This window comes from Lissotriton helveticus, chromosome 8 (assembly GCF_964261635.1).
Source record: "Lissotriton helveticus chromosome 8, aLisHel1.1, whole genome shotgun sequence".
NCBI classification, from domain to species: Eukaryota; Metazoa; Chordata; class Amphibia; order Caudata; family Salamandridae; genus Lissotriton; species Lissotriton helveticus.
The window spans coordinates 1,285,206,595-1,285,494,952 of record NC_136069.1 but is presented as its reverse complement, the minus strand read 5'-3'; positions in this window follow the sequence as shown (position 1 = coordinate 1,285,494,952).

The following is a 288,358-nucleotide window of genomic DNA, read 5'->3' as shown; positions in this document are numbered from 1 at the left end:
TTTAAAACAACTATGAGATGCTAAGACATAAAATCAATTCAAATTAAGTACGTGAATTGGTACTGGGATACAAAATAAAATCACAGGCAATAAAAACATGTTCACATGGTACTTATGTACCAATTCAGGTTAAAATTGGCTAATAAACCCTTCAAAGTGCATGGAGTGTCGTCGATCTAATAGCCCAGGACCATCCCAAAAATGTCACTATTGCAATAACAATGAGGGCTGAAGTGTTTGTGCACAGTATTCTTTGTGCGTCTCAACTCTTTCTGGTGCCCAATGTCCTACAAACTGGCATCAGCCACGTTCGGCGCAGGCCATCATATGCGGGGCAGACAAACAACAAATGGGCCTGGGACTCTATCTGCGCCCTACAGGTGGGACAAGGTCTGTCGCCCTCTGTGACCCATTTTGCTGTATAGGACTTAACTTGTAATGAGCCTACCCTGAACTGGAATTATAGTTTCCAATCATGTGGTTTTGGTACTGTGTCCCAGTACTGCTCCAGGCTTGGGGATGGTTTAAATTCTATAAATCTGCCCATGAGAGAGGACGTGTCACCATTTCTGTAAGGGTTGTGGGTCACCAGATCCCAATATTTCTCTTTTAGGATCTCCATAGAAGGGAAGGGGGCACATAAGGGATTTTCCCAGAGTGTTGCCATGCCCATGCTTACTAAGGATGCTCTGACCTCCCTTAGCCATTTGATTTTGTGAAAGTGGTCAGCCCTGATTAGATCTTTTAGGCCTACAGCATGGATTGCCAGTTCTGGGGCGCACCAAATTCTACGCCAATATAATATAGGGCGCAGTCTCGCTATATAAGCTAGTGCTTTCCTTCCTAAATCACAGAGCAATGGACGGACTGGGGCGCTTTGCGGCAGGCTCGAGACCTTGCGAAAGAACCTGTTTTCAGCTGCTGTTAGCTTTGGCATCTTCTCAAACCCCCAGTGTTCTGCTCCGTATAGGGCGGACCACTTTCATATTCCATATTTCGAGCATCGGGCTAACTGGTTTTGTCAGTGAGGTGTTAAATTCAGTTTGTAAAGCTCCAGATAGCTGACAGTGCTTCAACGTGGCCATGTCAAGCTGTCTGTCCCACCTCAGATCACTCAGCAGTGTAACATAGATATTTGTGAAAGCGCTAACTTGTTCCAGGGGGTGATCGTTCTTGAGTATGCTTCCTCTAAATCCTTTGTGTGGGTTAAACATATGAATTTTGTTTTGACATATTAATTTCCAATCCCCGTAAAAAGCAAAACTCCTCCAAAAGTTTCAATGCTCGTTGAAGACCTTTCAGGGTTGTTTTAGATGATTAACTTATCGTCCGCGAACATTAAAATAGGAATTTTTACACCAGCTAGGACTGGGGCATCAGTAGTTTTAGACTCTAAAAACTTTGCGATCCCATTGATAAACAGAGAGAACAGTGTGAGAGCCATGACACAGCCTTGGCGCACACCTCTCTCTATGGGAAAAGGGTTGGTAACATTGCCCTGGGTGCCCCAGCGAATTTGGGCAAAATTGCCCTCGTGAAGTCTAGCAATGACGGAAAGCAGTTCGGGAGGCATCCCCAACTCCTGCGGTACTGACCATAATTTTCTACGGGACACGAGGTCAAAAGCTGACTTAAGATCGACAAGTTGCCCTTATCTAGGACCACGGTCCGCCAATACACTAATATAAACCTAAACACCTGGTCAATTGTACTGATTTGTGACCGGTACACAGCCTGCAGCGAAAATAAAATGCCCAGCTCATCTATCTAGTCTTAGACCTTATTTAAAACTAACCGCCCCATTATTTTTTACAAGGTGTCTATTAGGCTGATAAACCTAAAATTACCTGGGTGGGATTTATCCCCTTTTTTTAAAACGGGGATAATCTCCGCCCCTTTCCAGGAATCCAGCACCAGTGCGCCTTGGGCAATTGTGTTTGCTAACAGAACAATATACCGGCACCATCTTGATTCATCATGAAGAAATATAGCAGCCAGGATACCATCTAGGACCGGTACTCCTAGGGCGGTATTAACAACGGCCCCTTCAAAAAGTGTGCCTTGGTAGAACAAGTGAAGAAGCTCAGCCTGATTACCATCTGTTATACTACTAGCATATTGAGGTTTTGAAATGGTTGACCCATTGCTCCTGGGCTACATGATTCTATGGTGGTGGTGACTGGGCCTTCCCTGTCCTATTTTACTATATTCCAAAACTGCTTGGAGTTATTACTAACACAAGCCAGTCTGAGGTCCTGCCATCTGCTTTCATCCCTTGCTTTCTTTGCCTTTTCCTGGGCCCTCCTATATTTTAGTCTGGCTGACTTTACTATGACAGGGTCCCCTGCCTTATCGCACCCCATAAAAACATGCGGGATTGCTACATCCGTCCACTTTTTTATAGGAGTAAGTTTCAATTTTGGATGCCCCACTGAGCATCTTCCTCACATGTAAGATTGTGTTCTTCTGTGGCAAGGGGCTCAAGGCTCAAATTAAGGTCTCCTGCTATTAAGATTTGGGAATCCATGGAGTGCAAATCTAGGAGATCGTCAAGAGTCGCTAAAACTTTCGACTTCTTACATAGACATTATAAATGTCAATATTTCCCTTAGTGCCCATTTCCATCCTAATTGCAAGGATGTCCCTGCTCTGTGTTGGAAGCACCTGGATATTGTAGCCAATCGCTTGGCGAACCTAAATTGTCAGCCCCCTGATGGATGGCTTTTTCCCCCACTGTTAGCTGGAATATGGTAATTTAGATAACCTATGCAATGAAGGGGCTCCATCAACCATGTTTCCTGGAAGAGACAAATGCCATAACCCTCACTTAATGTGAGCCAATCAGGGGAAGTGACCTTAGTCCTCAACCCTGCGATTATTCCAGGATATTACAGCTAATTTGTTTGGAGTGAGGCAAGATGCCAATTGCCCTACGGGTGTATTAAGCTCTATGCCACTATAAACCTGCCTCTCTTCATCGGGAATAGGTCTAGTTGGTGTGATTCTAGGCGTCTGATCAGCATCGTTAGGTGGTACCTGGTTACTGGGAGTGAGGTCCTTACAGGTTTTGGGAGTGATAACAGGCTTCAAAGCAATTTGCGGCTCACTCAGTAGTCAGTCATTTGAATCCATTGAGGAGCTTCTTTCCAAATAAGTACGTGATTGCCTAACAACACGATTATCCTGGCTGACTAAAGGGAATTGCCTGAATTGAATGGAGGAATTTCCGGGTGGAAACGTACTTGCCTTTTTACCTTTGTCAGTCCGACCATTAACACTTTCCCCACTGCTCCCGCTACCCTCCATAGATTTTCTTTTCCCCATCTTTCTATGCTTCTGACTAATGTCAGAACAGGTAAGCAGGCCCACCCACTAAAGCTCAACCGTCTGACTCTGGTTTACAGAATGGCCAATTGGTATCAACCAAAGATGGTACAAGAGCTCGGGATGATTACTCTATGTAGGGTTTGAGACTGGCTACTACGTACAGTTTAGGTGTTCAGGGGCCGTGTGATGAAAAACATAGGCGAAACAACAAACAAAGTACCTTAACCGGAATAAGCTTGCCCGCAACAATGTCCTCAGTCCATGTGCCAAATGAAAGAGGGGTGGCCCTGCCCTGCCTCTTCCTGGCAATAACAGGCAAGGACGGGCCCGCCCTTGGCCCAGGCTTTACCCAGGCGTGGTCTGCCCGTGTCTTGCACTGTGGGAAGACTGTAGCGCTTTTGAGCGTGTGGGCAGCTCCTCCTCCCTCCTGGGAGAGTGGTGGCTTCTGGGGAATGGAGTCCCCTTGCAGGTAACCCACGCGGCAGCAGGGCACAGGAAAATGGTTTGTGAGATTTACTAAATATAGTTATTTGCAGCAATGCTTGAGACCCTATTGCACAGCATTCTGCAAAATGAATAAAATGTGCAGAGCCATGTTTCCAGAGCTGTGCCTCTGATGTCATCAGTAGCACCTGTGGAAAAATACCATTTCAGCACAATGCTAAGCATCATGCCTCAGCACAATTGCAAGTGAGCAGTGTTTTTGCATGAAATATGTACTCAATTCACTCACCCCATTACAAATATCAATGCTTAGAGAAGTTTCCATGGATAAGCAACATAAAATGTGTAATATTGCTGAAATTACCTGTTGCACAATGATCTGCTTATCCATTGCTTGCCCCTAGTTTAATTTGGGTCCAATATTCAAGACAAAGCCAGGTTGCACTACTTTAGTAAATCTGGTTTTCTTTGGGTTGCTAACGATGTCTCTGTAGTGATTTACCTTTTGGGCTCACTTTAGTTCTCTGTTAGTTTAACGTTTTAGACGTTTTATGCTGCCCAGCATGCACACCCACACATAACACTTTTGATGTTGTGATATTGTTTTAGAAACACGCTATGCATGTTGTTTTGTTATTTAGTGACTCTTCTTGGGGTTCAGTTTGTACATTTCGCGCAAGATCATCTAGAATACATAGCACCATGTTGTATTGGTTTCTACTTAGTCAGCAACAGCTCCCAATGTTTTAAACATAACACAGTATAACAGCTGCAACTTTCCAATACAACAGTCCTTATCATATAAACTGTGTCTTGGCCCCGCGAGGGCAGAGAGGAGAATTCTAGCAGAGAGTCCTATCCTGCAACAAAGGCAGCAGCCTTGCGCAAACTGAGTTTACACCTATAATGCGGACCACCTAACTACACATTCACCAGGTATGAGGTCTATTACTGATCCCAGAGATCAATAATATATTCCATTGCTCACACAGTGAGGGTAGGCCTAGACAGATATATTATTTGCCATGGTTGGGTTGTTTATTGTTTCAGGCCTGCTAGTAATGATTAAGTTGCTTAGTTGTATTTGTCTACTAATTTCAGCACATCTGGTTCATAACAGACTATCATAGTTTCAATAAGTATATTGTAAACTTTCTCCATGTCTTTCTTCTGTTTACTATGGGCATGCATGAGTGAGAAATGAAAGGTGATGATCTCTTTCCATGGTTCCTTTGGGGACTAGAGGGTCATGTTCTAGGTTACCGAAATCACATGTTACTCTGGAAAGGTTAGGAGTTGAGGTAAGGCACAGTGAGCTCGCTGTATTTGGGCCTACAGGTGCTGACGTGGTGGAGAGACTCAGTCCCTGCATTCTTACAGCCTGTTATCCCTAGGCACAGTTCTGCTTTACTAGCAGAATCCCTGTGAGAGTTCTCTTGTATGCCCCTTTGCATAGTGGGGCAGGGGTTTAGTGATATGTAACACAAGGAGATGATTTAGAGTTTGTCCGATGGAATTTATTCTGTTGGAATGATAGAGGACTATAGCTGCCATCCCTAAGGACCTCCATCTGTCGAACTGAAAGTTGCCTACTGGCCCTCTAAACAACTCTCTACATTGACTGGAACCACCGTCATGTCTAAAATGTGGAGTGTCTTCCAAGTAGCAATGACATATGGCTTGATTAAGAGAATCCATCACACTTTGTTCCTTTTTTCAGATGTGTTCAGTGTTGTTGCTCTATGCATGCAAAAGTACAGAACATGTAGAGGGGAACGTTATCCATAGAAGCCCCAGAAAACTGTGACATTACGGCATTTATCAACCACTAACGTGATCAAATGTGAGGCACAGCAACTAGTGCTAAGTCCTATGCTGGACACCGCAAAATGACATAACTTATGTGCAGTATTCAATTCAATTCAATCACTCACATCTTGACTGATGGACTAGTCGCTCTTTTGTCTGCAGCAGGTAGTTCCAGACAGGAAAAAAGCAAGCACCAAACACCTCCCCAGCACATGCCCTTGGCTGAAAGGGAAGGCAAGCAAACCCACAGCAATCATGAAGGAGAAGAAAGGTGGGAAGGAGGACACAGAAGAAGCTTATATCACACCTAAACCACCCAAGGCTGAGAAAAAAATCAACACATTCTCCCTGGGAATCAGAAGCAATGGGAGATGTTTAAACCTCTACACAACCATGTGTTCAGAGAACAGTGAGGCAGGTGGTTCTCCAGGCGAGGTTAATGAAGTGGTTTCATGGGTCAGGGCACAACAATCACTTATAATGCAGCCCACTCACCTGTCCCTCCTTCTCCTGGAGCACTGTCCAGACAAATGAAAATTACTGACCAAGGATGGTGTTTTCACCTTGCAACAAGAAATATGTCCCCACTACCGCAGCTCAACCCGTTTTCTTTATTTCCTCAATCTCTGAAGGGATATCGTGTTTGGGCAGCATCAACTTCTTGGTGCCACTTCTTTTTAAAGAAAACTTTTCTCCACCATTACACCTGCCTTTAGAGACTAACTTTTGGTGGCAAGCCCAGGCTACCTTTTTATAATAGATAGGGCTTTGCATCAAAAATCATAGGTCGTTGCATGGAAATATCCATGTATGACCCATGGTTTGCACCATTGACGCAAATTAGTACAAAGTAGCACAAAGTATCTTGGCTTTGATCAATGCAATTGTGTGCTTGCAATGCAGGAGATTGCCATACAAAGACTGCTGACCAGCATTGTACTCTGGATGCCTTTGTTGGTGGACGAAGAAATGGTGGTAGGTACAGGGGGCATATTACCAAGCAATAGCGATAATTATCGCTATTGCTTGGTTAGAGACCAAATTTTACCGCTGAGCTGCGGCGATTTTTATCGCAGATAAACCTTAGTATTACCAAGGTTTATCGCAAATGCGATAAAAACGGCCGCAATGCATGAATATCGCTGAAAAGTCAGCGATATTCATGCATTACCGAGCTAATGCTCTTAGCCATGTTATCCACCTCCCATTGGATAACATGACTAAGAACTGATCAGGGCAGGTGTTAGCTTTTGGAGATATTCACGCTTAGCGCGAATATCTCCAAAAGTTGGTAATAGGAGATAGCGATGTTAGCGACTATTTCCAGTCGCTAACATCTTGGCACGCCCACTTTGCATGTCATTAGTGATAAATATCACTGACATGCAAAGTGGGGCCCAAGATGGCCGCTATCTCCTACTAGCTGTCGCTAACTGGTGTTAGCGACAGCTAGGTAATAGGGAGATAATTTTATCTCAGCTTTCTTGGCTTTTAAAGCCAAAAAAGCGTAGATAAACCCCCTTGATAATATGCCCCAGGATTCATAAGGTTTTGCACTGGAAGCATACACTTCTTGTGCTAAACCGAGCTGTGAGTATCTGGAATGCTGGCATGGAGAAGGTTTTCTCTCATCGAACTACTTAGTAAAACCACCTGTTGATGAAGTGCTCATGTTAGGCTCCTCTCCCACAAGTGTTGTATACACTAGTGACATGGTTTGTGGATTTGGAGCATTCCACCATGTGATTATGAAGAGGGATAGGTGAGGAAAATCAATTGCCGGGAGAAGCAATGGTATAGGGGAGGTAGGGAGAAAAGCGCAGCATGCATTCCCACACAGGCCCCCCTCCTCATAAGCAGAAGAAAGCATAGGCTCAAGGGGCACAAATATTCTGAACTACTAAGAAACAATCACAGAACATGGAAGCAGGCAGCCAGACAGCGTTATATTGAAATTGCAGCAGCACAGAACATTAAACAAAAATAGTACAAGATGGGGTTAGTTGGATTGTTGTTACCTGGGAGTAGTAACTACAGTTAAACTCTATCAGGTGGACAAAGAAACTCTAGACAGACACAAGCCCAAAGTTGGTAACTTATCTGCTGTGAAATGTCCAAGAATCCAATAAAACACTTGTTTTTTAAATGAACATGTGGTAATCTAAGGATTTCAATACTTTCATGACAAGCTACTTGATGTCAGGTTACTTAATGACAGTTGATGGGACATTCCATGACACTGACAATTTGCAAACAAGAGAGGCTGCATCTGCATAGTGTTCTGACTGGGCATGGCGCTATTTACCCATGTCATATCTTCCCTACCATTGCACAGGGAGTCTGTGTTTGGATGATCCTGATCTTGTACAAAAACTTCAGTCTTTGCAAAATGCCGCAGCAAGACTCCTACTGGGTATTCCCAGAGGGCAGCCAACGTCGGCCGGCATAAAAACTCTACATTGGCTGCCTATTAAACAGCGTGTTGAGTTCAAAGCTCTAACTGTGGTACACAAAGCAATCTATGGCGGAGGTGCCGAAGATCTTCAAGCCCTTTATATGCTTTACATCCCCAACCGTCCCCTCAGATCAGCCAACCAGGGCCTTATTGATACCGCAAGGATAAGACGGGCAAGATGGGGGGGGGGGGAGGCTAGAGCAATTACGCACAGTGCATCCAAATTTTGGAACATGATGCCGCTCCTTCAGAGGACTCAACCCAACCTTCAGCTTTTCAGAAAGAGCTTAAAGACCTGGCTGTTCATAGCTGCATAAGATCTCAACCCCCCCCCCCAAGCTCTTTCCCTCTGCACACCTCAGGGCCAAGATGCCTCGGCATACCAGCGCTTTATAAGCATATATAAACATAAACATACATAGCTCTCCCACCATGGTGCCTCCGGGTGTGGCAATCATGAACTTGAAAGATGCAGTATTTGGTGGAAACAAGGTTGACATTCACATTATGCACAGAACAGGATTTGCACTCATACTCATGAAATGGTGTTCTAAATACATGAGTACCGAAACATAGAAAGTGTAATTACCTAGGTCCTGCCCAAATGAGTCTCAGTGATGTCACCAGGGGACCCAGGGGACCACGAGTAACGGCAGCCATGCATTATAATACATTTAGATATAGGATGTCATTAAATTAAAACTGAACTACGAGGTGCAATATATATGGGGATCAAGGCAATACGATGTTACCACGTACCAGTCTCTGTGACTTGGGCTTGCACAATCATGTTATTTCCTGGTGTTAGGCAGGATGTGGCATTTTAAGGTGTCACATTTCTCGATATGCTAGTATGTAGCAAAAATACCATGCAAGCCCAGTGAAAGTACATTATATTGCAGATGTAAAAATGTTGATCACATTGACTAACTCCCCATTCTATGGCATGACTTTTGGACGTCACGAACATATACCAACTTCAACAATATTGGCCTAGACAACACAGTGCTTGTATTTGAAGCTAGAGGTTATGGATACCAGGGATGGACAACACTAGAATGCCAGAAAGATCAGAGCAATGCTGAGATGGAATTTATGAGCACACCTACTACATGACAGTGTTGGACAAACTATGCACATGCTGGTGTTTTTTCTCAGCACCATGTGGAGTGAATTCTCTGTTCTATACTGCACAAGGAGCTCAACAGCTTTGGAAATGAGCTCAAACTATTTAATCCTCCTGGATTTTTCGCTATCTGGCTACCTGTTTTTGGACTTTTATTGTACATGAGCTTCACTACCTGAATCTCACTCATGGTAAATTCTGTAACAAAGTGGACTAAGAATTCCAACATCCAGTTTGCCTTTTAAGATAAAACCCACTGCTGCACAGACCCAGGCTGGTTACATATGAACTTGAGAGAGTACATGTGTGCGGACTGAGCATCTGAGTCTACTGTCTCTCTCCGCTATTTATCTTCGCACAGGTAGCCTACCACAGAGGGATCCCTCCAGGGATTGTTGTTGACCTGTTTTAGGCCTTATAAGGTAAGTGGACATACATAGTGTAGGGCTATAGTACTTTGCTCAAAAGGGTTTGTGCTCACTGCATCATACCTTATGAGCGAAATCTTTACCATCATGATTGGGCCAGAAACCGAGTTCTACAAATCCTCCCAGGGAGGCCAAGCCCTGAGTGGTCAGTGCAGACTCACTTATTGTATTCAATGGAGGGGTGGCAATCATAGGACACTCTCCTCAGATCCACTTTTAGCCAGAGGACTCCATCCCTGGGGCCTGACATATTAAGAACTGTCCTGGGGACCCTATCCCCTTGACCTGAGGAACATGACTAGTGCTCTCCCTATCCCCGATGCCTGTGTCTGGAGGAAGGGGGATGCACCCTGCAGTCATTCCCACCCACGCTTCAGGCATGTTTGAGAAAAGACACATGCCAGCACTAGTTTAAAGTAATATTGGACAGGGGAGTTAGCAGGGCAGCAGAGGAGTGGGCTCCCCTGTAGTGTAGTTCCTATTATCCCAATAGGCTCTGCGCATTGGAATAATACCTTCAATCGTATAGGCCTAGACCAGACGTTAACTAGGTCTTCTATTGTCGATATTAGACTTAAAGTTTTGGGTTTGCCAGCTAGCTCAGAGTTCACTAGAAACTTTCTCGAATAGGCAAGGAGGAGTTGAACCTCCCTGGATAGACAAGAAGGGATTTAGTTTCTGACAACCATAGAACATGACAACTTTGCTCTCCCCTAATCAAGAGTGTATCTCTAGAGTCGTGTGAAAACAAAAGACAACTTATTGTACTCAGTCAGTACGTGCATTCTTAGTCTCACCAGATTGTAGAGAAAAGGAAGAGACGGGCGTGTTCAATAAAAGATGGTATTTATTGATCAGTCTCTTTTCTCATACAAGAGAAATGAATCGATATTATCGCAATACTTATGGTTAAGTAAAGTGCATACAATAAAAGCAGAAGTATAAAATAATACTGTAAAAACATTTATATGGTTTCTAAGCCATATGGTGGTTTAAAATGGATGAAATAGATACATACACATATACATTTGACTAATCGTACTCAACTGGTGTTTCTAACTACGCCTACCCCGGTGTACCTGACCTAAGCCTAATACGTGGGTGGGAATAGAAAGTAGCAGTTTAAGTTAAGTTTGTTTTGCCAAGTGACTGACTCAAGAATTCTCTGCAAGGGGTTATTCAGTTCTGTACCTGGAATCTAGGATGGTTGAGGGATGGTATCTCTCGTCTTTGGTCTCGATATTCCAGGCTGCCTGCAAGGGCTGCCCGGAAGCGCCGGAGCTGGATTTCTCGGCAGGAGAAAGCAGCGTCTCGTTCTCAGCGCGTCAGGAAGGCGGGGCTGCGCCAGCGGGGTCTGCTCTGCTCTGGGCTTCGGCAAGTCTGGCTGCTCCGATCTCGTCACCACCGCGTGTGTTTGCTTAAGGCAATACCGGTAATATTTATACCTGTAAGGTGCCGAGATTGACGTAAGGATGGACATACATACGTCAATAAGGATGTCATACGAACTGGTCGTTAGCACATTCTTTTGCTGAAGTTCTCGGTGAAATCAAAACAATGGCCGCAGGGTTTTTACCAGGTTGTCATAGGTTTGATTTGTTTTGAGAACTCCGTATGCCTTATCAGGGGCTGGAGGAATATTGCTTTGCCTAATTAGATGGCAAGCGTTATGACCTAATCAGATAACGCGCTCCTGTGCCGTGGTCTGGCGTAATCAGATAACGGTTTCTGCATCATGGGATGGCTGCTATTTAACTTGTTAACCAGAATAGGGTCAGGTATAGGGGGATCGATACAGAACCTATAGGAATACATCACACCCACTCCACGCTAACTATGGCCATATTTACGAATCTAGACATAGTAAAACATACTGTAGAGTATCGTGTATACCTTACCACCCAAAAATACATATAATGCATTTCGAAATTATGTAATATACTATATGCACTCAAGCTGTAGAATAATCCTAAAATAATCACGCATATGTATACATAATTACTATTTGAATATGAGAATTACACATGAAATGGCTCTTAATACAGAAGAAAAGTTCGAGACCATTTCATCACAGAATAAAATAATTATGAACATACCAGCGGGCAGCTAATGTCTATAAAGTTTCTAAAAGTAGAAATTTTGTTCTCTAAGAATAGTTCTTACTTTAAGCAGAAGATAAGTGTCCCGAAAAATCGTAAAAATATTTTGAGGCTGCTGAAAAAATTGCTGTCCGTGAACTGGAGGGAAAATTGTTCATGTTACTTTATTATTAAAGTTGAAGGCCAAATTCAGGGTGTTGGGAACGCCGTGTGCTAGCTTGCTCAAAAGTCGTTATTTCTGCTCTGGTGAGAACATCATATCATTGAGACTGTCGAAAAAGCTGTCAACAGCTTCCTGTGAAAGTTCCACTAACTCGGAAAAAGGTGTAACCATGCATTTGTGTGCATGATTGTCTCCATTGACTTTTTGATTAGTATTGCTGACAGAAGGTCGTACCTGATCGATGCTGCTTTCATCTTGAACTTCACTACCCCTTAATCGTAGTGGTGAAGTTTCCACGAATGGCGTCATCAGGATTGGCAGCCGTTGAGGGCAGCACAATGCATGGGCCGTTACCGGACCAAACAATGCTTCTGCATCCATTGGCGCATCCGATTGTAGCGTCAGACAGGTGTCCAACACGCATTCTTCTCCGCACAGCAAGCACCTTAATACAGGTAAAACACATCGATGCCACATTGGTCGAAATGAAAGAAACCAAGTCATGTTCAGGTCTCTAAGCCGGGATAGTCCCAGGATTTTTGATATCCGGTCCCGATATCCAATGGCTCGGATTGTTTCTTCCCTTGTCGCAGGTGTTTTGTCTGTGACATGGTTTGCCATAACGAAATATGAGGACCAAGAATAGGATTCCTGTAATTAGTCCTAAAATGAGGGGAAGTCCGCCAAAAATCGAATGGACTAAGTCTGGACAAATACCCAGTATGGCTTTGAATGGTGTTAATGCCATTGAAAATACTGTCTTAAATTCTTTTGAGACTCCACTGGTATCAGAAATATTTAAGATTTCATTCAGGATTTCTGCGAAATGTATGGGGGAATTAGTTGATAACAATGAGTGAATCTCTGCAGTCGTCCTTGCGACTAGGAGATCATACGTTTCTTTTGATGACGTGAGTCTGGTCGGTGTCTGAAGAAGCACTGTTTTCATTCTGCTTAAAGTATCTATTCGAATAGAAGTAATTTTCAAATGAGGCCATGCCCTTGCCTCCCTGTCTGGAAAGGAGCTGGGGAACAATAAGCGTCCACAGCACATGACCTTCGCAGTCGCACTTATGAGATAAGGAACCCCGGGCAGTAAACTACAACATCTGCGATCCACAATTAGAATGTAACTCCCGTTATAGAGTCTTTTAAAGAATGGTTCTATCTCTGTTGCAGGTGCGCCTAGCTGGTGACATGAAAGGTTATTTGAGTTCCCTTCACAGGCTCCATGCAAACTAATTCCATTACACAGAAGTGTAGCGCTTAGTGACATCGCACAATTATTGCCACTAAGAAACACTTTCTGTCCTTTATTACTGACACATGCATGTGAATAGGGCAAGTTCCATGTTGTCTTAATGTACCCTTTTCCCAATTTTTCGTATATGCCAGCCTGTATATATTTTTGGCAGTATTGAAACCTGAAGGTTGATATTGGAATATTAATTATCCCATGTATTATCCATTCACTGACAGGTCGTTCTGACATTGTCACTGGTAATCTCTCGAGTTTCTCAATGCTCAGGATTGTATAATCAGCACCCTTTTGTGCCATACTTATTTGTTTATCAGTAAGGTTAAAGATATTGAATAGTGACGTTGTGTTGGTTAAACGCCAAGGCACATAGCCTGAACGCAGGTTTTGTAACGTCCAGCCAAGCTGTACAATAGAACGCAATTGAGACTGACCGTGTTGTAACAACAGTAAGTCTTGCGATATTATGTCGATTGCTGAAGACACAATGCTGTCCAAAGAAAAAATTCGGGAGGACAGAGTCATTAACCCATTGTCCACTACAGAAAGTAATTTTTCCAAATTAATACGGTCAATTTCCCGTATACTTTCTGCTGTCTCAATTTGAGTTACCTTCCAGGCCTCGTTGTAAGCTGCATATACAGAGGCTGCTATGAAGCGTTTTTGACGCTGTTTGCGTGGTCCCATAATGAAATCACGCAAGTCAGCACCATCAGTAAGTAAAGTTAGGTGTTGCTTAATTTCTGTCAGTGTGGAAGTTTGTAGCCATTGAAGGCAGAGTTTGCCCACACTGTAGGTGGTTATTATCCCTGGGTGTTGTCTTTGGGAATATCTAGGATCTGGCCTGGTCAATGTGAACCCCTGTATTTTGTTCAGGAATCTGTCTTGACAGTTATTAGTATCTGTGGGCCAGATTAACCATTGTTTCCAATCAGGATGTGTTCTATTTTGGTTTAATACATAGTTTACGTCTATCTCTTCATCTGTAGAGCTATTGCTGTTTATAGTTGGCTTTGGAATAGACGGTTTATTTAAGTCTTTGATTTTGGCTAGGCCAAGACAGGTAGTTTGTTGAACAGTGTCATTCAAAAATATAATTTGTTCTGGGATCATGCAGGCTCTAAACAATGATTCTATACTTTTTACTTGCCATTCTTTTGTACCCCAAACACTTTTTACTTCAACATTTTTGTCCCAATAATCAAAAGCAAAAGTATTCATTTGTTCAAAAAACGAGTCTGAATATATCAATTTCATATTTGTAAGCATGGTTTTTGTCCCTGTCTTATTTGACAATTTGAAATAAAATGTTTCAGCATTACTTGTGTTGAACCCTGAAAAGTATGAATATTTGTCATAAAAGGTTCTTGGGCTTCCTTTTGGAGGGGTTGCACAATGTTCCCATTGATTATAATTTAAAACATTTCTAGGTTGTGCAGATTTATGTAAAAAATGGTTACCATAGTGGTTGTAACAGTACATACTATCATAATTAGACGAACCCTGCAAATAATCATGTTTGGTAAATTTAGCAGACATCACAAGGTCAGATATCATATTATTTATACTTTCAAAGTCCCAATCATCAGCAAATGAGCTCGGTTTTACAAAGTCACTCAACGAGATCTTGATTTGGTGTGGATATTTCAGGATTTCAACCGGACCATAAATTTCATAGTCAGTGTTGTCCCATGCTACCCCACCCGGTATAGGATTGGCTGTGAAGTTGACTGAAGAAAGTTCTCTTTTCTCGACGTGTGAAGATGTGTGTGGCTTGAGGATCAAGTTGATTTTCTGGCTTGCTGTGTCCATTTTAGCATATTTTACCTCAATGAAGCCTCCCAAGCATAGTATCATGATGAGCCAAAGTATGAGGATAAATGCACCAAAGGCCACCCAAAATTCAATCCATGGAGAAATCAGATATGTTTCTTTCAGTTGTTTCAAAAGTTCTTTAGCTTTATCTTTAAAGGTTTTTGTTGATGGCTGTGTCTTTGATTCACTGAGGTCTTCAGAGGAATCATCGAAGTTTATGAAGTAGCCGGATGCTGTTCTGTCAATTGTTCCAATTGCTTCAGGATTACTGTTTCTTGCAGCTTCAGCATATTCCTTTGTTACTTCATTGTAGGTTGGTGTGTCTCTACTAAATGTTTTTATTTGGGTTTTCAGAGGTGTGAGTTCCATTGCATTGTTGCATAGTCCTTGTTGTTGTTCTGTAGGCGTTTCGAATGTGATTAGCCTTTTAGTTGGCACCTCTGTATTGGTAGCAAACCTTGGTGTTCTGCTACTTATTGGGAGTCCACTTGGCCTACTGTTTGTTATCGGCCACATGATTGTGGTTTTACCAGGTCGATGGATACAACTCGGTTCTCCTTTTTACCAGCAAGCGGCGGTAGTACAACTGATCTTGTCCCGTTGATAGACAAGACAGGAACTGCTTTTCTGTAAGAAGGCCCAAATTCCTTCTTTACCGCGATTTTTTCTCTGACTAGATCCCCGACTTTTGGAATCCAGACAGGTCTTGCTGGGACAGGTGGTGGTTCTTCAGTGGTTGTTGGCTGTTGTTTCAACTTTATGTTGCTCAGGTCTTTTCTTGTTTCGTTTAAGTCCTGCAAAATAGCCAAACGATCTTTGATATCAAAGCTTTTTTCCTTCACCACTGAAATCTGACTGTCAAGATCTAAGACCAACATCCTAGTTCCAAACAATAATTCGTACGGACTGAATCCCCTCAGAGAATTTCTTGGCAGGTTGTTTAGACTACGTTGGACACTTATTAGATGTTTGACCCACCCAGCTCCCGAACCTAATATCCTTTCCGTTATAGATAGCTTTATGCCTTGGTTTTTTCTTTACACCATCCCGTTCCCTCAGGTAGGAAGTGAGAAGAGTCCCGCCATGCTATGCTCATTTGACCTTGTTTTTCCATGCGCAAATAAGGCACGTGGAAAAACTTTAGCCTAACGTAGCATGCTTCTAGCGTATATGCCATTATAGACTCGCAAATCTTTTTATAACAGTTCAGACGTCAGCCGAGTGCTGGGGATCTACATTATAAGTGGAAACTAGCCTGTATATGTTAATCGGACGCTATGCTTTTTACTGTTGATCCTTTCTGGAGTGAAACGCCACGGTAGTATACCGTTTCTCTCGCCACTGCGATCTCTGTTGCAGTCCGGGCATTTATTTACAAAAATGTGATGCTGCAGGCTCATGCCTGGCCACCAGTACACTGATTATAGTTCTTCCAGAGAATCTTTTAGTTTGAGATGACTAAGACCCTCACCTATATGTGCGTCTACAATTAACAAAGTTCTCCTGTCCATGTTTGGAATTACTCTATCCCCCACTCCAGGGATTCGAGCAAAAGGGACGGAGTTTGCATCGATTATGTATGTATAATTGAGTGGATAGTTGATCGGTAGCGCTGAGCAGTCGCCTTTTGATGACGTTTTCACCGCCAGCACTGTTTCACCGTCAATGTATTTCACTGTACGCTTTTTTCTAGCTACGGAAGCCGATTTAGTTGCTACCGCTGTGGCTGTCTCAGCCAATGAATTCCCTGCAACGTGAACGCCATCACGCTGATGACTCAATGAGTGTGTCACGTGAGTCTTTGGTAGTTCTTTTTGTAAAAGAGCTACTTGTTCCCAAAGCAGTTTTTGCTTTATTGTTGCACCTGTGTCATCTTTGTAACCGTTTTGAATCCATTTCTGTAAATCGCTGTTATATGATTTGACGCAGTAATACGAATCGGACACTATGAGTGTCGGGAATTCGCGATCTGCATTATCTAGCGCCATTTTCAATGCTATTATTTCAGTCTGTTGTTCTGAATTAGTTTCTACTGAGTGTGTTTTTGTTAATAGAGGTCTTAGTTTACCTCCGCGCCACACTTCTTTTGTAATCTCACATGTGGGGTTGTATGCTTGTCCTCCCCAAACGGAGGGTTGAGCATGTCCGTCTGTATAGATTACACACGCGTACTGTCGTAATGGCAGAATGTCGATTGGCAGAGGGAATGTTCTTTCATATTCTAGATTTTTTAATTCTTTTAATTCTGGATCAAGGTAGTATTTTACTCTGTCCGTTGTAATTGAATTCACCCATTGTATCCATTCCGGATTCAATGCTGTTGTTGGTAAATTACACGGTGTTGTTAATGCCTCAAAGGCTGATTCTGCTGTTCTGACTGTGATACGTCTACCGTCAGCTTTATCTTTTTCTCTAGCTATTGCGGTTTGAACTGCATGAACAATGTTTTCTTTAATGCTGAACTTCTTTTCAGCTTCTGTGTACAAGTGTGATTTGAATGCAATTGGTACCTTTTCTCCCTCATTAGAGGTCAGGTATGTGAATCCGCATCTTCCTGGGATGACTCGAATCACAAGATTGCGTGTGTTATCACGTGTTTCTAATTTTGTTTTAATTAACATGTCTGTTTGTAAGGATCTCAGAATTTCTGTGTGTATTTGAGTCCAATTCGTTGTTTTAAAATCTGGTTTTATTAGATCATAAAGGGGTTTGATCCTTTCTGCGTAATTTGCAATGTATGTTCTTCCGAAATTTAGGAAGCCTAGAATTGACTGTAAGTTTTTTAGTGTTCTAGGTGCTTGGAGTACGGCACATTTCTCTAGGAAATTGTCAGCCAGGCTTTTGCCTTCACTTGATAATTCATATCCTAAGAACAGGACTGTTAGATGGGCTATTCTAGATTTTTTAAAGTTGAATTTGTAACCCTCTGCTGCGAACCCAAGTATTATGGTGTTCACTCTCTTCAAGTGAGTATCCAAGTCATCGTCTGTTAGGTATATGTCGTCGACATACGATAATGCTTCGTCATCATATGTTTGTAGTAACTCTGTTACTCTCGCTGAGAATAATCCTGGGCTGTTCTTGTACCACTGGGGTAACCGACAGAATTGTTTTTGAGCGCCATTTATTGAGAACGCGGACAAATATCTGCTCTCTGGTGCTATATTTTGACAAAAGAATCCATTAGAGATGTCTAATGTTGTTTTGTATTTTTTGCGCACTATGTTATTCATTAGTGCTGCACTATGCGAGTTTTGCACTGCAAAAGTTTTGCAACATGAGTTAAGGTGTCTGTAATCCAAAACTAGACGATATGAATTGTCTGGTTTGGAGACAGGAAACAAAGGGTTGTTCATTTGTGAGGTGCAAGTTTCAATCACCCCCTGGTATTCTAGTTGATCTACAATTTCATTTACCTGTTTTTTAGCTTCTTGCTTGATTGGATACTGCCTTTGTGCAGTAGGTTGTGATTTTAACTGGATTTTGTGAGGAGGAGAGTCCTCATCCCATCCTACATGATTTTTATATAAAGCAGGAGCTTGAGCTACTGCCCACTTTCTTGCAAGTGTATATTTTTTTATGAATTGGGATATGATTTGAGAAGGCAGGCATAATTATTTCTTCGCCACGAGGGCAGTCCCTGACAAACTCTGGTGGCCAGTCTTTTTCAGCTAGAAGGATGTCATAGCCCTTGGAGAGATTATCCCAAAATAGTCCCCTTATTTTTCTAGTCTTATCCCCTTCTATACGTAAAGTTATTTCATATATTTTGTGAGGTTTGCTAACTCTGGTGTCTGCAGTTTCCACCTGAAGGTATTCATTCGTGTCCACTGTCTCCAGATGATTCATAAGGACTTTGCGTGCTATGCTCACTTCTGCTGCGCTGTCTAGCATTGTCTGAGCCCACTCTCCGTTTTTCAGCTGTGTCCTCAGTATTCTCTGCATTGTTGAATACTTTAATGCTGGCTACCTTCTTCTTGGGAAACTGTAATTTTTTATTTGGATGAGCAGGTTCCTTGTCTTTGGACTTGACGTGCCCTTCCCTGGGTTCCGATCGTCCTCTTCTTTCCGATTTCTGCAAGGAAGTCTGAAAAGATTGAGAGGGACGTGTATCAAAATCTTGATATCTATCCGGTTTCTTTATGTTATCCCTATTTCTAAGGTCGTATCTTTTCACAGAGGGCTCCCTTTGGGGAGACTTGCGTCCTTGGTTCGGAGATATTTCTCTCCGCCGAGGAGACCTTCCTCTGGACTGGAATTTCTTTTCTTTAGGATTGGATTGTTTGTTTCCATCCCAGCTCTTTTTTTGACTGTTTAGATTATTTTTAATAAATATTTTTTCAGGACTTTCAATTAGTTGGGGCTTCACTGGTATTCCACCCAAACTATCTCTACATAGTTCCTCATAGGATTTTTCTATAATTCTGGCAATTTCAGCAGGTTGGTCTGCTAAATCTGTCTCTTTTAACCTCTGGCGGATCGCCACATTCGCTGCTTCTCCTTTTATGTTGGCTAGTAATATTGCCGAGACCTGCTTGAAGTCTTTTAGTAATTTCATACCAAGAGTTAAAGCGGGTTCTGGACCGTATTCATCTTGAATTTGTTTTAGCACATCTGGTATTACCGAGATGGATGGAACACCATGCGTTTTTGTGTAAATGGAAGCAAAGACTGTACCCCAAGTGTCACAGTCCTCCACGTGTGGTGCGATTCCCATTGGAAGACAGATAGTCAGAATCCTGTGTTTATCCACAGGGATGGTGTCTGGAAACACCGCCTCTATTTGGGTGATTTTTTGTGCTAACCAGAATGGTATTTGTTCCCGTTTAGCTGGTACTTTACCTAGGCAGGACTGTATGTTCTGTGGTGTAATCTTATTTGTGTTCCCCTGATGAGGGGTCAGCTGTGGAATTTGAATTGCTGGTTGGATTGTTGAAGTCCGCATTACATATTGGACTAATTGTCTATGTACTTTTATTAATTGTTTTAGTTGTATTAAAAGATCTGCTGCAGACATTCTTTCGATGTCTGGATGTGGTGTGTATCCGGCTAGGACCGGCCACGTTGCTCCTGGTCTACCTAATGGACCGAGCCTGGTGATGTGATTATTATGTTTTAGGGCGCCATTAAACAAGAGCAGGTGCTCTTGAAATTTAAGTGGTACTTCCACCTCCTCGAAAGGAGTGTACTCTTCAGGAGGTTCCTCTGTTTTGTAATAGTGGAAGTGCTTTGTTACAGCGTTTGCTGCTGGAAAGTGTATCCATGAATAGAATACCTCTGTCTGCCGATATTCGTGTGCCTCAATTACGAATATGACTGTGCCACCTCTCGGTGTCAGTCCATTTTCTATAAGTTTTAAAGTTGTAGATTTTCTTATGTTGACCGGGATGAGTATTATATCCGGGTCTGCTTCTTGCATAGTATTATCAGCTGCTACGAGTTCAGCTGCTATTCTAGCTGCCTCTCTTTCTCCTTCGCTGTCTGACATTGTACTGTCCAGAAGGTTATTCCGTTTGTTTGCAGATCAGGTTTCTTATGGAAACAAAGATTAGATGCACAATATTTTGGAACAGTGTATCCTTCAACGTTGATTGAACCAAGAACCATACATAGGAGTTCCCTCCTGCGAGGTTCGGCGGATATGACCTTTCACCCACTCCAGACGTCGTTGGAGTATTATGGGAAAAAAGGGGTCTGAGTGAAAAAGCACGACTGAGTTACTCTAATGTCTTGCGTTAGTTTTATCGCCTTTCCAAACGTTGGGCGCCATGTAGTGTAGTTCCTATTATCCCAATAGGCTCTGCGCATTGGAATAATACCTTCAATAGTATAGGCCTAGACCAGACGTTAACTAGGTCTTCTATTGTCGATATTAGACTTAAAGTTTTGGGTTTGCCAGCTAGCTCAGAGTTTACTAGAAACTTTCTCGAATAGGCAAGGAGGAGTTGAACCTCCCTGGATAGACAAGAAGGGATTTAGTTTCTGACAACCATAGAACATGACAACTTTGCTCTCCCCTAATCAAGAGTGTATCTCTAGAGTCGTGTGAAAACAAAAGACAACTTATTTTACTCAGTCAGTACGTGCATTCTTAGTCTCACCAGATTGTAGAGAAAAGGAAGAGACGGGCGTGTTCAATAAAAGATGGTATTTATTGATCAGTCTCTTTTCTCACACAAGAGAAATGAATCGATATTATCGCAATACTTATGGTTAAGTAAAGTGCATACAATAAAAGCAGAAGTATAAAATAATACTGTAAAAACATTTATATGGTTTCTAAGCCATATGGTGGTTTAAAATGGATGAAATAGATACATACACATATACATTTGACTAATCGTACTCAACTGGTGTTTCTAACTACGCCTACCCCGGTGTACCTGACCTAAGCCTAATACGTGGGCGGGAATAGAAAGTAGCAGTTTAAGTTAAGTTTGTTTTGCCAAGTGACTGACTCAAGAATTCTCTGCAAGGGGTTATTCAGTTCTGTACCTGGAATCTAGGATGGTTGAGGGATGGTATCTCTCGTCTTTGGTCTCGATATTCCAGGCTGCCTGCAAGGGCTGCCCGGAAGCGCCGGAGCTGGATTTCTCGGCAGGAGAAAGCAGCGTCTCGTTCTCAGCGCGTCAGGAAGGCGGGGCTGCGCCAGCGGGGTCTGCTCTGCTCTGGGCTTCGGCAAGTCTGGCTGCTCCGATCTCGTCACCACCGCGTGTGTTTGCTTAAGGCAATACCGGTAATATTTATACCTGTAAGGTGCCGAGATTGACGTAAGGATGGACATAGATACGTCAATAAGGATGTCATACGAACTGGTCGTTAGCACATTCTTTTGCTGAAGTTCTCGGTGAAATCAAAACAATGGCCGCAGGGTTTTTCCCAGGTTGTCATAGGTTTGATTTGTTTTGAGAACTCCGTATGCCTTATCAGGGGCTGGAGGAATATTGCTTTGCCTAATTAGATGGCAAGCGTTATGACCTAATCAGATAACGCGCTCCTGTGCCGTGGTCTGGCGTAATCAGATAACGGTTTCTGCATCATGGGATGGCTTCTAGTTAACTTGTTAACCAGAATAGGGTCAGGAATAGGGGGATCGATACAGAACCTATAGGAATACATCACACCCCGCACTGTCTAAGATGCAGGCATTCACCAAAGGCCCTATAAAGTAGGCAGGGACACCCGGCATGAAAACAAAAGCCTTGCAGCAATCCGCAAAGTTGTTCATCATTTGTGACCTAGGTGCTGGAGCGCCCCAGAATCCCCTCCTAAAGGACAGAAATTTTCATATCACTCTACTGTGGTGCGCCAGAATGGCAGCGGCATCACCAACATTCCCGTAGCCTGTTTGGGGGCTGCCACAGAAGCATCAGTGCCCTCTTCAGTTGCCCTCAAAATGTGTTTTTAAGTCTGCCAGGGAGGGATGTATGACGTTACAACGCATACATTTACATCGCGGTACATTACATTGCGGTTTTTACAACGCAAGTCGTTACAACGACTTGCGTTGGAGGGCGCTGGACTTAGGAGTAGTATAATTTACTATTCCAACTCCAGTCTACATACAGTAGGGAAGGTGTTGAATAGTAAATTATACTATTCCTTGTCCGAGAGCGCCATCCAGCGCATGTCATTGTAACGACTTGCGTTGTGAAAACCGCAATGTAATAGCATTGCGATGTAATTCCAGCATTGTAAATGATGTTTCCCCCAGGGAGTTACTCTTATTCTCCTGGGAGAGGTTCCCACTCATTTTTAAGCACTCCTACAGCTAGTGCTTCTGCACATGGGTTCAGGAATTATGGGGTTCCTGTTGGTAAGTTCGATAGCTGAATTGGTAGCATGGTCAAAGCAGAAGAAAGATTCAGATACACCTTGAATTATTTCAGTAATGCTTTATTGACAATGGTAATGTTGACAATTCATTAGAATATGCTTTAATAAATAGTAATATAAGACGGTGTTATATGTGTTTATCATGCCATATTTTTACTTGTAATGTGGTTACACTATGATAATGCCGGTAGACCTTTTTTCTTACAATTGCACCCTATAACATTGTTTGTGGGCATATGGGTAGGAGTACTACTGGGATTTGTAGTTAAGGCTTGCTGGGATGCCTTAACCACAGGGTATTTCCAACTGCCTGCTTGTAGATGTTTGTAAATTAATTTCTAGTATTCAGTAGAGTTTGTGTGATGAAGTCCTTTTCTTTTTTAGAAGTAAAAGCACTGACTGTACAATGATTTATTGAGTGTTGATGTTGCATACAAACAATCCATGGTTACAAGCCCACACTACCTCCACGGAGTAGGCAATGGACTGCTCTCCTTCTCTGGTCTGGGAGAGGCCAGAGCGCCAACGGGGTCCTTGCTTCCTAGTAAGGAGCAAGTTGCAGACCTATTACCTGTGATCGTTCACAACTATTAACCTAATTTCTTACAAACAGTTTCTGAATTGATGGACAATATGTTTCAGAATCTGTCTTTTGTTTTTGTTAGCAGTCCTGACAGCATTGCAGGGAGGACAAAATCACTGGAGGTTGTGACAACTAGCAGAGGGAATGGCAACCCAGATCATGCAATGGAGGATGGATGAATCAGGACATGCATTTGTTTATAGATTTCCATTGCAGGACAGCATATGATGAGCACAGACAAACACGCAGTGGTTGGTCATAACAGAAGATGACACGTGGGCAGGTGATAGTAACCAATCAGATCTCTTGTGACATTTCTTAGTATTGAGTGAATAGGCCTAACATTAATTGTCACTTTACCACGCTTTGTGATGAGAACGTGATGGGTAGTCCAACCTTGTTGAGCCCTGGCAAACATAATGGATGTTTGCTGATGTTAGGCCTTCATATTGTGCACGTGGTGTAGCTGTGAAGAGGAACACGCTGGTCAGGTTACGTCATTCACACCTCCATGGGTAGATATGGCTTCTCATCCACATGCAGAACTGCTTTTCTTTCAATGTGTGTGGTCTATTGTAAGTGTGGCACTGGGCAATGGTTGCTTGAATAATGTGAATGCATGTTTGGTATTCATGCATGTCTTAGGTATAGGTGCATTGATATTTGCTATTTATTCATTTATATAGCGCCCAAATCACTCCATCAGGGGTATCTCTGCGCTAGGACTGCTAACTTCAGGCCCAGCAAACGTACATCAGAACAGAAAGGTATTTAGCAGCTTTCTGAATTGTAGGTTGTCAGGACATTGACGTAAGTGAAGGGGAAGGTGGTTCCAAAAAAGGGGGGCAAGATGAGAAAAGCCTTTGTCACCCATGCAAGCTTTTTTGAACCGAGAGGTGCAAAGAAGTGATTTAGTTCCTGACCGTAGGGACCTAGAAGGTAAATACCTCACAAATTTGTCAGATAAATAATTAGGACCCAGGTCATAGAAAGCTTTGAAAACAGTGCAGCAGATGTTGAATTTAACCCGCTTCCGCACTGGGAGTCAATGTAGTTGTTGCAGAAGGGGTAAACATGCCGTTCTGGGAGGGGCATTGGCTACTAGACGGGCCACAGTATTCTGGACTACCTACAATTTGCTTAAAAAATCTTTGTAGGCTGAAACCCACAAGGCATTGCAGTAGTCCAGGCTGCTTAACACTAGTTAAGCCAATAGGAAAATCCCTGGAGAAAAATCTTACATGCTTTCACACAATCATTTCAATTATTCTACTCAGTGGCTTCACCATACATCTAATTTACACCGCTGCACCCAAAGTACAGAATCAAATTCCAAATATACTCTCAAACTGAAATGTAACGCTTACACTGTTTTATTAATATTATTTCTCTCTTTTTCTGAATTAAAGGGCCACATGCATCAACCTATTTAGGAAGTGCAAATGGTGCGAATCGGTAAATTCGGCCGTTTGCGCTTCCTAAATAAGTTTTTGGGATGCATCATACTTTTTTGTGAAAATCGCTATTTTTAGTGATTTCCAAAAATGCGATTGCTTTTAAGGAATCGCAAATTTGTGATTCCTTAAAAGCAATGCATGATTGTTTTTCAAATTTCTAATTAGCAATTAGGGGGTGCAAATTACCACGAGGTTGAACCTCGTGGTAATTTGCGAAAAGTAAAGAAAATGCTCAAAAATGCATTTTTTAAACTTTCATGTTACAGACACACAAGTCCTTAGGACATGTGTGTGTGAAACATGCACTTTAAAATACATTTCAGGGGTGCAGGGGGGGTCTTTTGGACCCCCCTCTGCACCCTTGCAATGCATCAAACAAATGGGATTCGCAAAATAAAAAAGTGCAAAACGGCATTGATTCCTATGGGCCTCTAGGCCCATAGGAATCAATGTAATGCCATTCCTTAATTGCGATTCGCAATTAAGGAATCGCAAATACCGAAAATTAAGAAATCCTAAAAACTTTTAGGATTTCTTGATGCATAGGATTTTGCAATTCCTAAATTGCGATTCCTTAATTTTCGCTATTTAGGAAATGCAAAATCCTACATTGATGCATGTGGCCCAAAATCTCTGAGATATTCCGAAAATATACATATAATCAATACATTAAAACATTTTTCGCAATTTGTACATTCCACTGTCTTTAGACCAAATCATAAAATGCTAGACAATAATAAAAAAACACAATGACACCCCTATTAAAAAAAAAGGTCATAAATGTCTGTTTAAACATCAATCTGAACCAATAGACATACATGAACGATGATAAAGGAAAGGGAACCACGCACACCGCTACGCTAAGATTAAAAAAAAATCTGGATGCCCTTTGATAGACATATCAAGAGTCTACCGTGAAAGGGGAACTATGTGGGTAGAATAACGTCTCCCGAAGCAAACCCTGTGGGCATGATTTTAGACCCACTTTTAAACTAAAGATACACGTACTTTTTTAACAATATAAGATCGAGTGGCGGATCCCTTTAGAAAAGGCTACATCTGACCTATAAGGAAGAGCGAAGAACTCACAAAATCCATATCAGGAACCTTAAGAAAGAGAATCCATATGTAAACAAGGACCAAGGATAGGACTATATCGGGCCCTATTCCGCAGCATAACTGACATCTCCAACGATATAAACTGTATAATGAGGAGAAGAGTGACCCCCATATCGAATTTTGTCCTAAAGAAGATGGTTCTTTTTATATTGTTTTTAAACCACTGAAACTCATCGACTCCTGTGTATGCTAAGGAATCCCAAAAAGCAGAGGGACATTTAGATATAAAGGAAATCCTTGTACAAATGGTTCCACACAAATCACATATGGCTATTGGATCAGATGATGTTTAAACAGACATTTATGACTGTTTTTTTTAATCGGGGCTTCATTGTGTTTTTTATTATTATCTTGCATTTTATGATTTGGTCTGAAGACAGTGGAATGTACAAATTGTGAAAAATGTTTTAATGTATTGATTGTATGTATATTTTCGGAATATCTCCGAGATTTTAATTCAGAAAAAAAGAGAATGTATATTAATAAAACAGTGTAAGCATTACATTTCAGTTTGAGAGAATATTTGGGATTTGATTCTGCACTTTGGGTGCAGGGGTGTAAATTAGATGTATGGTGAAGCCACTGAGTAGAATAACTGAAAGGATTGTGTGAAAGCATGTAAGATTTTTCTCCAGGTATTTTCCTATTGGCTTACGTTGTCCAAAGAACCCTGTTCCCTGGAACGAGTTGGGTCATCTCTCTCTTTTTGCTTAACACTAGTGCCTGTATTGGCAGGGACTAAAATGACGATTAGAGGAGTTGCTGTTGCCTCCCCTTATGACTATAGTCTCAGGAACATTCAGACCCTGCATATGGTGGGGTGCATTTAGCAGGTACGGCTATTCTGCTTCATCAGTGAGAGTCAAAGGTATATACTGGGTACCACAATGTAATGCAGCTGCCACCTGCATCTTGGTCAATTTATCCTTCACATCTATCCTGCCACTTTTTTGCTCTTCGCAAAGCGCTTATTTCTAACCCCTACCATTATCTCAATATGTGACTTCCTTCCAATGCCATAGCTAGACCTTTGGCCGCCCATGGCGGTCCCTGCGTATGCCGCCCACGGCTGCCGCATGTGAAAGTGGGCAGTGGGTACCCCCTTTCTAAGCGACTGCTTCCTTCAAAGTAGCTTGCTTCTCTGGTACACTCAGCGCGTCTGTAGGCAAAGGATGAAGTCCCCATAGTGGGTCACCCCCAAAGTATTACCGCAATCGAGTTCTTTTGCTACTTGAGTAGAACGTTATACATTTTCACAGAACATTACATTCTTTGTATCCACAACTATTGGCAAAGGGCAGGGTTCTGGAATGTGTTATTACTTTTGTGCTTCAGATTTGATTGCTGCTGGTGTGCTAAGTCGTGGTCACATGTGTCTAATTTCCTATCGCCCTTTCGAGTACTGTGCATCGCATGTTTCCTGTAAGCAACATGCCGTCGACATCAAGCGAGTGGAGTGCTGCACGAATTCCCAGGATCTACATAGATTTACTAGTCATATCTTTCAGTTTCTACCTTTAGAAGTATGTCAATCAACCTGGAACTTGAATATACAAATATGAGCAGATTAGCTTGTGTAGGAAACACTACAAGCGTAATTATTGTGAAAACGGAAAAGTGTGATGAATATTACCTGTGGTTGTAGTCATACTTTATGTGAACGTTAAAGGTGAAGGCTTTTTCCTTCGTGAATGGGCACTAAGAGGCAGATGTATCAAAGCAATTTTTAGTCGCAAACGCTGCGATTCGCAAAAAAGCAGCATTTGCGACTAAAAATTCGCTAAACTGTATGTATGAAGGAAATTGCATAGCAAAGTTAAGGAATCGCAAAATTTGCGATTCCTTAATTTTGCATAAGCATTTAAGGAATCGCAAATTGCGAAACCTTAAATGCTATGAATCAAGCATTCAATTATTGTGATTTCTCCTTAAGAAATCGCAAATTACCACGAACTTCAAGTTGGTGGTAATTTGCGATTTCTTTCACAAATGCAATTTTTGGCATTTGTGAAGGTGCCATATGGTGCACATACATGCCCTTAGGGCATGTATATGCGCCATATGCGCACACATGTACATTTCAGGGGTGCATCAGGGTGTCCTTATGACACCCTTAAACCCTTGAAATTATTCTCAATTTGCGATTCTCAAATTGCGAATCGCAAATTGAGAATAACTTCACATTCATTCCTATGGGCCTCCTGGCCCATAGAAATGAATGGGATATTCAGCCTGATTCATCATTCTCCCGTTTTGCGAGCCCCTAATAGCGATTCATAATGAATCACTATTAAGGACTTACAAAACGGGATTCATGTAGGAATTGCAATAAATAGTGCGAATCCTACATGTTCCTTATTCGCGAGTAGCAAATTGCTAATCGCAAATAAGGAATAACTCCCCATTCATTCCTATGGGCCAATAGGCCCATAGGAATGAACGGGGAGTATTCCTTATTTGCGATTAGCAATTTGCTACTCGCAAATAAGATAGCGATTTAAAGGGTGCCAGGGGTGTCCAAAGGACACCCTGTAGCACCCCTTAAATGCAAATTGAAACAGGTGTTGCGCACACACATGTCCAAAGGACATGTGTGTGTGCAACATGCAACTTAGAAAAATGCTTTTAAAAGCATTTTTCTAAGTTTTCGCTATTTACCACGAGGTTTGACCTCGCGGTAAATAGCGGGCCGAAATTGCAAATTCTCAATTTTTAAATGGATGATGAATTGCATTTAAGGAATCTCAAATAGAGATTCCTTAAATGTAATTCCTCGCAAAATAGCGAAATTGCTATTACCGATTTTTGCATTTGGGATGATGAATCCCAAATGCAAAAATAGCGCTCGCAAAGGGCCAGATTCTCAGAATCTGGCCCTTTGCGAGCCGATTTCGGCTTGATGAATCAGGCTGATAATTCCTTAATTGCGATTAGCAATTTGCTAATCGCAATTAAGGAATTTTAGGAAATCGCTAAAAAAAATTGATTTTTTATATACATACCATTTTGGAATTCTCAAATAGCGATTCTCAAAAAATTGCTATTTGAGAATCCCAAATAGGTATTTTGATACATCTGCCCCTATATGTTTGTAGGCTCCATATATTTGCTTATCTGGATGTATTGATATTGTTTCAATAGTGTGCTCTAGTGAACTTTGCAGTTTTTGAAGTTCATGATCAAATACACATTTCTTTCTTTCTTTCTTTCTTTCTTTTGCCGTTTTAATATAGCTCGAACTCACCAGAAGGTATTGGAGCCCTTTATACGAGCACCACTTACATCAGACAAGAACATATTCATTTTTGGTAGAGGCATGGCGATTAAGTGATTTGCTCAGAATCACAGGATGTTGAGCCCCCGCCTAGACTCGAGCCTGGCCCCCAAGCTAAAAAATCGGCTGCTCTGGCCGTTATGCCACGTCTTCTCGAACTTGTGACCTTGAGCACGCTGTCAAGAGCATTCTATTCAACGAGCAATCCATCCAGTTTAAGCACCTCGCAGCACAAATGCTCTGATTACTTACTGGTAATCGTCATTACATTAGGGGAAAGATTTTAATTCCCCTGCAGTGCCCACTGCGGGATTCTCCCATAATGTTGTGTGCGCACAGAGCTTATTCGTTTATGACCTAAATAGTCAAAAACACACAAGTAGCACAATTCTAGGCAGGGGGCTGAATGGGGAATAATGGAACGCTGTAGCATCTTTTTATTCATGGTTTGCGATAGCACGTGCAGGGTATTCGCATGAGTGGACCTCAAATGGTGGAGTAGGAGATGACAGGGGGGGGGGGCGGGAGGTATTACTTGCCAGGAGAAGGAGTTGCAGGGGTGTCGCTAACAATATTGCAGCGGGTACAGTAGCACCGGGGCCCAGAAGAATCAGGGGCTCAATGTAAGTCAATTAAAAGCTTTCACAAAAAAAGGTAAAGAGGTCCATTTACGTTATTGGCACTATGGCCCGTGAAACTCTTGCTACACTACTGAGCAATGGAAGTTTCCAACTTTTTGCAGCAGTCTGTCTTCGGCTTCATTACATGGTTTGCCACTAAAATAATGCAGATTTGTAATTGCAGATCTCGAGAGTGCCATGTATGCTGTCATGTATCAAGTAAAAGCGCCTACAAGAGATATTGTTTGAGCATCAATTACATTTCTTGAGACAGTGTTTATGAATGCCCTCAAATTAGCATCCTGGCAAATGAATTTCAACAAAAAATAATAGGACAGCTTAATAATGAATTAATCTTTAATAAAGATCAATTCATTATTAAGATGCATTGTTGTTATTATTATTATTATAAGGCAAATTAATAATGAATTAATGTTTAATAAAGATTAATTCATTATTAAGAAGCCTTATCATTAGTATAATTATTATTATTAGTAGTAGTATTATATAAGGCAAATTAATAATGAAGTAATCTTTAATAAATATTGATTCGTTAATAAGATGCCATATTATTATTATTATTATTATTATTATTATTATAGTATTATTATTATAGTATTATTATTATTATTATTATTATTATTGTTATTATTATCATCATATACTGCAAATTAATAATGAATAAAGATTAATTAATTATTAAGACGCCGTATTATTATTATTATTATTATTATTATTATTATTATTATTATTATTATAAAATGAGGAACATTTATAATTAACTAATCTTTAATAAATATTAATTCATTATTAAGATGGCTTATTATTTTTAGTTGAAATTCATTTGCTAGGATGTTAATTTGAGGGCATTCATAAACACTGTCTAAAGAAATATAATTGATGCTCAAACAATGTCCCGTGTAGGCCCTTTTACTTGATACTTTCTATTACCCAGGCCCACAAGGGTATACGCATTAACCCAATCTCTATGAAAAACAAATAAATGAATAGTGCCAGGGGCACCCATGACGTCTTTCTTTCTTACACGAAATCTTAGAACAGGGCGTACCGTTGTACAACTGCCAAACCTTGGAGTTCTTTCTGCCTTTCAAAAAGCAAACAAAGCCTGTCCCTCGGCGCTGCTCATCCGAGATCCGTTCTATCAGCACGAGGAGTAGTCGCACGTGCGTGGGCAGGAGGCAATCATATTAACCCACACACATTCAGCAAATCAGTCTCATCAAACTTGCTATGTGTGTGTGAGGGTGCCTGTCTGGTGCGGGACACGGATTATTCGGGTGTCCAAGATGTGGTTTTCCTAGTCCTGATTGAATATGAGGGTTTGGATAGAAGATATCCAAAAGCCCACCGGAACATTATAGTGTAAATGAAAATGATTTTAAGCACAAAGTAAAAAGATGAAACAGGCAAGGGAGACTTTAGAACCAAAAAGCAGATACAAAAAAAAAAGCCAAAGGTGGTCACGTGATCAACTTTCATTTCTCAGCTGCACCAATGCACTATCATCCCCATATGCACACAAGAAAACTGAAGCAGATGAGTACTGCTCTGGAAGAAAAAAAGTAAGCTGCTTTGGCATATAAAATTAATATTGTTAAAAAAGTCTATAAGCAATGAAATCCGACTGAAACCCAACATTGCTGAAAATGCGATGTGCTACTTCCTGTGACCCACAGAGCAGAATCAAATAAATAGATATACCAAAGAAGTAAAAGGATCATTATTTTTAATCACTCTTAAAAACTGAGAACACAAAGAGAAAAGCAAGGCACAATGGTTAGCAAGAAGCACCATGATTTCAAGTTGAATATGATCCCTTTAAACTGCAGCAATTCTCAAACCGTTTAAAAAACGATTGGACATTTTTAAGTGATCAGGATCACAGCTATCTCGAATCAGAGCGTTGTTGGAGAGCTCGTAAGATAATCTCTGCACTAAAGTGGGCACGGAAGAGATGTGAATTGGCGCAGGGCATACCAATATGCCTTTCCCTGCACCATTTGACTGCTGTGAAGGTTAAGCACAGAGATTAATGATGTCATTAGAATAGGGCATATGGCATGTTCAGATGCCAGTAGCCAATGCACACAGCTGAAGGCCAGTTTGGCGGCTGAAAGACTAGTTGAAGGGTGGCCATGTCCTTCACACAGTGAGTCTAAGGAAATAGGAGCTGGATGGAGCATCACCAAAGTCTGCACAGGAATGAACTCTTTCCAAACAGCGTAAGTACAGAGTATAGGACATGGTTTACAAGCAGTGCTTAATTTGTAAAAAAAAATTTAAGCAAGGGCTCTCTTTAGGAGGCCACTGCAGCTTGCACCACATATTGCCCCTGCCATGCTTCCAATAATAGTAACAACAGAACCTCAAACCATCACATTCCTACAAGTGCGACGATTCGGAGTATGTCAGGCCTCCGAAGCTACAAAAATGGCCTGGGCGGCAGGCAATAGTCATTTTAATGTATATTGAATTAATAATTACCTTTTTTTGGTTGTCATCTCTAAATTAGCTACAGAGAGCCACCTTGTGGCTGACTGTCACAAGCACGTGTTGACAATTAAGTCCTAGTCCCTAGCACCTGAAACCACGTCTCAAACTAAGCACTACTTACAGCCCACGCCTAGAACCTGTACAGATCCAAAGCTATGTGTGTGTGCAGTGGTTTCTGAGATACAATGACTGGTTGTAAGACACAGCTGAAGACAATTTCCTGTGCCTCCAGTCAGTCAAAGTGTGAGTGTAGTGGGTTCAGGAAAACAGAGATTGCCAAACTACATGTCCTGCTACCTGTGCTCATTGTGCAGGCCGGCCAGACCCTTTTTTGGGCTGGGCAAACGACAAGCAGGGGCTACTGGGCCCAAACATGGTGGTTGAGGTGGAATGCCTTTAGTGTCTTTGGGTCCATATTATTACAGCTACCAAACTGGGCCAAGTACAATCCTTTCCAAGCAAGACTTTTAAGGTAGTGTGGATGAGCAGGCAAGTGATTATCAAGTATCTAGTATGCAAGACAAGAAAAGTGTTGTCCAGCAAGTGCTTATCTCTCACTTAGAAAATTTCTTGAATCTCACACCATAGCAAAATAAAACACAATTCAATTTGAATTGAAACACTAAGATCTGTGGTTGGAATAATCTCCATTGGATATAGGCAGAGCTGCATGCCTGAACATCAGAATTAGCCTTGACCTGTGACTGTTTCCCTGGCAAGGTAGGTGCTCAGGTACAACAGGTGCAGCCTCTGGGCCTAATCGTCCACCATGGTGTGTCTTCTACTGTTGCAAACATCGGCTGAACAGGGATTCTACTTGGGCAGAAATGTGGGTCCTCTTATTCACATCAGCAGTACCAGTCTCCCGAGCTCACCATAGACTTGTAGATGACACAGTGATGCTTGTCCATGAAGTTTAGGTACGGATCTCAATGACAAGAGAAAAGAGGAACCCGGAGACTCCCTAACAGCATGGGTCTCTCCTAGCTACACTCCTTCTTGTAGTCAGCTTTTCTCTGGGATTTCCTCAGGTTGGCACCATGCTCAGTTTCTCCTCATGGGCAGTCCTGCTCTTGCAATCTCAGGCACTATGCTTCCTTCTCTGATCAAGGGTTAAGGCTTATAGGCAGCAAACAGACCCTCAGATTCTCCAGCAGGAAGTGCAGACATTTGGAGCAGTCATTACACCTCTGGGAGACAGAGTCTTTGAGTACTCTGTGAAACACTCCATTCCGTGCTAATGAAGAATTTGGAGAAGAATAACTCTAAGTGGTTTGGACAAATATTGTATAAACTTTTTCTATTTGGGGGGTGTGACTCCACATTCTCATCCTTTTTTACTGGTCTTAGTCATTGCACAAGGTGGTGGCTCTCACAGAGGTTCCAAACGGTGCTGAGTCCAAGCACAAGTATTCCAAAATAAGGACACAATGAAGTGTGAGATCTCTGCACCTGACAGTCTTCAGTCTTCCTAAAGCAACATAACGGGACAGACTAAATGGGAGGCATTGGCTAGAAACCTTCTCACTTCAAACAACAGAAACTGACAAACTAACAAATAGCCGTGCTCAGAAAACAACTAATTAGCAGCCTTTTGTTAACAAAGACTCAATGAATGTCAAAGGGATGTCTTGTCTCCATTGTTTCTCACTTCAATGTCTAAGCCCTCACTTCTTGCCACACATTCACTGCACAGACACAAACACAGACACAGACACACACACACACATAATTGTCATTAAAAAAAATAACTTACCTCCGTGGTTATGTCTTGCATTGTAAAGTACCTATAAATGGACTGTTTGGTAATTACCTATGTGATAAAGACTGTGTGGTAAATGGGTTGTGTAATGACAGATGTGTTGTACGTATGCTAGCTATGCTCCTTTTTGATATCTTCTTCATATCAAAGAAATAGTCTAGTTCTATGGTCACATAGCTATAATGCAATCCCATGAATATGCACGCGATGCAACCCAATGAGAAAGGTTTGCACCAGTTGCAGACTGATCCATATGTTATGTTATTTTATATTTGTTACGTGCTCAAATTCCACCCCAAAGGAATATCTCGGTGCAGGACCAGGACAATAGGGACAGGCTGCAGGTGAACCTAAATAGATGGGCCTTAAGCGCCTTCCTGAAAAGGGAATGATTTTCACAGAAGCATAATTGCGTAGGCAAATTATTGCAGAGATGAGGGGCAAGGAAAGAGAAAGATTTGCAGCCTGCTATGGCCTTCTTAAAACTAGGGACTTTGAGCAAGGCCTTATCACATGATCTAAGAAGTCTCAAAGGAGTTTAGAGCAGAAGCTTCGAGGCTAGGTAAAAGGGCCCTTGACCATGAAGAGCACGGTGGGTTAGACAGCATATTTTAATAAAAATAATTCTCTTTCTCATCGGTATCCAAAGTAAAGTCTGAAAAGTGGGATTGTGGCCGAGCCCGGGGGGAGGTTGCATACGAGATGAGATGCAGTGTTCTGGACAACCTAAAGTTTAGAGAGCAAATTCTCATTTATGAAGACCAAGAGTGAGTTGCTGTAATCAAGGCAACTGATTACCAAGGCTTGGAGAAGGGTTTTTCTTGAAGAGAGTGGTAAAAGAAGGAAAATTCTTCTCAACAGACTTAGCATATGAAAACAAGAGCAGGTACAGGCTGAGGTGTGTTCTTTCATGGAGAAGGATTGGTCCAGACAGATTCTCAGGTCTTTTACCACCGGTTGAGTACAAAGAAGTTGGGCTTGTCCAAATAACATTTTTTGAGTTCAATAAAGGTTTATTGGTCATAAGAAAAGGTAGGAATACATAATACAGTAAATAAATTATGGGGGAAAGCAGGAGGGAAGGAGGGAGGGGAGAATCTGGGAGGAAAAAGCTAAATACATTATAAATATGGAAATAACAACAGCAAACTTATCATGGGCAATACAAGTGAAAAAAAGGGTACAGCAAATATATAAAGTAAAAGTAAATGCAAATGAGATTATGCAGGTAATCATGTTAACAAAGAAAGAGGAATGAGACAAAAGGGTATCAAGGGGGTTTGGAAACTTCCTGCTGAGCAGGTCGTGGGCGATAGGAACGAGTCGTACACTTATCCAAATACATCGTAACAGGAAGCCATAAATCTGCATGCTTAGCTGTCAACTGGGCAGGAAAAACAAAAGCAGTGTCAAGTCTATGATTATGACAAACATTATACCACCACGCTTTGAAGGTAATAGTAGAGGAAGACTTCCAATTAATAGTTATTTGTTGGAATGCAACAGCCAGTAGTAAATCAACAACACGAACATAAAGGTCAGTCTCGTCCCAGCAAGGAGAAAGGCTACCCAAAAAGACATGGGTAGGGGAGAAAGGAATACAAGTGCGGAAAATAACATTGACTTGCGCCCAAACCTGCAACCAAAAGGCATGGACATCCTTGCAAAGGAACAGCATATGGAAAAGAGTAGCATTGGAGGAGGAACAAGACCAGCATAAATCAGGTGTAGCAGGAAATCGTTTGTGAAGGGTAGAAGGAGTAATGAGTAATCGATTATATATGAAAAGTAGAGACTGAGTTAGGGAGGCCGACCTAGAAATTTTACAAACCTTTGTCCAAATCTTGTCCCACAGGGAAATTGGCCATGATGTAGATAAGTCATTTTCCCAGTGCTCCTCCACCGTGGATTTGGGTCTGGGGTGTGTATGAGCATGGAGGTGCTTATAAATAGTAGAAGCTTTAAGAAGGGTTTGCAAAATAGAGTGAAGTTGGGTGGAGTGAGATTTAGGGGTAGGGTCCGGCGAGGCAGAAGAGGGGGATATCAATAAGAGTTTCATATAAGCCTCCATGACCGCTGCTTTAAGAAGGAGGTATTTGGGAGCAAAGGAGGACGGTAACTTAAAGGTGGAATGTAAAACGTGAAAAGGCAGGCAGGTGGATTGTGAAAAGAGCTGCAAAATCCAAATCAACCCTTTGGACCTCCAAGAACTCCAATAAATGGGTTTGCCTCGGATTAAAAGATATTTATTATGCCAAATAGTGGACGAGAGGAATTCGGCAATATTCGCAGGGGGAAGAGGTTTAGCAGATAAGAGGAGTTTGACAGTGAACTTATGAATGGGAGTAGGAATCGAGAGAGGCCTGCGAGAGAAAGAAATATATTCAGCAAAAGAAAAAGGGGAGAGGAAAAGGCGCTCAACCTTGGTCCATAAAGGAGAAGGGGAATCAGGGTCTTGCAACCAAAAGGAAGCCTGACGCAACAAAAAAGCTTTGTGGTAAGCCGGAAAATCAGGAAAATTAACACCACCTTCAGAGGTAGGGCGAATGAGTCTAGCAAGTGACATTCTAGGTTTCGCTTTATGCCATAGAAAGGAGGACAAGACTGAATTAATTTTCTTTAAAAATTTGGCTGGGACAGAGACAGGAATATTAGAGATTGTGTATAAAACAATGGGGGATAACATAATTTTAACGGTATCTAAACGACCCCACCAAGACAAGTAGAGAGGGTGCCATCTAGCTGTAAGGTCAGAAAGTTTTCTGAGCGCATTTAGTAAGACAGAGGGAAACAGTGTTGTGGATAGAAGGGGTAATATACAGTCCTAAATACTTAATGTGAGAGTGACTCCAAGTAAAATTAGAGGCGCTAAAGTCAGGTTTAAAGGTAAATTTTGTCAGGGGGAGGATCTCACACTTATCATTATTAAGCTTATAGCCAGAGATTGAGGAATACTGTCGCACTTCCTCCAAGAAAGCAGGAATGGAGACCGTGGGATTAGAAATGAAGAGTAGAATATCAGGATTTTGGCGACACCTGGATAGGAAGGGTTCTAAAGCAAGGTTAAAAAGAAAGGGTGAAAGGGGACAGCCCTGACGCACTCCCCCACCAAGGTCAAAGTAGGGAGAGATTTGGCCATTCGCATAGACTGCAGCACGCGGGTGAGAATATAATAATGAAATTAGGGAAGTAAATTTAGGGCCAAACCCGAACCAAGTAAGGGCATGAAAAAGATATGGCCATTCAACCCTGTCAAACGCCTTTTCAGCGTCCAGGGCTATAGCGGCAAGAGAGTGCTGGAGGTGGGATGATTTTGAGAGAATATTAAACAAAAGCCTGGTATTATCCGTGATATAACGACCTTTAACAAAGCCAGACTGCTCTTCTCCTAAGAGGTCAGGCAAAAGATGATCCAGTCTTATCGCCAAAGATTTAGCAGCAAAAATTTTATAATCGATATTAACAAGGGAGATGGGTCTGTAATTTTTGCAATATTGTACATCTTTGCCAGGTTTGGGTATTAAACAAATGTGCGCATCCAAAAATGACCCTGAGGAAACACCCAAATCAGCAAAGGAGGGGAGAGGAGAGTGCAATTTTGGTAGCCATAATTTGGAGAAATGAAGGTAAAACTTGACTGTAAAGCCATCTGGGCCAGGGGCTTTGTTAGGTTTAAGATGCTGAAGTGCGTTGAGTAACTCTTTCTGTGAGATATCAGTCTCCAGGGAGGATAGATCAAGAGGGAAATGTGAAGGAGGTTGAATAGCTGAGAAGAAATGAATGTGGGGGGGGTGCAGTGTTAGATGTGTTCAAGGTCTCATAAAAGCGGGAGAATGTGGCAAGGATGTCAGCATCTTTATGATGTAAGTGTGTATTAGAATCATAAACAGATTCAATATTCATCTTATTATGCTTGACCTTCAAATAATTGGCAAGGATTTTCCCAGCTTTATTCTTACCACCATAGAATTTAGCGCTTGATTTAAGCAAATATAAGGAAGCATCTTCAGTAGATTTTTCATTATATTTAAGCTTAGCAGCAACTAAAGCTGTTAGACTGTCTTTAGAATGTGAGGTAAAATAGGCGTGTTCCAATCGCTTAATGTCGGTGAGGAGGGTTTTAGTGAATTGACGTGCAGATCTGCGTTTTTTTCGCGACAAAATTGATAATGAAGTCGCATGAGGCTGCCTTAAAAGCATCCTAAACAGTATGTTTCGAAATGGGTGGAACATCATTAAGTAGAAAAAATTCCTCAAAAAATGCAGTAAAGGAAGTGGAAAATGTAGGATCCAAAAGGAGGGTATTATTAAAACGCCATCTCCTGGACCCGTCAAGTTTTGGGAGCACATCAAGGCTAACCACGACAGGAGTATGATCTGATAATAGAATTGGGCCAATTTCAGCTGCAGTGAGCGTCTGAGCCAGATCATGGGAAACAAAAATGTAATCAATCCGGGACTGGGAACGATGGCAAGGTGAATAAAAAGTAAATTCCTGCAAAGTGGGGTTGCACAGTCGCCAGGAATCGACAAGTTTATGTTGGGATATAGCATGAGTGAAAAGTTTGTGTGGTTTAGTAGGGACAAACATAGCATCAGATTTCCTATCTATGAATGGATCAAGAGGCTGATTACAGTCTCCTGCAAGAATGAAATTATCATCCATGAATTGGGTGATGCGTGGAGAGAAGTCAGCCCAAAAAAGGGGCTCACCAGTGGTGGGACCATAAACATTAAGGAGGGTGATTGGAACACCTCTAATCAATAGTCTAACATGCGCCCATCTACCATTAGTATCAGACTCTTGAGAAATAACTGTAAAAGGAAGAGATCTACGACATAGAATTGCAACACCATTGCGTTTACCATCACCCTGTGAATAAAAAACATCACCCACCCAACCTCTTTTAAGCTTAGCGGACTCTACATCGGAGAGGTGAGTTTCCTGAAGAAACGCAATGTCAACATTCAGTTTAGCTAAATGAGATAAAATGCGTTGACGCTTAATCGGTGAATTGATACCCTTAACATTCCAAGATATTATATTAAAAGACATAATATGTTAGCAAAGCAATGAGTTCGTAATTAATGAAATCAAAATAAACCCATGAATGGAAGCAGATGAAGAGAGAAGAAGGTAACAGTGAGGAATAAGAGTAGGGAGAGGAAAAAGAGAGAATCAAGAGAATGCAAGTGTGCATAAGGAAAGGGGAAGGCGAAAAACAGTGGGAGGTGCATGAAGAACAGGAAAAAAAGAAAAAGAAAATAAAGAGAAATACAACTTGGAAAGAAGAGGATATGATTACAACATAGCCAAAGGAGTGGAGGCACACAAAGGAAACAAAGAATCATAGGAGAATAAGGGAGAAGGAAAAAACAGCGGGTGGACAGACCCACATGAGGAGGGAACGAGGAGGAGTAGTCGGGGAGGGAGCCATAGAGGCATGGCAACACATCCGAGGACGGCCAGACGGGGAACCAGAGAAACGTCACCAAACGAGGAGGGGAACCTGTAAAGGAAAAGAGGGGAGACGGAAGAAAGAATTACAAATCAACAACAAGAGAGAACAAAGAATCAACAATTGCATAAGCAACAAGAAAAACAATTAAGAAAACATCATGTAAAAGAGACAACAAAGAAACATGAACAAATATGAACAATGCAAGGACAGAGAAATTGACAACTCAGCCAGGACAAGATGAAGAAGGACCAGAGGAATCCATGGCACTAGGTTTGTGTGCATTGATGAAGCTCTGCAGTCTCTCTGGATACTCATACGTGGCCGTCTTGTTGTTATAAGTGACTTTAAACAAACAAGGATGGTACAGGTCATATCGTGCACCCATGGAACTGAGATCGTCTCTCATGCCAAGGAAGGCCTTCCGGCGATTTGCAGTTGCTTTGGCATAATCCTGAGCAAAGAACAGGGTAGATCCTGACCATGTCAATTTGGGAGAGGCTTTAGCAGTGGTGAGAACCTTCAAGAGATCAGTATATTCCAAAAAATAAAGGATAACACCTCGTGGACGTTGTGATGAGGCAGTAAAAGCAGGAGGGCGACCCAAACGATGAGCACGTTGAATATTAAGAGTTGTACCCTCCGGCAGTTGAAGCAATTTGGGGAGAAAGGATTTGAAGAAATTGATAGGATCCGCACCCTCAAGACCTTCTGCCAGGCCATAAATACGAAGATTGTTACGTCTATTTCTGTTTTCCAACTCCTCAACCTGCCTTTGGAGGGAATCTACCTGTGAGGTTAGATGAAGAACTTTAGCGGTGGTTTCTTGGAAAGAAGCAACTGACTGTTCAACTGTAGAGACTCTTGTTTCGATTTGCGACCAACTGTCATTGAGCGCCTGAAGCTTAACCGTTGTTTCCTCCATAAAAGGACGCAAAGTTCCGATCTCTTCCAAAAAAGGGCGGAAGGAACGGATCTCCTCCAGTAAAAGTTCCATGGAGACAGGGGTAGACTGCTTGGGTGGTGAAGGAGGATCTTTTTTTAGTCTCTTGGTAGTAGATTTCCCTAATGGTGGCGGAGGAGGATCCATGATGGTGTCAGAGCCAGAAGAGGCGAGAGAACCATCCAATTTAGAGAAAGCAGAGAAGATTTTGGAATTTTTCACGAAGGCCACCTTTGTATTTGATTTGGAGGATGACCGCGACATAGATATAAATCGCCTCATAGAAAAAAGCAGGGAATTGCGCAACACCTATTATCCACACAGAAGAGTAAGAGAACGCTCTGTGAGGTGAAAAATCAATTAAACAAATGAATGACACAATCACCTGCAATAGCTGAAGAAGTATGTCAATGGGTACGCATCCAGAGAAAAAATCTGCACTGTAAGGGAGAACAGCCTCTATTTAGAGATATAGGCCATGAATTGTGAGGTTTGAGGAAAAGAAAGAGCTGTTCAATGGTCATTCACTTAGAGTCAGAGTCAATAAAACAAAGCAGAGTTAGCAAGGAAAAAGACCATGCAGGGTGTCAAAAATATAGTAAATGAATGAATTATGTAGGATATCAGCAGCCTTATTTATGAGAAAATGGAGTCATTGCAAAGGCGCCATGGGAAAAAAAGATAGCAATTCATCAGGGACCGCCGTAGATATACAATAGACGATCAATGCAGAAGCTCTGGGGTAGGCAGAGATGTTAAATGCGCCAAAAAGCGCGACGTCAGCCAAAGTTATCAGCAAGTAAAAAACTGCATGTACAGATATACGCCTCCACAGAAGCAAGTTTCGTCTATCAAGGGGTCAACAAAGTAACAGCATGGCGCTATAAATGAAAGGAGAGACGGCGCTCCAAGCATTGTGCAGCCTTAATAAAAAAAGTGCAAAGCAAGCCAGTCTCTGGAAATAATGTAGAGAGTTGAATGCTTACATCTCCGTGAGGTAAAATCAGCGCGCCGGCTGATACAAGATGGCAGCTGCAGTTACAAGCAGAGCCCCTCGAAACGCCGCACACAGATACTCCGTTTGCAGTCAACGGAGGAAGTCGTCAGGTGTAGCGGAACATAGCTGGGATGTTCCGACGGCGAAAAACATCCTCCTTTTGGGAAATGTCAGCAGGGAAGGAGGATAATCCCCGGAGTCGCCGCGGAGCCTCACTCAGACGCCACCATTCCTCCTGGGCGCCAAGCCACGCCCCCCTTGTCCAAATAACATGATTTCTGTTTTTGAAGGGTTGAGCTGCAGTCTATTTTCCAACATCCAGGTAGCAATGGCTTTTATCCCAGAGGAGAATGAAGCTTTGGAATTGGATAGATTATTCCAAAGGAGAAAAGCAGCTGTGTATCATCAGCGTATGACATAATTTCAAACCCAAAAACAGTCCATGTTTTACAGATTCCCTCTACCTGGCAACAAACTGCAAAATAATGTGCTATAATAGTGCTTTTATAGAAAGGAAATGTTTTTTATTTGATCGCCAGTCAATAGTGCATAATCTGTACTTTGTATCCAGCAGGCAGCAAAATAGTACATAATCTCAGATTTTTAGCTAGCAACCAGCTAAGTATCTGAAAATTCACTATTTATCCAGCCGCAGAATAAATCATAGAGATCGTGTACTTTTTGACTGGAGGCCTGATAAATAGTGTGACAGAGGTCTTTATTTAGACGGACATGAAGAAAAAAAGGTACTCCAATAATGGTATGATGGCCATCTTGTAAAGCGGGATGCAGCATGTTTGAAGCATTTGAAAGTAACTACATATACAAATATACAAAAGTGTGCACAAAGGTAAGTGCAGGACTTAAGCTAAGATTACAACTGAAAAAATGATTAAAGGAATTGTGAATAAAAACATTTATGTTATAAATAATGTAATAAGAAATGTAGGAATCAAACTTCTGTTACGGGAGCTTCAGGAAATAGCACACAGATATTTTACGCTGCAGTCTAGTAGTATTTGGCTGCCCGCAAAGATTAATGCCTTATGATTTTAAAGCATGTTACATACACATTTTTGTCATTCATTATTATTATTATTATTATGCGTTCTTATATAGCGCTCGATTACCCGTAGGCATCTCGGCGCTTGCCTTGGGAACCCATCCTGGCTTTTCCCTGTGAGATACCCGTACTGGGCATCCCCAAGGTGAAAGCCAGGCATCCCGCCGCGGGGGGGCCGCAGTGGAGATTAAGCAAGCTGATGCCCAGAGCTGCAGAGTGTGAACCCGTGATTCGAGTAGGCACCAAAACGAGAATTATCAAGTCAGTGGATAATTGGGCTCAAGACCCTGCCGGGAATTGAACCCTGGTCCTAGGTCTGACCTCTGCTTCAGGGTCTGCCTCCTCTAACCAGTGAGCCACACTTCTCCAGGATACATTGTGTTTTTAAATGCTCATGATCTTAGAGTTGATCATTTTTGAGGGCTGAGCTACTTTTGGGCTTCTTGTGGAAGAACTTGTCTTAATTTTATCCTTTATTTTAAGGAGAATTGTGCCTGCTAGCTTAGTATTTAATACCTGACAAGATAGCAACAGTGAACAAGTAGCAGCAAGCAGGGAATGCAGCGAGGTATCTGGGCCTTAGAGGTACGAACACCTACAGTAGGCAATTGGAGCTTGGGGGCACAATGCTTAGAAACACTTACAGGAGGAAAATTGAGTGAGACACAGCAGTGGGGCTTCTGTGGAATGGGGAAGTGAAAGCAGGCAATAGGTAAGCATTGCATATTGGAAGTGCACATGAAGAGAGTTTATTCACTCAACTGCCTGCTGAATAAAAAATGTTTTCATGCTATTCTACAGTAGAGTAGGTTTCAAACAGAGATGCTTATTGGTCCCATGTCATGAATGGCCCTATCAGCCACACTTACTCGTTAGTCGCCTGAAAAATGTATCCTGTAAATGGTAGTTTCGCTTTTACCATGATAATCTGTTTTTTAAGTGAGCAAGGTCCTGTCTCTACTGATCCCTCATTTCTGACTGTGACAGTGCTGTATCACCAAAAGAAATCCAAAGGGCAAAAAAAGATAAAATCTGATTAACAGGCTTGGAAGCTGTACTCAACGAAACTCATTGTTGAGCAGGTCTGGGGACTGAAGAAGTAGGAATAGTAGCAGGTCATGACCAGTCGGAGGATGAGGTCAGGACGTGGGTCGCCAGGAGGGCCAGGTGAACAGAGCCAAAAGGACCAGTACAAGAAGAACCAGGACCAGGGAGACCTCATCCATGATAACAAGGGTTCCAAGGCCAGAGGGGACCAGGAAAAACAGGTGAGGGGGATGAAGACAAGCAAAAACAAGGCTAGATGTGAGAAGGATAAGAAGTGCCATGAGAATGTGGAACAGGGTATGATGGTCCAGTGGATGAGGGCCCTCAGGAACAGAAGGACCAGAGGTAGATTGATGGAATGCCCTGGACCAGCAGGATGAAGAGGCTAGGTGGCCCTGAGCACAACAAATAGGACCAGAGGGCTGAGGACAATCAGGCGTAGCAGACTCATGTGGACAGACCAAAGGGGACTAGTACCAGGAAAACAATTGTAAAAAGGTCCTGAGAAAGGAGGACCTGGGCTACACAGATCAGATCAAAGAGGGCCAAGAAGCGAGCTAATTGACCAGGAATGGGAAGACCATAACCAGAAATGGGCAAGAGACCCTATATAAACAGGGCAAAGAGGAAAATAAAGGACCAAGAAGTCTAGGCACAATGTGACCAGGATCACAAGGTCAATGAGGCTAAGATTCTGGGGACCCTAAACCAGGAATACAAGGACTACAGGAATCCCAGTGATCTTCAACATGGGAATTAGAAGGACCAGTGCTACAGGGATTAGGAAGACCAGACCCAGGAGGAACATTACATGACAGAGGGAACAAACGTCAGATGGACAAGGAAAAGGTTTAATAGGCAAACCAGGAGACCAGGGGGACTATTAGGACTCGGATGGGGCAGTAGGGCCAGGGACTAAGAGGGCTAGAGAAATCAAGGGAGGTGGGACCAGCACCAGAAAAACCTGATACCGAAGGATCAGTCATAAGAGCATCAGAACAAAGACCAGGACAACATGGACTAAACAAAAAAGTTTAGCTACACCAGGGGAGCAGGACCAAAAGGACCGAGGTACCAGAATTAGGTTAAGGAGAATGAAAACGTACAGATCTGGGAGACTGTGAGACAGATCTATGAGACTAGGGACAGGAGTACATGACAGCTGGAGAGAACAGGACCAGGAAGTACAGGTCCAATATGTTCTAAGGCTAGCATAAAACAGACATCCTGAACCATCAGAACTAGTAAATGCAAGGACGATCTGTGGTGAGTCAGGATAAGTTAAAGCAGAATCATGAGGACAAGAAGTAGAAGGACTCAGGCCATAGGATCAGGACCAAACTGAGGGTGATTATAAACATCAGGAAGGCAATGGTCACTTGGACTGGGAGACCAGGATAAGCAGGATAGGGACTAAGAAGACCAGGGCAACCAGGACCAAGGGTACCCAGAGGACCTAAGCACGGAGGAATAGATGGGCTAAAAGGATCATGGCCAGAAAGACTGGAAACAAAGGCTAAGAGGGACATAAAGTTAGGACCTGCGGGACCAGAGCTTGGATTGCCAAGTGGGGAAGAGCAATCATCTTGGGTAGCAAGACCAGGGTGAGGAGGATCTGATGTAGGAAAGGGAACCAGAATCTGATAGACCAAGGCAATTGAACAGTTTATTCCTGGAGGGCCAACACCAAAATGACCAGGCTTAGAAGGACCGAACAAGAAGAACCTGTGTCATTAGGACTAGGACCAGTGGGTGCAGCACTACCAGAACTAAGAGACAAGGAACAGATCCAGGAGGGATAGGCCAAGAAGGCGAGGAGAATCAAAGGGAACAGCAGGGCCAGGCCTGTGGTACAAGGGCTAGGAGGTTCAGGGTCAGGAGAACCAAGACAATGGGACCAGGGTCAAGAGGAACAGAAAGGAATAGCACAAGATGGACCAGGCCAGGAAACAAATGACCATGAATATCAGAGAAAAGAGGATCAGGACTTTGAGTACTAGGACAAAAAAGACCAGGATGAGAAGGAAAAGGAGTATCAGGACCTGGATGACCATGCCGGGTGGCTAAGAACAGGATGACCTGAAACAAGGGATCAGGACTACGTGGACAAGTTAGCACAAAACCAAGATGACAAGGAGCAGGAGGACAAGGGCCAAGATTATCATGAAAGATGGCGGTGGAGCAGGAGAACAAGTCAGATCAGGGGCAGGTGGCCTATGGAAATTAGGACCATAAACCAGATGGGAGAGGTTTAGGTGAAGTAGAAGGATCAGGATAACCAGGGCTAGGAGGATGACAGTGGACGGAACAAAGGGCACCATGACCTGAAATACTAAGTAGATCAGGATGACCAGGAACTGAGGAATCCGGATCAGGCAGGTGAGTATCAGGGAGACCAGGACAATCAGAGTCATGAGCACCAATGGACACACACCAGGACTAAAATGATCAGGCCCAGATCAGGAGGACCTAATGAGCAGGTCCAGGACAGGTCAACATAGTACAAGGTGGAACAGGAGGATGGGGACCAGGGCAAGAAGAATCAGGAAGACCCAAACCAGGAAGACTAGGAGTATTTGACCTAGGAGAACAAGGACAGCCGGGCTAGGCAGAGAAGGACCAAGAAAACTAGCCAGAATAGGGTGGGGAGGATAAGTGGTATCAGGATCAGGAGACCAGGGAGGGTTAATACAAGGAAGGACCTGGAGCAGTAACAGGAAGACTAGTGTTAGGACTAGAACCAGAAGCATCATATTCAGCAAAATACCATCAGAGTATAGCAATTTAGTCAGACCAGGGTCATGATGAGTACCAGGAGGAAGGAGGACTTGGAACATGACCAGGAGAAGAATGAACACCATAAGGCATATAAGGACCTGGGGAAAAAGTAAGAAGACTAGGAGCAGGAGGGTACCTATGTTATTTTAGCCCAGATGTACTAGAATATGCCTTTTGTAACCTGTCTTTATTCATGCTTCATATGTTGTCAACCATTAGAAACTACTTCAGTTTCAGCCTTGTTATAGAACTGGTAAGTATTCGCTAAAATATCATGCATGCATATTAAATAGAAAGCCAGTAATGTTACACCCCTGCGGGATAACAGACACTGCCTGATGCTGGCACAGTAGTCTAAGGGTAGATCAGAGGCCATAGGGGCTGAAACCTGGCAGAGAAGTCTTAATGTGGATGGAAGAAAAGGAGTGTGGTCTGAAAGGATAGCAGAAAGACTTTGAGAAACTCAAATGGCTGAAGTCTGCAAAAATGATTAATGGTTACGAAAGGTGGGGGTAAAATGGCTATGGCAATCAGCAAAGGGGAGCTCGGGATCATAGGGAGGCCTTAGTGAGCAGAAGAGAGGGTGGCACAGGTTCAAGGTAGATTTGCTTAGATGTCCAACAGAGAGATTCTGAGTAAAAATGGTTCTGATTGCCAGCTGTGATAACACTGGCAACCAAGCCCAGCAGTGGTCGCATGAGTACCACACTTTTTCCCTGAATTGTTTCTAGGGATAGATGAAGGGTGTTGGAAGTATAAATGTGGCAGAAGTGTTTGGAACACAAGCAAAGAGGCAGATTGTCAAGATCAGTAGAGTAGTCTGTGTGTCTCCAACATCTTCACGCTGACATTCTGTGTGCATGAAAGTTTGAGGGATATGTAGTAAGGGTGTAGTAGTAAGAATTCATGTGTAATGAAAGTCTAATGCTAGGACCAGTAGAGTGCATTTTGGTTGGCCCTTGATTGGCAAGGCATGTGATGAAGAGTAGATACAGCTTCCCAAGTGTATATTTTAACTGCATCCATGTGAGTGGATACTCAGAACTGCATTGAGAAAGTATGGAGGAAATGCTACCCATAGAAATTCTGTGAGGTTCTTGTTAGCAAAAGGGTGCTTATTATTAGTTCTTCCTGAGTGACAACACAGGGTTGATGATAGCAGTGAGGGGTCGGTCAGAGTTGCTCTTATAAAAGGGGACAAAGTTTCTAAGCAGGATCATGCCAGTAACCAAGTAAGGCCGTATAAAAGAGAAAATTTGCAATTTACTTGGTGGGCAGGTGAATAGCCCCCACCTTATGCAAAATGGCTGCCTTGATCAATGTCTTGGGGAGCATCAATTACATGGCCATTTGGCAGAGCAGGAATGCAGGGATTGAACAAATGGAGGAAAACAATCTGCTCCGAGAGAAAACATTAAAGTAATGTATTTTCATAGATTCTCTATAACTGTGATAGAACTACAAAGGAGTAATATACTGTTCAGTACATACATACCTTTCTGCCCTAGGAGGATGTTCAGAGGTGGAAAATGGTCATCCCATGCCGCAGCTTCTCAAGATTTGGGCATATTAGGGATCAATATACATTAGGAATCAACATTATTTTAGCTGGAAGCTATTTTAACTTACGTTTGATTTTATTGGCATTTATTTTGCATTACTTACAGTCAGAATAGTGTGCACAGATGGTACTGCGATTTTGCTTGCGAGCTTTCACTTGCATACGTTCACTCTCGCTTCAAAAGGAATTTTAATATTTCACAGATTTTCTAGACATGTTTTTATATCTAACACACACGCTGTCAAATACGTTCAGGATTCGAGAAAGCTTAACAGGACATGTTGAGAGTGATAATAATCCCTCAATTCTCTTTGAAAAATTTTAAACAACAAAAAACCGTTCAGCATATAAATAACAAGAAACAAAGGAGGTAGGCATACAACGTACTGATTTAGGATGCAGTAACACTTTGCCTTTTTGAGGAATAGCTGAGTTCAAACAGATCAGATTTCACTCTAAAGGGAGCATCATTTTTTAGAGTGATGAGTGAAAGCACATATTTCTATTGGAATTCAAAATACTAAAGCATGACAACGTTTTCATAGATGAATCGGTGACTTGAAAAAAACATCAGATTGAAAAATATCCCACATGGTGCGTGCAGGTGGCTTGTTAACAACCTCTTTCACGATGAGTTGTTTGTTTTTGAAGCAGACATTGTAGCATTGTCTGGAGACGAATGCACGAAAAGCTCTTTGCATATTAAATTATTTGCAAGCAAAATAAAAATATGAACGATTTCGAAATACTTCCCTAAGAGATCTATGTGAGATTTCACCTTGCTGCAAGATGAAAGCAGAAAACAATATAATCTGAAGAAATAGATTGTGCAATTTTAGAAGGATGAAATCAAAACGATACTAATATTCAACGCATAACAGATTAAGGGAAATGTGAAAACGAGCAGTCTTAAAAATGAACAGAGAGAGCGGGGAAGATTTACAAGAAGGTACGCAGCGTGGCACCGCAAGCCCTTTGGCTGCGCCACGCTGCGGCACTTTCACAACATAGGAATGCAACATATTTACAAAAATATCTCGCATTCCTGTGCTCTCCCCTGCGCTGGCGCACAAACTGCTCCCATGCGCCTGTGCAGGAATCCTTGCACCATGGTGCAAGGATGCCTTCATCATGGGAAGATTGTTTTGGTGCAGGAAGGGGTACCTTCCTGCACCAAAACAATCACTACAGTTATTTTCCTCTCTCAATGCGTGCTGCAGAATATAGCACGCATTGAAAGAGGAAAAAAACGTGGAGAAATGAAAACATTTCTCCTCGTTGTGCCTCGCTAAAGCACCCCTAGGGTGGCGTAGCATACTGACGCATTTCCAGGTTTACGAATCCTCATAAATCTAGAAATGGGTCTGCTTCCATGGGTGCTGCGTGGGAACACCCACAGCAACACCCATGGAACACCCCTTTCACGCAAAGTGCTGCATGTAAAGTGCCGTATTTACAAGGACAGGAAATGCCACACAGGGTGGCTTTTCCTGTCCTTTTAAATATGGGGCAGTGTAATGCGCTGCCAGTGCATCACAAATAGTGACATACTGGCAGCGCAATGGGCTTGTGAACCAGCCCCAGAGAGTCTAAAGGCAATGCATTTAAGGGGATATAATCCAGGTTTGGATTGATCTCCACCAAGGAAATTACTTTATTTTAGTACTAGCATCTGCATTTACATGCTCAAATGATGCTACTTGTGACCTGGAGAATTTTCCAGATTCCATTCGGTACTTCTGTTAGCGGCAGGCTAAAATGTATTTTCGAAAATTATTCATGGATGGGTTCGTGGTCAGGAAAGCAATCCCTTTGAAGGAAATGAGAGTTCGGTATAGCCAACATAAAGTTTTTTCGTTTTTTTCATTTGTGTTAATCATTTCCCAATGCATTTCGTACCCCTGCACCTCTTCAGACTTTTTACAGTGATAGGAAAACCTGCTAGGAAGACCAGAAACATATAATGTACTATCACAACATCAAACATCATGACAATGCAACATCATACTTCCATTTGAAGAAAACACTCATAGTTTAAATAAGAGAATACGATAAATACTAGAAGTTCCCATCTTTGAAATCACACACACACAGTAATGGTATAGGAGAAATCCCATTGAGTCCAGAGGTGACTGCAGTAAAATAAACAAGAGGGCAACACATTTGTAGAAAGTATCAACACAGCCAGACATTTCTCAAGTTGAAACAAGTCACCAGAAAGTCAATGAGTAGATACATCTGAAACATAAGGAGGTCAGCAAATGAGACAATACTAAAACGCCCAGGTCAGAAAGAAATGAAAAAACATTGCTAACGGAGTAGGGGAACAACATATAAGGGAGGTCGTTTGCAAAGAGTATTCAATGTCAAATATGGTGGCATTCATGAAAAAGCAATAGAGCACACCAACTATGTCATAGCAGGCTGTAACCGAGGTGCTGTGAAGTCAGACGAGAGGTGCATCAAGTGTTCCGGTCAACTCAGGTTTGCGGATGAGTCATCTGCAAAAGTAAGTTGTCCCCTGTTCTATAACAAAAAAGAAAGTTGTGGGAAAAGATAAAGAACAAGAGAATAATCTATTCACAAGGGAAACTCTACACATGCAGATTCACTACTGATAACTTTGGGGCTGATTACGATGGTGGTGAACCTGCCACCGACAGGCTGTCGATGGCGGGTTTACTGTCATTGTGAGGCCATTTTCTGGCTGCCATATTATAATGGCGGGCGGTACCGTGGCGGTAGGAAACTCTGACCGGCACGCATCCGACATGCTCCTTGAGCCCATCGTATTCCCATAAATGGCGGCAGTGCCTACCAGGTACCGCTGTTGGGATTACGATGGTCCATCCTCGCCAGCCTTTCCATGACGGCTCACCTGCCCTGGAAAGGCTGGTGGGGATGGACTATGGGGGCCTTTAGTGGGTCCCCCTACATCCTGGGCACTTTTGTTTTGGGGTTGGGGTGCGCATATGGTCCCTCCTACATTTCCCTGCACGGTGCCTGCCACATAGTGCAGGGAAATGTAAACAGTACCTTTTTTACGTTGCGTCGGGTGCTGCAGCCAGCATCACCCATCACAATGCAAAGTATGGCAAGTGCGACCGCCACAGTGGCAGCCGCATCCTAATACCCCCTGTGGGACCACCGCCTTGTTGGCGGGAGGTCCAACTCCCCGAGACGATGGCGGGCGGACTAGAGTCCATCCACCATCATAATCAGACCCTTTATTCTTACACATCTGAGTAACTTAACTACTTTCTGCACTTCACAAAATTCAAGTATAAATATACTCAAAATTGTAGACTTATGTGCCTCCACCCCCTGAGGGGTGAAGACATAATTTACAATTGTAAAGTTACTACTGCCAAAAAGGAGCAGTAGTAAGCCCAGCACCATAAATGGCCAACCACTGATAGTCCAACTCTTGCCCATAAAAAATAATGAAGGTAGGGACTTAAAATTGGAACTCATTGGAAATAATGTTAAACTAGATTATATTATTCAGACTTGTTATGTTATGTAATGTTAAAGGTACTTATTAAGTGCACGTTCACCAAGCGGTTTCATGGCACTGAGGACAAAGGGGAGGTGGCATAGACAGGGCAGGACATTGGCTTACGGGTAAGCTTGAGAAAACAACAAGGTCTTGAGGAGTTCTCTAAAGTAGGCATAAGAGGACGTAGACCTCAGTTCCATGGGGAGAGAGTTCCAGAACTGTGGGGTCAGGACCACAAATGTAAGACCCCCGTGCTTCTTGTGTTTAAAAGCTGGAGTGGTCAGTAGGTTCAGGTAAGAGGAGCGCAGCTCCCGGTATGGGATATGGCCCCGAATCCTCGAAGAAACAAAGACTAGACCAACGCCAGCAAGAGCTTTAAAAATAGTGCAAGCCAATTAGTGCTTGGCCACCGGGAGCCAATGAAGACTCTTCATTAGGGGCCTAACATGATGGTGTTTGTAAAAATATACATACAATTAATTCTCTGTTAGAAAATTAAATATAATTTAAATATATTATACTTTAAAATACTTTAATAGCCTTTTTATATTTGAAAATAAATGTAACTAATTTGTAAAATAATAATTAAATAAATTAAAACAATTCTGCACATAACATTTAGTAATTTAAAATACATTATAATTACATATAAAGATTTTTATTCAGGTAAGTTTGTTTTGGTTAATAATCTTTTAAAAACCCGTTAAATTAATTTAGTATGTTTAAATTCATTATTTTGGAGCCCATTAGGATGGCTGGTGGATCACCCCCGCAGGGCCGTTGGTAGCCACCGCTGGCCCAGCGGAGGCGTTCTGCCTGCCATCCTTGCCTGAATGACCCCCCGCCATATTAGCATTGCTGAGTGGGGTGGAAAGGCATGCGGTTTCTGCTTGTGGGGGCCTGTTGCGGGCCCCCTGAGTGTTGGGGGTGCACTTGGGGTGAACCTGTGGTACCTTCCTATATTGGCATGGACAAGGTGGCAGGCACCGAGCATTGCCTGTCACCTTGTGCATGCCAATGCACAACGTGCATATCCAGCATTGTGGCAGGTGGTGCTGTGAGCACCGCCCGCCACAATGCTGGGAATGGGGGATCTCACCGTCACGGTAGCAGTGGCATCCTAATTGCAGGTGCAGGTCCGTCGCATCCCTGGCGGACGGTCCCGCATACAGTTACGGTCCGCCCGCAATCATAATGGTACCCTTTATTATTTAGTTCAAAATTAAGTTAACTGTGTTGTAGCATTTTTTATTTTGTTCTTCATTTAAAATAAATATATAAAATTAATTTAACATTTGACATGAAAATATTTGTTGTCGTTTTTTTCAAGTTCCATAAACTTTTTCTCCCTATACTTTACTATAGGAAGATTTCTGCCCGGATGGCAAACATGTCCCAATGATAAATAATGGGTAAATTAACAAAGGACCTGGTTTAGAGTTCCGAGGATAGCTTACTCTGTCACAAACATGACGGATATTCGGTCCGCTGTATTGCAAGTGTCAATGGATATAATGCACTTCTAGTATGGCGGATGGGATATCTATCATGTTTGTGACGGTGTAACATATCCACCAAACTTTAAACCAGGCTCAAAGTTTACTACAGTGAAAAACATTTGTAAAACGTTTTTTGTTAAATATTTTTGCAAATTAATTGTATGTATATTTTAAATAAAGAACAAAATAAAATCGCTGATGAATTTGGAAATAACAGAAAAATACTGTACCTCCTGAATCTATGGACCCCAGGAAGAAAGGCTGCATGAAGGAAGACTGCACCTGATGCATTTACTGGACTAAGAGCACTTCAAAAAGAGAAGGGCTTCTCATACTGTTGAACCAGTGGTGAGAAATCCCAAGGGCTGGAACTGCTCCCAATTGAGCTAAGGATCAGTGTGTAGACTCCCAAGGGCTAATTGGCTAGCCTCCGCTTAATTTTCAGGGACACTAAAGCCAAAAAAGAGCTGTGCCTGCAAAGTGCCCCTCTGTCCAATTTGTGCTAGACTTGCCCTGAACTCTGCTGGTGTAGCTGAGATATCAAGCCCTAGCACCCAGGAGATCTTTCTAAGGTCCTGGACCATTGGTTAGTACTTGTGTGTACTCTTTCTCACCACAGTAATTCAAATTGCGAGCCTAAGCCCAAAACATTATTTTTTAACACAGGGCTTTTAGACTACAGCTACTTGCTAGTTTGAGTGTAACCCCAAATGTTGTTAAGAACCAAGCCTTTCACAGTACTCCTGGACTTTGCCAAACATTCAATGTTGAACTTAAGGCTGCAATCCTTTTGCAGAGGACTCCATCGTCCTCACTGTCAATGAGAAAATGTACCATCAATGTTTCTAATTGTGAAAATAAAATCTTGACATGTACCAACCGGGCTCCTGCATCAAAATTCCATCTCGATTGTCCTGAAACTTTGACGTTTCCCCAGGCCCTCACATTTGAGGGTCATAGACTACCACTAAAAACGAGAAGCAGTGATAGATAACAATTTTTAAATTTTTTAAAATCTTCTTATAGTGAAAAGCAGAGATTTATGAAAATCTTGCAAAAATCACAACTCCACTTACTTTCATCTGACTTTTGTTTGTGTTGCTTGTGTTTAACTAAAAATAAAAAATATGTTCTATTTTTATAAATTGGAGTGAGACTTTTTATTGTGAATATTATTTAATTTTGTCCCGTATTTTGCTGTATACCTTTGAAGATCTGAAAAGTAGATATACCCTAGTTTTCTGATCCACTTTATTTATTGCTCTATCCAGTTTTTTGTCAGAATATCCCCATTTGAGTATCTTTACTACTTTTAGCTATTCACAAAATTAGAATACAAAATTACTGAAAAAAGTTTCACAAAGATAATAATGGAGAAAGGGACTTAAAATAAACCCCACAGCAGATAATGTTAAATTAAGTTAAAATATTAAAAACAGTTTAATTATAAATACATATAATTTGAAGTAAAAAAGCATTTCAAAATAAAACATTATTTTTTGATCATGAAATATTTGACATCCTTTTTTAAATTGATAAATGAAAGCAATATTACATTATATTAACTTAGAATTAAAAAATACTGTAATTATTTCTATACATGTGTAATAGTTAATAATACATATTAAAGACAATTACATTTTTACTTTAATTGGGAATGTATTTTTTAATTGAATTTTCTGTGATAATCAAGGTTTATAAAATGCATTTACACTAACATTTAACACAAAGTATTTTTACTAATATATAATATATTTTAATAAACCTTTAAAATGTCCCTATACTTTATCATAGGGAGATCTCCACCCCGACTTTCTTTATAATAAAGTATAGGGAAGGTAAGAAAATAAATGTATTTCACTCAAAACAAACAGTAAAAATAATTTGCTTAAGTCTTTGGGGCTAACAGTTGTTGAGTATACAACTCAAGATGTTAGGACCAAGGGGGTGGCCATTTTAATGAAAGGCAGTGTTATTATGTCTGGGAGAAAAGCTGTGGATAAAATTGGGAGATGGGTAATACTGGAATGTAGAGGAGGTATGGGTTCATTTGCATTATGTTCAGTCTACGCTCCAGTATTAGATGTTCCTGGTCTATTGAACTTTTTAGCTGTCGAATTACCCTCCTGGCCTGCACCTTATGTAGTCTGTGGGGATATGAATATTAATGGATCCAGAGGTGCTTCAGGTGGTCAGGGGGTCTCAAATGAGGGGCGAAAACCACAGTCCTTAACGGATATTGGATTGGTGGATGCATGGACTAGTTTAAAAGCCCTGGAACCTGTATACACTTATTACTCTGCTCCTCACTTCAAATTTGCTAGGCTGGATTATTTTTTAACTTCACCATCTCTACTTCAGGAGGCCCGGTGGAGCTTTTTCCCAGAGTAATGTCAGATCATAATCCCGTTGTTCTGGACCTTCCTTTTGTGGGACTGAGAAAGGAAAATAAGAGGTGGTCTTTTGAGAGAGCTCTCCTATTTGATCAAGAATATGTTAACTATATGTAGGGTTGGATTATGGAGTTTTTTTATAACAACAAGGATAGTGCCCCCCAGGAAGGATCTGGGATGCTTTCAAACCAGCAGTAAGAGTAGAAATGCTGTGATATAGCTTGATCAAAGAAAAGAAAGGGGCAGGTCAGATTAAAGGGCTCTATCAAAAACGTGCTCTTTTAGAAACAGAGTTAATTAGTACCGTGACTAGAGGATGAGATATTTCTCCAGCTCTGAATTCAATAACTGTAACTAAAACCTGTCAGAATGATTTTATTGCAGAGAAGACAGCAGGGAAATACCTTGCCAGGAGACATGATTGCTACGAATACAGTGAAAGTGTTGACCAATTATTAGCAGTCAGGGCTAGGCAACAGATGGCAGCAGGGCATATAGAGCAGGTTAGGAACATGCACGGAAATATAGTCTCAAACCCTGCGGACATTAGGGAGGCCTTTGAGGAATTTTATGAGTATTTATATAGGGCTTCGCGTAAGGTTGGCCTCCAACCGTATGGTGAACTGGCTGATTTTACCCCAAAGGGGATGGTCTCTCAGGAGGAGGGTGCCCTACTGGGGTCAGATTTTCATTTGGAGGAGCTCCATCAAGCTCTCCAAGCCCTTCCATCGGGTAAACCCATGGGAACTGATTGTTTACCTCTAGAATTTTATAGAATTATTTTTTAAGTGACTAGCCAGGAAATACTTAGACTATTTATGGAGGCCAGGGATAGGGCTGCATCACCAGGTTCAGGGGGCACTGGAATATTGTTACTTTTCTAAAAAAAGGCAAGGACCCTATTAATCTGGGCTCTTACAGACCTATTACACTTTTAAATAGCGATGTTAAATTATATGCAAAGATTTTTGCCACACGATTGAATAATGTAATGCAGCATCTTGTGTCTGCTTTGCAGCACGGTTTTAACCAGTAGAGCATGTGAGGCAGGTAATATCACTCTTTGACGCTACAGAGGGCCTCATGAAGCCTATGGGAGTTGCCTTCTTGGACACCAAGAAGGTTTTTGACAGAGTGTCATGTGCTACTAATGGAGGATCTTGGAAGCTAACGGTCTAGGGGCCTCCTTTATTAAGGCAGTACAAGTTTTATATGCTAACCCTACAGCACGATTATGGGGGAATAATCTGAATCATTTGTAATTGGAAGGGAAACAAGACAGGGGTGCCCATTCTCTCCCCTGTTGTTTGCTTTATATATAGATCCTCTCCTTAGATGGCTGGAGGCCTCCACTGATATCATCCCTGTCAATTTACAGGGCTGGGGTACTAAGTTGCTGGTGTATGCTGATGATGTGGCTATAATTACCTCCAACATGGAGGGAGTGATGCATGCAATGGAAAAGGTTGCAGAAAATGTTGGGGCCCAATCAGGTTTTTCATTGTATAAGACAAAAACTCAGATCCTGATAAATAGATTCACCACTGCCTCCGACAGCAGGATTGTGGAGGAAGCACTTTATCTAGATATACATATTACGGCGAAGGTAGAGGATGTCGTAGATTTAAATTTGACCCCTGTATTGGAGAACATTCAGAATGACCTTTGGCGATGGGACAATTTAAAGTTATCAATATTGGGGAAGTGCAATTTAAATAAAATAATGATCCTGCCAAAATGATTGTATATCTTTCTTACGATCCCCCTAGAAATACAGAATGATTGGTTCAGGTGAATCGAGAGAGAGGTGGCTAGGGGTTATTTGGTCTTAAGGCAGTACCAGGAGGGCCAACGTATTTTTGTCTCTTCCTAGGGATAGAGGAAGATAGGGGCTTCCTAACTTCAAACTATCCTGCCTCGCAGGAGTCCTATTATATTATGGGCCTCTCTTTGGTATTAAACCGAAGGAAGGAGATGACCCCATTCATGTTCCATCAGTCTTTGAGATTCTGATTGGAGAACAAGCCAACGGCTGCCTTTTGAAATGCTTCAAGCAGTCTTACCCTGTCAAGCACCTTCCTACAAATCAAATCTGAACCTAATTACGAACAGTACTGGGATCTAATCGCCTCGACTCGTGATAGAAAACTATTCCACCAGTTTAGAGTGGGAACACTACCCACCAAGGCTTTTACTTCAAAGTGGTCTAATTTGTATGCAATTAATAGCAACTTTCCTTTTTGCCCGGACAGGGCTGAAACCGTGGCCCACATGTTATTTGCTTGTCCAGCGTATTACAATCCGAGGCGATGCTGGTTGAAACCCTTGTGTTTATCTATGGGGACCAGGGTCTACAGTGAGGCATACAGATTACTTAAAACCGCAGTGGATGGCCTCTTTGTGATTGCTATAGCCAAGTTTTTGGACTGGGTGTGGGTGATCCGTTGGTCTGAAGGGAGGCATAGGTAAACTTCCTCCCTTTTTAATTATCATTTAATATTTTTGTACATGAATTTTATTGTATTGACTGATGCTCCTCTATAAAGGAAAATTGTTTTCCGGGCCGCTATATGGGTGTGCTTTAGAGTTGTATTACATTATTTATTGTTTTAATAATGAGTATCATATGACATAGTCACAATCATGTGTGTTGAGATAGTGTAATGATTACTGATCAATTTAGTCCCTGTGTTTGTAGTGTGATGACTTTTGTGACTTTTTTTAAATCGAAATAAAGTTTATAAATGAAAATAAAATGGATATAGTTAGCAACAGTTCAAAGGGCCAGTAGCTTGGACAGTTGCTAAGTTGGTGCACCAGTTCAAGTTAGACTAAATTAAAATAACATTATACTGTATGAGAAAAGCAGTGATTAGCTAGAGAGGTGTTCCTCCCAAAACAGGCTGCATAGAGCCAATAAGACACCTCTGGCATACTTAGATGTCTTAGGAAGCTGCTGAGTTAAAGCATGAATACAGATTAGTTTACAATAGCATTAACCTGTAGTGAAAAAGCAGTGATTAGTTAGAGAGGAGTTTCTCTCAAAGATTACTTAGATTACTTAGACAGTTGCTGATTTGAAATCTAAAATACAATGACATTAGCCTGAAAGCAAAACGCAATGGTTAGATGGAGAAGATTCCTCTCAAGAAATGCTGTATAAACCAAGTAAACCATTTTGCTGGTGAAAGATCTACCACAGGCTCCAAATGGGGATATCATGGGTAATGCAGTGATGTAGCTGTTAAAGTGACAATGATTTCATTACTAAGTCAATAAACAAGGGAATAGTTGATGGGGTGAGAATGATGTTGAAATTGTATTAAGGATAGTTAAAAGGATGATGTCTCTCCTGTGTTAGACTGTAGAGAAACAACAGTATGCAATTGTAATATGTGCTGATCACAGATCTCAACTAAGGTGTTAGGGAAGTTCTATATGGCTAAACATCTTAGAGGACACAATCTGTGAAATAAAAATATCATTAGCAAAGAACATGGGAAAATTCAGATAAGTTCAAATAGAACAAGCAGCTTATTTCAATGGTTCATCTTGGAGAGTACTAGCATTGAGATGAAGTAATGAAGGTTGTAGGGTTCAGTGTAGATTCTTGCTTTTCCATTGACAAAGATTTTGAAGTGGGATGGACCTACAAAAGGGAATGGTATGAAAGATTGCAGAGCATGCTACGAAGGGAAAGGAATACTTTTCTGCTTTGTACTCTATCTTTAGAGTAGTCTTCAGTAATGGAAATCCTGTTTCCTTCCAATGTGCTGCTCCATATTCTTTTTCATATGGTTTATGATCTCCTCAACATGTTTGTAGTATAAAGGTTTAAAGATTTGGTATCAAGGACATTTTATATTGCTGTAAGGCTGAGGTAACACTTGGCCAGTTGGAATACAGTGGGCTAGTTCAATCTCGAAGTCTTTGGATAAGGCGATACATAGAACATGAGGCAACCATGTTATCAGGAACTCAGCTGGAGTTAGCAGGATCCTCTGGTAGGCCAGGGCAGTTGACACCATCCATTTCTGTAATTTCCATGGTTTGTTTTGGCCTTTGTGCCAGATCCAGTTTTAAGGCAAGCCTTTGTATTACCAACTCAAGGGTAGCACCCATCTCACTTTTATTCTTAATAGGTGAGTCAGGTAGCAGAGGAACAAGTTTAGGTTTTTTGACCCAGGTTTAGAGTATTTAAGATCCTTGATCGTGCAAGACATGTTAGCATTGTGAATGGAATGAACATTTGGATGAGGTGGAATTAGATAATGTCGGAGGGCATGCACATGCAACAATGAGGCAACCAGCTTAGTCGTTGGTTCAAATACTTGTTCTTAGTGGCACAGAGTAAATGCAAGTAGAGTATAGGTCCCATTGGAAGCACGAGCAGCATTAATCAGGTAACAGAGGGTATGAGCCACGCATACCAATGCTCATTCAAAGAGAAGAAGTATTAAAATCCAAATCTATGTATATACTTTATAGATTTTCTATATATATACACACAAAGGTTTTTCGCTAGTCTTTTTAAGCATAGGGAGTGGGTTGGTATTCCTTCTCTATACATACCACTAGATTTGTGTTCAATAAGTGTGGACCTTCGTTGGAGCCACCGATTTATAAGCATTAAAAATCAACGGTAGGAGTAAGAAAAAGTATTTCTGAGTTCAAATGCTTTTGCATAAAACCATACAGATGCTTAAAGAGACTAGCGAAAAACTTTTGTGTATATATATAGAAAATCTCACACAAGAATGTTTCTTCACAGCATGTCTGATTAAAGGTGAACTGTAAATCACCTTACTCTGTTTCAACCTAAGTGGCTATACAGAAGCTAGGAGGAATTAAAGCCCTCAGCTAGCAAGAGGTAGGATTCTCATATTTCCCTCTGCAATCCACAAGTTATCTTAAGGAGCAATAGGAATTAGACCATATTGATCTTGTCTTACCCAATTATGTTTTGTTCGGTTAAAATGAATGCTTCTAGTATACAGATTTCATTTGTAATAACTGTGAGAACTGCTTGAGTATAAAATGTCAGTTTTACACAAATGTGGGATGTGCAAGAGATTAGCTAGAGATTGTCGTCAGCAACACACGATTGTTTAAATAATAGAATTTTTCTCTACTGTTTAGAAAACTGTCCTGAAGAAGGTGAACATCCTTTGAATCACCGAAACGCTGCGTCGACCCTGTTTTCTTAAATTTGATTGTAAAAAAACGTTTTTTATTGTATGAAATGTATGAATTGTTTTTAACTATTTGAAGGTATTGTTTTTATAATATGCAAATGTAATAAACAGACACAAGTTATTCTTTTTTAACTATATCGTTTGGCTTTGATCCTTTGGTGTTTGCTGACGCAATTCTATCTCTTGTTACTTGTTATTGACTATGTGACCTAGATTGTATAGATGTTTGTGCTTTTTGATTTAGGATGTTTTTGTATTGTAACCTACACTGTAATTAGACAGAGGCTGCCTCACTTTTGTGCACAAGAACATGGCTGCTGGCATATTGGAGCAGTGCCACAGGAGCCTTTTGGGTGCATTCCAAAAGCGGTGTGTTGGGGCTCCCAGGTGCATCACTCAAATCAAGCTGGAGGAGGTGGAGAGGAGCCGGCTGGGCCTTTCAGGCTGGTAATGAGTAGGGCAGCTGCAATCACCCAGGAAAAACGATTCTTGCGGCCACAGGAGATTTATTTTCAGAATTCTGTGAAGTAGTGTGCGGGAATTGTCCTTTAGGACGAAGCCGAAATCACAGTGCCGGCAACAGAATAAATGCAACTTTAGCATGCAATTCTGCATGCAAGTCATTGCAACGACTTGCTTTAGGGGGAGCGCAATGGTGGAGTGGTGTTGGAATTAAAGTACAACACTTTCCCTTCTGATGTGCAGACTGGAGTTGGAATAGTAAATTAAACTATTCCAATATCTAGCGTCCCCCCTAACGCAAGTCATTAAAACAACCTGCTTGCAGAACAAATGTATGCTAAAGACACATTTATTCAAATTACAGAGTTCCTAAGGCATGAGTGAAAAACGCATGCAGAATTCCGTCATACATTCGTAGTGTGCAGCCTGTGTGACAGGATCGGCAAAACAGTTGGTGAGTCACTGTGAAGCCCTGCGGATAGGCTGCCGTGCAGTTTGGGTGCTAGCCACAGCCCTCCTTTGTTCAACATTCTTAATGAGGGTTTCATAATTTGAAAATCTGGGAAAGTACCATAGAATGGGGCAAATGTAAAGTTTTTTGTTGTTGCAGAAAATACCTTTTCCACCACAAACACAAGTGTAAAGTCATTAATGAAACTGAGAATTGTCTTCAAGTACAGGGCTTATTTTATTTATAACACAGAGTTACTAAGGCTTTATTGCAGTGGAAACCACAGCACACTATTTCCCAATGAGTTCAAAAGTGTTTTGCAAATGGAAACGTGTATTGCTCACAGCGCACAAAAATGTTTTGCATTGCTTCGAATCAAAAAGAGTTTTGCTGGGGCAGACCAACATAAACACAAATAGTTTTGGATGCAAAGCCTGGCCTACTAAGAAAGCCAGGCGGTACTTTGCATAAAAAAATAATGGCCCACATTAACAAACTCAGTGGGTCTGGTTTTTTAACACAAACCTGGTGCAAAGTAGTGGGATTTCCAAACCAATGCAAATCATGATTTGCATTGGATTGTTACCCACATTAACGTAATTCTGAGCAATGCACTGCCTTGCATTTGTGCCAAGGGGCATTCCATGGGTGGTGCATGTGAGTTCCATGCAACCACCCTTGGGATTTGACACAAATCCCTATCAACAAAAATTGTAGACAGGGATTTACACCAAAATCATGTGCCTCATCAAGGCAAGTGTTATGAGGGAAAATATTTTAATTTCTCCTCGTTTTTCTTACTTTGCATGAATGCTTCATTATACAGCACACATACACTGTGGGAACCGCCTTAAAGTGTAGATTGTGCACTGGAAGGGACCCCTCCCAGCACAAAACCTATGCTTCCCAAAATGCAGACACACTAGCACTATGTGGAAAAAGCTGATACAAGGGTGTCTGCTTTGGCACATGGCAGCCAAAAGAGTTCCAGCGCAGGGAGAGAGTTGAACAGAAGCACTTCTTAGTAGATATGGCGCTTTTCACTTTCTCCCTTTCAATCAATGCAGCTCAGCAACTTTACTTGCTGCACATGTTGTGTGACTTCTCCGTGAATCTGGGCCAGCGTCTAAGCAGAGCAGACACAAACAAGGCCAAAAATTGATATTGCTCAAAAACATGATGCATTGTTTGCTAGCATGTGCAGTACTCATCCAAAACATGAGAACCTTCTGGGTTTGCCTATCAATAGGAAGTTATACTAGAAGAACTACCTCCAGAACAAATTGTATGCTAGACAATGCACTCTCACCTCTACACAATGATGTGAGGCAGTGTGTCACACAATGCAGACTTACTTGAGTGCCAACCCAGAGGATAATGCCACAGCAGGCCAATCTTTGTAGAACTGATGCTGCAGTATATGTCCTCCCTCATGCGCAACACAGTGCAGCAAATCTGGATGCTGTGCTGCATTGCACGAAAAATCTGTAGATCTGGGTCTTAGTGTGACCATACGAGATAATGTGGACTTGAGTTAAAATTATGGGGCACATTTATAAGCCCCAATCACCACCGGCACATCACTTTTTTGGACGCTCCGGTAGCGTAGCGCCATTTCCCATATTTACAAGGTGGAGCTAAGCCACTTAACATGGCTTAACACAACCTTGTAAATATGCCCGTTTCCGCCGCAGTCCTCTGCTGCAAAGGGGCGAGAAATGGGAGTTGCTATGGGCATTCCACCACAACACCCATTGCTTTTTAACACTGCCCCAGATTTACAAGGCTGAGGCAGCGCCCAAACAGCGCCATTCTAACCCCATGGATTACCAGGCATTAGAATGGCGATACATGGAGAAATCATTGATTTCTCCTTGTTGATTGTTCTTTCCATGTTTGCTGCATTCTACATTCTGCAGCACACATAGAGAGAGCAAATAGCTATGAATTATTGTTTATGTGAAGGAAGGTGTACCTTCCTCCACATAAACAATTGCCCTTGCAGCGCTGGAACCCTCGCAACATGGCGGCAGTTGGCCTGAGCTCGCGATAGGCAGCTTTTTTTGCTCCAGCACTTGGGGAAACACTGTGAATAGGGGGCATCCCTGCGTTTTAAAAATTTCAGAATGTAGCACTGCTGATTTTGTCACAGCTCCATGGCCGAACATTTATTGTAAATATCACCCTACATTCGTTGTTGTATGGAACCAATAGATTTTGCATAAATGCATATTTTAAATATGAAGAACACATGAAAACAATACAGAGCACTACAAACGACTTTCCATGAAATATAAGGGCAAAAAAGTTCCTGCCCAGATATGCAGTAAAAGTCATGTGCACATAGGCAACTTCTGGGCACCATTCCAAGTTTCAGGCCCTGACATCAGTAGTGCTATTCCTAACAACCAGCTTTTGAAGTAACATTATGTTATGCTGTTAAACCTCGTCATCGCAAAATGCAGACCTTTGTTTACGCCTGCAGTGCTATTTCATTTTAACACCAAACTTTGCTGTTAGCACACTTCCAACACCTTGGCATTGCCCTCCACCTCCATTAAATAACAGCCTGCTTTTATGATTTATCCTGAAGTTAAATTATGTTCTCTTGATCTATCTCATGCTGCAGCCCTGATGCCTTAAAACCTGAAATCAACACATCTCTTTCATGAACAAACTAATTCGATTTTCTGTGCAATGTTTTGACCGTGCTCCTGTCTGCAACAGCTGTATTTTAAGCACGTTGTTGAAGTAGAAACAACATCAAGGTGGTTAATGCCCACTTATTGGTTTGTCTTGCTTTGGCTTCCTGGACAAAGTCACCAATAGGAGTCTGCCTTTCAGAAGCACCCTGCCAGCATGTTTATATTAATAACTTAACTGCCCGCTTCTTGAAGAAGTAACAGTAAAGCAGGTATGAAAAAACGTGAGTGTTGAGATATGAATCTACTCAAGGCTCACGATCGAGAACATTCTGCCCTCGGGCTGAACCTGAGAGAATGTTTGTTCCCTTTTGATGTTTGGCGTTTACATTCATCACAGTCCGCTCCTTCCACAGGACTGAGTTAGACTCGTCATCACTGCCATCAACTGAAATAACATGCCCCGTGCGGGCATATCGCTCGTGCTAAGAATGGTCCTTCACAGGTGAGAACGTTCATTAGTGAAATTTCAAAGTGCGTGAAACTTTTCTTCAAAAAATGTGGGTGCGATCCATGGGGAGCTTCATGAAGACTCGATGCACATAAGACTTTGAGTCACAAAGCCAGTGCAACTGACATTGCCAATGCGAAGTCTAAAGGCATGATATAGTATCTCCATTCCAAGCCATTGATGTGCAATTTGCAAACTGTGGGCCTCATTTATGAAGAGCGTTGCATCACTGCGGTAAAACAGCAATGCAACTTTTTTCAGTGAGCCCTCCTTGCGACACCATGGATGTGCCGTATTTACTGTATGGCGCTCCATGTCGCAAGGATTGACAGATACGTCAGGAATCCTGACGTATCTGTTGGTGCAAAATGGTGCATTGCTGGAATGTGTCTGGAAACTGACGCGTCTCCAACAATGTGCCATTTCATATGGGACAAGCCCCATGTGAAAAGGCCTGCGTCACCCCTTATGCCTTCTTAAAAGAGGCGTAAGCGAGGACGTAGAAGTGCCGCAGTGAAACCTCTTAGATTTCACTGCGACACTCCTACGGGCCTTTTATGCCTGAGAATGCCCACCCTGCATATATTATACCTTACACAGGTATAATGTAGCACAGGGGTTAACAAAGTGACGTGTCTGCCTAGAAGCATCACTTTGTAAATATGGCACAGTTTGGCACATTTATTAGGCCGCCGCACAGTCACAAAAAGTGACGCAAGGGTGCATAAGGGCCTCATAAATAATGCCCTGAGGAGCTTATTTTCAGGCCCCTTGCGCCACTGATGCGTCACTTTTTCCCATACAAAAACTGATGCACCGGAGGCGCAAGGGGCTTTTAAATAAGCTCCTGACTGGTTTGCGGAGGGAAATGCACTTTGCGATGTGACCTACCTACTACTAGGTCACAATGCATTCTGTTCAAATGCAAGGGGTTTAAAAAAAGCCTGCATCATGTAATCAGGCAAGGCATAATTTTTTAGCACTAAATGTGATTAGCTGCAAATGCAGGGACAGAGGTTTACAGGCGACAACAGACCCCATCCCTGTGTTAGCTTTCCCAAATAGAAAATATATATTTTTTAAAAGTAGCCCATGTCTCTTTAAGGGACAGGTGCTAATTAAATTTTTTTTTATGAGAAACATTGTTGGAGCAGGCGCTTGTAATCTGGGCTCAGACACCACCAACATTATTTTCAAAGGGGTAGCTGTCTATCAGGGACAGTTTCTCTTATGTGAATCAGTTAACATCCCAAGTCAAGGTTGAAAACTTATCAATTGTTCACTGTTAGACCTGATATCATTGAAGTGAGTCTCCCTTCCGCTTTTTGCTGATTGCCTCGTCTGTTTTTGATCTGTTTGCTGGTTTTAGATGCTTTGGGCACTGTGCCACTGCTATTCAGAGCCACAGTGCTAGTGCTCCCTATGTTAAATTGTAGTACTAATTAGTGACTCCATGATTGGGTTATTTGATTTACTTGTCAGACCCTAGTACAGTGCACCATGTGTGCCCAGGGCTTGTAAATCAAATGCTGCTGGTGGGCTTGCAGCACTGGTTGTGCCACCCCCAGAAGCAGCTTGTAAAGTGTGTCTCAGACCTGCCATTGCAGGGCCTGTATGCAGTCTGTGACTGGCATGTCAACTTGGTAAGTGCACCCACTTGCCAGTCCCTAAACCTTCCCTTTTCTTCATACTAGATACGCCTAAGGTAGGCCTAAGGGCAGGGTGCATTGTAAGTATAAAGTAGGACATGCCCTGGTGTGGGTGGCATTTCCTAATAGTGAATTGCAGCTATTTTCGTTTTTCACTATTGCAAGGCTATTTGTTCCCAATAGGCCAGCATGGGCAGTTTGATTATAACATCTTATAATCCTAACTGACTCAGGGAACTAGGTAGAAATTCGAGTTTAGTATGCCTGAATTCAGAATGATAAAATAGATTTTTTAGTGAAGTTGCTTTTAACATTCTGTGTTTGAAAATATCACTTTTAGAAAGTAGGTATTTTCTTGCCTAACTATCCAAGCCTGCCTCTGCTAGGTTGTGTATTCCTGTCTGAAGTTTGAGTGACAGGGGCTGGGGGATTCCAGGAGACAGGGTGCGTCAGCACAGGGCTGAATAGAGAGATCTGCATGTAGATGGGTGGGAGGAGTTGCACCTGGGACCTGAATAGGGCTGTGCCTTCCCTCCACAATGCTGGTTCCACCTCCTGTGGTGCATCTGACGTCCCTGGCCTACACTGTGAAAGGAAAGAAGGAGTCTTGTAAACAAAGAGCTCCAGGACTGACCAGAACTAGTTTGGACTAGGTAGAGGCATCTCTGCCTTCAGAGAACGAAGAGAATGTGAGTATAAATATGGGGACCCAGACCCCAAAACTTTAGATCACTTCTGGGAACAAGAGAAACCCTTTGCAAAGGAGAAGAACCAAGGAAGCTGCAGGAGTTTGGACTGTACCTCCGGTGTGCTGCTTGCTGCCTCTGCCAGCGTGCTGCTTGCTGGGTTGGTCTGCAGTGGTCTCTTCATTGCCAAGGAAAGGAGAAGGAACGTTTAAAGAACTTTCATCATCTTGCAGAATATTACTCCAAGGGCTTGACTTGAGCTTGCCTCCTGACTGAAGTCTCAGGAATACCAGACTTCACCCCCTTCTGTTTGCCTACATATGGAACTTGCTGTTCTAGTGCTACAAAGGGAATCTGCGACATCTGTGAAGCAGACACAGAGAGCGGAGGCGCAGGGGGCCACGGGGACTGCAGCTCTCCTGCCACCCACTCCGGCTGGGCTCTCCCTCCCAGCGTCTGCCGGCAGACACTGCAGCAGGGGAGAGTATCTCCCCCGCCCTCCCACCTTCAGCCTCTTCCTGGTCTTTGCTGCAAAGGCCTGTCACTGTTTTACTTCAGTTTGTAATTGTCTAGCCTGGCTCCAGCTGGCAGGGTCTGCACGGGAGACTCTGCTACCAAGGACGGCAGGGCGGCACCATGGGGAGCTCTCGCCTGTCGCTGCCACTTACCAGTCCCTCCTAGTGCTCTCCGCCCCCAATCCTTCACCCCCCACTTCCTGTCGGTGAAGTGAAGCGAGGCTGACTGACATCTCTCTCTCTCGATTCATTTCTCTTTCCTGGTTGCAGCCCTTTAGATCGTGCCTTAGTTACTATTCACTGACATTCAGCAAAACATGGAAATGCACCCCTGGCTGGTGAAACCTGCACACGGCCGAACCGGAGACGCACCCTTCCGAAATACAAAGCAGCAGCTCAGAGACTGACTTGAATCCGCTACCGGGAGGGGTGCAGGCATGGGACATGCCCCTGTGAGCGCTCACCTAAAGACACAAAGCGGACAGACTGCCAGGTGGACACCCTCGTCACAAGAGCCACCTATGTATTGGGTTGAAAGGAACAGAGCGAGAGTAGACGGAACCAAAAATCCTCCACAGGTGGAATTGCCTTCAACATAACATATATGAGAGGGAAACGGTCCGCATGCTCCTGAAACTCCCCGGGTGGGGAATGGCGATTGGGGGTGCTGGGGCGCTCGTGGGTGCTGGGAGACAGTCAGCTGTAACTCCGAGCTTAGATGGGTGATGGGGGCCGTCAGTAGCTGCATTGGTATAGAGGGGATGATAGAGTGCACTTTCGGGGATGCAAAGCTGCTGCCACGCAGGTTTCAATGGGTCCCCTAGGCCCCTGTGCGACTGCTCCTGCTGCACTTTCACCTCTAGCAGCAGAGTACAGTTTGTCAGTGACGCAGATTTCCTGAGGGATAGGTAGAGCTTGAGGACGGTCGGTCAAGTGTCAGAGTCAGACTCGCCTGACATGAAAAAGAACGAGCTGCAGAGCGCTCAACCGCATGCGCGCTAGCGGGTTTTCCCGCTGCGCACTGGATTTTTTAAAATCCCGCGTTACGTGACAAAGCCAGCTCGTCATGCGCGTAGCGCAGGTAACGCCCATGACGAGCTGGCTTTGTCATCAGCGCCGAAGGGGTTAATGGGCGCGTTCACTTTAATAGTGGCTGGCTGCTAGTAGCGCAGTACCGCTGGAGAGTGCTCGGAAAAACACCCACCCCCCTCCAAAGCCCCCTTTTCGCCTCTCACTCGTATATATCTCCACCTTTACTGTTTTCTTCTCCTATCGAATTCCCGCCCCCAAGGCTTTCTTTCTCTTCGTCCCTCTTTGGTCTTTTCTTTAGTCTTGCCTCGTTCTCTGCCTATACTGTGTCTCTTTCCCTGCTCTTGCGTTGGTCTGACAGGAAGAGATGAAAGATATGCCGGAGTATAGCCAGGCCTGAGAACCTCTCCTTCCTACACCAGGGCATTCGAGGAGGGCGCAAATATTCAGACGGCATGGTGGGGGTGGGAATCTGGAGGCCTGGCCTTGACAATCACCTGCTGAAACTGGAGTCAAAGTGTCTGCCAAGGAATCCAAGCAAATGGGCCCAGTTTAATGTCTTCTTTAACCCTGCCTCTTCCTCCCACACCCCTCTGCAGAGATTATCCAGAGCAACTGTGTCTAGGAGTGGAGATGTGGCGCCCTGTCAGACAATCTCTTCAGTCCACAACACCTGGCTTGTGTTGGCACTGTAAGGATTATGACTTGGGGGCCTTGGGGCTAAGGGTATGGTCCCTACAGGAGATTTTACATTGAACATAGGGCTGACAGACTGAATCGCAGTGGATCTCTGAGGGGGTGTGCAGAAAGAACAACCTCTCTCCATCCTCTAACAACAGATTATCTTTCCTGAGGAGAGGTAGCTCCTCGACAAAATATGGCAGATGCATTATGGTGCCCAACCACTTCAGGCAAAGTAGGGCAAAAATGGATGGCCTTCAACCAAAAGGATACATGTCCTGCTAGATTAATGGGAAGGTAATATGGCTCAGATTTACTCATATTTGATGCAATGTGGTGCAGCAAATAATGTTGCTGTGCTGTCTTGTGTCAAAAGGTGAGAGACAAAATGTGCTCCAGCGACTAACATAAGGTGATATCTACTAAGATATGGTGCACCTTTCTTCTCCCCTGCTCTGCCACACTTTTGGCTGCCAATGCACACACCCTTGTACTATAAGGGTGTTTGCATTCTCCAAAGCATGTGTTTTGTACTGAAAGAGCATCCTCCACAGTCCAATCTATCCGTTAAAACATTTCCCACTGTGTATGTGTGCTGTGCAATGCAGCACACATAGCTGGAAAAACTAAGTATAAATTAAAACATTTCTTCTCCTGACGCCTGCCTCGAGGAGGCATGAAGTTTTAGGATTGAGACATCCATGGCTCTAAAAAGCCTATTACTCTGTGGCTCAAACTTTCTACTCTAGGATTCACTATTTCTGCACACTATAGGCAATTGTGAACATATTCACAGATGCCAGCTGCACAGTGGGGGAAAATATCTGTTCACTGTGCATTAAATGTGACAGCAACAATAATTTGAGAACTGAAGACTACCATCATGGTGTTTAACCAACATAAAACTAGGTAGACGACCCATTACATGCCATTAAAAATGTCTACATTGACAATCAGGGATCAATGGACAGTATGGTAACAATCTGCAAGACTTAAAAGGCTGTAATAAGGGCATATACTCACAAGTAGGTGAATAAGAGGAATTACGTAGCTAACTAGGTATCACTTCCCTATCCAACATCCAAACAACAGAAGGACTTGTAGGATTTGTCTTATTTAAAAAAAAACTTTAGGTAGCAAGAGTCCCAATGTGCATGTGATACTGTGTAGTTTATTGTGAGAAATAGCTACAGATGAAATTGTTTTAATAGGATTATATATTTTTTAAGAGGATGAGACCCCCTCACTCACTGTAGGTGACATATTTCATAAATGGGGTTGTTCCCTTGTTAGCACTATCTTAGATGCTCATCGGACTGATCCAGAGCTCTTTGCGCTTTTCATAATTGCAAGGTACAGCCAGCCAAGGGCTCTATAAATGCTGTTAAAAGGGTGTCAGATATCTGCAAATCCTTTATTATCTTATTTTGAAAGCCTATTCTTTATAAGGTTAAAAACATCAGAAGTAGGAGAAGCTAGGCAGTGAATAGGACACCGTTCTCCTCATCCCATCAAGGTCTACATGTCTTTGCCATGAATGGCACATAATACATTGGGGTCCTTCTTCAGGACCATGAGACAGCGTGTTTCCCTAACACTATCCTAGAACCCCTGATTCTAGTGACATAAAGGACAAATCCCATACCTCTGTATTATTGTGAGCAGTCTCTAATAACATAATTCACAATCCCTTCTATTAGCTGGATCAAGCAGGCGCTGATGCACTTGGATAGGTTTGCCAGCTGAGAACACAAAGCACTGATAACATATTAAATGGCGTTGGTGCTGTGTTTCTTCGATCAGTCTCCAGAAGAGTGAATAGAATGGATTAAATTTGAACAGCCAGATCATCTAGGCCAATATATTCAAGCATTGACTTGTTGGACATTTCCATGTATTTATAGCATGGATTTACAAATACAATGTGTATCACCATGCAAAACCCTCTCCAAAACCAGTGTATTAGTAAAGAGATGTCTGTCCTACATTCGGTTGCAAGAGTAGACTGTGCTTGTTGGCTATGTGCACCTTACATAAACACAGCAAATGTACCAGAAGTGTATTCTCTGTATCATATAAATGGCTGTTCTTCATTACTGTCTATGAATTTTGATGAAAAACCAAGTTGCAATGAATTTAACCGGTGTCCTTTTGGACAGTAATGGTAATACTTCAATGTATTTTCCAAACTTAACAATAGTTAATGACAATGTCAACACGTCATGCCTTCCAGCTTCCTTTAAATATACTATATGTAATCACATAAAATTTGACATAATAGTAACCATTTTTGTTTTAATAATTTCTTTTATTAGTGTTTAATACATTCCATTTAAACATAAGGGTAATTTTGGTGCACAATCAACTATGTTGTTGGTGTTATGTTCTGCCAAGTGTGCCCTCTTTTCATGACCTGTGAATTTACTCTGTGTTCTGGGATGTGGTGGTGACAGTGTACCATTTTGTTTTAAATAATATTCCTGACCAAACCATTTCGGTGTGTCAGGAAAGAGTAGGGCCTACTGGCCACATTCTATTAAAAGTTCTGCTTTAGTATTGCACTTAGACCATTGTGCTGACATCTAGTGGGCATTGAGAGTATGTATACTAACCCTGGGCGAAGCACTACGCTACGCTCACGGAGTTTGCGAAGTTTTTGCAACTTCGCACTACGCGAGCTTAACGTAGCACAGTGCGAACATGCGTAGCGCAGCGTAGCGTAGTGCAGCGGTAATTTTTTGCTTGTTCGCGGTCCTGAACGTCATGTTCGCGACCGCGAGCAGGCAAAATGACATCCCGGCGAGATTCTCAACGCGAGGAGGTCAGGTTTCTCATTGTGAGTGGTTGCGCATTCTCGCGACCGCTCTCAATGAGAAACTACCTGTTCATGTTGAGAAAGCTGCCGCTCGAGTAATAATCTACTCGAGCAGTAGAAAACTACAGCTCGCACTGTGCAAGATGCCGTTTTCAATGCTTGCACTGTGCCGGATGGTTGTCCGCACTGTGCCATCATTGAAAACGCATCTTGCACAGTGCGAACATGCTATTACGCAGCTCGCGTAGTGCTACGTGAAGTTCGCGTAGTGCGAAGTGCACTTCGCGTAGCGCTACTTCGCGAACTACGCCCACCCTTAAATTGTATACACAGTGTATGTGTGGCAAATACAAGACATTTGCCCACATGCATCAAAGTCAATTGCATTCGCAAACGGTGCGAATCGCAATTTTCGGCCGTTTGCGAATGCAATTGACTAATTTGGAATGCATCATGCATTTCGCAATTTTAGGAATCGCAACCATATAGCGATTTCTTAAATTGCGATTGCATTTAAGAAATCGCAATTTCAGATTTCTTAAATGCAATGCATGATCATTTTGTAATTGCGAATTCGCAATTTGGAAGTGGTAAAATAGCATGAAGTTGAACTTCCACTTTTCGCTTATCACAGAGCTCCCAATTTATGTAGTTTGATTTAAGCCAAGGAACCGAGCAAAATTCAAAATTTCAGAGGAACATTGCCCTGCCACAACTGCAGTCACTGCAACTGCATAATAAAAGGAAACACCATGACTCATCCAAGCAAGGGATATAACATTAAATTGAGAGTGACCGCAACTTGCGACAGTTCTAACATCATTTATCTTCTAAAATGTCCTTGCGGGCAAGGATATGTGGGTAAAGCTGAATGCAAAATGAAGGTTCTCCTAAATGAACATAAGTCTAACATACGTAATAAATCCACAAAATCCTCAGTTGCTACCCATTTTCAGGAAGCTTCTCACATCAGTCAATTGAGGTTTTTAATTTTGGAGTCAGTCTCAAAACAAGAAGGAGTCGATAACAACAAACTACTCTTGAAACGTGAAAACTTTTGGATCTATAAACTAGATACTTTAAAGCCCAATGGGATGAATGATAGAGTTGAATTTAGCTGTTACCTATAGAATCAGAACTTTGAATTAACTTTATTGACATTGGACTTGCCATGTATGCCATTGATTGACCAAAATTAGATTTTTCTCTGTTATTTAGTCTTTTACATCTGTTCTTTTAATAGTTTGTTTTTCCATTTTTTCCAACTAGCTAATTTGTTTGTTATTCAGATTCACGTATGCATTCTGAGAATGTTCTCCGTAAATCGTTTACATTGTTTCAATATGGCACTCACTCTTTTCACTAGAAGGTTAGTCCTCTCTCTATCTCTATGAACGATAGCTTAACTGGAGCAGAAACGCTCACGGACTTTAAACGCGAGCAACTTATCGAGTGAACACTCGAAGCTGCAGTATTCTGTATCCAAGTAAGTTTATCAACAGGAACTCATTACTAGGACCATAGGAACATTAGGTTCCTTCAAATGTTGCATGTCATGTTAATTTGTCTAAATTACGGTTGGCTCTCGAAATGTGTGCGGCAACATCAATGGCGCGTAATTGACTAGTTTGAACCGTTACCTAAACAGAGGATATGCGCGAAGTCCGAGAATTGGTCATTTTCGAAAGTTACATGATAATTGTCCTAGCGCTTTTTAACTACATGTAGAGATGATGAGTGTAGAATCTCGAACTTGAAGATATTTGTAGTGACCATTATATTTTCTCAACGATTGCCTATTGCTCACGATTATGTGAATACATTTGATTTGTGTAAATTCATTCATTTTTTTAAAACAGTCACGGGTGATATTATTTAGTTCTACAATCTATTTTGAATAATCTACATCTGGGGGCGTTGGCCTTCTCACCATCTCACCTTCCTTTTTGACAAAGTCACTATATGTGGAATAAGAGTTTCTGTTTCCTCATGTATCATATTCTCTTAATTGTAGATTGATATCCCTGATGAAGGCTTAATAATAGCCGAAATGCATTGGATGGATAAGTTTGAAGAATGTGATTGAATACAATTCAATTGGATTTGAAAATCAAATGCTTATAAAAGAATGAAGGAATTCTTGAAAACAATGAAAAAATAAATGAATGTGAACTTAAAAACATTGCGACTAATTGGAATCTATTACTAATTGAGTTACCCCTTTGGGATGAAAGAGCTGTGACTAGGGGACGTCTCCCAGGCGGGACACGCTGTTGAATGCTGTTATTGTAATGACATGCATATGATTTGTATTTATTTTAATGGAGATTGCATGATTTGCATTCATTAAGTATTTTATGCAACTATTTGTAGAATCTAATTTCCAAATAAACATAGTTATTTGTTGCTGGCGTTATTGATATCACATTTCAAAGGTGATTCCACCACAAAGTTAAGGAAAATTCATGTTAAAAGGTTTTTGTTATTGACTATACCTTTGGATCATGGTATTTTATGTGCTATGTCAAAGAGTAAAGAGAGAATGCACAACTAATTAGTAGAAGGCAGAATTTAAGATTAAAATGAATAGTACAGATGCCTTAATTTTTTGCTACTTAATAGTGGGTAAATTAGTAGAAATTGGCAGTTGTGGAATGTAATAAAAACTGATCTTGACCATGATGGGGCTTATTACGATGTCGGTTAGAGTTGCCTCCAATAAACACCACCTCAATCTCGAAAACCGGACGTAATATATTCTCCCATAAAGAAATAGGGGTGTGTGTAAAACCCTACACCCTGTGGCAGGCACCCCCAGTGCATGGATTTACAGGGGGGCACTCTAGGTACCCCTCGGCCACAAAATGTAGGCCATAGAGGCAAGGGGGCCCTACTAGGGACCTCCAAAGTTGCATTCTGACAGCCTTTTCTTGTCTGGAAGGCAGGCACGGAAATGCTGTGGGAAGCTGACATCATAATCCTGATGGCAGAAACGACGTCCATAGGGGATTACTGTGCAGTTCTGACCAGCAGAACGACTCAGAAAGCCGGTCAGAACCATGACGGGATGACCGACTGGTTCACGCACCGACTGCCGACATCATAATTCGGCGGTCGGACAGCAAACCGACAGGGTCGATCGAAAAGCCTCCGACCGAACTTGGTAATTGGCCCCATAATGTTTAATAGAATTAAAAAAGGATGTGATACTCTTGAAATAGCCCTACTATGCCTGTAAGGTCCTCAATTAGACTTGAACATAGACACTGCCTCTGCTCAATTCTTTCTCTGACCAATGCTCGGCTGTCTGACATGAAAACATTTTTTTTTAAATCAGTTTAAAAGGTAGCTGAGTGGTTATGGTATTCAAAGACACCATTACAGTGATACCACTATCTCCATGACGATGTCCTGTTCTGTCAGAGGTCTGTACCAGTCAGAAATGGTCACTTGCAGCACAGGGCCACATATGTATAGCCAGGCCTGAGGAAAACTTTGAATTCATGTTCAAGGTTTCATGTGGGCACTTAGGGTGCAAGGAAGAGTGACAGAGATTTATTGAGTCCTTGTGAGCATTGCCCTTTTTTGGTGGCATTCACACTCTCCAGCTATAGGAGAGATCCATGTCCTCCTTTGACCAACCAAGCAAATGATAACATCTGTGGAGTGCACTTCTATCCAGCTGTGAATACATCAATGGATTAGTGCAGCAGACCACAGTGTAAGTCATATGACAATCTGGAGTACAGGACAGGAGCCACAGGGGAGAGCCAACAGCTCTGTCCTTTGGAGGCCCACTGTGCCGCAATGCCCCACTCCCTGTCTGGCCACCAGTATCTGAACTTAGCAGTGAGTATGATCTTCATTTGATGCTGGATGGGTTTCAGCCTGCTAGTGGAGGCAGAGGCCCCATATAAATTAGGTAGGTTCCCAACCTATGCATTTTGTGAAATGGAGGCAGATGGTAGCACTTTGGCTGGAAAAAGAATTAGCCTTCTCAAATTAACATCTAACCCAAGATCTTTACATCTGGTTTAAAGGTCCTTTCAGTGTCCTGGATATGTATGGGTAAATAGATAATTCTTAGCACAGGAGTAGGAAATGGCCCTTTTTGTGGGGTTACCCCAAGTTTTTTGCCTTCTTCAACCTCTGTTTTTTAATTTGTTTTTGCTGGCTTTAGGACATGTGATCTGTGTCTAAAGTGTAGTGGCATTTGGTTCCTCCATGATTGACATATTTGATTTGCTATTAAGTTCCTAGTACAGTGCACTATATGTGCCCAGGGCCCGTAAATTCAATCATACTAGTGGGCCTGCAGGACTGATTGTGCCACCCAAATGAGTGCCCTCAACTGCAGAGCATGTGTGTGCAGTTTTAAACTGCTATTTCGACCTGGCAAGTTCATCCCCTTGCCAGGTCCAAACCATCTCTTTTACTACATACTAATCACCCTGTAGTATTCTTTGTGTTGTGCCTCTTAGGCATCTGTAGTTGGAACCTTGTTGGCCTCATGGTTCCAGGCTTTGTCTCAGAACGCGGTGCTTTGACAGTTGGTTTTCTGCCACTTATGCAAGACAAAGGTGTTGTACTGAAATCTGAGAAGTGTGTTTTCCTAAAGAAAAAAATGGAATTTCTAGGGCATGTAGTCTCACATAAGGGGGTTGAACCACGTCCTGGTCTAGTTAAAGCCATTGTAGATGCCACTCCACCTATTGATAAATCTGGTTTGAAGTCCTTTATAGGGCTTAGTGAGTTTTACTCCAGGTTTGTCAAGGACTATGCATCTAAGGTTCAGCCTCTCACAAATATGTTAAAGAACAATGTACCTTTTGTCTGGGACAAGAACTGTCAAGAAATTTTCGAATGGATCAAGTTACAGCTGGTGAGTGAGAATGTACTTAAACCCTTTGATCCCAATAAGGAGTGTGTTGTCACGGTGGATGCTAGTGGTTTTGGCCTTGGGGCTGTTCTCACTCAGAAAAATGGGCAGACTGACAATACTATTGCATATGCTTCAAGAGTGTTGCGTGGGTCTGAGGTCAATTTCTCTGTCATCGAGAAAGAGCTTTTAGCTTGCTGGTGGGCAGTCAGGAAGTTCAATACTTTTCTTTGGGGCAGCCATTTCACGATTCGAACGGATCATAGCCCTTTAGTTTCTATTCTGTCTGGGGAGAAAATCAAAGAACATACTCCCAGAATTGCGAGGTTGTCCACCAAACTATTACAGTATGACTTCAACATTGTGTATCTCCCTGGTTCGAAGAATGTCAGGGCGGATTATTTTTCACGCTTTCCCATAACAGAGAATGACTGTGAAATGCAAAAGGAGGATGACCAAGAGGATTGTTTTGTTGCTGCGACTGATCTTGAAGGGATGTGTGCCGTCAATGAAGTTGAGTGGAAGGAGGAGTTGTTGAAGGATGAGGTTCTTGTTCAGGTTGCCAATTACCTGAAGTCTGGTTGGCCCAAGGAAAAGTATGTTTCTGGAGAATTCCAAACATATGTTAAGGTTGCCGACGAACTTACGGTCGAAGATGGCATTCTTCTGCGATGTGGCAGACTTATTCCTCCTGAGAGCTTGAGGAAACGTCTTGTTGAGGGTGCTCATGAAGGTCATTTGGGGAAAACGTTTACAAACCGGAGGTTGAGGGATGTGTTCTGGTGGCCACAGATGGATGTTTGTGTCGATATTTTGATAGATAATTGTGTTATTTGTAAATCTTCTGACAAAAGTCACAAGGTAAGGACACCCCCGCTGGAGCCCATTCAACTTCCTGATAGAGCGTGGGAAAAGATTGGAGTTGATTTAGTTGGCCCTTTCTATCTTCTACCTTCCTCTTCTCGCTTTGCCATTGTGGCCATTGATTATTACTCCAAATGGCCGGAGATTCGGTTTGTCAAGGAGCCCACCTCTGCCAATGTCATTCTTTTCTTAAAGGATATTTTCTTGAGGGAGGGTTTTCCTTCTGTGGTCATGACAGACAATGGGGTGCAGTTTGTCAGTTCTGAATTTGAGTGTTTTCTGAAACAGGGTGGTGTTGGTCACAAGAAAAGTTCTCTGTATCATCCTCAGGCCAACGGCCTTGTGAAAAGGATGAATTGTGTGCTCAATAATTGTGTGCAGTGGGCCATCGCCAGCAAATGTGTTGTTGAGAATGCTGTACGTTCCATGCTATGGTTCTACCGTACTACTGCGCATTCTTCCACTGGAGTTTCTCCTTTCGAACTTTTAAGAGGAAGGAAACCTTCTACGAAAATTTATCCAGGTTGGATGTCTAAGTGGGTAAAGATGAATGTGATGGATGGCATTGATGGTGTGGTAAGGCACAATGTTTTGGCAGCCCAGAGGAAACAGAAGACTTATTTTGATGAGAGGAAAAGATCTGTGCCTCATAATATTTCTGTTGGGGATGTCATTCGCATAAAGGATTCTGTTCATGTCACCAAAGGAAGGAGCAAGTTCTCTGAACCACTAGTGGTCGACAGGGTCTGTGGGAATGCTGTGCGTGTGAACAACAAGGATTGGTGGAACATTTGTAAAGTTGCAAAGATTAATAGTAGCAATGTGTTACCTAATTCTGTTGATAAGAGGGGAAATGGTATTGTTGATGCAACTTCTGTGTCAGAGCCTCGCAGGAGTCTCAGAACTTGTAGGATTCCTGCCAGGTTCAGATAATTGCATTTTAAACCTTGTTGTACCAGATTAGCGATAATTGCATTTTGACCTTGTCGTACCAGATTATTGCTATGTAACTTCATTGTTCTTTCTCTGCTCTCAGATGTGTTTTTCCACTTTATTCTTTATCTTTTATTTCTTTCTTTCTTTCTCATTTTTGTTTCTTGTTTCCTTTTCCTCAACTATCATTTTCCATTCGTTTCCCTTTTTATAGAAAAGAGGATAATGTAGTATTCTTTGTGTTGTGCCTCTTAGGCATCTGTAGTTGGAACCTTGTTGGCCTCATGGTTCCAGGCTTTGTCTCAGAACGCGGTGCTTTGACAGTTGGTTTTCTGCCACTGCTCCCTGTCGCTGTGCTTCCTCTAAGCTCAATAAATACATTAATTATTATACTGCTGATGTATCCTGACTTCATTACCACACACCCTTAAGGTATGCCCTAGGTAGCCCCATGTGCAGGGTGCAGTGTATTTGAAAGACAGGACATCTACTTTAGAGTTGCCCACCCCAATACGGACCCCAAGGTATGAGCCAGCCTTTTTTAGGCAGAGGTTCAGGCAGAGGTCACGGGTGAAGAAGAGGAACCAACAGGAGAAAAGTGTGCAATGGGAGGAACCACAACAACAGGTGATGGAGACCAGGAGTCATACAACCAAAAAACAAACCTAGTAGTTAACCTTTCACCACGACAACTGACAAACACAGAGGAAAAAGTCCTTCCGAAAGGATTAGGATTTGTCCCCACACCTAAGGTGGATAACTTCAAACAAACAGGCAAACTACATCAGTTTTTTCCGCAAAATATGCCTTAAATCGTTTTTTTACGGAAAAGCCTTTGAACCTGAAGAGGACTCAGGCCTACACAAACCCTCCACCTTTACCCCCACCAGTGGTATGGTACCCTATGAAATTCTAACTTATGAACAGGCAGTCGTAAAAGATGTAAAAGCCATGACTGAAGTGAGACAGTTCAACAACTTCTCTAAACAAGAAATGCTGGAGATAGATTCACTGGCCAACGATCCCACAGTCACTATAAAACAGGCTGATAAAGGTGGAGCAACAGTTATAATGGCAACCTCTGAGTATGACACAGAATGTCTATGACAATTGAGTAATAGGAAATACTACACAGCTATTCCTAAAAGCCCCATTGAAAGCATAACAACATCTATCACGGACTGGTTGACTCCACTGAGATCAGGGATGGTTGAGTAAGAAGGAGTCATCCTTCCTCATCAAAAAAGAACCTAAGACAACCTATTTCTATGTATTACCAAAAATTCATAAGGGGGTCACCCCAGTGCCAGGCTGACCAATCGTTTCTGGAATTGATTCTGTTCTAGAGCAATTGTCACAATTATGTGATCATTTTCTTCAGCCACTGGTGAAACAGATACCGTCATACATACAAGACACTACGGATGTGCTTCGTCTGCTTGACCAATTTCAAGATACCACCAAAATCGATTTCCTCATCACTCTAGATGTGGAAGCTCTGTACACAAACATACCACAAAGGGCCACCCTAGAAGTGATTGAGGAAGATCTGAATGCCGCCACCTGGGAGTCATTGACCCCACCTAGCTTCATCATGGAATGCGCCACACTGGCCCTGACTGAGAACTTTTTGAGTTCAAAGGTCAGCTGTACCATCAGACGCAAGGTACTTCCATGGGGAGCACCTTCGCTCCCAGTGTGGCCTGCCTTTATATGGCGGCATTTGATGGTAGATACATCTTCCATTACTCGAATCCTTACCGTGACAACATCTAGCTATGGAAGCGTTTCATCGACGATATCCTGATCTTTTGGACAGGGACCCCAGAAACCTATGGGAACTTCTTTGATTGGATCAATAACCTGAACCCATACCTGAACTTCACCATCACTGCATCTCCCTCCCAGATAGCTTTCTTGGACCTCACCATCAAAACTGAAGGAGGTCAGTTATCCACAACAATGTACAGGAAAGGCACAGACCGCAATAGCCTTCTACTCTTTGGGAGTCACCATCCCAAATCACTCAAAGAGAACCTGCCGTTCGGGCAGTTTCTTAGAGTAAGGAGAAATTGGAGCACAGTAGAGGCATACAAACAACAATCAGCAATACTCGCAAAAAAACCTTACAGCAAGGGATTATCCCCCTAGGAGTATTGCACTCTCTAGAAAGAGAGCACGCTACAACAACAGAGAAGGCCTACTAGAACACAAAGAAAAAACATTTACACCGGCTTCAAATCAACTCACTAAAGTAATAAAAAACATTGGAACATATTGAACACAGGTGCCATGAATATAGAGCAACCGCAGTTTGCATTCAAACGCTCTAAAAATATTAAAGACATGATCGTCCACACTAGACCTAAGCCAAAGCCAAAAAACCTACAAGGAACCCTCTGGCAACTACCAGCCGTCACAGGACACTACCCATGTGGTATGTGCAACGCTTGTGCTTTCACGTCTGTACACAAAACCATAACACTGAACAATACCTTCCAATATGAGATGAGATCACAAGCAAATTGAAATACAGCAAATTGCATATACCTATTGACATGCCCATACAATATCTACTATATAGGGATGACTACCCATCACATTAAACTGCGGATATCAGAACATTGCAGTAACTTCCGTTGCCACAAGAACAACACCAAGATGTGTGCACACTTTCTAGAAAAGAACCCCTCTGCAGACTCCCTGAAGTGGGTCATCCTAGAGGCAACACCTACAATATCAAAAACAAGCCTGTTCTCGAAGGAGCAACGATGGATACATGGGTTATCCACTTATGATAAGCGCCTCAACGAGGAGATACCATGGAGTGCTATCAGAACCTAAGCAAACAGTGTCATCCCAAAATCACCTTAGATATATGCACCCATGTAGACACCCAGACAAAGGGGAAATACAAGCAGTAAGATCGAGTACCAAAACAATTGGCTCATTTGACTTGTCAACCACCTGCCAAATAGCGATACTTGAACTGCACAAACATGTTTGATACCTCAAGTTGACCACCGTGACCATTTGCATTTAAAACTCGAGAGCCATAGCCTGGTTAAACTCAACACAGGGTGCAAGCCTTACTACTGAGCACCATGCCCAGTAACATTGCCCATCAAAATCCTTGATGTACAAGTACCCTGAACCACTCAGGTGTGATTCCAAGTAGGAATGAGAGATTATTGTCCAACTGTAACAGGGTTTGACCTTCCCAGGCAGCGCATCTGACGCGATGAACATCGCTCCAAGATGGCCGCCATCAGAGGTAGTGATTAAACCACTTCAACAAGCGTAAAGAAATATGGTTTAATCTGTACTTGCCGCCCTCATGCATAACGTATTCTTTACCACGATTACTTGCGGTAAACTACGATAGGGCTTATAAGTATAGACTCAAATCCAGAATTGCAAAGAAGCATGTTCTAAACAGGTTTAATAAGTGCCACAATGGACACCATTGCAAGATGGCCGCCACGGTAAATCTGGTACTATGGGGCAGCCTCATGACCCACCCCAGGTCATGTGATACATCACAGTGTTAAAAGAATGGCAGCCAAACACCATGGCACCTACCGTACCCGGTGAATAGGGCAGGTCGTGGGTGTAACAATACTGATAACCGTGAGTAAATGCAATTGCATGTTTGGCGAAACTATGGCAGCAGGGAGCCTCACCACGAACGATTTTTAAAACGGACTAAATGCAATACTAGAGGAATTGTGATGCCTTGGGCATGCTTTCACTAGGTAATGCAAGCGGATAACAGCCATTATAGATACTACGCATTAGGAGAGTGTAGCGGTAACTCTTTAAAAAAACACAGCCGCAGTCCTGACCTATGCATTTCTGCTACAATACTAAATATCCACATTGGGCAATTTGCCACAATAGCTCACTGTGGGGATTAAACACTTGTTTTTATCACGAGATGTCCTCAAACGCATTGTCGCTCACTGGACATAAATAAGCAATAGATTTAAGAGTCACCACTAGAACCGCGCCTATATGTACTGTGTACGGTAGCACCTGCATGATACCTATACCAAAAAACTATTTGTTTCCCTGTAAAAGGTAGATCCAGTTCGCATCAGGTACTTTTTGTGAGATAAATTGGTTAGTGAGTAATTCTCTTACTATTAACATTAAGTGTAGATAGTTCTTTTTCCCGGTCCTGAAGAATCGCTAGTATACTTCACTGGAAGCGAGAAACATGTTGGCCAACAATTTTTAACAAAGGACACTCCACCACGAGACATAACACTCAGATGAGTTCCTTGTTCACTGTTTTTAACTAGGATGGGAGACCCCCAGAATAAATCAATTTGTGTTAGGTACTCCCAATCTTATTTTAAATTCACCACTACACATCTACACGGTGCTGGCCCCACACCCGCACTTCACCTTATGTCTGTTGGAAAAAAGATCTCCGATAAAGTGCCCCTTCCAAGGGAGCCCGTTGGATATTGCACCACCGACCCAACAAGGAGCATCCCATATGATGAAACATGACACCTGAAAGGGTGTGTGAGGGCATTACAATCCAACAAATGGATTCCCAACTATAAACCCAAAAGGGTGTAGTGGGACGCAGACTCTTGTTGAACTTAACTTGGCATAACAAACTTTTGGACATACTCACAATTCAAAAACATATATTTTAGTGAAGTTGGCTTTTAAATTGCAGGTCTGAACATGCCAATATTAGAGGGTTGGCATTTTCTTACTTTACCCATTCTGTGCCTCTGCCTGTCTTTGAAATACACATCTGGGTTGGATGAAAGCTGGGCTTTGTGCATTCCCTCCAGGCAGTCACACAAAGATTGCTGAGGTGTGCCCTGCATATCCTGATGACCCATCACCAGGCTGATGGGTCTTCCTGAGCTAGTGTGAGAGGGAGAAGCTGACACATGCACCTGAATAGAGCTGTGCCTGTCCCCATACAGAAAGTTGCATACCTCACCCCCGTAGTGTGTCTGGAGCCAGGACAGGAAAGAGCAGGGTCCTATGCACTACAAAGATCGTTCTTTGAAGTCTCCCTACTTCAAAGGTTGTAAAAGATATAAGTACTGGACCTTTGACACAATATACTCAGAACACTTCTCAAAACTGAGGACAGTACCAGGAAGAAGGGTTTTTGTGCTGCTAGGAGGGATTACTGCTCGCTTTGCCTGTTGCACTGTTGCCTGCTGATTCTTGCTTAGGAGTGAGAGGGCTGGACTTGACTCTCCACTTCCTGCATCTCTAAAGGTTCACCAAGGGTTTGGAGGGCTTGCCTTTTGTTTCTGAAGTCTCAGGGATATCGAAGACTTCACCTGCATCTTGCTACCAGCACCTGGACTCCTCTGATGTGAGTCCTCTTCTGCCAAATGGTGCCAAATCTAGTACTGGGCCCTTGGAAGTGAGTGGATGGGACTGCAACCCAAGAAAGCAACGCATCGGCAACGAAGCGTCATTGGAAACCAGTGCATTTCTCTGCTAATGTCAACGCATCACCGCTGCCTACACTAAAGCCATGGACACCGACTGCGCAACTCAATGACCTTGTCTTGCAATGCAGCCTCGACTTTGCTGAGGCAGCACATCCGAATCACTGCAGCTACAGGACTCCCATACACCGCATCACTGATGTCTGTGCTGCACTGTTCTCCCGACTCCGCCAAAACCCTGGCCCTACGCGGCCTCGCACCAATGCTTCGCCTACAGCCTGCCGGTTTTACATCGACACCTCAGCCTCACTCACTGCGCTCTTGACATCGATGCATCAGCAACGTTGCCCGGCCTCGGAAACGGCGCATCACCTTCAACAGCATCGTATCCCCTCCTTTGTTCAACATATCGTCCCCGAGCTTTGACGCATCCAAGGTACTCTACAGTGGGTCTGTTTGACTCCTGTATCCAGCCTGTATTCCATTGTGGTCGGACTGAAGTTTTGGATTTGCCACAGTCAAGCAAGACCAGATAGAACCCACTAGGAGCTATTGACTTCTAAGTACTTCATTTTGATTTAATCTTGCAAAATATATATCTTGAATTGTGCAACTTGGATTTTTTTTGTTTTGCTCTTTTTTTATCCAGATAAATATTGGCTATTTTTCTAAACTGGTGTGGAGTACTTTTGTGGTGTTTTCACTGTGTTCCTGTGTGTGTATGTATGTGTATGTGTGTGTATGCGTGCGCACAAATACTTTACACATTGCCTCTCTTGTTTAGCCTGACTGCTGTGTGCTAAGCTACCAGAGGGTGAGCACAGGTAAACCTTTAGTGTGTACTTACCCTGACTAGGATTGTGGTTCCTGCTTGGACAGGGTGCATACCTATGCCAACCAGAAACCTAATTTCAGGCAAGATCTGCATTATGTAACACTTCTCACAAATGTTTGCTTCAAAAAAAGAGAATGTAAAAAAGGGACCTATTTACAAGCTGGTTTGCATCACTCTTGCACCGTGCAACATGGTGCAAGAGTGATCCCAACCGTAAGTCGGATTTATGAAGCCACGCAAGGCCACTTTGAGTGGCTCAATATCTGAATTAAGATTGCTGTGTTGCCTTACTCTGCCCTGAGAAGGCATTCCGTGGTTGTTGCGCTGGTGTTCCCATGAAACTCCCATGGTTTTTGACACATTCCCAGATTTATCAGATCTGGTAAACCTGGGAATGCGCCAAAAAGATAGGCCGTCTCAGGAGAGGCGAAATGAGGAGAAATATCTTTTTTTCTCCTGTTTACTTCCTCTTTCTATGTGTGCTGCATTCTTCAACACACATAGATCGAGGGATATGCCTCCCAGGATTGTTTTTGTGCAGGAAGATGCTACTTCCTGAACAAAAGCAATCCTGCATGCAACACAGGCACTCTTGCACTGTGGTTCAAGGGTGTCTATGTTGCCGCCCGTCTGCCAAAAGGGCTCCAGCGCAAAGGAAAAGGCAGGAATGCGCCAAATAGCCTTACATAAGGTGCATTCTTGTCCTTTCCAAGGTGACTTCCATAACTAGACCCCTAAGTGTAGAAAACAGTGGGGCAGATTTACAAGCCCCTTGCGCCTCATTTACGCGGCCGTTGCGTCACTTTTGTGACGCAGTGGCGGCGCAAATTCTGCTCCATGGTGTGGGGGTACCTACAACGTGACGCATCTGGGAGATGTGTCACGTTGTAATGCCCTACGCCACATGTAGGTGTTCCTGTGCAGGGGGGGGGCGTTCCGGCGCAAGAACGCCTCCTAAAAGTGGCTGAGTGAAATCTACAAGATTTCACTCAGTCACTTTTAGGCCCATGCTGCGTCAAAACCCTGCGCCTGCTTGAAGCAGGCGTAAGGATTGACGCAGCATTAACTAGATAGAGCCCCCAGAGCATTGCTGGAGCTGCATCGCGCTTGTGACGCAACTCCAGCAATGCGTCACTTTCATGGCACAGATGCGTCACGCATCTGTGCCATTTTTGCACCATGGTGCGCCGCATTGTAAATGCGGCGCATCCATGATGGCGGAGCTGTGGCGCATATTAACTGGCGCATCCCTGCTGATTTGTAGGGATGCGCCAGTTATTGTAAATATCCCCCTATGGGGTTGCATGTCTCTTTTCAATACCTAACAGTGTAAATGGAATTGTCGTTTTTAGAGACTTATCTCATTGAATTTGAATTATTAAATACTTTTTCCTGCCGTATTTGCATTGTTTTCTTCCGGCAGTATCCACGGCGCCGTTTGGGTTATTCTTATTTACAGAATATTGTATCACAAATATCTGTAGATTAACCGAGCCAAAGTAAGGACCCTGCATTGGGATTCCCATGATAAATGCAGCATTGTTTGCCCTGTATATGTTTCACAACCTTGTGGTAATGAATAACTCGGAGTCGCTGATAAGAAGCGTTGCAGATACCAGACATAAACACAGCTGTGCGCCCTCGAGCTCTGGTAGTCAGAGCATAATCTTGTATTGATGAAGTGGGCTGTTTTCTTCCAGGTCATGGAAAAGGTCACTGAAGAAGCAGGGAATGTCCGTTATTGCAATACAGTTTTATTTTTCAACTTGGCGCCTGCCTGGTTTAGTGTCTATAACTATATTCCCTTTAACGTTTTAGTAATTTCGGAAATATGGTGGAGCGTCCCGCAAGGAAATTACTGGGAAGGTAACATGGCGACTGGAGACGATCAATCGGTTATTGTAAAAGACATATTCTAATGGGTTTTATTGTTTGACAAATAAAGGCGACCATTGCAACGATGAATCACTGACTCCTCATATGCATGCTCTGTGCATGACGAAAAGCTCATAGCCCTTATCAGAGGAAGGACTGAAACCTAACTTTCCAACAAATACTTTGTAATCCTTCTTTCCATCACATGATGGTGATGTAAAAATGGAAAATATCATACTCGAATGAGGAATAAGAGCAGCTAGGTCGCCTGGTTCGTTTTACATAATCAATAGGAGCAATATTAAGAAATATTGTTCTCATTATTAAAATGGGAAAATATAGCTAATAATTAAGGCGAACAGTCCAGTTCTGTTCATGACAGACATCCATTTTAGGTCTTATTAAAAATATGGATGGTAAAAGAAAGTCCTCTAATTTCTTAGGAAAGTGCAAATTCATAGAGGAATGTTCCAGCGGAATTCCCTCAGCCCTCCACCACCTTTGCTGGGAGAAATACTGTCAGGTTTAGATTACCCACTCAATTACAAATCAGGCTTGTATGGCCTAATATATGCAGAATGGCCCGCTATTATTCTTGAAACACAAAGCAAGTCACTTTTTGGAACTTTACTCAGACTTTGGCCTAGTGATACATGCACAACAACTTAAGATATTCTTAAACATATTTGTTTAATTCGTTCTATTCAAATAGACTCTCTTTCTGGAGGGGGATCATTTATATATTAATATGCTAATGATAGTCATTGTGAGTCTTAGGTTTCGTTCTAGTAACTTTAGTCTCCGTGACAGTATGGGACGCATATATGGTACTACACTTCTTGAAATGATGGAAAAAAACAATAATTATTAGTCTATCATGTTTTGCCAAACAAAATATATATATTTGTCTCTCGTGTTTTGCCAAACTAAGCATATCTATACATGTAGCCAAAATCAATGTTTGCAAATAAGATAAAAACGTGGCAGTGTGTCATTAGTGTACTGCTAGAAGGATATATCAAGTAATAATAATATTTGTTTGTAAATAAGAGAACACCAGCACCACTCAGTCTGATTTCAGACCCAACCACAGATAACATATACATGACTGTTAATGGACAAGAAATGGCAGCCCTCCCAATCCACTTGGCCGTCTCCCCAGCGTTTGACACAGTCTCCCATCCACCCCTCATCCAAAGTCTACACTTCATTGCAATCCAAGACACACTCCAATGGATCTGCTCCTTCCTGACTGGAAGGACTCAGTCATTCAGCCTGACCCGAACAGCTCAGATGCCTGAAACCTCATCCCTGGAGTTCCACAAGGATCCTCCCTGAGCCCGACCCTCTTCAATGCAGAGACGATATTGCTGACCAGAATCATCTTCTCTTACACCATTAACATCTTCTCCTACACCGCTGACACACAACTCATCCCTTCCTCCACGTACAAGACGCCCAGTACCAGGCTCAAGTTCAATGCCTACAACACTGAAATCACCCACTTGATGAAGACCAACTGTCTGAAGCTGAACAACGACTTGATCACAAATCATGATATTCAGGAAGAGCACTTCATCATGAAACTCCACCTAGAGGCCACCACAGCTAGGACATCCGCTCACGCCAAGTACCTTGGAATTGTCCTTGAGAGGAAACTCAACGTGACTGTCCAAGACACAGTTGTCACCTTCTCATGGTTCTGTACCCTTAAGATGCTGAGTTAGATTTTCAAATGGCTCCCAATCAGCAACTGGAAAACCATCATGCATGTCCTTTTCACAAGCAAGCTGAACTACAGGAAGACCCTGCTCAACAAAAACCTCACCAGAAGGCTGCAGACCATTCAGAACTTGACTGCCAGAATCACTCTTAACGTCCCACACTGCACTCACATCACACCACACATGAAGGAGCTCCACTGGCTTCCCATACAAAGGAGCACAATTCGAACTCCTTACCCACACTTTCAAGGCACTACATAACAGTGGCCCAGCATACATCAGCAATTGTCTCTTCTTTCACAAACCTTCCTGACACATCCACTTGTCCAGACTCCTATTTGCACACATCCCATGCATACAGAAAATCACATCAGGAGCTCAAGTCTTCTCTTACATTTGTCCTAAAACATGGAGCGACTTGCTCCTATACATAAGAACCTCCTTCTCCTCAATTCTTTAAGTCCACAAGAACCTGAAGATCTGGCTTTTATAGTACTGCAACTAGACCCTAGGTTTGACTAGGCTCACATCTGCTCAATGCCAGAATCCACTTTGGGAGTTAGTGTGCTCTACAAGTCAAGTGTCAATTTTATTTTATCTATGCTATGGGACTCCAAATAGATCCACATAAAACATTAGCCAGAATACATATATGCACAAGACATAAAAACACATATTCAATAGGTTGATTGAAGAACATTAAAAACCAAGACAGCATAAAACCCAAATATAATGTGTACAATAGAATAAGTACAAGTTTAAAAAACACTTGAAAAAGTAAAACATTCTGTATCTGTAACAACACATTTAATTAGGAGGCACACAAAGTGACTGTAGTGCATCTGAAGCAGATAATATAGATAACTGGAGGCATACAGGTCTCAGCCATTTTCAACTACATAATAAAAGTGCTGGGCAAACAAAGAGAAAATGGTTTAGATCTTGGAGACCATTTTGAAATAGGTTACATTCAGTCGTGATTCCTTACCATTTGGCCAAAAGGGGATTAAGTTGGAGCATACACTGCCTTAACAGAATCCAGAAGCATCTCAACCCATGCAGCAAATTCCAAGTAATAGAAAATTGCACTTTATTTGGGAAAAAAGGAGTATATTATATTCTGAAAGCCCCTTTTTTTGAGGCATGCCTCCCTGTCCAAACGAAAGCTTAATGTCTATGTTGTTTGTTTTAAACTAACTTTTGATTGCTGCATTGTTAGGGCAAGAACCAAATTAGGATCTAGTTGAGCATATCAACAGCAGAAGGAAAGTTTCTACAAATTATTGATTTATCCTTAATGTCAACCAAAATGTATTTATTTATACATGACCTTAATGTATCATCATCGCTCCTCACTACCCTACCCAGACCCAGAACAAAAGCACTTCTCAAGCCCATTTCCAATCTTAATGCTGCATCTGGGATCACTGAGCTAATAGAAGAAACGTTTCTGAGGACTCGTCCTTCCATTATATTTAGAAAACCCCATTTAATTACTTCAATCTGCTCGAGTCCGTAGAGCAGAGAGAGGCAGCAATTTTGGTTCTATAGACCTTTAAATGATGGGAGAAGTGTCTTTTTCCAGTTGCCCTATAAAAAGGCTCAAGCTTTTAGCTTGAGGATGGGTTTTGCTCATGTTATTTTTAATATGGGCCTTTTAACTAAGGCTCCCACACATTATCTTCCCCCAAAAAGTATACAATTTTATTTCTAGCTTTTGTGCACCCAGGAGCCATATAACATTTCCATATTTGGGTTTCTTCCTCCCATGAAAACACATGATTTTACTTTTAGAAATGTTAATCTTTAAGTAGTGGGCATCTGCAACCTGTTTCATTGTCTGTAGACAACTGTTTTGGGTGAGATTCAGGATTATGTTGTACACATATAATACGCAAACTATTGATTTCCCACCAATTATTGGAGCAAAATCCTCACTCTGAATGAGGTGGCTGTGAAGGTCTGATATATATAAAGACAAAAAGTTGCAGTGCTAAGAGGCACCCATGTTTAGCCCCATTAGGGTAGAGATACACCACCTAGTAGTACTCCGCACCAGTTATGGAGTGGAAGGAGATGACTAGATTTAAGACGGTACCAAGCATACCCAATCGTGAGATCTTTCTCCACAGCAAAGATCGATCTACTTTATCAAATGCTGTGGAGAAGTGTATAAAGGCTGCATAAGTCACTCCTCCTCTCACTAAAACATATTTCTCATTAATCACCTGGAGAGCTGACATATTATCAATAGTTCCATGTTTTCTCCAGCACCCAGTTTGCTCCATAGGTATAAATTTATTTTCTTCCACAGCTCACTAATCTGAGTCAGCAAACATTTAGAAAAGACTTTGCCCACCAGATCTAAAAGGGTGATCTGATGAAAATGTCCTGGCATTTTTCGACCTCCCTTCTTGAATAATGGTACTATGTTACTTCCCGCCCAGGAGGGGGAATTGTCTGTTTTCATAGCAGCTTTAAAAACCAGGGAGAATATTTTACTCCAAAGGGTTTTATCTTGTTTTATTAACAAAATTGGAATTTCATCTGGCCCAATCCGGGCCGAGTTGTGCATTCCTCAAATGGCTAAGTCAAACTCTTTTTCAGATGGGGATCCATAAGAATGTGTATCCCCTTCTGCAATAGATCAATCAACCTCACCATCATTTGCGGCATTGAGATTTGAGATAAAGTCAATCCAAACAGTTTCCTCAATGGCCGAGGTCATGGATCTAACTCTTGACCCACATTCTTCCGTGACTAGCATCCAAAAGGACCTTGCCTGACCCCTTACTGCAGCCTCCCCTAGGTCAATCCAAAGCCTGTCCCATGCCTCTCTTTATTTGGGCCTTCAATCGTCTCCTTCTTCTTTTTAATAGCAACACCCTAGTATTCCTCAGGCATATATCATATATTGTTTCCTAACAAAGGGATTTATTTCCCTATTTTGTAAGAGAAGAGGGCAGGTAATCACCTTAAACTTGAGAAATTCATGCACTCAATCAACAGTGCATCCTCTTCGAATTCAAAACAAGCTGCATTGCAACATTTGGCTGACTTTTGATTTGTGATTTGTGATTTGGAAACACCATGTGTTGACTGTTGATTGAGTGCTGGGGTACATACATTTCTCATAGAAGCGCAGAGGTCCATACCAATATGCTATGTGCATATAGGGTAGTATGATGCATTAGTACCATACAGCACCACACTTAGAATAACCTTTCGTGACTTTCTTTACAAAGAACAGCGCATGCCACGTAGAAGTGCGATCCATAAACCATCAATACTCTCTTTAGTTTTGTTAATCACCTTAAACTTGCCCTTGGTAGTTATATGACTAGCACTTGCTAAAAGCAGCGTCATAAACATACTAAAATGTTCTAACCCCTCTCCCACCTAGGCTTCAAGGTTTTCAAGTGCAACTTCTAGTTTACTTTTGAAGCCTGTAACCACTCTGTGATCTCACTGTGTCCTTCATTTATTTTTATCAAATTTGGATGAGGACCCTTCAAACCTCCATGGACTAATAGGTGACATATTTAGGCCCAGGGGAAAAATCAGCAAGCTATGGTCACTGATGGGAGAATCTATTACCTTTAGGTCACCCAACAGAAAAAACGAGGTGCAACCTACCATCACACAGTCCAAAATTGCCCCTCCCCTTGATGATTTATGTGTGTATGATGCTGGAGAATCTGGGGGTAGGCTCCAATTATCTAGTTTTTCAGTTTTAGACCAATAGGAGCTTCCCTCGCTTATCAATTCCTATCTTTGGTGGAAAAACAAGTGGGGGAATTTGCAATTCTTTCTTTTTTCATCATCACATAGTTGGTGCAAGGTATAATTGGACATTTTACAATTTAAATCCCCTAACAAAACTACTTGGGGTGTGATATGTTTCCTATGGGCACTATATCGATATTCCTGTTTCTGACCCTTGTCCGGTTAATAGATCACTAGTGGCCATACAACGGCACAGAAACCCGTTTTCTGATTAGGTCATAGCGCATGCTACCACGTTAGGCAAGCAGTACCCCTCCAGCCCCCATAGAAAGCATACTGAGTTCTCAAAACAAATCAAACCTCCAGCAACCTGGGAAATCCCCCGCAGCCATTGTTTTGATTTAGCCAAGAACTCCAGTAAAGAATGTAAGAACAACCAGTTCTTATGACATCCTTATTGACGTATTTATGTCCATCCTTACGTCAATCTCGGCACCTTTCAGGTATAAATATTACCGACATTGCCCTAAGTAAAGACACGGTGGTGACGAGATTGGAGCAGCGAGACTTGCCGAGGAGCCCAGCTGATACCGAAGAAGCCCACGGACGCTGCCCCTCCCTTTTGACGCGCTGAGAGAGAGACGCTGCCTTTTCTCTTGCCGAGAAATCCAGCTCCAGCGTTCCCAGCCGCCCTCGCAGGCAACTGGGATATCGAGTCCTGAGATAGAGATACCAGCCCTCCAGCCTTCTAAATCCCAGGTACTAAACTGAATAACCCCTTACAGAGAATTCTTGAATCAGATCCTTGGCAAAGCAAACTTAACTTAAACTGCTACTTATCTACTCCCGCCCACGTATTAGGCTTAGGTCAGGTACACTGGGGTAGGCGTAGTTAGAAGCACCAGTTGAGTACGATTAGTCAAATGTATATATGTATATATCTATTTTATCCATTTTAAAGTATCATATGGCTAAGAAACCATATAACTGCTTTTACAGTATTATTTTATAATTCTGTCGTTACTGTATGCACTTTACTTAACTATAAGTATTGCAATAATAGCGATTCATTTCTCTTGTATGAGAAAGGAGACTGATCAATAAATAACACCTTTTTATTGAACACGCCCGTCTCTTCCTTTTCTCTACAATCTGGTGAGACTAAGAATGCACGTACTGACTGAGTAAAATAAGTTGTCTTTTGTTTTCACACGACTCTAGAGATATACTCTTGATTAGGGGAGAGCAAAGTTGTCATGTTCTATGGTTGTCAGAAACTAAATCCCTTCTTGTCTATCCAGGGAGGTTAAACTCCTCCTTGCCTATTCGAGAAAGTTTCTAGTGAACTCTGAGCTAGCTGGCACACACATAACTTTAAGTCTAATATCGTCAGTAGAAGACCTAGTTAACCACAGTCCTACGTCTATACTATTGAAGATATTATTCCAATGCGCAGAGCCTATTGGGAAAATAGGAACTACACTACATGGCGCCCAACTGTTTGGATAGGCGATAAATCTAACGCAAGACATTAGAGTAACTCAGTCGTGCTTTTTCACACAGACCCTTTTTCCCATAATACTCCAAAGACGTCTGGAGTGGGTGAAAGGTTAAATCCACCAAACTTCGTAGGAGGAGACTCCTATGTATGGTTCTTGGTTTATTCAACGTTGAAGGATACACTGTTCCAAAATATTGTGCATCTAATCTTTGTTTCCATAGAAACCTGATCTGCAAATGTCAGAAACTGAAGAAGAAAGGGAGACAGCTAGAATAGCAGCTCAACTAATAGCAGATGACAGAAGTCTCGTACAGGAAGACCCGGAGGCAATACTGATCCCGGTCAACATAAGAAAAACTATAACCTTAAAACTTATAGAAAATGGGCTGACACCGAGAGGTGGTACAGTCATATTCGTAATTGAGGCACACAAATATCGGCAGACAGAGGTATTCTACTCATGGATAAACTTTCCAGCAGCAAACACTGTAACAAAAGAGTTCCACTATTATAAAATAGAGGAACCACCGGATATCTACACTCCTTTCGAGGAGGTGGAGATACCACTCAAATACCAAGAGCACCTGCTCTGGTTTAATGGCGCCCTAAAACATAATAATCACATCACCAGGCTCGGTCCACTAGGTAGACCAGGAGCAACGTGGCCGGTCCTAGCCGGATACACACCACATCCAGACATTGAAGAAATGTCTACACCAGATCTTTTAACCAGCTAAAACAACTAATTAAAATACACAGACAATTAGTCCAATATGTAATGCGGACTTCAACAGTCCAACCAGCTATTAAAATTCCACAGCTGACCCCTCATCAGGGGAACACAAATAAAATTACACCACAAAACATACAGTCCTGTCTAGGTAAAGTACCCGCAAAACGGGAACAAATTCCATTCTGGTTAGCACAAAAAATCACTCAAATAGAGGCGGTATTTCCAGATACCACCCCTGTTGAGAAACACAGGATTCTGACTATCTGTCTTCCAATGGGAATCGCACCACATGTGGAGGACTGTGACACTTGGGGTACAGTCTTTGCTTCCATTTACACAAAAACACATGGTGTTCCATCCATGTCAGTAATACCAGATGTGCTGAAACAAATTCAAGATGAATACGGTCCAGAACCGGCCCTAACTCTGGGTATGAAATTACTAAAAGACTTCAAGCAGGTCTCGGCAATATTACTAGCCAATATAAAGGGAGAAGCAGCAAATGTGGCGATCCGCCAGAGGTTGAAAGAGACAGATATAGCAGACCAACCATTTGAAATTGCCAGAATCATAGAAAAATCCTATGAAGAACTAGGAAGAGATAGTTTGGGTGGAATACCGGTGAAACCCCAACTAATTGAAAATCCTGAAAAGGTATTTATTAAAAATAATCTAAACACTCAAAAAAAGAGCTGGGAAGGAAATAAACAATCCACTCCTAAAGAAAAAAGATTCCAAACCAGAGGAAGGTCTCCTCGGCGGAGTGAAAGATCTCCGGACTAAGGACGCAAGTCTCCCCAAAGGGAAAAAATACAACCTTAGAAATAGGGATAATATAAAGAAACCTGATAGATATCAAGATATTGATACACGTCCCTCTCAATCTTTTCAGACTTCCTCGCAGAAATCGGAAAGAAGAGGACGATCAGAACACAGGGAAGAGCACGTCAAGTCCAAAGACAAGGAACCTGCTCATCAAAATAAAAAATTACAATTTCCAAAGAAGAAGGTAGCCAGTATCAAAGTAATCAAACATGCCGAGGATACTGAGGACACAGCTCAAAAACGGAGAGTGGACTCAGACAATGCTAGACAGCGCAGCAGAAGTGAGCATAGCTCGCAAGATCCTGATGAATCATCTGGAGACAGTGGACACGAATGAATACATTCAGGTGGAAACTGCAGATACCAGAGTTAGCAAACCTCATAAAATATATGAAATAACATTGCGTATAGAGGGGGATAAGACTAGGAAAATAAGGGGTCTATTTTGGGATAATCTCTCCAAGGGCTATGACATCCTTCTAGCTGAAAAAGACTGGCCACCAGAGTTTGTCAGGGAGTGCCCTCATGGCGAAGAAATAATTATGCCTGCCTTCTCTAATCATATTCCAATACATAAAAAATATACACTTGCAAGAAAGTGGGCAGTAGCCCAAGCTCCTGCATTATATAAAAACCATGTGGGATGGGATGAGGACTCTCCTCCTCACAAAATCCACTTAAAATCACAACCTACTGCACAGAGGCAGTACCCAATTAAGCAAGAAGCTAAAAAACAGATAAAAGAGATCTTAGATCAACTTGAATACCAGGGGGTGATTGAAGCTTGCACCTCACAACTGAACAATCCTTTGTTTCCTGTCTCCAAACCAGATGAGTCATATCGTCTTGTTTTGGACTACAGACACTTGAACTCATGTTTCAAAACTTTTGCAGTGCAAAACTCACACAGTGCAGCACTAATGAATAACATAGTGCGCAAAAAATACAAAACAACATTAGACATATCTAACGGATTCTTTTGTCAAAATATATCACCAGAAAGCAGATATTTGACCGCGTTTTCAATAAATGGCGCGCAAAAAAATTCTGTCGTTTCCCACAGGGGTTCAAGAACAGCCCAGGATTATTCTCAGCGAGAGTAACAGAGTTACTAAAAAAATATATGATGATGAGGCATTATCTTATGTCGATGACATCTATCTAACAGATGATGACTTGGATACTCACTTGAAAAGAGTGAACACCATAATACTTGGGTTCGCAGCAGAGGGTTACAAATTCAACTTTAAAAAGTCAAGAATTGCCCATCTAACTGTCCTGTTTTTAGGATATGAATTATCAAGTGAAGGCAAAAGCCTGGCTGACAATTTCCTAGAGAAATGTGCTGTAATCCAAGCACCTAGAACACTAAAAAACTTACAATCAATTCTAGGTTTCCTAAATTTCGGAAGAACTTACATTATAAATTACGCAGAGAGGGTTAAACCCCTCTATGATCTAATAAACCAGATTTTAAAAGAATCAATTGGACTCAAAAACACACAGAAATTTTGAGATCTTTACAAACAGACATGTTAGTTAAAACAAAACTACAAACACGTGATAACACACGCAACCTTGTGATTCGGGTCATCCCAGGAAGATGCAGATTCACATACCTGACCTCTAATGAGGGAGAGAAGGTACCAATAGCATACAAATCACATTTGTACACAGAAGCTGAAAAAAGGTTCAGCATTAAGGAAAACATTGTTCATGCGGTTCAAACAGCTGTAGCAAAAGAAAAATACCAAGCTGACGGTAGACGTATTACAGTCAGAACAGCAGAATCAGCTTTTGAGGCATTAACAACCCCATGTAATTTACCGACAACGGCACTGAATCCAGAATGGATACAATGGGTAAATTATATTGCTACAGACAAAGTAAAATACTATTTTGATCCGGAAATGAAAGAATTAAAATATCTAGAATATGAGAGAGAATACCCTCTGCCAATCGACATTCTGCCCTTACGACAGTACGCCTGTGTAATCTATACAGACGGACATGCTCAACCCTCAGTTTGGGGGGAGCAAGCATACAACGCCACATGCGAGATTGTAAAAGACGTGGGGCGCTGAGGTAAACTGAGACCTCTATTTACAAAAACACACTCAGTAGAAAATAATTCAGAACAACAAACTGAAATAATAGCGTTAAGAATGGCGCTAGATAATGCCGATCGCGAATTCCCGACACTTATAGTGTGCGATTCATATTACTGCGTCAAATCATACAATAAAGATTTACATAAATGGATTCAAAACGATTACAAAGATGACACAGGTGCCACAATAAAGCAAAAAGCGCTTTGGGAACAAGTAGTTCTTTTACAGAAAGAACTACCAAATACTCACGTGATACATTCACTGAGTCATCAGCGTGATGGCGTTCACGTTGGAGGGAATTCATTGGCTGAGACAGCCACAGCGGTAGCAACTAAATCGGCTTCCGTAGCTACAAAAAAGCGTACAGTAAAATACATTGACGGTGAAACTGTGCTGGCGGTGAAAACGTCATCAAAAGGCGACTGCTCAGCGCTACCGATCAATTACCCACTCAATTATACATACATAATCAATGCAAACTCAGTCCCTTTTGCTCGAATCCCTGGAGTGGGGGATAGAGTAATTCCAAACACGGACAAGAGAGTCTTGTTAATAGCAGACGCACATATGGGTGAGGGTCTAAGACACCTTAGACTTAAGGATTCTCTAGAAGAATTAAAATCAACATACTGGTGGCCAGGTATGAGCCTGGATCATCACCTATTTGCAAGAAACTGTCCAGACTGCAACAGAGATCGCAGTAGTGACCGAGACGGTATACTGCCATGGCGTCTTCCCCAATACGGATTCAGCTATGAACATAAAATCACCCAGGATGAATAAGGCGTCATATTAACATGTAGAGACTATTTTCACTTATAATGTAGACCCCAACTTTCGGCTGACGTCTGAACTGTTATAAAAGATTTGCGAGTCTATAATGGCATATACGCTAGAAGCATGTTACGTTCTGATCAATATCTTCCCTTTAGCTCTGAAAAAGCTTATGGGGGGTGCATTGCCAGAATGAGCATTGCATTGCGGGACTCTTCTCACTTCCTTCCCGAGGGAAACGGGATGGTGTAAAGAAAAAACCAAGGCATAGAGCAATCGGTAACAGCAAAGGTATTAGGTTCGGGAGCTGGGTGGGTCCAACGTAGTCTTAACAATCTGCCAAGAAATTCTCTGAAAGGTTTCAGTCCGTACGAACTATTGTTTGGGACTAGAATGTTAGTCCAGGACTTAGATAGTCAGACTTCAGTGGTTAAAGAAAAATGCTTTGATATCAAAGAACGCTTGGCTATTTTACAGGACTTAAATGAAACAAGAAAGGACCTGAGCAACATAAAGTTGAAACAACAGCCAACAACCACTGAAGAGAAACCACCTGTCCCAGCAAGGCCTGTCTGGATTCCAAAGATTGGGGATCTGGTCAGAGAGAAGATCGCGGTAAAGAAGGAATTTGGGCCTTCTTACAGAAAAGCAGTTCCTGTCTTGTCTGTCAACGGAACAAGATCAGTAATACTACCGCCCCTTGCTGGTAAAAAGGAGAACCGAGTTGTATCCATCGACCTGGTTAAACCACAATCATGTGGCCGATAACAAGTAGTAGGCCAAGTGGACTCCCAAGAAGTAGCAGAACACCAAAGTTTGCTACAACCACAGAGGTTCAAACTGAAAGACTAATCACATTTGATAAACTTACAGTGAAACAACAAGGACTATGCAACAAAGCAATAGAACTTAAACCTCTTGAAACCCAAATCAAAACTTTACATCAAGAAACACCAACCTACAATGATGTAACTACAGACTATGCTAATGAAACAAAGCAAATTCTAAAAGCAAAAAGTAATCCAGAAGCAATTGAAACAATTGACAGAACAGCATCAGGCTACTTCATCTACTTCGATGATTTTTCTGAAGATCTGAGTGAACCTGAGGAACAGCCGTCAACAAAAACTTTTAAAGACAAAGCAAAGGAACTTTTTCATCAACTAAAAGAAACCTATCTGATTTCTCCATGGATTGAAATTTGGGTGGCATTTGGTGCATTTATCCTCATACTTTGGACCATCATGGTACTATGCTTGGGACATTTCATTGAGGGAAAATATGCTACAATGGACACAGCAAGCCAGAATATCAACTTGGTCCTTAAACCACACACATCTTCACACGTCGAGAAAAGAGAACTTTCTTCAGTCAACTTCACAGCCAATCCTATACCCGGCGGGGTGGCATGGGACAAAACTGAATATGAAATATATGGTCCGGTTGAACTCCTGAAGTATCTACACCAATTTAAGATTTCATTGAGTGATTTTGTAAAACCAAGCACATTTGCTGATGATTGGGACTTTGAAAGTATTAATGATATGATGTCTGATCTAGTGATGTCAGCTAAATTTACAGAACATGATTATTTGCAAGGTTCATCTAATTATGATGAGATGTTTTGCTACAACCATTATGGTAACCATTATCTCCATAAATCTACTCAGCCTAGAAATGTTTTAAATTATAACCAATGGGAACATTGTGCAACTCCACCAAAAAGGCAGTTCAAAAACATTTTATGATAAATATTCATACTTCTCAGGGTTTAACACAAGTAATGCTGAAACATTCTATTTCAAATTGTTAAATAAGACAGGAGTGAAAACCATGCTTACAAACACAAAATTGATATATTCAGACTCATTTTTTGAAAAAATGAATACATTGGGTTTTGATTTCTGGAACAATAACATTGAAACGAAAACGATCTGGGGCACAAAAGATTGGCAAGTGCAAGGTATAGAATCATTATTTAGAGCCTGCATGATCCCAGAACAAATTATATTTTTGAATGACACAATTCAACAGACCACCTGTCTTGGTCTAGCCAAAATCAAAGACTTAAACAAACCGTCTATTCAAAAGCCAACAACGAACAGTAATAGCACTACGGATGTTGAAATAGACGTAACCAATATTTTAAACCAAAACAGAACACATCCTGAATGGAAACAATGGTTGATCTGGCCCACAGACACAAATAACTGTCAAGACAGATTCCTGAACAAAATACAGGGGTTCACATTGACCAGGCCAGACCCTAGATACTCCCAGAGACAACATCCCGGGATTGTAACCACTTACAGTGTGGGAAAGCTCTGCCTTCAATGGCTACATACATCCACACTGGCAGAAATTAAGCAACACCTAACTTTACTTAAAGAAGGTGCTGACTTGCGTGATTTCATTATGGGACCACGCAAACAGCGTAAAAAACGTTTCATAGCGGCCTCTATATATGCAGCTTATAACGAAGCTTGGAAAGAAACTCTAATTGAGACTGCAGAAAAAATACGGGAAATTGACCGTGTTAATTTGGAAAAATCACTTTCTGTTGTAGACAATGGGTTAATGACTCTGTCTTCCAGAATATATTCACTGGACAGTATTGTGTCTTCAGCAATCGATATAATAGAGCAAGACTTACTGATGTTACAGCACGGTCAGTCTCAATTACGTTCTATTGTACAGCTTGGCTGGACGTTACAAAATCTGCGTTCAGGCTATGTGCCTTGGCGTTTAATCAACACAACGTCACTATTTAATATCTTTAACCTTACTGATAAACAAATCAGTTTGGCACAGAAGGGTGCTGACTATACAATTCTGAGCATTGAAAAACTTGAGAGATTACCATTGACAATTTCAGAACGACCTGTCATTGAATGGATAATACATGGGATAATAAATATTCCGATAACGACTTTCCAGTTTCAATACTGCCAAAAATTTATACAGGCAGGCCAGTATGAAAGGTTGGTTAAAGGATACATTAAGTCAACATGGAACTTGCCATATACACACACATGTGTCAGTAACAAAGGACAGAGTGTATTTCTTAGTGGCAATAAATGTGCAAAATCACTAAGTGGTATACTTCTGTGTCAGGGTATAAGTTTGCATGGGGCCTGTGAAGGGACTTCAAATAACCTTTCATGTCACCAGTTAGGCACACCTGCAACACAAATAGAACCATTCTTTAGGAGACTCTCGAACGGGAGTTACATTCTAATTGTAGATCGCAGATGTTGCAGCCTAATGCCCGGAAGACCTTATCTCGTAAGCGTGACTACCAGGGTCATGTGCTGTGAAAGAGTATTGTTCTCGAACGATACTCCAGACAGGGAGGCAAGGTTATGGCCCAGTTTAAATTTCTCTTCTATTCGAATTAATACTTTAAGCAGAATGAAGGCTGTGCTCCTACAGACGCCAACCCAGTTGACGTCATCAAAAGAAACGTATGATCTCCAAGTTGCAAGGACAACGTCAGAGATTCATTCACTGTTATCAACAAATAACCCCCTACACTTCGCAGAAATACTAAACGAAATTCTAAATATTTCTGATACAAGTGGTATCGCGAGTGTATTTTTATGACAGTTTTTTCAGGCGCTTTGACCCCATTCAAAGCCATCCTTGGTATTTTTCCAAACTTCGTCCATTCCCTCTTTGGCTGACTACCTCTCCTGTTGGGAATAGTAGCAGGCATCCTATGTTTGCTACTTTTGCTTCGCTATGGCAAACCATGTCACAGATATGACTCCAGCAACAATGGAAGAAACGATCCTAGCTATCCGCTACCGGGACCGCATAACTAAAGTCCTTGGATTAGCACGGCTACGAGATTTAAATATGACCTGGTTTCTTTCATTCAGACCCTTGTGGCAGACTTGTGTTATGCCTGTATTAAGGTGCTTGCTATGCGGCGAGGAATGCGTGTTGGACACCTGTCTCACACTACAATCAGAAGTGCCATTGGATGCAGAGACTTTGTTGAGTCCAGTTAAGGCTCATGCATTGTGCTGTCCCCAGCGGCTACCAATCCTGATGACGGCATTCGTGGATACTTCACCACTGCGATTGAAGGGTAGTGAAGTACAAGATGAAAGCAGCATCGATCAGGTACGACCATCTGTCAGCTATGCTGATCAAACCATCACTGAAAGCAATCATGCTCATGAATGCATGGTAGCGTCATTTTCCAACCTTGTCGAACTCTCACCAGAAGCTGTTGACTGTTTTTTCGAACACCTCAATGATATGATGTTTTCACCAGAACAGAAAGAATGACTTTGAGCAAAACGTGCACACAGCGTTCCCTGAACTCTGAATTTGGCCTTCAATTTTAAAAACAAAGCCACTAAGAATTTTTTTCGAGTCTGCTCCTGCAAGCAGGAACTTTTCGACAAACACGAAATATTTACCTATCAGGCACTTATCTTCTGCTTAAAGTGAACTATTCTTAGAGAACAGAAACGTCTATTTTTAGGTACCTCTAGAAGACATTACCTCGACCTCTAGGTTGTTTACAAGTAGAATTACATTTCTATGTGATGAAATGGTCTCGCACTTTTTCTTCTGTATTAAGAGCCATTTCATGTGTTATTTTCGCAAATCATTCATGCTGATATCAAATGTGCATCCTCCTTTTGAATGATTACACTGCTTGAAAGCATACATTAACTATATTCATTTTTCATGTGTTACGCTAATCCATTTTTTATGCAAATTAATGTATTTTGGGGTGGTTGCAATACACATTCGAAAGTTAGTTATGTTATGTTATGTTTACTATGCTTAGGTTAGTAAATATGGACATAGATTCCGTGGAGTGGGTGTGATATGTTTCCTATGGGAACTATATCGATATTCCTGTTTCTGACCCTTGTCCGGTTAATAGATCACTAGTGGCCATACAACGGCACAGAAACCCGTTTTCTGATTAGGTCATAGCGCATGCTACCACATTAGGCAAGCACTATCCCTCCAGCCCCCATAGAAAGCATACCGAATTCTCAAAACAAATCAAACCTCCAGCAACCTGGGAAATCCCCCGCAGCCATTGTTTTGATTTAGCCAAGAACTCCAGTAAAGAATGTAAGAACGACCAGTTCTTATGACATCCTTATTGACGTATTTATGTCCATCCTTACGTCAATCTCGGCACCTTTCAGGTATAAATATTACCGACATTGCCCTAAGCAAAGACACGGTGGTGACGAGATTGGAGCAGCGAGACTTGCCGAGGAGCCCAGCTGATGCCGAAGAAGCCCACGGACGCTGCCCCTCCCTTTTGACGCGCTGAGAGAGAGACGCTGCCTTTTCTCTTGCCGAGAAATCCAGCTCCAGCGTTCCCAGCCGCCCTCGCAGGCAACTGGGATATCGAGTCCTGAGATAGAGATACCAGCCCTCCAGCCTTCTATATCCCAGGTACTAAACTGAATAACCCCTTGCAGAGAATTCTTGAATCAGATCCTTGGCAAAGCAAACTTAACTTAAACTGCTACTTATCTACTCCCGCCCACGTATTAGGCTTAGGTCAGATACACTGGGGTAGGCGTAGTTAGAAGCACCAGTTGAGTACGATTAGTCAAATGTATATATGTATATATCTATTTTATCCATTTTAAAGTATCATATGGCTAAGAAACCATATCAATGCTTTTACAGTATTATTTTATAATTCTGTCTTTACTGTATGCACTTTACTTAACTATAAGTATTGCAATAATAGCGATTGATTTCTCTTGTATGAGAAAGGAGACTGATCAATAAATAACACCTTTTTATTGAACACGCCCGTCTCTTCCTTTTCTCTACAATCTGGTGAGACTAAGAATGCACGTACTGACTGAGTAAAATAAGTTGTCTTTTGTTTTCACACGACTCTAGAGATATACTCTTGATTAGGGGAGAGCAAAGTTGTCATGTTCTATGGTTGTCAGAAACTAAATCCCTTCTTGTCTATCCAGGGAGGTTAAACTCCTCCTTGCCTATTCGAGAAAGTTTCTAGTGAACTCTGAGCTAGCTGGCACACACATAACTTTAAGTCTAATATCGTCAGTAGAAGACCTAGTTAACCACAGTCCTACGTCTATACTATTGATGATATTATTCCAATGCGCAGAGCCTATTGGGAAAATAGGAACTACACTACAGGGGAACCTGTTCCTTGTCCAGAGATTTTTCAGTAAAAGAGAAAACCTTATCCAAAAGTGCATCAGAGGTAGCATCTGATGGGATATAAGCCTTTACTAGCAAAAGGAGTGATGCACTCAGCCCTTTCCTGAATTATACAGAGTTACTGCCATAAATGAATTACTGGAATCTCTATAACATTGATACTTCCAATTAAGCCTATTGGACTACAGGCATGCCTCTCCCCCCTTTGCGTGACCCCTCCTAGAGGGTTTAGCTTTACAATTCAAAATGAAGTAATCTTCACACAATAACTCCCCATCACACCATTTCTCCTGGAGACAAAACACGTCTGCCTTTAGCGAACTCAAATAGTTCAATTTCTCCCTGATGTTCCAGGAAATAACCTTCAGCCTATTGCTAGTTATAAGGCCGCAGGGTATGACTGGTCAGGCATGCACTATTTAGAACACCAGGGGCCATAATATAGACCCTATATGGCGGATTCTACTTGGTAGCGCGAACCGCACCTTTCAAAAGGTGTGCATGGCGCTAACAAGGAGAGTGTGCCATAATATATTGAATGAGCTGTGGGCAGCGCATTCACATGAAATACAAAGTGGCTTTGAAGCAGCAGCTCCCTGTTTCACTGTTGAGGAGACAGTGTGTAAAGCATTTGTGCACAGATACAGTAATACAGTGAAAACACTACAAATGGAAACCACATCAGTTTAGAAAATAAGTAATCTTTTTCTAAACCAAACAAGACCAAAACGACAAAAATCCAACATACAGTTATCAAGATATGAATTTTAGAAGGTAAAAACAGTACTGTCCATAGCAATCTATAGATGCGACACTTTCAACACAAAGTACCTTAGAGGCATCAAAATCATGAACAAAAACAGCCGCAGGGAAGGTGATGCGTCGGTTCCTTATGCCAAGGGAAGGTGATGCGTCGGTTCCTTATTCCAGGGGAATTGATGTGTAGGTTTTTTACTGCAGCCCCAGCATTGTTGTAGACTTGGCGCTCTGATACAAAGGTTTTTATTTTTATTTATTTATTTCTTTATTTTAAGAGTTTTATATAGCGCTGGCTAGACCCGGAGGTATCAGAGCGCTTTACATGAGGTTCCACAAATTTACAAGATTACATAAGTTCCAATTTACATCAGTTGCTAGACAAACAGTTACAAGAGCATAGAAAACGAGATAAGTGAAGTGTAGAGAGGAAGGGGGTAAGGGTAAAGGGGTAGGAGGGAGATACGGTAGAAAGACGAAGGAAAGTCTGCCCAAAGTCCGGCTGGGTAGGTGACGGTCAAGGGGGAAGTCCCAAAACCCATCTCCTCTATACCTATCAGGTAGCTCCATCTGGCTTTGGCCAACTAGCTAGGTCTCAATGGGAAACACTTAAAGAACATGGAGGGCAAAATAAATGGAGCGTAGAGGGGAGGGGACAGGGAAGGTGAGAAAGGGAGGATAGGGGAAGAGACAACAAGGAGAGACAAAATGAAGTCTGTCTAAAGGCCGACTAGGTAGGTGATGACCAAGGAGGGAGTCCACGGCCCATCTCCCCTATAGCTAAACCAAGTAGCTCCATCGGGCATCAGACAAAATAGTTCAGCCTCAATACATTGAGAGAGGAGAGAAGGAGAGACATAAATAGAGGGAAGATGCGGGAAGAGATGACAGGAGAGATGAAAGGAAGTCTGGCTAAAGAACGACTGGGTAGGTGATGTCCAAGGAGGAAATCCCCGACCTGCCTCCCCTATAGCTAAACCAGGCAGCTCCATCGGGCATCAGACAAAATAGCTAGATCTCAAATGACAAGGGAAAATTCACAGGTAAAAAGGGTGGGTACTAGGGCCAGGACAGGTGAGGGCAGAGGTCAGAAGCAGGAAAGTGGAGAGGAGTAGAGTGGGGAGGGGTAGGGGGTAGGTAGTTCGGTAAAAGTTACATGGTTACAAACAGTTACTGGAGCATGGTGATGCAGACTCAAACAAGACACAACAAATAGCAATGTTACAAAGGTACATGATACAAGACGAATGTGGCAATTGGAGGAAGAGGGGTGAGGTAAGGGTTCAGAGGTAGGGGTAGAGACGAGGAGAACTATGTCCAAGGTCCGGCTGGGTAGGGGACGGCCAAGGGGGTGACCCAGAGTCGATCTCCTATATAGCTGTCTAGGCAGCTCCACCGGACAATGGCCTTGTTGATCAGACTCTTTGCGCTTAGGAGTTCGTGTAAAATTTAGTTTGTGGGGTAGGCTCAGGCTCACTTATTTCTTGCATTCTCTGCTGTGTGATTGGGTAGTGAGTTGATTGTTCAAAGTTCACCGAGGGCCCCCTAGCCCCCTATGCGCCCATCTGGTCAGATAAATCCAAGTGCACTAGAAGGTCATTTAAGCAGATCTGTGGGCCAGAGCACTTCGAGGTTCGAGCTTGTGGACTATGTGCAAACAAATATGGCGCCCTTGGAAGAAATGCCGGTCTAAAATATATCCCTTAGAGGCACCTGGCGGTATCCCAAGAGCTGTGATCTCCTCGGGGCGCTCGGGGCGCTCGGGGCGCTCGCAGCTTGGTTAGGGAAATACACATAAAGTATGCCCAATTGTGCTGGTAACAAAGGTCTCCGACGCTGTCTGCTCCCGCGCCCATTGAACAGCAAGATCGCAGCTCGCAGGCCGCGGCCCTCTACACAAACCTACACCCGCCTCCGCTGCACGGGCCCCAGCAGATCCGCAACCCACTCACTGCAGCCCGCTGCCGGCACACGCAGGCTCCTCGAGCAGCTCCAAGTTCTCTCCTCCTCACCTCCGGTCACAGGGCTTCACGGTGTCATGCCCCCCAGGATCGGAGGGGCTTCTGGTGGACGAGGCTGCAGCCAGCGCAGCCACGGAGGCTCAGTTACCCCGCAGGTCCAATGCAGCAGCCAGAACTCGAGTCCCTCAATAGCTGCCGGATCGCAGATTGGCGCACCAGCTGCCTCCTACTGTCCGCTGGGTTCCGGTCGACACCCCGGGGAGGGTCTAAGTTCTCCTCATGCTCAGCGTCCGGGTGAGCACTTCAGGCAACATTGCTACGTTGATCTCTCCAGCTGCAGTCGCACGGTGTGTTGGTTCTTGCAGTCGCACAGCAGGGGCTGCATCGGAATCGGTGCAGTGATCTCGGACTTCGGAGATCGGTGCACGAGATTCGGCATGCAGTGATTTCTCCAGCCATGAGCAGGCGCTGCGCCAGTTTGTTCAGTGGCACAGTGGCAATGCATCGGAAATGGGTGCGGATGCGTCACGCTTCTTTAGTTGCTTCTCTTTTACCAGCTCCCAATAGCAGGAACTACTGCCAGAGGCCCAACACAGGTGCAGGTACCTCTTGGCAGGTTAGAACTCCATGAAAGGAAGTTCAGGGGAGCTGGCGGTGAAGTCTCTGTGTCCCTGAGACTTCAGAACAGGAGGCAAGCTCTACTTCAAGCCCTTGCAGATCTTCTTCAAGCAGGATAACCAGCACACAGCAAAGTCTTTATCCTCTCTTTGGCAGAAACAGCCACTGTAGGCCAACCACAGACAGCACACAGCAAAGGGGCAGTACTTCTCCTTCAGTTTTCACAGCTCTTCTCCTTGGCAGAGGTTCCTCTTGAGTCCTGTGCTCAGTCCAAACCAGTTCTGGCCTTCCAGGAGGTAGAGACGGATCACTGACATAACCTCGACAGACCGAATATCGACAGGACAAAATATCGATGACAAATTATCGACAACAAAATTATCGATTGCCTATACTTAAACAACAAACCACAAAAATATCGAAACCACAATATCGACTACTAAAAACAACGACTACAACAATATCGACTAACAACATTATCGATTTCTAAAACATCGATTATCACATATTTAAATGAAAAACAGTCAAAATATCGAATACAAAAATATAGATAGCAAATTGATCGATTTTTTATAATATCGCCATTAATACATCCTTGAATAAATGACTTTATTATTTTTAAATTGAGTCATACTAATCATAATTATTCAGATATTGTTTATATAAATAGATAAAATATATTATATATTTTCCTAACATTTACAACACACAATAAATACAAACATACATTTTATAATACATAAACAATGTTTCGAACCACTAAACATTTCTTACTGCAAATTATATATATTCCTCCACTTTACAAATATAAAGATAACATTACCTATACTAAATAAGGCCTTACACATTAAAAAAACGTTAATTGGCGTCACCCATATAAGGAAAGCAATTAGCATAACAGATAAAAAAATTCAAATCCACAAATAAAAACAGACTATCAATTTAAACAACTAAAAATGCAGGATACATCTCCTAACTAAAGGAAGACGAAACTCTGCAGGATTTCTGAAAGAAAACTGATTGACTTCAACATAAAGACAGCTACACATATCTAAAGTAAGTACTACTACATTATTAGTCAGCGAAAATGTAACTCTCAAACCTCACACCTATGTTTAAAAGCCAAATACCTAAAATATATGTATTTTTTTTTACTACTTATCCTACAGACAAAAAGAAAATACAGAAGACCTACACAACACCTGGACATCAAAAGTTAAATATAAGTAAGTATATATTTGAAATGTAAATTCGACATTTAATAGATAGGTAACTAAATAGAAACTAGCTAAAAACCTCTATCAAAATATCATAAATAGTAATAAAATATTTGTACACATTTTCTCAACTTCCACAGGTACAAAAAGATATACACAGAAAATAACAGTTTGAAGAACATCAACACCTGAAAATAACTACTTGAAATAATCAAAAGATTTACAGGTAAATTAAAAATGTATTAAACTGTATAATTCGATTAGAACATAATTTTTTCTAAAAATGTAATGACATTCTCTTTTAATTACCTCCTAGCACTACAATACAATCATGACTGAAGGAGCTAAATTCATTTATTCACAAAAAGGGAAAATGCTTCTTTGTTACATGGGATATGTCTACACTCAAGAGAAACAAAAAGATTTGAAAGTGTTTTGGAAGTGTACGAAATATTATGCCAACAAATGTTATGGTAGAGCTATAACTCAGGAAACTACTGTTACTTATACTAAAGAACATAATCACCCACCCAATGTAACAGAAATAGAGATTAGACAAATGCTAGATTCCCTAAAGAAGCTAGTACTAGAACTGATCAACCAACAACTGCTATTCTGAAACACCATTTAAGTGTACTTCCCCAACATGCTTCTAGCCAATTACCATCTATCGAATCCCTTAAAAGAACTGTAGCTAGACAAAAAAGAGCAACATGCACTACTCCTCCCACACCAAAAACTTTTGAAGAAGTCCAAATTCCCCCTGAACTCTCTGTAACTCACAATAAAGAAAATGTTATACTCTATGACAACAAATCTAAAGATAAAAGAATTATACTGTTTGCCACAGCAAACAACATGACTAAACTTACCCAATGCCAAACTTGGATGATGGACGGTACTTTTTCTGTATGCCCCAAACCTTTTTATCAATTATACACCATCCATGGTCATTTCCAAAATGCAAATATTCCATTCCTTTATGCCCTTCTACCAAACAAACAGCAAGCAAGCTACCTATCAAGGAATACTAACTGAAGTCATTCAACATACTAACAACTATTTTCCACAAAAAATTATCATTGACTTTGAAAAAGCAATGATAAACAGCATCCTTAAAACATACCCACACACAGCAATACAAGGTTGCTATTACCATTTTAATCCATATATCTGGCGACATCTACAAAAATCAACCTTGAGTATCCAATACGCCACTGATAGCACATTTGCTTATCAAATCAAAAAACTCATCGCCCTAGCCTATGTTCCACTAACAGATGTAACTGAGCACTATAACTTATTAATAGACAGCCCCTACTATAAAAGAAACGAAGAAAGACTAAGCCCTATGCTTGACTACTTCGAAGACACATGGGTAGGAAGGCTACACAGATCAGGCCATAGAAGACAACCCAAATACCAAATAGCTTGGTGGAATGTCTACCTTAGCACACTAAATAAGGAAGCAAAAACAAACAATGCAGTTGAAGGATGGCACAATGCCTTCCAAGCAACTACAGGCCGAGGAACGCCTACCCTTCACAAATTAATACAATCCTTACAAAAAGAACAGAGTTACCAGGAGCTCCGAATGGAGCAATCAGTAACTTTGATCGGACCTAAACTCACCAAAGAAACTAAAAAAATGTATAACACACTCCAAAGTCAAGTTACCCTCTATCCAACTAGCAAAGGACTAGAATATCTATCAATGATTGCAAAAACTATTCTTTAAAACATTACATAACTATACACGTTAAATTAAGCATTTTTTTTCTAAAATCCTTGATTATAACATGTAACAATTTGCAATTAAATTATCAAATACATAATATTAACATATATAAAATGTATTTAGATAATGTATTTACAAAATGTTACATACAACGTAAGTAAAGCAAAAATTAAAACAGTTTCCCCACCCATTAAATGTTCAGAAAATACTTACATTTTTGTTGCAGCTTCAAACGTAATCCAATTCCAAGCAATCCATACGACACCATTGCAAAAACCCATACAATCCATGGAAGCCTAAAAAAAAATGCAAAAATACAAGCAAATCCATAGCGACTCCTTTCCAATTTAATAGACACGAGATACGATAGAAAACCCGAAAAAAGTAATGTAGAAAAAAAAACGTTCCAGGAAAACTTGAAATCCCAAAAATTTGTGTGCAAAAATAAGAGTATATAATACTCGTCACACAACTCTGATCAAAAAAGAAGGAACTCCTCAAAAACAGTGAAACGCGACGATAACCTAGAAAAAATAAAATACATACCCACCCACACAAAAACACCCATACATATATAAATACACATATTTGTACACCAAACATATTATCTTAGTAACATTTAAACATATTACCTCACCTCACACACCTACAACAAAAACGCGGTAAAAATCAAATATCGTACACTCTACCTAACACCGAACACACAATCTTCTCTTAATAACCCTATCTACATAAACCTAAACACACCACACATTCACTAACAATAACTTCATTAACTTGTAAAAAAACAATTAAAACAAACTTACCCTCTCTAACGCGAAGCAGCATCCAACCGCGATCTGTTGAAGCACCAAATAAGCCTAAGTAACATTACGCGGTTAAAAAGTAGTCCCTGTATACAGCAAAATCCTCTTTAATTTCTATATTCCAACACTTAAAAAAATACACAGAGTATTATATTAAGTGTAAATAATTATTTAAATTGTAGAAAATTATTTCATAAATATTCATTACTTTCAAATAATTATTCAACTGTTATGTGATACTTTAAATAATATTTGATGATTTATAAATACATTTTGAAAATAATCTATATGTTAAACAAATTTGCATCTATAACTTTGTTACAAATAAATTGTTATTAAAAATTGCAAATATTAGTTTAAACATTATGTATGTATATAAAAAAGTATTTTTGTGTTTATCTATGTAAAAATTAATATTATAAATATGTTCAATATTCATAATATTAATTTAAAAAAAATAACATGACTTTGTAAAAAACAAAAATTTTACTGTTACAAAAGAAATGTACATATTTATCTATGACAATATATTCAATGTCTATGTGAATAAAATAATTGTTATTAAATAAAAAGTACATATTACCAATTTGTTTCTTTAACTATTTAAATTACAATATATGTAAATAAACATACAATTATGTTAATATCATTTATGTGTTAAAAACATATATATGTACTTCATATATTTTTGGGGATAATAAAAACTGTTTATTAAAAAATTTCAATTGAAATAAAAAATGTATCTCTACTTACAATTTATTTTTTATATGTTAATAAACTGTTTTTCATTTATTGCATTTAACCCTGTGTATGTTTCCTTCTTTATTATTGTATATAAATATTAATTGCATATGAAATATTCTATATAAAAATGCCTTTTAAATTTTAATATTTGTAAAAATGTATTAATCTTTTAAGTACTACAATAACAATAATTATAATGAAAAAAAAATCTATGTAATGTAAAAACGTTATTATATTATCCTACCAATAATAATTATTTATATAAAAAATGTTTTCTTATTTCCACTGCACCAATTATAAACTCACAAAACCATACTACACATTAAAACCATACAAATTACAATTCCCATTTCACCAATTGTAAAGTCATGGAAGGTGCTGGACACTGAACCCATACTAATTACTATTCCCACTCCAGTGGGTGCAAGAGTAGGGAAAGTAAATACTTCATATAGTAATAAATAAATAAAAAAATAATATCAATATAATTTTTTTAACAAATGAGTAACTATTTAATTTAACATAATAATTAATATATTAAATTTACTAATTAACTATCATTATTTCTATTACTTACCTATTAATACTAATTTACAACTAATTACCAATAATTTATTAGATAATTAAAAAATTAATTTTCAATTTTTTTCTATTAAATACAATTAAATAAAAGATGTATTAAGTTTTAACACATACTTTTACAATGCATACCTTTACAACGAAACTTTAACAAAGCAAATACCATTATACCGCATTTATTTACAACAAATGTTTTTACAAAGCAAATACCTTTACAACGCATAACATTACAACATAAGTATTTATAATTATATAATATTTTTTTTAATGTAAATTAATAGAATTTTTTTTTATTAAATGTATTAAAAATTAATTAATTTAATGAAAATTTAAATTTACCTTATTTTTACCCTGTACCCCTCTACCCTAAAACCCCAAACTGACCCTGAACCCTAAAAACACCCCTTTACCCACAAACTGAAAACTGACCCTGAACCCAAAAAATACCCCTTTAGCCACAAACTCAAAACTGACCCTGAACCCTACAAAAACACCTTTACCCAAAAACAGAAAACTGACCCTGAACCCTAAAAATACCCCTTTACCCACAAACTGAAAACTGACCCTGAACCCTAAAAATACCCCTTTAGTGACAAACTGAAAACTGACCCTGACCCCTAAAAATACCCCTTTACCCACAAACTGAAAACTGACCCTGACCCCTAAAAATACCCCTTTACCCAAAAACTGAAAACTGACCCTGACCCCTAAAAATACCCCTATATCCACAAACTGAAAACTGACCCTGAAACCTAAAAATACCCCTTTACCCAAAAACTGAAAACTGACCCTGAACCCTAAAAATACCCCTTTACCCACAAACTGAAAACTGACCCTGACCCCTAAAAATACCCCTTTACCCACAAACAGAAAACTGACCCTGAAACCTAAAAATACCCCTTTACCCAAAAACTGAAAACTGACCCTGAACCCTAAAAATACCCCTTTACCCACAAACTGAAAACTGACCCTGAACCCTTAAAATACCCCTTTACCCACAAACTGAAAACTGACCCTGAACCCTAAAAATACCCCTTTAGTGACAAACTGAAAACTGACCCTGACCCCTAAAAATACCCCTTTACCCACAAACTGAAAACTGACCCTGACCCCTAAAAATACCCCTTTACCCAAAAACTGAAAACTGACCCTGACCCCTAAAAATACCCCTATATCCACAAACTGAAAACTGACCCTGAAACCTAAAAATACCCCTTTACCCAAAAACTGAAAACTGACCCTGAACCCTAAAAATACCCCTTTACCCACAAACTGAAAACTGACCCTGACCCCTAAAAATACCCCTTTACCCACAAACAGAAAACTGACCCTGAAACCTAAAAATACCCCTTTACCCAAAAACTGAAAACTGACCCTGAACCCTAAAAATACCCCTTTAGCGACAAACTGAAAACTGACCCTAACCCCTAAAAATACCCCTTAGCCCACAAACAGAAAACTGACCCTGAACCCTAAAAATAACCCTTTACTTAAAAACTGAAAACTGACCCTGAACCCTAAAAATGCCCCTTTACCCAAACACTGAAAACTGACCCTGCACACTAAATATACCCCTTAATCCCCAAACTGAAAACTGACCCTGAACCCTAAAACTACCCCTTTACCCAAATACTGAAAACTGACCAATGACACTAAAAATACCCCTTTACCCAACAATCCAAAGCGATAACATTTTTAATATAATTATATACTTACCAACACTTACGTTGTAATGGTATGCATTGTAAAAATACCTGCATAGTTAAAACATTTAATCTAAATACATGCGTTGCTATGGTTTTAGCGTTGTAAAAGTTTCATTGTAAAGGTAGTGCATTTTAAACGTTGTGTGCTAAACGTTTTATACCTTAATTAAATATTAATATTTCCTTATTTAATATTATATTACTTCCCACTCTATTCCCCTATAAACAAACAACCCACTCCAGAAAAGTAAAAATTTAATGTAACATAATTAGCAATTAAACAATTAGATTACATTATTTACCAATTATATTTTAAATAATGAACATTAATTTTTTAATGAGCAATTAATTAAATATTACTACCAATTAATAAAATTACATATTTAATTGATTATAATTTAATTACTTCCCACCCTATTTCCCTATAAACTCACAACCCCCTACATAACATAAATTATTTAAAATAACATAAATAGCAATTACTCAATTAAATTATATTATTTACCAATTAAAATTTATATAATTTAAATACATTATTTAAGTAACAATTATTAAAATATTACGACCAATTAATAATTTTTACTTTTGTAAATAATTATAATAAAATTACTTCCCACCCTATTCCCCTATAAACCCACAACCCGCTACATGACATTAAATTTATAAAGTTACATAATTAGCTATTATTCAATTAAAATAATTACCAATTAAATTTATTAAAAATAAAATATATGATTTACTGAACAATTATTTAAATTTAAATACCAATTAATACATTTACATATTTAAATATTTAATATTAAATTACTTCCCACCCTATTCCCCTATAAACCCACAACCCGCTACATGACATAAAATATTAAAATTTACATTATTAACAATTATTCTATTAAATTAAATAAATTACCAAATAAATTATATATAATTAACATATTTTATTTAATTAACAATTAATTAAATATTAATACCAATTAATTAATTAACATATTTAATTATTTATAATTAAATTACTTCCCACCCTATTCCCCTATAAACCCACAACCCGCTACATGACATAAATTATTTAAATGAGCATAATTAGCAAATAATGTATTAAATTAAATTAATTACCAATTAAATATTATATAATAAATACAATTTTAAATTAACAATTAATTAAATATTCATACCAATTAATAGATTTACATATTTAATTAATTATATTTAAAATACTTCCCACCCTATTCCCCTAAAAACCCACTACCCGCTCCTAGAAATTATTATAGTAATTGAATAATTTTTTTAAATTATTAATTATTTTTTAAATTATTTCTATATAAATAAATAAATCAATAACATATATTTTAACAATAAATGTATTTATAAAACATTAAAACAGTGTACATTTAACTATTAGATATTATTTATATCCATATTAATAATCGATATCATGACAGTCGATATCATGACAGTCGATAACACAACTTTCGATATTTTTAAACTACTAAACAAATCGATATTTTTTACTAACGATATTACTTACTCGATATTTTATCTATCGATATTTTTTAACATACATAACAAACGATAAAAAATACATCGATATTACTTACCTCGATATTAATGCCATCTCGATATTCTGGAGTCGATATTATGTCCATTCGAAATAAAAAACTCGATATTTAGACTGCACACCGGTAGAGACAGCTTTGTGTAAGGCAGACCAGGCCCATTCAAGTGCAAGGAAATCTCCTCCCCCTACTCTAAATGCAGCTTAGGTCTATTCAACCCAGCCCTGACTCATCCAGGAAAGGCAGGACACACACCTCAACCCCCCCCCGTTGCAGTTTATGGTGAATGCACATCCCCAGCCCCTGTCACTCTAAAGCCTGACACTCAATCCACAAGCCAGCAGAGGCACACAGGATGACTAAGCAAGAAAATTGTCTCTTAATCAATCAAGGGAGAGAGAAGCTGAGAACAATTCGGCTCCAGGCAATAAGTAAACAATCAAAATGGTAATGGATCACTTGTCCTGTAGTGTAACAAGGATCTTAGGTACTGGCAATCTTATACAAAACCCTCATTCACATACAGTGGGACTCAGCAGTATATCTTGATTATCCGCTTTTGTAACTACGTGATAAGCATCATCATAGGGTCTAGTGGTATGCTTTCCTCCGCCTGGAGGGAGACCAACTGGTGATTTACAGTGGTTATCAGAAATTAAAGAATAGAGAGTTAGCAATCTACCACTACAATAGCAATAACCTACTATATCACCATTAAACTTAAGGTAACATTTCCTCCAAGAATACGCCTTTTTAAAAAATATATAATGACTGACATAATGTAACTCTACAATGAAATCTATTAATAGGAACTTACCAAATGATACACCTTTTACAATAAAAGGACCCGATTGAGTTTTATCTGGTGACCCACATCTCCTACATAGATCTATATCCAGGTCTGGCAGTGTGAAATCCTCATCCCAAACCAATGAATCTCCTCTTTGAGGTGATCCCTCGAGAGAAGCTGTAGGAGACTTATCTGCCACATCAGAGACTAGTAAAGGAATATCCAATATAAGGTTTAAACGGGAGGAGAGCGCAGAAGGAAATCTAGAGATAACCCTATGAGGACCCTCTTTTTTTGTAACAACAAAGAGGAGAGTAAGGGATTCTATTCACCAAATGTGAAATGGAGATTACTCCTGTTCCCCTAGGTAGGTATATAATTAACAAAGGAGGAGTATCGCCATAGAGAATCATAGATTCTTAATGGGATGTGTGTTTGAAAAAGGAAAGAATTCATCCTTTTGTAAAAAAGCCCTCACTCACCAGCCTGGTGGTGACATGCTTCATCATCGGGGTCCACCCTGATGACTGAGTGCCATCAGGGTGTGCTGCAACACCTGGAATACAGTGGAGCTGGTTTGTGAGTGTTAAGTGCAAAGAAAAAAGATGTTAAAAATTGTCCTGGTTTGACTCAAAAAATAAATTTTATTCGTAAGTAACTGGACAATGTTAAAAGAAGCCCAAATCAGTCAACCCCTAATGCTGTTACTGTAACTGCTGCTGCAGCTGCACCCTCTTCACAAGTGGGGCCTTATTTGTGACACACTAGGGCTCAGAGTACAGCTCGTGCAGCACAGTTAGCTTTCTGAATTAATTCTCAGAAATATCTGTGCATGTGCCCAGGTGTCCAGATGCTGGTGCCTATAAAGGCTGTGGAGATTTATGAGTCTGCTGCTCCTCTCAATTGAGCGATCGCCTGGCCTTTACTGGCTGAGGAAAAGTGTTTTTCTAATTAGCATCATCTGTACCGGGACTCCATTTATTTTTCATTGCCATCTCGTGTCAAACACTTCCACGCGACCCACCTGGTCATTTCTGCTGATGCCTGAGGAAAATCAAAACTGACAAGACAAAAACCATCTTGCAGCCTGAATTTCTGCCCAGCAACTGTCGCACACCCAACCCCCTGTTCTTTGCAGTTCAACAGAAAGCCATGAGACACCCACGCCCTGTGTAAACAATCTTGTTTTCCATCTCCTGCTCCCAGCCTGGTAAACATGCCTGACACCGTGATCAGGTTATCTAGACAATGGTCTGACTGTTGGGCCCTGATCAGGGTGATTAAACAATGACTTGAAGGACCGGGCTTAGATCAAGGCAATTGAACAAAGATCTGAAAAACTGATCCTTGATCAAAGCCGAGTAAACAATGATCTGTGTACCAAGCCTTGACCAGGTCACTAACTACAAACATCGTCTGGATCTGGTTATCAACTGTAAACACTGCCCTAATTAAACAATAATGGTCTGACAGCCAAAAGACTGGGATGAAAAATGTATAAAAGGCTTGTAAGCTACAGAGTGAAGTAGCAGCCTCCTGGGTTTTGTCTCTGACTAGCTTGGGACTCTGTTCCATAGCCCGGGCTATTGAAATAAATCTGGGTTCCTCCTGCAGACGAAGGCTCCTGTGTCTCCTTTTACTAAGTATGTATGTATGTATGTATGTATGTATGTATACTTGTAAAGCACACTGTTACCTCGTTACATGGCGTCCTGGCGCTGTATACCACTGGGGAACCCGTCCTGGCTTTCCCTGTGAGAGGGCACCACAAGGTGAAGCCAGGCATCCCCGGCGTTGCAAGGGCCGTTGTGGAGATTAAGCAAGCTATTGCCCAGAGTTGCAGAGTGGGACCCATGGTAAGCGTAGGCACCTAAGCGAGAATTATCGAGTCCGGGGACATTGACCCAAGACCCTGCCGCGTCGGGAATTGAACCCTGGTCCCGGGCCGACCTCTGCTTCAGGGTCTGCCGCTTCTAACCAGTGAGCCACATTTCGGAAGATTTGGGCGGTTCCCCCGCCGCCGAGACCCAGTAAGTGGGTTATCCTGGTTCTTCATGGCCTTACTGCAGTCTTTGGCTACCTTTAGTAGCATATGGCACGTGGCATGTGCCAGAAATATTTGTTGCACCTGGTTGGTCACCTGTGAGCTAGGCCGCTGGAGGTGGAATTTTTTATGCTGGTATGCAGATGTTTTTTGAAACAGTACAAGCATAGTTAAAGTTGAAGCCTCCTCCTTGCAGGGAGCACAGCAAGCAAGGAAGGAGCACAGCAGCAGTTTTCAAATTCGTGTACTCCCCTCTGTGTAACGTAAGCCATACCGGCCTAATGTCGTCCGCTTCTACACCACTGTCAGGGGCGGGCCACATCCTAATGCCTGCACTCACTCTGTATACAGTGAAGTCTTAATACCAGCATTTCCAAGTATGTCTTACCTGCAAGACTGGATGAGACAGGCTAGGAGCTGCTTCACTTCATTCTGCAGCCAGCGGCACAGCTCCGCTTCACTCAGCCCACTCTGCTGCTGCCACACGGAGGGAGGGCAGCAGCAATGAGCAAGCCACAGAGTACCCACAGAGAGGCCGACAAGCCGAGGAAACAGCACAATATGAGCCGCTTGTATGGCTCGCAGTGGTGCAAGAGCACTGGCCTGTCAACCTGAGCCACGTCCACGTTTCTGAAGCCCGGCTTCACTTCATCCGCCTGTGCCTTACTCGCCTCACTCCTCATTAGCCATGCCCTTCTGAGTGCCAAGAACAGAAAACTGAAAAACTCAGCAAGTCTATATAACATAATTTAATGCAAGGCAATGAAATGTAACATAGCATTACATATCATAACATCTGTTTGGAAGATTTTAACCACCAAAGCCTACGTAACACTGCTGTTTTACTTTGTCTTACCAAGTGAGTTGCTCAAACTGCATAACTCATAGTAAAATGAAATTTAGTCAGAAGGGATTGCAGTTCATGATTTACCTAGTAAATTCTCGTTTTTTCTTATTTTCTCCTCTATCCCATGTTCCCACTCACATAATCCCCTTTTCACACTTTTCTGCCTTTCACTTCTCTCCTTCACCACTTGTCTACCTTAACTTGTAATGTTTTTTTTATCTTCAAAGCTCATTTTGACCATCTGTTGATATAGCATTCCCTTCTCTTATTCACCATTCCCTTTTCCATAGGTAGTATTACCTACTTTCTCCAAAACCATTGTCTCTGGTTATCTCCTCCCCGTCCATCTGCTTTACTTGGTCTCCGACTCCTAGCTCACCTGCCTTTCTTGCTTTACAATCTGCCTCTTCATCTGATCTCTACAGCCCCCTTCTGTCTGACTCCCTTTAACACTCCTGCAGTTTCTCAAGTATAACCTTCTAAAACCCATGTGAGTGCCAAGCCAGATATAAAATAAAGTCAGGAAGGTGCCACTGCTTCTGCTAAAACCGCTAAACCGGAATTGGATAAACTGTTGCAGCTAGGTCTGATAGAAGAAATTGAAGCCTCTGAGTGGCTAGCACCCAGAGTGTTGGCACCTAAAAACAATGGCACAAAATGTAGATTATGTGTGGACTTAGGGGGCTCAACCAATGCATCTGGGCTGACAGTCAACTCTTATCAAATATTATTGAGACCTTGAACATGTTGGGAGGGGCGAACAATTTTCGTGTCATGGACCTTTCAGCAGCCTACCATCAGGTGTTGCTCCATGAAGACTCTAGACCTCTTACCTCTTTTTGCACTCCGTTGGGAGCTTTCAGTTTTGTCAGACTGCCTTTTGGGCTGGTGTTGGCTATTGCTTGTTTCCAAAGGGTGACGAAAGAGGTACTGAAGGGTGTCAAATCCATTATGTTCTTTCAGGATGACATCCTAGTCTATTGAGAAGACAACCTAAAGCATGATGCCACACTGAGAGAAGTTTTCACAAGGTTAAAATGCCTTGGGATCACTTTAAAGGGAGGAAAATGTAAATTCAATGTAGTGACTGTTTCTTATCTGGAGCACACCATCTCAGGATGGAATCAGTCTAAAGTTGAAGTTCACACAATCTATCCCGGCTGCACCTACACCAAGTGACAAAGACCAAGTGAGATCATTCCTGGGACTTGCAGAGTATTACTCAAAGTTTGTGCCTAGTTTTGCAAGTGTGGTGCAGTCCTTGAGAACAGAAAAACGGGATAAACTTTGAGTGGTCTCTGGAATATGAAAGAGCTTTTGTAGAAGTGAGGTGCAAAATCGAAAAGATACCCACATTGGGGCATTTTGACGTGAAGCAGAAAACCGTACTCACTATTGGTGCCAATATGAAGGTACTAGGGGCCCGATGTAGGTCGGTCGGTAACGGCCGAAAATCGGTATTTTCGGCCGTTACCGATCGGAATTGAGACATCGGGATGTAGGAGGCCGAAATACGGCAAAATCGGTGATTTTACCGAATCGGAAAGTCACCGAGTCGGTAGAATTCCGAATCGGAAAAAAGTAGGAATCTGAAAAATGTCCGAATCGGTAGAATACCGAATCGGAGATTTTTCAGATTCCTTATTTTTTCCGATTCGGAATTCTACCGACTCGGTGATTTTACAGAATCGTGAACGTACCGATTCGGTATAATTACCGAATCGGTGATAATCCGATTCGTTGTGAAAAGCTGAAGAATGAGATGTAGGTAAGCACTGAAATACCGAATTTGCCTCAAATTCGGTATTTCAGAGTCGGAAATTACCATGGATTGGAATCAGGTGGTAACCAGGTGCAACCTATAAAAAAGGACCCAAAATGCAGTTCTACTTGCAACATGGCAGCTTTCTATGTCATAGCAAGACGGCTACGGCTACAGCAGGAAGGAGAGAGGGAATGGCAGAGAGAGGAGCAGGTGCACAGAGAGCGGATCACCCTGTCCATGCTCACAGATGCAGAGATCCTACAGAGGTACAGGCTGGACTCAGAGACCATCAGAGACCTCATTAGAGACCTCCAACCCCTGTTGCAGCACCCCACCCCAAGGGCAAACGCAATCCCTGTGCATGTGCAGGTGCTATGCTGCCTACACCTGCTGGTGTCTGGCAGCTATCAAAGTGTAGTTGCTGTGGCAGGAGGGGTGACCCAGAGCAGCCTGTCAAGGTTCTTCCACAAGTTCCTTGACGCCATGATCCAGAGGATGGACCAGTACATTTCCTTCCCTGCAACCCATGCAGAACTGGTACAGACTAAAGCAGACTTCTACCAGATGGCAGGATTCCCCCACATCATTGGCTGCATAGACGGCACACACATTCCGATTTGCCCCCCTGCTGACACGGAATACGTATACCGCAATCGGAAGTCACGGCACACCATAAATGTCCAGGTCATTTGCAATGCCAAGTGTGTCATCACTGACCTGGTTGCGAAGTTTCCGGGGAGTACCCACGACTCCTATATCTTCCAGAATAGCGGAATTTATGCACGGCTGATGGCAGGGGAATTTGGTGAAGGATACCTCCTAGGTAAGACACAGTGTCAGACCCCCATAACCTAAATAGCAGTGTGAAGTACATGTATGCATGTGAGTAATGTCACCCCTTTTCCTTCTAGGCGACAGTGCATATGCCCACCGCTCGTTCATTCTCACCCCCTACCTCAACCCCTCAACACCCAGCCAAAGGAGGTACAACCGTGTCCACAAAAGCACGAGGAATGTAGTGGAAAGGACCTTTGGCATCTGGAAGAGCAGGTTCAGATGCCTGCACAAGAGCGGAGGTGCAAGGCAATATACCCCCATCACCTGCTGCAAGATAATTGCTGTCTGTGCAATGTTGCACAACTTTGCAGTCAGGAAAGGCACTGAGGTTGAGTTGTCCGACTTCGAGGACCCTGACGATGACAATGCTGTGCCACTACCACAACCTGCTGGAGTCTCTGCACCAAGTGACGGCAGATACAGGCATCAGGAGATAACAGAAGAAACAACAAAAGAGTGTCCCTTTAAAAGGGATAGGAATATGCACGGAGCACAAGGAATCAACAAAGGCCCATTTGGTTTGTTTATAAAGCCCTCACTCACCGACCTGGTCGGTGACTTGCTTCATCATCGGGCCCCACCGGGTGTGACCGAATGTCACCCCGGTGTGCTGCAACGCCAGAATTACTGCGGAGCTGGTCTTGTGAGGAAGGAGGGCTATGTGATAGGTAACGTGAATAGTGTCAGAGGTGGTGGTTTAAAATTGCCTTGGATGTATCAAAAATTATTTAATAGGTGATCATCAAGGACAAGGTTTAAGAAATGTGGTGGTGAACAAGGCCAACTAATTGGATGGTCTTGTACCAATAACATTACGTGAAAGTGTGGTTGGTCAACATGTTTCAGCCGGTATGGTATATTAACCTGGCATTCGTCAGGACCTAGAGTGTAAACCCCGGCGGTCTAGGCACGCTAAGGCCCATCCGACCGTGGGCCGTGAAAGTGAAAAATTGTGTCTGTGAAGTAAAAACGAGAGGAGCGCTACACCAGCCAAGGGCGGGGAGCAAACAGCCTCAAGTCTCTAGTTTAAAGAGACGAAAAATTAAAACCTGTAGGGATAAAAGTACAGACAAACATACAAAGAGACAAACAAAAAAAAAAATTAAAATCATTTGTCAATTGGCTCATAATATTGCAGCCTGTGACTTGTGCTCAAAGTGCGAGGGGGTGTAAAATCATACAAACTAGCAGAGGTGCGTGACTCTGCCTGTGTTCAAGGTTCAGACGACTATAACTAAGCCTTTAGTGGTGACTGAACAGTCTCACGTGTGGACTATTAGGCTGTCTAACAGTGCTAGTGAGCATCAGGGGTTGTGAAGGTGATGGAGTTGGCGACTAGCAGTGTGATAGACACACACACGCAACTCAGTCACACGGGCGATCAATGGGCCAAGGGCCGGTGACCACACAACAAAGGACTATTAGAGGTGAGAAAGGAAGGTTCTCACTTCACAGGGGGTGGTATTACACCCCATAGACCACGGGAGGGGGGGGACAGCGCTTTTTGGCACATCCTAAAGTGAGAAAAAAAAAAGGGGGGGGGGAGAAAGAACAAGGGACAAACACAGTCAATGTGTTGCAAAGAGTACTTAGCTCGTTTCAGCTGTTGCGGTCGCGGTGTTACTCACGCCCACTACGCCAGTCTCCCGCCGATAAACCTGGTCGGCCCTCGGAACCGGGTCTCGCCGATCCAGGGTCGGGGAGTATGAGGCGTTTTTATGTTATGAATGCGCTTCCGGGTAGGCTGCCACGAGTGGTGCGCATGCGCCCTGTTCGAAGAACTAGACAGTACACCTGACTACGGGGAAGCGTACCCACTTCCGGGTTTGGAAGTTTGTTGTGCGCATGCGTGTGAATCAGATTCGTGACACACCAAAGTAAACAGACTCGGAAAAACAGAGATAAAGGGTAATACGGCAATGCAAAGGTGGTTACAAAATAAAAGGTATGGGGAATTCAGATTTCGTTTTCTTGTAGACCGCGCTCAGCAGAGCTGAGTCTGGGTTAATTCATAGGCAGCCCGAGAGGGACTAAGAGTGTTCGTACCTCTCCCTACCTCTCTTTTTGTTGTTAAAATCAGGAGATAACAGACAACTATTTCTGAGTGAGTACAGATGCACAAACAGGTCAATGTATGTTTTCCAAAAAGAAATTTAATAATGTTGCAACAACGTTACTGCACTGATGTGCAACAAAACAAAAGGTAAACAAGATGTGGTTAAATGTCAATTGTCCGGGTTGCCTCACCAGCCCTGGCAGTCTTATTTCTTGCTGCGCTTAGCAGCCCCACTAGGATGTGGCTCACCCCCTTATGACTAGCAGCCTCAGCTGAGCGCCTGCTGCTCCGGCGCGGCTCAGACACTGCGCTGGCTGGGCTGCTGCGGCTGCTGCTGTCCCTAGCCTCGCCCAGGCCCAGGGCGGGATTGACAACTGTGTTAGATATCAGTAGTGTCTCCATGGCGGTGGTAATGCGGCCCATGCCCCTAGTCACCTCTGACATGTTCTGGGTGAGGCTGGCCTCCATGTTTGCCCCACGTTGGCATAGCTGGGCGGTTGCAGCAGCAAGGCGGTTCATAGACCTATTCTGCATGCGGGCATCCCTGCGGCGACAGTGTTCGTGTTCATGCATTTTATTGCAGAGCTGGGTGATGGCAGTGGTCATTCGCCCAATACCTGTTGCAATGTCCTTGTTGCTATCAACAAATGCTTTGAATCCCTGTGCCATCTCCCCCATCTGCAGGTTGTGCAGCCGCAACTGGCGATGGCAGGCCAAGATTGATTTTGCCTGCATTCTCTGGATTCTGACCATACTGCCCTCCAACCCTAGGAACACGCTGCCCTCCTGTGCTGGAAGTGGACTGCTGGATGCACGTGGCCTCCGGGGATTTCTGCTGCCCTGCTGTGTGTGCTGGGGTGACACAGGTGTTACAGGGTTTTGTGCTGGAGCCTGACCCGCTGCTCCCTCCATGATGTTTAATGGAGCAACAATTATCCTCCTGGCAGGAGATGTGGCAGGTGCAGGGTGGCTCTGTGGTTGTGAGTTCTCCGGGGAGAACTGCAATGGGAGCGTCTGAGACAGAGACAGTCGGGGGGAGTGTGGAAATGTGAGGGAATGTCCAGTGTGTTCCTCATTGCCCAGGGCACTGCTGTTGTCCTCCTCCTGTGTATGTACACTGGTGCTTGGCACTGCCACCGCACTGGCTGATGGTGCTGGAGCTGGTGCTTGAGTAGCTGCTACTCCCCCGCCTGTTGGTGCCCCTAGGTATAAAGAGGCATTTGTCAACTCAGTGCTAATGTATTACAGTCACTACCATTAAAGCATTGCACATCTCATTACAAATACTTTGATGCAGTATTACAGTTATTTTTAATATGCTTCTGCAGTGGCATTTTTGGGTACTTTTGCTGACTACATTTAGCATGATGCATTGCTCATGTATGTTGCTAGCAGTACTGGGCTGGGGTTTGGCTGTGCATTGGGTCTAAAGGGGAGGTGTCCCGTATGGTGTGTCAAGTTGCGCATGCTTCTTACCTGTAGCTGTAGCTCGGGATGAGCTATCCAGGTCCCCAATTCCCACAACACTCGCGCTCTCAATGGTAGTGGCCACAAGTTCCTCCAGGTCAGTGAGGGGTGGTGCCCGGTTCTTGCCTCCACCAGTTAGTCCAGCCTGCTTGTGCAGCTCGGCCAGTTTCCTCTTTGTGACGCAGCGGATGTCGTAGAACCTCTTTTTGAGGTCGTCCAGGCTCCTGTGGGTGACACCAACAGCGTTTACTCTTTCCCCAATTTCAATCCACAGCTTCCTCTTAGTGCTCTCTGGAACAGTGAGGGACAGCCTTCCATACAGCTGCCTGTGTACCCTCACCACCTCCTCCACCAACACTTGCAGCTCCATGGTGCTGAATTTGCTCTTCCGCTTGCGCTCAGCCTTCTGGCTCTCAGAGCTGCTTGCCATGTTTCACAGGGATCTGGATACTGCTGCTCACTGTGGCTGCTCAGCTCAGGCTGCCTCTCCAGAAAGTTCTGATGAGTTGCACCTGGCTTGCCACACCCTGTGGGGGAGGGTGCTTCCACCTCATTGGCTGATGTCATTAGTTTCAGTTTCCTTGCTCGACGAATCGGCATTTACCGATTCGGTAATTGCCGAATCGGATTTTACCGATTCGGAAACTACCGATTCGGTATTTATGACGCGTTCCTATTGGTCCTTTGGCCCATGGGGTGTATTGCTATTTCCGATTCGGTAGTTACCGATTCGGTATTGGCAGATTCTGTCTATACCGAATCGGTACTTGCCGAATCGGTGCGTATCGACTCACGATACCGAATTGTACCGATTCGGTAAAATTCCGAATTTTTTTATCTACATATCATTTACCGATTTTGAAATACCGATTCGGTACGATTCGGTATTTAAAAATCGGTAAATGCGTTTTACCTACATCGGGCCCCTAGGTGTCTTCCAAGTAGTTGAGGGCTGTAGCGTTTGCCTCACATTTACTTAAAGGAGTGGATGAGCGCTATTCAGTAGTGGAACGTAAGGCACTTGGCTCAGCATGGGCCCTGAATCAATTTACATTTTTCCTGTGGTGTTTTCCCTTTATTGTGAGGAGTGATCATAAACCTCTTTTCCAGACTTTTGCATGTAGAAATGTTGAGCACACCACTCCCCATATAAAACGATGAGTTGAGAGTCTTATGGAATTCATCTTTCGGGCGACTGACTTTCCAGGTTGCCTCTAGAGGGGGTGACATTCCAAAGGCAGAAGTTTCTGTCTTGTGGGTCATGGAGTCAGCCTTAAATAAAACATTGTGGGGGCAAGAGATCAACAAGTATACAGTTCTTAAACTGGTGTTGAAGTATGTATTTGGTGGTTGGCCTAATCTAAATGAAGTTCCTGATAATGTTAGGGCATTTTAGAGCATTAAAGCGGAACGAAGCATAGTGAGTGGCGAGTTATACAGAGGAGAAAGACTGATTCCTCCAGCAGCGTTGTCTGAAAAGATTATCAATCTGGCCCATGAAGGGCATTTGGGAAGATATCTTATTAAAGATAGAGTAAGAGAGTGTTATTGGTTGCAGGGCCTTGATAGGCAGGTGGGGGGTGTCATGAAGGATTGTCTTCAATGTGATCGAGATGATAAAACTAAAGTGGTTAGAACTGCTCCTCTACCTCCAGACCATGTTACTGATGAAACTTGGTGTAAGCTGGGTTTGGATTTGTTGGGACCTTTTGATTTGTTGAAGCCCAATGAAAGGTTTGTCCTTTTCTTAGTGGATTACACCTCTAAGTGGGTCACATCTTGTTGTGTGCACTCGGTCAACACCAGCAGTGTGATAAAGTTTCTGAAGGATGTATTTCCATTTAAGGTCTTCCCCAAGACTATGGTGACAGACAATGGGGTTTAGTTTACCTCAGAGGAAATGAAAGATTTTCCGAACGATCAGTCTATTACTCATTTTCACACTGCTCTCTATGCTCCCCAAGCATGTGGCCTGGTGGAAAAAGTGAATCAATTTGAGAGGGCCAGTGTGCAGACTGTGATGGACAATAAATTGACGCTCAAGGTCATGTTAGGGTAAAAAATAGGGGCACATAGGAATGCACCAAATAGCATGACAGGAATTTCTACTTTACAATCATTGAAGGCGAGAGTGGCAGGATCTAAATTGAGGTTATGTCCAAAGAGGGGTGGTGAACCAATTGTGACCGACAAGGTGATAGCCAATCAAGACAGGTACAAAATTGCTTTGATGACAAACACTGTGCGCATCAGTTTGTATGGGAGGTTGGTAATTTGGTCTTTGTTAAATGAACCACTTGGTGTCCAAAGGGTGAGTTCAAATCTATGGGACCCAAGAATATTGTAGAAGGAAAATAAAGGACGTAGCATTGGATAGGGTAAAGTGTGGACTTGTCATGCCTAGGAAGATATTCACATGAGAACCTTCAAGGTTTTCACAGGAGAAACATGCAAGGTCTTTAAGGGAGGCACCTGACATAATATGTGATGATGACTGTGGTCCCAGGAGAAGAGAGTGGGCTAGAAGACAACCTGCTCGCGCCAAGGATTACAATTTAACTGATCAGTTCCAAATGTTATCTTTGTGCCTGGTGAGTACAATACAGAAATTGTCCAGGGTTTCATTATTTCCCATCTTATATTACCCTGGTAATGAGTTGAATCTATGTATAAGTTGCATTATTCCAATGCTTATATTATCTTTAAATATTTAAACTGTATACATATATATATATTCTTACTCCCTTTGTAACCTGTTCCCATGCCACCCAGTTTTTCTCATTCCTTGTTAAGTTTTATCCTCATGCCTATCATAATGTAAAGTAAATATGTTTTCTCATAATTGAGGGGAAGATGTGCTGTAACCTATTGTCTCTATAATTGCAAGGTGTCATCTGATAGAATCTTGAGCATCATAGATTCCTGATGCAGCAGCTGAAGAAGAGCTTTTGACCTGGAGGCTGCGTAATGTGTTGGCTTGAGGTGGATGCAATAACTGTTTTAAACCAGATAAGTGTTGGAGCACTTCTTGACACAGTGCTTTTCAACATCCCACTTTAAAAAACTACCAGTGACCACAACCACAATTTGCATACAAATAAGGAGATTTGCATCCCTACTTATATAGTAGAAGCAACAGAAACAAATGCTGGCCCTGAACTCTGACTTCTAATCGTGGCACGAAGTTGGAAGACACGCCGGCTCACAGTCATTTTGGAACCAGGTGATTATTAAGAAACTGAAGATACAACTCCGAACTCCTCAAAAAGCCCAAAAAAACTTTGGGAAAGTGCAAATCGATTTCTTTTTGGCATTACCTTACACAAGAAGTTTCTGCGTAATTCATGATCTCATCCTGTGATGGTATCCATAGCGATCCCCCATAAATAAATGATATCAGAAAATTGGGGGGAGCCAGAACTTCGTCTCATCTGACTTAGGATATACTATTGAACAGGATCCATTTGTTTGAATCCTTTCTTCTGTGGGCAGGATTAGTCTCTCTCGGTCTCTTTGTCCCCTGGGCATATGTGTGTGTCTATCTGGAAAAGGTCCTGAAGAAGGTGGCCTTGTGCCGCCGAAACGCGCGTCGACCAAGTGTGAAGTCTCACACTGTGTTTTGAGATTCACAGATTGGCAGGGTGCTTCTGCCAATTGGATCCAGTTCCTCCCTTCTCAGATATTGTTGGCATGAATGTGGTGAGGGTATGATTTTGTGAGGATGTGTGTGATGGATTGCTGGTTACCAGGGGGATCATTATTTTGGTGTATTGTGCTTTATTTATAGACCTGGATTTGATATTGTGTATATATTGATGTGCTTTTCCTTCCTGTATTCAGATATGAGATTTATAAATTTATGATGAAAGCGGTTATAAATCAGAAAATGAAAAACTCTTTTAAAAAAAATTAACTTTTTCTTCTTGAACTAATATGAAAAACAAGAAATAATAATATGAAAATAATGAATAAAACCTTATACTTTTTTAACGAAAAGTGAACAAAATTATTGTGTATTTGTCACCCATACTGAACCGACTGTTAAAGCAAAAAAGTATATCTTTGCACTAAAATATTGTGCCCATTGAGGGAAATTTGTTCTCTTTATTCTGTTTTTTCATTCCCCTCCTTTTCTCTGGCCTAATTCAACTGAGGGGGTCCCATTGATCTTGCTACCCGAACTCTCTGTCTCCATCATTAAATTGTAGTTCACCGCAAGTTTCCTCAAATCTGGTGGCTCCAAATCAAAACAAGTACTCGTTTCATTAGAATATTATTGTTTTCCCCACTAATCACACTCCTCCATTTAGCCTGGATCAGCAAGCACCAAGCTCAAAATCCTAAGGGTCTTACATGACTTCAAATAACTTTTCTTCTCGGTGAGATGTGGGGCTTGTGCACAGGACATGACAGCATTAAGTTTGATGATTTCTGATATGATCAAGTTGAGCACATTTGTCAGGGACACCGCTTTCAAGAGCTTGAAGTGTAATGTGAAATGTGCTGCCACAAGAAAGACCATGGTGACTAGGAAGAAATAATCAGTTGCCCTATTACGATGCATTACCTTAATAAGGGTTTTAATTAGTGGACAGATACAAGTGACCTTTGCAGGAAGTTAACCTTTTTCCAAAGGGCAGAGGAACAATGGCTAAGCTGTCCTGAGGGACATTCTGTGCTTTATCTGCCTAAGTAAATGTAGGTTACAAGTATCACAGTAACAGAGTATGCATGGTAGTTTCGATGATTGACCTGCTCAAACACGTCACAGGCTGCATTCGGACATTTTGATGGCAATAAACACATTTTAAGTGATCACATGTCTGTGTATAGGCATGTGCTAGCATGACTCGTGTAAACTACTTTATTTTTATTCAATGCTTTGTTACAGTTCCCAAATGAAATGAAAAAAAGAGTCTAAAACAGACAAGGCATATTTATATGAATAACAGTATCCTGAAAGTGCCTAGAGTGCCCTTTTAAAATGCATATGACTGCAACATCTGCAAATGTGTAGATCTGTGTAAAATGCAGCATACGTTGGTGCGAGTTTTCTTTTTTAATTGTGCCAATTAAGTCATGGCGTCGATTTCCAGCAGTCGTAAATAGGATCCAGAAGTAAAGCAGGTTCTAAATAAGGTGATACCAGAAATTAGAAATACCAGTACCACAAATATAGACAAAGCCAGTAGGTATGGCTTTAATGTGTAAAAACATGCACAAAACAGGAATGCACACATTCTATTTGCTTCTGTTAGCATATTAAAGCCAGACCTACTGGAGCGTTTTAATAAGCTTGCTGCATTGTTTTACAGCACTTCTTCCTATGATTGGCTTTCTCCTAAATCCACCTAAACTAACATTAATTCATCAGCCAGTTAGCTCATCAGCACAGTATTTACACAACAAGCATTTACAATGCAATGGTCTCTGCATTATTAAAGGTAGAGCTATTGGCATTGCTCATGACATTTGTTTTCATTTTTTTTTAAAAAACATAAATAAATGGTATTGTCATTTACAATGGCAATAGGTGAGCCTTAGAGAGTCGTAGAGAGTATTCACGGACACAGAGCCACACACACACAGACAGAGCCACACACACAGACAGAGCCGCGCGCACACACACAGACAGAGCCACGCACACATACACACAGACAGAGCCACGTACACTCACACAGACATAGCCACACACACACACACACACAGACAGAGCCATGCACACACACAGACAGAGCCACACACACACACAGAGCCACACACACACACACAGACAGAGCCATGCTACTTGTCTTGGCCTGTGTCCAATAAAAGCTTCTGACTGGCCTGGGTAACTAATGCAGGTCTACATGTTTTTCTAGGTGATGCGGAACCAGCTGTGGCAACACCCCTTTCATAGAACAACTACACCATTGGGCAGGAACACTGCAAATTGCTCTCCTTCAGAGGACAGGAATAGTTATGGTAGCATCAGCACAAGCTTTTCCGTTACTGGGCAGTTACAAATTGGGCAGTAGCAGTGCAAGCTTCACTAAGTTACAGGATAGGGACAGCATGGCAGTAGCAAAGCAAGCTTCCCTCTGTCTCAGAAGTCAGTAAATGCAATCTTTCGGTTCCCAGCAACACTGATCCAGCAGGGCAGAGTTGTACAAGCTTTCATCATTCACAGAACATGTACACTTAAGGAGTGATAAGTAGCTTACTGGTAGCCCTCCCGAGAGCTTACATCACCTAGAGCAATATTTAGGAGGATGAATGAGTGAAAATGTGAGTTCTTTACCATTTTCTCAAATATTTCACGCAGAACTCTGAAAATCCTGCTGCAGTCGCTCAGAAGCCTCCTGTTTGTGTTTATTCTTTACTTTTCCACATATTGAAAAATTGCAGTAACCTATCAGGTCTGTTTTGTTTGAGCAACCTCCCCACAGACTAATTAGCTATGCTGTATACCAGCAACAAAGTGACAACCTCTTCAAAAAGGTTTTGAGTGTGGTGCATCAGTCTCTGTACGATCAAAGCCTGTTCAAAATGTAGAGGGCTGCTAGAGAGATACTGAATTTAAAGTGCGAGGATTCAGCGTATCGCTGAGCTGGAGACTAGCCCTTGAACTTTTGCAATAAAAGCACCGCACAGGAGGACGAATGATACACCAAACAGCCAACACCACGAGGTACGAAGAAAAGCGTTTAGGGGAGCTAAAGCGGACTCTAATAAAATCGGTAAAACTAGGTAGTAGACGCTGGCTAACTGTCACACCAGGATAATAAAAAGTACATTGATGAGAACGTATATTACTTGGAAACCAGACAGCTCTCTGCGGCAACTATACTATGTCTCCTTATCACCACTCGCGATCTGAATCCCGAACTGCCTCACTCCGGGTAATTCAATCCAGAAATGTAAGTAAACGTCCACCGGAAATTGATCGCCAACTGACCCCGGTTAGTACGTATCTCAGACACTGTTCTCACTGAACTAGGACCAAGCCTGATTTGCAAAAGGTTTTGAACTTGTCTCACATTGGACAAAACAGACATGAGCTTGAATATGGCTCAGAGCAATCACCTGTCGCTTTTATAGCTCGCTAAGCTCTTTCAAGCGATTCACCGGGCTTCTACGACTCTGGAAAGCACCCTGGTCCAGTGACGATGCAGGCATTCTGGTCCCGGGCTGGCACTGTGTGGTCGCTGCAGCTTTGCGCACCTTCAGACTTATAAAGAAAGCAACACACAGTTCTCAGCCTTGCCTTTCTCACAGCATAACACAGGTAGCTGAGAAGCTTCTAGAAAAACATTTTAACCGAGCCTCGGAGAGCTGATCGCCTGTCCACACCTGCTGTCACTTGAATTCCTACAGGACCTCCGCCCTCTTTAACTCTCGTAAATGTCTCCACGAGTTATTAATTAGAATATCTCTTATTTAAGCGCTTAAAAGCAATTAAGTTTGTAGTGTGCACTGTATATGAGGCATTTATTTACTATTACTGAGAAATTGGTGACCACATGCACCAACCAAATCACACTGATTGAGATGGTAAAGATAATGAAGGCATTCAGAACGGTCTGGGAAACGGATGAGTTCCACTAAACTGGTAAACAGGTATACTGGAATTTGGTTCTATAGCAGAGATAACATTGACAAATTAGGTCGGCGTTCCTTTCACCGTCATTTCTAGCTGATGGCGCATTTAGGGGCACATTATGATGGAGGATTTTCCGCATCCTCCAGGCCGGCGGAAGCCACCGCCGGCCCGGCGGATGCGGAAAATCCTCTGCGGACCCACCAAAGACCCACCGCCACATTAGGATGGCTGGTGGGTCCTGGTTTAAGTCCGCTGCTTTTCCGCCGCGGTTGGCTTACAACCGCGGCAGAAAAGGCCTAATATGGTGGCGGTGTCTCTCAGACACCGATAGCCATATGAGGATGTCTGAATTTCTATGCCTTTACACGGCGGCATTTCCGCCGTGCAAAGGCATACGGATTTTTGTTTGGGGGCCCGTTGCGGGCCCCCAGGGGTGAAGGGGGGGCGGGGGGTGCATATGGGGGGTACTTATGGTACCCCCCCTGCATTTGCGTGCACAGAGCGGCAGGCACCGCGCGGTGCCTGCCGCTTTGTGCACACAAATGCACAGCTTTCATTTTTAACATTGCGGTGGGTGCTGTTTCAAGCAGCACCCGCCGCAATGTTAAAAATAGAGGATGTGACCGCCAGGGTGGCGGTCACATCCTAATTGCACATGAGGGAACGCCGCAGCACATGCGGATGTTCCCTCCTACTCAGGCCTCGCGGACGAACGCAACTCCGTCCGCGATCGTAATGGGCCCCTATGTTGTGTACCAGGTGTACATATAGACCGGTCAGACGTATTGTAGTATACTCATTTTGCCACTAGGAGGCAAGATTGCACCGCGCGGCACAACGTTTCAACATGGCTTTGATTCCAAAGCGCTTCAGTTATCGATCGCCTTGAATGGGGCTTGTGTCTCTCTGCGCCGGGGTTTGAACAGAAAAGCAATTGAGTAGAAAGAAGCACCACGCATGACAGCCCAGGTGGTCTCACCTTAAAAAAATATCATGTTGTGGGCTTGGCCCGTGCTCCAGCATTTACACGAGTTTGCGGGTAAACAACGGTAAACATCCGTTGTAAAGATTTGAGGTTACATGTATATGAATCAGGAGACCAGCCAGCGCCAGATACCAAGGTCACACATGCCTGTGCATCAGCAGAGCATGAGCGAAGGTACTATTTAAAGGGACAGCATAGGGTGTGCAGGGAGGGCAGTGCACTCTACATATAAAATATTAGGACTGCGGTAGATAAGCCACAGAGTTAAAAAAAAACAAGAAAAACTGCACCAGAAAAATGGCGGCCGCAAACATCCGAAAATTTCTGATTCGGGGGCGTGTTTTGGCCATTCTGAGGCGAAAGAACGCAAAAAAACACGCCCTCGAATCCGAAAGAGACGGGGCTTTATTGGAGTGCCTCCATTCTCCTCCAATGGCTGGCCTCCGTTTAGGAAGCCAGCCAATGGAGGAGAATGGAGGAGAGAGGCGGGTTCAAAGCCTCTAACTCCAAAACATTAATTCTTCTGGACTCCGCTCCTCACTGCTTCGCAGTGAGAAGCGACGGTCCCTCGACCTAAAAAACAATAGATAAAGACACTAGGGGGCAGATTTACTAAGAAATCACTCAGTGCAGCAAGGCAAATATATTTGCTTTAGTAATTCTGGGAATGCGCCTAAATCCATGAGTGAATACATGGGAATGCCTATGCTTCACCCATCTGTGACGTAACGCAGCCAAAGAGGCTCTATTACCTTACATTTTTTTCATTGAGCGACGCAAGTCAGTCCTTGAGTATTTTAGTGAATACCAACTAACACTTTGCGTTGTGGTGCAACTACAATGCAAAATGTTAGGAAATCTGGACCTAGATCTCGTCTTTGATACTGAGAGATTACCTACTGGCTTGGCCGTTTTTTTCCTCCACATGCCTGAGTGCACAGTACATACATTACAAGATTATCGCTGTGCTATCTTGAATGTACTTTATTAAATGATTTTTTTTTTAAATTACAGGATAGTTTTCATGAAGGCACCTGCAGCGAGTTCGAACAGCCATATAAACACTTCAGGGTATAAAAGACAACTTATGATTACAATATTTCAGACAATGAAAGGGACCAGCCATCAAATAATGTTCCTGGACACCAATTACGTCAATTTCATACTATCTATCCATTGGCCTGATTTCAGGTTTCCTAGCTATACCTATGATCTGTACACACAAGGTTTGAGGGCTATGAAATATCTTCTATTTGCTGCAAAGCCAGTATAAATGCTTGCCTTGTATCAGACGCGTAGGAGCGATTCTGTAGCCTACTGCAAAATTCCATACCATGTCTATGCTATTTTATCGTATGTATGTTTCATATAACTGAGTAGATTACATTTGCAAACTTCTGTGAGAGATATTATGATTACTAATTTGAATTACAACACGCTTGCAATCAGTGTTATATAAATGCGGAAACAGAGAAGAAGATTTTTGAAATCTTTTATTCATATTTTTATATTAAGGTTTGAATATATGTATGCTTCAGACATCAGTGCAGTGAAATTACCTCGTGTAAAGTGATATCATAATGCTAAAGCCTTTTAACCAATCAGTTATTTATTGTGTTTCTGGCAATGTCTGAAATTGGGATGTCTTTAAAATGTAGTGTTCACACTGACTAAATAATCTGCAGCATTTTCAGGCAAAAGTGTGCTGTGAAATATTAATTTGATTAGGCCTAAATCAAATGCTGTTTCTCTCATGAGCATTATAATCAGACGATTGTTAGCATGAATCACTGATTCCACTTATGCACACTCTAGGGGCTTGATGACGTGCTCATAGCCCTTAACAACACGTTTGATAGACTAGGTACACCACTGGAGTAAATTGAAATGTGATTTAGATTTTATAGAAAATATCTCCTTTTAGAGTATGGAAGACTTTGGTTTCTTCATATAATATGGTGTTGAACTTGCACATGGAAAGCATTCACAAACACGCACAAATATACACACAATTAAAGCCACACGCACAATGGAAAACAGGTTATTGGCAGTTGCTGTCCGTACAGGTAAGCATGGTGGGGTGGAGAAGGGGAGGGGGTCAAGAAGTCGACATATGACAGGCTAGTACACACAAAATGAATAAATAAATAAATAAAACCACTTACCTTGTGCTCGCTACATCGCCGACTCGTCGATGCGGCAGTGCAAGGTACATTTTATTTATTCATTTATCTGATGTTTACTATCTCACCGTATGTTGATTTTCACCCCACCACGCTTGTCGGCCCCACAACGCTTGCCTGCAAGGGGCACCACTAGTTACTGGTTAAGGCAGTGAAGATTTTTACCTTGCTTGATCCACATATGTTTTCGTATGGCATCAGAATTTGTTTGTCAAGTGTTCGAAACTGGATTTTTGATTGAGAGGATGAAAACCCTTCTGAGGCAACAGCCACAGTCCTTGTCAGGGTGAACCACAAAAGTCCCTAAATTACCCTGTGCTTATCCATCTGGTAGCTTGGCACAGAAGCAGTGTGGATTAATTTAGAGGCACTGTATTCAGTATTTATGCAGCACACAAGCAGTAATAACCCAACACCAGAAAAATCCCACACCAATTGAGAAAGATAGAGAAAAGTTTCATAAACTATTTTCTGTATTTTTCTAAATTGGACAAAAATCCAATAAGTAGAACCAGAGTTATGAATTTTTAAAGGTTTTAATAAAAAACTAGTGCCTAAATGATTAATGTGTCAACCGCAATGTATCTAGTCACGTGAAACTGGGGCAAAGACAAAAGTTATGGCCAACTGCAATAGAGAGCGTTTTCTTTTTTTCACAAGGTATACAACGAGCGTATAGAAGGGTACGCAAGGTTATCCAAGGCAGTTTTACAAGGCAAAATTTTACATGTGTGAGTATAACATGAGGGTAATGCGCCTTAATGGATAATGCAAGCCTACCATGGCGACCATTGGCAGTCGATAATAAAAAAGGACAGGCAAAGGAAAGGAGAAAGGAAAGAAAAAGAGAAGAGAAGAGAGGGAGGAGCCACGGCAAGGGAAGCTGTAGCATCGTGTTTGGGCCCGGTCTCAGCTTACCTTCGCACTTAGAAGAAATTTTGAAGAAAAATGTCAAAGCAGGTCAAATTTAGTGGAGCAAGGCAGCCGGCGGTGTCCGAGGAGAAGTTGTTGTCATCGGGAGCTGTTGGACGAAGTCACTGTGAAAATTTCTACGTTTGGACTTTGTCACTTTTTTGTAAGTCACAAATCTCCAGCGGAACTAGACTGCAGACTGTAGCCGACGAGGGATCCGCGAGGCTGTATACCTTCACAGAGAAGTTCAGCTGAACAGGATTTGCTGCTGCAGAGAAGAACATAGCGAGAGCTACCGTAAAGTCATGTTGATCAGCGATCTTCCTAGGGTAGAACAGCTGGCAGGTAGGTCCCAGTCTTCTTTTGATTCTCAATGCACTTTTCGGTGAATATGTTTTAAAGTGCCAAGTTTTAGGTTTAGGCAGGAGCAGCACTCCTATAATTCTTCCAAGTGTCCAGGGCCTGGGACAACACTTGCGTGGATAAGACTCACTCCAGCAGAGAACACGTGCAGGGTTCATGGTCTCTGGAGCTTGTTCTAACCCTGTAGCTCACACAGGAGGCCAGCCAACCACCGTACTTCACTGGACCGACCACCGCTGCATTCACTTCTCCTTCGAGAAAAACACCGCATACAACCACCCGCAACGTATCCCCCACCGCAGCTGGAACAAGGGTCACCGAAGACCAGCTAATCACAACCCTCACCCAAGACCCTTCAACTGACCTCACCGACACTAACTCAGCCGCCCGCAACCTCAGGCAATGGATCGACGACAGGGCCAACACTCTCGCCCGATCAAGAAACCTTCAAAAAGACGCACCGACAGAAGGGCCATCTGGTTCACCACCGACCTCCAGACATCCAAGCAGACCTGCCAAAGACTCGAGAAGAAGTGGCACCACGAACAGAAACCAGATAACCGCAGGCACCACCTACTCATTCGAACCACCAAAATGACCTCCTTCAAGGAACGCATCAACAACAACGCACACAGCAGCGAAGAGCTCTTCAATATCGTGAAGGAACTTGCCAACCCCAGCTCCAGCTCTAACGACATCCCGCCGTCTCAAGACCTCTGTGACTCTCTAGCCACCTTCTTCCACCGCAAGATCATAGGCATCCACGACATCTTCAACAGCTTGACCGGCAGCTTGACCCCAGTCAGCTGCCGACACCTCCGACTCCCTGCCCCCAGTCACACCGGCCTCCTGCTCTCCTGGAACCATGTCAACGATGAAGACACCATCAAAACCATGAACAGCATCTACTTTGGCTCACCGTCAGACCCCTGCCCTCACCACATCTTCAACAAAGTGAGCTCCATTATCGCACCCCAACTCCGGAAGATCTTCAACAGCTCCTTAGAGACCGCCACCTTCCCGGAGAGCTGGAAACAAGCAGAGATCAACGCCCTACTCAAGAAACCCAAGGCAGACTCAAAGGACCTCAAGAACTTCCGGCCCATCTCCCTGCTTCCATTCCCGATGAAAGTCATCGAGAAGATCATCAACAAACAACCGACCTGCTTCCTCGAAGAGAACAACACCCAGGACTCATCCTAATCAGGATTCCACAGCAACCGCAGCACCGAAACCGCCTTCATCACCGCAACGGACGACCTCAGGACCCTGCTGGACAACGGCAAAACCGCAGCCCTCATCCACCTAGACCTCTAGGCACACCTCCACAATGCAGGGATCCGCTGCAAAGCCCTGGACTGGATCACCTCCTTCCTCACCGACAGAACCCAGAGAGTCCTCCTCCCTCCATTCCGATCTGAAGCCACCAAGATCACCTGCAGCGTACCCCAAGGATCATCCCTCATCGCAACCCTTTTCAACATCTACATGACACCGCTCGCCAACATCGTCTGATCACACAACCTCAACATCGTCTCATACGACGATGACACCCAGTTGATCCTCTCCCTCACCAAGGACCCCGCCGCCACCAAAACTAACATCCACGAAGGAATGAAGGCCGTCGCCAAATGGATGAAGAACAGTTGCCTGAAACTGAACTCAGAGAAGACAGAGGTCCTCATCCTCGGCTCCACCCCCTCCACCTGGGATTACTCCTGGTGGCCAACCTCGCTGGGAGCTACGCCACCCCCCACTGACCACGCATGCAACGTGGGGTTCATCTTGGACTCATCACTGTCAATGACACAGCAAGTGAAGGCCATCTCCTCCTCCTGCTTCCTGCTTCAGCACCCTCCATATGCTTCTCAAGATCTACACATGGATCCCCACCGGAACCTGAAGTACAGTCACCCAGGCCCTCGTCACCAGCGGGCTGGACTTCGGCAATGCCTTCTACGTGGGAACAACGGCCAAACTCCAGAAAGACTACAACGCATACAGAACGCCTACGCACGCCTCGTCCTCGACATCCCCCGCCACAGCCACATCACTGCAATCCTGAGAGACCTGCACTGGCTCCCTGTCAACAAGAGGATCACCTTCAAGCTCCTCACTCATGCTCACAAAGCACTCCACAGCACCGGACCAAGATACATAAACAAACGACTCACCTTCTACACTCCCAACTGCCAGCTTCGCTCCGCTGACCTCTTACTCACCACTGTTACACGCATCCACCGAATGACCACTGGCGGCAGATCCTTCTCTCACCTCACCCCCCAAGACTTGGAACACCCTCCCCATCCACCTGCAACCGACCCAGGACCTGCTGACCTTCAGGAGACTTCTCAAGACCTGGCTGTTTGAACAGTAGCAAAGTTCCTCCCCCCCTTAGCGCCTTGAGACCCTCACAAGTGAGTAGTGCACTCTACAAATGATTGATTGATTGATTAATGATTGATTGAGCCAACAAGCCCATCAAGTCACTTTTGGTGGTCTTGGGTTGATGGACCAATTCTCCTTCACCTAGCAAGGCAGGCCTTCAAGCAACAGGGCAGTGAAATGGGTTTCTGTCGGGCTGTCCTATGAGGGTCCCGGCAGTCCTTCTGAAATCATCCACAGCTCAAGAAGTGCACTGAAGAGTTGTTCAAAGGGTCGGGTATTTATACCTGGTGCCAGCCTTTGAAGTGGGGGGACACTGGTTTAGTAAAGTTCTTACCATACCCTGCCAAGGTGTCAAGAAGACTGGAGTTCCAAAAAGCTGGTGTCAGGTTCCTTTGCATGCTGGAGGCAAGCCATTTGAATTTTAAGTAGGGCAGGGAGCAGTCCTGCCACTGCCATCTTGGCAGAATGGTCCATCCTGCCTACACCCACTTCCCTTTGTCTCACTATCTGGCAGGAATACACAAATTCCAGTAGCAGAACCAATAACAGTTATTTGATCCTGGACACTGGCAGCAGGCTCCAATTGGATAAGGCAAGTAAATGCCAACTTTCTAAAAGTCAATTTAACATACACAGGGATGATCCAGCTGAGGTGTACAGGGGGCTGGACCATGAAACACTAATAAACATATATTGTACCCCCTTCACCATAGATTGATGTTTTATTCGGTCAGCGTGTATACCTTACATGGACCATAGGGCACTTAAAGCTTCTGATTTGTGTCTTAATGAGGTCTCACCCATTCTGCACTATTTTGCCTCCCTTCGCTCTCACTTACTATCTCGTGATACTAATCTTTTATTGACACCTCTCTCTCTATCAGAGGAGTGGATGCGCAGAAAACACGCAGTGGAAAGGGAAAAAAGCAGTACACAAGGAAGAGCAACACCAGTGATAGAAAAAACACAAACAATAAAGCAACAACATGAGAGGAGGTATTTTTGAAAAGAGACAGCCTGCAGCATGAAGAAGGCAGCATCAATAAATGTGAAGAGGTGGACAAGCACATGAGAGAGGGCTGAAAAATACATCCGCTCTGATGGATGCTTCTGCAAAAAGAAAAAATATTTCCCTAAAAGTGAGCAGTGGAAAGATACACGTCATCCAACCCAAAATGTGGTAAAAGGCTAAGCTCCAGGTGTGGGCAAACATATCATGGACTTTGGGATTTTCTGACCAGACAGCTTCCTCTGTCTAGTAGGACGAAACCGCAAATGGGTGCTACTTTGGCAATGCTAACGTAGCACTTTCTATATGATACAATGCACCCAGAATTATACATTAAAAAGGATATTGCAAGTCCCCTCCCCTCAGAGGGTTGTGACCCATAAAGGTCCTCATCATGTAGCCTCATGTCTCGTACCTTTATGTGGTCACATGAATCCTCAGGGACTTACAATATCTTTATAATGTAGAGGTGGGTGTATTTATAATATACAGTTGCTACTGTGTAGTTATGGTTCAGCCACATTTTCCATTGAAATGCATTTTGTGACTTGCCTATAACTTTGGCCTCGCTCCGTGAATAGATCAACACCAAATTTGGCATTCGCTCAGCATTATAAGCTAAGGTTTGCCATGCCAAATTTCTTGCAGTTGTGAGGTCGTGGAAGTAAAAAAAAAAAGTGTTTTTCCAATTTTAGCTAAAGAGTGCAGCTACAGTAAAAATCTCTGGATAAACCTATGCAAACTAGGCATGAAAGCAGAACTTTACTCTGAAAATGTGCTTTTATTGGTTTTGGTGTAAATCTGTTCAGTAGTTGTTACGAAATTGCCATTAAAAATAGGTGCTGTATGGGCTGCGTTGCCCTGGTATGAATTGCTGCCGGCCAGTAGTATATTGTTTTGTAGGATTTCGTTTTGATAGCATTTCTTATCTGTGACAGGCCTGTGAAACGCTTCGATTCACAGTGCACTGCAGATGCACTTAAGAGTGCGCGTTCAGTAGTGTGTGAACTCGAGTTTCCCTACTTTATTTTTCCTTGCAATATTATATAGTGCGAACTCGACAACATGGCATGAGTACAATTTACATTACAGAAGAACACTTTCATTTGTGGTAGGCACTGGGAGACAAAGCGATTTGCCTGGAATCACAGGATGTTGAGCTGATGCCGAGATTCGAACGTAGCTCCCCAGCTCTAAAGTTCACAATTCTAGAACTTGTGGCGGGAGGTGTATCTAAATGTGTACGTCGGTACTGGCCATCAATGAGAGAGACCTGTGCATTTTTCAAATGGGTGGGGAAAAAATATGAGTATGTTTCTGTAGATGTGGGCCGCCGTGCCACCAATGTACTTACCGGGGGAGGGTAAACACCCATTATTCCGCAACTTTCTTTCCGCATACCATCACTCCACATACTTTCATTACGAAAGTACCATGACTCCGCAATGCCATTATAATGCATGGCATTGCATTTTATATGCTTTTGCCACGCATACAGTTACAACAAAATTTGTTGTAAATGCATGAATGGTAAAAGCATGTTTTTTTTTTAATGTTTGGATAAGGTACGTATGGGTATAGGGGTATATGTTTTGGGGTACTGAGGTATATGTTTTGGGGTGTTTGGGTATTTTAAGGGTTCAGATATAGTTTTGGGTTATGGGGTACAGGGGTAGTTTTATGGTTTAAGGATAGGTTTGGGTTTTGGGGTACAAGGGTATTTTTAGGGTTCAGGGCTAGGTTTGAGTTTTGGGGTATAGGGGTATTTTTAGGGTTCAGGGGTAGGTTTGGGTTTTGGGGTACAGGGGTATTTTAAGGGTTCAGGGCTAGGTTTGGGTTTTGGGGTACAGGGATATTTTTAGGGTTCAGGGCTAGGTTTGGGTTATGGGGTACAGGGGTATTTTAGGGTTTAGGGTAGGTATGGGTTTTGGGGTGCAGGGTTATTTTTAGGGTTCAGGGCTAGGTTTGGGTTTTGGGGTACAGGGGTATTTTTAGGGTTCAGGGGTAGGTTTGGGTTTTTGGGTACAGGGGTTTTTTAAGGGTTCAGGGCTAGGTTTGGGTTTTGGGGTACAGGGGTATTTTAGGGTTATGGGGTAAGTTTGGGTTTTGGGGTACAGTGCTATTTTTAGGGTTCAGGGCTAGTTTGGGTTTTGGGGTACAGGGGTATTTTTAGGGTTTAGGGCTAGGTTTGGGTTTTGAGGTACAGGGGTATTTATAGGGTTCAGGGCTAGGTTTGGGTTTTGGGGTACAGGGGTATTTTTAGGGTTTAGGGATAGGTTTGGGTTTTGGGGTCCAGGGTATATTTATAGTGTTAAGATGGGTTAGTGTTTAAGGGTGTTGGGGTATTTTAAGGAGTAAGGGTGGGTTATGATTATGGGGTGCAGGGGTATTTAAAGGGAGCAGGGTGGGATTAGCACACGATATGAGACATGGCATGAAGGGCGGAACGTACCACACGCCCACACCTTTTGTCACGCCCCCAGCACACGCCCACAGCACAACGCAGACACGCCCACAAGGGACTACTTTGCTGGCATGGTTCTTTTACCTTTTAAATGTATATGGTGGGCGTCTGCATAGCCTATGTCCTTCTGCAGCAACTGCCCTTTCCAATGCTGTATTGGGTGTTGTGATTGGTGCTGTGGTTCCTGAGATTACCCGCCTCAAAGGTTTGGGCTCTCTCTTTATTATATTAGTATGGATATATATATATATATGAACAACACCGCTCCTCCTCTGCACGCTCTGCGCTCGCAGCCCACGCTTCCACGCCAGCAAGTAGAGGACCGGACCAACAAGTCAGCAAGATGTAATTTTTATTTCTACATCACCCACAGAACCAGCGACGCGTTTCGGGCCAAGGTGCCCTTGTTCACGCTGCAACATAGTAATGTTTGTAATGCTCTTTTATACACTTATTTTTGCAAAATGTCACCACCCCCTGGTGGCGACCTCCAGTGTTGCATGTGTTAATACAAACAGTGAAAAAGTACTATTGCTGCCAATTGTATTGTGTACATCTGTCTTTCTGTGTATAGCATTGTATCTCTATACAAACATGACTGGTTAAATCCATTAGTTCTAAAAGAATACTGACCATGTGAATCATTTTAAAATATGTCCAAAAACAATTATAGTATTATACATCACTAATCTGAATTTTTTAAAACTAATGAAGTAAGTTTGCAAGACTTTACAAATACAGTACTCTTGATTTTACTAACCACCCACAATTCGATAATTATTGGTAGCTATAGTTATGTACATGTGCAAATCTAAGCATTTAGCAGCAACAAATAAAGTGCAAAAAGTGAAGAAAAGTGCAAATTGTATGAAAAAAGTGCAAAGTGCAAGAGTCGACCGCATTGCCATCAAAACAAGGATACCATACATTTTCATACATATAAAATATTAATATTTTAGAATTTTCAAATTTCATAAATGTCAGTATGGTTAAATTATCGGTTCTCAAGGTTCATAAATAGCAAATGGTATCAAAAAGTTTATCAAAATTTAAAAATGGGCATATGTAAAAATAACAACATACCCCATGACTGGGAACACATAAAGACACCATTTAACTTGATCTAAAATCTAGTAGAAAAAGTTAAAAGACAATTCATAATACACTGGTATAAACAATTTGTAGATAAAGAGATATCAAAGTAAATGGGCTAGAAATTTCAATATACAGATATAAGCGAGGGTACAGATCTTATAAAACCCTCCGCGCTCAATGCTCACATAACCCTTCTTCTGCTACTCTTCTAAATCTAGTATCTCCTAATAGGGAACCTAACTAGGAGACAAATACTGTCCAGAGGAGAAGAGGAAATAAAATGGATATACATAGATTACTCATGAAAACAGACTGGGAGTATCGGGGGATAAGCAATCTATTCTCATAGGTAATGATGCATTTCTTCAATGTTGTTGAGCCCATTTGGCCAACGACTGTCGAGCTCCAAGATAAACCTACTTTCCAATTTTCTGAGTTGGAGTTCGCGGTCGCCCCCTCTTTTCTGTGGCGGGACTGCTCCAATTACAAAGTAACTCAAGCATGAAAGGTCATTATTGTGAGCCCTTTTAAAATGTCGGGCGACCGGATATGCCGGGTCACTGTGTAGAATCGCACGTAAATGCTGCAGTATTCTGACATGCACCTGGAGCTTGGTGCTGCCAACATATCTGAGCCCACAGGTGCATGCCAGAACGTATACAGCATGGTCAGTTCTACAGGAGTAATTTCCCAAAATAGGTTTGGAAATGGAGCTAAATGGAGTCGAATAGTGTGAGATGGTGGTGCCAAATTTGCAAGCACGGCAGCTTGTACATTTAAAGAAACCCTGTTTCGCTTGTAACCAAGATTTTTTCATTTTAAGCTCAGGTGCATATATATATATATATATATATATATATATATATATATATCTATTTCGCTCCATAGTCCACCTTAAGGCGCAGCTGCACACTTCACGACGGGTTGCATGCACGCACGGAGGTGGGTCCATGCCAAATATCAACGCTCCAGTTTCAAAGAAACTTGCTGCACTCGCGGGGTCCTTTTTAAAATAACTTTATTTGCAAGGACGCTTTTCGGCTGTGTGCCTTCTTCTGCTTGCTTCATAAATATAACGTCACTGGCATGATTGTGCTTTTAAGTTCATACCTGGATCTTCATTGGTCCCTGCACAGAAACAGGAGAGAGGATTAGATGATCACGGGCCAATGGCAATGCCCCATTTCAGATTTTACATATTATCGGCGTACTTCATCATTTTCAATATTTAGTTCTTTAACTGTATGTCAATGTTAATGTTCTTTTTCATATTGCACCCGCAGATGGGTTTTTCCTCCGAAGCACACACACACATCCTCCTGTACTGGCCATTTACGCTGTGGTGACGGTTATCTAGCGGGACCCCTCGTCAAACCGTCAGGGTTCTCAGCACGTCACGCAGGAGTCGGTAGATAGCCGTAACTCCAACTGTTGGAGTTACGGCTATCTACCGACTCCTGCGTGACGTGCTGAGAACCCTGAAGTATGCAGATAATATGTAAAATCTGAAATGGGGCATTGCCGAAACGCGTCCTTGCAAATAAAGTTATTTTAAAAAGGACCCTGCGAGTGCAGCAAGTTTCTTTGAAACTGGAGCGTTGATATATATATATATATATATATATATATATATATATATATATATATATATATATATATATATATATATATATGTATATTACCTACTGGCGGTCGCCAGTAGGTATATATAGTTAGGATTTTTTCTCTATGGGTTTTTTGAAAATTCTATGTCTAATAACTTTGGCGTTTGTGGACGGAATCGGCTGAAATTTTCAGGAAAATGGCACATTTTGTTTCTGAGCAGCCCTTGAAAATTTGGGGGGGGTTCGTCCAGTGGGGGCCGAGAAAAAAGGGGGGTCCCAAAACGTGTTTTTAACATTGAGTTTTCCATAGGGCGGTTGGCCTCACTTTTAGCCCGAACGGCTGAATGGATTTGCACGAAACTTGGCAAAATTGTAGGGACTGGTAGCCCGATGTGCCTTTTGTAGGTCTCAATATATGTGCTCCAGTGGATTTTGAGAAATTAACGTTTAAAAAAAGATATATATCTGTAACAGCGGACCGGTTAGCGCTCTGGTTCGCGGACTTTTCGCGCAACGGAGCTTTGTGAAGCGAAGCTGATTGGTTCTCCGGCGTCTGTCAACATTCCAAACAGTCCGTAGCGGCCGCCATCTTGTCTCTCGGTAGGATCGAGAGACAAGAGGAGGTCAAAACAAAGGGGGAAATAACTATAAGGGGGCATAGTAGATCCTCGCTGACCCCCTAGGTTTGATGTGGAGGTTTTAAAAGGGCCCCGCGGGGCAAAAAAAAAACAAAATAATAATAATCGAACGGCTGAATGGATTTGCACGAAACTTGGCAAAATATTAGGGACTGGTAGCCCGATGTGCCTTTGCTAGGTCTCAATATATGTGCTCCAGTGGATTTTGAGAAATTAACGTTGAAAAAAAGATATATATCTGTAACAGCGCTCCGCTTCGCGTACTTTTCGCGTTACGGAGCTTTGCGAAGCTGATTGGTTCTCCGGCGTCTGTCAACATTCCAAACAGTCCGTAGCGGCCGCCATCTTGTCCCTCGGTAGGATTGAGAGACAAGAGGAGGCCAAAGCGAAGGGGGAAATGACCATAAGGGGGCATAGTAGATCATTCCTGACCTCTTAGGTTTGATGTACCATTTTGCCAAGTTTGGTGTAATTCCGTTCAGCCATTCAGGCTGTAGACGTATGTAAATGTCCTATGGAAAATTGCATGGGGAAAACACATTTGAAAGTGTTGAAATTTAGAACCAATTAAAATGTTACTTTGGTTTTGTATTTGTGTGTGATGAAAGTTAATTGGTTATGTATATATGTCAAATGAGAGGAAACCACAGCCATTTTGTGATACTACTGTCTGAGGTACATTTGTGAGGAATTTTTGGTGGTGAATTTCTGGTGTTTGATTTACACAGTACTAACACTTCTGCTACTTTTAAAAAGGTGAGTTGTTAATTTGTAAGGGGAACTATGTTGTACACTTGAAGATAATTTGAAAAATGTTTTCTGTTATTTATTTGCAGTCCTTCTGTTATACTAAATACTTGATGAAGTTAGTTTTATATTATGTATTACTAAAAACGATAAATGAAAGTGATTATTTTTTTCTGCAATTTACAGCAAGCAATTTCAAAATAAAATGGCTCACAATGAAGAGACCGTGGCAATTTCTTTTGAATTGTCCACTACATTGATTGAAATTGAGAGCACCAATAATGAAATATTGTCACAAGGAGGACATGACTTGTATGATTCCATTAGATTGATTGAAATGGACAGCACCAAGAATGAAATATTGTCACAAGGAGATGACTTGAATGATTCCACTACATTGATTGAAATTGAGAGCACCAATAATGAAATATTGTCACAAGGAGGAGATGGCTTGTATGATTCCATTAGATTGATTGAAATGGACAGCACCAATAATGAACTATTGTCACAAGGAGGAGATGACTTGAATGATTCCACTACATTGATTGAAATTGAGAGCACCAATAATGAAATATTGTCACGAGGAGATGACTTGAATGATTCCACTACATTGATTGAAATGGACAGCACCAATAATGAAATATTGTCAGAAGGAGGAGATGACTTGAATGATTTTTTTGATCAATCTCTTGATGGCGAATTTATCGAGTGTTTGGAGACCATAGAGTTACAAGAATCATCATTGCAGACTTTTAATGAGGAGATTCCAGATGAGATGATTGAAGAGGAAATTACTGATGAGGACATGTTACTAGTTGTTTCAAATTTAGAAAATTCTGAAGAATAAATTTATATTTAGAAATCAAAAATTGTTTGAGACATTATTTATTTTTATTTTTAATTTATGAGGTTGTAGCGAAGTGATTGTAGTATAAAATGAGACTTATAGTATAGAGTGCAACATTTTTATGTTACATGGTAAGTTTACTCATATTTACTTCCCTTCTGCCACTATATTATCTCCAATGTGTATTTGACATGTCTTCTTCATCTCCGGCCTCCTTTCTCTCACTGTGTGTCTCCGATGCATCTTATCGCTGGTATTTTGTGTAATTACAGAAGAGAGTAAAATAAAATAGTTCGGAACGTGAAAAGGGGGCAAAGTAGAGTACTCCTCACCCCCTAGGCCTTTTTAGGCGGTCCCAAAAGGATCAGTTTCTGCTTTCCTGAGAGATTATGGTATGAGTTCCATATACCACAATAACTTGCATTACAACATGCAAGATATCTATCTCCTATTACCAACTTTTGGAGATATTCGCGCTAAGCGCGAATATCTCCAAAAAGTAACACCTGCCCTGAGCAGTTCTTAGCCATGTTATCCAATGGGAGGTGGATAACATGGCTAAGAGTATTAGCTCGGTAATGCATGAATATCGCTGACTTTTTAGCGATATTCATGCATTGCGGCCGTTTATTATCGCATTTGCGATAAACCTTGATAATAGTAAGGTTTATCTTCGATAATTTCTGACGATGCTTAGTGGTAAAAAATTGGTTGGTAAGCATCGTTAGCGATAAATATCGCTTAACTTTGGTAATATGCCCCAACGTCTGTTAACGTTCGATTCGAAGGAAATGAGGAAGTGTTGAAAAACATTGTCTGCGCCATCTTGCCTTTTTTGAAATGCCACACTTTTGTCGTGCACGGCAGCCATTTTAGATGTCTTGACCAGACCCACTCTCTGCACGCTGTCGATTCGTAGCATGGCTCCTCACCCTCGTAAGCATCTCCCCCAGGCACTGGTCACCACCGCTCTCTGTCTTATGCATGGGCAATAAACCTTCCCCCATCTGCGCTGCTCTTCCCTGAGAATCACACTCTGTGCCCGCCCGACACCTCCCTTTCGCCCTATTCACTACCGCACCCTCTGACACTCCTCTTCCTCTGTGTCCGAATGTCCAGGCCGGTCCTAGGCTATCAGCTAGCCCTGCAGATGTAGTTTATGGCCCCAGCTGTAAAGAATCACCCCTCTTCAAAGGAGTTATAGTAGATCAAGGCCCACACCCGATGTGATCCGTCACAGCACACGCGTTCCTACTATCTGAAAACCATCCTGTATTGTGATTGGGGAGGGGACCGAGCCTGAAGCGGAAGATTCCAGGAATGACTCTTTGTACATCAAAGTTTTTACAATTATGTGTCACATTAAAAATATATAGCACTCCAACAAAGTAGTAGGAATATAAAACTTTAATAACATATAAATATATACAACAAAACAAAAACAGTAAAAACATTTAAACAACGAAGAGACCGTGGCAATTTCTTTTTAATTATCCAATAGATTTATTGAAATTGACAGCACCAATAATGAAATATTCTTGTCAGTAGCGGTCTGTTGTGCGAATAGTTCCAAGGCAGCAGAACGCGCTGAAATCTAGATGGCACGAAAGTGATGTCTAGTAAGTTGCCGCCCAGCAAAAAACGGCGTGGGGCGCCGCGGGGGTGAGTGAGTCCAGTAGGCACCACAGCTATTCTTACCGGCATTGCAGAATTACTGCTGGGGACAATGCCTGTGCTGTAGCAGGGTCACAGCAGAAACAAAAAGGATTCTGTTGAAGATGTTGTTGGTTTTCAATTTGAAAACAGTTCTGGTGTCAACTGCTATGCTAATGTAGTGGTTAATGTTTTGTTTTCTCTAGAAAATGTAAAAGAGGGGGAGGCAGTCCAAAGTTCCGTTAAAAGGGCAAAGGAAAGGATCGGTGGTTTGAACTATCAGTCAAAAAGGGGAGGGGGTGCAATAATTTTTCCTACCGGGTCACACTGTGCTTTCACCGGAAGTAAGGTCTGCAGGATTGTAGTAATTCAAAGTGAGGCTGGCGCCAGCATGGGAGCGCCGACGTCCCGCGGATACAGTTTCGTCACTCCACGGGCGATCATGGCAGTCATTCCCCATCGGGGGTCGGAGACTCCCGCGGCTCCTCTAGAATCTTCAAGGTCGTGGAGGACTACGGTGGTGGAGTCAACCAGTGACCGGGCCATTTCTTTATGTTGGGCCCGCTCTTGCCAGGTCGACCGCCATTTTGAGAGTTCGGCAGCTACCGGCGATCGCGGGGTCACATGAGCGGACGGGCTCCACCCTGCCGGGCGAGACGTTGCAGCATGGCCACAGTGGAAGAACCGTTATCTAGGTCGTTCCGAAACTGTGCAGCACTGTAGTTGTTAGGATGCCACCGCCTGGAGCGCTGAGGGTGCAGCTGGGAAGCCTCCACCTGGGGAGGCGGGAGAGGCCTGTTCGCACCGTCTCTCCCTCCCAGTGCACCCCACGGCGTCTCGCTTGAGATTTGTTATGGCCGGACCAGGCGATGAGGACGAGGGGGGGGTCGGAGGCATGTGCAAGACATCCCCCTCCAGTGTTGTCGCAGCCATTATAAAAGAAAGAAGTGTCCCGTCCGTCTTCGGGCCGGGCTTCCGGTGGATGTCGGCCGGACGCCCCTGGCTCTGGCCCCATGAACGGGTTTCTTGGTTTATCGGCTGCAGCCGGATCCCGTCGGCCTCGGCCCCCCGACCGTTGGTGGTCGGACCGGAAGAGCATGTGGCGGGACTACCTGCAACTCTCAAGGGCCACCGCGGCCGGACTGGGAGAGAGAGGGGAGGGTCGAGGAGACATTCCCCCCCCCTGCAACTGTTCAGCGTTGTAAAGGCAATCCCCTGGCCGGGTCCCGCTGGTCTCGGCCTCTCCTCCGGCTACACCCTACGTTAGGATCTCCTGGCCGAGGCGTGGCAGCAGGACCTGCCTTATATGGGCTGCTCCCGGCTGGGCGTAGCCGGAACCCTGCCCCACCTTGGAAGTTTCCAGAGTGGGGGTGGATGTTCTACTGACTTGCATTTTCCCTAGTCTATCGATTTTTTTGGCGTGGCAGGCGGTGGGACAGCGAGGGGTGATTTGGTTTCTCTTACTGTTTTTCTGGTCTCTCACCACTGGCATATTTTAACGTTTTCTTGTTTCTAGGACATTAATAGGTTTTATCATTACGTTATGTTATCGTTTCTTTGTTCGTTGTTTAATAAAAGTTCATGTTCATCAGTGGCCTACTGATTTTCGTTTTCCTATTTTTTTCTTTCCAGGTTGTTTCATGGTAAAGTTTCTGTTAACAGGATACAGTGATCACTTCGTTATTATTGCATATGTCCTTTTCACTAGGGGTGCTCTCTGGTCGGGCCAGATGACGTATCTCTAGTAAATGGTCCGGGTGAAAAAGGTGCATCAATCAGTGGGGAGTAGATAGGCATGACAGATTACAACGGGGGAGAACGGTCCGCATTACGTACCCTTTCACTACTTGCAAAGATTTTCCTACGTTTATTTGCAAACAGGGAATACCTCCAAAAAGAACTAATTCCCAAACAGTCAATGTTCGGACAATCAATCAATCAATGAGGAATGAAATAGGTACGACGTGTTAAAGGCTTGCGTTACCTACCCTTCACTATCTGCAAAGGGAGATAGAATATTCCTATTCTTCCTCGTTTGCAGGTAGAGAAGATCGTTAAGAGAATTAACTTCGAACAATTCAATGCTCGATTGAAACAATCAACAAGGGGTACTGTGAACACAAATGAACGCCGCTTATATACATACGCATTGCTATTTTCAACAGGTTGTTCCTAATGTTTCTATTTTAGCGAGGTCAAAAGAGATCCCATTAGTGGCCTACTGATTTTGCTCGATTCCTTTTGTTTTTTTACACGATTTTTCGCTATCTGCAAAGACTAAACAGAGTATTGCGACTCTGTGCTTGTTTGTAAATAGAGAATGAACCAAAGAGAACAATCAATCAAATGGAGAGAGAAGCAGGCACGACGGATTACAAAGGGGGAAAGGGCTGCGTTAACTACCCTTCACTATCTGCAAAGAGAGAGTACTCCTAATAGAAATGAGGGGTGGGGGGCAGCAATCAAAGCAGATCAGTGTGCATAAACACGAAAAAAAAAATTCTTACCACGTACTTGACATTCGACAGCTTATGATATTTGCTATTAAAAAACCATTGAAATTCACTGAAAAAACCATAGGTTATAGACCATATATAGTTAGGAATTAGCATTTACAAAACCTTGAAAATTCACTGAAAAAACCATAGGTTATAGACCATATATAGTTAGGAATTAGCATTTAAAAAACCTTATTTTACTCACACAAAACCATTGAAATTCCATATATAGTTAGTTGCACTAACTATATATTGCGCACCCGCAATCCACTGCTGATGATGTCACATATTACATCATTCATGACATGGTCAGTGACATCACTGATGACATCACTGATGACATCTCAAATGACATCACTGATGACATCACTGATGACAACATCCAGTGACTATGTTTCTGTAAAGTTAAAATATGTCTTACATATTGAAGAATGAGTGGATGTATAAGTGTCTGGACGAAGGATTTAGTAGGTGCATGACTGAATGTATGAGTGAGTGATTAAATGTGTCTCACTGAGTGCATGGGTTAGTGACTAAACTGTCTTAATTTGTGCATCATTATGTCTGTTGTTCTGTAAACTGCTGCATGTGTTGATCAGTAGCTATATGAGTAACTATATGGGTTATTGATTGATTGCCCAAGTATTTGCATGGGAGACTGAGTGTGTGTGTGGCTGGATGGGAGGTGTGTGACTCTGTACAGATCAATGTGTACTTGTATCAATGATTGTATAAGAGAGTAAGTATGTGTTAGTATATGGTTGAAAACGTAAGGTGCTCTATGTTTAACTGTATAGAGTAGAAAATGGAAGTGTGATTGATTCTTTACAGGACTGACTAGGTGTGTGAGTAACTCCATGGATGAGTGGCAGAGTGTGAGTGTCTGTATAGGTGTATGAGTGCATATGATTGTGTTGTAAACATGAGTGATTGTATGTATGAATGATTGTATGGGTGAATGAGTGAATGTGTGTGTAGACGTAGGAATCAGTGAGTACGTATGTAGTAACTAGTATTGGTGTGTCAATGGTTTCAAAAATTATACTCTGTTTTTAACACTGGGTGAAACAGAGGTTATATTAAAATGTGAGGAGATGCATTGTATTGTCACATGAATGATATCATCAGTGATGTGATCATTGATGTCAAGTGAGATGTCATCAGTGATGTCATTTGAGATGTCATCAGTGATGTCATCAGTGATGTCACTGACCATGTCATGAATGATGTAATATGTGACATCATCAGCAGTGGATTGCGGGTGCGCAATATATAGTTAGTGCAACTAACTATATATGGAATTTCAATGGTTTTGTGTGAGTAAAATAAGGTTTTTTAAATGCTAATTCCTAACTATATATGGTCTATAACCTATGGTTTTTTCAGTGAATATATATATATATATATATATATATATATATATATATATATATATATATATATATATATTTATTTATTTATTTATTTATATATATATATTTATATATATATATATATATATATATTCCCTGAAAAAACCATAGGTTTCACATCAGTTATAGTTAGGAATTAGCATTAAAAAAACCTATTAAATTCACTGAAAAAACCATAGGTTTCACACCAGTTATAGTTAGCTGGAAATTTTACTCGCATAAAACTATTGAAATTCCCACGTATAGTTAGTTGGACTCACTATAACTTGCGCGTACAATGCACTGCTGATGACGTCACATATTACATCACTCATGACATGGTCAGTGACATCACTCATGACATCAATGATGACACCATCCAGTGAATGTGTGTCTTTCTGAAAATTAAATATGTGTTATATATGTATATGTTATTGAATATCTTAGTTAATAAATATATTAGTGAGTAATGTTTAAATATTTAATTATATGGATTAGTGTTTCACTTTGTGTATAAGTGGCTGCATGGGTTGGTGAATAGCTACATGTGTATGTATATGGGTTATTAGATGTTTTTCTTACTATCAGTATGAGTGTTTGTATGGTTTGGTGGGGGTATTACTTAGCACATAGATGCATGAATGACTGACTCTCTCTTTGTATGTCTTTTGAAGACAGCATATGTGCAGGACTGTATGGGTGGATGAGTGTGTATATGTGTGTGTTAGTGAGTGAATGACTGTTTCACTAGTGTCTTTATCAGTAACTACATATGTTTTAATCTAGTATATGTGAATATTGATGTATATAAGTGAGTACATGTGAGAGTAAGAGATTGATGAGTTAGTATGTGTATGAGTGACTATATAGAACTGTTGGTGAATGAGTGGATGTGTACATAGATGGTGGAATTATTGAATTGGTTGTTGTAACTGGTATGGGTATCTCCTTTTTTTTGAAAATTTTTGTTTCTATTATTGAATATGTGTTTCAAGGGTTACATTACAGTGAAAGGAGGTCCGTCAGTCTGTCACAAGGATGGTGTCATCAGTGATGTCATGAGTGATGTCACTGACCATGTCATGAGTGATGTAATATGTGACGTCATCAGCAGTGAATTGCACGCACAAGTTATAGTGAGTCCAACTAACTATAACGTGGGAATTTCAATGGTTTTATGCGAGTAAAATTTCCAGCTAACTATAACTGGTGTCAAACCTATGATTTTTTCAGTGAATTTAATGGTTTTTTTTAATGCTAATTCCTAACTATAACTGATGTGAAACCTATGGTTTTTTCAGTGAATTTCAATGGTTTTTTAATAGCAAATCTCTATAGGTATGAAAAGTAATATTTTGTATAACAAATTTTATATTGTATAAATATGTAATTTAAAAAAAAAAAGAAATTGCCCGGAGCGCTCCCGGGGCGCGTACCGGTGAATGCACGGGAAAGCGCAATGTTACGGCGCGCCCCGGGGCGCGTACCGGTGAGCGTCCCGATAGCGCTATTGCCGCGAACGAAAACAACATCGTGACGTATCGCGCAGTCGCGTGATGCGTCATATGACGCACTGCGTAAGCGCACCCGGAAGCACGCGATCGCATATGATCGCGCAATGTCTCGACGCGCTTACGCCACGCGCCCCGGGGCGCGTAGCGTAAGCGCGTCGGGTCATGTGATCTCAAAATAACACTTTTCATTGGTGCAAATCAGTTTTGGTTTCCAAATGATTAAAGCCTGGATCATGTGACTTGAAAATAACACTTTTCATTGGTTCAGAACAGTTTTGTTTTCCAAATAATGAAAGCCCCACCTTTTTTCCTTATTCTGACTTGGTCCTTTGACTGAGGAAGACATGTTTGGAGTTCTATCTGTACTCTTTACTTGTATAACATGACTACAGTAGCAGCAACAGCTGGAGCATCTGCCCCACCACCACCACCACCACCATCTAAAAGACCACCAGAAGATTACATTGGTGGTCAAGAGGAAGAGGAGGAGGATGATGAAGAGGAGGCACAGACAAGGCAGTTCCTGCCTGAAGATAAACAGCCCTACAAACCGAAAGAACACTTTATATGGGAGTTCTATAAAATCCCAAGGGGTTTTAAGAAAGTCAACGCTGCAAAGGTGACTTGTTTAATTTGTGGTGCTGAACTGTCTAGGGAGAACCCTAACAAAAAGTATTCCTTCGGGAATCATACCATGATTCGCCACATGATGCGTTACATCCAAACAATTTTTCTAATGCAGAGTTAAGGGACCTCTGCAGTAAGCTACCCCCATCAACGTCTAGACCCTCAACATCAAAACAACCCACTCCATCGGGTTCAGGGGGAGGAGACACATTGGCTACTATCCAACCTAAGTTTGGCGATTACAAAATTTTATGCAAATATTGTAACAAGACACTTTGCTATGGTGACCAAAGCATCGAACTTATCATGGTTGCTGGTGTCCAAAAAAAAACTAATTTTTCCTGATTTTTTTTTATGCTCCAGTGGAGCCATTTACAATTCCCTGTTTTTTGTTTCTCCCCATAAAAAATACAAAAAAATATAAAAGTGTTCAGAAAAGCCAAAAAAAAGTACAAAATGTTCAAAAAAACATAAAAAAATATAAAACAACAAAAAGAAGAAAAAAACAGTTCTTTTTAGAACTACCTTTACTTTATAAAAATAAACCTATATTTTTAATGAATCTGTGTCAATCTTTTTTCTGCAGGGTACGCGTACCGGTACGTGCACCGGGGCGCGCATCGGGGAGCGCACCAAAAAAAAGGAAAAAAAATGAATGAAGAAGTTAGCATGAGGGAAGAACACAAAGAGAGTAATGTTAAGAGAAAGAGAGCTAGAGGGAGAAACACAGAGGGATTGTTTATTACATAGTAAAAAACAGAGAAGGTGTAATAGGGTGAAAGTGAGAAAAGGAAAATGAATAAGGTAGCGCAAGAAGGGAAGAGAGAGGAAGAAGACTAAAGTAGACATAGTGAGAGAATGTGAGTGGGTGTTGAAAGACAAAGAAAGGACAGTAAAAAATGGGGAATGAAGAGTAGTGACGGATCCAGGATAAATGAACAACGGTGAGAGACGGTAAGGAAAGAGCAGTAAGTATAAGTAAAGAGGGGTGAAAGAGGGTGAAAAATTGAATTTGCATAACACATGGGGAGTGATAAAGAGAAAGGACAGAGACAGTAAAGGAAAGACTGTCAGAATGGGTCTGAGTGACACAGCAAAGAAAGGTAAGTAATGCAGTGTGTGTGACATAGGGAGTCAGGGGTGTAGGTCGGGGTGTGGGTGTGTAAGGTGTGTCTATGGGTGTGGGTGTGTGGGGTATTTCGGTGTGAGTGGAGGTGAGGGTGTGTGAGATATGTGTGAGAGGTGTATGGGTGTGGGAGGTATGTGTGTGGGATGTATGTGTGTGTATGGAATGTGTGTGTGTGTGAGAGTAGTGTATGTGGGGGAGGTGTGTGTATGTATGAGGTGTGTGTGGGGTGTGTATGTGGGGTGTATGTCAGAGGTGTGTGTATGTGTTGGGAGGGGGATGAGGTGTGTGTGTAGGAGTGAAGTAAATAATTAAGAAAAACAGAATGAGTGAAGAAGCAAAGGAAGGGAACAGAGGGTAAGTGAAATAAAGAATAGGGACTGAAAGAAGTTGAATATGAGAGGGGAAATAGGGAAAGGGGAGTAAACATGGAGAATAGGAACAAGTGAGGGAAGCAGAGTAAAGAAACAGGAGTGAGGTTGGTTGAGAAAATATTAGTGAGCTTAAAGCAAAGGGTGATGACAAACTACATTTTTGTAGTGACACTTACCATATAATAAATGTAACTGTCATTACATTTTTTTACTACACTTTGTATCTGTGAAAGAGAGAAGAAAAAATAAGTTATATTTAGTAAAATATGTATTTTAAATTAAAAGATACAAATGAAGAGGTTAAAAATCATAACAGTGTATTTAGAAATAAAGTAAGAGTGAAGGACATAGAAAGAGAGAAAAAGAAATAGAAGCAGAGCAAATTACTAAGAGTAAGGCATATAGATTCACTGAGAGAGAGGAAGAGAAGACCAGAGAAATGAAGTGAAGGTAAGAAAGATACTAAAACAATGTGAGTTAGTAAAACTAAGTCAGGAAACAGTAGTAAGTAAAAAGATAATGACAGAGATGGAAAAGAGTCTAATTAAGAATGCATTTAGAAGAATGAGGAATAGAAGATAACTGAGAGTAAGTGAAGAACAGTCATAGAGTGAAGGGATGAAGAGAGAGAGAATAATATACAATGATTGAGGGAAATGGAGTGAGGAAGTTAGTAAAGAGACACACTAATAGAAATACTGAGTGAGGTGGAGTACAATGAGTGAGCAAAGGAAATGAGTAAGGGAGCAAAAAATGAAAACAGAGGAGAAAACGACTAAAACAGTGGTAATGAGAGAAACTAAATTGGTGATGAAAGTAAAGAGAAGGACATTGAAATAAAGGAAATGAGGGATACTAATGGAACCAGAGTAAAAGAAATAGGATGAAGAACAATGACAGAGGAGCAGTGAAGTTGTTGTAAAAGAAATGATGGAAGGTAGATAAACACAATTGAACATAACACAAGGAGAGTGAGGCACTGAGGACATAGAGGTAGTGAACGAAAAATAGGGAGAAGAGGTCAAAAGAAAAGAGCAAACAAAGATAAGCGAGGGAGAGTGGGTGATTTATAGTGATAGAGTGCGACAATACTGCTGAGTGAGTAAAGAGGAATCAGTAAAAGAGCAAAGTAAGACAATACGGAAAAGGGAAGTAAAGCAGAGAGACTGAAAGCTGACAAGTTATGCAAGGGAGAGAGGGGATGCAGACAGTTGAAATGAGAATGAGGGGTTGTGAAAGAAGTGGAGAAAAAGAACGGGGTTGAAAGAGAGTGAAAGAAAGACATTATAAGTGAGTAAAAAGAGCTTAAAGAGGGTGGAAAAAGAAAAGTGAGTGTGAGACAATGAGAATATAATTTAAATTACAGAATAAAAACTATAGATTAACTTGTACAACATGTTACATAGTTTATTTTTGCTGTTCTCAGAATATATTGAATTTCACTTAAAAAAGTGAGTTCAAACTACTCATCATATTACAGCGGGGAAAAAAAACCACAATCACAAAGATTGTGTTTTAAAAAAACACATCCAAGGTTACAAATAACAAATATACACTAATCTTTGATTTACTTACTTTTCCTTTGCGCCAAATAGTATATCATGAAGGTCCGCTTCTCGTTGGAAAGTACACTGCTGTTTACTAAAAATTCAATTTCATCGACTTTCTAGATGAAAAGCTCCAAGAACATCTGAAATATTTTCATTATTTTCATATACTCTTTTTTTTCACTCATGACTCTTTGCTCATTCCTTAACTTTTCCTCTAGGCCAAATAATGTTAGATGTATGAGCATACTTTCAAATTAATTTAAAGAAACTCTGAAATTACCGTTTTTAAATAGCAAACTAACCTTTATTAACTGCTCCCGTCTTCATACGCCAATTACCTTTACTTACATTTCGGTTCTAAAAACACTAGATATGAATTTTTTAAGTCAAAAGGCAAACGTTGTTTAAAAGTCAAATGAGTATCGTTACAAAGGGTCCAACCTTTGCAACTTTTTAAATAGCATGTGTAATGCCCTGATGTTGTTGAAGGACCGTCATGATAAATAATAGCTACAGTTCCAAATGTTCTTCCTGAAATGTATAACTGAGAAGCCAAAACATTTTTAATAGAAGTTGTCAATTTCGTTCCATCAGGTCTACATCGTTGGAACATTAAAATGACATAGTGACCGTAACTTTGTAGAAATAATGTAGACAGAATTGCAGACTTACATTGGGTACACACCATATTGTGATCAGCTGCTTTAACTAGATTATTGAAAGACACTGATTTGCAGTCTGGTAAAGTCAAATATATAAATCTTTCAGTGTCTATTCTAGTAGTACTTGATGAAGTACAGTTATCACAGTCATGTTGCCATTGATAAGAAAGGTTAAAAAGATTTTTTATATCTACTCCTTCATCTTGCAATACATCAAATTTCTGAAACACTTTCTATTTTTGCTCTATCACTGCTACATTTCTCTAACACAGAATTCAATAAACAGCACAATGTTTGATCCCGATTTTCAACAATCTGTTTTTGTAAATTTTGAAGAAAAAAAACCAACATTAACTACTACATTAGCATAGCAGTTGACACCAGAACTGTTTTCAAACTGAAATCCAACAACATCTTCAACAGAATCCTTTTTCTTTCTCTTTACAATTACACTTTTATCTACTTTTTGCTTTTTTGCTAGTACCTCACTGCAATTAATCTCATTTCTTCTTTTTCGGCCTACCACACGTTTTTCAAACAGAGGATATTGAGGCAAATGTGGAGCATACTCTCTTCTTAACCTATTGTATTCTTTAACACAATCTAGATCAGCAGAAATCTTTGTTTCATCACACTCAATCAAGTACAATCCTGATAAAATTCGTACTCGTGATAATGCCACATATGCCATACCCTCTTTAAACACAGAACTTCCAATGTTCACCAATGCACTATCTACACTTAAACCTTGAGATTTATGAATTGTCACTGCATATGCCAAACAAACAGGAAACTGTTTTCGGTGAACATATAAGTCTTTCACAAGCCAAAATCTAGCTGAACAACGACAAATTTGTTCTATTTCGTCAATGCCATCAAATGTAATTTTCAAAAATTTCAATTCCATCTCTATTTTTGTAATTCACAAAACCAACAACATGACCCATTGCTACATTTACCAGACCTTTTTCAATATTTAAATTCCTTCTCAAAATGATACGACAATTTAAACACACATTCGGAGTCTTTTCAAAACCAGCGGTTTTAGATATAGTCTTCTCTAATGAATCCAATTTTGATTTCAAATTTTCTGACAAACTAATTGTTGCTCCCATATGCTCTATTTTATCTATAGCTTCCAGTTTCACTATCTCTTCATTTTCTAACTTCAACATTTTGTTGTTGAACATGGAACATTCTTTCAGAGTAGGCATCAAACATATGCCAGATTTCTTCTCGCTAATTTTCTTAAAAATATTCTCTGGAAGAATGTTTTCATTTGGGTACAAATTAGAAATTAATCGTCCATGTAAAGCTTCTTTCCCATGCTGACTTATTTTTCTGATTCTTACATCTTGTAGAATATTTTTATAATCTTCATTCTTTGCCTGGCGCATATTTTGGAGTAGTTCTGCATATTTGAAATTTAACCATATATTAACGTTTCCAATGCTTCCTAGGCACTTCCTGGTATCTTCATTCGTGACCATTTTAAACACTGGTTGACCTTTCACTGGAGTCAACTGCAGTAGATCTCCAAAAACGATAATGTGTTTTCCTCCAAATAAGACATCATAGTCTGTTCTAAGAATTTCTTGCATTCTCAAATGCACAAAAGCAAGCATTACATTTGAGACCATGCTTACTTCATCAATGATAAGAAGTTTCATTTTCTTCAGGATTCTCGAAACTTCACAGCACGCATCTCCAGATAGCTTGTGGTATTGCAATTTGTTATCATGCTCTACTGGCAGCATCAGTAAACAATGTAAAGTAATCCCTTTAATATTATGTGCTGCCAGCCCAGTTGGAGCTGTAATAACACAAGACAGCGGTGATTCAGTCCTTTTCTGCAGATAAGTTGCAATTGCTTTAATCAGAAAACTTTTTCAGTTCCCGCTTCTCCACTCACGTGCAGTCGGACAGGCTTAAATGATGTACATGAGCACTCTTTCTTCTCATGACTAAATCCATATTCAACCTCTTCTGTGACTTCGTCATATATCTGTTTCTGCTCAAGGTTTAATTGTTTCACCAAATCTTCTAAATTAATTATATCCTCTTGAGCTTGCTACATAGCTCTTTCCACCTCATCCATGGCAGTGGCAGCTTCATTTTGGATAATTGGTCCTCCTAGTGGATCCTGACTCAATGAAGCAGAACTCTGACTGTCTTGAGAACTGTCTCTCGCAATCTCTGCAGCAATTGTTGCTTCTTACTCTATTTCTTCATTCAACATTTCCACATAATTTGGAAAAACAGGACATTCTATGGTATCCTTGGTTGCATTAAAAGAGTCTTCATAACAGAGAAAATCTCTAAGTACTTCCTCTTCTTTACGCCATGGTTTAAAGAGTTGCAAAAGAGCCAAATAGTAAAATTCTCTTTTATCTGGATTTTCATAACTCAATTTTCGATGATTAATCAAATGACCTTTTTTCTGTTTCACTAAACATCCTTCACATCCAATGACAGCATATATTCCATTATTGATATCTTCTCTGATGGTCCTCTTATAAATATATCTTAGCAGAACTTCATAGAGACAAGCGTTCTCAAGATGAGAACTTCTGTTTGGATAGTATGTATCCAACATGTTTGTCTTCAAAATATCTGTGCTTTCTGGTTCTTTCTCTGCCAAATACTCTATCTCTTGTACAGATTTCAAAACTCGATTTTGTGTTGCAGCAAGACCTAGACTTATCCAAATGATAGTTCTAGATTTGGCATAGAAACTTGCTGATGACAATCGATCTGAACATTCATATGCTCCAATTTCTCGATGCGACAACATCTTCAGACTGTAACTATATATTTTTCTTGCTTAGACTCTTTTCATGTGAAATGTCCTCCCACATTTCCTTCAGTTCTGTCTTTTCTTTTTTTGTGATGTAAGATGTCACATATCGAGCCACAGCAATAGAGTTGTCAGCAACGAATTGAATATCCATGTTAGCATTCCACATGGACAAAATCACTGGGTTGTAGTCGTTGATGTACTTGGAGTCTTCATTTCTTTTTAAATTGTATGTATTTTTTGGTGATTTCCTCGTCATAGTATGTCGCAGAGAAGACATCAAATTATTTACTCTTCCTTTAGAAATCACTGGCCGTGGAAAGCCGAAACGACATTTTGTGTAGAACTTGTCCTTGTTTCTGAATTTTCGACGACAGTACTTTCCACAACGATGGGATTGAAAGTGTAAAACTTGTTGCCTTAAACTGTTTTCCTCTGTAGTTTTCGGAACAGCACATGTTGAATACTCTTCAATGAAGCTCATCACTGTCTCATCCGAATCTGTTCCAAATTTGGGCGCATCTTTAATCCACAACAACATATGTATATGAGGAGCACCTCTCGCTTGATACTCCTTTCTCCAAAAGAAATCCAAAACCTCTCCAAGGGGAGGATTTTTTTTGTTGGTAATAAAAGACATCATAGCTTCAAATCTATGATTGAAATATCTGCATACATTCACTGGATCCAAAGAACACAGTTCTCCAGCAGTTTTGAATTCTATATTTTGAATATTTGCATTTGCCTCTCGTAGAAATTGAAGTAAGTCGTCCCATGCATACTCGGCACAGCTAAGAGTGAGGAACCATGTAGGAGTTCCTAAGTTTCTTAGCATACATTTCAATTCCCATGACGACGGAACCAATACTCGTTTGTACCACGCTGACAAGCCATGAGATTGATTAAATGGGATTCCAAAATATTATCTTGCAGATTCACTATCTCCATAAAGCCCCTCGCGGAAACATTTTGCAAATGTGCTCCACTTTTCAGTATATGGTTTACTGCATAAGAAAGCCCAGACAAGTCACTTTCATACAGTAGATGAAACAAATAGGGAATGCATTGACAAAACCTTGGATCTTCAGCATATAATCTTACAGTTCGGTATTCAGATGCAGGAATTTGTAGTGGTCGATCGTCATATCGTCTACCTCGACCTGTTGGAAATAAATGTGGAAAACAACGAGCTTCCAAACTTTCTTCCTATACACTAATGGGACTTCCTTTTGCTGCTTTCATTTGAAACAAGTCAATTGCATTCCCCATCACTTCTTTGGAATGCAAAGGATGAACCGAATAATGTTCATATATTTCTTCACTTCTTGATACATCAACTTTTTCAATTTGGCCAGCTGAACAATCACTGTCTTCATCTGCAGCTGTTTCCTCTGCTTCAACACATACATGTTTGTCGTACTCATTGTTTTTGACCAAATACAGCGTTGCCTTTTTGACTTTCCTAACATCCACTAAATCTTGCCAGATTTTCTTACTCTTTGTCGGAACCCCATTAACTAGAATAACTAGAGGTTCCTCTTCCACTTTCTCTACACCAATGGTATCAATATTTTTCTTGAAATCTAGAGGCAAATAAACAAGTCTTCCCTTTAATCCTCTCTGTAAATCTGAAGGAGGCAATTTCCCTATCTTAGGCTCCATGCGAACAATAGCCTGAAAAGGATGGACACATTGAATCAAAATAGACTCATATGTATTTAAATCCATCAATTCAGGAGGAATGTCTACCAACTCCAGATTATTATGAACAGCTCTAGCAGGAATTTTGTTTTGATTTAATTTATCATAACCATATTTACAAATACGCTGATCAGAACTCAAATCAAAACAATTCTCCACCCACAAATAAGTAGCAAAATCCTTCCACTCATAATTATTTATCTTTTCACTTTTTACGTATAAATCAACTAATCTAGTTTGATGCTTATAATGAGTTTGTCGACAACATACACAAGGAAAATTCGGCCTTTCACTTGATTTCACCTTAAACCTGTTAATTTCCTGGTCAAACTTTTCTGTACTTGAAATCTGTATATTGTCTTCCACATTACCTTGAATTTCTGTGTCAATTTCTACACTGTCCTCTTTTTCACCAAAATAAGAAATCTTAATTTCTTCACAAATCTTCGTCACATCTAATTCAGTTCCATGCAAAAGAGCAGTGTTGAATTGTTTAAGCTTAAGTGCTGGACTTTTTGCATAATACAACATTCTCACTAATTTCCTCATTTTTGTATGATGCACTGCTAACATCCTAAAATGATGAAAAACACTTTGACTGACTTTTCTAGAAAGACAAGCAAGTGAATGGCCTTGCAAACCTGTCTTTTCTCTCAGTCTGCAAGGATATAAATCTTGCAACAACTTCATTTCCTGCTTCAGACTTTTCTTACTATATGTACGTAAGAAATTACAAAACAAATCAATTGATTCCTGTCGCACACTACAAATACGACTACACTTCCAAGTGTACACTGGACCCTTAGTACGTTTCCCTAAAACTTCATCAGTTAACACCTCTTCTGGTTCTCTAGGCACAAGTTTCTCTTTTTCAATCGGACAACCGTCTTTCACCTCATATGCTCGACCACTGGTGTCAACTGCATGCACTAAATCATTCTCCTGAAAGTAACTCTCCTCATTAAAAAATGGCTCACAACTTGAACTGTGCATCCATTCTCCTGAAAAAACTTTACAAAAATGAGTCCGATTAATTACTCTTTTCCATCTACTGTTTGATTTAAAAACATAAATTGTCTTGTTAAGTGTCCTAATTCTATTGATTATTAAAATAAATAATTTTTTCTTAACTTCAAAAGCCTGATCAACAATCTTCTCTACATTTTTCTTATAAAAAGCAGCTCTCTGTTTGCCTTTCCTAATGTTTTTTAACAAATTTAAAACCACCCTATTGCGAAACATTCGTTTACGAATGTCTCTAAACTGATTCTGCCTTCTATTCCGATACATATTATTCTCTCCTGCTCCAGTAGTAAAATCTTTTAAGGACCTCTCCTTCCTTTTCAAAATTACTCTCTCCTTCTCTTTTTCTACATGCTGTCCAGCTTTTTCTTTTGTTCTACATACGTTCCGTAAGAAAGACTTAGTTATCTTACCAGGAGCTTCTTTCCTGTTTTTTGAAGTCTTTGTTGTGGAGGACTGCTGTAATTCCGATGCTGTTTTTGTTTTAAACCGTATTTCAAATTTTCTTGATCTTTGCCTTGAGGGCATCTTTCCTTACTCTTGAAATCTTGTTTTCAATCTGTGTTAAAGAAAAAAATAGCACATTAGAGACCACTATTATCAAACAACAAAGCAATGACAAAAAGCAAACAATCTATTCAGGGTTACAGATCAACTGAGGATTCTCCAGGGGTGCAGAAGAGGCGAGACATGCATTGAAGAGTGTAGTGGAAGAGAGGTATGTCCACAGGTACAAAGAAAGTGAGACCTGTTTCTACGAGTGCAGTAGGAGATAAGCTTCATGAAGTCTAGTCCACTGCACTCTTACACACAGGCTTCACCACTTATGTTCTCCAGGAAAGGCCTCTCTCCCACTACAGTCTTAAACACAGGCCTCACCTCGTCTGTCCCTCTGGACATGCCTCACCTCATCTACACAATCTACTTCCTAATGTAAGGTAACACAGGTGACATTTTTATGAAAGGATGACTTATATGTATTTAATCATGCAGACACTATTTATTCCTTCTCAAAAAACTAAAAGTGATTGTTTTTCACTAAAATCGTTTTTTAAATAACATTTTAGACACACAGTGCAGGTCCTATGTACAAGCATTCAGTGTCCATGACTACAGTGCAGAGGACTAACCTCCTCTCACCCTTGGACAAGCCTTACCTCATCTCTGTCCTCTGAACAGGCCTCAATGTATTGAGCATAATTGATAGTAAGTAGGTGCAGATGAGGTGACGCATGTCCAAGGGTGTAAATAAGCTGAGGCTTGTCTAAGCATGCCAATTAGTTGAAGTCTATTCAGGGTTGCAGATGAGGTGAGGATTGTCTAGGGGTGCACAAGAGGTATGGCCTCTATTGAAGAGTGTAGTAGAAGAGAGATCTGTCCACAGGTGCAAATAATTTGAGACTTGTGTCTAACAGTGCAGTGGGGGATAGGCTTCATGAAGCCTAGTCCACTGCACTCTTAGACACAGGTCTCACCACCTACGCTCTCCAAGAAAAGCCTCTCTCCCTCTACAGTCTTGAACATAGGCCTCACCTCCTCTGTCCCTCTGGACATTCCTCACCTCATCTGCACAATCTACTTCCTAATCTGAGGTAACACAGGTGACATGATTGTGAAAAGATCAAATTTTTTTATGTAATCATTCACACACTATTTATTCTTTCTCAAAAATGTAAAAGACATTAATTTGCCCCAAAAATGTTTCAGTAGTGTAATGAAAAGCTTATACATATGACCTTTTCTTTGTTTTTCAAATGTTATTCTAAAAAAAGATTATGAGGCCTACGCAGGAATGCAGATGTAATGAAGCCTGTCCAGGTGAGCACAAAAAGTGAGGCTTGTGTCCAAGATTGCAGTGGACAGGACTAAACTGGAGTACTGTGCAAAAAAAAGATAAACCTCATTTATAAAGCCCTGCATCAGTTTTCCACTGCTAATGCGTCACTTTTTCTGACACATCGGCGGCATAAAACATATGCCTTGTTGCGCCATATTTAAAAAGTGACGCATGTAGGTAGATGCGTCACTTTTTCAACCTCTGCGCCACATTATACCTCTGTCAGGTGTAATGTACACAGAAGGGTTATTTTCTCCGCAGAAAGCCTCGTAATAGTGACGCAGTGAAATCAATGAGATTTCACTACGCCACTTTTAGGACACTGTTAGGTCAAAATCTTGCACCTGCCTCACAGCAGACATAAGACTGAGGAAAACGCTTTCACATGGAGCTTTCCCCATGTGAAAGGATGCATTGCTGGAGTACAAGCATTCCATTTCAGTACTGAAAACTCACTATTTTACAAAATACATTTCCTCTCTCTTGCAAACAATCCTACCGCATGTCCAAGGGTGTAAATAACATGAGGCTTGTCTAAACATGCCAATTAGTTGAAGTCTATTCAGGGTTGCAGATGAGGTAAGGATTGTCTAGGGGTGCACAAGAGGTATGGCCTCTATTGAAGAGTGTAGTAAAAGAGAGATCTGTCCACGGGTGCAAAGAACTTGACACCTGTGTCTAAGAGTGCAGTGGGGGATAGGCTTCATGAAGCCTAGTCCACTGCACTCTTAGACACAGGTCTCACCACCTAAGCTCTCCAAGAAAAGCCTCTCTCCCACTACAGTCTTGAACACAGGCCTCACCTCCTCTGTCCCTCTGAACATTCCTTACCTCATCTGCACAATCTACTTCCTAATCTGAGGTAACACAGGTGACATGATTGTGAAAAGGTCACATTTTTTTATGTAACCATCCACACACTATTTATTCTTTCTCAAAAATGTAAAAGACATTAATTTGCCCCAAAAATGTTTCAGTAGTGTAATGAAAAGCTTATACATATAACCTTTTCTCTGTTTTTCAAATGCTATTCTAAAAAAAGATTATGAGGCCTAAGCAGGAGTGCAGATGTAATGAAGCCTGTCCAGCCTCGTAATAGTGACGCATTGAAATCTATGAGATTTCACTGCGTCACTTTTAGGACACTGTTACGTCAAAATCTTGCACCTGCCTAACAGCAGGCATAAGACTGAGGCAAACACTTTCACATGGGGCTTTCCCCATGTGAAAGTATGCATTGCTGGAGTTGCGTCATTTTTGTGACACACTCCAGCAATTCGTCACTTTTGCGCTTACAGATACATCACAAATACTGACTTATCTGTAAGTCCTAGAAACATGATGCGTCATACATTAAATATAATGCATGATTGGTGTCACAAGGAGTGCACAGTGAAAAGTGATGCATCGCTGTTTTCATAAATAAAGCTCTCAGTGTGCTTCCTAATGTGAGGTAACACAGGTGACATGATTATGAAAGCTTCAAATTATTTTACTTAATCATGCACACATTTTTTATTTGTTCTCAAAAATGTAAAAGCTATTAATTTGCCCCAAAATCGATTTTTCAATAACATTTTAGAAACACAGTGCTAGTCCTATGTACAATCATTCCATTTCAGTACTGAAAAGTCACTATTTTACAAAATACATTTCCTATCTCTTGCTAACATTCCTACCAAGCATTACCCAAAAAATTAAGCAAACCAACAGCAAAGAAACTCAATCTGCTTCCTAATCTGAGGTAAAACAGGTAACATGTTTGTAAAAGATTCAAATATTTTTATGTAATTAAGCACACACTATTTATTCCTTCTTAAAAATGTTAAAGCCATGGATTTGCATTAAAATCGTTTTTCAATTACCATTTTAGGACCAGAACACAGGTCCTATGTACAAGCATTCATTTTCACTACTGAAACCCATTGATTTGCACTAAAATCGTTTTTCAGTTACCATTTTAGAAACAGAACACAGGTCCTATGTACAAGCATTCATTTTCAATTTGCCCTAAAACCGTTTTTTATTTAATACTTTATGAACAGAGCACAGATCCTATTTACAGGCATTCATTTTCACAAGTAAAAACCATTATTTTGCACTAAAATCGTTTTTCAATTAACATTTTAGAAACAGACCACGGATCCTATATACAAGCATTCATTTTCACTACTGAAACCCATTGATTTGCACTAAAATCGTTTTTCAGTTACCATTTTAGAAACAGAACACAGGTCCTATGTACAAGCATTCATTTTCACTACTGAAACCCATTGATTTACCCTAAAATTGATTTTTAAAATAACATTTTAGATACAGAGTGCAAGTCCTATGTACAACCATTCAACTTCACTACTGAAACATCACTATTTCACAAAATACAAATCCTCTATTTTGCAAATATAGAAACCATGTATTTTTTAAAAGCATCACACAAACCAAAAGCAAAGAAAATCAACGTGCTTCTGAATCTAAACTCTCTATCTAAATGAATCATAACTCACCTTTACAAATGCTTTGAGAGATTCAGAACAGTGTCAGATACACACAACAATATTTCTTTAGCAGAGCAAAAGGTATGTTCTCCAGGCACTGCAACCATTAATGGCACAGAAAATCTCTAATTCTACACACATATTGCTCATGGTAACCAATCAAAACTCTTCACTCTTAATTTTCAAACCAACACCCTTCCCCCTCAGCCCTTTATACCTGTTACCATAGCAACTCCCTCCTCACTGAGCTCCCAGGGTTAAAAGTTTATTCTACAATGTTGCAAATCACCTCAGCAAGGATGTTTGACCTGTGAATACACCAGCTTATCTGCTGCAATGTTTCTTTCAATTACTGTTTTTTAACCATTCAAATGACTTCTTTCACACAACAGAACCATGCACCCTAACTTTCAGTTTTCAACTATCTGAATCCACCAATCATTGCTTGTGATTCAAGAGCACTGAAACTCCACAGTTTTTTTTTTTGCAAACTCCTACTGTTCCAACTACCATTTCATTTCTACACTTCATCTGACTGCACCAGAACCTCCTCTCACCATGTACTCTGTCTGGATTATTGGACATAGTTACATTCACTGGGCTCAAAGGTATGCAGCTAACAGAAATTTTCACAACCTTGATTTACCAAATGTGCACATAAAATGGATTGGCCAAAGAGGATTGAGATGTCATCAATTGATACCATTGGTGAAAACCTTTTACCATCTGCCACACCCTAACCTCATAATTTTGCACTGTGGTGGAAATGACCTAGGCACTTTGACTGGGGTAGGTCTGGAGATGCTTTTAAAGGACACCTTTGGGCAATTGATGACACTTTTTCCACAAACTGCCATGGTATACTCCAATATATGCCAAAGACAGAAATGGAACTGGTCCAACCAATTTTGTCCACAATTTGAGAAAGCACGGAAACATGTGAATACATCTGTTTCTGCTTACATGAGAGACTATGGAATGGGTTCAATATACAACAACAAATTGTGTTACAACATGCAAGATATCTACAGAGCAGATGGTGTGCACTTCTCAGATGAGGGGAATAGAATATTCCTCCTGAATTTAAGACTGTGCATTGGAACCTACTTATAGGTACCTAAATCAGCCACAGAACCCAAAAGCTCTTTTCAGGGCTAACCTACCTCTGATCACTCCAAATGATTATCTTTTTCTAACTTTTTTCACTATTTTTCACCAAAGTACGCTCCCCGGTACGCTCCCCGGTTCGCGTACCGGTCGCTCCCCCGCGAAAATTTAAAACTAATTTTTTTTGTTTTTTTACCTATATGGGCCTCCTAAGACCCCCTCAGAAAACCTAGGGGGTCAGGGGGTGCCTACCGTGCCCCCTTATACCCATTCCCAACGTTGTTTGTCCGCCATTTTCTGTCTCAAATCTACCGAAACACAAAATGGAGGACTCCCGTTGCGCTTACCGGTACGCGTACCGGGGCGCACACCAGTAAGCGCTCCCAAAATTTTTTAAAAGTTAATTTACATAAAAACCACTGGAGACACTTTCACCAAATATACAATAGGCCATACTACATACCAGTCCCTACCATTTTCCCAAATTTGGTGGAATTCCATTGAGCCATTTGGCCTGTAGCCCTCTCTAAATATCCTGAGGTGAATACTTGACAAAAACACATCTGAAATGGTAGAATTTACAACCAATTAAAATGTTACTTTCATTTTCTACTATTATTTCATGACATTTGATTGGTTATGTACATGAATATATATAAAGAAAGAGAGGGAAACACAGCCATTTTGACTACTACTTCCTGAAGTACATTTCAAAATCATTTCCACTGAGAACTTAAACTTCTTTTTGAAAGGTAAGATGTTATTTTGAAAACTGAAGTATGTTGTGCACTTTAAGTTAATTTGGATAACATTTTCTGATAGTTATATACTATCCCTCTGTAATAGTTATAGATTGAGATACACTTCTCTGTTATAGTTATGGATGGAGTTAGGCTTGTCTTGTATAATTATGAATTTACTTAGGCTTCATGATATACACTTTTTTATATGTCTACTTCCAGCCTGTTACCATACACTGCCCAAAGATAACTTCACTGTTAAAAAATCAAAACTACCTGTCTGAACTTAAACCCAACAGTGCCCCATCTCTACTGATATATTAATTTTTTATGCAAATTACAGCTTGAAAAGGCAAGGAGAGCAAAATATTTCCTTCGAAATTGTTCTGGAGAGCAACAATGAACAAGTTATTGAACCCAATGATGACTTAGAATTCATGGATGAATCACGGGACTATGAATTAGTTCAATGTGTAGAAGCGGTAGATTCGCTAATTCAAAATTAGGACATTTCAGACAATCTGGTATTAGAAGTTCTGTTAAATTTGGAAAAAGAATCTGAAAAATAAATTTATATTTAATAATTCTAAAATTGTTTGAGACATTATTCATTTTTATATGTAATTCATAAACTAGTACCAAATTGATTATAATGTAAAGTCAGATTTATAGTATACTGTGCAACTTTTTTATGTTACATAGTAATTTTGCTCATAGATACTTCCTTTCTCCCAATATATTATCTCCAATGTGTATTTGACATCTCTTTTTCATCTCCTGCCTCCATGTTGTTTCTGCTTTCCTGACAGACTATGATATGGATTCCATATACCACAATAACTTCTGTAACAACATGCAAGATATCTACAGAGGAAACGGTGTACATTAAATTTAAGACTCAGCATTGGTACCTACATGTTGGTACTTAAAACACCCAAACAACTCTATGCAGAGCTACCCTACCTCTAATCACTTTAAATTATTATTTTCCTGTTTCACTGGGTTTTCCCCGTGGTACGCTCCCCGGCACGCTCCCCGGTGCGAGTACCAGGCGCTCCCCCGCGAAAATTCATAAAAAAAAATGTTTTGCCCCGCAGAGCCTTTTATGGCCCCCACATCAAACCTAGGGGGTCAGGGGGGGTCTACCCTGCCCCCTTTTGGTCATTTGCCCCTTTGTTTTTTGCCACCTCTTGTGTCTCGATCCTACCGAGACACAAGATGGTGGCCGCTGCGGACTGTTTCGAATGTTTACAGACACCCGAGAGCCAATCAGCTTTCCGCGCGCGAACTCGCGTAGCGCGCTGGTACGCTCCCCGGTACGCGTACCGGGGCGCGCTTATAGATATATAAATTTTTTTAACTTAAATTACTCAAAATCCACTTGAGCACATATCTTGAGACATAGCAAAGGCACATCGGGCTACCAGTCCCTACAATTTTGCCAAGTTTGGTGGAAATCCATTCAGCCGTTCGAGCTAAAAGTGAGTTCGACCGCCCTATGGAAATTAACATGGGGAAACACGTTTTGGGACCCCCCTTTTATCTCGGCCCCTGATTGACAAATCCCCCCCCAAACTTTCAGGGAAGGAGCGGAGAGCCGCGAGGCAAAGTTGAGGAAAAATTCAGGCAGATTCCTCAACCAGCGCCAAAGTTATTCCCAATAGAATGTTGCGATTTCCCTATGGAAATCAATCCTAACTATAACTACCTACTGGCGACCGCCAGTGGGTAATATATATATATATATATATATTCACTGAAAAAACCATAGGTTATAGACCATATATAGTTAGGAATTAGCATTTACAAAACCTTGAAAATTCACTGAAAAAACCATAGGTTATAGACCATATATAGTTAGGAATTAGCATTTAAAAAACCTTATTTTACTCACACAAAACCATTGAAATTCCATATATAGTTAGTTGCACTAACTATATATCGCGCACCCGCAATCCACTGCTGATGATGTCACATATTACATCATTCATGACATGGTCAGTGACATCACTGATGACATCACTGATGACATCTCAAATGACATCACTGATGACATCATCCAGTGACTGTGTGTTTCTGTAAAGTTTAAATATGTTTTACATATTGAAGAATGAGTAGATGTAGAAGTGTCTGGATGAAGGATTTAGTAGGTGCGTGACTGACTGTATGAGTGAGTGATTAAATGTGTCTCACTGAGTGCATGGGTTAGTGACTAAACTGTCTTAATTTGTGCATCATTATGTCTGTTGTTCTGTAAACTGCTGCATGTGTTGGTCAGTAGCTATATGAGTAACTATATGGGTTATTGATTGATTGCCCAAGTATTTGTATGGGAGACTGAGTGTGTGTGTGGCTGGCTGGGAGGTGTGTGACTCTGTGCAGATCAATGTGTACTTGTATCAATGATTGTATAAGAGAGTAAGTATGTGTTAGTATATGTTTCAAAATGTAAGGTGCTCTATGTTTAACTGTATAGATTAAAAAATGGAAGTGTGATTGATTATTTACAGGACTGACTAGGTGTGTGAGTAACTCCATGGATGAGTGACAGAGTGTGAGAGTCTGTATAGGTGTATGAGTGCATATGATAGTGTTGTAAAGATGAGTGATTGTATGTATGAATGATTGTATGGGTAAATGAGTGAATGTGTGTGTAAACATAGGAATCACTGAGTGCGTATGTAGTAACTAGTATTGGTGTGTCAATGGTTTCAAAAATTATACTCTGTATTTAACACTGGGTGTAACAGAGGTTATATTAAAGTGTGAGGAGATGCATTGTATTGTCACATGAATGATATCATCAGTGATGTGGTCATTGATGTCAAATGAGATGTCATCAGTGATGTCATCAGTGATGTCATTTGAGATGTCATCAGTGATGTCATTTGAGATGTTATCAGTGATGTCATTTGAGATGTCATCAGTGATGTCATCAGTGATGTCATTTGAGATGTCATCAGTGATGTCATCAGTGATGTCACTGACCATGTCATGAATGATGTAATATGTGACATCATCAGCAGTGGATTGCGGGTGCGCGATATATAGTTAGTGCAACTAACTATATATGGAATTTCAATGGTTTTGTGTGAGTAAAATAAGGTTTTTTAAATGCTAATTCCTAACTATATATGGTCTATAACCTATGGTTTTTTCAGTGAATTTTCAAGGTTTTGTAAATGCTAATTCCTAACTATATATGGTATATAACCTATGGTTTTTTCAGTGAATTTGAATGGTTTTTTAATAGCAAATATCATAAGCTGTCGAATGTCAAGTACGTGCTAAGTGAAAACATTTTCGTGTTTATGCACACTGATCTGCTTTGAATGGTGCCCCCCCCCTCATTTCTATTAGGAGTACTCTCTCTTTGCACATAGTGAAGGGTAGTTAACGCAGGCCTTTGCCCCCGTTGTATTACGTCGTGCCTGCTTCTCTCTCCATTTGATTGATTGTTATCCAAGTATTTACTGTTTTAGAATTGGTTCTCTTTGGTTCATTCTCTATTTACAAACAAACACAGAGTCGCAATACTCTGTTTAGTCTTTGCAGATAACGAAAAATCGTGTAAAAAAAAAAGAAAAGGAATCGAGCAAAATCAGTAGGCCACTAATGGGATCTCTTTTTGACCTCGCTAAAATAGAAACATTAGGAACAACCCCTCATGACAAATACAAAACTAGTGAGATGAACTGAACTCCACACAATGATGGCTGCAAAACAGCTCGGCTCCGCCACCCACCCCGCCCAAAATAACGATAAAGAGCGGCTGCCATGATTGGTTGCGGAATGGCCACGACGGAGCTACGAAATGGTGCTGCTCTCATGCTAACCCCAGCTTCAGTCTGAAACATCCAGAAACACTGTAGACTACCAATTCGATCAGTTCCGGTAGCGCCCCAATGTAACCCGGTAGAGAAGAACCAGCCCTCCCCTTTGACTGATGGTTCTTGTTGCCTGTCCCTTCTGTTGTCATTTAACAGAACTATTTAGCCTGCTGAAAGGGGTTGTGTTCCGACCGCTGGTTGGTGGAGACATTTTGACTATATTCTGGACCTGCGTTGTCGCGTAATGCGTCATATGACGCGCCGCGTTAGCGCATCCGGAAGTCATCCGGGGCGCGCAGCGCGTAACGTAAGCATAACAAGTCATGTGACTTGTTAATAAAACTTTTCATTGGTTCATTTTACTTTTCTTATTCTAATGATGAAAGGCTTGGTCATATGACCTAAAAATTACGCTTTTTATTACTTCCGAACATTATTTTTTCTTAAATATATGTTATAATGTTCCAGGCTAACGTACTTTCCCGGAAAATTTACAACTGTCCTGCAAGTAAAATATATTCTTTTTTCGAGAAAAAGAGCGTTTCTTCGTCCCATGACGGAGCCGTTGAGCAAAAGAGGGTCGACCTGCTGTCTTAGTCGCCGATACGCCTGAATATGAGATTCTTATCGATCACTTTATGTTGCAGGAGTAGAAAACACAACAGCCCTTGACCATTTATCTTTACTGCGTTCCTTCGTATTATACCTTTTACCCTTCATGTAATTGGTCTGCTTTATTTCACTTGCCTTTTAATGATTCTAAAACAGTGACTATTATTAAAAACTTTACCAATGTATATACTACTACCATGTTTTCTTTTAAAAACCTTTATTGTGATAATTTCATTATACAAATACGAGCCTATAACCACGTGGGCCGGCCACGGAGCAAACTGTAATCGTATATGATGAGTAGACATTTACACTGTAGAGGAACGTAACGGGCGGGCCATTAGGTTGCAAGAACTAAGGTGTCTAACAGTTACGGAATCGGTGGACGTACATTTTATAATTAAAATACGACAGGGCCAGTTACAATAAAATTATCTAGATATACATTTGCGGGCAAGTACCATGGGTGACGTTAATTCGAACTTTCAATAGTACAGTAATCAATAACACATCAGAACTTAATATCAATAGGGATGTCGAAATATTCAATCAATTCTCGTCCCCGCCCGCCATGTGCTTCAAAACTGCATACGTATCTCGTGATTTCAAGGTTCTGCAACCAGTACACAACAAGGAGTTACGAGTCCCATTTATTCCGGCGCCATTTTGGGCGAGGACGGGCAGGTCCAGGATATAGTCAAAATGTCTCTACCAACCATCGACTATGATGATGTTCATATGCTGTATTTATTAGAGTAACACTCATCTGTCCACATGAAATTAATTTGCCACAATCTAAACATGTCATTTTAATCTTTCCAAAGTTCTTCTAAATATTTGGGACCGTTTCCCTTGCCTCTGATGCTGTCAGTGCCACTTCTTTGATGAATGTACTAGCAGGTCAGGGGTTCTCCTCCAAATCTCTCTTTTATGCAGCACTATAATTAATTGGTGCCACCTCTCCATATGACGATGCATGGTATAGTTACCATAACTATATTTTTTTTCGGTTCCTCTGGAGAGTTCATCGTGGCAGATGAAGCGTGTAACGTACCGGGCATTTACCTTTTTTTGCATGTACAAGAAAGGAAAAAAAAATCGAGCGTCCGAGTTCTAAGGTGTCCCAGGGCCATTTTAGTGGACCAGGCCCAAATCCAAAGAACAGCCCGCCATTTTGAGAGTCCTGTTGCAGCCGCCTGTCGCTGTAGCATCAAGAGCAGCCGAAACTCAGCTGAATGGCAACTGAAAGGGTAAAGGGGCGCCCCACTACAGCAGACGAGCCTCCACCTAGGAAGGCCCGTTCACGCCCCCTCCCCCCCCCCCCTTCGGGCACCCCACGCCGTTATTCGGAGCAGTATTGTAGGATGGCCACACCAGTGCGGCAACTTGCTAGACATCACCTCGGTGGTAACCGAATCTCAGCGCCTTGTGGTGTCTTCTATTCAGAAAACATTGTTATGCTGCCTTCGACCTATTCGCCGCAAGTGCGCACGCAACTCAGCTGCATAGCTTGCTAGACACCACCTCGGTGCTAACCGAATCTCAGCGCCTTGTGGTCTCTTCTATTCCAAAAATATTGTTGCGCTGCCTTTGGCCCCATTCACACATCGGTCCGCTACTGCCGCCATCTCACAGGCCAACAGGGCGCCCCACGCCGACTTTCAGCATTGTAGGATGGCCACACCAGTGCACCTTACTAGACACCACCTCGGTGCCATCCGGATCTTGGAATCTCAGCGCCTTGTGGTGTCTTCTATTCAGAAAATATTGTTGCGCTGCCTTTGGCCCCATTCGCACATCGGTCCGCTACTGACACCATCTCACAGGCCAACAGGGCGCCCCACACCGACTTTTACCATTGTAGGATGGCCACACCAGTGCCACAACTTGCTAGACACCACCTCGGTGCCATCCGGATCTTGGCATCTCAGCGCCTTGTGGTGTCTTCTATTCAGAAAATATTCTTGCGCTACCTTTGCCCCATTCACACATCGGTCCGCTACTGACGCCATCTCACAGGCTAATGGGGTGCCCCACGCCGAGTTTCAGCATTGTAGGATGACCACACCAGTACAGCAACTTGCTAGACATCACCTCGGTGCCATCCGGATCTCGGCGCCCCACTGCAGATGAAGTGCCTCTCAACTATGAAACCACCACGGTGACATCCGGATCTTGGCGCCTTGTGCTGGTTCCGGCCTATTCACACATCGGTCCGCTACTGACGCCATCTCACAGGCCAACGGGGCGTCCCACGCCGACTTTCAACATTGTAGGATGGCCACACCAGTGCGGCAACTTACTAGACACCACCTCGGTGCCATCCGGATCTTGGCGCGTTGTGCTGCCTTCGGCCTATTCGCACATCGGTCCGCTACTGACGCAAACTCACAGGCCAACGGGGCGCCCCACGCCGACTTTCAGCATTGTAGGATGTCCACACCAGTGCTGCAACTTGCTGGACACCACCTCGGTGCCATCCGGATCTTGGCGCGTTGTGTTGCCTTCGGCCTATTCGCACATCGGTCCGCTACTGACGCCGCCTCACGTGCCAACGTATTTTCTCCGCATTTTATACCCTATGCCGCATAACAGGTCATGTGACTTGTTTATAAAACTTTTCATTGGTTCATTTTACTTTTGGTTTCCTAATGATGGAAGGCTTGATCATATGACCTAAAAACAACACTTTTCATTGGATGAAAACTTTTTTTTTTTCCCAAACGATGAAAGCCCCACCTTGTTTCTGGATGTTTCAGACTGAAGCTGGCGTCAGCATGAGAGCACCACCATCTCGTAGCTCCGTCGTGGTCATTCCGCGAGCAATCATGGCAGCCGCTCCCCACCAGAAGCCTACAGGAGTCGGGGGCCCCCAAAACTTTTGATGAATCCTTAAGGCGGAGGGGACGCTTTCGAGAATGGGGTCCAAGACCTAGCAGACAAGCGTCCGATTTCCAAGGTGTCCCAGGGCCATTTCAGTGGACCAGGCCCAAAAAGGAAACATCCTGCCGCCATTTTGAGAGTCCTGTGACAGCCGCCTATCGCTGCACCGCAAGAGTGGGCGCAACTCAGCTGAATTGCGGCTTTTGACACAGTGGACCAAAAGCGGACGGAATGGCAACTGAAACGGTAAAGGGGCGCCCCACTACAACAGACAAGACTCCACCTGGAGAGGCCCGTTCACGCCGCCTCCCCCGGGGCGCCCCACGCCGTTATTCGGAGCAGCATTGTAGGATACCAAAACCAGTGCGGCAACTTACTGGACATCACCTTGGTGCCATCGTTCTGCTGCCTTGGAACTATTCGCACAACAGTTTGCTACTGATGACCCACCCCCCGCGACGACCCACGCCAGAAATCTGGACGTTGTGCTGCGTTGGGACTATTCGCACAGCCGACCGCTACTTCGTTGTTTTTCCCTAAAAATGTTTATATGTTATTACTGTTTTTGTTTTCTTGTATATATTTATAAGTTATTAAAGTTTTATAATCTTACTACTTTGTTGGAGTGCTATATATTTTTAATGTGACACATAATTGTAAAAACTTTGATGTACAAAGAGTCATCCCTGGAATCTTCCGCTTCAGGCTCGGTCCCCTCCCCAATCACAATACAGGATGGTTTTCAGATAATAGGAACGCGTCTGCTGTGACGGATCTCATCGAGTGTGGGCCTTGATCTACTATAACTCCTTTGAAGAGGGGTGATTCTTTACAGCTGGGGCCATAAACTACATCTGCAGGGCTAGCTGATACCGTGGGACCGGCCTGGGCAATCGGACACAGAGGAAAAGGAGTGTCAGAGGGTGCGGTAGTGAATAGGGCGAAAGGGAGGTGTCGGGCGGGCACAGGGTGTGATTCTCAGGGAAGAGCAGCCCAGATGGGGGGGTGGTTTATTACCCATGCATAAGACAGAGAGCGGGGGTGACCACTGCCTAGGGGAGATGCTTGCGAGGGTGGGGAGCCATGCTAAGGATCGACAGCGTGCACAGAGTGGGTCTGGTCAAGGCATCTAAAATGACTGCCGTGCACGACAAAAGTGTGGCATTTGAAAAAAGGCAAGATGGCGCAGACAATGTTTTTCAACACTTCCTGATTTCCTTCGAATCGAACGTTAACAGACGTTGGGGCATATTACCAAAGTTAAGCGATATTTATCCCTAACGATGCTTAGCAACGATTTTTTTACCGCTAAGCATCGTCAGAAATTATCGCAGATAAACCTTGCTATTATCAAGGTTTATCGCAAATACGATAAAAAACGACCGCAATGCATGAATATCGCTGAAAACTCAGCGATATTCATGCATTACCGAGCTAATGCTCTTAGCCATGTTATCCACCTCCCATTGGATAACATGGCTAAGAACTGCTCAGGGCAGGTGCTAGCTTTTGGAGATATTCGCGCTTATCGCGAATATTTCCAAAAGTTGATAATAGGAGATAGCGATGTTAGCGACTGTTTCCAGTCGCTAACATCTTGGCATGCCCACTTTGCATGTCATTAGTGATAAATATCACTCACATGCAAAGTGGGGCCCAAGATGGTCGCTATCTCCTACTAGCCGTCGCTAACTGGTGTTAGCAACAGCTAGGCAATACAGATATAATTTTATCTCCGCGAAGCTGAGCGCTGTTACAGATATATATCTTGTTTTTGAACGTTAATTTCTCAAAATCCACTGAAGCACATATATTGAGACCTAGCAAAAGGCACATCGAGCTACCAGTCCCTACAATTTTGCCAAGTTTCGTGCAAATCCATTCAGCCGTTCGATTATTATTATTATTATTTTTTTTGCCCCGCGGGGCCCTTTTAAAACCTCCACATCAAACCTAAGAGGTCAAGGAGGATCTACTATGCCCCCTTATGGTCATTTGCCCCTTCGCTTTGGCCTCCTCTTGTCTCTCGATCCTACTGAGAGACAAGATGGCGGCCGCTACGGACTGTTTGCAATGTTTACAGACGCCGGAGAACCAATCAGCTTCGCAAACCTCCGTTACGCGAAGCGGAGCGCTGTTACAGATATATATCTTTTTTTGAACGTTAATTTCTCAAAATCCACTGGAGCACATATATTGAGACCTAGCAAAGGCACATCGGGCTACCAGTCCCTAATATTTTACCAAGTTTCGTGCAAATCCATTCAGCCGTTCGATTATTATTATTATTTTTTTTTTTTGCCCCGCGGGGCCCTTTTAAAACCTCCACATCAAACCTAGGGGGTCAGCGAGGATCTACTATGCCCCCTTATGGTCATTTGCCCCTTCGCTTTGGCCTCCTCTTGTCTCTCGATCCTACCGAGAGACAAGATGGCGGCCGCTACGGACTGTTTGGAATGTTCACAGACGCCGGAGAACCAATCAGCTTCGCTTCACAAAGCTCCGTACCGCGAAAAGTCCGCGAACCGGAGCGCTGCCCGGTCCGCTGTTACAGATATATATCTTTTTTTGAACGTTAATTTCTCAAAATCCACTGGAGCACATATATTGAGACCTACAAAAGGCACATCGGGCTACCAGTCCCTACAATTTTGCCAAGTTTCGTGCAAATCCATTCAGCCGTTCGGGCTAAAAGTGAGGCCAACCGCCCTATGGAAAACTCAATGTTAAAAACACGTTTTGGGACCCCCCTTTTTTCTCGGACCCCCCCTTGACGAACCCCCCCCAAATTTTCAAGGGCTGCTCAGAAACGAAATGTGCAATTTTCCTGAAAATTTCAGCCAATTCCGTCCACAAACGCCAAAGTTATTAGACATAGAATTTTCAAAAATCCCATAGAGAAAAAATCCTAACTATATATACCTACTGGCGACCGCCAGTAGGTAATATATATATATATATATATATATATATATCAAAGAGGGTTCACTTCCAATTCGAGGTAAAAAAGGAGACGCATACGGTATCCAGATATGCAGGCAGCAATTTAATAACAGTGTGAGGCACCTGACGCGTTTCGTTTTGGCATAAAACTTTTTCAAAGGTGTAGCCTCAGTCCATGCAGGTTTGTAAGTGGGTTCAGGTGATTTTGTGCAACATTTATGCCCCGCCCCTGCTGGTCGTCGTCTGGCGTTTTCCTGGGCATTATGGTACCTGAAGTCCCACTCGTGTTGATTCCACATTTGCTGCAGGTAGGGGGTTTTTAGCCAAGGTACAGCAGAGTGTCAATTGCGTTTTGCAGTCAAAGTTTATTTACAGCATTGCCAGTCCCCTCGTGCGTGGTTGACTCGGCATGCTGTTTGCTGCAATTCTTCGAGTTCTGCCAATACTTAACTCTCTGCACGAAGGTCGGTGGGCACAACCATGGTGTTCCTGGGACATGTCGGTCTTCTGTTCCCAGGTCTGTCTACCTCCCAAAATGCTTCCCAGTCTTTTATGGGACTGCTGGGGACCCTAACCTGACTCCGGTGTCAGGTGGCAGCCGGTTTCCCCTGGGTTTCGGTTTGTCCAAGTAAAACAGTTGTGGTCCTAAGGCGGGGAAAATTCACGGCGCTCTTTGTGGTGGTGCGTTTTCTCGGCGAAAGAACCAGTCGCTAAACATCAAAGAGGGTTCACTTCCAATTCGAGGTAAAAAAGGAGACGCACACGGTATCCAGATATGCAGGCAGCAATTTAATAACAGTGTGAGGCACCTGACGCGTTTCGTTTTGGCATAAAACTTTTTCAAAGGTGTAGCCTCAGTCCATGCAGGTTTGTAAGTGGGTTCAGGTGATTTTGTGCAACATTTATGCCCCGCTCCTGCTGGTCGTCATCTGGCGTTTTCCTGGGCATTATGGTACCTGAAGTCCCTCTCGTGTTGATTCCACATTTGCTGCAGGTAGGGGGTGTTTAGCCAAGGTATAGCAGAGTGTCAATTGCGTTTTGCAGTCAAATTTTATTTACAGCATTGCCAGTCCCCTCGTGCGTGGTTGACTCGGCATGCTGTTTGCTGCAATTCTTCGAGTTCTGCCAATACTTAACTCTCTGCACGAAGGTCGGTGGGCACAACCATGGTGTTCCTGGGACATGTCGGTCTTCTGTTCCCAGGTCTGTCTACCTCCCAAAATGCTTCCCAGTCTTTTATGGGACTGCTAGGGACCCTAACCTGACTCCGGTGTCAGGCGGCAGCCGGTTTCCCCTGGGTTTCGGTTTGTCCAAGAAAAACAGTTGTGGTCCTAAGGCGGGGAAAATTCACGGCGCTCTTTGTGGTGGTGCGTTTTCTCGGCGACAGAACCAGTCGCTAAACATCAATATATATATATATATACATACATATACATATATATATATATATATATATATTACCTACTGGCGGTCGCCAGTAGGTATATATAGTTAGGATTTTTTCTCTATGGGATTTTTGAAAATTCTATGTCTAATAACTTTGGCGTTTGTGGACGGAATTAGCTGAAATTTTCAGGAAAATGGCACATTTTGTTTCTGAGCAGCCCCTGAAAATTTTGGGGGGGTTCGTCAAGGGGGGGCCGAGAAAAAAGGGGGGTCCCAAAACGCGTTTTTCCCATGTTAATTTCCATAGGGCGGTTGGCCTCACTTTTAGCCCGAACGGCTGAATGGATTTGCACGAAACTTGGCAAAATTGTAGGGACTGGTAGCCCGATGTGCCTTTTGTAGGTCTCAATATATGTGCTGCAGTGGATTTTGAGAAATTAACGTTTAAAAAAAGATATATATCTGTAACAGCGGACTGGGCAGCGGCCCAGGACGCGGACTTTTCGCGCAACGGAGATTTGTGAAGCGAAGCTGATTGGTTCTCCGGCGTCTGTCAACATTCCAAATAGTCCGTAGCGGCCGCCATCTTGTCTCTCGGTAGGATCGAGAGACAAGAGGAGGCGAAAGCGAAGGGGCAAATGACCATAAGGGGGAATAGTAGATCCTCGCTGACCCCCTAGGTTTGATGTGGAGGTTTTAAAAGGGCCCCGCGGGGCAAAAAAAAAAAATAATAATAATAATCGAACGGCTGAATGGATTTGCACGAAACTTGGTAAAATATTAGGGACTGGTAGCCCGATGTGCCTTTGCTAGGTCTCAATATATGTGCTCCAGTGGATTTTGAGAAATTAACGTTCAAAAAAATATATATATCTGTAACAGCGCTCCGCTTCGCGTACTTTTCGCGTTACGGAGCTTTGCGAAGCTGATTGGTTCTCCGGCGTCTGTCAACATTCCAAACAGTCCGTAGCGGCCGCCATCTTGTCTCTCGGTAGGATTGAGAGACAAGAGGAGGCCAAAGCGAAGGGGGAAATGACCATAAGGGGGCATAGTAGATCCTTCCTGACCTCTTAGGTTTGATGTACCATTTTGCCAAGTTTGGTGTAATTCCGTTCAGCCATTCAGGCTGTAGACGTATGTAAATGTCCTATGGAAAATTGCATGGGGAAAACACATTTGAAAGTGTTGAAATTTAGAACCAATTAAAATGTTACTTTGGTTTTGTATTTGTGTGTGATGAAAGTTAATTGGTTATGTATATATGTCAAATGAGAGGAAACCACAGCCATTTTGTGATACTACTGTCTGAGGTACATTTGTGAGGAATTTTTGGTGGTGAATTTCTGGTGTTTGATTTACACAGTACTAACACTTTTCCTACTTTTGAAAAGGTGAGTTGTTAATTTGTAAGGGGAACTATGTTGTACACTTGAAGATAATTTGAAAAATGTTTTCTGTTATTTATTTGCAGTCCTTCTGTTATACTAAATACTTGATAAAGTTAGTTTTATATTATGTATTACTAAAAACGATAAATGAAAGTGATTATTTTTTTCTGCAATTTACAGCAAGCAATTTCAAAATAAAATGGCTCACAATGAAGAGACCGTGGCAATTTCTTTCTAAGGGGAACTATGTTGTACACTTGAAGATAATTTGAAAAATGTTTTCTGTTATTTATTTGCAGTCCTTCTGTTATACTAAATACTTGATAAAGTTAGTTTTATATTATGTATTACTAAAAACGATAAATGAAAGTGATTATTTTTTTCTGCAATTTACAGCAAGCAATTTCAAAATAAAATGGCTCACAATGAAGAGACCGTGGCAATTTCTTTTGAATTGTCCACTGCATTGATTGAAATTGAGAGCACCAATAATGAAACATTGTCACAAGGAGGACATGACTTGTATGATTCCATTAGATTGATTGAAATGGACAGCACCAAGAATGAAATATTGTCACAAGGAGATGACTTGAATGATTCCACTACGTTGATTGAAATTGAGAGCAGCAATAATGAAATATTGTCACAAGGAGGAGATGACTTGTATGATTCCATTAGATTGATTGAAATGGACAGCACCAATAATGAAATATTGTCACAAGGAGGAGATGACTTGAATGATTCCACTACATTGATTGAAATTGAGAGCACCAATAATGAAATATTGTCACGAGGAGATGACTTGAATGATTCCACTACATTGATTGAAATTGACAGCACCAATAATGAAATATTGTCAGAAGGAGGAGATGACTTGAATGATTTTTTTGATCAATCTCTTGATGGCGAATTTATCGAGTGTTTGGAGACGATAGAGTTACAAGAATCATTATTGCAGACTTTTCATGAGGACATTGCTGATGAGGACATGTTACTAGTTCTTTCAAATTTAGAAAATTCTGAAGAATAAATTTATATTTAGAAATCAAAAATTGTTTGAGACATTATTCATTTTTATTTTTAATTTATGAGGTTGTAGCGAAGTGATTGTAGTATAAAATGAGACTTATAGTATAGAGTGCAACATTTTTATGTTACATGGTAAGTTTACTCATATTTACTTCCCTTCTGCCACTATATTATCTCCAATGTGTATTTGACATCTCTTCTTCATCTCCGGCCTCCTTTCTCTCACTGTGTGTCTCCGATGCATCTTATCGGTGCTATTTTGTGTAATTACAGAAGAGAGTAAAATAAAATAGTTCGGAACGTGAAAAGGGGGCAAAGTAGAGTACTCCTCACCCCCTAGGCCTTTTTAGGCGGTCCCAAAAGGATCAGTTTCTGCTTTCCTGAGAGATTATGGTATGAGTTCCATATACCACAATAACTTGCATTACAACATGCAAGATATCTATCTCCTATTACCAACTTTTGGAGATATTCGCGCTAAGCGCGAATATCTCCAAAAAGTAACACCTGCCCTGAGCAGTTCTTAGCCATGTTATCCAATGGGAGGTGGATAACATGGCTAAGAGCATTAGCTCGGTAATGTATGAATATCGCTGAGTTTTTAGCGATATTCATGCATTGCGGCCGTTTATTATCACATTTGTGATAAACCTTGATAATAGCAAGGTTTATCTTTGATAATTTCTGACGATGCTTAGCGGTAAAAAATTCGTTGGTAAGCATCGTTAGTGATAAATATCGCTTAACTTTGGTAATATGCCCCAACGTCTGTTAACGTTCGATTCGAAGGAAATGAGGAAGTGTTGAAAAACATTGTCTGCGCCATCTTGCCTTTTTTGAAATGCCACACTTTTGTCGTGCACGGCAGCCATTTTAGATGCCTTGACCAGACCCACTCTCTGCACGCTGTCGATTCGTAGCATGGCTCCCCACCCTCGCAAGCATCTTCCCCAGGCACTGGTCACCCCCGCTCTCTGTCTTATGCATGGGCAATAAACCTCCCCCCATCTGCGCTGCTCTTCCCTGAGAATCACACTCTGTGCCCGCCCGACACCTCCCTTTCGCCCTATTCACTACCGCACCCTCTGACACTCCTCTTCCTCTGTGTCCGATTGTCCAGGCTATCAGCTAGCCCTGCAGATGTAGTTTATGGCCTCAGCTGTAAAGAATCACCCCTCTTCAAAGGAGTTATAGTAGATCAAGGCCCACACCCGATGAGATCCGTCACACCACACGTGTTCCTACTATCTGAAAACTATCCTGTATTGTGATTGGGGAGGGGATCGAGCCTGAAGCGGAAGATTCCAGGAATGACTCTTTGTACATCAAAGTTTTTACAATTATGTCTCACATTAAAAATATATAGCACTCCAACAAAGTAGTAGGAATATAAAACTTTAATAACATATAAACATATACAACAAAACAAAAACAGTAAAAACATTTAAACAACGAAGAGACCGTGGCAATTTCTTTTGAATTATCCAATAGATTTATTGAAATTGACAGCACCAATAATGAAATATTCTTGTCAGTAGCGGTCTGTTGTGCGAATAGTTCCAAGGCAGCAGAACGCGCTGAAATCTAGATGGCACTAAAGTGATGTCTAGCAAGTTGCCGCCCAGCACATAACGGCGTGGGGCGCCGCGGGGGTGAGTGAGTCCAGTAGGCACCACAGCTATTCTTACCGGCATTGCAGAATTACTGCTGGGGACAATGCCTGTGCTGTAGCAGGGTCACAGCAGAAACAAAAAGGATTCTGTTGAAGATGTTGTTGGTTTTCAATTTGAAAACAGTTCTGGTGTCAACTGCTATGCTAATGTAGTGGTTAATGTTTTGTTTTCTCTAGAAAATGTAAAAGAGGGGGAGGCAGTCCAAAGTTCCGTTAAAAGGGCAAAGGAAAGGATCGGTGGTTTGAACTATCAGTCAAAAAGGGGAGGGGGTGCAACAATTTTTCCTACCGGGTCACACTGTGCTTTTACCGGAAGTGAGGTCTGCAGGATTCTAGTAATTCAAAGTGAGGCTGGCGCCGACGTCCCGCGAATACAGTTTCGTCACTCCACGGGTGATCATGGCAGTCATTCCCCATCGGGGGTCGGAGACTCCCGCGGCTCCTCTAGAATCTTCAAGGTCGTGGAGGACTACGGTGGTGGAGTCAACCAGTGACCGGGCCATTTCTTTATGCTGGGCCCGCTCTTGCCAGGTCGACCGCCATTTTGAGAGTTCGGTAGCTACTGGCGATCGCGGGGTCAAATGAGCGGACGGGCTCCACCCTGCCGGGCGAGACGTTGCAGCATGGCCACAGTGGAAGAACTCTTTTCCGGGCGCCTGGAGCGCTGAGGGTGCAGCTGGGAAGCCTCCACTGGGGAGGCGGGAGAGGCCTGTTCGCACCGTCTCTCCCTCCCAGTGCACCCCACGGCGTCTCGCTTGATATTTGTTATGGCCGGACCAGGCGATGAGGACGAGGGGGGGGGGTCGGAGGCATGTGCAAGACATCCCCCCCCAGGGTTGTTGCAGCAATTATACAAGAAAGAAGAAGTGTCCCGTCCGTCTTCGGGCCGGGCTTCCGGTAGATGTCGGCCGGACGCCCCTGGCTCTAGCCCCATGAACGGGTTTCTTGGTTTATCGGCTGCAGCCGGATCCCGTCGGCCTCGGCCCCCCGACCGTTGGTGGCCGGACCGGAAGAGCATGTGGCGGGACTACCTGCAACTCTCAAGGGCCACCGCGGCCGGACTGGGAGAGAGAGGGGAGGGTCGAGGAGACATTCCCCCCCCCTGCAACTGTTCAGCGTTGTAAAGGCAATCCCCTGGCCGGGTCCCGCTGGTCTCGGCCTCTCCTCCGGCTACACCCTATGTTAGGATCTCCTGGCCGAGGCGTGGCAGCAGGACCTGCCTTATATGGGCTGCTCCCGGCTGGGCGTAGCCGGAACCCTGCTCCACCTTGGAAGTTTCCAGAGTGGGGGCGGATGTTCTACTGACTTGCATTTTCCCTAGTCTATCGATTTTTTTGGCGTGGCAGGCGGTGGGACAGCGAGGGGTGATTTGGTTTCTCTTACTGTTTTTCTGGTCTCTCACCAATGGCATATTTTAACGTTTTCTTGTTTCTAGGACATTAACAGGTTTTATCATTACGTTATGTTATCGTTTCTTTGTTCGTTGTTTAATAAAAGTTCATGTTCATCAGTGGCCTACTGATTTTCGTTTTCCTATTCTTTTCTTTCCAGGTTGTTTCATGCTAAAGTTTCTGTTAACAGGATACAGTGATCACTTCGTTATTATTGCATATGTCCTTTTCACTAGGGGTGCTCTCTGGTCGGGCCAGATGATGTATGTCTAGTAAATGGTCCGGGTGAAACAGGTGCATCAATCAGTGGGGAGTAGATAGGCATGACAGATTACAACGGGGGAGAAAGGTCCGCATTACGTACCCTTTCACTACTTGCAAAGATTTTCCTACGTTTATTTGCAAACAGGGAATACCTCCAAAAAGAACTAATTCCCAAACAGTCAATGTTCGGACAATCAATCAATCAATGAGGAATGAAATAGGTACGACGTGTTAAAGGCTTGCGTTACCTACCCTTCACTATCTGCAAAGGGAGAGAGAATATTCCTATTCTTCCTCGTTTGCAGGCAGAGAAGATCCTTAAGAGAACCAACTTCGAACAATTCAATGCTCGATTCAAACAATCAACAAGGGGTACTGTGAACACAAATGAACGCCGCTTATGTACATACGCATTGCTATTTTCAACAGGTTGTTCCTAATGTTTCTATTTTAGCGAGGTCAAAAAGAGATCCCATTAGTGGCCTACTGATTTTGCTCGATTCCTTTTGTTTTTTTACACGGTTTTTCGCTATCTGCAAAGACTAAACAGAGTATTGCGACTCTGTGCTTGTTTGTAAATAGAGAATGAACCAAAGAGAACAATCAATCAAATGGAGAGAGAAGCAGGCACGACGGATTACAAAGGGGGCAAAGGGCTGCGTTAACTACCCTTCACTATCTGCAAAGAGAGAGTACTCCTAATAGAAATGAGGGGTGGGGGGGCAGCATTCAAAGCAGATCAGTGTGCATAAACACGAAAATATTTTTACTTACCACGTATTTGACATTCAACAGCTTATGATATTTGCTATTAAAAAACCATTGAAATTCACTGAAAAAACCATAGGTTATAGACCATATATAGTTAGGAATTAGCATTTACAAAACCTTGAAAATTCACTGAAAAAACCATAGGTTATAGACCATATATAGTTAGGAATTAGCATTTACAAAACCTTGAAAATTCACTGAAAAAACCATAGGTTAGAGACCATATATAGTTAGCTGGACATTTTATTGACATAAAACCAATGAAATTCCATATATAGTTAGTTGCACTAACTATATATCGCGCACCCGCAATCCACTGCTGATGATGTCACATATTACATCATTCATGACATGGTCAGTGACATCACTGATGACATCACTGATGACATCTCAAATGACATCACTGATGACATCACTGATGACATCTCATTTGACATCAATGACCACATCACTGATGATATATATTCATGTGACAATACAATGCATCTCCTCACATTTTAATATAACCTCTGTTTCACCCAGTGTTAAAAAGAGTATAATTTTTGAAACCATTGACACACCAATACTAGTTACTACATACGCACTCACTGATTGCTACGTCTACACACACCTTCACTCATTCACCCATACAATCATTCATACATACAATCACTCATCTTTACAACACTATCATATGCACTCATACACCTATACAGACACTCACAGTCTGCCACTCATCCATGGAGTTACTTACACACCTAGTCAGTCCTGTAAAGAATCAATGAGACTTCCATTTTCTTGTCTATACAGTTAAACATAGAGCACCTTACATTTTCAAACATGTACTAACACATACTTAGTTTCTTATACAATCATTGATACAAGTACAGATTGATCTGCACAGAGTCACACACCTCCCAGCTAGCCACACACACACTCAGTCTCCCATACAAATACTTGGGCAATCAATCAATAACCCATATAGTTACTCATATAGCTACTGATCAACACATGCAGCAGTTTACAGAACAACAGACATAATGATGCACAAATTAAGACAGTTTAGTCACTAACCCATGCACTCAGTGAGACACATTTAATCACTCACTCATACATTCAGTCATGCACCTACTAAATCCTTCGTCCAGACACTTATACATCCACTAATTCTTCAATATGTAAGACATATTTTAACTTTACAGACTTATACAGTCACTGGATGTAGTCATCAGTGATGTCATTTGAGATGTCATCAGTGATGTCATCAGTGATGTCATTTGAGATGTCATCAGTGATGTCATCAGTGATGTCACTGACCATGTCATGAATGATGTAATATGTGACATCATCAGCAGTGGATTGCGGGTGCGCGATATATAGTTAGTGCAACTAACTATATATGGAATTTCATTGGTTTTATGTCAATAAAATGTCCAGCTAACTATGTATGGTCTCTAACCTATGGTTTTTTCAGTGAATTTTCAAGGTTTTGTAAATGCTAATTCCTAACTATATATGGTCTATAACCTATGTTTTTTTCAGTGAATATATATATATATATATATATATATATATATATATATATATATATATATATATATATATATATATATATATTACCTACTGGCAGTCGCCAGTAGGTATATATAGTTAGGATTTTTTTGAATAGGGATTTCTGAAAATTCTATGTTGAATAACTTTGGCGTTGATGGACGGAATTGGCTGAAATTTTCAAGAAAATGGCACATTTTGTTTCTGAGCGTCCCCTGAAAGTTTGGGGGAGTTTCGTCAAGCGGGGGCCGAGAAAAAAGGGGGGTCCCAAAGCGTGTTTTTAACATTGAGTTTTCCATAGGGCGGTTGGACTCACTTTTAGCTCGAACGGCTGAATGGATTTCCACAAAACTTGGCAAAAACGTAGGGACTGGTAGCCCAATGTGCCTTTGCTATGTCTCAAGATATATGCTCCAGTGGTTTTTACGAAAATTAACTTTGAAAAATATATATTGGGCTACATTGGGCTATATATATATTAGAGCCCAAATGTAGCCCAATGTAGCCCAATGTAGCCCAATGTAGCCCAAAGATGGCCACCAGAGACCAAAAAAAACAAATGTAGCCCAAATATCAGCCAGATGTAGCCCAACTATAGCCCAGTGACAGAATGTCCCAGAGTGTTCTAAAGAACAACTAGAACGCTAACAGTCTTACTTATGACAAAAGTATGGCACACCTGAAGTCATCTTGATTGGAATAAAGTGGTAACACTTAATACATTTAATTTGAAAAGGAACAAAATGAGGGGTTTCATTTTGCCATAGAAATGTTATATATATATATATATATATATATATATATATATATATATATATATATATATATATATATATATATATATATATATATATATATATATATATATATATATATATATATATATATATATATATATATATATATATATATATATATATATGTATATATATTACCTACTGGCGGTCGCCAGTAGGTATATATAGTTAGGATTTTTTTGAATAGGTATTTCTGAAAATTCTATGTTGATTAACTTTGGCGTTGATGGACGGAATTGGCTGAAATTTGCAGGAAAATGGCACATTTTGTTTCTGAGCGTCCCCTGAAAGTTTGGGGGGGTTTCGTCAAGCGGGGGCCGAGAAAAAAGGGGGGTCCCAAAACGTGTTTTTAACATTGAGTTTTCCATAGGGCGGTTGGACTCACTTTTAGCTCGAACGGCTGAATGGATTTCCACAAAACTTGGCAAAAACGTAGGACTGGTAGCCCAATGTGCCTTTGCTATGTCTCAAGATATATGCTCCAGTGGTTTTTCCAAAAATTAACTTTGAAAAATATATATTGGGCTACATTGGGCTATATATATGTTAGAGCCCAAATGTAGCCCAATGTAGCCCAATGTAGCCCAATGTAGCCCAATATAGCCCAAAGATGGCCACCAGAGACAAAAAAAAACAAATGTAGCCCAAATATCAGCCAGATGTAGCCCAACTATAGCCCAGTGACAGAATGTCCCAGAGTGTTCTAAAGAACAACTAGAACGCTAACAGTCTTACTTATGACAAAAGTATGGCACACCTGAAGTCATCTTGATTGGAATAAAGTGGTTAAACTTAATACATTTAATTTGAAAAGGAACAAAACGAGGGGTTTAATTTTGCCATAGAAATTATATATATATATATATATATATATATATATATATATATATATATATATATATATATATATATATATATATATATATATATATATATATATATATATATATTACCTACTGGCGGTCGCCAGTAGGTATATATAGTTAGGATTTTTTTGAATAGGGATTTCTGAAAATTCTATGTTGAATAACTTTGGCGTTGATGGACGGAATTGGCTGAAATTTTCAGGAAAATGGCACATTTTGTTTCTGAGCGTCCCCTGAAAGTTTGGGGGGGTTTCGTCAAGCGGGGGCCGAGAAAAAAGGGGGGTCCCAAAACGTGTTTTTAACATTGAGTTTTCCATAGGGCGGTTGGACTCACTTTTAGCTCGAACGGCTAAATGGATTTCCACAAAACTTGGCAAAAACGTAGGGACTGGTAGCCCAATGTGCCTTTGCTATGTCTCAAGATATATGCTCCAGTGGTTTTTACGAAAATTAACTTTGAAAAATATATATTGGGCTACATTGGGCTATATATATCTTAGAGCCCAAATGTAGCCCAATGTAACCCAATGTAGCCCAATGTAGCCCAATGTAGCCCAATGTAGCCCAAAGATGGCCACCAGAGACAAAAAAAAACAAATGTAGCCCAAATATCAGCCAGATGTAGCCCAACTATAGCCCAGTGACAGAATGTCCCAGAGTGTTCTAAAGAGCAACTAGAACGCTAACAGTCTTACTTAATACATTTAACTTGAAAAGGAACAAAATGAGGGGTTTCATTTTGCCATAGAAATGTTATATATATATATATATATATATATATATATATATATATATATATATATATATATATATATATATATATATATATTACCTACTGGCGATAGCCAGTAGGTATATATAGTTAGGATTTTTTTCCTATGGGATTTTTGAAAATTCTATGTCGAATAACTTTGGCGTTTGGGGACAGAATTGGCTGACATTTTCAGGAAAATGGAACATTTTGTTTCTGAGCAGCCACTGAAAATTTGGGGGGGTTTCGTCAAGGGGGGGCCGAGAAAAAAGGGGGGTCCCAAAACGTGTTTTTCCCATGCAGTTTTCCATAGGGCGGTTGGCCTCACTTTTAGCCTGAACGGCTGAATGGATTTACACCAAACTTGGCAAAATTGTAGGGACTGGTAGCCCGATGTGCCTTTGCTATGTCTCAAGATATAGGCTCCAGTGGTTTTTACGAAAATTAACTTTGAAAAATATATATTGGGCTACATTGGGCTATATATATGTTGGAGCCCAAATGTAGCCCAATGTAGCCCAATGTAGCCCAATGTAGCCCAAAGATGGCCACCAGAGACAAAAAAAACAAATGTAGCCCAAATATCAGCCAGATGTAGCCCAACTATAGCCCAATGACAGAATGTCCCAGAGTGTTCTAAAGAACAACTAGAGTGCTAACAGTCCTACTTATTACAAAGGTATGGCACACCTGAAGCCATCTTGATTGGAATAAAGTGGTAACTCTTAAAACATTTAATTTAAAAAGGAACAAAATGAGGGGGTTCATTTTGCCATAGAAAGTATGATTAGCGAATATATGACGAAATCCCGCATACCATCAGTCCGCAAAAAAAATCCCGCATGTACTATTAGGCCGCAAATTAAAATAACGAAAACTTTTAGAACGAATATGCCTTTAGCATACACTAAACAACTAAACTACCCTAAACCCTAAAACACTACCCCCAGCATGACCCTACACTACACAAACAGTACAACACTACCCTAAACCCTAAAACACTACCCCCAGCATGACCCTACACTACACAAACACTACAACACTACCCTAAACCCTAAAACACTACCCCCAGCATGACCCTACACTACGCAAACACTACAACACTACCCAAAACCCTAAAACACTACACCCCAGCATGACCCTACACTACGCAAACACTACAACACTACCCTAAACCCTAAAACACTACCCCCAGCATGACCCTACACTACACAAACACTACAACACAACCCTAAACCCTAAAACACTACCCCCAGCATGACCCTACACTACGCAAACACTACAACACAACCCTAAACCCTAAAACACTACCCCCAGCATGACCCTACACTACGCAAACACTACAACACTACCCTAAACCCTAAAACACTACCCCCAGCATGACCCTACACTACGCAAACACTACAACACTACCCAAAACCCTAAAACACTACACCCCAGCATGACCCTACACTACGCAAACACTACAACACTACCCTAAACCCTAAAACACTACCCCCAGCATGACCCTACACTACGCAAACACTACAACACTACCCAAAACCCTAAAACACTACACCCCAGCATGACCCTACACTACGCAAACACTACAACACTACCCTAAACCCTAAAACACTACCCCCAGCATGACCTTACACTACGCAAACACTACAACACTACCCGAAACCCTAAAACACTACCCCCAGCATGACCCTACACTACGCAAACACTACAACACTACCCTAAACCCTAAAACACTACCCCCAGCATGACCCTACACTACGCAAACACTACAACACTACCCAAAACCCTAAAACACTACCCCCAGCATGACCCTACACTACGCAAACACTACAACACTACCCAAAACCCTAAAACACTACCCCCCAGCATGACCCTACACTACGCAAACACTACAACACTACCCAAAACCCTAAAACACTACCCCCAGCATGACCCTACACTACGCAAACACTACAACACTACCCAAAACCCTAAAACACTACCCCCAGCATGACCCTACACTACGCAAACACTACAACACTACCCTAAACCCTAAAACACTACACCCCAGCATGACCCTACACTACGCAAACACTACAACACTACCCAAAACCCTAAAACACTACCCCCAGCATGACCCTACACTACGCAAACACTACAACACTATCCTAAACCCTAAAACACTACGCCCAGCATGACCCTACACTACGCAAACACTACAACACTACCCTAAACCCTAAAACACTAGCCCCAGCATGACCCTACACTACGCAAACACTACAACACAACCCTAAACCCTAAAACACTACCCCCAGCATGACCCTACACTACGCAAACACTACAACACTACCCTAAACCCTAAAACACTACCCCCAGCATGACCCTACACTACGCAAACACTACAACACAACCCTAAACCCTAAAACACTACCCCCAGCATGACCCTACACTAAACAACCACCACAACTCTACACTACACTAACACAACACTACACTACACAACACTACACTACACTACACAATCACTAACCCACGAAAAAATTAACACAAACCCACTTACCTCTCTCGTCATCGTGGTTTTCACAACGCAAATGCATTTACCATACATGCCTTTAAAACGTAATTCTTTGTAAAGGCATGCGCGATAAATGCACATGCGTTTTGAAAAAATGCGGGATAATGGTATGCGAGATCAATGACCTTGCGGGATAATGGTATGCGGACTGAAAGTCTGCGGGATAAAAAATGCAGGAAAATGGCTGCAAACCATGATTAGCAGCAGACTTCCCTGGTGAGCACTAGCTTTACTACAGTGATCTAATGAGCAACTAGAGTGCTAACATTCAGAATTTATGGCAAATGTGTGACACATCTGAATGCCTTCTTGATAGAACCAAAGTAAACAAGCATTGAAAATGCAATAGATCTCTCCCTCGTTTAAGTTAAAGCCATTCTGTTTGTAATGAGGTGGCTTTTTAGCTTTGCTTTTATTAGTGTTTTTAAAACTTTCATGTAAATAACATGCATATGTATGCATATATGTATATGTATGCATGCATTTATATTTATATAGATATGCAGACTATATATGTTTATATATGTATATTACCTACTGGCGATAGCCAGTGGGTATATATAGTTAGGATTTTTTCTCTATGGGATTTCTGAAAATTCTATGTCTAATAACTTTGGCGTTTGTGGACGGAATTGGCTGAAATTTTCAGGAAAATGGCACATTTTGTTTCTGAGCAGCCCCTGAAAATTTGGGGGGGTTTTGTCAAGGGGGGGCCGAGAAAAAAGGGGGGTCCCAAAACGTGTTTTTCCTATTCATTTTTCCATAGGGCGGTTGGACTCACTTTTAGCTCGAACGGCTGAATAGATTTACATGAAACTTGGCAAAATTGTAGATATGGTTTGCCCGACGTGCCTTTGCTATGTCTCAATATATGTGCTCCAGTGGATTTTGAGAAATTAACGTTTAAAAAAATATATATATCTGTGACAGCGCTCCGGTTAGCGCCCCGGTTCGCGTACCTGACGCGTAACGGAACTTCGCGAAGCGAAGCTGATTGGCTCTCCGGTGTCTGTCAACATTCTAAACAGTCCGGAGCGGCCGCCATCTTGTCTCTCGGTACGATCGAGAGACAAGATGTGGTGAAAAACGAAGGGGGAAATGAAGGAAAGGGGGCAAGGTAGACCACTCCTGACCCCCTAGGATTGATGAGGGGGATATTAAAGTGCCCCGTGGGGCAAAAAATATAAAAAAAATTTTTTTTGCGATTTTACGCCGTAGAGGCGCGTCCCGGTACGCGAACCGGGCAGCTCACCGGGCAGCTCACCGGGCAGCTAACCCGGCAGCTAACCGGGCAGCTAACCGGCAGCGTAGCTGTCAACATTGTAAACAGTCCGGAGCGGCCGCCATCTTGTCTCTCGGTAGGTTCGAGAGACAAGATGTGGTGAAAAAAGAAGGGGGAAATGAAGGAAAGGGGGCAAGGTAAACCCCTCCTGACCCCCTAGGATTGATGAGGGGGATATTAAAGTCCCCCGCGATTTTTCGCGGTAGAGGCGCCTCCCGGTACGCGAACCGGGCAGCTAACCGGCAGCGTAACGGGAGTCCGCCATCTTGTGTTTTTGGAGCGTCCGGTTCGCGTACCGGGTAGCGTCCCGGTAAGCGTAACAAGGGGAAAACCAAGAGAAACAGTAAAAAAAAATTAAGGGAATAGATTTCCAGCAAACTTGGCAAAATTGTAGGGACTGTTTGTTTGATGTGCCTTTGCAAGGCCTCAAGATATGTGCACGTGTGGATTTTGTCTAATTAAGGTTAAAAAAAATATATATATCTGTAAGCGTGCTCCGGCACGCTTACGTTACGGGTTTTGTTTGCGCTGCTGAGCCGATACGTCACGGTTATGCGACGCGTCATGAGGCGTCTCATGTGGCTACGTGATACGTCACGTAATAAAGAATATATTTTACAGCTATAGATATTAGCTTTTAAAAAACCAATGAAATTCACTGAAAAAAACATAGGTTATAGACCATATATAGTTAGGAATTTGCATTTACAAAACCTTGAAAATTCACTGAAAAAACCATAGGTTAGAGACCATATATAGTTAGCTGGACATTTTATTGACATAAAACCAATGAAATTCCATATATAGTTAGTTGCACTAACTATATATCGCGCACCCGCAATCCACTGCTGATGATGTCACATATTACATCATTCATGACATGGTCAGTGACATCACTGATGACATCACTGATGACATCTCAAATGACATCACTGATGACATCACTGATGACATCTCAAATGACATCACTGATGACATCATGACACACCAATACCAGTTACTACATACGCACTCACTGATTCCTACGTCTACACACACATTCACTCATTCACCCATACAATCACTCATACATACAGTCACTCATTATTACAACACTATCATATGCACTCATACACCTATGCAGACACTCACACACTGCCACTCATCCATGGAGTTACTCACACACCTAGTCAGTCCTGTAAAGAATCAATCACACTTCCATTTCCTCATCTATACAGTTAAACACAGAACACCATACTTCAGTGACATCACTGATGACATCACTGATGACTTCTCAAATGACATCACTGATGACATCTCAAATGACATCACTGATGACATCATGACACACCAATACCAGTTACTACATACACACTCACTGATTCCTACGTCTACACACACATTCACTCATTCACCCATACAATCACTCATACATACAGTCACTCATTATTACAACACTATCATATGCACTCATACACCTAGTCAGTCCTGTGAAGAATCAATCACACTTCGATTTCCTCATCTATACAGTTAAACACAGAACACCATACTTTTCACACATATACTAACACATACTTACTCTCTTATACAATCACTGATACAAGTACACATTGATATGCACAGAGTCACACACCTCCCAGCCAGCCACACACACACTCAGTCTTCCATACATCCACTCATTCTTCAATATGTAAAACATATTTAAACTTTACAAAAACACACAGACACTAGATGATGTCATCAGTGATGTCATTTGAGATGTCATCAGTGATGTCATTTGAGATGTCATCAGTGATGTCATCAGTGATGTCACTGACCATGTCATGAATGATGTAATATGTGACATCATCAGCAGTGGATTGCGGGTGCGCGATATATAGTTAGTGCAACTAACTATATATGGAATTTCATTGTTTTTATGTCAATAAAATGTCCAGCTAACTATATATGGTCTCTAACCTATGGTTTTTTCAGTGAATTTTCAAGGTTTTGTAAATGCAAATTCCTAACTATATATGGTCTATAACCTATGGTTTTTTCAGTGAATATATATATATATATATATATATATATATATTACCTACTGGCGGTCGCCAGTAGGTATATATAGTTAGGATTTTTTTGAATAGGGATTTCTGAAAATTCTATGTTGAATAACTTTGGCGTTGATGGACGGAATTGGCTGAAATTTTCAGGAAAATGGCACATTTTGTTTCTGAGCGTCCCCTGAAAGTTTGGGGGGGTTTCGTCAAGCAGGGCCGAGAAAAAAGGGGGGTCCCAAAACGTGTTTTTAACATTGAGTTTTCCATAGGGCGGTTGGACTCACTTTTAGCTCGAACGGCTGAATGGATTTCTATGAAACTTGGCAAAATTGTAGAGACTGTTTGCCCGATGTGCCTTTGCTAGGTCTCAAGATATGTGCTCCAGTGGATTTTGAGAAATTAACGTTCAAAAAAATATATATATCTGTGACAGCGCCCCGGTTAGCGCCCCGGTTTGCGTACCAGACGCGTAACGGAACTTCGCGAGGAGAAGCGGATTGGCTCTCCGGTGACTGTCAACATTCTAAACAGTCCGGAGCGGCCGCCATCTTGTCTCTCGGTAGGATCGAGAGACAAGAGGTGGAAATAAACGAAGGGGGAAATGAATGAAAGGGGGCAAGGTAGACCCCTCCTGACCCCCTAGGATTGATGTGGGAGCTATAAAAAGGGCCCCGCGGGGCAAAAAAATAAAATACATTTTTTTTCGATTTTTCGCGGTGGAAGCGCTACCCGGTACGCGAACCGGGTAGCTCACCGGTAGCGTAACGGGAGTCCGCCATCTTGTGTTTCGGACGAATTTAGTCACAAGATGGAGGATAAACAATGTTGGGAATGGGTATAAGGGGGCACAGGAGACATATCCTGACCCCCTAGGTTTTCTGAGGGTGGCTGAGGAGGCCCATATATGTAAAAAACTTTTTCAAATTTTCGCACGGTTAGCGCCCGGTCCGCGCACCGGGTAGCGTTCCGGAAAGCGTAACAAGGGGAAAACCAAGGGAAATATTAAAATAATATTTTAGAGTGCTTTGAGGTAGGGTAGCTCTGATTAGAGCTGTTGTGTTGTGTGGGTGATGTAAGTACCAACATGTAGGTACCAATGAAGAGTCTAAAATTCAATGTACACCGTCTCCTCTGTAGATATTTTGTATGTTCTAATATGGGTTATTTAAATGTAAATGTGTGGAAAAGCACTTCATGCTTTAAAGCAATTGTATTTTTGAACTGATTGTTCTTTTCTCTTAGTCCTCCTCTTTGTTTTTTTTCCCCCACACTCTTCTTCAGCATGATAGTTGATAAATTCGTTCCCTCAAAAAATGTATATACATAACAAAATTATATTAAATACATATAAAATATATTTTTCCTTTAAAAGAAGAATACATTTCACAGCTTTTGATATTTGCTATTAAAAAACCATTGAAATTCACTGAAAAAACCATAGGTTATAGACCATATATAGTTAGGAATTAGCGTTTACAAAACCTTATTTTACTCACACAAAACCATTGAAATTCGCATATATAGTTAGTTGCACTAACTATATATCGCGCACCCGCAATCCACTGCTGATCATGTCACATATTACATCATTCATGACATGGTCAGTGACATCACTGATGACATCACTGATGACATCTCAAATGACATCACTGATGACATCACTGATGACAACATCCATTGACTGTATGTTTCTGTAAAGTTAAAATATGTCTTACATATTGAAGAATGAGTGGATGTATAAGTGTCTGGATGAAGGATTTAGTAGGTGCATGACTGACTGTATGAGTGAGTGATTAAATGTGTCTCACTGAGTGCATGGGTTAGTGACTAAACTGTCTTAATTTGTGCATCATTATGTCTGTTGTTCTGTAAACTGCTGCATGTGTTGATCAGTAGCTATATGAGTAACTATATGGGTTATTGATTGGTTGCCCAAGTATTTGTATGGGAGACTGAGTGTGTGTGTGGGTGGCTGGGAGGTGTATGACTCTGTGCATAGATGTGTGAGCAGTTGATTCACTAGATGTATGGGTTCAAAAGTGCATGTGGAAACAGCTGTATGGGCGGTTGACTGTGTGCATGAGTGTATTGGTGAGTGAATAGATATCTCAGTGCTACATGTCAAAGTAAGTACATATGTAAAACACAGTACATGTGAGAGTTGACATATATAAATAACTGTGCATAAGAGCCAGTGAATGTGTGAGTGGCTGTATGGATCATTGTGAACTTGTATCAGGGATTGTATAAGAGAGTAAATATGTGTTAGTATATGTTTGAATAAGTAAGGTGTGTATAACTGTATAGTTGAGGAAATGGAGGTGTGATTGATTCTTTGCATGACTGACTAGGTGGGTGAGTAACTCCATGGATGAGTGACAGTCTGTGAGTGTCTGTTTACACTGAGTGTATCTAAGGCTATATTAGAGTCTGAAGAGGTTCATCGTATTATCACATGAATGATGTCATCAGTGATGTGATCAGTAATGTCAAATGAGATGTCATCAGTGATGTCATTTGAGATGTCATCAGTGATGTCATCAGTGATGTCATCAGTGATGTCATTTGAGATGTCATCTGTGATGTCATCAGTGATGTCATCAGTGATGTCATCAGTGATGTCATTTGAGATGTCATCAGTGATGTCATCAGTGATGTCATTTGAGATGTCATCAGTGATGTCATCAGGGATGTCATTTGAGATGTCATCAGTGATGTCACTGACCATGTCATGAATGATGTAATATGTGACATGATCAGCAGTGGATTGCGGGTGCGCGATATATAGTTAGTGCAACTAACTATATATGCGAATTTCAATGGTTTTGTGTGAGTAAAATAAGGTTTTTTAAATGCTAATTCCTAACTATATATGGTCTATAACCTATGGTTTTTTCAGTGAATTTTCAAGGTTTTGTAAATGCTAATTCCTAACTATATATGGTCTATAACCTATGGTTTTTTCAGTGAATATATATATATATATATATATATATATATATATATATATTCACTGAAAAAACCATAGGTTATAGACCATATATAGTTAGGAATTAGCATTTACAAAACCTTGAAAATTCACCGAAAAAACCATAGGTCATAGACCATATATAGTTAGGAATTAGCATTTACAAAACCTTATTTTACTCACAAAAAACCATTGAAATTCCATATATAGTTAGTTGCACTAACTATATATCGCGCACCCGCAATCCACTGCTGATCATGTCACGTATTACATCATTCATGACATGGTCAGTGACATCACTGATGACATCACTGATGACATCTCAAATGACATCACTGATGACATCACTGATGACTACATCCAGTGACTGTATAATTCTGTAAAGTTAAAATATGTCTTACATATTGAAGAATGAGTGGATGTATAAGTGTCTTGATGAAGGATTTAGTAGGGGCATGGCTGACTGTATGAGTGACTGATTAAATGTGTCTCACTGAGTGCATGGGTTAGTGACTAAACTGTCTTAATTTGTGCATCATTATGTCTGTTGTTCTGTAAACTGCTGCATGTGTTGATCATTAGCTATATGATTAACTGTATGGGTTATTGATTGGTTGCCCAAGCATTTGCATGGGAGACTGAGTGTGTGTCTGGGTGGCTGGGAGGTGTATGACTCTCTGCATAGATGTGTGAGCAGTTGATTGACTAGATGTATGCGTTCAAAAGTGCATGTGGAAACAGCTGTATGGGCGGTTGACTGTGTGCATGAGTGTATTGGTGAGTGAATGGATATCTCAGTGCTACATGTCAAAGTAAGTACATATGTAAAACACAGTACATGTGAGAGTTGACATATATAAATAACTGTGCATAAGAGCCAGTGAATGTGTGAGTGGCTGTATGGATCATTGTGAACTTGTATCCAGGATTGTATAAGTGAGTAAATATGTTTTAGTATATGTTTGAATAAGTAAGGTGTGTATAACTGTATAGTTGAGGAAATGGAGGTGTGATTGATTCTTTGCATGACTGACTAAGTGTCTGAGTAACTCCATGGATGAGTGACAGTCTATGAGTGTCTGTTTACACTGAGTGTATCTAAGGTTATATTAGAGTCTGAAGAGGTTCATCGTATTATCACATGAATGATGTCATCAGTGATGTGATCAGTAATGTCAAATGAGATGTCATCAGTGATGTCATTTGAGATGTCATCAGTGATGTCATCAGTGATGTCATTTGAGATGTCATCAGTGATGTCATCAGTGATGTCATTTGAGATGTCATCAGTGATGTCATCAGTGATGTCACTGACCATGTCATGAATGATGTAATATGTGACATGATCAGCAGTGGATTGAGGGTGCGCGATATATAGTTAGTGCAACTAACTATATATGGAATTTCAATGGTTTTGTGTGAGTAAAATAAGGTTTTTTAAATGCTAATTCCTAACTATATATGGTCTATAACCTATGGTTTTTTCAGTGAATTTTCAAGGTTTTGTAAATGCTAATTCCTAACTATATATGGTCTATAACCTATGGTTTTTTCAGTGAATTTCAATGGTTTTTTAATAGCAAATATCATAAGCTGTCGAATGTCAAGTACGTGGTAAGTGAAAACATTTTCGTGTTTATGCACACTGATCTGCTTTGAATGGTGCCCCCCCCCTCATTTCTATTAGGAGTACTCTCTCTTTGCAGATAGTGAAAAGTAGTTAACGCAGGCCTTTGCCCCCGTTGTAATCCGTCGTGCCTGCTTCTCTCTCCATTTGATTGATTGTTATCCAAGTATTTACTGTTTTAGAATTAGTTCTCTTTGGTTCATTCTCTATTTACAAACAAACACAGAGTCGCAATACTCTGTTTAGTCTTTGCAGATAACGAAAAATCGTGTAAAAAAAAAGAAAAGGAATCGAGCAAAATCAGTAGGCCACTAATGGGATCTCTTTTTGACCTCGCTAAAATAGAAACATTAGGAACAACCCCTCATGACAAATACAAAACTAGTGAGATGAACTGAACTCCACACAATGATGGCTGCAAAACAGCTCGGCTCCGCCACCCACCCCGCCCAAAATAACGATAAAGAGCGGCTGCCATGATTGGTTGCGGAATGACCACGACGGAGCTACGAAATGGTGCGGCTCTCATGCTAACCCCAGCTTCAGTCTGAAACATCCAGAAACACTGTAGACTACCAATTCGATCAGTTCCGGTAGCGCCCCAATGTAACCCGGTAGAGAAGAACTAGCCCTCCCCTCTTTGACTGATGGTTCTTGTTGCCTGTCCCTTCTGTTGTCATTTAACAGAACTATTTAGCCTGCTGAAAGGGGTTGTGTTCCGACCGCTGGTTGGTGGAGACATTTTGACTATATTCTGTACCTGCGTTGTCGCGTAATGCGTCATATGACGCGCCGCGTTAGCGCATCCGGAAGTCATCCGGGGGGCGCAGCGCGTAACGTAAGCATAACAAGTCATGTGACTTGTTAATAAAACTTTTCATTGGTTCATTTTACTTTTCTTATTGTAATGATGAAAGGCTTGGTCATATGACCTAAAAATTACGCTTTTCATTACTTCCGAACATTATTTTTTCTTAAATATATGTTATAATGTTCCAGGCTAATGTACTTTCCCGGAAATTTTACAACTGTCCTGCAAGTAAAATATATTCTTTTTTCGAGAAAAAGAGCGTTTCTTCGTCCCATGACGGAGCCGTTGAGCAAAAGAGGGTCGACCTGCTGTCTTAGTCGCCGATACGCCTGAATATGAGATTCTTATCGATCACTTTATGTTGCAGGAATAGAAAACACAACAGCCCTTGACCATTTATCTTTACTGCGTTCCTTCGTATTATACCTTTTACCCTTCATGTAATTGGTCTGCTTTATTTCACTTGCCTTTTAATGATTCTAAAACAGTCACTATTATTAAAAACTTTACCAATGTATATACTACTACCATGTTTTCTTTTAAAAACCTTTATTGTGAAAATTTCATTATACAAATACGAGCCTATAACCACGTGGGCCTGCCACGGAGCAAACTGTAATCATATATGATGAATAGACATTTACACTGTAGAGGAACGTAACGGGCGGGCCATTAGGTTGCAAGAACTAAGGTGTCTAACAGTTACGGAATCGGTGGACGTACATTTTATAATTAAAATACGACAGGGCCAGTTACAATAAAATTATCTAGATATACATTTGCGGGCAAGTACCATGGGTGACGTTAATTCGAACTTTCAACAGTACAGTAATCAATAACACATCAGAACTTAATATCAATAGGGATGTCGAAATATTCAATCAATTCTCGTCCCCGCCCGCCATGTGCTTCAAAACTGCATACGTATCTCGTGATTTCAAGGTTCTGCAACCAGTACACAACAAGGAGTTACGAGTCCCATTTATTCCGGCGCCATTTTGGGCGAGGACGGGCAGGTCCAGGATATAGTCAAAATGTCTCTACCAACCATCGACTATGATGATGTTCATATGCTGTATTTATTAGAGTAACACTCATCTCTCCACATGAAATTAATTTGCCACAATCTAAACATGTCATTTTAATCTTTCCAAAGTTCTTCTAAATATTTGGGACCGTTTCCCTTGCCTCTGAAGCTCTCAGTGCCACTTCTTTGATGAATGTACTAGCAGGTCAGGGGTTCTCCTCCAAATCTCTCTTTTATGCAGCACTATAATTAATTGGTGCCACCTCTCCATATGACGATGCATGGTATAGTTACCACAACTATATTTTTTTTCGGTTCCTCTGGAGAGTTCATCGTGGCAGATGAAGCGTGTAACGTACCGGGCATTTACCTTTTTTTGCATGTACAGGAAAGGAAAAAAAAATCGAGCGTCCGAGTTCTAAGGTGTCCCAGGGCCATTTTAGTGGACCAGGCCCAAATCCAAAGAACAGGCCGCCATTTTGAGAGTCCTCTTGCAGCCGCCTGTCGCTGTAGCATCAAGAGCAGCCGAAACTCAGCTGAATGGCAACTGAAACGGTAAAGGGGCGCCCCACTACAGCAGACGAGCCTTCACCTAGGAAGGCCCATTCACGCCGGCTCCCCCCCCCTTCGGGCACCCCACGCCGTTATTCGGAGCAGTATTGTAGGATGGCCACACCAGTGCGGCAACTTGCTAGACATCACCTCGGTGGTAACCGAATCTCAACGCCTTGTGGTGTCTTCTATTCAGAAAACATTGTTATGCTGCCTTCGACCTATTCGCCGCAAGTGCGCACACAACTCAACTGCATAGCTTGCTAGACACCACCTCGGTGCCATCCGGATCTTGGAATGTCAGCACCTTTTGGTGTCTTCTCTTCAGAAAATATTGTTGCGCTGCCTTTGGCCCCATTCGCACATCAGTCCGCTACTGACGCCATCTCACAGGCTAATGGGGCGCCCCACGCCGACTTTCAGCATTGTAGAATGGCGCCCCTTTACACCAGTACAGCAACTTGCTAGACATCACCTCGGTGCCATCCGGATCTCGGCGCCCCACTGCAGATGAAGTGCCTCTCAACTATGAAACCACCACGGTGACATCCGGATCTTGGCGCGTTGTGCTGCCTTCGGCCTATTCGCACATCGGTCCGCTACTGACGCCATCTCACAGGCTAATGGGGCGACCCACTCCGAGTTTCAGCATTGTAGGATGACCACACCAGTACAGCAACTTGCTAGACATCACCTCGGTGCCATCCGAATCTTGGCATCTCAACGCCTAGTGGTATCTTCCATACAAAAAATATTGTTACGCTGCCTTTGGCCCCATTCGCACATCAGTCCGCAACTTAGACATCACCTCGGTGCCATCCGGATCTTGGCATCTCAGCGCCTTGTGGTGTCAGTCAGAAAATATTGTTGCGCTGCCTTTGGCCCCATTCGCACATCAGTCCGCTACTGACGCCATCTCACAGGCTAATGGGGCGCCCCACGCCGACTTTCAGCATTGTAGAATGACCACACCAGTACAGCAACTTGCTAGACATCACCTCGGTGCCATCCGGATCTCGGCGCCCCACTGCAGATGAAGTGCCTCTCAACTATGAAACCACCACGGTGACATCCAGATCTTGGCGCGTTGTGCTGCCTTCGGCCTATTCGCACATCGGTCCGCTACTGACGCCATCTCACAGGCTAATGGGGCGACCCACGCCGAGTTTCAGCATTGTAGGATGACCACACCAGTACAGCAACTTGCTAGACATCACCTCGGTGCCATCCGAATCTTGGCATCTCAACGCCTAGTGGTATCTTCCATACAAAAAATATTGTTACGCTGCCTTTGGCCCCATTCGCACATCAGTCCGCAACTTAGACATCACCTCGGTGCCATCCGGATCTTGGCATCTCAGCGCCTTGTGGTGTCAGTCAGAAAATATTGTTGCGCTGCCTTTGGCCCCATTCGCACATCAGTCCGCTACTGACACCATCTCACAGGCCAACAGGGCGCCCCACGCCGACTTTTACCATTGTACGATGGCCACACCAGTGCCACAACTTGCTAGACACCACCTCGGTGCCATCCGGATCTTGGCATCTCAGCGCCTTGTGGTGTCTTCAAATCAGAAAATATTGTTGCGCTGCCTTTGGCCCCATTCGCACATCGGTCCGCTACTGACGCCATCTCACAGGCCAACGGGGCGCCCCACGCCGACTTTCAACATTGTAGGATGGCCACAGAAGTGCGACAACTTACTAGACACCACCTCGGTGCCATCCGGATCTTGGCGCGTTGTGCTGCCTTCGGCCTATTCGCACATCGGTCCGCTACTGACGCAAACTCACAGGCCAACGGGGCGCCCCACGCCGACTTTCAGCATTGTAGGATGGCCACACCAGTGCACCTTACTAGACACCACCTCGGTGCCATCCGGATCTTGGCGCGTTGTGCTGCCTTCGGCCTATTCGCACATCGGTCCGCTACTGACGCAAACTCACAGGCCAACGGGGCGCCCCACGCCGACTTTCAGCATTGTAGGATGGCCACACCAGTGCACCTTACTAGACACCACCTCGGTGCCATCCGGATCTTGGCGCGTTGTGCTGCCTTCGGCCTATTCGCACATCGGTCCGCTACTGACGCCATCTCACAGGCCAACGGGGCGCCCCACGCCGACTTTCAGCATTGTTGGATGGCCACACCAGTGCGGCAACTTACTAGACACCACCTCGGTGCCATCCAGATCTTGGCGCGTTGTGCTGCCTTCGGCCTATTCGCACATCGGTCCGCTACTGACGCAAACTCACAGGCCAACGGGGCGCCCCACGCCGACTTTCAGCATTGTAGGATGGCCACACCAGTGCTGCAACTTGCTGGACACCACCTCGGTGCCATCCGGATCTTGGCACGTTGTATTGCCTTCGGCCTATTCGCACATCGGTCCGCTACTGACGCCGCCTCACGTGCCAACGTATTTTCTCCGCATTTTATACCCTATGCCGCATAACAGGTCATGTGACTTGTTTATAAAACTTTTCATTGGTTCATTTTACGTTTGGTTTCCTAATGATGGAAGGCTTGATCATATGACCTAAAAACAACACTTTTCATTGGATGAAAACTTTTTTTTTTCCCAAACGATGAAAGCCCCACCTTGTTTCTGGATGTTTCAGACTAAACTGGCGTCAGCATGAGAGCACCACCATCTCGTAGCTCCGTCGTGGTCATTCCGCGAGCAATCATGGCAGCCGCTCCCCACCAGAAGCCTGCAGGAGTCGGGGCCCCCAAAACTTTTGATGAATTCTCAAGGCGGAGGGGACGCTTTCGAGAATGGGGTCCAAGACCTAGCAGACAAGCGTCCGATTTCCAAGGTGTCCCAGGGCCATTTCAGTGGACCAGGCCCAAAAAGGAAAGAGCCTGCCGCCATTTTGAGAGTCCTGTGACAGCCGCCTATCGCTGCACCGCAAGAGTGGGCGCAACTCAGCTGAATTGCGGCTTTTGACACAGTGGACCAAAAACGGACGGAATGGCAACTGAAACGGTAAAGGGGCGCCCCACTACAACAGATGACACTCCACCTGGAGAGGCCCGTTCACGCCGCCTCCCCCGGGGCGCCCCACGCCGTTATTCGGAGCAGCATTGTAGGATACCAAAACCAGTGCGGCAACTTACTGGACATCACCTTGGTGCCATCGTTCTGCTGCCTTGGAACTATTCGCACAACAGTTTGCTACTGATGACCCACCCCCCGCGACGCCCCACGCCGTTATTTGCTGGGTGGCAACTTACTAGACATCCCCTCGGTGCCATCCGAATCTTGGCATCTCAACGCCTAGTGGTATCTTCCATACAAAAAATATTGTTACGCTGCCTTTGGCCCCATTCGCACATCAGTCCGCAACTTAGACATCACCTCGGTGCCATCCGGATCTTGGCATCTCAGCGCCTTGTGGTGTCAGTCAGAAAATATTGTTGCGCTGCCTTTGGCCCCATTCGCACATCAGTCCGCTACTGACGCCATCTCACAGGCTAATGGGGCGCCCCACGCCGACTTTCAGCATTGTAGAATGACCACACCAGTACAGCAACTTGCTAGACATCACCTCGGTGCCATCCGGATCTCGGCGCCCCACTGCAGATGAAGTGCCTCTCAACTATGAAACCACCACGGTGACATCCAGATCTTGGCGCGTTGTGCTGCCTTCGGCCTATTCGCACATCGGTCCGCTACTGACGCCATCTCACAGGCTAATGGGGCGACCCACGCCGAGTTTCAGCATTGTAGGATGACCACACCAGTACAGCAACTTGCTAGACATCACCTCGGTGCCATCCGAATCTTGGCATCTCAACGCCTAGTGGTATCTTCCATACAAAAAATATTGTTACGCTGCCTTTGGCCCCATTCGCACATCAGTCCGCAACTTAGACATCACCTCGGTGCCATCCGGATCTTGGCATCTCAGCGCCTTGTGGTGTCAGTCAGAAAATATTGTTGCGCTGCCTTTGGCCCCATTCGCACATCAGTCCGCTACTGACACCATCTCACAGGCCAACAGGGCGCCCCACGCCGACTTTTACCATTGTACGATGGCCACACCAGTGCCACAACTTGCTAGACACCACCTCGGTGCCATCCGGATCTTGGCATCTCAGCGCCTTGTGGTGTCTTCAAATCAGAAAATATTGTTGCGCTGCCTTTGGCCCCATTCGCACATCGGTCCGCTACTGACGCCATCTCACAGGCCAACGGGGCGCCCCACGCCGACTTTCAACATTGTAGGATGGCCACAGAAGTGCGACAACTTACTAGACACCACCTCGGTGCCATCCGGATCTTGGCGCGTTGTGCTGCCTTCGGCCTATTCGCACATCGGTCCGCTACTGACGCAAACTCACAGGCCAACGGGGCGCCCCACGCCGACTTTCAGCATTGTAGGATGGCCACACCAGTGCACCTTACTAGACACCACCTCGGTGCCATCCGGATCTTGGCGCGTTGTGCTGCCTTCGGCCTATTCGCACATCGGTCCGCTACTGACGCAAACTCACAGGCCAACGGGGCGCCCCACGCCGACTTTCAGCATTGTAGGATGGCCACACCAGTGCACCTTACTAGACACCACCTCGGTGCCATCCGGATCTTGGCGCGTTGTGCTGCCTTCGGCCTATTCGCACATCGGTCCGCTACTGACGCCATCTCACAGGCCAACGGGGCGCCCCACGCCGACTTTCAGCATTGTTGGATGGCCACACCAGTGCGGCAACTTACTAGACACCACCTCGGTGCCATCCGGATCTTGGCGCGTTGTGCTGCATTCGGCCTATTCGCACATCGGTCCGCTACTGACGCAAACTCACAGGCCAACGGGGCGCCCCACGCCGACTTTCAGCATTGTAGGATGGCCACACCAGTGCTGCAACTTGCTGGACACCACCTCGGTGCCATCCGGATCTTGGCACGTTGTATTGCCTTCGGCCTATTCGCACATCGGTCCGCTACTGACGCCGCCTCACGTGCCAACGTATTTTCTCCGCATTTTATACCCTATGCCGCATAACAGGTCATGTGACTTGTTTATAAAACTTTTCATTGGTTCATTTTACGTTCGGTTTCCTAATGATGGAAGGCTTGATCATATGACCTAAAAACAACACTTTTCATTGGATGAAAACTTTTTTTTTTTCCCAAACGATGAAAGCCCCACCTTGTTTCTGGATGTTTCAGACTAAACTGGCGTCAGCATGAGAGCACCACCATCTCGTAGCTCCGTCGTGGTCATTCCGCGAGCAATCATGGCAGCCGCTCCCCACCAGAAGCCTGCAGGAGTCGGGGCCCCCAAAACTTTTGATGAATTCTCAAGGCGGAGGGGACGCTTTCGAGAATGGGGTCCAAGACCTAGCAGACAAGCGTCCGATTTCCAAGGTGTCCCAGGGCCATTTCAGTGGACCAGGCCCAAAAAGGAAAGAGCCTGCCGCCATTTTGAGAGTCCTGTGACAGCCGCCTATCGCTGCACCGCAAGAGTGGGCGCAACTCAGCTGAATTGCGGCTTTTGACACAGTGGACCAAAAACGGACGGAATGGCAACTGAAACGGTAAAGGGGCGCCCCACTACAACAGATGACACTCCACCTGGAGAGGCCCGTTCACGCCGCCTCCCCCGGGGCGCCCCACGCCGTTATTCGGAGCAGCATTGTAGGATACCAAAACCAGTGCGGCAACTTACTGGACATCACCTTGGTGCCATCGTTCTGCTGCCTTGGAACTATTCGCACAACAGTTTGCTACTGATGACCCACCCCCCGCGACGCCCCACGCCGTTATTTGCTGGGTGGCAACTTACTAGACATCACTTTCGTGTCATCTAGATTTCGGCGCGTTCTGCTGCCTTGGAACTATTCGCACAACAGTTTGCTACTGATGACCCACCCCCCGCGACGCCCCACGCCGGAAATCTGGACGTTGTGCTGCGTTGGGACTATTCGCACAGCCGACCGCTACTTCGTTGTTTTTCCCTAAAAATGTTTATATGTTATTACTATTTTTGTTTTCTTGTATATATTTATAAATTATTAAAGTTTTATAATCTTACTACTTTGTCGGAGTGCTATATATTTTTAATGTGACACATAATTGTAAAAACTTTGATGTACAAAGAGTCATCCCTGGAATCTTCCGCTTCACGCTCGGTCCCCTCCCCAATCACAATACAGGATGTTTTTCACATAATAGCAACGCTTCTGCTGTGACGGATCTCATCAAGTGTGGGCCTTGATCTACTATAACTCCTTTGAAGAGGGGTGATTCTTTACAGCTGTGGCCATAAACTACATCTGCAGGGCTAGCTGATAGCCTAAGACCGGCCTGGACAATCGGACACAGAGGAAAAGGAGTGTCAGAGGGTGCGGTAGTGAATAGGGCGAAAGGGAGGTGTCGGGCGGGCACAGGGTGTGATTCTCAGGGAAGAGCAGCGCAGATGGGGGGAGGTTTATTACCCATGCATAAGACAGAGAGCGGGGGTGACCACTGCCTGGGTGAGATGCTTGCGAGGGTGGGGAGCCATGCTAAGGATCGACAGCGTGCACAGAGTGGGTCTGGTCAAGGCATCTAAAATGGCTGCCAGGCACGACAAAAGTGTGGCATTTGAAAAAAGACAAGATGGCGCAGACAATGTTTTTCAACACTTCCTGATTTCCTTCGAATCGAACGTTAACAGACGTTGGGGCATATTACCAAAGTTAAGCGATATTTATCCCTAACGATGCATTGCAAAGATTTTTTTACCGTCAGAAATTATCGCAGATAAACCTTGCTATTATCAAGGTTTATCGCAAATACGATAAAAAACGACCGCAATGCATTAATATCGCTGAAAACTCAGCGATATTCATGCATTACCGAGCTAATGCTCTTAGCCATGTTATCCACCTCCCATTGGATAACATGGCTAAGAACTGCTCAGGGCAGCTGTTACTTTTTGGAGATATTCGCGCTTATCTCGAATATTTCCAAAAGTTGATAATAGGAGATAGCGATGTTAGCGACTGTTTCCAGTCGCTAACATCTTGGCATGCCCACTTTGCATGTCATTAGTGATAAATATCACTCACATGCAAAGTGGGGCCCAAGATGGTCGCTATCTCCTACTAGCCGTCGCTAACTGGTGTTAGCAACAGCTAGGTAATACAGATATAATTTTATCTCCGCGAAGCGGAGCGCTGTTACAGATATATATCTTGTTTTTGAACGTTAATTTCTCAAAATGCACTGAAGCACATATATTGAGACCTAGCAAAGGCACATCGGGCTACCAGTCCCTAATATTTTACCAAGTTTCGTGCAAATCCATTCAGCCGTTCGATTATTATTATTATTTTTTTTTTTTGCCCCGCGGGGCCCTTTTAAAACCTCCACATCAAACCTAGGGGGTCAGCGAGGATCTACTATGCCCCCTTATGGTCATTTGCCCCTTCGCTTTGGCCTCCTCTTGTCTCTCGATCCTACCGAGAGACAAGATGGCGGCCGCTACGGACTGTTTGGAATGTTTACAGACACCGGAGAGCCAATCAGCTTCGCTTCGCAAAGCTCCGTAACGCGAAAAGTACGCGAAGCGGTGCGCTGTTACAGATATATATCTTTTTTTGAACGTTAATTTCTCAAAATCCACTGAAGCACATATATTGAGACCTAGCAAAGGCACATCGGGCTACCAGTCCCTACAATTTTGCCAAGTTTCGTGCAAATCCATTCAGCCGTTCGATTATTATCATTATTTTTTTTTTTTTTGCCCCGCGGGCCCTTTTAAAACCTCCACATCAAACCTAGGGGGTCAGCGAGGATCTACTATTCCCCCTTATGGTCATTTGCCCCTTCGCTTTGGCCTCCTCTTGTCTCTCGATCCTACCGAGAGACAAGATGGCGGCCGCTACGGACTGTTTGGAATGTTGACAGACGCCGGAGAACCAATCAGCTTCGCTTCACAAAGCTCCGTTGCGCGAAAAGTACGCGTCCTGGAGCGCTGCCCGGTCCGCTGTTACAGATATATATCTTTTTTTAAACGTTAATTTCTCGAAATCCACTGTAGCACATATATTGAGACCTACAAAAGGCACATCGGGCTACCAGTCCCTACAATTTTGCCAAGTTTCGTGCAAATCCATTCAGCCGTTCGGGCTAAAAGTGAGGCCAACCGCCCTATGGAAAACTCAATGTTAAAAACACGTTTTGGGACCCCCCTTTTTTCTCGACCCCCCCTGGACGAACCCCCCCCAATTTTCAGGGGCTGCTCAGAAACAAAATGTGCCATTTTCCTGAAAATTTCAGCCAATTCCGTCCACAAACGCCAAAGTTATTAGACATAGAATTTTCAAAAAACCCATAGAGAAAAAATCCTAACTATATATACCTACTGGCGACCGCCAGTAGGTAATATATATATATATATATATATATATATATATATATATATATATATATATATATATATATATATATATATATATATATATATATATATATATATTACCTACTGGCGGTCGCCAGTAGGTATATATAGTTAGGATTTTTTCCCTATGGGATTTTTGAAAATTCTATGTCTAATAACTTTGGCGTTTGTGGACGGAATTGGCTGAAATTTTCTGGAAAATGGAACATTTTGTTTCTGAGCAGCCCCTGGAAATTTGGGGGGGTTCGACAAGGGGGGGCCAAGAAAAAAGGGGGGTCCCAAAATGTGTTTTTAACATTGAGTTTTCCATAGGGCGGTTGGCCTCACTTTTAGCCCGAACGGCTGAATGGATTTCCACAAAACTTGGCAAAATTGTAGGGACTGGTAGCCCGATGTGCCTTTTCTAGGTCTCAATATATGTGCTTCAGTGGATTTTGAGAAATTAACGTTCAAAAAAAGATATATATCTGTAACAGCGGACCGGGCAGCGCTCCGGTTCGCGGATTTTATGCGTAACGGAACTTCGCGTAGCGAAGCTGATTGGCTCTCCGGTGTCTGTCAACATTCTAAACAGTCCGGAGCGGCCGCCATCTTGTCTCTCGGTAGGATTGAGAGACAAGAGGAGGCCAAAACAAAGGGGGAAATGACCATAAGGGGGCATAGTAGATCCTCCCTGACCCCCTAGGTTTAATGTGGAGGCTTTAAAAGGGCCCCGCGGGGCAAAAAAAAGAATTTTTTTTTGTTTTTTAGCGTGGGTAGCGCCCGGTTCGCGAACCGGGAAGCGTTCTGGGCAGCGTACTATAAGGAAAAAAGAATGATAGACTTTTCAAATACTGTATGTTAATTGATTGTTGGTTTTGTTGATTATTTTTTATTTTTTTATTTTTTAAGCAATTATTTATTATTGTGATTGTGTTTGAAAATTTAATAACATTTCTAACATTTAACTAGTTTATGAATTACATATAAAAATGATTAAAGACTCAAACAATTTTTTAATATTACATACAATTTTATTTTTCGGATTGTTTTTCAAAATTTAATAGAACGTCTAGCATTTGACTGTCCTATATGTCCTCTTGTTGAGTGAACATAAGTTCCCACATTTGACCGTCATCATAATGAAGTAAATGATCCACAGATTCTACACATTGAACTAATTCATGGTCCCGTGATTCATCCATGAAATCTGAGTCATCATTGTCCTCAATATCTTTTTCTGTGTTGTTCTCCAGAACAATTTCGAAGGAAACATTCTGCTCACCTTCCATTTTATTGCTGTAATTTGCATAAAAAATAAATATATCAGTAGAGATAGGGCACTGTTGGGTTTAAGTTCAGACAGGTACTTGTGAGTTTATAACAGAGAAGTAATCTATGGGCACTGTATGGTTTCAGGCGTGAAGTAGTACTATTAAAAAGTGCCTGTGAAGAAGCCTAAGTAAATTCATAATTATACCACAGAAACCTAAATTAATCCATAATTATAATAATGAAGCCTTTCTCAATGTCTAACTCTTACAGAGGGATAGTATATAACTATCTGAAAATGTTTTCAAATTTATAAAATAATATCTCACCTTCTAAAAACAAGATTAAGTTGTGAGTGAAAATGATCTTGCAATGTAGTTCAGGAAGTAGTAGTCAAAATGGCTGTGTTTCTCTCTCTTCCTTTATATATATTCAGGTACATAGCCAATCAAATGTCAGGTAAAAAAAGTAGAAAATGAAAGTAACATTTTAATTGGTTGTCAATTCCAACACTTCAGATGTGTTTTGTGGAGTAATTTACCTCAGGGTATTTAGAGAGGTCTACAGGCTAAATGGTTAAATGGAATTTCAATCAAATTTGTGAAAATGGTAGGCATTGGTATGTAGTATGAGCTAATCTATATTTGGTGAAATTGTCTCCAGTCGCTTTTCTGTAAACTACTTTCCCACCTTTTTTGATGGTGCGCTTCCCAGGGAGCGACCCGGTACGCGAACTGGCGAGCGCCCCGGTACGCGAACCTTAAGCGTTACGGGAGTCCACCATTTTGTGTTTCGGTCGAATTAAGATACAAGATGGAGGGCAAATAATGTTCAGAATGGGTAGAAGGGGGCACAGTAGACTTATCTTGACCCCCTAGGTTTTCTGAGGGTGGCTGAGGAGGCCCATATGTGCGAAAAAAAAACATTTTTTAAAAAATTTAGCGAGGTTAGCTCCCGGTTCGCGTACCGGGTAGCGCCCCGGGAGCGTACTTTGTTGAAAATTAGTGAAAAATGTTGGAGTAAAATAATAATTGTGAGTGATCAGATGTAGGGTAGCTCTGAGAAGAGCTTTTGGGTTTATGGTACATTTAGGTACTTATAAGTAGGTACCAATGCACAGTCTTAAATTCAGAATGAAAATTCTGTTGCCCTCATCTGAGAAGTGAACTCCATCTCCTCTGTAGATATCTTGCATGTAGTAACGCAAGTTATTGTTGTACAGGGAGCCCATTCCATGGTCTCTCATGTAAGCTGAAACAGATTTGTTTACATGCTTCCTCGACTTCTCAATTTGTGGACAAAATTGGTTTGACCACCTCCATTTCTGTCTTTGGCATATATTTGAATATACCAAGGCAGTCTGAGGAAAAAGTGCCATCAATTGCTCAAAGGTGTCCTTTAAAAGCATTTCCAGACCTACCCCAGTCAAAGTGCCCACATCATTACCTCCACAGTGCACAATTAACAGGTCAGGTTTTGGCAAATGCATAAAGGTTTTCACCAATGGTATCAATTGGTGACATTTTAATCCTCTGTGGCCAAACCACTTAATTTCCACATCTTGTAAATTGAGGTTAGGTAAATTCCTGTTCTCAGCATACCTCTGAGCCCAATAGATGTAACTATGTCCAACAATCCAGACAGAAAACATGGTGAGAGAAGGTTCTCCTGCAGTCAGATGAAGTGTGGCAATGAAATGGCAGTTGAAAAAATAAGAGTTTAAAATGAAAAAACTGTGGAGTTTCTGTGTTAATGAAGCAGTAACAGTGATTGGTGGATTTTGATTGCTGAAAACAGAAAGTTAGGGTGCATGGATGAGTTGTTTGAAAGATGTATTTTGAGTGGTCAAGAAAAAATCATTAAATGAAAGAATGCACTGGATATGAGGTGCACTGAGAGTTCAGAGTTCAATTGCAACATTGTTGTGTGAACTTGCAAACACCAGAGGTCTTCCAAGACGTGGTTGCCATGCAGAAAAGGCAGAAAGGGCAGAGGGGGGAAGGGTTTTCATTTGAAAAAAAGTGAGGGAAGAGTTTTGATTGGGTGACATGAGAGATATGTGTGAAGAATTACAGCATTTCTGTGCTTTTGATAGCTGCAGACTCTGGAGTGAATACCTTTTGCTCTGCTGAAGACAAATTGGTGTGTTTCTGAGACTGTTTTGAAACTCAAAGTATTTGCTAAGGTGAGAAAAGATTTCTTTAATTTAGATAGAGAATAGTGTGCTTTAAGGAGAAAATTATGAAGAAAGTTGTGTTCTTCAAATGTTGCTTTGTCTCAAGTGTTTTACAAATAGATTTTGTTTCTTTGAGAAAATGTAATTGGAGAAAATGTGAAGTATTAGTACTGACAGGGTGTTATTGTGCATAGGAGCTGTGGAGTCTTTTCAAATTATGACTTGAAAATCGTTTTTGAGGAAAATGAATGGTTATAATATTTATGACAAGGACATAATGGTGTATGCTTCATTATAAGGCAATTGAGTGTCTCTGATGTTATTTTTCCCATTTTAATGTAAGACCTTTCTCTGTGGAGCAAATTGCTTGTAAATATGCTCCCACCTGTGCATGGCAAATTTAGATTTTGAATGTTTGCGTTACATAGCCATGTTAAAAGTGACACAAACATGCTGCAAAGGCAATCAAAAAACGCTTTTATGTGTCTTAAGGACATTTTAAGTAATTTCTCCATGTGCAGTGTTTTGAAATTATGATTTGAAAATCGTTTTTGGGGAAAAGGAATGGTTTTTAAATTTATGACAAGGACATAATGGTGTATGCTTCTTTATAAGGCATTTCAGTGTCTCTGATGTCATTTTTCCCATATTACATTAAAAGACCTTTCTCCGTGGGGCACATTCCTTGTAAATATGCTCCCACCTGTGCATGGCAAATTTAGATTTTGAATGTTTGTGTTACATAGCCATGTTAAAAGTGACCCAACCATGCTGGAAAGGCAATCAAAAAACGCTTTCATGTGTCTTAAGGACATTTTAAGTCATTTCCCCATGTGCAGTGTTTTCAAATTATGATTTGAAAATCGTTTTTGGGGAAAAGGAATGGTTTGTAAATTTATGACAAGGATATAATGGTGTATGCTTCTTTATAAGGCATTTCAGTGTCTCTGATGTCATTTTTCCCATATTACATTAAAAGACCTTTCCCCGTGGGGCACATTCCTTGTAAATATGGTCCCACCTGTGCATGGTAAATTTAGATTTTGACTGTTTCAGTTACATAGCCATGTTAAAAGTGACCCAAAAACTTGCAAAGGCTTTAAAAAAACACTTTCATGTGTCTTAAGGACATTTTAAGTCATTTCCCCGTGGGCAGTGTTTTCAAATTATGACTTGAAAATCGTTTTTGAGGTAAAGGAATGTTGTTAAAATTTATGTGCGCCATATGCCCCCAAATTTCCCTTTTCAGGGGTGCAGCAGGGTGTTCTTGAGACACCCCTGCACCTTTGGAAAAATTCCTAATTTGCGATGAGCTAATTGCTAATCGCAAATTGCACCTTCATTCCTATGGGCCTCCTGGCCCATGGAAATGAATGGGTAATTTGCAATTAGCAATTTGCTCATCGCAAATTAGGAATGGTAAAGAATCGCTATTTATTCCTTAAAATTCGCTATTTTGGAAATGCAAAATAGTTTGATGATATATATGGCGGTTCATCTCTAACAAGATAAGAAGCTTAGGGATACATTTATGATGACTGGCGCAATGAAGTGGACATCACTTACTTCATTGGTAGAGCTTTACATGTATTATCTCCTCTGTATTCTTCATCAAGCGTAACTTTCATCTGCAATCCTGAGTAGGCCTCACCTTAAACAAACCTCTGGATAGGGCACACCTTATCGTCATCCTGAATTAATCATTTAAAATGCTAGGGACAGATTTATGATAGGTGTATGCCTCTTTTGCGCCACTGTGCGTCACTTTTGTGATGCAGCGGCGGTGCAAAAGATTTGCTATGAGGCGACAAAATTACAAATTGATGCATTTAGGCAGATGTGTCATGGTGTAAAAAACACCGTGCCACATGAAACTGATGCAGCAGTGATGCAAAAGATGCACCATGTTGCAAGACAGGCCTCACTTGGGGCCATATGTATGAAGCTAATTAGCATTTGCAAAGGCCGAAGTTCTGTGAATTTCGGCCTTTGCGAATGCTAATTAGACAAATGGTATGTATCAAACAAGTTTGATGCAAAATAAGGAATAGCAAAATTTGCTATTCTTTATTTTGCGATTGCACTGAAGGATTTGCAAATTTTGTGATTTCTTAAATGCAATGTATCAAACAAAAAATATGCAAAAAATGCCATTAAGGATTTGCAAATTACCACCAACTTCTAGTTGGTGGTAATTTGCGAATTCTTTTCAAAAAGCTTTTTTTCCAAAAAACAAAAGGTGACATATGACGCCCATACATGCCCTTAGGGCATGTATGTGCGCCATATGCCCCCAAATTTCTTTTTCAGGGGGTGCAGCAGGGTGTTCTTGAGACACCCATGCACCCTTGGAAAAATTCCTAATTTGCGATGAGCTAATTGCTAATCGCAAATTGCACCTTCATTCCTATGGGCCTCCTGGCCCATGGAAATGAATGAGTAATTTGCAATTAGCAATTTGTTCATTGCAAATTAGGAATGGTAAAGAATCGCTATTTATTCCTTAAAATTCGCTATTTAGGAAATGCAAAATAGTTTGATGATACATATGGCAGTTCATCTCTAACAAGATAAGAAGCATAGGGATAGATTTATGATGACTGGCACAATGAAGTGGACATAACTTACTTCATTGGTAGGCCTTTACATGTATTATCTCCTCTGTATTGTTCATCAAGTGTAACTTTGATCTGCAATCCTGAGTAGGCCTCACCTTAAACAAACCTCTGGATAGGCCACACCTTATCGTCATCCTGAATTAATCATTTAAAATGCTAGGGACAGATTTATGATAGGTGTATGCCTCTTTTGCGCCACTGTGCGTCACTTTTCTGATGCAGCGGCGGTGCAAAAGATTTGCTATGATGCGACAAAATTACAAATTGATGCATTTAGGCAGATGTGTCATGGTGTAAAAAAACCGTGCCACATGAAACCGATGCAGCAGTGATGCAAAAGATGCACCATGTTGCAAGACAGGCCTCACTTGGGGCCATATGTATCAAGCTAATTAGCATTCGCAAAGGCCAAAATTCTGTGAATTTCAGCCTTTGCGAATGCTAATTAGACAAATGGTATGTATCAAACAAGTTTGATGCAAAATAAGGAATAGCAAAATTTGCTATTCCTTATTTTGCGATTGCACTGAAGGATGTGCAAATTTTGCGATTCCTTAAATGCAATGTATCAAACATAAAATATGCAAAAAATGCCATTAAGGATTTGCAAATTACCACCAACTTCTAGTTGGTGGTAATTTGCGAATTCTTTTCAAAAAGCTTTTTTTCCAAAAAACAAAAGGTGCCATATGACGCCCATACATGCCCTTAGGGCATGTATGTGCACCATATGCCCCCAAATTTCTTTTTCAGGGGCTGCAGCAGGGTGTTCTTGAGACACCCCTGCACCCTTGGAAAAATTCCTAATTTGCGATGAGCTAATTGCTAATCGCAAATTGCACCTTCATTCCTATGGGCCTCCTGGCCCATGGAAATGAATGGGTAATTTGCAATTAGCAATTTGCTCATTGCAAATTAGAAATGGTAAAGAATCGCTATTTATTCCTTAAAATTCGCTATTTAGGAAATGCAAAATAGTTTGATGATACATATGGCGGTTCATCTGTAACAAGATAAGAAGCTTAGGGATACATTTATGATGACTGGCGCAATAAAGTGGACATTACTTACTTCATTGGTAGGCCTTTACATGTATTATCTCCTCTGTATTCTTCATCAAGCGTAACTTTAATCTGCAATCCTGAGTAGGCCTCACCTTAAACAAACCTCTGGATAGGCCACACCTTATCGTCATCCTGAATTAATCATTTAAAATGCTAGGGACAGATTTATGATAGGTGTATGCCTCTTTTGCGCCACTGTGCGTCACTTTTCTGATGCAGCGGCGGTGCAAAAGATTTGCTATGAGGCGACAAAATTACAAATTGATGCATTTAGGCAGATGTGTCATGGTGTAAAAAAAACGTGCCACATGAAACCGATGCAGCAGTGATGCAAAAGATGCACCATGTTGCAAGACAGGCCTCACTTGGGGCCATATGTATCAAGCTAATTAGCATTCACAAAGGTCACAATTCTGCGAATTTCGGCCTTTGCGAATGCAAATATGACAAATGGTATGTATCAAACAAGGTTGATGCAAAATAAGGAATAGCAAAAATTGCTATTCCTTATTTTGCGATTGTACTGAAGGATTTGCAAATTTTGCGATTCCTTAAATGCAATGTATCAAACAAAAAATATGCAAAAAATGCCATTAAGGATTTGCAAATTACCACCAACTTCTAGTTGGTGGTAATTTGCGAATTCTTTTCAAAAAGCTTTTTTTCCAAAAAACAAAAGGTGCCATATGACGCCCATACATGCCCTTAGGGCATGTATGTGCGCCATATGCCCCCAAATTTCTTTTTCAGGGGTGCAGCAGGGTGTTCTTGAGACACCCCTGCACCTTTGGAAAAATTCCTAATTTGCGATGAGCTAATTGCTAATCGCAAATTGCACCTTCATTCCTATGGGCCTCCTGGCCCATGGAAATGAATGGGTAATTTGCAATTAGCAATTTGCTCATCGCAAATTAGGAATGGTAAAGAATTGCTATTTATCCCTTAAAATTCGCGATTTAGGAAATGCAAAATAGTTTGATGATACATATGGCGGTTCATCTCTAACAAGATAAGAAGCTTAGGGATAGATTTATGATGACTGGCGCATCACCAGGGATGTGCCAGTCATCCTGCGCTGCTGTTCCGCCACCCATGGTGTGCTGCATTTACAATGCGGCGCAGCATGGGGCAAAAATGGCACAGATGCGTGACGCATCTGTGCCGTAAAGGTGGCGCATTGCTGGAGTTGTATCGCAAGTGTGATGCAGCTCCAGCAAGGCTCAGGGGTGCCCCATCTCCACAATGTTGCGTCAAGACCTATGCCTGCTTCAAGCAGGCGCAGGGTTTTGACGTAGCTTTCTCCTATCTGATTGTAAATGCGGCACACCATGAGTGGCAGAGCAGCGGTGCACTGGTGCATGCCTGGGGATGTGCCATTTAACATAAATCTGCCCCTTTACATTTAAGTATGTGCAGGGGACACAGAGTCGGTGAGGCTTATCCAAGGTTAAGAAGAGATGAGTCCTGTTCACTGAAAAATTAGACATAGGCTTCACCTGCTCAGCATCGTTGGACATGGCTATATAATAGCTGCAAAATGTTACTCTTGTTAAACAATTTTACTATTATAATCTCTGAGATTTGTCTCTTACTCTGCAACATCTCATTGTTGTTATCTTTCTTTAAAGATAAAGACAACATCAACATGAGCGACAATCAGCAATCAGTTGATTTTGACCTCATCATTGAACTCGTAATTGAAACATCAGTGGATGTTGATCCCTTGGATGATTTAAATCCTGAGGATGAAGAAGAACGTGATGAGGATGCAGATTTGTCCGAATTATATGACATAGGATGGGAAGCTGACGTGCTTGAGCCTATGGAACTATAAACATTTATTTTAAAAATTTATAATAAATAAAAAGTAAAAATGTAACCCGTTTAATTTAAAAATAAAGACACCTTCAAAAACAGGTTATGTGTAGTGTCTTCAATAAAATATTAAAATATGCTCATAAAATTAGATCAGATTCACATATAAAATAGCACAGGTAACATGAATATAAATTCCATTTCTTTTCTGCTATTTCTGTATTCTAAATTTGCCAAGCACTAAAAAATCTTCTATGTAAAAATGTCAAGTAGTGTTTTAAGTTTTTGATTACTGTTATTGATTTACTGTTGGGTAATAGTGGTTAATAACATTTTTTATTATATTTTACCACAGATTCAACTACAGATCATTTCAAGATTTCAGCATGCCAACCAAAGAAAGAGTGAGAAAGGCTGCAAAACGTCAAAGACAGCAGGATAATGAAAAAAAGCAGCAGTCCTCTAACAAAAAGATTTGTCAAGTCACCAAGAAAGCACCGGGTAAGAGTACAAAAACATTCATAAGAAATATTTGTAGTAAAAAAAATATTACTACAGAAAATGTTTCAGTCCAGAAAAAGAGAAGCAATTCAAACGGAAAGGAAGGGCCAATGAAAAATGTTACTGCTAGAGCAAGAGATAACTCTGTGCATGATAGTAGAAGGAAACAACAGTTTAGGGACATTCGTAAACGAATGTTCCGCAACAGGATAATTGGCAATTTGTTAAAAAATATTAAGAAAGGTCAACAGAAAGTGGTTTTTTATAAGAGAAAAAAAAAAGTTGAGAAAGTTATTGATCAGGCATTTGAAATTAAACGTAAGTTATTTATTTTGATAATCAATAGAATTAGGAAGCTAAACAAGGCAATTTATGATTTCAAAAGAAATAGTAGATGGAAGAGAATAGTTAATCGTAGTAATTTTTGGGAAGTTTTTTCTGGAGAATGGATGCATAGTTCAAGCTGTGAGGCATTTTTTAATGAGGAGAGTTATTTCCAGGATAATGATTTGGTGCATGCAGTTGACACCAGTAGTCGAGCTTATGAAGTGAAAGATGGTTGTCCAGTTGAAAAGGAAAAACTTGTGACAACAGAGGCAGAAGAGGTGTTAGGTAATGAGGTTTTAGGAAGACGTGCTAAGGGTCCTGTGTACACCTGGAAGTGTAGTAGTATTTGCAGTGTGCGACAGGATTCCATCAATTTGCTTTGTGATTTTGTACGGTCATTTAATAGGAAAAGTTTGAAGCAGAAAATGAGGTTGTTGCAAGAATTAGATCCTTGCAGAGTGAGAGAAGTGACAGGTTTGCATGGTCATTCACTGGCTTGTCTTTCCAGGAGAGTATGCGAGTGTTTTTCATCATTTCAGGATGCTAGCAGTGCATCATAATAAAGTGAGGAAATTAGTTAGAATGTTGTATTATGCTAAGAGTCCAGCAATTATGCTTAAACAATTATGCGCTGCTCTTTTGCATGGTTCTGAAATAGATGTGAAGAATATATGTGAAGAAATTGAGTTTTGTTACTTTGGAAGTAAAGAGGAGAATGTTGAAATTGACCAAGAAGAAGCGGGTAATGTGGAAGATAGTGTACAGGTTTCCAGTACAGATAATTTCCAGAGGGAAATTGCGACGTTTCAGGTCAAATCAAGTGAGAGGCCATATTTCACTTGTGTGTGTTGTCGACGCACTTATTATAAGAATCAGACTAAGTTAGTGGATTTATATGCAAAAAGTGAAAGGGAAAATAATAGTGAATGGAAGGATTTCGCAACATACTTGATGGCAGAAAATTGTTTTGATTTGGGATTGGATCAACGTGTGTGTACTTATTGTTGTTGCAAATTAAATCAAAACCAGATGCCTGCTAGAGCAGTTCATAATAATCTGGAATTGGTTGAGATTCCTTCTGAATTGAAGGATTTAAATACTTATGAATCTATTTTGATTCAAAGTATCCATCCCTTTCAGGCTATTGTAAGAATGGAGCCAAAGACAGGGAAATTGCCTCCATCAGATTTACAGAGAGAATTAAAGGGAAGAGTTGTTTATTTGCCTCTAGATTTGAAGAAAAACATTAACACAATTGGAGTAGAAAAAGTGGAAGAGGAACCTCTGGTTATCTTAGTTAATGGGGTTCCGACAAAGAATAAGAAAATATGGCAAGATTTAGTGGATGTTAGGAAAGTTAAAAAGGCAACATTGTATTTGAAAAAAAAATAAATACTATAAGAATGTATATGTTGCAGAAGAGGAAGTAAGTGAGGAAGAGGATAGCGATTTGTGTGCTGGTCAAATTGAGAAAGTAGAACCCTCTACTAGTGAAGAAATATATGAACATTATAGTGTTCATCCTTTGCATTCCAAGGAAGTCATGGGGAATGCTATTGAGTTGTTTCAAATGAAACAAGCCAAAGGGAGTCCCATTAGTGTTTGGGAGGAAAGTTTGGAAGCTCGGTGTTTCCCACAGCTTTTTCCAACAGGTCAGGGAGGAAGATATGATGAGCGACCTCATCAAATTCCTGCTTCTGAATACCGGACTTTGCGATTGTATGCAGGAGATGCTAGGTTTCGACAATGCATTCCTTATTTGTTTCATCTCCTGTTTGAAAGCGATCTGTCTGGACTGTCATATGCAGTGAACCACATCTTGAAAAGTGGTATACACATGCAAAACATCTCGGCAAGTGACTTTATGGATAAAGTCAATGTCCAAGACAGTATTTTGGATTCTCACCTGATTAATCTCATGGCGTGTCAGCGTGGTACTAATGAGTACTGGTACCGTCGTCATGGTGATTTAAAATGTATGCTGAGGAACTTAGGAACTCCCACATGGTTCCTCACTCTGAGCTGTGCCGAGTATGGCTGGGAAGACTTACTTGAATTTCTACGAGAGGCAAATGCTAACGTAGAAAACATCGAATTCAAGACACCCGGAGAACTGTGCTCTTTGGATCCAGTCAATGTATGTAGGTACTTCAATCATAGATTTGAAGCTATGATGTCTTTCATCATGAATAAGAAGAATCCACCTCTTGGAGAGGTGTTGGATTTCTTCTGGAGAAAGGAGTACCAAGCAAGAGGTGCTCCTCATATACATATGTTGCTGTGGATCAAGGATGCACCTAAATTTGGAACGGATCCAGAAGACTCAGTGATGAGTTTTATACAACAGTATTCTACGTGTGCTGTTCCAAACGCAAAGGAGAAGAAAAGCCTAAGAGAAAAAGTTCTGCGTTTCCAAAGCCATCGATGTGGAAAGTACTGTCGTCGTAAATTCCGAAACAAGGACAAGTTCTACACCAAATGTCGTTTCGGCTTTCCACGACCGGTGATTTCTAAAGGAAGAGTAAACAGTTTGATGTCTTCGCTGCGACATAATGTGATGAAGAAATCACCTAAAAACACATACAATTTGAAGAGGAACGAAGAGTCCAAGTACATCAACGACTACAACCCGGTGATTTTGTCCATGTGGAATGCTAACATGGATATACAGTTTGTGGCTGATAACTGTATGGCTGTGGCTCGGTATGTGACGTCTTACATCACCAAAAAAGAGAAGACAGAATTGAAGGATATGTGGGAGGACATTTCCCATGAAAAGAGCCTCAGCAAGAAGTTGTACAGTTTCAGTCTGAAGATGTTGTCGCATCGAGAAATTGGAGCGTACGAGTGTGTTGACCGGTTGTCTTCAGCAAGTCTCTATGCCAAGTCCAGGAGTATCGTTTGGGCGAGTCTTGGTCTTGCTGCAACGCGTAATCGAGTTCTCAAACCTGTGCGGGAAATTGAGTATTTGGCGGAAAAGGAGCCAAACAGTACCGACATTTTGAAGACCAACATATTGGATACATATTATCCAAATCGAAGCATTCACCTCGAGAATGTTTGTCTGTATGAGGTTCTTCAAAATTACATATTCAAGAGGAACATCAAAGAAGATACTGAGAAAGGAGTGTATGCTGTAATAGGAAGTGAGGGATGTCTGGTCAAGCAAAGAAAATGCCACTTGGTAAACCATCGAAAATTGAGTGGCGAATCTCCTGAAAAAAATGAGTTTTTCTATTTAGCACTTTTGCAACTTTTCAAGCCTTGGCGTGCAGAAGAGGAACTGCTTGGAGATTTTCTCTGTTACGAAGACTCTTTCAATGCCGCCAAGGAGACCATAGAATGTCCTGCTTTTCCCAAATATGTAGAAATGTTGAATGCGGAAATTGAGCAGGAAGCAATGATTGCAGCCGAGATTGCCAGAGATAGTTCTCAGGACAGTCAGAGTTCTGCTTCATTGAGTCAGGATCCACTAGGAGGACCTGTTATCGAAAATGAAGCTGCCACTGCTATGAATGAAGTGGAAAGAGCCATGGCACATGCTCAGGAGGATGCGGTTAACTTAGAAGAGTTGGAAAGACAACTCAATGTTGAGCAGAGGAAAATATATGACGAAGTTACCATGCAAATTGATCATGGATTAAGTCATGACAAGAAAGAGTGCTCATGTACGTCGTTGAAGCCTGTCCGACTGTACGTGAGTGGAGAAGCGGGAACTGGAAAAAGTTTCCTTATTAAAGCAATTTCATGTTATTTGCAGGAAAGGACAGAGTCATCGCTGTCTTGTGTTGTCACCGCTCCAACTGGACTGGCAGCACATAACATTAAAGGGATTACTTTACATCGTTTACTGATGCTGCCAGTGGAGCATGACAACAAATTACAATATCACAAGCTATCTGGAGATGCTTGTTTTGAAGTTTCAAGAATCTTGAGGAAAATGAAACTTCTTATCATTGACGAAGTAAGCATGGTTTCCAATGTCATGCTTGCCTTTGTGCATTTGAGAATGCAAGAAGTTCTCAAAACAGAGTATGATGTGTTATTTGGTGGCAAACACATCATTGTTTTCGGAGATCTTCTGCAGCTGACACCAGTGAAAGGGCAACCTGTGTTCAAAATGCTCACGCATGAAGATACCAGGAAGTGCCTAGGCAGCATTGGCAACGTCAATATATGGTTAAACTTCAATTATGCTGAACTGCATGAAAATATGCGTCAGGCGAAGGATGAAGTTTACAAGACTATTCTACAAGATGTTAGAATTGGAAAAGTGACCGAGCATGGGAAAGAAGCTTTACATGCACGATTACTGTCAAATTTATATCCAGAACAAGATGTTGTGCCTGAGAATATTTTTCAGAAAATTACTGAGAAGAAATCTGTTTGATGCCAACTCTTGCAGAATGTGCCAAATTCAACAACAAAATGTTGCATTTAGAAAAGCAAGAGATTGTGAAACTGGAAGCTATTGACAGAGTAGAGCATATGGGATCAACAATTATTTTGTCTGAGAATCTGAAAACAAAATTGGATTCATTAGAGAAGAGTATATCTAAAACTGCAGGTTTTGAAAAGACTCTGAATGTGTGCTTGAACAGCCGTATAATTTTAAGAAGGAATTTACATGTTGAAAGAGGTCTGGTAAATGGATCAATGGGTAATGTTGTTGATTTTGTAAAATACAAAAATAGAGATGGAATTGAATTTTTAAAAATTAAATTTGATGGCATTGAGGAAGTACAGCTAATTGGTCGTTGTTCTGCTAGATTTTTGCTTGTAAAAGACTTATATGTTCGCCGTAAGCAGTTTCCTGTTTGCTTGGCATATGCGGTGACAATCCATAAATCGCAAGGTTTAAGTGTAGACAGTGCATTGGTGAATATTGGCAGTTCTGTGTTCAAGGAGGGTATGGCATATGTGGCATTGTCACGAGTTAGAACTTTATCGGGATTGTACTTGATTGAGTGTGATGTCACAAGCATTTGTGCGGATCTAGATTGTGTTAAGGAATACAATAGGTTAAGAAGAGAGTATGCGCCACATTTGCCTCAATATCCTTTGTTTGAGAAACGTGTGGTAGGCCGGAAACGAAGAAATGTGACCAACACTGGGGAGGTTGTAGCAAAAAGACGAAAAGTCGATGAACCTGAAATTATAAGCAGAAACAAAAGGGATTCTGTTGAAGATGTTGTTGGTTTTCAATTTGAAAACAGTTCTGGTGTCAACTGCTATGCTAATGTAGTGGTTAATGTTTTGTTTTCTCTAGAAAATGTAAAAGAAGAGATTGTGGTCAATTCTGATCAAAGATTTTGCAGTTTGTTAAATTCTGTCTTAGAAAAATGTAGCACTGATAGAACAAACATAGAAAGTGTGTCTGAAATTCGAAATCTGTTAGACAGATGTTCAGGCCAAACACAATTCTCTCAAAATATTCAGCAAGATTGTCAGGAGTTTTTAATGTATATGCTTGATGTATTGCATGCTGAAGGTGTAGATGTAGATCAGCTGTTTGGGCTTTCTTATCAATGGCAGCATGACTGCGAGAACTGTAGGGTATCAAGTACTACTAGTGTAGACTCAGAAAGATTTATATATTTAACTTTGCCAGACAGTAAATCAGTCTCCTTTAATAAGCTAGTAAAAGCAGCTGATCACAACATGGAGGGTAGCCAATGTAAATCTGAAATGATGTCCACATTATTTATACGAACATATGGCCAGTATGTCATTTTAATGTTCCAACGATGTAGGCCTGATGGAACAAAATTGACAACTTTAATTAAAAATGTTGTGGCTTCGCAGTTGTCAATATCAGGAAGGACTTTTGTAACTGCAGCAATTATATATCATGACGGTCCTTCAACAACATCAGGACATTACACAGCTTATTTAAAGTCTAGAAATGGCTGGTCATTCTGCAATGATTCTGTTTTAATTTTCACAAAAAAATTGCCGTATGACCTTAAAAACTCTTACCTGGTGTTTTTAAAACCAAAATTTTAGGGAAAGAATCTCGGGATGTGCTCTGAGGAATTTCAAGAAGTTCTAATGGCTCCTACACGATTTGGCCTTGAGGATAAGTGTAGTTCAGAGACATAACTTCTAACCATAAGACTGGACGTCATGGAGAAATAAGTGCACTTTGAATGAGTTCAGAAAAACTATTTCTTTTTATAAGCTAATTGAAGCAGCCAATCAAAACATAGAGTAGAGGGAATGTAAGTCTGCAATGCTGTCTACTGTTTTACATTGCTTTGTGATTAAAAGTGATGTAGAGAATTAAATAATTGTAGTAGTCATAGAGGTAGTGTAAGTCTGCTTCATAGTAAGCAGTATCAGTGTCAAAGGAAATGTAGAACATGACTGAGGAAGAAGGGGAAGATATTACTAGTCCAGGATTGTGAAAATGATCTTCAACATTTTAATTCTGAAAGTTGCGGAAATGCCAAATGACGGGATTGGCTTACAAGAAATCCAAGAGTTATAAATGGCTCTGACAAGATTTGGCCTTGTGGAAACTTGTGGTAGAGAGCAAGAAGTCATTTATTGTATGTAACATGTTTTTCAAAACGATGGAGGTTTTCTTTCAGAAAGTGGCGGGCTGAAAGTAATAACAGCACAACAGAGTGTAAGCTGTTCATAGGACATCCTTTGACGTCATGGAAAGTAAGTTAACTTTAAGGAGTTCTGAATTCTGATTTGTTATGTTGTATGGGTTTTTTAAACACAATCATTTTGATTGTGTTTTTTTTCCCCGCTGTTATATGATGAATACCTTCAAGTCACTGTTTTTAGTGAAATTTGATACATTCTGAGAACAGCAAAAATAAACCATTTAACATGTATAATTAATTCTGTACTGTTTCCATTTATGATGTACATTTAGAACTGTGTAGGAGGCATGGAGAAGGAGAGGTTTCTGTAAGTGTCAAAGTTCTTGCATACAGTGCTCATATTCTACGTAGTCTTTCATATGATAGACTACATTTCCACAATGAGATACCTAAGCAAAGGAAACACAGGTCATATGATTGTGGAATGAGCAAAAAAATGTGCATGTTTTTCAATTATATTACCTGTGTTTCCTAACATTACACACCACATTGTGTAGATGAGGTTTAGGCCTGTTCCTGGAGACAGAGGAGGTCTGACATTTGTTCAAGAGTGCAGTGGACATTACTCACTTCGTTGGTAGGCCTCCACATGTATTATCTTCTCTGTATTCTTCAACAAACCTAAATTCCATCTGCAACCCTGAGTAGGACTTACCTGAAACAAATCTGTGGATAGGTTACACCTTATTGGCATCTTGAAACAATCATTTAAAATGTTAGGGTCAGATTTATGGTGGCCGTGCGCCTCTTTTGCTCCATTGTGGGTCACTTTTGTGTAAAAGATGCACCATGTTGCAAGATAGGTTTCAGTTCATCTCCAGCAATATACCATCAGTTTAAAATGTATATAATTAGCATTGTGTAGGGGGCATGCAGAAGCAAAAGCTTTTATAAGTGTCAAAGTTGTTGCATGCAGTGCTGCACTTCTAGGTACTGTTTAATATGCTGGACTACATCTGCACTATGAGATACCTAAGCAAAGGCAACACAGGTGATGTGATTGTGAAATGAGGAAAAGAAACTCCACATTTTTCAATTACATCACCTGTGTTTCCTAAGTTTATGAATGACATTGTGTAGATGAAGTTTAGGTCTGTCCACGGACACAGAAGAGGTCTGGCCTTTGTTCAAGAGTGAAGTGGACATGACTTACTTCATTTGTAGGCCTTCACATGTATTATGTCCTCTGTTCTCTTCAAACAACTCAAAATTTCATTTGGAACCCTGAGTAGGTCTCACCTCAAACAAACCTCTGGATAGGACACATCTTATTGGCATCCTGAAGCAATCATTTAAAATGTTAGTGTCTTGCGACACTTTTCTGAGACAACAGCAGTGCAAAAGATGCACCATGTTTTAAGATAGGCCTCACTTCATCTGCATCAAGATACTGTTAGTTTAAAATGTATATCTTTAGGACTGTGTAGGGGGCCTGGAGAAGCAGAAGCTTCTGTCAGTGTCAAAGTTGTTGAAAAACTGTTTGTCCTTCAATCTTTTCCCTTGTCTTTTGTAATTTTTAAATACATGTTTTAATATTTTTCAAATGTTTGTTCTCTCTTTCACAGATTGAAAGTATAAAAACAAAAAATGAGTAATTTAACGACAATTATAAGGTAAATGTTTTGTATTCTTTTCGTTACATTTCTATCACATTCACCTACTATTAGTTCCACAGCTTCATTTCTTTAACCCTCAGTTTCCTGCCTTTGCTACTTTCCTCATTCCTTTCTCTATTACCTACTTACTCAACTCCTTCCACTCTTTTTCTCAGTCCCTCTCTTCTCATAGTTCCTCACTCTTGTTCACTCACTCCATCTCTATTACTCTTAGTGTCTTTGACTGATCACTTTTTCACTACTTGTTCATAATGCTTTCTCTGTGTAGTTGAAGCACACTAAGGGGCATATTATGAACACAGCCAATAAAATTATTGCTGTTTTTATTGGCAGAAAACTGGTGCAAAAGTGGTTTTAGCGGCAGTTTTCTGCCGCAAAAGCGGCTTTGGTGACATATTTCTGCCGATAAAAGCTGCAAAACTTTTATTGCCTATGTTGATGATATGGCTCTATGTTATTTACATTTCTTTGCTGTTTCAATTAATCTTTTTCTGTTATTTTTTGTTTTCTGTTTTCTATTTTTTCTCTCTGTTATTCCCCATGTTTTAATCTTATTTTGAACATTCACTCACATTCTCCAAGAAACTCTTCTTTGTTATTGTTCTACTCTCTTTTTTTTCTTTCACTTCCTTATCTATTTTTTTTTCCACAATTATACCCTCTTCCGTTTTTTCTTCGGTAAATAGATCTATTAAACAGTATCTCTGGTTTACTCCCTATAGCTGTCTTTCTTTTAACATCACTCTCTGTTTACTTTCCTTATACTTACTCTTCTTTTTTTAAAACTGGGAAGCGAACTAAAAGAAATAGAGCTTGCCAGAGTGCTAAACATTCTAGCAATTTTTTTTGAAAGAGGAGGTAGTTCTGAAAAGAACTTTTTTTTAAATGTTTTTGTTGTTTTATATTTTTTTTTATTTTTTGAACATTTTTTGTTTTTTTTGTATTTTTTGAACAATTTTATATATTTTTTGGTTTTTTTGGGGGGGGAAACAACAAAAAACAGGCATTGAAAAGGGCTCAACAGGAGCAAAAAAAAAATTACTGTCTGGGGCGGTTAGGGCAATTATGATTGTTATAAGCCAGGTTGATGGAATTAATACTCATGTTACCACATGATATCAATGCACCGCAGTGCAGACAAGTATATTTCATATGCCCAAAATTCTCCTGGATGTTTGGCACGGTTTCCCGTGCCTCTGCTGCTGTCAATGATATTAACGATGTTGACCTGGCCACAGGAGTTGCTGTTGGGTTTTGTTCCATGTCACGAATTTTTGCCCGGCTGTAATTGAGTGGATGCCACCTGCTCATGTGCCGATGCATGGTATAGTTCCCATAGCTATACTTTTTATCAGTCCCTCTTGATAATTTGTCTTTGCAAATGAGGCAGGTGACATACCTCGCATTCACTTTCTTCTGCCCTGGAGGGAGTGAAAAAAACTGCCAAATGAAACTGGCTTTCCTATGGGAAACCCGGGGCACCTCTTCCAAGAACTGTGGTCCTTCTCTCTCCTCTTCCTCTAGTTCTTCCTCTTCCTCCTCTGTGTTGGTGATGACCTGGGGAGGTGGTCCTCTCTTCCCATGAGGAGGTGGAGGTGGTGGTGGGGGTGCACCAGCTGAAGCAAGTACTGAAGCCATTGCTCTACTATGAATAAAGGTCTTCCTCTCACAATGATGAAAGTCAGAGTGAGGAAAGAAGGAGGGTTTTTCATCATTTGGGAAAAACAATAGTTCTAAACCAATGAAAAGTGTTATTTTTAGGTCACCTGACCTAGCCTTACATGATTATGAAACCAAAAGTTAAATGAACCAATGAAAAGTTTTATTAACAAGTCACATGACCTCTCACGCTTATGTTACGCGCTGCGGAACGCGCCCCGGATCGCTTCCGGGTCGCTGCGCTTCGCGCCTCGGTTCGCGCTCCGGAGCACTTACGGGTGCGCTAACGCGGCGCGTCATAAGACGCATTACGCGGCAACGCGGTACGTCGCGCTTTCGTGAAGTGCCGCGGATCGCTTCCGGGGAGCTGCGCTTCGCGTCTCAGTTCGCGTACCGGAGCACTTCCGGGTGCGCTAACGCAGCGCGTCATAAGACGCATTACGCGACAACGTGATACGTCGCGCTTCCGCGGCGCATCACGATGTTGATTTCTAACGCGGCAGTTGCGCTAACGGAACGTTTACCGGTTCGCGGACCGGGTCGCGGCATCAAATTGAGCTAACGGAAAGCTTCCCGGTTCGCGAACCGGGAGGGAAACAGAAAAAATATTTTTTAAAAAAATTATTAATAAACATATAAAATATATTTTTGGATTTAAAGAAGAATACATTTTACAGCTATAGATATTAGCTTTTAAAAAACCAATGAAATTCACTGAAAAAACCATAGGTTATAGACCATATATAGTTAGGAATTAGCATTTACAAAACCTTGAAAATTCACTGAAAAAACCATAGGTTATAGACCATATATAGTTAGGAATTAGCATTTAAAAACCTTATTTTACTCACACAAAACCATTGAAATTCCATATATAGTTAGTTGTACTAACTATATATAGCTCACCCGCAATCCACTGCTGATCATGTCACATATTACATCATTCATGACATGGTCAGTGACATCACTGATGACATCACTGATGACATCTCAAATGACATCACTGATGACATCACTGATGACATCTCAAATGACATCACTGATGACATCTCATTTGACATTACTGATCACATCACTGATGACATCATTCATGTGATAATACAATGAACCTCTTCAGACTCTAATATAACCTTAGATACACTCAGTGTAAACATACACTCACAGACTGTCACTCATCCATGGAGTTACTCAGACACCTAGTCAGTCATGCAAAGAATCAATCACACCTCCATTTTCTCAACTATACAGTTATACACACCTTACTTATTCAAACATATACTAAAACATATTTACTCTCTTATACAATCCTGGATACAAGTTCACAATGATGCATACAGCCACTCACACATTCACTGGCTCCTATGCACAGTTATTTATATATGTCAACTCTCACATGTACTGTATTTTACATATGTACTTACTTTGACATGTAGCACTGAGATATCCATTCACTCACCAATACACTCATGCACACAGTCAACCGCCCATACAGCTGTTTCCACATGCACTTTTGAACCCATACATCTAGTGAATCAACTGCTCACACATCTATGCACAGAGTCATACACCTCCCAGCCACCCACACACACACTCAGTCTCCCATACAAATGCTTGGGCAACCAATCAATAACCCATATAGTTACTCATTTAGCTACTGATCAACACATGCATCAGATTACAGAACAACAGACACAATAATGCACAATTTAAAACAGTTTAGTCACTAACCCATGCACTCAGTGAGACACATTTAATCACTCACTCATACAGTCAGTCATGCACCTACTAAATCCTTCATCCAGACACTTATACATCCACTCAAGACATATTTTAACTTTACAGAAAAATACAGTCACTGGATGTTGTCATCAGTGATGTCATCAGTGATGTCATTTGAGATGTCATCAGTGATGTCATCAGTGATGTCACTGACCATGTCATGAATGATGTAATATGTGACATGATCAGCAGTGGATTGCGGGTGCGCGATATATAGTTAGTACAACTAACTATATATGGAATTTCAATGGTTTTGTGTGAGTAAAATAAGGTTTTTTAAATGCTAATTCCTAACTATATATGGTCTATAACCTATGGTTTTTTCAGTGAATATATATATATATATATACATATATATATATATATATATATATATATATATATATATATATACCAGTCAGTCAAAATAGCTTTATTTCGATAATACATATCTTAAAAGCTGCAAATTTCATGTAAAATTATATAAATAAAATAAAATGCAATTTGTCATAAGACAAAATACCATGATCGATAGTCTCAAGAATTCATTAGAGATAAATAGGTAAAAAGATTTTTTTTAAAGCAAAAAAGAAAACGCAGCAACACAAGTATAATAGCTATTTCGTTATAAAAACAATACAAACTAGAATCAGCAAACACATCACTACAGTTCGGTTTAAGAATTTCTGTTCAAATTTCTTAATCTAATAGTCCACGCCCATCTAAGGAATGTAGCTAATCCACAAACATAAAGTTCCGTGGCATCAGTTCTCAGGATGTGCAAAGCAGCATGATGGCTACGAGTGCCCAGCTGGTTGCAAATTGGTTTTAACCATCGTTCTCTCTGTGCTTTGTAAGCTGGACTTGCAAACATGATATGTGGAATTGTCTCAAGGATAGCCTCACAGCTTGGGCAAGAAGTAGGTGTCTGATAGGGAGGCCTCCATTTCGCGGTTTGTTCTTGTGTAGGCAGTGAACCTACCCTGATCTGAAAATAAAGAGCCCTAACATGTGGTTTCTGTATGATATCTAGATAGGGTTCTAGACGGGTGGAATGCTAGTGCTGCATGAACTTCTCTGTCAATCTGCCTGTTTTAGGATTATGGAAATCATTCCTACTAACCCACAACCAAAACACCTTCTTGAGTTCTGCCTTGGGCGGGGAGGTTCTATTTTCCCATGCCTCTCTAAAATCAAGGTCGAACAAGAGTTTTTTGACATCTTTTAACCAACCTATCCTATGCCACCGTGCCGATCCATTATTTCGCTTAGCCATAGACATATATATATATAAATGTAAATGCTCGTTTGTTTAAAATCGCAAATCTCCGAAAGTTCTTTACCGATTGCTTTGAAATGTTGGCACAATTCGAATACGGGTGTGTTCTCATATACACAACGTTGGATTCCAATACGCGCATGTCGAATACGCACGTGTTTTTGATCGAAAACCCGAACAGACACATAAAAATGTCAATGTTCGTTTGTTCAAAATTTTAAATCTCTGAAAGTTCTTCACCGATTGATTTGAAATTTTGACACAACGTTGGATTTGATTAAGCACGTGTTTATATATACACAAAGTGGGATTAGAATACGCGCGTGTCCAATATGTACGTGTTTTTAATCGAAAGGCCGAACAGACCCTATCAATTTGGTTGCTGCGCAAAAATTACAAGGGACTCATAGAGACAATAGTCTACATATATTAGGAGGGACAGTTGGTGTCAGTATGGCAGACCAGGAAGTGGGTGGAGGGAGGGGGGGAGGAGTTGGTTCACTTTGCAACATTAAGAAAGGACGCATAGAGACAATAGTCTACATATATTAGGATGGACAGTTGGTGTCAGGATGGCAGACCGGGAAGTGAGTGGAGGGAGCGGGGAGGAGTGGGTTCACTTTGCAACATTAGCGCTTGTTTATATATACACAACGTGACAATAGTCACAAAAACATATTGTGTGCCCACTAGCATTGTGAAATTAAATATATTAGAAACGTGTGCTTACTCTTTTCGTTCTCTTCCATTTAACCAGACTGAGCCACAGCAACGCTTGGCAGGGTACAGCTAGTATATATATATTGTCAACAATATACGAGTATCAGGGTCCTATTACATCAACACATCCCGCAATTGGACTAAACACAAGGAATAATATGTTTCATCCAATCACTCATCTGCCCCTATGGCTTATAACATACACTAGAGGTTTGCAAAACTAGTGATATCACCAGATTCGGTGGAAACAGGGAACCCGCTGACTCACGTAGTGTTTGGGACTAAATGATGGATTTTAAATTATTTTACTATTATGTTTGTACATATGTTTCATTGCATACAAGATTCAGTACATCACGCAGTTGGTAAATGTGAAGTAACATTTATTAGAGCTTTGTATAATATATTAACCAGATCGATGCTATGCATTTTCCCCTCCTGTGCTGGGATTTGATCATTCCCATGTTTCATGACGAGCTGGGCTCGTCATGAGCGTGCGAGGAGGCTACCTCATGACGAGCCCAGCTCGTCATGAGCGTGGAAGGGGTTAATGCATTATGCATAAGCCTCCATTCAGTGATGTAATCCACGTATATACCTCTTCTATGTTGTTTGAAGTGACATGACATGGTTGCCATGACAACCTCAAAACCAGTTGTAACCTGTCAAACTTGCAGGTACATAACTGTGGATTTGATGTAAACCAGATGTAGTGAGCAAGGCGGTTGGATACCGCCGAAACGCGTCTGGGCTGTAAATCGTAATAAAGTGATCTCACTTTGGATATATTCATGGAGTTGGCTCCTTCTTTGTAAAGAAAGTTTGGACTGGTGTTGGATATATATATATACATATATATATATATATATATTCCAAATGTAATTGCTCGCGCAGTAGAGACACCACACCCAACGTGTTTGTTTTCACCTCTTTTATTCAGACGGCAGTAGCAGGATACCAAAGTCCTCACAATGAATTTGACGCCACTCTGCCTACGCATTTCGGAAGATTTCCTTCATCATGGCATGGCGTGAGGTGAAGGAAGAAACGGTGTGCTTGGATTTCGCAGGTGATTTTTAATTAGCTAAGTCCTGCCCCACTGGGCGTGTCCTCGCTAGGCACCCTGGTCGCTGTAGTCCTGGTGAGTAAGAATTTTCATAGTGAATGCCACCGCCCCTTCTCCGAATTCACAATCCCATCGGGTCACTGCTGAGACCGGGGCACCCTGTTACTCTTCTATGCCATTCCAAACAGGTACATTGTTCTGCATTCGTGCCCTTCAAAGAGGCACGCAGTCCTGCTCACTCGCAGGGGGGTAGGCTCCATGGCCAGAGCAGGCCACTCAACATTCCAAATGTAATTGCTCGCGCAATAGAGACACCACACCCAACGTGTTTGTTTTCACCTCTTTTATTCAGACAGCAGTAGCAGGATACCAAAGTCCTCACAATACACTGGACGCCACTCTGCCTACGCGTTTTGGAACATTTCCTTCATCATGGCATGGCGTGAGGTGAAGGAAGAAACGGTGTGCTTGGATTAATGGCGTTAACTTTATTGTGAGGACTTTGGTATCCTGCTACTGCCGTCTGAATAAAAGAGGTGAAAACAAACACGTTGGGTGTGGTGTCTCTACTGCACAAGCAATTACATTTGGAATATATATATATATAAATATATATACCAACGTAGAGTTTTTGCCCTCGGTAGAAGAAGCCACAAGATTGGTAAAATTTGGATCCATTTCTTTTAGGAGCAGCTGCAACAGGAGACGCAGGGAAAACAGTCACCATCTGTTCATATTCAGCCAGACCGGTTTCGGGAGTCTATCCCTTCTTCAATGGCTTCTGCTCGGCAATGATGATGCAGTATGCACTCATAGTTAATAGAGCCTGCATCCAAGGGCGTGGTCAGATTAAATGGCCCTCTGGGTCTTGTAGTGCATACACCATTTACCTCGTGTGAGTTCATCCTTGTGGCAGTTAATAAATGAATGATTAAAACCCATGTGGGCTGGTGAGAATGTTGCTCTGGGTGTCCTCTTGTCAGTGGTCAGCTGCTTCTGGACACCAATCCCCCTGATAGCACCATTGGGCGCCATCACGGGTCCGCAGCAAGCGGCAGGCTTTCTTCCGCGACTGGGCTCCAGCCGCAAATATACCAACGTAGAGTTTTAGCCCTCGGTAGGAGAAGCCACAAGATTGGTAAAATTTGGATCCATTCTTGCCAAAAGAATTGCATAAAAAAGTAAAGATCTTGAAGGGCCCATAATATTGTCACGAAGGCCGAAGATGATTAATGGTAAACTAATAGTCAATGGGACCTTCAGGATGGATTCCAGAGATTTTGTGACGTTATCCCAAAAATGGCGTATGAGGAGACAGTCCTTAAACATATGTACATCCGATGCTACTGGCAATCCACATTTGTCACATACTTTCTCAGGCTGATATTTCGATAGCTTGAGCGGGGAAAGATATGCTCTATGGGCTGTAAAAATATGGTTGCGCCGAAGCCAAGCAGGTTTAACTATTCTATACAGAGTGTTAAATGAATCCATCCACATCGAATCACATTGTATATTCATCTGCTCTCCCCATAATTCATCGGCAAGTTTAAATTCGCCGTCTGATTCCTCCCCAATAGCTCAATACTACATGGAGACCTCCTTTCTACCTCCAGGCTTTGCCACCAGCTGAACTTCTAAGTTACTATCCCTCCCTAATAATACATCGTGCTTAGCCTGTGACTAAACCCAGCTGTTCAATTGAAAATACTTAAACTTAGAAAGTCCGGGCCCAACTTTCTCGCGAAGGTCTTCCCAGGAAGGCAAAACGGCCACTTCCAACAAGTTCCCCCACGTTAAGATCCCAGAATCTCTCAGCGGTATGCTCAGACTGTTCTGGAGGCATGCAGGTGTACCCTGAGAATCCCATAATGCTGCACATTCTGAGAAGTAGCCCAGCCCTACTCTCCTTATTGCTGACCAACTTCGGGCTATCGACTGAAGAACTTTCAATGTAACTTTAAAAACAAAATTGGGGTCTCCAAACTTAAACATAAAACCAACTTCCGACAAGTCTGCTCCCCTTAGCATGGCCTGGAACATCTCTCCCACAGTTGTGCTGGTGGGCATTTTCAGCAACATTCGTGAATGAGATAACTGGAATGCCCACGCATAGTATTGCAAATCGGGCATTGCCAGTCCTCCTTTCTCCCTCTTCCCCCTAAGCTTCTTCCAAGCTAACCTGGTAGCTCCATGCTTCCAAATGAATGAGTTTAGTTCTCTTTGGCATTTCGCTATTTGCTTTGTGTCGAACGCTAGTGGAATGGAATTGAAGAGAAATGTTAGCTTGGGCAGGATAGACATTTTAACTAAATTTATCCTTCCCAAGATTGATAGAGGAAGGTGTACCCAAGATTTCAGCTGTTTTTGGCGCTCTTTAAAAATACGGTCAAGATTGAATTCAGGGATCTTTCCAACTTCCTGAGTTATTCTAATACCTAAGTATCGCATGGTGGAGGCAATATGGTGGTGTGTGTTTTCCATATTCCATGCCATTACCTCGGTCTTAATAGTGTTTATTTCATAACCCGATATTTTGCCAAACTCCTCCGCCCGTGAGATGACCGTAGAAAAAGCTGAATCGAGGTCAGCTGTAAAAATCAGGATATCGTCTGCATACAGGCCACTCTCCTCTCTCACTCTCCAAATTTAAAAGAAACAATGTTATGGTCTTCACTAAGTACCTGTGCGAATGGTTCTATATACAGGTTAAACAGGAGAGGGGGCATCCCTGTCACGTACCCCTAGTGATCGTGAAAGGGTCTGTCAATGACCCTTTAACAAGTAATCTAGCCACTGGCGTAATGAAAAGTGAGGTGGCCTCCCTGCACGGTACTTAGGGGGGCCTTCTCCGGGCTCAATCAGGAGCTCTCCCGGCCAGAGTTCAGTGCCGAGAGGGCCCCTTGGAGCTAGAGGGCCCCGCACCGCGTGGTTTGCTGGGGCCTGAATCTAGCTGTCGGGCCTTGTACAACAGTTCTATAACACGGCAGAATCCTCTTCCTAAATTAAGCTTCTTCAATGCCTCAGAGATGTATGCCCAATTAACCCTGTCAAAGGCTTTAGTTGCATCCAGCGTTAGGACAGCCAAAGGAAGGGTGAAGGAAGACGCGATATCAATAGCACCTACTAGATCATAAGTAAGGTCTGCTAATTGGCGCCCTTAAATAAAACCCTTTTGGTCTTTGAACGTTTGAAAGATTCCTCCTTCAAATAATCTTTATTTCGGTCATGAAAGACCATAAAAGATATACAAATAATTTTTATCATTTAAGAACATTTATGCATATGCTATAAAAAATCATAGTTAAAATCTGATTACTAAAAAAAACACATCATAATTCGAAGAAGGGAGGAAATGGAATTGTTTCATATAACTTTAGTGTCTCTAATGATTAAAGCACGTTTTGATCAACATGAATGATGTTTTCCGCAACTACCCCCAACCTTTTTGACAGGATAGCGGCAAAGAGTTTATAATCATTGTTTAGGAGTGAGATTGGACGATAAGAGCCACAGTCAGTCGGGACTTTGCCAGGTTTTAATATTAAGACGACTGTGGCTTCACTCCATGATCCAGGAGCGTCTTCTCCCTTCAAGAGTATGCTGTTGAAAAGTTTCACCAACACTGGAATGATAGACTCTTTAAGTAAGCGATATAACTCTCCTGGAAGGCTGTCTGGCCCTGTCGCCTTTCCTCTTTTAGAGAGGTTGATCACCTTTCTAACTTCATCTTCAGTAATTTCCCTATCCAAACCAGATTGTTGTTCGGTTGTGAGACTGGGTAGGCAGATCTTATCAAGCCATTTTTTCCTTTTTTCAGCATCCTCAATAGTGTCATTCTTATAGATAGCTTGGAAAAAATCGCGAAAGGCCTTCCCTATGTCTGAATTAGATAACCGAGGTGATGAACTGCCACAGCTTCCGCCTGTTCACACAGTCAAAGGCTGAAGACAGGTCCATGAAGGCGAGGTGGATGGTCCCCCTATATGCCACTGTGTATTTACTTAATATTAAAAAAAGATTGAGGCATTGAGTTGTTGTGGAACGACCTCTGCAGAAGTCGTACTGGGAGATGGGCATGATATTATTGTCCTCAACCCAAGTAGTAAGTCTCTGCAGTAGTACCCTTCCTATTACTTTCACCATAGAATCTATGAGTGAAATGGGTCTATAACAGTGTGCACTACTTTTGTCCCCTTTTTTAAAAACAGGTACGATTGTGGAAACCCCCCAAGACTGAGGGCATCCGCTTTGTACCGCAGCATTAAAAACGGATTCCAAAAGTGGGGCCCAAAAGAAGGCTCAGACTTAAATAAGTCAGGGGGAATCCCATCTGGACCAGGTGCTTTCCCGGCTGTTAGTCCTAAAATTCCTTCAAGGATTTCACCCCTTCCAATTGTAATTTTGTTACCACTAAAATCAGATATCAAACTATCAATTTCTTTCGAGGGGCAGGCATACAAGTGCTCAAAGTAAGCTTCCCAATCCTCCTTAGATACGTGACATTCAAGACCATCTCCTGTCTCCTGGACAAGGAATGTTTTTTTTATTGTACCCCAAAACTTAGAACTATTCTTGAGAGTTTCAGGGTCCAATAAATCATTCCATGCCGCGTTTGGCTAACGCTGTCTTGTAATCCCTCCGACATATTTTTACATTAGCCTGCACTCTAGGTTTAGAAGCTAGGGCTGCCCTTAAATTACTAGCTGCTTTTGAGCAGTGGTGATCAAACCACTTGGGGCCCACCTTGGTATGTTTCTTAGTTTGCACAGACAACAGCTCCGTAACCCTATCAGAGATCGTCTGGAAAGCTACTAACACCTTCGTATGGTGGTGCCCCCCCTGTGTGCAGGTATCGATTTCATCTGCACACAGCATTTTAATATCATTATAAAATAGCTCAGGTGTGACTTGGGTCCATCTAAGTCTGCACTTTCCATCGGTTGTGCTCAATGCTCCCTGTTGGAGATTTGACCCTATTTTAACAGTCCAGGGTCCTGTTAGACACAATGAGAGAGGATTATGGTCACTGAATTCACTCTCCTCAATTAAAAAAGAATCTACAAATGTCTGCATAGGGGATGAAATTAATACAAAATCAATGATGTCCCCGTCCCGTGGCCCGTAAATGTGGGTACCCCAAATCTAGTATAGGGGTTCATCAAAGCCATGGTGGGTGTCATATCAAAATCATTCATCATATCATTAAGCAACTCCCCCTCAACCGAGTGCTCAAAATAAAATCCGTGAGTTCGAGAGCAACTCAGTTCAGAAATGCATGTGAGTAGGGGGTCACCACAAGGATGTATATTAAAATCACCCATGACCATAAGGTTGTGCAAACTGTGACTCTTAGACATATTAATAAAAGCATTCAGAGCAAACATATAACTATGATCCGAGCATGAAGACAGTCAGTTATAAACATTTACCAAACCGGCCCTCCAATTTTCTCCTTTTAAAGTTAAAGCAAGAATACCTAGGTTAGAAGAAGGGACTGTGCGTACTTTACAAAACAAAGCTACAGAAATATAAATAACCAATCCCCCTTTGGTCTTCCCCTGCTGGAGGCAGTTGCTGGAACAAAGTATGCCTTATATCCTTCCAGGAAGAGATTACATTCAACCGACCATGTTTCTTGCAAACAGATTATCAAAAATTGCTTGATATAAGCAATCCAGCTAGGATTCCCTATCTTGGCAGCCAATCCTGCAATATTCTAGGAAATGAGATTGTTAGAGCTCCCCCTGTGTGGTCTATCCTCCACAACTCCCAGGTCATTCATCCTCCCTCCTCCCTGGTCATTAGTTTCCTTAAGTCAATCTCAGGCTTCCAAACCAGACAGAATATCAAATCTGTTATTGGCTGGGAGTCCGCGCCCATTCATATTTGGGTTGCTCAGAATATTCTGTGGTAGCATGGGGTGGGAACAAACAGGGCGAGATCTCACCCTAGACCAATCTCCCAATCGCCAATTTCCATCCTGGTTCGAACTTATTGGGCCCCTCCCAGGTAAAGGCCTAAAAAAAAAACCTAAAGGTAATAGCTCAATTGCCATACCCATCATCCGCTGGTGGCATTGGCCTCTTGATAAGAAGCGACCAGCGATATGAGAGTTATCAAAATTAACAATAATACGATCTTCACTTCCTATCTTATTGGATCTACCTATCCAGCTAACCCTGCGTACCATTTTATACTATTAGAAATATTCGCCCCACCAGGGGTGTTTTGACTAAGCCAAAACATAGTCTTATTCCTTAGTTGTTCATAGCTCTCAGTCTCTCCTGGTGGGAGAGCAGGAGCATGGCCCAGTATGACCACGTATGGAGTGGCTTCTGGTGAAAGATCAATAGCCACGGGTCTTTGTGCCACACTAGGTCCCTAATCTAACCTCTGAAGAGAATCAGGTATGGGTGTATTCCGCCTGGTGCTTGGTGGATGTAATGGGGAAGTAATCCCTCTCGAGTTTCCACTAGAGTTGCTGGGAGCAGCTATAGCCATGGGGCTTGAGCTGCTCAGCACTGGATCAGCCACCTTGGTACTATTACCGGCTGTCCTATCCTTCATGCTGGGAGGGGGAGTATTTGTTACCTGTGTGTGTACTGTGCCTGTCGCTTTCAAACAGTTCCCCAGTGAAGACTCCAGAAGCAAAAGCCTTGACTCTACCTCACTTAGCTTTGACATGATGGGTTCCAGCAAAGTTAGCATCATGCCCACTAATTTCCCCCAAAAATCTCCCCCACCATAACCACAATTCAATGTTTCTCCATCACACTGAGCATCATTAATAGGGTTTCTATGATCTTTCTTTCCTGTATCATATATTTCCGCCGTAGTCACCACCTTACAGCCTGTGTCTGTATGACTCTGTTTAGTTACCCTGTTTTTTTTGGGATGATGCTGGTCTTTTTTAAACAGTTGGAAACTAGCTTTTGTTTCGGTGCTCTAACCAGTAGTCTTTACTGGGCTAGGTACCAGCTCTGGCGTCCCAGAAATCACACTGTCACTTGCTGAGTAAATATCATCCTCTGTCTGAGGAAACGTTTCTTGGCCAGGAGGAGGGGTAGTTTGGATCTGGATGTTTGTTAGGGCAGGGGTAACGGATAACCTACCAAATGTGGGGTCCATAGAAAGCCTGCCTTCTGTCAGGATAATTTCCTTATTGACGGCTGACTCAACCCTAATCAGATAAGCGTCTAAGGTCCCAAACATCCCTGAACCACCTACATCTTTCCATCTTTCCATCTTTGAGTAGCCAATGCTTAATTGCTTGAAACAATAGGCTAACCTGAATCTGGGGAAATAACCTAGGGAGTGTTGTCAATATTGTTGTTGGCACCACCTAATTAATACAACACAACAGTTCCAATAAAGAAAGATTATAAGTGCACCCAAAAATATATCCTGATAGGAAATGAATAATATAACGGTCAGTAAAGATAAAATATTAGCTTATTATACATCAGATCAACAAGGAATTAATCCCTTTGTGCTGAGTAACTACATTTAGCATGTTCCACAAAAGTCTGTTGGGCAATGCCACAAATATATGGACTGTTCAAAGTACTATGCAGTTACTCACAGGGTTTATAGCGGATTTTTTAGGAGGTAGCCCGGTCCAGCCTCTTCTGGCCCCTGACGGCCACAGACGGGCCCGCCCTTGGCCCGGGCTTCGCCAGGCTCGTCCCACGACGCGGAGGGCTTGTGGGGGCTATATGCGCCTCCTGGCGCTGATGTCCACGGCGTCAGAGCGCGCCGCGCCGCTGAGGCTGCCGGGAATTGCAGTCCCGGGGCGGCGACGGCGCTGTTGGTGGCCTCTTTGACTCTTGGCGGTGGCGTCAGCAAAAGGTAAGTCCCCTCGCAATGACTCCGGTAAGATTCTTGGCGGTGTCGGCAGGGCGATGCAGGCTCCCTCCTGCTCCGCTGCTCACTCCAGTTGTTTTTTGAGTGAATCCAGTTCATCCGGGTCTGCCATCGGGTCAATTCCTGATTGGGTGCTTAGTTTTTGTTGTTTTCTGTTCATATCTTCTTCCAAACCCTTGATATCGTTCCTAAATTTCTTTTTTCTATAAGAGGCTCTATCAGTAATGCAGCCTCTCCAATAAGCTTTCAAAGTGTCCCACACAACTGAGATATTAGATGTATTTAGATTAATCTAAAGAAACTGTTTAGTCTCAAGTGTGAGGAAATTTATCTCATCTTCCACTAATAAGATAGTACGGTCAAAAGACCACGATCTGGACTGTTGTTGTTGTGTAAGAGATAAGCTTAAAGCTAGTGCCGAGTGGTCCGACAAGTGGGATGGCAGGTATTCGATGTGTTTGACCAAATCCTTTAGGGTGTAAAAATCAAAAAGGTGGGATGGACACTGGTAACCGCGTTACCTTGGTTTCTTATTTAAAAAACCCTCATCAACACGGTGAGTTCGTTCTATTGGGCGGTATATCTTTTTCTCCGCCCTACACTCGTGTTATGGCATAGTCATAGGGTTTGATAAGTTGTGATGTATGCCAACCTCAAGCCTGAGGTAACCTCTGGTCCAGCGCGGTAGTGTCCAGAGATAAATTCTGTGCCCACAAAAAAAATATATATCTTATATAAAAGGCAAGCTTACATCTGTGAAAAAAACTTTAATGCTATCAGATGGTGCCTGTCACTAAAAGTAGTCGGGTATAACACGTGGACCGTGTTACTAAATCCTGTTATATCTCTTTAATAAATGTCAACATGTTTCTGCTCTCTATCACCCAGCCGGGTCTGTAGAGCATTCATCAGGACGTTAAAAACCAGGCAATACTTACACTATTTGTGCAGTATGTTTCCTTGGGTATTTTGTTCACCACAGGTTCAATTGTAGAGGTTACGTTTTGTACCTGTAACACAAAAACATATACATGTAGGCAATGGGCACACAATTATTTATTATAGTATTGTTATCCCTCACTTTCGGGGAGCTATCGTCTTAGATAGTTGTGTAACTATGCTATAACTAAACTGGTTCAGTGGGGGCATGGTAAACTCATTATGGCTATGTTCGCTGAGAAAACAAATTTTTAATGTTGAATTATCTTATCTGTTGTTTGGGGATAGTTGTATTCAAGTGCCCGGCGCCTCAAATGAGGTACCACGGACTCGAAAATTCTCAATGGTCATTTTGCAATAAGATGGCATATTCGCAATGACGAATGCAGTTCATACTCATTATTGTGCGGTACACATTATTTTCATACTCATTTTTCAACACGTTTGTAAGAAAGACCTTAACTCGGTAACGCATCGTGTCTAGTTAAAAATAATAATAACCGGTCTTGTTACCTCTTTTTTCTTTGAAGAGTAATCAACGGGTCACAGGCTGTAGAGACAAAGTGTATGTAACATTGCAAATGGAACCATAACACACTAAACTACTGTGTGTTAAACATGTGTGGCAAAGTTTGTAACTAAACAATGCATAATCAATTCTAGATTTGTGGTTGTATTTTAGGTTAATGAACGAAACCCCCAGTTGGTCACCTGTACGTTCCCTCCAAATATCTGAGAGACCGATCTGCTTCATTATAGTCATAAGAGTCTGCCGTGATTTAGAAGGAACTACAGTTCTTGAATTTGGAGATTTATCTAGCCTAGGGTTTAGAACAATATTAAAATCTCCTACCCAAATAATAGGATCAGGGAAGTCAATCAGTTGGTTGCGAATGGTATCCAGACAAGAGGGGTCATCCTGATTAGGCCCATAATAGGCCAGCAGAGTAATAAGCGTTTCCCCTAATAGCGTTTTTAATATGAGCCATCTGCCGCTAAGATCCTCCCTGCATTCCAATACTTGCGCCTTAGCTTGTTTTTTGAATAAAGCCAGAAAAAAAAACTCATTAAAGCAAAGCAAGTAAAACATAGTTCGAAAAAGCTTACATGAATCCAAGTTAAAAAATGACACAAGTAAAAAGTTGAAGATAAAATAAGTCATAAACAAGCAGCAAATGGAAGAAGTATAAAATCCAATTTCCAATTTCATACAATAGAATAAGTAAAATCAGTTAATCTAAAGATAAAAAAAGTAATAAGATCAATTGATAAATAACCTAAACAGGGTCAAAAGGCATCAGTTATATACATTATTCGGAAACAATCAATGGGCTACAGATCAATTTCTGCCTTAAAACCCATGCCCATGCCAAGTATTTAGCTACTGATAATGAGATAAATGGCATAGTGCTAGTACATATTAGTCTTTCAGCTACGGAACTCCTACTAGTGCCCAGTAGCTTGCACATTGGTGCAAGCAAACCCTCCTCGGAGTTGCATATACTGGGCAAACAAAAAGAAGATGTACAAGAGTTTCTGTAGGGTTCCCACAGGCCGGGCAGCTGTTGGTACTTGCCTCAGACCATCTAGAGGTCAATGCCTTCAATGGCAGAGAACCCGCTCTGAGCTGAAAATAGAGCTTCCTATCCGCCGGCTTGATAATGATATCCCAATAGGATTCAAATTTAGGGGCAAGTTTTGCCCCTAAGAAAACCCCTGCCATAGTAGATGAATCAGTAACGTTCCATGCCTGGAGCGCAACTTTTTCCCAATATTTCTCCTTCAAGATTTTCTTGGACGGGAATGAGATTTCCGCAGGGCAATCCCAGAGCATTTGCATGCCCAGAGCTACCAGACTACTTCTTAACTGGACAAGCCAACAAATCTTATGGAAGGAGTCTGATTGTATAACATCTAGAAACCCCACAGCATATGTGGAAAGCTCAGGTGTCGACCAGAGCCTACGCCAATATAAAATTGGCCATAGCCTGGCAATATCAATAATAGCTTTCCTGCCCAGATCATATCTTAATGGCAATAGGGGTATGCTCTGCGGAAGACTAGTAATATTACGGAAACATTTATTTTCAGATAGCACTAGTGGTGCCAGCTTCTCAAAGCCCCATAGTTCAGCGCCATAAAGCATGGAGGACACCACTTTGGATTCGTAGACTTGCAAAACCGGCTGAATTGGTTTGGTCAATGATTTTTTGTGCTCCAAGTTAAGGTCTCCCACAATCTGCCGATACTTGAGAGCGGCTGTGTCTATGTGATGTTCCCATTTCAAATCCTTACCCAGGCGAACACCAAGGTAGGTAAAAGCCTTGACCATTTCTAACGGTTTCCCATTCATAAAAACGTTCCCCTTAAAACCAGAATGCGGATTAAAAATCATCATTTTAGTTTTGGCCACGTTAACTTCTAGGCCCCGCACGGAACAAAACTCGTTAAAACACTAATCTCCTGCAAGGCATTATCGCACATAGAGCCAACTTGTGCTAAAGAACCAGATGGTTGATCTAGCAGAAGTTTAGAAGTAAGATTATCAGTAGGGGCTAGGTCAGTATCAGCTGAGATAGTTACATCTGTTGCCGTACTGTCACTATGTATATTAGCTAATACAGAAAACCTATTGACACAAGGTATAGGTTGATTAAATAAAAAGGACTGGCCGCTATCAACTGAAGTCAACTTATCAGAATTTTTCACAATGGGGCTATTAATTGGCACAATTAGAGGTCGCCCTGCGCCAGAATCAGTTGCACCCTTGTGCTTCAGAAGAAACATAGCAGGAACAACTGGCAAAACATTACTCCCTTTTGCAACCCCTACCTCCTCTGTATTAAATTGTGCAGCAACATTGCTGCCTAAAATTGCCTCACATTCCTCGACCAAACTATCGATTCGATCAAGGACACAGTTCGTAGCTGCATGTCTGGCCACCTTTCTTGCCTTTTTACACTTTCGTTGCTTAGTAGAAGTCCCGGAGTCAGCCCCCCCACTCCCACCCTCCATTGACGTGCGCTTCCCCATGTCCCTTCTCGCAAAATGCGAAACGGTTAAAGTACAAAGAAATCTGCTCCGATCTAACAATCCAAATAAATTACCATGGGAAAGAATGAGGCCTCCAACTTTTAAAAAGCAAACATCACGTGTAGGGGAACAGTACCTTTGTATGAGATGTTCCACCAGCTAGCAGGGCATTTTTTAAATGAAGACTCTCAGGGAGTGGACCTGCCCTGGCTCTTTCTAGTGCTGTTTCTGGTGCTGCGGGCGGCCTCTGGTGTTTTCAAGTGCCTCCCGGGGCAGGCAGCAGACACAACACGCTGCGCCACTAAAGGATTCTGGGGGCTGTAGTCCCCCGTCCAGATCCCGGCATGATGGTGGCAACGAAGGTCCGGAAGCCCAAGCCGCAATTCTTCCCGATACTGGCACTCCGACCAGTAGGGCAGCAGCAAAGATCCTTCAAAGAGGCAGCAAGGTGCAAGGTGAACACAGTATCTCTCGTATACAGGGCAAGAAAGCTTCACGCCGGTCAGAGCACAGCGGGGGGCCAATGTCCAAAATAAATAGGTCTGCCAACCTTCAAGAATACGGGTAACCAGACTGATGAATCCTAAGCAGCGTACTTGCTCCTACTCCTCGGGTATTTCAGCAGCAAACCTCAGCCTTTCCTCCTACAGCAGCTGCCTCGTAGACTCGCATTTCGACAGCAGCCTCAATCCCCACATGAAATGCAATTTGCTGACTCAAAACGTGAGTCTGCGGGCCAAAGACGGAGCCAGTAATCAAGATCTTACCCCAGGCTGAGCCCCAGACAGCAGTCGAATTGAATAGCAGTTGAATAAAACCATCACCCCTCTAATGTTTGCGGACTGATCTGTACAGATAAAGACATCAACCCATTTCTGTTTTTTTAATATTTCTGTTGTCTCTATCTTAAGAAGGTGTGATTCCTGGATGGCAATGACCTGCGCCGGAGAGTCTCCTAAATATTGTAAAATTCTAGCTCTTCTGCTCTTCGTGCGCAGGCCATTGACATTCAAGGACAGAAACTGCAGCAGAGTCATGTTGGCTCTTTCATCGCCAGCTTAGATGCCATCCCACAGGGACAACCCCAGTCTGATTCTAAGCCATTTTTGTGAGTAGCAAACAACTGAACAAACAACTGAGATCCCTGGATTGTATCGCAATGGATCTTAAGACATCTAAAATGATAATAGGGTGTCAGCAAATGAGGAGATTTTACTCTTATACCCCCTGTCCCCCCCCCACCCTTTGGGAAACCCATCCCTTATTGCTTTGGCCTGGTGAATGGCCAAGTTTGCGTCCTACTACTACTGCTATTCCCTCTTCCCCACCTCTTAAACTATACTATCTTGTGCTAAATAAATGTTGAAACTGTGCTAAATCTACAGATGAGATTCCAACCCACCATCGAAAACTTTCAAACCGTTTTTATTCATATATATATTTTTTTATTGTTTCTACCATTTTTTTATTCTTTTTCTTTTTTTTAAACTTTTTTTTTGAATGGTTAGAGTGCTTAAGGTTCATATATAAAATAGAGCTGAGGGGGGCGGGAAAGGAAAAAGGCCTAAGTTGGACTGATCCACTAACGCTCTAAATTGGGTTCATTCTAATTTCACGAGATGCACTGCTTAGAGATTCCTATAACTCATCTGCCTCGTGCGGGGTTCTGATATTATACATTTTAATGTTGTACATAATCTTGAGAAAAGCAGGGAATCTCATCTGCACTGTGGCCCCCAATGACCTGAACTTATCCATTCTCTGAGCTAATTCCCAATGACACTCTAAGGTCACTTTGGATAGATCTGAACGCACCTCAAATAGAAAGTCTGGTCCCTTTAATGTTTTAGCCTTGAGTGCCAAGTTCAGAATCTTCTCCTTTACAGCGTAAGTGAGGAAATTAATGAGGATCTTCCTCGGTTTAGCCCTGCTAGGATTTAATCGAAATGGATCTCTATGAATCCTCTGAATATCTTTTTCTAAGAAACCCACTGACTCCTCGAGATTCAGAGAGTCCTTGAGCAATGCCACTATATAGGTCTTTAACCCCTTCGGGGTGGATGACGAGCTGGGCTCGTCATGGAGCAGGGCGCTCGCACGCTGATGACGAGCCCAGCTCGTCATGAGCCCCACCCTCGGGGGAAGCGCCAGTGCTCCCCCCGAGTCTGCCCGATTTTCTTCTTTTCTGCGGGGATGGCAGGGGAAGACCTTCCCCTGCCTCCCCCCGCCCTCCCTGCCCGCGTCATCAATGACGTCAGCGTGCGAGGCGCGCTGACGTCACTGGAGGTTCACTTTGTTTACGGACGCGCAGGGAAGCTATTTGCTTCCTGCGCGTCCTTGCCGAAAGAGGTTCGTTTTTGCGGCTGGGGCGGGGGGGATTGCCTTGAAACTTTCATCGAGGGAAAGGAAAGGATTTTCCTTTCCCTCGATTCAACTTTAGAGCATTCCTGCTGCACGATCGTGCGATCGTGCAGCTGGAATGCTAGGGATTTAAATTTTTTATTTTTTATTTTCCAATTTCGTTGTTCGGGGAGCGGCCCCTTGGGGAAGGGTCGCTCCCCTTTTTGGGGAAACAGTATCTTTCGTGCCTCTTAGGTTTGTAAATGGCCGTTTAAAAAAAAAAATGCTGATGGGGTCATTTTGAAAATGAAATTATAGTGCTCATTTTAATCAAGGATGCAAGTGCCTACGTCCTTCATTACTTTTACTTTGTGTTTATCTGAAGTGGCCAAAAAACACACCTGTCCTGCCTAGGCAAAGCTCACTAGTGTTTTTGGGCTGATGAATTTTTTTTGTATTTGTGCTGCAATTCGAACACATGCTTTGTCTCCAGTGACCATGTGTGTGTTACTATGCCATCGCAGCGATGTGCGAAGGGGTCCCTTGAGTGAGCTGTCCATCATAGTGGGAAGCTCACAAATGTTTTTGGGCTGATGATTGTTTTCCTGAATTTGTGCTGCAACTCGAGCGCCATCTTTGTCTCCAGTGACCATATGTGCGTTACTATGCAATCACACAGATGTGAGCAGGGGTCCCTTGTGTGAGCTGTCCATCATAGTGGAAAGGTCACAAATGTTTTTGGGCTGATGAATGTTTTCCTGAATTTGTGCTGCAACTCGATCACCTGCTTTGTCTCTAGTGACCTTTGTGTGTGTTATTATGCCATTGCACCGATGTGCGCAGGGGTCCCTTGAGTGAGCTGTCCATCATAGTGGGAAGCTCACAAATGTTTTTGGGCTGATGATTGTTTTCCTGAATTTGTGCTGCAACTCGAGCGCCATCTTTGTCTCCAGTGTCCATGTGTGCGTTACTATGCAATCGCACAGATGTGCGCAGGGGTCCCTTGTGTGAGCTGTCCATCATAGTGGGAAGGTCACAAATGTTTTTGGACTGATGAATGTTTTCCTGAATTTGTGCTGCAACTCGAGCGCTTGCTTTGTCTCCAGTGACCGTGTGTGTTACTATGCCATCGCACCGATGTGTGCACAGGTCCCTTGAGTGAGCTGTCCATCATAGTGGGTAAATTTAGGAAAGATGGTGCACTCCGCTAGTTGGTGGGCGTGGCCAAACGGGGGTCTTCTGTGTGAGTTCACATGCCTCTTATGTGTATAAATGGTCAGAGACTGATGAGAGCAGCAGATGGGGAGAAAGAAGCTCCTGGTCATAGGAACTGTTTTTGGATTGCGCTTGTGAAAATCAAGGATGCAAGTGCCTCTGTCCAGCATCGCAGTTAACCACAGTAATTCTGCTGCCCCCCTCCCCATGAGAATCCCTGATGACGTCAGCGCGCACAGCACGCGCCAACATCTTCAGGGATTCCCAGGCGGTCGGGAAGCCATTTGCTTCCTGCGCCTGGAGGTGTTAGGTTGGTTTTGAGATATTTGGGGGGGTTTGGGGCTGCAAAGAGGCATCAGGGGAGAGGCAAGTGAATTTCCTCTCTCCTGATGTCTCTTTGCAGGGCATTTCTGCCTCACGGTTGCGCACAGCATTGCGATTGTGCGGTGGAAATGCCCCCACTAGCACCAGGGATTTTATTTTAGATTGTAGGAAGTGACCCCTTGGGCGAAGGGTCGCTTCCAGGTGGGTCGGATTTTAAATTTAGATTTTCTGCCCCCCCGGTGGGCAAATCAACCCGTACTTTTGTCCGTTTTGCCCTTTTTGATGGCCCATCTGTGTGGATGTGATTTTGGGGGTAAATTTGTGTGTTGTTTATTCATTTGTTATGTTGTTTGTGAAATGTAGTATTAATTTTTTTTTTCTTCTTTGTTTTTGATCCAGGCTTTTGCTGTTTGTTTTGGTGTAGGTTGTGGTTCAGTTAATGCTGGTTTTGCAGCTTGTGTAGTTGCATGTGCTTGGTAAGTAAATGTTTTTTGTACTACTTTCCCTAGATGAATTTGTTTTTATGAAAAGTGTAGTTATTGCTGTTTGTGTGGCTTTGTGTTTCTTGATTGTTAACTTTTTTTTTTGTATTGCTGCTTGATGTGTACTTTGTCTAATCTATACTTTTTTTTCTTTCTAGTGGGATTTCCTTTCTTTTTGCTGTGTTTCAGCAGAGTAGGTGCTGGTGAGTGTTCTTATATTTGGTTAGATTTGAATTGTTTTTGAGTGTATTGATTTTTGTGTGAAGACTCTACCTTGTTTACTTCTTACTTTGCACAGTGTAGGGTGTTGTTCACTTGTGTGTGTAGTCTTCTTGCTTTGTAAGGATAATGGCTGCTCGCAGGATGACTGCTAAGCAGGTTGTTAGTTTGCTTTTTGAGTCTTCCTCTGACCATGGTCCAGACACTGACTCCGATTCGGAGCATGAGGTAGGAAAAGAAAATTCAGGCAGTGAGTTTTCTCTTGGCATGGTATCATCGGATGATGATTCTTCTTCTAGTGCTGATGAAGTGCCTGTGGTAGAGAGGGACATTGATGTGCCAGTAGAGAGGCAAGAGCCATCTGAGCGGCAGCCTAGGTCCTCAAGGTTTCCCTTTTTTTCTCGTCGGGAAGAGGCAAGTGTGGTAAAGGCTGCGCCCAAAAGGTTTCACATTGCTGTGGTGCACCAAGGGTTATCTGGTGCTGCTAGTCTTCCTGTTGTAGAGCAGCATGAGGCATCTGGTGCTGCTAGTCTTTCTGTTGTTGTTGAGCAGCAAGTGGCATCTGGGGATGCGAGTTCTTCTGTTGATGTTGAGATGCAAGAGTTAGCTGGGGATGTGAGTTCTCCTGTTGGTGTAGAGATGCAAAATGTATCTGGGGATGCTAGTATTCCTGTTGGTGTAGTGATGCAAGAGGCATCTGGGGATGCTAGTGTTCCCGTTGATGTAGTGCAGCAAGAGGCATCTGGGCTGCAGGCTAGGGTGGCTTCTTCTCCCGATGTTAGTGATGACGTCTGGGTTGCCCCTGGCATGGTGCAGCCGGAATTGCCAGACTTCACTGGTGTTCCAGGGTGTAGAGTGAATACTGACAATTTTTTGCCAATTCAATTTTTTCAGTTGTTTTTTGATGATGAGTTTTTGCAAGAGATTGTGGAGCAAACTAATTTGTATGCAGAGCAGTATTTGAGGGACCACAGTGCCAGCCTTAAGCCCCATTCTAGAGCTACCCATTGGTCTCCCACATATGTTGAAGAGATGAAGAAGTTTTTGGGATTAACTTTTTTGATGGGCTTGCTAAGGAAGCCATCAATGTCTTCTTATTGGTCCACTAGTCCCTTGATGGCAACATCTATATTTCCAGCAGTTATGACTCGTGATCGATATATGCTTCTTCTTCGCATGATGCATTTTGTTGATAATGATTTAGCGTTGCCACGCGATCACCCTGATTGTGACCGTCTTTTTAAGATTCGGCCTGTCCTTGATCACTTTGTTGATCGTTTTCCTGAGATCTTTGCACCTGGAAAAGAAATAGCTGTGGACGAGTCTTTGGTATTGTTCAAGGGCCGCTTGGTTTTTAGGCAATACATTCCTAGTGAGAGGGCACGCTATGGAATCAAACTGTATATGGTGTGTGACAGTAATACTGGATATGTTTATAATTTCAGGGTGTACACCGGTAAGGATTCCAGCATTAACACTTCTGCTTGTCCGTCCACTTTTGGAGTGACTGAGAAAATTGTGTGGGAACTAGGTAGACGATTATTTAACAAAGGCCACCATTTATATGTAGATAACTTCTACACTAGTGTGCGTTTGTTCAAGGAATTGGCCAAAGTGGACACTGTTGCTTGTGGCACGATGCGCAGTAACCGGAAAGGTTTCCCAATAGAACTTGTTTGCAAAAGGCTTGTGCGGGGACAGTCTACTGCATTGCGATGTGGGAAGCTTCTAGCTGTGAAGTTTTCAGACAGGAGAGATGTGTACATGCTGACTACTATCCATGACGAAAGCACTGAAGCTCTGCCTGTTCGGGGTGAGAGTGCTGAAGTGCGTAAACCTGTGTGCATTTTACAGTACAATAAGTACATGGGTGGTGTTGACAGAGTAGATCAGAGGTTGGAACCTTATGCTGCTCTTCGAAAGGCTTACGTTTGGTACAAGAAGTTGGCTATCCATCTTTTCCACTTGGCATCCTTTAATGCTTTTGTTGTTTTCCAGAAATCTTGTCCTGAGTCAAAGATGCCTTTTGTTAAGTTTCAGGAGACTATAATAGGCAGCCTTGTACTAGTGGAACAGGCAAGTGTGCCAAGATTTGGAGTGGTGGAGGAAGTGGCTAGACTGAAAGATCGCCACTTTCCAGAATACATTCCTCCCACAACTGCAAAAGACCATCCCACTAAAAGATGTAGAGTCTGTTGGCGAAGAGAAGTGCGGAGGGAGTCTCGTATGTACTGTCCTGACTGTCCTTCAAATCCTGGATTGTGTGTGCCAGCTTGTTTTAAATCGTACCACACACAAAAGAAGTTTTGGGAGTTTCATTGAGCTTGTAAGTGTACTGTCTGGTCTGTATTCTGTAATATTTTTTAGTCTGCTTTAAGGTTTGCATTAGTGCAAAGCATTTAGTTTTTGAATTTGTGTTAGAAGATTTGTAGGTTTCTTCATTTGATTTGTGGTATTTCTTTAAAAAATTCTAATTTCGATGGTAGTGTGTGCAGGATTGTGCTTGGATTGTTGGTGTGCGTGGACTGGCATTTGGCTGGTGGTGTGCGTGGTCTGGTGCTTGGCTGGCATAGTGCATGGATTGGAGTTGTGCTGGGGGGTGAGTGGATTTTTGCTTGGCTGGCGGAGTGCATGGTTAGGTGCTTGGCTGGTGGTGTGAGTGGATGGCGCTTGGCTGGTGGTGTGCGTGGTCTGGTGCTTGGCTGGCATAGTGCATGGATTGGAGTTGTGCTGGGGGGGTGCGTGGATTTTTGCTTGGCTGGCGGAGTGCATGGTTAGGTGCTTGGCTGGCGGTGTGAGTGGAGTGGTGCTTGGCTGGCGGTGTGTTTGTGGAGTGGCACTTGGCTGGTGGTGTGCGTGGAGTGATGCTTGGCTGGTGGTGTGTGTGGAGTGGTACTTGGCTGTCGGTGTGCGCTGAGTGGTGTTTGGCTGGCGGTGTGCATGGTCTGGTGCTTGGATGGTGGTGTGGGTGGACTGGCGCTCGGCAGGCGGTGTGTGAGTAGTTACTTTCTGTTGGTCACTACACACACTGCTAGTTGAGTGACACTCCACACAGTCCATCATTTTGTGTAGTTGCAGTGTCAGAAATGTGGGCGTGTGAAAGTGATGGGCCCTTGAATGGCGCTGTTTGCTGGTGTGAGTGTTGAAATGTGATGGGTCCGCGGCTGGAGGTGTGAATGTTTTGTATGTGTCACGCGTACGAAAGGTGTATGAATGGCCTGTAAAGAGATTGGTGCCTTGACGTGGCTTTACAGCTCACGAGCTGTGAGTCAGTGGTTCAGTTTATCATACTTTCAATTATACGCAGTGTATTTCATTTTTGATGAAATTACTTGCGTATCCAATTGTATGTACTGAATCATCACTCACCCTCGTGCCAAATCCAACCAGTATGTGTGTGTGCTTGCGGATTAGATGGGTGTGCAGTAATATTTGTTTTTTTTCTCTTTCTGCAGTAGGGTGTACCTTGTCCCCTATTGTGATTGTTGTAATGTGTTGCTTTTCCATTCGGATGGTGTCAATGGTCTGGTTTGTATCAGGTATGAAAGGTGCGTGAATGGCCTGTAAAACGGTTGGTGCCTTGTCGTGGCTTTACAGCTCACGAGTTGCGAGTCACTGGTTCGGTTTTTATGCATTTATTTATTGACAGAGCATTTCATTTTTTTGAAATATCTTGTTAATAAAATTTTATGTACTGAACCATCACTCGCCCTCGTGCCAAATCCAACCTGTATGTGTGTGTCTTTGAGGAATAGATAGCCGTGCTTGAATGTTTGACTTTTTAGTAACTCTGTTAAGGTGTGGTATCCTTTTACTCGGAAGAACAAGGGGAACGCAGGGTGGTAGGACATTTTTGTCGGCACGGCGAGCCCACGCCAAAAAGTTTGGAAAAGTGCTATTTTTACCTAATTTAAAGGTTTGCAAGGAGTTCTGGGTAGGAAAACATTGGGGGACCCACACATGCCATACCTCCCTGAACTCTCCCGGGAGTCTAGTTTTCATAACTGTTTGGGTTTGCTACTTTCCAATGAATACCACCCAGCCCCGGCCCAAAAACTCAGGTCCCCCCCCCACCAAAATCAAAGTTATATTGCTTCAGGGTATTTTAAATTCACCACCGTACGATTTGGACCTTTTCCTGTTGCAGCCACTATGGCTACCCACGCAAGTGAGGTACCGTTTTTATCGGGAGACCTGGGGGAACGCTGGGTGGGAGGTAATTTGTGTGAGCCCAGTGATGCCACGCTTTCCCAGACTACATTGTGTGAAAAAATTGATTTTTTTCTGCTAAAATTGAGGTTTGCAAGGGATTCTGGGTAAAGGAACGTTGGAGGATCCACGCAAGCCATACCTCCTTGGAAGCCCCCGGGTGTCTACTTTTCAGAAATGTGTAGGTTTGGTAGGTTTCCATAGATGGCTGTCTCGCACGGGACCAGAAACCCAGGTAACCCCTCTTGCAAAAGCTGGTGAATTTAACAATGGTGACAATGTCAAGTCCACCAGCTTTTGCAAATGGGGTTACCTGGGTTTTTGGCCCCGTGCGAGACAGCCATCTAGGGAAACCTACCAAACCCACACATTTCTGAAAAGTAGACACCCGGGGGCTTCCAAGGAGGTATGGCTTGCGTGGATCCTTCAACGTTCCTTTACCCAGAATCCCTTGCAAACCTCATTTTTTGCTTGGAAAAAATCAGTTTTTTCACACGTTTTAGTGTGGGAAAGCGTGGCATCACTGGGCTCACACAAATTACCTCCCACCCAGCGTTCCCCAAGGTCTCCCGATAAAAATGGTACCTCACTTGCGTGGGTAGGCATAGTGGCTGCTTTAGGAAAAGGCCCAATTCATACTGTGGAGACCAAAAAATTACCTTTAGCCAAATAATCTTATTTTTTGAGGGGGTCACCTGAGCTTTTGGCCCGGGGCTTGGCGGGCATCTTTGGAAACTACCAAACCCAAACAGTTCTGAGAACTAGACACCCGGGGGAGTCCAGGGAGGTATGGCATGCGTGGGTCCCCCAATGTTTTCCTACCCAGAAACCCCTGCAAACCTTAAATTTTGGTCAAGAAACCCACTTTTCCGTACTTTTTTGGGTGGGATCTCGCTGCCGGCACAAATGTCCTACCACCCAGCGTTTCCCTTGTTCTCCCGAGTAAAATGATACCTCACTTGTGTGGGTGGGCCAAAGGCATGTGACTCAGGCTGGGGGGCTTAATTTGTAAAACTTAAATATGACTAAAAACTACTTTTTTCAAAATTCATTTTTGGCGTGTTCTGCTTTGGGGCACCCACACAAGTGAGGTATCCTTTTACTCGGGAGAACAAGGGGAACGCAGGGTGGTAGGACTTTTTTGCCGGCATGGCGATCCCACGCCAAAAAGTTTGGAAAAGTGCTATTTTTACCTAATTTTAAGGTTTGCAAGGAGTTCTGGGTAAGAAAACATTGGGGGACCCACGCATGCCATACCTCCCTGGACTCACCTGGGTGTCTAGTTTTCAGAACTGTTTGGGTTTGCTACTTTGCAAAGAATACGACCGAGCCCCGGGCCACAAACTCAGATGCCCCCCCCAAAATCAAGGTAGTTTTGCAATAAGGTAATGTAAATTCACCACCGTAAGATTTGAACCGTTTCCTGTTGCAGCCACTATGTCTATCCACGCAAGTGAGATACCATTTTTTTCGGGAGACCTGGGGGCACGCTGGGTGGGTGGAAATTTGTTGATCCACGCAGATTCCAGAACTTTCCACCACAGAAATGTGAGGAAAATGTGTTTTTATTGTCAAATTTTTATGTTTGCAAGGGATTCTGGGTAACAAAACCTGGGGGTAGGCAGACGAGTCACCCCATCCTGAATTTCCCTGGGTGTCTAGTTTTCAAAAATGTATAGGTTTGCTAGGTTTCCCTCGGTGCTGGCAGAGCTACGGCGCAAAAAGAAAAGGTAGTCTTTTTGTCCAAAACGTGCTAAATTTCACTGGGAAATTGAGGTGCAACCATGCTGCGTTGTGCGCTGTTTCATGTCACAGCCACTATGCCTACCCACGCAAGTGAGGTACCATTTTTTTTGGGAAACCTGGGGGCACGCTGGGTGGGTGGAAATTTGTTGATCCACGCAGATTCCAGAACTTTCCACCACAGAAATGTGAGGAAAATGTGTTTTTTTGTCAAATTTTTATGTTTGCAAGGGATTCTGGGTAACAAAACCTGGAGGTAGGCAGACGAGTCACCCCATCCTAAATTTCCCTGGGTGTCTAGTTTTCAAAAATGTATAGGTTTGCTAGGTTTCCCTAGGTGCTGGCAGAGCTACGGCGCAAAAAGAAAAGGTAGTCTTTTTGTCTAAAACGTGCTAAATTTCACTGGGAAATTGAGGTGCGACCATGCTGCGTTTAGCGCTGTTTCATGTCGCAGCCACTATGCCTACCCACGCAAGTGAGGTACCATTTTTTTCGGGAGACCTGTGGGCAGGCTGGGTGGGTGGAAATTTGTTGATCCACGCAGATTCCAGAACTTTCCACCACAGAAATTTGAGGAAAATTTGTTTTTTTTGTCAAATTTTTATGTTTGCAAGGGATTCTGGGTAACAAAACCTGGGGGTAGGCAGACGAGTCACCCCATCCTAAATTTCCCTGGGTGTCTAGTTTTTAAAAATGTATAGGTTTGCTAGGTTTCCTTAGGTGCTGGCAGAGCTACGGCACAAAAAGAAAAGGTAGTCTTTTTGTCCAAAACGTGCTAAATTTCACTGGGAAATTGAGATGCGACCATGCTGCGTTTTGCGTTGTTTCATGTCGCAGCCACTATGCCTACCCACGCAAGTGAGGTACCATTTTTTTCGGGAAACCTAGGGGCACGCTGGGTGGGTGGAAATTTGTTGATCCACACAGATTCCAGAACTTTCCACCACAGAAATTTGAGGGAAATGTGTTTTTTTTGTCAAATTTTTATGTTTGCAAGGGATTCTGGGTAACAAAACCTGGGGGTAGGCAGACGAGTCACCCCATCCTAAATTTCCTAGGGTGTCTAGTTTTTAAAAATGTATAGGTTTGCTAGGTTTCCTTAGGTGCTGGCAGAGCTACGGCACAAAAAGAAAAGGTAGTCTTTTTGTCCAAAACGTGCTAAATTTCACTGGGAAATTGAGGTGCGACCATGCTGTGTTTTGCGCTGTTTCATGTCGCAGCCACTATGCCTACCCACGCAAGTGAGGTACCATTTTTTTCGGGAGACCAGGGGGCACGCTGGGTGGGTGGAAATTTGTTGATCCACGCAGATTCCAGAACTTTCCACCACAGAAATGTGAGGAAAATGTGTTTTTTTTGTCAAATTTTTATGTTTGCAAGGGATTCTGGGTAACAAAACCTGGGGGTAGGCAGACGAGTCACCCCATCCTGAATTTCCCTGGGTGTCTAGTTTTCAAAAATGTATAGGTTTGCTAGGTTTCCCTCGGTGCTGGCAGAGCTACGGCGCAAAAAGAAAAGGTAGTCTTTTTGTCCAAAACGTGCTAAATTTCACTGGGAAATTGAGGTGCAACCATGCTGCGTTGTGCGCTGTTTCATGTCACAGCCACTATGCCTACCCACGCAAGTGAGGTACCATTTTTTTTGGGAAACCTGGGGGCACGCTGGGTGGGTGGAAATTTGTTGATCCACGCAGATTCCAGAACTTTCCACCACAGAAATGTGAGGAAAATGTGTTTTTTTGTCAAATTTTTATGTTTGCAAGGGATTCTGGGTAACAAAACCTGGAGGTAGGCAGACGAGTCACCCCATCCTAAATTTCCCTGGGTGTCTAGTTTTCAAAAATGTATAGGTTTGCTAGGTTTCCCTAGGTGCTGGCAGAGCTACGGCGCAAAAAGAAAAGGTAGTCTTTTTGTCTAAAACGTGCTAAATTTCACTGGGAAATTGAGGTGCGACCATGCTGCGTTTAGCGCTGTTTCATGTCGCAGCCACTATGCCTACCCACGCAAGTGAGGTACCATTTTTTTCGGGAGACCTGTGGGCAGGCTGGGTGGGTGGAAATTTGTTGATCCACGCAGATTCCAGAACTTTCCACCACAGAAATTTGAGGAAAATTTGTTTTTTTTGTCAAATTTTTATGTTTGCAAGGGATTCTGGGTAACAAAACCTGGGGGTAGGCAGACGAGTCACCCCATCCTAAATTTCCCTGGGTGTCTAGTTTTTAAAAATGTATAGGTTTGCTAGGTTTCCTTAGGTGCTGGCAGAGCTACGGCACAAAAAGAAAAGGTAGTCTTTTTGTCCAAAACGTGCTAAATTTCACTGGGAAATTGAGATGCGACCATGCTGCGTTTTGCGTTGTTTCATGTCGCAGCCACTATGCCTACCCACGCAAGTGAGGTACCATTTTTTTCGGGAAACCTAGGGGCACGCTGGGTGGGTGGAAATTTGTTGATCCACACAGATTCCAGAACTTTCCACCACAGAAATTTGAGGGAAATGTGTTTTTTTTGTCAAATTTTTATGTTTGCAAGGGATTCTGGGTAACAAAACCTGGGGGTAGGCAGACGAGTCACCCCATCCTAAATTTCCTAGGGTGTCTAGTTTTTAAAAATGTATAGGTTTGCTAGGTTTCCTTAGGTGCTGGCAGAGCTACGGCACAAAAAGAAAAGGTAGTCTTTTTGTCCAAAACGTGCTAAATTTCACTGGGAAATTGAGGTGCGACCATGCTGTGTTTTGCGCTGTTTCATGTCGCAGCCACTATGCCTACCCACGCAAGTGAGGTACCATTTTTTTCGGGAGACCAGGGGGCACGCTGGGTGGGTGGAAATTTGTTGATCCACGCAGATTCCAGAACTTTCCACCACAGAAATGTGAGGAAAATGTGTTTTTTTTGTCAAATGTTTATGTTTGCAAGGGATTCTGGGTAACAAAACCTGGGGGTAGGCAGACGAGTCACCCCAACCTGAATTTCCCTGGGTGTCTAGTTTTCAAAAATGTATAGGTTTGCTAGGTTTCCCTAGGTGCTGGCAGAGCTACGGCGCAAAAAGAAAAGGTAGTCTTTTTGTCCAAAACGTGCTAAATTTCACTGGGAAATTGAGGTGCGACCATGATGCGTTTTGCGCTGTTTCGTGTCGCAGCCACTATGCCTACCCACGCAAGTGAGGTACCGTTGTTATCGGGAGACCTAGGGGAATGATGGGTGGGTGGAAATTTGTTGTTCCACGCAGATTCCAGAACTTTCCACCACAGAAATGTGAGGAAAATGTTTTTTTTTGTCAAATTCTTAGCTTTGCAAGGGATTCTGGGTAACAAAACCTGGTGAAAGGCAGTGGAGTCACCCCATCCTGAATTCCCCTGGGTGTCTACTTTTCAAAAATATATAGGTTTACTAGGTTTCCCTAGGTGCCGGCTGAGCTAGGGCTCAAAAACAAAAGGTAGTCTCTTTGTCCAAAGAGCGCAAGATTTCACTGGGAAATTGAGGTGCGACCACGTTGCATTTTGTGCCGTTTCCTGTCGTAGGCACAAGGCCGACCCACACAAGTGAGGTACCGTTTTTATCGGGAGACCTGGGGGAACGCTGGGTGGGTGGAAATTTGTTGATCCACGCAGATTGCAGAACTTTCCACCACAGAAATGTGAGGAAAATGTGGTTTTTTTTGTCAAAATCTTAGCTTTGCAAGGAATTCTGGGTAACAAAACCTGGTGGTAGGCAGTCGAGTCACCCCATCCTGAATTTCCCTGGGTGTCTACTTTTCAAAAATGTATAGGTTTGCTAGGTTTCCCTAGGTGCCGGCAGAGCTAGGGTGCAAAAACTACAGGTAGGCACTTTGCCAAAAAAGGGTCAATTTGTAACTGCAAAATTTAGGTGTGACCACGTTGCATTTTGCGCCGTTTCCTGTCGCAGGCACAAGGCCGACCCACACAAGTGAGGTACCATTTTTATCGGGACACTTGGGGTAATTCAGATTTGTAAATCAACTGTTATTACCAATTGAGCTTTCATGCATTTCTCCCTTTCAATGAAAGACATTGTGTAAAAAAATCTTTATGAAAAATGACCAATAATTCTCATGCTAGTATGAGCATTCCCAATTTTGAAAATGTGCAATTATATACTGTTTCTGAACTCTATAATTTGTACCCAATTCAGAAATACATAGGTGTCTTTCATACAGATTATTCCATGTATACATTTTCCAAGACAAAGTGCACTATACCCAGTAAATGAAAAAATACCATTGCAAGTTGCTGCTCAGTTTTTGGATCTGGGTTCGTCGGGTTCTTGGTGAAACTACAAGTCCTATATATCCCCACAACCAGGAAGGTCTAACAAATGTAACGGTATATTGCTTTCCAAGAGCTGTCAAAATTAGAAAAAGTTATAGGTGAAAACGTTGAGACAAAAGGCTGTTTTTTTCAACAAATGTTCAATTATTCCAATATCTAACTGTTAGTTTCTATAACGAAACCTTCATGGATTTAGACAAATGACCCCTTTCTGAATTCAAAATTTTGTCTACTTTTCGAAAATGTAAAGCTTTCTAGGATCCATTATTGCTTTCAAACTCATTTCTACCATTAACTGGAAGGAGGTGGAAAGCTCTAAAAATAGCAAAAATAGGCTATGTCCCAGAAAAATGCCAAAACTGAGTGAAAAATTTCGGTTCTCTGACAAAAGACTGTCATTCCCTAAAAGCTGAGAAAATTGAGATTTCAGCCCAACAAACCCTTTTTTGATACCGTTTTCAGGGAAAAACTCAGAGGCTTTCATTTGCAGCCCGTTTTTCCCATTTTTCTGAAAAAAACAAAAAAATCACTATATTTTGGTTAATTTCTGGGACCCCTCCAAGGGAATCCACAAACCCTGGGCGCCTTTAGAATCCACATGATGTTGGAAGAAAAGGACGCAAATTTGGCGTGGATACCTTATGTGGTCAAAAAGTTACAAGGGCCTAAGCGCGCACTACTCCAAAACGCCAAAAAAAGCCTCAGCACAGGAGGGGAAAAGGCCTAGCAGCGAAGGGGTTAAGTCACTCCCTTCCTTCCCCTCCGGGATCTTCAAGAGGCGTAGATTATTTCTGCGTGAGTTGTTCTCAAGTGACTCCACTCTCTCCCCAGGGCATCCCCGTCTCTGCGTAGTGCTTGAATTTTGACCTCTGCCGACCCTAAATTAGCTTTAAGGTGCTCAACTGAGCTCTCCAAGGACTCAGTCCTTGCATTCAATGAATCCACTTTCTTCTCCAGGGCGTCGCATACTGCTCTAATCTCAGATTGATTATCTTCAGAGACTGCGAAGCTCTGTTTTCTGTCATTTTTTAGTGACAAGAAGAGGACCTCTATCGAATTTCCGACTGTACCTTTCCATCCTCCCTTTTCACAAGCCACCGAGCAAACAACCTCCGAAGGAACTACAGTAAGTAAGTTGGATGATGTTAAATTTTCATAGGTGGTTACTTTGTTTATAGGGGTTGAAGATGATGCCACGGGTAGTGTCGTGAGAGTTTGTGAGAAGTTGGCCTGATGTATGATGTTCACTATTCTAGTGAGCACCTTGTATCAGTCCAAACAATCCCTTATGGTGGTGGTTGTAAAGTCAACCTTATAGACAAGCTATTCTAGTGGTAGCATGGACTAAGCAGTCTTAGGCTTAACTCAAGAGGGCATGTGAAGCCAGCTGTTTTACCATATGCAATCCTGTAATATCAAATGAAAGGACACCACCCAAGTAATATATTATAAAAATATATGTATTTATTACTAGAATAATCCTCTGCACTCCTTATGAGTCCAGAGGCACAAGCGTTTAAACAAAAGCACAGTTAAACATACACAAGTTGCACAATTATGGATAGGGCCGGTGGCCACTCAAACCATATAATAAATACGTGGTATAAGAACCACTTCTCGAACAATGGTAAAGCCTAGGGCCTTGGGAATCGCTGGGACTACACTGAACTAACAGCAATTAGGACGGGAGTAGCCCGCGGGATTCGGGTGCAGCGCTAAAAGCACACGCATGCACCAATGCAAAGTCAATGGTGCGTAAAAGGTATAAAGTTACTGTTTTGGAAGTCTTCTGACTGGAAGAAATTTAGGCCACTTTAAACTAGGACACTAGAGGTGTAAACCACTACAGGAGCACCGGTGTTAGATCGTTACCTCACCCACAGGAAGCAGGTGCATGGGTGCCAACGTGTGTCGGGTTTCGTTGTGGAGTTCTATGGAGCCTGGAGATGAAGATGCTGCAGGCGGCCAGGAGAGAAGAGTCCGGGTGGATCCAAGGGTGGATCGAAGATGTAAAGTACCTGAAAGCAGAGGGGACAGAGTCTGGGTCACTAGCCAGTGACCAGGATGGAACCAGGAAGGAACCAGGCGATGTCGGGCGCAATCAGGTGGTTGTTGTGAAGCTTGTCTCCGCTGCCACGTGGACTCTGGGGCATCGACGATGACCTGGAGTGGAACACAGACTCACCCACGAAGGCTCTCGCTGTTGGCGGTGTTGGCTTCTGGATCAGAGTCAACAGGCCTTGGCAAAGGCAACCCACGCAGGATTTGAAGATCGCTTTTTACTCGGACCAGCAAGGTCAGAGCCGTGGCTCCTTTTCAGGGGAGCGAGGGCCAGTCTGGAGCAACCAGACCAGCAGAGTAGTTTTGTAGTTTTGTCGTCGTAAAGGCCACTAGCAAACGGGCAAGTGACTGGACAGACGCATCATGCAGGAAAATGCAAAAGGGCCCCACGCAGCACTCAATGAGTGTGGAGGGGAGATCTTCAGTGCACAAGTTGCTCGGGGCTGGGGCTTCTGAAACCCCAATGCACAGTTTCGAGGGTACCTCGGGGGCTGCACAGTCAGCACTTTTCAAGATGGCCGGTTCCACATCTCACGTCGCCTTCACGAGTCTCAGCTTTGCTGTGGCTGTGGATCGGGCTGTTGGATGCCTGGGAATCTGGTTCTTGTTGATCTTTGTCGCTTGAGCTCTAGTGGGAGCTGTAACAAAGCAAACTGTTGGGCGCTGGATGGTGCCTGTTTGCACAGGGTGGTCACTCCATGACCACATAGGGAGATTCTTCAGTCTTCCACATCGAGTGGGATGTCGAAGGGTCCAGAGTTCTGTATCAAAAGTTTCAGTCAGGATAAATCTACTGCTCATGGGCAGAGCTCCTACCTTTATTCCAAATCAAGGGGCTGGTTTACCTGCTAGGTCCATCCTATGGATGGGACCCAGGAAGGGGGTGGTTACACCCCTTTCCCCTTTGTCCAGTTTCACGCCAGAGCTGGGACTGGAGTGTCCCAGCACCGGTTTGAACTGGGCTATGCATGGGGAACCTTGTGCGCCCCAGGCAGTGTCTAGTTTCACTCGCCCTGCCTGCCTCAATCCACTATCTCCTGTCTGGGGTGGTGTAACACCTCCCTGTGACAGGAAGCCTTTTGTCCAGGCCTCCCCTGCCGGAGTTTCGGTCAGCAGCAGGAGGCCAGACCCTTGTCTGTGGCAGCAGCATCCATTTTGTGATGCTGAGGCTCTGGTTAGATTTAACCGCGTTTAAGTAAAGTAACATGTCTTTTCCCTCTAGAAGGGTGGAATGCTACCCCCGTTGCCAGAACTGGCGAGGGGGTAGTATTCCAAAGTGTATGCCACCTTACACGACATGTTTTGATAAAGCCAAACCAAAGTTAGCAATAACCGCGAGGATTATAATGCACTTAAGAGTATATGGTATGGCAATATCCTGGGACAGCTATAAGGACATTGATCCGAAAGCTGCAGACAGGCTCAGCTCATGCCAGAGCACCATCTCACATAAAACTAGGCACTCTGCCTCCAGGATTGTTAAGGCCTGCCATAGGAGTGACTTATAGGCATATATGTGTCCAGATATAGGTCTAGATATAGGTATACTATATCTAAGCAAGGGGTGATTACACAACCTTACCTGAGCGGAGTGATCAGCCAGTTGTGTCAGTTTGGATAGCCAGCCAGGGGTGGCAAAAGATATGCTGCAGCCCCTGGTAGGCCTGTGATGCACCTATGCCCTGGGTACCTATAGTACACTGTACAGGGGCGGATAAGGTGATCCAATACCCAATTGGTGAAGTACCTAAAGTACATGTCTGTGAATTTAGAGAGAGAACAGCAGGCTGTGGGTCTGATTAGCAGGCCCACAGCCACATTAAGTCGAAAACCAGTGAAGCAAAAAGCAAAACTTTGGGGTGACCATAGGAAAGCAGACCCTACTCTCCTACATAACGCAGGGACATTAAACTTAACCTTGACCAGATAAGTCTTCATGTTCTATGTGGAAATACCTGGAGAGACCATCTGCATTGCCATGGTCAGTCCCTGGTCTGTGCTCCACTGTAAAGTCCATCACCTGTAGGGAAATGGACCACCTGAGTAGTTTGGGATTTTCACCCTTCATCTGATTTAGCCACAAGAGGGGCTTATGGTCTGTCTGAATCTTGAAGTGAGTGCCAAACAAGTATTGTCTCAACTTCTTCATGGCCCAAACCACAGCAAAGACCTCCCTCTCAATGGCTGACCAACGTTTCTCTCTAGGGGTCAGCCTTCTGCTAATAAAAGCAATGGGCTGGTCTTGACCATCTACATTATGTTGTGAAAACACAGCTCCCACCCCCAACTCAGAAGCATCTGTTTGGACAATAAACTCTTTGGAGTAGTCAGGACTCTTTAGGATAGGTGCAGAGCACATGGCCTTCTTCAGGTCATCAAATGCCTTTTGACAGCTAACTGTCCACTAAACCTTTCTTGGCATCTTCTTGGATGTCAGATCATTTAATGGTGTCACAATGGACCCATAGTTCTTTACAAATTTCCTGTAATACCCAGTCAGGCCCAAGAAGGCTCTGACTTGTGTCTGGGTAGTTGGAGGAGCCGAGTCCTTTATGGCCTGGATCTTGCTCTCCAATGGTTGAGCCTGACCCCCACCTACTAGGTGGCCCAGGTACACAACCTTACTCTGCCGTATCTGGCACATTGTGGCCTTGATAGTTAGGCCTGCCTTTTGCAGGGCCTCTAAGACCTTCTTCAGGAGGATCAGGTGATCCTCCCAGGTGGAACTAAAGATAGCAATATCATCTAGATAAGCTGAGCAAAAGTCATCCAACCCAGCAAGGACTTGGTTCACCAACCTTTGGAAAGTGGCAGGTGCATTCTTCAGACCAAATGGCATTACCACAAACTGATAATGTCCACTAGGGGTTGAGAATGCTGTTTTGGCTTTAGACTCCTCAGCTAACCTGATTTGCCAATGGCCAGCTGTCAAGTCAAATGTGCTCAGAAATTTGGCAGAAGCCAATTTATCTATGAGCTCATCTGCCCTTGGAATGGGGTGAGAATCTGTCCTAGTGATAGCATTGAGACCTCTATAGTCCACACAGAACCTCATTTCTCTCTTTCCATCTTGGGTACGAGGTTTTGGCACAAGGGCTACTGGGCTGGCCCAGGGGCTCTCTGATGGCTCAATCACTCCAAGTTCAAGCATTTTCTGCACCTCAGCCTTTATACAATCCCTGACATGGTCAGGTTGCCTGTAGATTTTATTCTTTACAGGCAAACTGTCACCAGTGTCCACCTCATGGGTGCACCAGTTAGTTTGACTGGGTGTAAGAGAAAACATGTCTGTGAGCCTGCAACACTTGTCTGCAGTCCCATTGCTGCTGGTCAGAGAGGCTGCCTGCCAAGGCTACTCCATCCACTGAACCATCATCAGGGTTTGGGGATAACAGGTCTGGGAGAGGGTCACTCTCTTCCTCTTGGTCCCCATCTGCTGCCATGAGCAAGCCCATGTCTGCCCTGTCCAAATATGCTTTCAATCTGTTTACATGGAGCACCCTTTGGGGGCTCCTAGAAGTGTCAAGGTCCACCAAGTAAGGGACCTCTCCCTTTTTCTCCAGTATGGTGTGGGGTCCAGACCATTTGTCTTGGAGGGCTGCTGGGGCCACTGGCTCCAGCACCCACACCTTCTGCCCTGGCTGGTACTCAGTCAGAACAGCCTTTTGTTCATGCCAAGCTTTCTTTAATTCTTGACTGGCCTTAAGGTTTTTGGTTGCCTTCTCCATGTATTCAGCCATCCTGGAGCGGAGACCAAGTACATAGTCCACAATATCAAGCTTAGGATTTTTGAGAGGTAACTCCCATCCTTCCTTCACAAGATACAGTGGACCCCTTACAGGGTGGCCAAACAAAAGTTCAAAAGGGCTGTAGCCAACCCCCTTCTGTGGGACCTCTCTATAAGCAAAGAGTAATCAGGGTAAAAGGATGTCCCATCTTCGCCTAAGCTTTTCAGGTAACCCTTTTATCATTCCCTTTAGGGTCTTGTTGAACCTTTCAACAAGCCCATTGCACTGTGGATGGTAGGGTGTGGTGAACTTATAGTTCACTCCACACTCTTTCCGCACTGCTTTTAAATATCCAGACATGAAGTTGGTAGTACCTCTGTCTGAAAGTACCTCCTTTGGAAAGCCCACTCTGGAGAAAACTCCAAGTAGAGCCCTTGCCACAACAGGAGCTGTTGTGGTCCTCAGGGGAATTGCCTCTGGATACCTGGTGGCATGATCCACTACCACCAGTATAAATCTTTGTCCATTTGCTGTTTTGGGATCCATTGGTCCAACAATGTCTATCCCAACTCTCTCAAAGGGTACCCCCACCACAGGTTGTGGTATAAGGGGGGCCTTTGTGGTGCCACCTGATTTGCCACTGGCTTGGCAGGTGTCACAGGAGCGACAAAACTCCTTAGTATCCTCTGACATGTGAGGTGAGGCCAGTGAAAGTGAGGGACAAGCCTGTCCCAGGTCTTATTCTGGCCTAAGTGTCCTGCTAGGGGAATTTCATGTGCCAAGGTTAGCAGGAAGCCCCTAAATTGCAGAGGTATATCCAACCTCCTGGTAGCACCAGGCTTGGGGTCTCTACCCTCTGAATAAAGGAGCCCATCATCCCAATACACTCTATGGGTACCTTGAGCATTCCCAGCAGCCTCAGCAGCAGCCTGCTGTCTGAGGGGTTCAAGAGAAGGACAAGTTAACTGAGCCTGCCCCAGTTCTGCCCTTGAGGGTCCCCCTGTCCCTAGAAACTCAACCTGATCAGATTCAAGTTCTTCCAGGACAGTCTCCTCTTGGATCACAGAATCCTCCTCCTGAGAGGGCTGATCCTCAATCTGGGGCAAGTGGGAAGGCACTGCCTTAACCCTCTTGCTCTTTCTCTTGGGTTGTGGTTGGTCTATAGTTTCAAGATCCACCACAGGTTCAGGTAGGCCCTTCTTGGCCTGGGACCTGGTTACAGCAAGGACATGTGCTGAAATACCTAACATCTCTGCATGAGTACTGTACTCCACTTCTGACCATAAGGAATCCTCTAGATCATTGCCCAAAAGACACACAACTGGGAGGTCTGCACTTACCACAACCTTTTTGAGGCCAGTTACCCCTCCCCAGGAGAAGTTAACAACAGCCACACTTTGTGTAGTAGTGGCATTGCTAGCATTGGTCACTAGGTAATTTTCACCTAGTACAAATTGTCCAGGGTCCACAAAGTTAGGTGTCACCATGGTGACACTGGCACATGTGTCCCTGTAGGCCTGAGCCACATTTTCATTTATTAAAGGTGTCTGCCTGTATTTGCCCAAAGTATTGGGTCTTATGGTAGTGGACATAGCCATGTCCACATCACAGATCAGAACAGCTTGAGTAGGGATCCTGACTAGGCCACAATCCATCTCAGTACCCAGGGTTAACCCTTCTACACCCTTAGGCTGGGAACTACCACTGCTAACTGTACTAGGGGTGCAGGTGCCTTAGGGGCTGCAGTGGTAGGGGCTGTTCCTTTCTTGGTGCATTCACTACCCCCAATGTGAAACTGATTTACAGGTATTGCACCAAGGTTTCTTTGGGCCATCATTCTTTTTATTTCCATTTTGGGACCCACCCTCATTAGAATTATTTTGGGTGCCTGAAGAAGATTTCTGGTCTTTTTCTTTCTTATCTCCATCCTTCTGGTCTGCCTTCTTTTGATCACCTCCTTGGTTCTGGTTTTTCTGCTTAACCCTGGTTCTGACCCATTTGTCTGCCTTCTTTCCCAATTCTTGGGGAGAGGTCAGATCTGAGTCAATCAGGTGTTGATGCAACAACTGGTTCTGGCAATTATTAAGGATCTGTTCTCTCATTATTAGATTGTACAATCCGGTATAGTCTGAAACTTTACTTCCCAGCAACCAACCTTCCAAAGCCTTAGTGGCACAATCAACAAAGTCAGTCCAGTCCCGAGTCTGAGCTTTTTGGGTATCTCTGAACAACAACCTGTATTGCTCAGTGGTTAGGCCAACCCCATCAATAAGAGCACTCTTCAGGACAGTGTCGTTTTTAGCATCCTCAGGTCTAACAGTGAGGAGCTTATCTCTCCCTTTCTCAGAAAAGGAGTACCATAAAATTGCCGCCCACTGATCTTGGGGGACCTGCTGTACCAGGCAGGCCCTGTCTAGAGCAGTCATCCATTTGTGGATGTCATCCCCTTCTTTGTAGGGGGGCACAATCTTTGTCAGGTTTATATGTTCATAGGGCCTGTCTTTATCTTTAGGGATAATGCTGCCACCAGTGGCATCTGGTCCACTCAATTTTTGTTCCCTTGCTAAAGAAAGTTTAACTTGGGCTAGGGCTATCTCTTCCCTCTCTATCTGGAGTTTGACAGCCCTCATCCTGGTCTGATGCTCTTTTCTCTGGGGGAAAGTCATTCCCCTTTGAGAATTTCTTGAGGCATTAGAAAGGTTAGATTCCCTGGAAAGTGATCTCTCTTTTCTATTGCCAGGAAAGATTCTGCTATTGGGTCTGGGAAGGTGACTCACCTCTCCATCCCCATGTAGGCTCACGTTAGCATGGCTAAGCCTCCTAACTTGGACCTGGATACCCCCTTGATCATCTGAATCTTCATCCTCCCCCACCTCGTCATCTACTACTATGGGGGTGATGGCCTCATCATCTGGGGGATTGGTTCCACCTCCTGAATTACCTGAGGGGCCTGCACTAGACTTCTCAAGGTCATCCTTTTCTAGGACTCCTATCAGGATAGGAATGGTAGGGTTGTGACCCTTTTTCAGCCCCCTTGTAGTGCACAAGGCACTCAAGTCTCTGAAGCTGAGTTTGTCATAGTTGGAATGTGCCTTGGTAAGGTCACCTGTCACAGGCAGAGCACTGAGTTGCTCACCTGTGCCAGACTTGACTCTAGTGAGGTGTAAGTGGTGCACATCCCTACAATATGTGTTTTCCTACTGGAACCTTGCTAGTGAGTTGTAGTCAGGGTGTGCTAAGCCCTTTAGTCTACAACTACTAAGTTCAGTAATACTTAAGTATGTAAGCTTTGTTTATATGTACCTATGGTACTTAATGTGATCTTTCAAATGATATAAAGATTGCAATGGTAAAACAACAGCAAGCTCAAATCCCAACCGCTGCACACCAATGTGAGAAGTTGGCCTGATGTATGATGTTCACTATTCTAGTGAGCACCTTGTATCAGTCCAAACAATCCCTTATGGTGGTGGTTGTAAAGTCAACCTTATAGACAAGCTATCCTAGTGGTAGCATGGACTAAGCAGTCTTAGGCTTAACTCAAGAGGGCATGTGAAGCCAGCTGTTTTACCATATGCAATCATGTAATATCAAATGAAAGGAAACCACACAAGTTATATATTATAAAAATATATGTATTTATTACTAGAATAATCCTCTGTACTCTTTATGAGTCCAGAGGCACAAGCATTTAAACAAAAGCTCAGTTAAACATACACAAGTTGCACAATTATGGATAGGGCCGGTGGCCACTCAAAGCATATACTAAATAAGTGGTATAAGAACCACTTCTCGAACAATGGTAAGGCCTAGGGCCTTGGGAATCGCTGGGACTACACTGGACTAACAGCAGTTAGGACGGGAATAGCCCGTGGGATTCGGGTGCAGTGCTAAAAGCACACACATGCACCAATGCAAAGTCAATGGTGCGTAAAAGTTATAAAGTTACTGTTTCGGAAGTCTTCCGACTGGAATAGAATTAAGCCACTTTAAACTAGGACACTAGAGGTGTAAACCACTACAGGAGCACCGGTGTTAGATCGTTACCTCACCCACAGGAAGCGGGTGCATAGGTGCCAATGTGTGTCGGATTTCGTCGTGGAGTTCTATGGAGCCTGGAGATGAAGATGCTGCAGGCGGCCAGGAGAGAAGAGTCCGGGTGGATCCAAGGGTGGATCGAAGATGTAGAGTACCTGAAAGCAGAGGGGACAGAGTCTGGGTCATTAGCCAATGACCAGGATGGGACCAGGAAGGAACCAGGCGATGTCGGGCGCAATCATGTGGTTGTCGTGAAGCTTGTCTCCGCTGCCACGTAAACTCTGGGGCATCGACGATGGCCTGGAGTGGAACACGGACTCATCCACATAGGCTCTCACTGTTGGCGGTGTCGGCTTTCGGATCGGAGTCAACAGTCCTTGGTAAAGGCAACCCATGCAGGATTTGAAGATCGTTTCTTACTCGGACCAGCAAGGTCAGAGCAGTGGCTCCTTTTCAGGGGAGCGAGCGCCGGTCTGGAGCCTCCAGACCAGCAGAGTAGTTTTGTAGTTTCGTCATCGTAGAAGCTACTAGCCAATGGGCAAGTGACCAGACAGACGCGTCAAGCAGGAAAATGCAAAAGGGCCCCACGCAGCACTCAATGAGTGTGGAGGGGAAATCTTTGGTGCACAAATGGCTCAGGGCTGAGGCTTCTCAAAACCCAATGCACAGCTTCGAGGGTACCTCAGGGAATGCACAGTCAGCACTTTGCAGTCTTTTCAAGATGGCTGGTCCCACGTCTCACGTCGCCTCCACGGGTCTCAACTTTGCTGTGGCCGTGGATCGGGCTGTTGGATGTCTGGGAATCTGGTTTTTGTTGATCTCTGTTGCTCGAGCTCTGGCAGGAGCTGCAACAAAGCAAACCATTGGGCACTGGATGGTGCCTGTTTGCACAGGGTGGTCACTCCTTGACCACAAGGGAGATTCTTCAGTCTTCCACGTCGAGTGGGATGTTGAAGGGTCCAAAGTTCTGTATCAAAGTTTCAGTCAGGATAAATCTACTGCTCATGGGCACAGCTCCTACCTTTATTCCAAATCAAGGGGCTGGTTTACCTGCTAGGTCCCTCCTATGGGTGGGACTCAGGAAGAGGGTGGTTACACCCCTTTCCCTTAGTCCAGTTTCGCGCCAGAGCTGGGACTAGAGTGTCCCAGCACCGGTTTGAACTGGGCTATGCATGGGGAGCCTTGTGCGCCCCAGGCAGTGTCTAGTTTCACTCGCCCTGTCTGCCTCAATCCACTATCTCCTGTCTGGGGTGGTGTAACACCTCCCTGTGACAGTAAACCTTTTGTCCAGGCCTCCCATGCCGGAGTTTCGGTCAGCAGCAAGAGGCCAGACCCGTGTCTGTGGCAACAGCATCCATTTTGTGATGCTGAGGCTCTGGTTAGATTTAACCGCGTTTAAGTAAAGTAACATGTCTTTTCCCTCTAGAAGGGTGGAATGCTACCCCCGTCACCAGAGCTGGCGAGGGGGTAGTATTCCAAAGTGTATGACACTTTACACAACATGTTTTGATAAAGCCAAACCAAAGTTAGCAATAACCGCGAGGATTATAATGCACTCAAGAGTTTATGGTATGGCAATATCCTGGGACAGCTATAAGGACATTGATCCAAAAGCTGCAGACAGGCTCAGCTCATGCCAGAGCACCATCTCACATAAAACCAAGCACTCTGCCTCCAGGATTGTTAAGGCCTGCCATAGGAGTGACTTATAGGCATATATGTGTCCAGATATAGGTCTAGATATAGGTATACTATATCTAAGCAAGGGGTGATTACACGACCTTGCCCCAGCTGAGTGATCAGCCAGTTGTGTCAGTTTGGATAGCCAGCCAGGGGTGGCAGAAGATATGCTGCAGCCCCTGGTAGGTCTGTGATGCACCTATGCCCTGGGTACCTATAGTACACTGTACAGGGGCGGATAAGGTGATCCAATACCCAATTGGTGAAGTGCCTAAAGTACATGTCTGTGAATTTAGAGAGAGAACAGCAGGCTGTGGGTCTGATTAGCAGGCCCACAGCCACATTAAGTCGAAAACCAGTGAAGCAAAAAGCAAAAATTTGGGGTGACCATAGGAAAGCAGATCCTACTCTCCTACAGAGTTGTAAAAGGTTTGGACGTGATAGATACAGTCATAATAGGGTTTATGGAGTTAGCCATCGGGCAAGGGATAGAAGAGGGGCAGACAAGATTTTTCACAGGGGTAAGATAACAGTGCAGCTCAGGAGATGACTCTCGACTCGTAACATTCAAAATCTGGGGTTGGACCCTGAAAAAGGAGCGTGAAGAAGGGGTGACCCTAACAGAGGCAACCTTTGAGAGGGCCTTGGAAGAACCTTAGCTTCTGACTCTCCTATTACTCCTCACCTTCACTTGGTAGCTCTGAAAGGCAGTATCGTGCCCCACCCAAGTCTCTTCCTGCTGCTGTACCCCTTTTAATCCTGATGCTGATGTGTCTTTAGGATTACCATTAGTTCCTTTATCCTCTACCGAACCACATACAAGACCATCAGACAACTTCTTTTGTGTGCCAATTGGGGGTGGGGTCGCACACTACTCACACACCAGCGGGATCGCCTCTAAGGATTGTGGTAAGTGTAGTTCGTGTTCCGCAATGCATCTTCTTTCGATTCTCTGCTATCTTCGCTATCTTCGCCATCCCTGGACACGTGTTTCGAGGTATTTACCCCTCATCAGCAGGGATTAGGCCGTGTTCTGTGGTTGCCGGTGTCTCGGGCGATATCCAAAAACCCGGGACATGTATCGGGTCTAGAGATCATCAGTTTAACAAGTACCTACTTGCACCCACTGGGGTGAACCACTCAAGAACTCCATGTACCAGAGTCCCTAGGGGCGATCCGGAGGAGGGGCTAGCGGTGCAATGCGATTGTGTCTACAAATTGGCTCCCTTGAGCTTTGAGCCGACGGGCTCCTGGACGACGCACCTGTGTGCTGGTTCGGGCGTCGAGGCCTGTGACGGTTGCTTGGCGGCCTTCTCTTCCACCCCTAACTATTTTCTCTACTGATGAGGGAAGTTTTCCCGAAACCCGAGCCATGTCTCGGGCGATATCCAAAAACCCGGGACATGTATCGGGTCTAGAGATCATCAGTTTAACAAGAACCTACTTGCACCCACTGGGGTGAACCACTCAAGAACTCCATGTACCAGAGTCCCTAGGGGCGATCCAGAGGAGGGGCTAGCGGTGTGCGGTCCAATGCGATTGTGTCTACAAATTGGCTCCCTTGAGCTTTGAGCCGACGGGCTCCTGGACGACGCACCTGCGTGCCAGTTCGGGCATCGAGGCCTTTGACGGTTGCTTGGCGGCCTTCTCTTCCATCCCTAACTATTTTCTCTACTGATGAGGGAAGTTATCTCAAAACCCGAGCCATGTCTCGCGCGATATCCAAAAACCCGGGACATGTATCGGGTCTAGAGATCATCAGTTTAACAAGTACCTACTTGCACCCACTGGGGTGAACCACTCAAGAACTCCATGTACCAGAGTCCCTAGGGGCGATCCGGAGGAGGGGCTAGCGGTGTGCGGTCCAATGCGATTGTGTCAACTTCTTTTGTGTGCTCTTTTTGTGCTTTCCTTTCCTCTTACCCCCTCTCTTGTGTGTATTAGGATTTATTATTATTTCAGAGCATTCGGTCTCCGTTTCGCGATCAAAAATAGATATGCGAGAACTCTTTGTCAGTGGAGGAAGCTCGCTCTTACCGCCTTCACCTTCCTTGACTCCCTTGTCTCTGCTCCTGCTTTTAGTCCCTTGTTTGTTGGCAGAGCATTCAGAGATCTCACCAACCTCGGTATTCCTGCTTCCTGCTCTCTCCTGTGGGAAGAAAGTTCCAATGCCGCTTGCTCTGACACCGCCTGAGTTCCCCCGGAGGAGACCGCGAGCCGCCGCTCTGCGACCGCGTCTCAACTCCAGGGCGGCTCTGTCCCAGCAGGGCAGAAGCGAAGGGCTCGGAAGGCGTGGAAGGTTCTGCTCAGCTCCGGGACACATCTAATGGGCCTCCGCCGCTTTACCACTCCGTTGAAGGTAGAGTCATTCCGTTAGCCCTTCATTAGCACGCTGAAAACCTTGGATGGCAGAAAGGAGGGGAGCACAGAACTAGGACGCGCGCCGCCGCTCAATTAGCGGGCGCCTTGTTTCCCCCCATAAATTTGAATCCTTGTTGGCACAATGGAGAGTAATGACTAGTGTATTTATAGGGCTACGAGGGTCACAGCCCATGACAGAAAGCATTGTGAATATGTAAATCATTATTTATAAATATATATATATATTCTCTCAAATCAAACAAAAGGTTAAAGTGAACGTTATAGTTAGGCATTAAAAATACCTTAAAAATTCACTGATAAAAGGTTAAATTAGATTATAATTATGTGACAATTTCAGTTGCACTATTACATTTTAAACAAAAAAAACCCCCACTGAAATTCAGTTGTAGAGAACTGAGGTAACTGTAACTCGCGCTCCGCCATTCACAGTATTTTTTATCAGTTATGTTATTTTAGGTGTCAGCAGTAATGTTATCAATGATGTCATTAAAAGTGTCATGATTGATGTACTATGTGAGGGTATAAGCATTACAGGGCAACAAGAATGCTCCTGCCCTGATCAAACAGATTATTTACCTGCTCCTGCAGCGCAGGAGCAAACATTCTTCCCTGTCCATGCTTGCAGGCAGGACACAAAAGTAAATATTTGCTCCTTTCCGCTGGGAGCATTACTGCTATTGCTAGAGCTGGAAGCCATACTTACAGCTCCCAGGGGTGCAGTCCCCAGGACTGTACTGAGCTTTGTGGGGGCAGCAGAACTACCACTACTCAAAAAAACAGCCCCAGGGGATAGTATTCACTGGGCTTTCTAAGGCTCAGTAAGGGGACAGCATACCTCTTAGAAATGGGGTTTCTGGGTGGCTAGGGTGTGCACCTAAGCCAGGCAGAACCCACCACTCTAGTCAGGGCAAGGAAGTTACACACCTAAGATAACCCCTGCTCATTCCCTTGATAGCTTGGCAGAGCAATCAGGCTTATCCCAGAGGCAATGTGTAAAGCATTTGTGCAACACACTCACACACTAGTGGCACACTAGGCACACCACAAAAACGGAGACTCAACACAAGAGTATATAAAAATATCCTCTGTATTATTTATAAAAACATATTAGACCACAATCACAAAAATCACTGTGCCACTAGGCACTTGTCATGAAGTCACATAGATTACACAACCTCCCTGTCTTCAGGTTAGGTCGCCCCCACGGCGCTGCCGCCTGCTGTCCCCTGTCTCCTGCTGCCTCCTGCCGCTCGTTTTTTCCCGCCGCTGCTCCCTGCAGCCCCGCCCCCCGGATCCCCCTGTCTCCCCATTCGCCTCCCCACTCCCGCCACCCAGCTGCTCCTCCCTTCCGTCAGCACTCTTATGCAGACCACGAAGAGACCGCGCAGTGGCTAAGGCAAGCCCGTCTAGGCCCGTCCGCGCCTGGACTGCGCCAAGCGCCAGGACCCCTGGCCCCCGACGATGCCAGCCCTCGCGACGAACTTATGACAACGCCACCCTCAGCGCACTCAGCGCCGGTCGGAACCCCGCCTTCCACCAAGCCAACCCGAAACGCACCTACGGACCCTTCACCTGCCAAGCCTGCAAATTCTCCTGCCTCCGACTCAGCACCGCTCCCGCCAAGCCAGGGACCAGCAGCACTCACCTCAAGTGCATCCTGCTCAACACCCGCTCCGTCCACAGACACGCCGTCGAACTCTGGAACCTCCTAGACACAACCTCACCAGACGTCGCCTTCCTCACAGAAACCTGGATGAACGCCTCCTCAGCCCCCGATATCGCCATAGCCATCCCGGAGGGCTACAAGATCACCCGGAGGGACCGCGTCAACCAAACCGGAGGAGGCATCGCCATCGTCCACAAAAACACCATCCGAATCACGACCAACTCCGACGACACCCTCACTGCTGCCGAGCACCTCCACTTTCAGATACACACTGACCCCAAGACCACCCTCAGAGGCACCCTCATCTACAGACCCCCGGGACCACGCACACAATTCAGCGAAGCCATCGCAGACTTCATCAGCCAGCACGCCCTTACCTCCTCAGACTACATCCTCCTAGGAGACCTCAACTTCCACCTGGAGAACAACAATGACAGCAACACCGCCGCCCTCCTGGACAACCTCGCCAACCTCGGACTCAAGTAACTGGTGAACACCCCCACCCACTACGCCTGCCACACGCTAGACCCCATCTTCTCCTCCAGCAAGCACATCTCCTTCAGCCACTCCACCGTACTACACTGGACAGATCACAGCTAAGTCCACTTCAACTTCAGGAGAACCACGACCCACCACCACCCGCACAGGTTCTCCGCAGAAGCTGGAGCAAGATCACCTCCGACCAACTCACCACCTCCCTCAGCCAGAACCCTCCCACCAACACGAGGGACACCAACGAAGCAGCCCACAACCTCACACAGTGGCTCACCAACTGCGACGATGACCTTGCGCCACTGAAGAAACCTCCCAACAGACCCGGCAGCAAGAAAGCCTCGTTGTTCACCAACGACCTCAAAAACTCCAAGAAAACCTGCCGCACCCTCGAGAAAGCCTGGCGCCACAACCAGACAACGGAGAACATGACAGCCCTCAAGAACGCCACCCGCAAACACCACCAGCTGATCCGCACCACCAAAAGGACAACATTCAAAGAACCTCTGGACAACAACACCCACAACAGCAAGGAATTCTTCAACATCGTTAAAGAGCTCTCCAACCCCAGCGCCTGCAACGATGACATCACACCCTCGCAAGACCTCTGCGACTCACTCGCTTCGTTCTTCCACCGCAAGATCGCCGACATACACAACAGCTTCTGCGCACAGACCACGCACCCAACCACCGAACCAGTGCTCCCCCACCACCACCCTCTGCAACTGGACCTCGATCAGCACCGAAGACACCACACGCACGATGAACACCATCCACTACGGCTCCCCCACCGACCCCTGTCCACACCACATCTTCAACAAAGCCGACTCCATCATCGCACCCCAACTCCGGGACATCATTAACAGCTCCTTCGCATCTGCCACCTTCCCGGAGAGCTGGAAACATGCCGAGCTCAGCGCCCTCTTGAAGAAACCCTCCGCAGACCCCACAGACCTCAAGAACTTCCGCCCCATCTCGCTCCTCCCTTTTCCTGCTAAAGTCATCGAGAAGACCGTCAACAAACAACTCTCCGCCTTCCTCGAGACAAACGGATCCCTCGACCCCTCGCAGTCCGGTTTCCGAGCAAACCACAGCACCGAGACCGCCCTCATCGCAGCTACCGACGACATCAGGTCCCTGCTCAACAACGGGGAAACAGCTGCACTCATCCTCCTGGACCTCCCAGCAGCCTTCGACACCGACCGTATGTCACGCACCCTGATACAATGCCTCAGCAACACCGGAATCCAAGGAACGGCCTTGGAGTGGATCATCTCGTTCCCCCCCGTTCTGATCCGCGGCCACCGAAGTCATCTGCTGCGTTCCGCAAGGATCCTCGCTCAGCCCCACCCTCTTCAACGTCTACATGAGCCCCCTTGCAGCCATCGCACGCCAACACAACCTAAACATCATCTCCTATGCCGACGACACCCAGCTGATCCTCTCCCTCACCAACGACCCCGCCACCGCCAGAGCCAGCCTCCAGGAAGGAATGAAGGACGTCGCAGAATGGATGAAGCTCAGCCGTCTGAAACTGAACTCAGACAAGACGGAAGTCCTCATCCTGGGACCATCTCCCTCTGCCTGGGACGACTCCTGGTGGCCCCCTGCCCTGGGCAGCGCCCCCAAGCCGACGGACCATGCTCGCAACCTGGGCTTCATCCTGGACTCCTCCCTCACGATGTCCAAGCAAGTCAACGCCGTCTCGTCATACAGCTTTAACAACCTGCGCATGCTCCGAAAGATCTTCTGGTGGATCCCCACCGAAACCAGGAAGACGGTCACCCAGGCCCTCGTCACCAGCCGACTGGACTACGGGAACACCCTCTACACTGGAACCACAGCCAAACTCCAGAAAAGACTCCAGCGCACACAGAACGCTTCTGCACGACTCATCCTGGACATCCCTCGCCATAGCCAAATCCCTACCCATCTGAAAGACCTGCACTGGAACCCCGTCAACAAGAGGATCACGTTCAGACTCCTCACCCACGCACACAAGGCTCTGCACAACATGGGCCCCAAATACCTCAACAGCCGCCTCGCATTCTACACACCCACTCACCAGCTCTGATCCGCCAGCCTCGCCCTCGCCCCACAAATTCGCAGATCCACCGCCGGAGGAAGAACCTTCTCCTACCTGGCGGCCAAGACATGGAACTCCCTCCCTACCCACCTACGGCTGACCTAAGATCATCTCTCCTTCAGGAAACAACTCAAGACCTGGCTGTTCGAGGAGTAGCAACTCCCCCTTCCCCCAGCGCCTTGAGACCCTAGCGGGTGAGTAGCGTGCTCTACAAATGTGCTGATTGATTGATTGACACAATCACTTTGCCAATTAGGCAATTGTCATAAAAACACCAGTAGTGCACTAAAGTAAATACTTATAGAGTGCACACATCATAAATCCACCATCACTGCCCAAATAACATTTCTACGTCAGGGCATAGCACATAAGAAGCAGCTAACATCATTTTATACCATTCCTGCACATATAATGTACACTCTGAAGGAATGCCTGTTATCCTGACAAATGTAAGGCATACATGACATAACTCATAACACCAGGGCAGGCGATGCAAAACCTATGGAGATACCAGATGTCGCCAAAAACATTAGTGCACACATGCAGAAGGTGATGAGTAAAAATACTATCTCCAATACACATAGGAGGCTGCGCACCTGCACTTCTATTACAGGTTACCACAGCATCATCACTGCCCATATTGCATTCTGCTAGTTGTCCTGGTGCTGCAAAGCACACATGTGCATTTTCATAAGGCCCCTTGGGACTGAGAAAGCAGACCTGTACCGGGAAAGCCCAAGGTAGGATAACTTCCTCCCTATGACATTTGAGCCTGGCGCATCGATGCTCTAGTGGGGCAGTAGTCTCTTGCTAGCAGGGCTGTACCCTGTCCGTGGCCAACTCTCCCCTGGGCGCCTCCAACAACGGCTTGCCCAGAATGTCACAACTTGGGGGTAACGTCCCCTTGTTTATGGGCCTCACCCACCCACCTGTACTCCGAAGTCCCCAAAAGCTGTAGAGTCCTGCCGGGCCGTGTGATGTGATCTGAGGTGGGGCCTGTGCCTCTTGCACCAGCCCATCAGGCTTGCTTGTCCCCACCTGAGCTTCTACAAAAGAGGGCTCTCGAACCACAACACACCCTACCGCCATCCCTCACAGAGGCCGGCCGAGGACAACTCCTCTTTAGTGCAGGCCCAGCAGGGCTGCTCCTCCAGCGCAATTCAATTCAATTCAATTCAATTCAAATAATTTATATAGCGCGCTACATACCCAGAGGGTCTCAAGGCGCTTGAGGAAGGGTGGGGAATTACTTGTCGAATATCCAGGTTTTAAGTTGCTTTCTGAATGCTAGGTGGTTCTGAGTGAGGCGAAGGTGAGTGGGAAGTGAGTTCCAGGTTTTAGCCGCCAGGTAGGAGAAGGATCTTCCTCCCATGGTGGTTTTATTGATGCGAGGGACAGCAGCAAGGGCTTGGTTGGAAGAGCGTAGCTGGCGGGAGGGGGTGTAGAAGGAAAGACGAGTGTTGAGGCATTCGGGTCCTAGATTGTAAAGTGCCTTGTGTGCGTGGGTTAGGAGGCGGAATGATATCCTCTTATTGACGGGGAGCCAGTGGAGGTTTTTCAGGTGACCAGAAATGTGGTCTTTACGCGGGATGTCTAGTATGAGTCTGGCTGATGCGTTCTGGATGTGTTGGAGTTTTTTCTGAAGTTTTGCGGTGGTACCGGCGTAAAGGGTGTTTCCGTAGTCCAGGCGGCTTGTAACCAGTGCGTGGGTGACCGTTTTTCTAGTTTCGGTGGGGATCCAGCGAAATGTTTTTTTGAGCATGCGTAGGATGTTGAAGCATGATGATGAGACAGCGTTGACTTGTCTGGTCATCGAGAGTGAGGAGTCCAGGATGATGCCCAGGTTCCGTGCGTGATCCGTCGGGATGGGAGCTTTTCCAAGGGCCTCTGGCCACCAAGAGTCGTCCCAGGCGGAAGGGGAGGTACCTAAGATAAGGACTTCTGTTTTGTCTGAATTCAGTTTCAGACGGCTGTGCTTCATCCACACAGCTACTTCTTTCATTCCTTCATGTAGGTTGGTTTTGGCGGTGTTAGGGTCTTTGGTGAGTGAGAGTATCAGTTGAGTGTCATCAGCGTAGGAGATGATGTTGAGGTTGTGCTGGCGTGCGATGGCCGTGAGGGGGCTCATGTATACGTTGAAGAGGGTGGGGCTGAGTGAAGATCCTTGTGGCACGCCGCAAATGACTTCAGTGGCCTCTGACTTGAATGGTGGGAGGCGGACTCTCTGAGTTCTTTAGGCAAGGAACGAGGTGATCCATTCCAGTGCTTTTCCTTGGATTCCGATGTTTGTGAGGCGTTGTAACAGGGTGCTGTGACAGACTGTGTCGAAAGCTGCGGAGAGGTCGAGGAGGATGAGGGCGACTGTGTCTCCATTGTCCAGTAGAGTTCGAATGTCGTCAGTTGCTGCGATGAGGGCGGTCTCCGTACTGTGTTTGGCTCGGAAGCCGGACTGTGAGGAGTCTAGGGATTTGTTGGTTTCGAGGAAGGCGGCGAGCTGGTTGTTGACAGCTTTCTCGATGACTTTGGCCGGGAATTGAAGGAGCGAGATGGGGCGGTAGTTTTTGAGTTCGGTGGGGTCAGCTGTGGGTTTTTTCAGGAGGGCGCTGAGTTCGGCGTGTTTCCAGCTTTCCGGGAAGGTGGCGGAGTTGAGGGAGCAGTTGATGACGTCTCGCAGGACCGCACCCACCCACCCGTACACCAAAGGCACCAAAAGCTGAAGAGGCCACTTGCTATGTGATGCGGTCTGAGGCGGGGGCACGTGCCTCTTGAACCGACCCGCAGACTTGCACGTCCCCACCTGAGATTCCACAAAAGAAGGCCCTGGACCCACAAGACACCCGGCAGCCATCCCTCACGGGGGCCGGCCCAAGATGACTCTTCTTCAGTGAGGGCTCGGCAGGGCTGCTCCTCCAGCACAGGCTTTTCCCCAGTGTTACTTCCACCAGCAGACTTGTGGGAGGGGCCTTGCTAAGGGGGTTTCGACGTCCAGCTGGCAGATCGCTCTCCCACAGGAGAGTGCAAAGGATGGCACTTCTCCCTTTGCAATGGCACATTGATAAGCCCCCCTCAAAGGAGATGTGTGGGGAACTGGCACACAAGAGCACTTCCTGTCAGCGGAAAACCCCACCCTTCTGTCGGATGCTCAGCACAGCAGTGCTATGGGTCCTGGTTCTAATACCCAGCGCCTGCGCCAGGAAGGTTCCTTGCACACGGAACACACTGGGGCTTCCAGGTATTTGGCGCTCACAATGCGCTAGGTGCAGGGAGAGTCAACAGCACTCTCCCTGCTGACCAAAGAAACAAGGGCACACAACAGTGCGGGGCACGTGATGCTCAGAGCCAGAAACGAAAAAGCCTGCAGCTGAACAACAAAGCGCTCACCACACGCCAAGTTCCCAGAACATGCGGGGCAGGCCACCATGCCCTGGGAGATCACAGGGGGCCCGTGCAGGAAGTAGGCTCAGGCCAGCATACAGGCAAAGTCCAAATGGTGGTTCCCTGGCAGCAAAGCAATGTTCTGGGGCAGCATAAAGAAACAGCAGCATCTAGTTACAAATCCACACAGTGTCTACTTCATAGGTGCAGTGCACAACACCCCCATTCACATCCCAGGTCCTGGCCCCAGACACACCACAGTGACAGCATTTTAGAAGGCAGGCACAGCCCTAATCAGATGCAACTCCACACACCACTGTAAGTACAGACCAGGCCTATTCAGGTACAAAGGTACAAGGGAAACTACTCCTGCTACTCTAAATAAAGCCAAGATCTATTCAGCCTAGTGTTGAGGTACCCATGGAAGGCAGGACACATCTCAACCCCCTTGTGGCAGTCTAGAGTGAATGTCCATCCCCTCTCTCCTGTCAGACAAAACCAGACGGTGTATACACATCCAGGTAGGGCACAAAGATACATAAGCACATAGAAATGCCCACTTCTAAAAATGGCATTTCTAAAATAGTAATGATAAATCTGCCTTTACCAATAACCA